The sequence below is a fragment of the Balaenoptera borealis genome (assembly GCF_965194805.1).
Source record: "Balaenoptera borealis genome assembly, chromosome: 6".
NCBI classification, from domain to species: Eukaryota; Metazoa; Chordata; class Mammalia; order Artiodactyla; family Balaenopteridae; genus Balaenoptera; species Balaenoptera borealis.
This window is the reverse complement of record NC_138863.1, coordinates 129,465,586-129,722,026: the sequence shown is the minus strand read 5'-3', so window position 1 is coordinate 129,722,026 and position 256,441 is coordinate 129,465,586. Positions and strand designations below refer to the sequence as shown.

Below are 256,441 nucleotides of genomic sequence, written 5' to 3'. Positions count from 1 at the left end.
TGTTCTCAGTTTTATTTCATTCATCTATGTGTCCATCCTTATGACACTACCACAGTGTCTTGATTATTGTAGCTGTGTAGTAAGTTTTCAAGTCAGGAAGTATGATTCCTCCTGTTTTGTTCTTTTTCAAGATTGTTTTGGCTATTCTGGATCGTTTGCATTTCAATATGGATTTTAGGATCAGCTTGTCAATTTCTGTAAAAAAAAGGCAGTTGGAATTTTGCTAGGGATTCCATTCAATCTGTAGATCAATTGGGAGAGTACTGCCATTTTCACAATATTTAATTTCTAATCCATGAACATGGGATGTCTCTATTTACTTAGGTCTTCTTTAATTTTTTTTAACAATGTTTTTATTTAGTTTTTAGTGTGCTAGTCTTGTATTATTATCAAATGTATGACTATTATTTTTGATGCTATTGGAAGTGGATTTGTTTTCTTCATTTTATTTTTTAGTTGGTCACTGCAAGTGTACAGAAACAAATACAGGTTTTTATATGGTGATCTTGTATCCTACAACTTTGCCGAACTTGCTTATTAGCACTAATGTGCGTGTATGTCTGTTCCTTAGGATTTTCTGTATACAAGATCATGCCAACTGCAAATAGAGATAGTTTTACTTCCTTCCAATATGAATGACTTATTTCATTTTCACACCTAATTTCCCTGGCCAGAACCTCCACTAAAATGGTGGATAGAACTAGGACAGGAGAAAATGTCCTTAAAATCAAGGAAGATTGACGTTACTGTTAGTAGAATGTAATTATATGAAAAAATCTTTATTCACATAACAAATGATTTGCTGAAATCAAGGCAAAAAATAAATTTAATGAAATAAAGATTTGAAGTTGTAAAATATTTTTGCTTTTATTTTATTACGCCAGCATTGCTTGCCCAATCAACAGAACTCAATATGTGCTATAAATAGTCTTTCATATTTTAATGACTTTCAGTTTTGTTCTTACAAAGATATAATTGTCAAGCAAGAAGATAAAACATACTTTATTTATTAGTTTGTTAACTTGATTAACTTAAATATAGACACCCAAGTATACGAGCCTCTTGCCCCAGGCTTAATTTCACCTGGATTGGCAAATATCTTTAGGATAAGTTGTCTCCAGTTCACCCCTTTGCCTCTGTCAAGGTTCTTGCTTTCTTTTAGCTGTTGGAATGTTCCTTACTATTTTGTCAGGTGTACTTAAGATTTTAAGATTTCTAAAGCATATTTTAATCAGTATATTTAGTCGTTTTCAATGAAAAGTTGCTTCTGAAAAACCTAGCTTACCAATAACCAAAATAAGTCTCCCATTTAAAGTAGATGAATTACTCTAGAAACAGGCCTCTCAGATATGGTACCAATAAATAAGCCGCAGTCTGGCACCTATCCACTGTGACTTTGAGTTTATACACAAGATACTTTTCACTCCATAAAATTTTAAGAACCAGAAGAGAACTTTGAAAGTATACCATACAACTTTTCATTAAAACAAAATAAAATTCAAGAATGGTCCGCTCCACTCCAAGATTTTATAAAATTTCCCATTATTTCCCTTAGGAACTTTTAAGTTTTCATTTTTATATTTAACTGTTTGTTCCATCTAGAATTTATCTTGATGTAAAATATAATGTGTAAGACCAACTTGGGAGTGATTTCCCATGTGAACGGATCCAGGAAAGCCTCCTTGAGAGGTGACATTTGAAAGTCATGTCTTATCAGTCATGTAAAAGGTGGGGATGGGAAGAATGAGCCTGGTGTGTCCATGACAAAGCAAGACCTGTGTGGCTAGTGCACAGAGAGCAAGGGGCATGTCAGGAGACAGGCTTGGAGAGGTAGTTGGGTGTGTCATGCTCAAATGTGGGGTGGAGAGGGGAGTCCAGGAGGAGCCCCTGTGGACAGGAAGCTGGTGCGATGACAGGGCTAAACCTGTGTGTGCTACTCTACTCGGCAGTGGCCTTCCAATTGGAGTTTTTGTACCCTGGGGTACATGAAGACTCTCCAGGTATTTTATGGGCATGAAAAATTTAAGGGAATCTCTGTATCTACCAATCCTAGAATTAGGATCCTAGAAGTGACATGGTTGGCCTGGGCTAACACCTATGAAATTTAAAAATGAAGTCAGACATTTTCTGATAGGAAGTGATCTGACTTAGCTCATTACTTCAGTCAGAGAATGGTTTTGCCAATGAGGACTGGTTTTGCAATTACGTTAAACGGGGATATTTGGCATAAATTGCATAGGTAATGTGTAGCTTTAAAAATTTAATGAAGACATATTGAAAGCAGTTGTGATAAACCAATAGAGCAGAAACTATAGCCTTTGCAAAGTTTTAAAATATAAAAAACAGATGTCAACTTTAAAATGTGTGAGGGGATACAGATTTCTAAAATTTTTATTTAAGAGAAAATGTTTGAAGACCATTGAGTTAGAGCATAGGCTCAACTTCTGTAACAAAGAGACCAGAACACATTTCCATGAGGAAAGAGAAGTTCATTTCTCTCCCGTGATAGTGCGGAGGTCCAAGTGGGGTTCAAGGTGGCTGAGTGGTTCTACACCATGAGGTTGAGGACAGAGGTCCCTTCTGGCTTCTTATTGCCGATGATGTTGCCCTTGTTTGAATAGCCAAGGCCAGCTGGCAGCCCTCTGTCTACCTTTCAGCCCACAGAGGAAGAGAGGAAGCAGAGGGCAAGCATCTGTCCTACATGTCACACCTAGTTGCAAGGAGACTGAGAATTTAGTTAAGGTACCTAGAGTTCCGGCCTTTTTCAAATACTGAGATATAATTTACCTACGCTTATTCACTTTTATCAGAGATTGATCTGAGACCTGATCCAAATACTCTATCTCAGAAAATGCCCTACATACTTCCACTTTGGGTTAAGACACTAAAGACCTTCATTTCTGTGGTTAACAAGAAAAAAACAAGGCAAAATAAAATTGTACATTTGTATGGGCTTAGTACAGACTGTCTATACAGAAACCTTGAACTGAATTCCAAAGAGAAACAAGCCCTTCCTAAGAGAGCAAAGAGCTATGCAACTTCCATACCCTGAGAGGGATGAATGGTGCAAGTGTGAGTTTGCAGTAGGACTTCATGTGCCATAGATGGAGAGAATATACAGTTGAGAAGAAACCAGTTGAGTCTTTGACAAGCAGTGTGGTCTGGTAGGATGGATTGGAATGTGAAAGCTGCGAATGAAAGATCAGTCACTTGTCCCAACAATTCTTTCCCCCAGTCCTGCCCAAATTTTGCTGAGGAGGTGGCAGTAGATAAAAAGCTGGGAGTGTAGTAGTCCTGTGCCTTCTCAGAGTGATTGTATTCTGGAACCCTGTCAAAGCGAAATCCAAATGTGAACCAAAAGTATCTGAAACTGCAGCCCAACCCCTCCTAGTTCAACTAGTCACAAGATTAAAGAGGTGGTGGTATTAGAGGCTAGAGATTGGGAACCACAGGTTCAATATGATTAGTGCAGCTCAGCTGCAATTCATTTCAAACCTAGGAGGACTCTGTGGAATCCTTTCCTGTCACCAAATATAGGACTCAGATTCTGACACTCCCATTCTGAAGTGTGTGTTTTTCCCCACACTACAATTCTGACACCAACTGGCTGTCTTATAATTCAACTCAGTTCTGACACTATCCACCTGCAGGTAGTGTCAGATCCCATAGGTTAAGGGCTCAGTCCTACAGTACTGCCGTGTACCCCACTTCAGATGCCAATCACAAGTCCGGGTTGTCACCTGTTCTGACTGATCGGCTGTAAATCGGAGGTGCCCACGACCCCCTCCTTGGGTTTGATTTGCTAGGATGGCTCACAGAGCTCAGAGAAACATTTTACTTACTAGATTACCAGTTTATTATGAAAGAATATAATTTAGCAGCAGCCAGGTGGAAGAGATGATGCATAGGGCAGAAGAGATGCATAGGGCAATGCATGGCGAAAGGGTGCGGAGCTTCCATGCTCTCTGAGCACAGCACTCTCCCAGCATCTCCATGCGTTCACTAACCCGGAAGCTCTCTGAAGCCCATCCTTTTTAGGTTTTCATGGAGGCTTCATTACATAGACGTGATTGATTACATTACTGGCCATTGGTGATGAACTCAAATCTCCAGCCCCTCTCCCCTCTAATCACATGGTTGGTTCCTCTGGTGACGAACTCCCATCCTTAGGTTAGCTAGGCTAGGGGCTTTCCAAAAGTCACCTCATTAACAAAAAGAAACTGGAAAAATGTCTTTAAAGTGTTGAGAAAGACTGCAGGTTCTAATGATGGCAGGGTAGTGCATATCGGACTCATATTTTTACCAGTAGTGATAAAGTCTAGACAAAATGTTTAAAATGGTATTAAAAAATAAGCAAAAGACACCTTTATTGCTCTCATCACAGGAAATCCTAAGGATTTTAGGAGCTCTTTGTCAGGAACAGGGATAAAGACCAAATATATATTTCTTATTATAAAACACAGTATCACAAGGACAGAGTTGCATTCTCTAGGAAATTAAATAAAGCAATATTATACTACAGTGTCCAATGTTCTTTTTATAGACAATATCTAGATTACCATTTTAAAACTTAGAAGACGTATAAGTATCACCCTATATAACAAAATGGGACCCATAATCAAGGAAAAACGTAGTCAATAGAAGCACACCCACAGTTAATTCAGTTATTAAAATTACCAGGCAAGTACTTTGAAATAATTTTATGAATGTGTTGAAGAATTTGCAGGAATAGATGACATACATGGTGAAGAAGACAGGTATTTCAAGGAGAGAAATGGGAAGTCTAAAAAGAAACCTAAAATATACCTCCCGAAATTTTAAAATTCATTAGATGGATTTATCAGCAAATCTGCTGAGACTGAAAACAAAAAGGTTAATAAACTTGAAGACATTACTAAAAATTACAGGAAGAAAGAGAAAAATTGGGAATGAAAAAGTATCACTAATTTTGTGTGATAATATCATGTAATCTAACATACATTGATGACCCAGAAGGAAAAGACAGAATGTGCCAGAAAAATATTTTAAGAAGTAATGGCTGAGGGACTTCCCTGGTGGTCCAGTGGTTAAGACTCCGCACTCCCAATGCAGGGGGCTTGGGTTCCATCCCGGGTCAGGGAACTAGATCCCGCATGCTGCAAATAAAAGATCCCATGTACCGCAACTAAGACCCTGCACAGCCAAATAAATAAATAAATATTAAAAACAAAAAGGGAATAATGGCCGAGTCCTGGTTGGTCTGGTACCCGGGGATATGGATCTAGGGTGCAGTTGCAGGGTCGCCTGCCTGTTACCACACCCCTCCCACCCTGGGGGTGTGACACAAGCAAGCCTGGGTGTGGGTGAGGGCCTGCCTGCCTGTCTGTCTCTGTCTGGGTGTCTGAGTTCCAAAAATGTGTGTCGTTTGTTCCTCCTCATCCTTTTCTAGGACTGTTGTTTTTTCAAAGCTTGATTGTGAGAGAAAAGCTTGTATGAAACCCCCCTTTGCCTCCCCACCTCCCCCACAATAAAAGGGGGAATAAACATTGGTCCCCTGAAGAAGCCCTGCCTGGGGGAGGGCCGAGCTGGCCTGCTGAGAGGGCAGTGCCGCTGGGGCTGGGGCTGGGGCTGGGCTAGGGCTCACACTGGAGCACCTACTTTCTTGGCACACAAAGAGCACCCCGTTACCAACAGCAGAGGGGAGCCCCTGCCAGGTGCCCACGCCACCACAGCTCCAAGCCAAGGAGGCTCACGATTGCCTTGTGTTTGTTGGGCCCAGACTGCTGCCCTGGAACCCATACCTGCCAAGCTGTTCTCCTCACTTGATAGCCCTCAAAGCATCACATCTTCACACTAGGTGCCCCTTCCCCTTTCCTGTTATTCAGCGGTGGCTTCGTAGTCACCGTCAGTGGGTCTGGCCCTGCCAGAAGGATCCTGCTCCTCCTATTGCTTTTAGGCAATCTTACCCAGCAAGGTAATTATCCCAAGCACGTTGGCTTCCCTCTCAAGAGCAAACCATTTCTGTGCACATCTTTGGAGAGGTGAGCTCCTTGCAGAGGCCAGAGCGAGCCCAAGCCTTGGAGTAGGGGCGGAAGGAGTCTGTGGTCCTCCCAGGACCTGGAGGCTGTTAGTACCATTCATCCTGCCTCTTCTCGCTGGTGTGGGTTCTGAGCAATTCCTAGAGCACCTCTTCTCCCCTGCCTAGTGGGGCGGCAGAGGCTACCCTCTCAGCCTCGGTAGTCTCAGTTCCTCGGACTCTTTCCCAAATGGCAGGCTGCCTCTGGGCAGGACCACCAGTGTCTGGCACCCACGAGGTGAGGCAGGCACCATCCTTAAGGACCTGAGCCCAGTGGGGGAGGCAGAGGGGCTCAGGCTTGGGAAGAGCCTATCTGTGTGCACGCGTGCATGCTTTTATTCTTTTTGCCATGGGGACAGTTGAATTCAGGGCATTTTTCTACAAGAAACAGGCTTCTCTTCCCCCAGCAAGGATTGGCTGTAACCTTAAGTCCATCGAAGACCCTTCCAGCCAAAAGAGAACCTCACCATGACAGCTGGTGTGGCCTGAGGGTGACCAAGGTGGGAAGTGGGCATAAGAAAAAATGCCTCCCCAAATTCAGTGTGAGCCCCAGCAGGAGCGGGTGGCAGGGTTGCCGGGGCCCAGAAATGCAAGCTGACTCCCTGCCCGGCCTTTTCTTTGTTTCCTTGGGTGAACCTGGAGCAGCGGCGGCTGCCTCCTCCACCTGGACGGTGTCTGGGTGTTTGCGGTGGGGCCTCCTCGTGCCTGGGAGGAGATGAGGGTGAGGAGGCTTTTCCTTACTGTATAGATGAACATTTGTATGATTCAGTTAGCACACATACACACACACGCACACACAAAAAGAAAGAAAAGGAAGAATGGCCTAAAATTTTCCAGATTTGATGAAGAACATGAACCCGTAGATCCAAGAAGGTGAATGAATCTCAAGTTAGATAAAGGCAAACAAAACCATACCTAGGTCCATCATAGTCAAACTGCTAAAAACAAAAGAAAAGTATAAAATCCTAAAAGGCAGCCTTAGGAAAAGAAATACATTACATACAGGGTAACAATGATAAGAGTGATATCGACATATCATATGAAGCAAGGCAACTAAGAGAAACTGGAACAACATCTTTAAAGTATTGAGTAAGATTGCTGGTTCCAGTGACGGCAGAGTAGAGCATTATTAGACTAAAATTTATGCCAATAATAAACTCTGGACAAAATGTTTTTTAAAAAGGTACTAGAGAATGAACAAAAGCAGAAAATTCAGGGTACTTAGAGAAGGAAACCACATTATTTGAAACCCACATTTACAAGGCTTTCTCTAAGAGCATCCCAGGATGCACAGCACTCCAGGATGAACAGACAGAGCTCAGCTGGAAAGCTGAAGTCTCACTGGCTTGCACTCCAGCACTGCAGGGAAGGCTCAAAGCCTGAAGGGGAGCCCTGTAATCTGTATTAAACTCTTACATACTTGATTGACTCCTAAGCATGCATGTGTATGACAAGACCTCAAGGAGTGAAGAAGTAAATCAACAGCTGACAGTCAAAAGCACTGAACAAGGACTTTGAAAGATACTTCCAGAAGAAAAGGTGGTAAGTTCAAGACCCATTTGGTTAGACTCAAAAAAGCTGGAGAAAAAAGAAAGCAAATTAAGCCAAAAAAAATTTGAAGCTAGATAATGAGTAGGATAAAGGCATAAGGGAATAAATAAGAAAAAACATTTTATGAGTTCAACAAAACCCTGATAAAAATTTACAAAGAATTGCAAGAAAATAAAATTACAGAAAAATATCCCTCATGAAATTTAGACCCAAAATTCCCTAATGAAATCAAGTCCTTAAGCAAATCAAGTTCACCACCACAGAGTTGGTTCAACATTCAAAAATCAAACAATGTGATTCACCATATTAACAACAAAAAGAACAAAAATCATCTAATCACCTCAATAGTTGTAAAAATGTATTTGAAAAAAGCCATGACCATTCATGATAAAAGCTCTCAACAAACCAGGAATAAAAAAGTATTCCTCCACCTAATGAAGAGCATCTTAAAAAAAAAAAAAAACCATGCTTAATGGGGAAAGACTAGGTGCTTTAACCCTAAGGTTGCGAACAAGGCAAATATGTCTGCTTTCAACACGTCTGTGCAACATCATGCTGAAGGTCCTAGCCAGTGCAATAATTAGGAAAAAGAAATAAAAGGCACAAAGATTGGAAAGTAAGATGTAAAAATTGTCTTTATTCACAAATGACATGATTGTGTATGTAGAAAATGTAAAGGAATTTCAAACTACTGGAACTATAAAGTGAATTTAATAAGTTCAAAGGATTCAAGGTCAATATAAAAATATTTCTATGTAATAACAATTGTAAAATGAAATTTCTAAATATGAATAAGCAAATATAGTAAAGTGTTTATAGGGTCTAGTTGGTAGGTATAATGAGTGTTCACTGTAAAATTCTTTCAACTGTCTTGTATGTTTGAAATTTTTATAATGATGTATTGGAAGAAACAGGATCATGAAATAAAACATTGGAAACATAAACTTTCTAGGAATGCATTTGACACAAGCTGTATAAGACCTGTAAATTGAAAACTATAAAATTACTCAGAGAGATTAAAGACCAAAATGAAAAGATATACCATATTTATTAATTAAAAGATTCTATATGATTAAGATGTCAGTTCTTCCCAACTGATCCATAGAATCAGCACGATCCAAATTAATCCCAGCAGGCATTTTGTAGATGACAGGCTGACTGTAAAATTTAGATGAATATGCAAATGACCTAGAATAACCAAAGCAATTTTGAAGGACAGGAACAGCGTTAGAGGACTTTACCTGATTTCAAGACTTTCTCTAGAGCTGCAGTAATCAAGACTAGTGTGGTACTGGGACTTCCCTGGCAGTCCAGTGTTTAGGACTCTGCACTTCCACTGCAGGGGGCATGGGTTCAATCCCTGGTCAGGGAACCAAGGTCCCGCATGCTGTGTGGCCAAAAAAAAAAAGATTAATGTGGTATGGCAAAAGGATAGACAGATTAATGGAGCAGAATAGAGTCCAGAAATACTTATACCTATATAGTCTACTGATTTTTTTTTTTTTTTTTACTAAGATGCCAAAAAGTTTAATGGAAAAAGGAAACTTTTAAACAAATGATGCTAGAGCAACTGGATGATTCCAACTACATTTCACCCCTGAACAACACAGGGGTTAAGGGTGCCAACCAACCCCCACCCTTTCCCCGGGCTGTCGAAACTCCATGCTTAACTTCACAGTCAGCCCTCCATATCCACAGTTCCACATCCATGAATTCAATCAACATATGCAGTAGTACATGTACTACTGTATTTATTGAAAAAATTCTGTGTATAATGGACCTATGCAGTTCAAACCCATGTTATTCAAGGGTCAACTGTATATGATATTCTGGAAAAGGCAAAACTATAGAGCCAGTAAAAAGATCAGGGGTTGGGGGGGATATAAATGAATAGGCAGAGAACGGACAATTTTTAAAGTAGTGAAATGATTCTGTATGTTACTACAGTGATGCATACATTTGCCCAAACGCATAGAATGTAAAACACAACTAGAACAACCTGACTTATGACCTGTCAAACATACATTGTATATCTGCTTTAACCATTAAAGAAAAGAATGCACGATCCAGATTGTTTAGAATGTCCTCTTTGACGATAGGGAGAAATGCCTTCTTTCCTATGACACCAATACTAGTACTCCTTTGGAAATATTTCCCTTCTCAGACACCAGGCCCATGCTGACTCTCTGTGTACATGCTAATCTGTAACTATACGTCTCTCCTGGAGCCTTGAAGGAATGTACCCCTGTCAGGTTTCATGTATGTTCTTTGTTCCGACAAAGTATAAAACTGTGCTGAAAACCATGCTTCTCTGGACCACGTTCTTCCTTGGTGGACACTATACTTCCGGGCTAGTCCTCAGCTTGGCTCAAGCAAAACTCTCTTCCATTCCTTATTATAGATTGTTCATTGATTGTCTGTGTTGACATCAGGTTCATGTCCCACTCTGGCGGGGGTGTTAACTTGGGGCAGGCTGTGCCCGTGGTGGGGCAGGGGGTATACGAGAATTCTCTGTACCTTCCGTTCCATTTTGCTGTGAAACCCAAAACTGCTCGGAAAAATAAAGTCAATTTTTTCAAAAAGTAACACATATCTGACACATATAACCACATAGATGAATTTCAAGAATTTTATGCTGATAAAAAAGAAGCCAGACTTTCAAGGTTTCATATTGTATAATTCCATTTATATAAAGCTAACAAGCAGACAAAATTAATCTATAGTGATGGGGATTGGAGCAGTGGTTGCCTCTGAGCAGGGTGTGGTGCCTGAGAAAGGGCAAGGGGGAAACTTCCAGGGTAATGAAAATGTTCTGTAGTTTTATTAGTTAAACAGTATACACATTTGTCAAAACTCACAGAACTATAGATTTAAGATCTGTGCATTTTACTATATAGAATTATACCTCAATTCCAAAAATTTTTTTTTTAATTTAGCACAGTTATATATTGTTATACCCCTATTAGAATGGCAAAACAAAACAAAAAAACTGACAATATCAAGTCCCGGCATGGATGTGGAGCAACTGAAAATTTCAGACTGCTGGTGTGAATGCAAAATGGTATAGCCACCTTGGAAAAGAGTTTTTCAGTTTCATAGTGTTAAACATATACTGATGATGACCCTGCAATCCCAGTCCTAGGTATTTACCCAAGAGAAATGAAATATATGTTCACACAAAACCTGTACAGATGCTTATAGCAGCTGTATTCATAAGTGCCCCAAACTAGAAACCATCCACATGTCCATCAACTGGTGAATTAATAATGGTGCCAATTTATACGATGAGAAACCGCTTAGCAATGAGAAGCCATGAACTTGTAACAACCTGAATGAATCTCAAACACAGTGTTGAGTGAAAGAATCCATCCTCAAATGGTTATATAATGTATGATTCCTTTTACATGATATTCTGGAAAAGACAAAACTATAGGAGAGGGAACAGATAAGTAATTACCAGGGGCTGGGGCTGAGGGGAGGGGAGGGGACTGACACAAAGGGACAGGTGGGAACTTTTGGGGAATGATAAAACTGTTCTATATTTTTACTGGGGTGGTGGGTACATCAGAATTCATGAAACAGAGTAGAGCAAACTTGACTCCATATTGAATCTATTCCTTTAGCTCTAACCCTCGTGCTCTGTTGCCTGTGTTTAGTCATGCCTCTGTACCTTTTGTAAAAGAATGTTGCCTATAACCTGAAATATACAGGAAAGCTCATTTTCAAGGCTCTGATCTTTAAAGGTATAACACTGTTCCATTCATATAGAGATAAAAAGTTGCAGAACAGAAGATGACATTAGTCTTGTTGGAGGTTTACAGGAACATTGTGACCAGACCTACCTGGACAGCTGCAAGAGCAAAGGATACTGGCGCCAAGAAGTTTGCAGCAACTAACCACACCCCTTCCCTGTTTAGTATAAAAGAAACCTGGGGGTTGGAGGGAGACGCAAGAGGGAGGAGAGATTGGGATATATGTATATGTACAGCTGATTCACTTTGTTGTAAAGCAGAAACTGACACACCATTGTAAAGCAATTATACTCCTATAAAGACGTAAAAAAAAAGAAGCCTGGATGCTATCTTGGGTAAGACGGTTCTTTAGGACACTAGACAACATGTTCTCGGTGTGCTGCCTTTCTGAATAAAGTCGATAGTCCTTTGCCCCAACTTGTCTCTCGATTTATTGGCCTGTCACGCAGCAAGAAGTGCGAGCTTGGACTCGGTAACATTTGCATGCATTTTTTAAAAGCATGAATTTTACTATAAATTATACTTCAATAAACTTGACTTTAAAGAGAGAATGTCATTTTATAAACCAGTAAATGGAAAACTTAATTCAAACTAAAGTTAAATATTGTGCCCTAATTCAATAAAATCTGACCTTTTTCGTGAAACAAAACAAAACTGTGCACTCATACTTTGTCTCATATGCTGGACTATAATATGTAGCTCTGATTCTGGTCTATATGAGGATGTGTAGGCTCATGACACAAATAAACCCTGTGTTTTATTGAGCTAGGTATTCACTCATTTGTTATTGAGCACCTTGGCCCATGCCAGATGCTGACCATAACATGATGGGCAGGTCAGACAAAGTCCTGTTCCCAAGGATCTCAGTGTAGTGAGGAGGACAAACAAACAGTAAACAAATACATCATAAACAAAAAGGACATATTTATCTGCAGTAAATTAGTCACACCTTGTTATTTCCAACAGACACAGGAATGTTCATGTTCATTATAATACATCCTATATGGTTATTTGATGATCTGAAACCCTACCCTTACTCTATTTCCCTTGTTCTTTTTAGCTGGGATGTCCAGTTGAAACAAAACAATTAATTAAAAATCCCTTTGCATGCTACTGATATTTTATAGCTAATATTATAGTGATAAGAAACTCCAGTTTGAGGCTCACAGGAGAGCGTCCTCTCTGGAATGCATTCCAGTGGAAAGCGTAATAAACAAATGTGTTAATACCTTTGACATGTAAAGCATGACATGTAAAGGTTGCTGGGCCCCACCCTCAAGTTTTCTGATCCAGTAGGTCTGGGGTGGAACCCAAGCATCTGCAGTTTCCAGGGGTGCTGTTTCTGCTGGTCCAGATGTCCCGTCTCGATAACCACTGTCCTAATGAGTGAAAAGTCAAGGGCTTGTAAGTGTCAGAGAAAAGAGATGAAGTCAGATGAACAGACCAAAAAATTTGGAGCTCAGTTGAGGATTGAGCACGTTTCAGAGGGCAGGGTCATCTGCTTCGGGAATACTTAGCATAAAAGTAAAACATCAGGGCTTCCCTGGTGGCGCAGTGGTTGAGAATCTGCCTGCCAATGCAGGGGACACGGGTTCGAGCCCTGGTCTGGGAAGATCCCACATGCCGCGGAGCAACTGGGCCCGTGAGCCACACCTACTGAGCCTGCGTGACTGGAGCCTGTGCTCCGCAACAAGAGAGGCCTCGACAGTGAGAGGCCCGCGCACCGCGATGAAGAGTGGCCCCCACTCGCCACAACTAGAGAAAGCCCTCGCACAGAAACGAAGACCCAACACGGCCAAAAAAAAAAAAAAAAAAGTAAAACATCAAAACATGTGCTTGAGCACAGTTTGGGTCTTGTGGAGAAGCCTGAAGCTGGTGGAAAGAAAGTTGGGAAGGCCAACTGCATGAAATCGTGGGAGGAGTTAGGGTTATCACTTAACGTGTCTGTTATAAACCTTTAAGTTGCAAATAACAGAAGCAAACTGTACTATCTATTGCTGCACAACAAATGATCCCAAACTTAGTGTCTTAAAACAACATTTATTACCTCACAGCTCCTGTGGGTCAGGGCTTCGGGCGTGCCTTAGCCGGGTACTCCTGGCTTAGAGTGCCAGCCAGGGCTGCAGCGACCGCCTGGCTCCACAAAGCAAGGCTGCCTCACTGCTCACTCACAGGAGCCTCCGCAGGCCACAGGCCCTCGCTGGCTGAAGGCCAAGGTATCTGCTTCTCGCCATGTGGGCCTCACCTCAGGGCTGCTCACGACACGGCAGCTGGCTTCCCTCAGAACAAGAGATGAGAAAGAGATACCCAAGATGTAAGCCACGGTCTTCTCATAACATAGTATGAGCGTCATCCGATCGCTTCTGTTGTATCCTGTCCATTAGAAGTGAATCTCTAGGGTCTTCCCTGGTGGCGCAGTGGTTAAGAATCCACCTGCCAATGCAGGGGATACGGATTCGAGCCCTGGTCTGGGAAGATCCCACATGCCTCAGAGCAACTAAGCCCGTGCACCACAACTACTGAGCCTGCGCTCTAGAGCCCGTGAGCCACAACTACTGAGCCCTCATGCCACAACTACTGAAGACCTCACACCTAGAGCCCGTGCTCTGCAACAAGAGAAGCCACCACAATGAGAAGCCCGAGCACCACAGCAAAGAGTAGCCCCCGCTCGCCACAACTAGAGAAAGCCTGCACACAGCAATGAAGACCCAATGCAGCCAAAAAAAAAAAGAAGTGACTCTCTAAATCCAGCCCACACTCAAGCAGAGGGGCTTATGTTACAGATTGGACACCAGGAGTCAGGGATCTGGGGGCAAGCTTAGAGACTATCTACCACTGTCTGCCCTGTGGGCTCCCAATCGTTCATATCACTCAAAATATCAAAATACACGCACTGCCCTCCTAAGGCTCCCAAATATTGTCCCACTGCAGCATCAGTTCAGAGTTCAGAATCTCATCATCTATATCAAGCTCACCTGCTGATGGGGCATATCAGGGTAGTTCCTTAAGAACGACTCCTGGGACTTCCCTGGTGGCACAGTGGTTGACAATCCGCCTGCCAATGCAGGGGACATGGGTTCAACCTCTGGTCCAGGAAGATCCCAAATGCCATGGAGCAACTAAGCCCGTGCGTCACAGCTACTGAGCCTGTGCTCTAGAGCCCATGTGCCACAACTACTGAAGGCCGTGCGCCTAGACCCCGTGCTCTACAACAAGAGAAGCCACCGCAATGAGAAGCCTCTGCACCGCAACAAAGAGTAGCCCCTGCTCATCACAACTAGAGAAAGCCCGCGCGCAGCAACGAAGACCCAACGCAGCCAAAAATAAATAAATAAATAAATAAATAAATAAATAAATAAATAAAAGCCTTTGCTCATTCATTCAGTCTCTGTTCCTCTTAGTCCAAGCTGGCAGTTCTTCCGGTGACATGATACTATTAAAGACTTTGTAGGTCTCCTGTGAATCTTTTCAATTTCACTCTATTAGACAAGAACCACACCCACAAATTTCTTTAAAATATAGTTGACCCTTGAACAACACAGGTCTGATATGCACATATTTACTACTTATACGTGGATTTTTTTTCAATAATAAATACTGAAACTACAGAACTAGTTCATACTGACCCTATCCTGTTTCTAAAAAGATACTGAGTTCTTTTTTCAGAGACAACAGGGAAAAACTGCCACTCATGCAGCTGGAACATGCACAGAGGAGAAAATTTTGATCTCAGATAACAGGCAGAACTAAAGTCCCCTCCATGGAACCAAAGGACTGGGACATGACTGGAACCTGAATGCTGGCACCCTTTCAGAAGTGAAGGATCTATTATCCAGAAAGATCCAGTGCTGGTAAAGTGCTGAAGCCCCTTTACCACACCTTACCATAAATGTTCCAAAGCCCTCCAATGGAATCCTGCCCACCAACACTTCCACATACCAACCCTCCTCTCCTAACTCACAGAAGTTTGATGGAACCCCAGATTGGGGAGACAGATCTGAGCCGTGCCTCCTGTATCCTTGCTGGTTGACCTTGTAATAAAACTCTTTCTTTTCTCAAAACCCAGTACCATAGTGTTGGCTTCTATTCTTATTGGGCAATGAGTCCTTTGTCAGTAACAATTTCTTGCAACTACAAATGGACTTAGGTCTTCTGACCACCTGCCTAAGGCACTGTAGTCCCCTGCAGGGCATGGCCTCTCACCGCCAACCCTGAGTGGCCACCTAGACCAGATTTGCCTAAAGGCTTGACTGTCAGGGTTCTGCTTCCCCATGGGCAGCTCTCCAGGCACTTCAGCACTATTTTCACTTTTGAGAGAAGAAACAGCTTCTGGATCAGACGTCTTTTGGTTGAGTAACCTCGTTAGAATGTGCCTGTGCCCAAATTGTCTAATAATCTCATCAGGATTGGGGTAGAGTCCTGAAACCTGGGTTTAGAGTACCAGGGTTTCAGATGTCTCTGTCTGTTCATGTTTGTCTATATCTGATTGTTTTATTTGTTAAAATTGGCTAATAAGCGTTAACTATCAGATAACTGGCACAAAATTTTGTTGAACCTGCTCAGTATGAGGGTCCTCTGACTCCAAAGATAAGAGATATTGCTCCCTCAGGCCTTTCAGGATGTTTCCAGGCAATTAGAAAACTTGAGGAGGTGTCGGGTTCTTTACCCGTGATGTGTAGTGCTCTCATAGGAATCCATCTTGGAAGAACATACCCCATTTTGGGGTCAGAGGAAACTCTGAGAGCTCATTCAAGAGTTGCATGAGGGTCACGACAGCACCTTGAGCAGCCCAGCACCTCGTGGTGTTTGGGGACCTCTGAGACATGTAAGAGTCCTCTGGGAAGGAGTCTTCCACAAGCACCACACTGCTGACCCAAAACATCTACTTAGTATCATTTTGCTCTGGTCACCCTGAGAGACACCCTTCCAAAATGGGGAATGTTAATAGTATAGCTGACTGCAGTCCTTTAGGATACAATCCTTCAAAACTGGTCAATGTTTAGCTATGAACCTATGAAAAAAATGAAAATGGTTTTCTTTTGTAACACATCCTGGTCCTGCTATCAGTTGGAGTCAGGGGAGAAGTGGCCCGAAGTTAAGTCCTGAACTTATAGTTCTATTTTACAATTAGTCCTGTTTTGTAAGAGAGAGGAAAAATGGGATGAAATTCCATATGTACAATCATTTATATCAATACCCAATTAAGTATACTTGCAAATACTTCATTGGGAACTGAAGACAGTTTCCCACCCTGAAAATGGCCAGGATGGGACTCTTTTGACAATCCAAAACTGGTTTTTGCATACGCAGTTAGAAAAAGTTGGCTTGATAAAAACATCTTTTCAGAATTCTGAAACTGAGGAGACAAGTCCTTCTAGGAGGAATTTGTATCTCTCTCCCTGTGCTTTTGAGATGTAAATGTTCTGCCAGCGTTCTTGGGAACTCTTATTTTTCTCTTATCTAGACCATCTCCAATTCCTGAGACTAAGAGGAGAAAGGGGGAAAGAGACCTTTTTAAACTCAAGACACTAAACTTAACTTACTCCAACTATTATTTATTAACTAGTGAGTTTAATGTTGTAATACCTGATTCATGACTAAGTTTTTAAATGAAGCTATGAAATTTCTGGTTCTGTCTTTATGTCTGTGTGTATGTTACAGATATAATATGTCTCTACCTCTGGATGATATAACCAAAGTTAATTTGTAAATGAGCACTAGTTAATTGGCTTAAATGAAATTAAACAATTATATAAATTCTCAGAAATATAAAAAACTGACCCAAATGAATTTCAGGTCTATGTGATCTGGGAAATATTCAGTATAAAATTAATATTTGGTAATCAAAGTTAGTTTGTTGATTTAATTAATACAGACATGTCTTTAGAGTCATCAACATTAAATATAATACTTCTAGTGTACCTAGGTTTACTAGAAGTCAAATAAGATCCTGTTATTTCTGTTACAAAAATTTGTCAGCAACCCACAGCCAACATTGTCCTCAATGGTGAAAAACTGAAACCATTTCCACTAAGATCAGGAACAAGACAAGGTTGCCCACTCTCACCACTATTATTCAACATAGTTTTGGAAGTGTTAGCCACAGCAATCAGAGAAGACAAAGAAATAAAAGGAATCCAAATCGGAAAAGAAGAAGTAAAGCTGTCACTATTTGCAGATGACATGATACTATACACAGAGAATCCTAAAGATGCTACCAGAAAACTCCTAGAGCTAATCAATGAATTTGGTAAAGTAGCAGGATACAAAATTAATGCACAGAAATCTCTTGCATTTCTATACACTAATGACGAAAAATCTGAAAGTGAAATTAAGAAAACACTCCCGTTTACCATTGCAACAAAAAGAATAAAATATCTAGGAATAAACCTACCTAAGGAGACAAAAGACCTGTATGCAGAAAATTATAAGACACTGATGAAAGAAATTAAAGATGATACAAATAGATGGAGAGATATACCATGTTCCTGGATTGGAAGAATCAACATTGTGAAAATGACTCTACTACCCAAAGCAATCTACAGATTCAATGCAATCCCTATCAAACTACCACTGGCATTTTTCACAGAACTAGAACAAAAAATTTCACAATTTGTATGGAAACACAAAAGACCCCGAATAGCCAAAGCAATCTTGAGAACGAAAAATGGAGCTGGGGGAATCAGGCTCCCTGACTTCAGACTATATTACAAAGCTTCAGTAATCAAGACAGTTTGGTACTGGCACAAAAACAGAAATATAGATCAATGGAACAGGATAGAAAGCCCAGAGATAAACCCACACACATATGGTCACCTTATCTTTGATAAAGGAGGCAAGCATATACAGTGGAGAAAAGACAGCCTCTTCAATAAGTGGTGCTGGGAAAATTGGACAGGTACATGTAAAAGTATGAAATTAGAACACTCCCTGACACCATGCACAAAAATAAACTCAAAATGGATTAAAGACCTAAGTGTCTCTAGGCAGAACACTCTATGACATACATCACAGCAAGATTCTTTTTGACCCAGCTCCCAGAGAAATGGAAATAAGAACACAAATAAACAAATGGGACCTAATGAAACTTAAAAGCTTTTGCACAGCAAAGGAAACCATAAACAAGACCAAAAGACAACCATCAGAATGGGAGAAAATATTTGCAAATGAAGCAACTGACAAAGGATTAATCTCCAAGATTTACAAGCAGCTCATGCAGCTCAATAACAAAAAAACGAACAACCCAATCCAGAAATGGGCAGAAGACCTAAATAGACATTTCTCCAAAGAAGATATACAGATGGCCTACAGACACATGAAAGAATGCTCAACATCATTAATCATTAGAGAAATGCAAATCAAAACTACAATGAGATATCATCTCACACCGGTCAGAATGGCCATCATCAAAAAATCTAGAAACAATAAATGCTGGAGAGGGTGTGGAGGAAAGGGAACTCTCTTGCACTGTTGGTGGGAATGTAAATTGATACAGCCACTATGGAGAACAGTATGGAGGTTCCTTAAAAAACTACAAATAGAACTACCATACGACCCAGCAATCCCACTACTGGGCATATATCCTGAGAAAACCATAGGTCAAAAAGAGTCATGTACCAAAATGTTCATTGCAGCTCTATTTACAATAGCCAGGACATGGAAGCAACCTAAATGTCCATCGACAGATGAATGGATAAAGAAGATGTGGCACATATATACAATGGAATATTCCTCAGCCATAAAAAGAAATGAAATGGAGGTATTTGTAATGAGGTGGATGGAGTTAGAGTCTGTCATACAGAGTGAAGTAAGTCAGAAAGAGAAAAACAAATACAGTATGCTAACACATATATACGGAATCTAAGGAAAAAAAAAAAAAAAGACCATGAAGAACCTAGTGGCAAGACGGGAATAAAGACACAGACCTACTAGAGAATGGACTTGAGGATATGGGGAGAGGGTGGGGTGAGATGTGACAGGGTAAGAGAGTGTCATGGACATATATCCACTACCAAATGTAAAATAGATAGCTAGTGGGAAGCAGCCACGTAGCACAGGGATATCAGCTCGGTGCTTTGTGACCACCTAGAGGGGTGGGATGGGGAGGGTGGGGGGGAGGGAGATGCAAGAGGGAAGAGAAATGGGAACATATTGTATATGTATAACTGATTCACTTTGTTATAAAGCAGAAGCTAACACACCATTGTAAGGCAATTATACTTCAATAAAGATGTTTAAAAAAAAAAATTTGTCAGCAAGGAAAAAAGTTGGTATGATGATATTTTTATAAGTAAATTAAATGTAAATGAGATAAGAGCTTTTAGGTGAACTCTAGGAACAATCATGTTATAAGAATATCTACTTAAAAATAGTCACTCCAGATATTTGGTAACTTAAAACTTTAGAGTTTTGCTAAATAAAGTTAAATGATGGGAATCTATTAAATGTCTGGATGATTTTTAAATAAGATAAAATACTGAAATACTAATTGCTAAAGAGTCTATGTTTACCATTTTGACCTCTCATTACAGAGAGAATAAATATGTTTGAGACTATTAATAAATATATTTTGTGCTTTATTGAGAAATTGTGCTATGAAGTGGCATATGTTTCTAGCAATTAAGATTTTTAAAAAGATCGTATATGTAAATTAAGATATGTTGTTGGTTAAGAGAAGGTATGAAGAGTGGAGAGGTTTTTGGTAAAGGAAAAAGAAAGTGATTTTGTTCTGAAGCTGGTTATTTCTAAACAGGAGAAAATAAGAATACAGAAAGTTGTGGAAGGTTTGTGGTAAAGGAACCCTGGAAAAGAGTTTTGTGCATGGTCAGGACTGGCTAAGATTAAAATGAATGTAACTGAGTGAATGAATTTTAATATTAAAAATAAGCTGGTGCAAAATTCGAATTTGGTTTTCTCTCTCTGTTGAGAGGACAAAGTTTCCTTGGAATATTAATCTGCTTTTGACAACAGATTGTAAAGTTTCTTTATCTTTTAAGTAATCTGTTGTAACTCTCTGTATTTTCTTTTGAAATCTTTTTTTGGCACTTGTTTAAGTGAATAAGTATTGATTCACATTGACCTATGATCCTATTTGGCCAAGTGTTTTAAAAGCTTTTTGATATTTCTGACAAACTTCCCAAAGATCAAATTCTAAATGAAGTTCATGTGACCTCTAGCTAACTTTGAAGTTTTCCAGAGGGCCTCTGGAACACCACAAGAGATTTGTTTTCTCTCTTTATCAAAGAGAGATGTTAAACTAATTAGGTTTCTTTGGTATCTTAAATTACATGGGAAGCATTGTCAAATGAGTGGTGATAAACCTTCTTAGGTTATTTTGTATGCATAAATGTCATTAGTATAAATGTTCTAGAAATTGTGTGAAATTTCCAAAATTTGAATATGTCCTCATATAATGTTACATTATTTTAATATTGTATGTCACAAAAATAACCAAATTTCTTTGTCAGTTGCATTGTAATCAAGTCTTTAACCATGCTTTTTAAAATCTTTCATCATTCATAGACAGTTATTGTTTCATTCTGATGCTTTTGCAAAAAAAAATGCCTAAGCTATAGGAAGACCATAGAAAGGACTTTTTTGACAAGTACAGGTCCCTGATACCTTTCAGGTCATACTCCTGAACTGGATAAGAAACTTAAACATTCTAATGGAAATCCTGATGCTTCGTAAAACTGTTAATAAAAGCTCAAGATCAAGGATTAGTTACATAGGACTGAGTGAACTGATGAATATGGCTATAATTCTTATGAGGGGTTTTGGTCCGAAATATTACTAGCTTTTAATTGGTTTGCCAAATATAAGTAAACTTTCCCCTTACACTAGGTATGACTTATAGCAACCTGGTAAGTTATACCTGTATGAGCAGAACTAAAACATTTATCTTTTCTCTCTAGCTGATTCCTCCAGAAATTGGAAACTCTTAGGTACCCAGCAGCCTTATCAGGTGAATAAGGAAAGCCACCTCCTGAGAAGTGCAAGAATCTCAAGATATTTGGGGGACCTTGAGAAGAGAGGAATTCACACAAATCTATAGCTTTGCAAGCGGAATCTGATAACAAGCCCTTGGTATCACTTTCCTGGCCCTGAGAGGCCTTTTAAAAGTTCAGTTTGAGGGAACCCTCCTACACTGTTGGTGGAAATGTAAATTGGTACAACCATTATGGAGAACAGTATGGAGGTTCTTTAAAAAACTAAAAATAGAGCTACCATATGATCTGGCATTCCCACTCCTGGGCATATACCCAAGGAAAACCATAATTCAAAAAGATATATGTGGGCTCCCCTGGTGGCGCAGTGGTTAAGAATCTGCCTGCCAGTGCAGGGGACACGGGTTAGAACCCTGGTCCAGGAAGACCCCACATGTTGCAGAGCAACTAAGCCCGTGTGCCACAACTATTGAGCCTGCGCTCTAGAGCCCGCGAGCCACAACTACTGAGCCTGCATGCCACAACTACAGAAGCCTGCGTGCCTAGAGCCTGAGCTTTGCAACAAGAGAAGCCACTGCAATGAGAAGCCTACGCACCACAACGAAGAGTAGCCCCTGCTCGCCGCAACTAGAGAAAGCCCACGCGCAGCAATGAAGACCCAACAAGGAAGACCCAATGCAGCCAAAAATAAATAAATAAATAAATAAACTTATATTAAAAAAAAAAGATATATGCACTCCAATGTTCATAGCAGCACTATTTACAATAGCCAGGGCATGGAAGCAACCTAAATGTCCATCAACAGAGGAATGGATAAAGAAGATATGGTACATATATGCAATGGAATATCACTCAGCCATAAAAAGAATGAAATAACGTCATTTGCAGCAACATGGATGGACTTAGAGATTGTCATACTGAGTGAAGTAAGTCAGACAAAGACAAATATCATATGATATTTCTTATACGTGGAATCTAAAAAAATGGTAAAAATGAACTTATTTACAAAACAGAAATAGAGTCACAGATGTAGAAAACAAACTTTTGGTTACCAAGGGGGAAAGCGGGGAGGGAGGGATAAATTTGGAGATTGGGATTGACATATACACACTACGATATATAAAATAGATAACTGTATAGCACAGGGAACTCTTCTCAATACTCTGTAATGAACTATATGGGAAAAGAATTTTTTTTTTAAATTATTTATTTATTTATTTGGCTGAGCCAGGTCTTAGTTTCGGCACGTGGGACCTTCGTTGCGGCATGCAGGATCTTAATTGCAGCATGCAGAATCTAGTTCCCTGACCAGGGATCGAAACCAGGCCCCCTGCATTGGGAGCGTGGAGTCTTAACCACCAGGGAAGTCCCCTGGAAAAGAATTTTTAAAAGAGTGAATATATGTATATGTATAACTGATTCACTTTGCAGAAACTAACACATTTTAAATCAACTATACTCCAATAAAAATTTTTTTAAAGTTCAATTTGAGATTCCTTATGAAAAGTTCCAGCAATGCCAATTTAAAAGAGCTTATATGATAAATTACACTTATGTAAATAATCAGGACAAGCTTATTGAAATCAGAATTATTTTACAAACAAATTAGTCTTAATTTGGCTATATTTGGTAAGAAATTAGGGTAATTTCAGAGAGAAAAAGTTTATGGTTTCAATGGATATTAAGTTCTGGTGCTGTAGTTAATGGTCTTTGAGGTTCACTATATACTGCCTAAGACTCACTTCCTAGATGGTTCCTTGATGGTATGTTACATCATGGTAAAGTTTAATTGAATTATTAAAAGGACATTCTAAGTTTGTTTCTGAAGCTTATCATAGTAATCTATATTTGAATGAAGGTCAGATGCCCCATGACCTACAACCACAAGATTATGCATACTGGAAAAGACACCACTTAAAGGACTGTCTCCAACTTAGATGGAAGGACCCTTATCAGGTATCTCATGCACAGTGAAACTTAAGTAGTTCATGCACAGCGAAACTGAAGGGAATTAACTCTTGAATTCAAATTTTCCACTTAAAAAGGGCCTCTGGGGACTTCCCTGGTGGTCCAGTGGTAAAGAATCTGCCTTCCAAGGCAGGGGACGCAGGTTCTATACCTGGTTGGGGAGCTAAGATCCCACATGCTGCAGGGCAACTAAGCCTGCACGCCACAACTACAGAGCCCATGCGCCACAACTAGAGAGAGAAAACCTGCATACCACAGCTAGAGAGAAGCCCGCGTGCCACAACAACGAGCCCGTGCCTCAATGAAAGATCCCGCCCTCCTCAATGAAGACCCCACGTGCCACAACTAAGACCCAACGTGGCCAAAAAAATAATAAAAGAAAATAAAGTAAATAAATATATTTTTTAAATAAGTAAAAGTAATGTAGTGAATGCATGGTGTTTATTTAAAAAAAAAAAGGGGGCCTCTGCCCCAGACTGATGAATAGAGAGGACTACTGACCTCAAACTCATCTTAAAACAATGCTCAGAGGAGAAATGACACCCACACCAGGATGAGAAGAAGACAACAGCATTGGTAGACAGTTGACCCAAGAATCCAGACCAGGCCTGTAAGACCCATCCTACCAGTTCAATTGAACTGTTTACCAAATGTTTGTCTCCCTATCAAAATTGAAAGTTATTGTTCTAAGTATACTTTTGCCCCAGTGTTCAGGATGGAAACAAAATTCTTTAGTGAAGTTGTCACAGAGTATAACTACTCATGACATGTATTGCCACTTGTTTTATGTCTACTGCTAAAAGGACATGTACAATGTTTGTGTGACAATTAGATATAATTGAGAAAATATATAATGTTTCCTGTAAAATGTTTCCCTATTAGTGTAAACCTCTGTGCTCGTTCACTATGTCCGATTAGTTTCCTCCAATTAGTTTTCTATCTATCTATAAACAAAAAAGAGGCCTAGCACTGAGGGACATGATGGACTCAGGGCAGGCAGCAACCACCATCGAGTCAAGGGACAAATATTTTGATCATCAGTGCTTTCTATGAAAAGATTTGTGATCAAAAGGGAGAAACAATGGAAGAAGTTTTCACCATGTTGAAATGGGGAAATCATTCTGGCTTATACATGGTTTAATTTGAATTTTATGCTAACTAGAACAGCCTGGGTGGTGACGTATCAAACATCCATTGCACATCTGTTTTAATCATTAAAGAAAAGGGTGGGCTGTCCAGAGTAAGGAATGACTGTTTTGAAGATAGAGATAAATGCCTCCCTTCCTGGGATGCCAATGCTAGTACTCCAATGACAAGCCTCCCTTGCCATGTGCCAAGGTCATACTGACTGTACATGCTGATCTGTCTTTTTGAAACCTTGAATAAGTTACCCCTGCCACGTTTGATATTCTTTGTTCTGACGAGACATAAAACTGTGCTGAAAACTATGAAACCATTTTGGACCCTAACCAATCCTTGCTTAACAAGCCTTACTCCTTGCCAACTCCAATCCTAATTCTTGGTAAACAACTTATGAAATTTTGTAGGTTTTGTCTTTGTAAGCCTTCCAGCAAAGGGCTCTAGATTCTTTAGTCAGAACAGTACTAGACAATAGAATTGCTTTAGATTGTATTTTAGCAGAACAAGGAAGCATATGTGTAGTGGTCAATAGCTCCTGTTGCATATATATTAATACCTCAAAAATTAAAACCCACTCAGATAAAATTAGACAACAGGCAACTTGGCTCCAACAAATGTCATCACAAGAACCTGGATCTGACCTCTTAGGAAATATCTTCTCGTGGGTCCCATCAGAAATAAGGTCTATATTTAAGGGATTATTTAAATTAGGTGTCATTGTTTTGTGTTTACTAGGATGTGTATTCCTTCTTGTCAAACTCTGTATCTGATGTGTGCCTCCTATCCTTAAGCCCCCTACCCCAACCCATATGATGATCATTCAACATACCGGCCCAAACCCAAAGCATTGGCCTCATCTTGGAACTCATAAATATTTATAATTAAATGCAAAACAATTTCATTCTTCAAACCCAAACCTGTACCCCTTACCAGAAGGAAGCAACTAGAGCTGTCATCACACCCTATCCTTCAAGACTGAGGAATGAACAACAAAAAGGTGGGATTTATAACTGCAGAACCAGCTCAAACTGACCCTATCCTTTATCTAACAAGATACTGAGTTGTTTTTCGGAGACAACAGGACAAAACTGCCATCATGCAGCTGAAGCATTTGCAGAGGAGAAATTTTGACTTCAAATAACACCCAGAACCAAAGTTTACCCTTTACCCCCATGGAAACAAAAAACAGGGACACGACCAGAACCTCAACACTGGAGCCCTTTCAGAAGTGAAGGGTCTGTTATCCAGGAAGATCCAGCGCTGAAACCCCTTTACCACAACTTACCATAAATGTTCCAAAGTTCCAAAGCCCTCCAATGGAATCCTGCCCCACCAGTATTTCCACATACCAATCCTCTTCCCCTAACTCATAAAAGTTTAATTGAACCCCAGACCAGAGAGACAGATTTGAACCATGACTCCTGTCTCCTTGCTGGTGGACCTCACAAAAAAGCTCTTTATTTTCTTAGAAGCCGGTGCCATAGTGTTGGCTTCTATGCTCGGTAACAACACTACAGTGCTACTATGTGATCCAAAGTTGGTTGAATCTGTGGATGTGGAACCGTGGATACAGAGAACTGACTCTAAGTTATACTTGGATTTTCAACTGTGTGGAGGGCCAGTGCCCTAACCCCTGCATTGTTCAAGGGTCAACTGTAAACCCTTCTCTTCCTTGGATTCCTCCTGAGGATTGGCTCCTTAAACTTACTAGAGACTCTATGGTCTGAAAGTGTCTGTGAGGCACACCCTCGATCTATTAACAGGTCCTCTATGTGACTGAGGATATGCTGCGGCACAACTTTTGAGTTTTCTGAAGTCTTAAGACAGTATTTTATAATCACACCCTCCGCCTTATCTTCACGCCACGTTGTCTTGGCAGTGAATTATATTTGATATTGGCACAGCAGCCATTTTTTAATTTTAGCATCATTTGCCACATGGAGAAACTGAACATCTTCAAACCATTAATTCAGGCTCCTTTTTTTTTTTTTAAGTCTTTTTTCTGCTACTTTTTTTTGGCCCCCATGGCATGTGGGATCTTAGTTCCCCAACCAGGGAGCAAACCCGCGTCCCCTGCGTTGGAAGGTGGATTCTTTACCACTGGACCACCAGGGAAGTCCCCAGGCTCCTTTTTATTTAAAAATCTTTTCTAAGTTATCACTCTCCTCTCACATTTTACTAAAACTTTCAAGAAGAAACCAGGCAGCATCTTCAATACTTTGCTTGAAAACCTCATTAGCTAAATTACTCACTTCATTAGCTATATTTTCTTCTCTCCATGAAACTGCAGGCAACAGCATTGTTAAATTTTCTCCTCCAGTTTTCCATGATATTTTTCTCCCTTTACTTGAAGCCCTCCCCAGCAACTTCCTCAAGGTCCTAGTCTGCAAAAACACTGTGCTCCAGGCACTTGAAGCTATCATGAACGCTCAGCTGAAACCCTGGGTTTGAAGTCACACCCACATTTTAGGGTTTTGTTACAGCAGCATCCCTCCCAAAGTGACAAATCCTGTAACAGTCAAGATTCAATCCAAGAAGCAGAACCACTAATATACATATTGTTTGTGTAAATATGGATAATCACATTTGGACTTGTCACCGGGGTTTTTCTATAAAGATTTGACCTTATACAACTGTGGGAGCTGGCTTGTCAGTCTCCATAAGGCTGTGTCTGCATCTGATGTTGGATTGTGTTGTCCACAGGGCCAGTGGGCAGGAGAAGATGGATATGAAGTGAGGGAAAGAACAAGCTGGAGAACCTGTGTTTCCACAAGCATGTGCCAGAAACCCCATTTTGGATAGACTAAAACCCATGTCTATTTCTGTTGCCTCTGACTTGGCAGTGTGGTTGTCCTGCAAACCTAGGGCCCTTCTTCAGGAAGCTAAACATATGAACTACTGTATGCGTCAGAGGATCCAGGGAAAAGCAGTGATTGGAGGCCTCGCCACTGCTTCGAGTTAACTGTCCGACGTATGACACGTGTAAACTGCAAATAACTGCTGCTTCACCCACCAAGTCTCCCTTAAGAACCTCTGTTGTCATCCCTCAGGAACATACAGGAAAGAGAATAGAACTTGGGTCAGGTGTTCACCCAGGTTTAATAAATGTGAGATAAGGTGTTGAGAAATATGAGGTCAGACTGTACTAATACAGCTACCGAGATCCTGTCATTGTGAAATGGTGGGATCAGCTAAGAAATTATTAAGGTTCTGCTTAATGGAATAAGAAAAAAAGAATTAATATTGGAAATGAGACAAAATTATCATCATTTGAAGATAATCGAATTGTCTTTCTAGAACCCTCTCCCCTCAAAATCAGAGAACAATGCTCTGAAACTAGTAAGAATGCTTTCCTATATACCAATAATAAGTTAGAAAATATACTGGAGTAAAATAATCCATAACCCTGAAGATTTCTGCTACATTCAGACTTAAGTTGTGTGGACTTTCTCCTGTGTAGAATGAGGAATGTATCAGGATTAGATTCAACAGAAATGATAGAAACCTCAAAATACCAAGGACATATAGAAATTAGAAGTTTGAAATATTGTATATTAACACATGTATGTGGAGCCTAGAAAAATGGTGCAGATGAACTGGTTTGCAGGGCAGAAGTTGAGACACAGATGTAGAGAACAAACGTATGGACACCAAGGGGGGAAAACCGTTGTGGGGTGGGGATGGTGGTGTTCTGAATTGGGCGATTGGGATTGACATGTATACACTGATGTGTATAAAACTGATGACTAATAAGAACCTGCTGTATAAAAAAATAAATTAAATAAAATTCAAAAATTCAAAAAAAAGAAAAAGAAATTAGAAGTTTGTTTCTCTCTCTTGCAAAAATGAAAAACAAAAGACCTCTGAAATTAGTGCAGCTCAGGTATGGCACATCTTGGTGACAAAGTTGTGGACAAAGAATGTCGCCTGCCATTTCAGTAAACGAAGTATGTTTTGGGCCATCAGCCACTGCAGCTGCTTCCAACAGCACATCCTGAGGGGATTCAGGATGGGAAAGAAGAAGATAGTAGATAGTTAAGGTGCATATAAAAGGAATGATTTCAGTGAGCTCAGACTCTTGCATCTTCCCATACGTACAAAAGTGCTAAATTCATCAACTTGATGATGTCTGGTTTTCTTTAATAATTATCAGTAATCTTTTTTTTTTTTTTTTTGGCTGCACCGTGGCATGGGGAACTTCCCCAACCAGGGATCGAACCCATGTCCCCTGCAGTGGAAGCACAGAGACTTAACCACTGGGCCATTAGGGAAGTCCCAGCAGTAATCTTTTGATGTTCAACTAGTTGTCTTTGTTTTTGTTTTTGCAAAAACTCCTATATATCCTGGCTCCTCTCTTACCTCTTCAGAACAGTCCCTCAGAGCATCTGAGAGGTGGTGTCCCAAGTGTAAGTCCTCAGTAATGCCCCAAATAAAACATAATTCTCAACTTTTAGGTTGTGCTTTTTTTTTTGTCAACAAAGTTGTAGTATTCTTTCTATCTTTTTGGGCCTCCACTCCCAGGTGTCATTTCATATTTCACGAGGGTTATTTTATCAATCAGCAGGAGAAAGAAAGTGCTAGAGGCTGGCATATCAAGCCCTTTAAAGACACATTCCAGAAGCTGCACACCCACTTCTGCTTAAGTCACATGGGCCAGAACTTTGTATCTAACTACACCTAACTATAAGCAGGCCGGGGACACGTGCATCCAGCTAAATAGGCAAAGGTGATCCTGGAGGTGATCCATACACTAACCAGAAAAGAGGTGAAGCAGGTATTGATGGCCATTAGCAGTTTCTACCACAATAAACGCCAGAGAGAAAAATGAGCACCACCACACTTTACTTTTTATTTTGTTTTGATTTTGGTTCTTATTGTTTTAAAAAATAATTCTGGGTACAAAACTGGAACAGGCAGCTCAAAGGGCCCTACCCTGTCAAAAACATGAAAAAACAAGCAAGAACTCTAAGAATCCACTTTGTCAGAACGCTGGAACAGTTGAAGGTTAACAGCAACCAAGCAAGTACTGAATCAAGAGAAAGCCAAATTAAAATGATGGGAAAGCTTTGTACATTTTTATTTGCCCTTGTCCCATCCCCTCCTCAACTTGCTGGTGACTTTGAAGACAGAAGCTAACGTTCTCAGTGCAGGACCCTGGTGGTCCCTGGTTTCAGAGGGAGCACAATTTATTTACAAAGAATTGTGTTTGCCTCTTCCAGACATCTGCAGCTACCTGAAGGACCAACATATGGTAATTGCCTTTGTTTTACCTAATTTAGAAAAGAGTTACCCAGGGAAGAAAAGAAGCAGGAATTCCTCAAAAACATTGTAAGACAAAAAGCAACACACAGCTACCTGGGGCAAAAGATTACAACTGAGGCATACAATAGAGGACCTAAATTCTGGGAAGAAAAGCTGAAGAAAGTATTTCTTGAGGAAATTAAGGCATTCAAAGTGTCTTGTGGACTTCCCTGGTGGCACAGTGGTTAAGAATCCGCCTGCCAATGCAGGAGACACGAGTTCGAGCCCTGGTCCAGGAAGATCTCACATGCTGCGGAGCAACTAAGCCTGTGCGCCACAACTACTGAGCCTGTGTGCCACAACTACTGAAGCCTGTGCACCTAGAGCCTGTGCTCCGCAACAAGAGAAGCCACTGCAATAAGAACTCCGTGCACCGCGATGAAGAGTAGCCCCAGCTCACCACAACTAGAAAGCTCACGTGCAGCAACAAAGACCCAATGCAGCCAAAAATTAATTAATTAATTATTTTTAAAAAGTGTCTTGTATAGAAGCAGTTGTGCCTACTGTGATGAAGCCACCATAAAAACCCAAAAGAAGAGGGTTGGAGAGCTTCTGGATTGGTGAACACATGGAGATTCAGGGAGAGTAGCATGCTCAGAGAGGGTATGGAAGCTCTGTACCCTTTCCTCATACCTTGCCCTATGCATCTCTTCCATCTGGATTTCCTGTATATCCTTTTATAATAAACTGTAATCTAATGGCCCTTCCAAATTTGTTTTTCCCTGAAGAAAAGTCATACTCTGAAGAGGAAAGTAAGCATGTCCACGGCAATAAAAGAAGCAAAAGCAGTGAAGGAGCAGATGGTATATATCCAAAGGAAACAAAATCACTATCTCGAAGAGATATCTGCATCCCCATATTTATTACAGCATTATTCACAATAGCCAAGAAATGGAAACAACTTAAGTGTGCATTAACAGATGAATGGATAAAGAAAATGTTATATATATATATATATAATGGGATATTATTCAACCATAAAATAGAAAGAAACCCTGCCATTTGTGACAGTATGTTTGGACCTTGAGGGTCTTATGCTAAGTGAAATAAGTCAGAAAAAGACAACCACTGTATGATATCACTCATATGTGGAATCTAAGGAAACTGAACTCAAAGAAACACAAAAGAGAATGGTGGTTGCCAGAAGCTGAGGGTGAGGATTGGGGGAAATAGGTGAAGGTGGTCAAGAGGTACGAACTTCCAGTTATAAGATAAATAAGTCCTGGGGATGTAATGCACAGCAGAGTGACTATAGTTAGCAATACTGTATTTTATGTTTGACAGTTGCTAACAGAGTAGATCTTAAAAGTTTTCATTACAAGAAAAAAAATGGTAACTATGTGTGGTGCTGGATGGTAACTAAACTTATTGTGGTGATCATTTCACACTAAGTGTCTTAAATATGCCCGAAGAGCTAAAAAAAAAAACAAAAACAAAACCCATGGACAGAGTTAAAGCAAAACAGGAGAAGAATGTCTCAACAAATAGAAACTATCTATAAAGAGGTAATATTATAAAAAGGAACCAAACAAATTCTGGGGCTGAAAAATACAATAACTGAATTGAACATTTCACTAGAGGATTTCATAGATATTTGAGCACCCAGAAGAAAGAATCAGCAAAATTGAAGGTAGATGGATGTAAATCGCCCAGTGTGTGTAGAAAGAAGAAAAATTCAAAAGCCTAGGAGACCTGTGGGATACCACCAAGTGTATCAATATACAGATAATGGAACTCCCAGAAAGCCAAGAGAGACAAAGGGGCAGAAATAATATTTGAGGAAATCATGGCCAAACACTTCCCAAATTTGATAAAAAAAAAACTACACCTTCAAGAAGCTCAATGAATCCAAGAAGGATAAACACAAAGAGATGCACACAGAGACACATTATTATCCAATTGTTGAAAACCAAGGACAAAAAGAGAATCCTGAAAGCAGCAAGAGAGAAATGATTCATCAGCTAGAGGAGATTCTCAAAAATTTTATCAGCTGGAGGAGGGAGTTGAGACTGTGGAGTGAGAGGACGTGGAGCACACCTTCCCCCCAACAAACATCAAAAATACCTGTGGGGAAATTCTCATAGAAAACTAACCAGAAACTGCCAGAAGCACTCCTATACAACCAAGGCTGTAAGACACACACATAATCGAGTAGGATGGGAAGGAAAGCACTGTGTCAGCTGTGCCCCTGGGAGGGAACTCAGAGGAAAAGGGAGATCACATGGATGGACGCTCACCTTTGGGAGTGAATGGGCTGAGCCACAAACTGGGTGTCCCTATGTACAGGAGACAAGTCCCCTAGGCTGCTGGGAGAAACAGTGGGACAGATAGAAAGGCTGGAGAAGCCTGGATTCCACTCCTGCGGCTTGCCTCCAGGCAGGGCACGCTCCCCAATCCGAGCTGAGCAAACACCCCAGGCCTGCTCACTCCGCATCACAGCTTGGCACTGGACATAGGATGGCCAGGACCTGGGATAGGAATTGATCTAGGGATGCACAGGTGACCCAAGGACCCAGGGTGTAGCCCAGGTGGGGCAGATGTGGCCATTATTGGCACTTACTAACAGTGCCCCAGAAGCAGCCCAGACTTCTGACTGCAGCAAGGCTACCTGAATTCCCACAACTGCCATGCCATTCTCCCTACTCCCAGCTAAGCAAAAACTCCAGCCCTGCCCACTTCATGCCACAGCCTAGCACTAGATCTGGGGCAGCCACGACAGGGGAAAAGCCATGACTGTGGGCTCTTTCTGAATGGAGCTGCAGATATCTACACAGGCAGTGCATTGGACCTCTGTAAGCTCACAAGACCCACTTGCTTCAGCACTCCCCTTTTTGGGGGACAAAGGTCCCAGTGCAGAGAGAAGGAAAAACTGACACTTAAAGGGAACAGAGCCAGCTCAAGCCTGATCCTCAGGACTTCTGCTTCAGCAGCTTGGGAGCGGACCCCACCCAAGTGGGGAGATATAAATAATTTCTCAGACAAGCAAAAACTAAAAAAGTTCAGCAATACTAAGTGTACCCTAAAAGAAATGCTGAATGGTCTTCTCTAAATGGAAAAGAAGTATGAATCTATAGAATGGGAAAAATCTCAACAGGAAAGGCAAATATGTAATAAGAATTGAGGATCACTTAAATAAGCAAGTATGTAGATTAGAAGACAAAAAAATTATAAAATCAACTATAACTACAACAAACATTTAAGGGATAAGCATGAAGATAAAATATGACATCAAAAACACAAAATGTGGAAGATAGAAGTAAAAGATGTAAATATTTTAGAATGTATTTGAACTTAAATGACTATCAGTTTAAATTCAGTAAATATAATTACAGGTCAACATATATGAAATCCATGGTAACCATAAATCAAAAACCTACAGTAGATACACAAAATTCAAAAAAGAAAGGAACCCAAGCATACTACCAAAGAAAACCATCAAACCACAAAGTGAGAAACAACAAGAAGAAGAAATGAACAGAGAACTACAAAAACAACTGGAAAACAAGTAATAAAATGGCAATAAGTACATATCTATCAATAATTACTTTAAATGTCAATGGACTAAAAGCTCCAATCAAAAGACATAGGGTGGTTGATTGGATGAAAAAGAAGACCTCTCAATGTGCTGCCTACAACTCACTTCAGGGTGAAAACCACACACAACCTGAAGGTGAGAAGATGGAAAAAGATACTTCACACAAATGAAATGGACAAGAAAGCTGGGGTAGCAATACTCATATCAGATAAAATAGACTTTAAAACAAAGGTTATAACAAAAGACAAAGAAGGGCATTATATAATGATAAAGGTATCAGTACAAGGCAAAAAGAGGATATTACATTTGTTAACTTACAGGAGCCCCTAAATAAATAAAGCAAATACTAACAGACATAAATGGAGAAATTGGCAATAAAACAATAATAGTAAGGGACTTTAATACCCCACTGACATCAATGGACAGATTACCCAGACAAAAATCAATTAGGCAACAGTGGTCTTAAATGACACAATAGAATACTTGGACTTAACTGATACCTATAGGACACTACATCCAAAAACGGCAGAACACACATTCTTTTCAAGTACACATGGAATATTCTCCAGGATAGAGCACATACTAGGGCACAAATTTACGAGAATAGAAATTAAATCAAGCATTTTTTCTGACCACAATGGTATGAGACAAATCAACTACAGAAAGAAAAACAAGAAAAGAACAAACACATGGAGATTAAAAAACATGATACTAAAAAACCAATGGGTCAACACTGAAATCAAAGAGGAGATCAGAAAATACCTTGAGACAAATGAAAATGGAAACATAACTTTCCAAAATCTATGAGATGCAGCAAAGCAGTTCTAAAAGGGAAGTTCTTAGTGATAAAGGCCTTCCTCAAGAGACAAACAAAAATCTCAAATAAGCAACCTAACCTACCACTTAAAAGAATTAGAAAAAGAAGAACAAACAAAGCCCAAAGTTAACAGAAGGAAGGAAATAATAAAGATCAGAGAGGAAATAAGTAAAAAAGAGATTTTAAAAGAACAGAAAAGATAAATGAAATCAAGAGTTGGTTTTATGAAAAGATAAACAAAATTGGCAAACCTCTAGCCAGGCTCACCAAGAAGAAAAGAAGACCCAAATAAACAAAATAAGAAATGAAGGGAGGGACTTCCCTGGTGGCGCAGTGGTTAAGAATCTGCCTGCCAATGTGAGGGACACTGGTTCAATCCCTGGTCCAGGAAGATCCCACATGCTGCAGAGCAACTGAGCCCATGTACCACAACTACTGAGCCTGCGCTCTAGAGGCCACAAGCCACAACTACTGAGCCCACATGCTGCAACTACTGAAGCCCACATGCCTAGAGCCCGTGCTCCAGCCACTGCAATGAGAAGCCACACACCACAATGAAGAGTAGCCCCCACTTGCCACAACTAGAGAAAACCCGCATGCAGGTGAAAGAAAGAAAGAAAGAAAAGGGACTTCCCTGGTGGGCCAGTGGGTAAGACGCTGTGCTCCCAATTCAGGGAGCCCAGGTTCGACCCCTGGTAGGGGAACTAGATCCTGCATGCATGCTGCAACTAAGAGTCTGCATGCTGCAACTAAGAGTCCTCATACCATAACTAAGAAGTCCACATGCCACAACTAAAAGATCCTGCATGCTGCAACTAAGACCCAGTGCAGCCAAATATAAATAAATAAATATTAAAATAAAGCAATGAAGGAAGAGAAATAAAAATCAATACCACAGAGATATAAAAAATTATAAGAGAATACTACAAACAGTTATATGCCAACAACTTGGACAACCTAAAAGAAATTTTAAAATTTCTAGAAACATACAGCCTGCCAAGACTGAGTTAAGAAGAAACAGGCAATTTGACCAGATCAAGCACTAGAATTGAAATTGAATTTGTAATTAAAAAAAAACAACAAACTCCCATCAAACAAAAGTCCAGGAGCTGACAGCTTCACAGGGAAATTCTACTAAACATATAAAGAAGAACTGGAACTTCCCTGGTGGCACAGTGGTTAAGAATCTGCGTGCCAATGCAGGGGACACGGGTTCAGTCCCTGGTCTGGGAAGATCCCACATGCTGCAGAGCAATTAAGTCCGTGAGCCACAACTACTGAGCCTGTGTGCCACAACTACTGAAACCCGCACACTCTAGGGCCTGCGTGCCACAACTACTGAGCCCACGAGCTGCAACTACTGAAGCCCACGCAGCTAGAGCCGTGCTCCGCAACAAGAGAAGCCACCGCAGTGAGAAGCCTGTGCACTGCAACAAAGAGTAGCCCCCACTTGCCACAACTAGAGAAAGCCTGCATGCAGCAACAAAGACCCAAGACGTCCAAAAAATAAATAAATAAATTAATTAATTAATTTAAAAAAAATAAAGAACTAATACTTCTCCTTCTCAAAGTATTCCAAAACATTGAAGAGGAGAGAACACTCCCAAATTCATTCTACAGGCCATCATTACCCTGACACCAAAACCAGATGAAGACACTACCAAAAAAAAAAACTTACAGGCCAATATCTTTAATGAAGATAATGCAAAAATCCTCAACAAAATATTAGCAAACTGAATCCAAAAATATATAAAAAGGATCATACACCATGATCAAGTTGGATTTATTCCAGGGTCACAGGGATGGTTTAACACTCTCAAATCAATCAATGTGATACACCACATTAACAAAAAGAAAGAGGGACTTCCCTTGTGACACAGTGGATAAGACTCTGAGCTCCCGGGCTTCCTTGGTGGCGCAGTGGTTAAGAATCCGGTTCAAGACCTGGTCCGGGAAGATCCCACGTGCCGCAGAGCAACTAAGCCCATGCGCCACAGCTACTGAGCCTGCGCTCTAGAGCCTGCAAGCCACAACTACTGAGCCCACGAGCCACAGCTACTGAAGCCCGCATGCCTAGAGCCCGTGCTCCACAACAAGAGAAGCCACTGCAGTGAGAAGCCTGCACACTGCAACGAAGAGTAGCCCCCTCTCGTCACAGCTAGAGAAAGCCTGTGCCCAGCAATGAAGATCCAGCATAGCCAAAAATAAATAAATAAAATAAATAAATTTATTAAAAAAAAAAAAAAGACTCCGAACTCCCAATGCAGGGGGCCCGGGTTTGATCCCTGGTCAGGGAACTAGATCCCACATGCATGCTGCAACTAAAAGTTTGCATGCCACAACTAAGGAGTCCACATGCTGCAACTAAGGAGCTGGTGAGCTGCAACTAGGGAGGCTGCCTGACACAACTAAGACCCAGTGCAACCAAGTAAGTAAATAAATATTAAAAAACAAAAAGAAGGATAAAAATCACATGATTATCTCAACAGATGCAGAAAAAGCATTTGACAAAATTCAACATTCATTCAGGACAAAAACCCTCATCAAAGCAGGTATAGAGGGCACATTCTCAACATAATAAAGGCCGTAAAGACAAACCCACAGCCAACATCCTACTCATTGTTGAAAAGTTGAAAACCTTCCTGCTAAAATGTACAACAAGCAAGGATGCCCACTCTCATGGCTTCTACTTAACAGAGTATTGGAAGTCCTAGCCACAGCAATCAGACAAGAAAAAAAAAATAGAAGATATTCAAATTGGAAGGCTTGAAGAAGTAAAACTGTCTCTATTTGCAGATGATACGATACTTTATATAGAGAACCCTAAAGTCTCCACACAAAAACTACTAGAACTAATAAATGCATTCAGCAAGGTTGAAGGATACAAGATTAATTACAAAAATCTGTTGCATTTCTATACATTAATAATGAAATATCAGAAAGAGTAAGTTTTTAAAAAGTCCCATTTAAAATTGCATCAAAAAAAAAATACCAAGGAATAAACTTAAACAAGGAGGTGAAAACTATAAAACATTGATGAAAGAAACTGAAAATGATTCAGAGAAATGGATAGAGATCTCATACTCTTGGATTGGAAAAATTAATACTGTTAAAATGGCCATACTACCCAAAGCAATCTACAGATTTAATGCAATCCTTATCAAAATACCCATGACAGTTTTCACAGAACTAGAACAAATAATCCTGAATTTATATGGAACCACACAAAAGACCCCAAATTGCCAAAGCAATCCTGAGGGGAAAAAAAAAAAACTAGAAGTATAACCCTCCTAAACTTCAGGCTATACTACAAAGCTACAGTAGTCAAAGCAGCATGGTATTGGCACAAAAACAGACAGATCAATGGAACAGAAAAGAGAGACCAGAAATAAACCCATGCACCTATGGTCAATTAATCTATGACAGGGACTTCCCTAGTGGTGCAGTGGTTAAGACTCCACGTTCCCAATGCAGGGGGCCTGGGTTTGATCCCTGGTCAGGGAACTAGATCCCACATGCATGCCACAACTAAGAGTTCACATGCCACAACTAAGGAGCCCACATGCCACAACTAAGGAGCCAGTGAGCCGCAACTAAGGAGCCCACCTGCTGCAACTAAGACCAGGCACAACCAAGTAAATAAATAAATAAATATTTTTTGAAAATCTATGACAAAGGAGGCAAGAATATACAATGGAGAAAAGACAGTCTCTTCAGCAAGTGATGTTGGGAAAGCTGGACAGCCACATGTAAAAAAATGAGATTAGAACATTCCCTCATACCATACACAAAAATAAACTCAAAATGGTTTGAAGACCTAAATGTAAGACCTGAAACCATGAAACTCCTAGAAGAGAACATAGGCAGAACTCTCTTTGACATAAGTCATAGCAATATTTTCTTAGTCTCCTAAGCCAAAAGAAATAAAAGCAAAAAATAAACAAATGGTACCTAATTAAACTTAAAAACTTTTGCACAGCGAAGGAAACCACTGACAAAGTGAAAAGACAACTATTGAATGGGAGAAAGTATCTGCAAATGATGTGACCAATGAGGGGTTACTATCCAAAATATACAAACAGCTCATACAACTCAATATCAAAAAAACAAACAACCCAATCAAAAAATGGACAGAAGAGCCAAATAGACATTTCTCCAAAGAAGACAAACAGATGGCTAACAGGCACATAAAAAGTTGCTCAACATCATTAATTATTAGAGAAATACAAATCAAAACCACAATGAGATATCATGTCACACCTGTCAGAATGGCTGTCATCAAGAAGTCTAAAATAACAAATGGTGGAGAGGATGTGGAGTAAAGGGAACACTCATACACTGTCGGTGAGAATGTAAATTGGTGCAGCCACTATGGAAAACAGTATGGAGGTTACTCAAAAAACTAAAAATTCCCTGGCGGTCCAGTGGTTAGGACTCCACACTTTCACTGCCAATGGCCTGGGTTCAATCCCTGGTCAGGGAACTAAGACCCCACAAGTCATGCAGCATGGCCAAAAGAAAAAAAAAAAAACCTAAAAATAGAACTACCATATAATCCAGCAATTCAACTTCTGGGTATATATATCTGGAAAAAACAAAAATACTAATACATTCACCACAATGTTCATAGCAGCACTATTTACAGCACTACTTACAATAGTCAAAACATGGAAGCAACCTAAGTGCCCATCCACAGATGAATGGATACACGTACACACACACACACACACACACACACACACACACACAGACACACACAATGGAATATTAGTCATAAAAAAGAATGAAATAATGCCATTTTCAGCAATGTGTATGGACCTAGAGAATATTGTGCTTAGTGAAATATTGTGCTTAGTGAAATAAGTCATCATACTGTATGATATCACTTATATGTGGAATCTAAAAATTAATACAAATGAGTGTATATTCAAAACTGAAACAGACTCACAGATGTAGAGAACAAACTTGTGGTTACCAAAGAGGAAAGAGAAGAGAGGAGGGACAAATTTGGGGTATGGGATTAACAGATACAAACTACTATATATAAAATAGATAAGCAACAAAGATATATTGTATTACACAGGGAATTATACCCATTATTTTGTAATAACCTATGATGGAGTGTAATCTGCAAAAATGCTAAATCACCTGAAACTAAATGTTGTATGCCTGAAACTAGCACAATATTGTAAATCAAATATACTTCAGTAAATATATGTATATGTATATACATGTATATATAAATATTTGTATATGTATGTATGTATATGTAAATATATATGCATGTGTGTGTGTGTGTATAAAAACTGTCCTTGAAAGAGACTTAATGGCAGATATACTAGACAAATACTTTAAAACAACTGTTTTAAAGATACTTAAAGACTTAAGGGAAGATGTGGAGAAAGTCAAGAAAATGATGCGTGAAAATAAATAAATAAATAAATAAGATGTGTGAACAAAATGGAAATATCAATAAAGAGATCAAAAACCTAAAAAGAAATTCTGGAACTAAAAAGTACGTTAACTGAAATGAAAAATTCACTAGGGAGATTCAAAGGCAGAATAGAGCAGTCAGAAAAAATAATCAGTTAACTTAGAGGTAAAACAATAGAAATTATGCAGTCTGAAGAAAATTTTTAAAATTAAAGAAAAGTGAACAGAGCCTAGAGGACCTATGGGACACCATCCAGAGGACCTGTGGGACACCATCCAGAGGACCAACATATGCATTATGGGAGTCCCAGGGGAGAAGTAAGAGAAAAAGGGGCAGAGAGAATATTTGAAGAAATGCATTTCTTGCTCAAAGGAGTGTTTCAAGATGAAATGAAAGGACACTAGATAGTGACTCAAAGTAGTTTGAAGAAATAAAAATCTCAATAAAGAAAAATACATGCTAATATTATAACAATGGTTTGTAACTGCACTTTGTGTTTTCCACATGATTTAAGAGACTAATACAGTTAAAGAAAAAATACAATTATTAGTGTAAAAGCTAATATTACTGCAACTTTGGTTTGTAATTTCAAATCTTGTTTTCTACATAATTTAAGAGACTAATACATTTAAAAGAATTACTAGTTTGTGTTTGGGGGCACACAACGTATAAAGACATATTTTGTGGCATCAGCAACTGAAAGAGGTAGGGACAGGGCAATAAAGGAGAAGCGTTTTTTATGTTATTGAAGTTACAACTGGTACAAATTCAAATTAGAGTGCTATAGCTTTAGGATGTTAAATGTAATCCCCATGGTAAGAAAATAGCTATAGAATACACACAAAAGGAAATGGGAAGAGAATTCAAAATTTTGCTACAAAACCTCAACACAAAAGAAGACAGAAATGCAGGAAATGAGAGACAAACAAGCTATAAAACAAATAGAAAACAAACAGCATAATGACACAAGTATGTTTCTCCTTATAAGTAATTACTTTAAATGTAAAAGGATTAAACTCTCCAATCAAAAGACATAGATTGGAAGAATGGATAAAAATTCATGATCTGACTAGATGCTGTCTACAAGAGACTCACCCAAGATCCAAAGACACAAACAGGTTGAAAGTGAAAGGGTGGAAAACGATCTTCCGTACAAACGAGAGCAGGAGCAGCTATACTAATACCAGACAAAATAGACTTTAAATTTCAAAGGGTAATAATAGAAAAGAACATTATAGGTTAATAAAAGGTTTAACATAGCAAGAAGATACAACAATTATAAACATTCATGCTCCTAATGACAGACCACCAAAATATATTAAGCCAAACCTGACAGAATTGAATGGTGAAATAGACAGTTCTACAATAAGAGCTGGAGACTTCAACAGCACACTCTAAACAATGGATAAAACAGCCAGACAGACCATAAGTAATGAAATAGAGGACTTAACATGTTAACTTAACTAGATCTAACAGACATATACTGAACACTCTAGCCCACAACAGCATGCACATTCTTCTCAAATACTCATGGGACATTTTCCAAAGTATGTTCTCCAATTGTAATAGAATGAAGTTAGAAATCAATAACAACAACAACAAAATAAAAAACAGAAAATTCACAAAATCATGTAAATTAAACAGTACACTTTTAAACAACCAGTGTATCAAAGAAGAAATCAAATGGGAATTTAGAAAACCTAGAGATGAATGAAAATGTAAACACATCATACCAAAACTTGTAGATGCAGGGAAAATGGTACTAAGGGGAAAATTTATAGCTATAATTGCTTACATTTAAAAATAAGAAAAATCTAAAATCAACATCCTAACTTTAAACTTAAGGAACTAGAAACAGAAGAACAAACCAAACAGAAAGATAGCAGAAGAAAGAAAATAATAAAGATTAGCACAAAGAAAAATGAAATCGAGAATAGAAAAACAATAGAGAAAAATCAATGAAAACAAAAGTTGGTTCTTTGAGAAGATCAACAAAATAGATAACTTTGCTAGATGTTCTAAGAAAAAAAGAAGACTCAAATTACTCAAATCAGAAATGAAAACGGATACATTACTACCAATTCTACAGAAATACAAAGGATTATAAGAGTACTATAAACAATTGTATGCCAACAAATTGGATAACCTAGATGAAATGTACAAATTCCTAGAAACACATAACCCTACCAAGATTAAATCATGAAGAGATTAGAAAATCTGAATAGACTTGTAACTATCAAGGAGATTGAAACAGCAATCAAAACTCTCCCAACATAAAAAGCTCTGGACCAGATGGCTTCACTTGTGAATTCTACCAACATCTAAAGAAGAAGTAATACCAATCCTTCTCAGACTTTTCACAAAAATTGATGAGGAGGGAACACTTCCTAGCTCATTCCACGAGGCTAGCATTACCCTGATACCAAAGCCAGACAAAGATAATACAAGAAAACAAAACTACCTATAAATATCCTTTAGGAACATTGATGTAAAAATCCTCAGTGAAATACTAGCAAACCAAATTCAGTAGCATATTAAAAGGATTACACACCATGACCAAGTGAGATTTATTCTTGGAATGCAAATTTGGTTCAATATACAAAAATCTATCAGTAAAATACACCACATCAACAGAATAAAAGGAAAAACATATAATCATCTCCATGCAGAAAAAGTATTTGACAAAATCCAATATGCTTTCATGATAAAAACACTCAACAAACTAGGGAAAGAAGGAAACTACCTAAACTTAACAAAAGCTGTATATGAAAAAAACACAGCAAATATCATGCTCAGTGGTGAAAGACTTAAAGTGTTCCCTCCAAGATCAGGAAAGCGCATTGGTTAAATACATTCACATTGTGCAGCAATCACCACTATCCATCTCCATAACTCTTTTCATCTTTATAAAACTGAAACTCTATACTCATTATACAACAGCTCCCTATTGAACTCACCTTCCCTCAGTCCATGGTAACCACCATTATAATTTCTGTCTTTATGATTTTGACTAAATTTCATCCATGTTGCACACATATGGAAGAACTTCCTTCCTGTTAAGGCTGAATAATATTCCATTGTATGGATATTCCTCATTTTGCTTATCCATTCATCCCTTAGTAGACACTTGGGCTCATTTAGCTGTTAAGAATAATGCTGCTATGAACGTGGTGTAAAAATATCTCTTCCAGACCTTGCTTTATATATATCTATATATAAATCTATATAGATATATATATATCTCCATAAGTGGAACTGCTGGATCATACAGTAATTCTATTTCTAAATTTTTGAGGAACCGCCAAACTGTTTTCCACAGTAGCTTTACCATTTTATATTTCCAACAAGAGCCCACAAGTGTTCTAAGTTCTCCACATCCTCAACAGCACTTACTATTTTCTGTTTTGTTTTTTTTTTTTTAATAGTAGCCATCCTAATGGGTATGAGGTGGTATCTTATTCTGGTTTTGATTTACATTTCACTAATGATTAGTGATGTCGAGCATCTTTTCATGCCCTTGCTCATTCCTATATCTTCTTTGGAGAAATGTCTATTCAAGTACTTTGCCCATTTCTGAATTGGGCAAACCCATTTTGTATTGGGTTGTTTTGTTGTTGTTATTGTTGAGTCTTTGGAGTTTGCTGTATGTTCTGGATATTAATCCCTAATCAGACGTATAATCAACAGATATTTTCTCCCATTCTGTGGGTTGCCATCACATTAGAAGAAAAGTCCAATATCCCTTATAAATATAGATGCAGACAACCTCAACAAAATACTAACAAACCGGACTTCCCTGGTGGTCCAGTGGTTGAGACTCCGTGCTTCCAGTGCAGGGGTGCAAGTTTGATCCCTGGTTGGGGAACTAAGATCCCACATGCCACATGATGTGGCCAGAAAATATTTTTTTTTTTTTTTTTTTTGGTTGTGCTGGGTCTTAGTTGCTGCATGTGGGCTCCTTAGTTGGGGCACGTGAACTCTTAGTTGCAGCATGCATGTGGGATCTAGTTCCCTGGCCAGGGATCAAACCCTGGCCCCCTGCATTGGGAGCATGGAGTTTTAGCCACTGCGCCACCAGGGAAGTCCCAAAAATTTTTTTTTTAATTAAAAAAAAATACTAACAAACCAAATCCAACAGTATATTAAAAGCATTATACACCATAACCAAGTGGGATTTATTCCAGGAAGGCAAGAGTGGTTTAACACAAGAAAATCAATGGAGGGAATTCCTGGCAGTCCAGTGGTTAGGACTCAGCTCTTTCATTGCCCAGGTCCGGGTTCGATCCCTAGTCAGGGAACTAAGATCCCGCAGGCTATGCGGTACGGCACAAAGCAAAAAGAAAAGAGAAAATCAATGGCATATACCACATTAATAGAATGAAGAATAAAAACCACAGGTCATCTTATGTATGCAGAAAAAGAATTTGACAAAATCCAGCACTCTTTCATGATTAAAAAAAAGCACTCATCAAAATAAGAACAGAGGGGAACTTCCTCAACATGATAAGGGCATTTATGGAAAATCTGCATCTAATATCATACTCAATCATGAAAGGCTGAAAGCTTTCCCCCCTATGATCATGAACAAGACAAGTACACCCACTTTCACCATTTCTATTCACATTGTACTGGAAGTTCTATCCAGAACATCTAGTCAAGAAAAAGAAAAGACATCCATGTTGGAAAGAAAGAAATAAAACTCTATTAACAGATGAACCTGTATATAGAAAATCCCAAAGAATCCACAAAAAACTACTAGAGCTAATAAATTAATTCAACAAAGTTATAGAGTACCAGATCAACATGCAAAAATCAGTTACATTTCTATACACCAGCAATGAAAAATCCAAAATGATTTCATGTGAAATAGCAACTAAAAGGATAATACACCTAGGAATAAATTTAACCAAGGAGGTAAAGATTCATGCACAGAAAACTATAAAACACTGCTGAAGGAAATTAAAGAAGATCAAAATAAATGAAAAGACATCTTGTATTCATGAATTGGAAGACAATATTAAGATGACAATACTCCTCAAAGCAATCTACATATTTAATGTGATCACTATCAAAATTCCAATAGCCTTTTTGCAGAAATGGAAAAGTTAATCCTTAAATTTGTATGGAATTGCAAGGGGGCCTATATAGCCAAAACAAAGAACAAAGCTGCAGGACTCATACTTCCTGATTTCAAGACTTACTACACAACTACAGTAATCAAAGCAATGTGGTACTGGCATAAGGATAGACACATAGATCAATGTAATAGAATTGAGAATCCATAAATAAATCTATAAATCTATGGCCAAATGATTTTCAAGAAAGATGGCTAAGGGCATTCAATCGGAAAAGAAATGGTCAACAAATGGTGCTGCAACAACTGGATTTCTACATGCAAAAGGATTCAGTTGGACCCCTGCCTCACATCATATGCAAAAATTAACTCAAAATAGATCAATGACTACTAGAGAGCTAAAACCATAAACACTTAAAAGAAAACATAAGCGTAAAGCTTCATAAATTTAGATTTGGCAATGGACACAATTGCGCAAGCAATATGACACCAAAAGCACAAGCAATAAAAAAAAAATAGATAAACTGAACTTAATCAAAATTTTAAAATTTTATGTGTGATAAAACATTATCAAGAAAATGAAAAAACAACCTACAGAATGGGAAAGAATTTACAAGTCATATATATGCTAAGGTTCTAGTATCCAGAATATATAAATTCTTACAACTCAACCACAAAAAGAGAAACAACCCAATTTAAAAATGGGCACAGGACTGGGAATGAGAACTAGACATTTCTCAAAAAAAGATATGGAAATGGCCAAAAAGCACATGAAAAGATGCACAACATCAATAGCCATTATGGAAATGCAAAGTAAAACCACAATGAGCGGGACTTCCCTGGCGGTCCAGTGGTTAAAACTCTGTTCTTCTACTGCAGGGGGTGCAGTTAGATTCCTGGTCAGGAAGATCCTGTATGCCACGTGGTCAAAACAAAACAAAATAAAAAGAACACAATGAGATACCACTCACACCCACTAGAATAGCTTTAATTAAAAAAAAAGAAAGACAAAACATGTTGATGAGGATATGGAGAAATTGGAACCCTTGCACATTGCTTGTGGAATATAAAATGGTTTGGCCACTGTTAAAAACAGTGGTTCCTCAATAAGTTAAACATAGAATTACCACACTACCCAGTAATTACACTGTTAAGTATATACCCCAAAGAATTCAAAACAGGTACTCAAGTACATGTACACACATGTTCATAGCAGCACTCACAATAGCCAAAAGTTGGAACTACCCAAACATCCATTATTGGATGAATGGATAAACAAATTGTGGTACATTCATACAATAGAACATTATTCATCTATAAAAAGGAGTGATGTATTGATATGTGATACAACATTGATGAACCTTGAAAATGTTCAGTGAAAGAAGGCAGACACAAAGGTCACATATTGTATGATTCCATTTGTAGGAAATATCCAGAATAGGTAAATTCATAGAAATAGGAAGCAGATTGGTAGATGCCAGGGACTAGGGGTAAGGTAGAATGAGGAGTGACTGCTTAATAAGAATGGGGTTTCCCTTTGAGGTGATGAAAGGTTTTGGAACTAGATAGAGGGTGGTGGTTGCACAGAACTGTGATGTACTGAATGCTACCAAATTGTTCATTTTAAAATGGTTAGTTTTATGTTATGTGAATTTCACCTCAATTTAAAAAACGCTGAACCTACATTTTAAATAGCACTAATTCAAAATTTTAGAAAACTCCTGTATTAATTGATAATTCTTCATGTTTGTCATATTAATATTTTCCATGCATATTTATATTTCAGCTAGATTATTCATAGTCTGTACATCTTAAATTGATGTTTGACCTGTAACCACAGTCATAGAAATGCAGTTTTGTAGAAAGATTAGTGTGGAAGTGGTATGCAGAATTAATGAAAAGGAAAAGGTAGACTAGAGACAGAAATTTCAAGTAGGAGATTATTCCAGTTATGTAGACAGGAATAAAGTAATAAATACTTTGACAATGGTAGTGTGGTGGGTTTTTGATGTGTCAACTTGGTTGGCTAAATTATGAGAATGGAAGTGAGGACAGCAGGCAGTTTGTAATATACACACACCTTCTCCCAGTATTCAATCAGATACTAATCTGAGTGCTGCTATCACAGTAATTTTGCAGACATAATTAAATTCCTCAGTAGTTGATTTTAAGTAAGGGAAATTATCCTGGTGGGCCTGACTTAATCAGTGGAAGCCATATAAAAGAAGGTGTAGGCATTCCCTGAACCAGACTCTTTTTTTTTTTTTCTTTATCTATTGTGCTCTTTCTCTTTATTTTATTTTATTTTTTTTTCACACACACAGGGGCTGGGTCTACAATTATTCTCCCTAACTGGATCTTCCCTTCCTGACTACCTGTGGACAACAACTTCAGCTTCTGTCCATGGGGTTCCATCCTGCTTGTGAACATCTTTTTCTGATAGCATGTGGACAACAGCATTGGCCTTTGCCTGTGGATTCCAGCCCACCCACTAACTTTCCTTCCTAATGGCCTGTCCTACGCATTTTGGACTTGCTTAGCTTCTGCCTCCATAATCATGTAGCAAATTTCGTGTAATCAATCTCTTAATATAAGTGTTATAGGGCTTCCCTGGTGGCACAGTGGTTAAGAATCCACCTGCCAATGCAGGGGATGCGGGTTCGAGCCCTGGCCTGGGAAGATCCCACATGCCATGGAGCAACTAAACCTGTGCACCACAACTACTGAGCCTATGCTCTAGAGCCTGCGAGCCACAACTACTGAGACTGAGTACCACAACGACTGAAGCCTGCATGCCTAGAGCCCGTGCTCCACGACAAGAGAAGCCACCCAATGAGAAGCCAGCACACCGCAACGAAGAGTAGCCCCCGCTCGCCGCAACTAGAGAAAAGCCCACCCGCAGCAATGAAGACCCACTGCAGCCAAAAATAAAAATAAATAAAATAAATAAATTTATTTTTAAAAATCTGATTAAAAGGAAGCGGAGGCCGCAGAGGCCGCGGAGGCGGACGCCGAGGCCCCGGAGCAGGGGGACGCGCCCCGGACCCAGGCCCGGCCCCAGCCGCCGCTGCGGAGCTCGCCGGGAGCCCCCGGAGCGCGGCCACGGCGCAGCCGCCGCCGCCATGGCCCAGACCCTGCAGATGGAGATCCCGAACTTCGGCAACAGCATTCTGGAGTGCCTCAACGAGCAGCGGCTGCAGGGCCTGTACTGTGATGTCTCGGTGGTGGTCAAGGGCCATGCCTTCAAGGCCCACCGGGCCGTGCTGGCCGCCAGCAGCTCCTACTTCTGGGACCTGTTCAACAGCAGCCGGAGTGCGGTGGTGGAGCTGCCGGCGGCTGTGCAGCCCCAGTTCTTCCAGCAGATCCTCAGCTTCTGCTACACAGGCCGGCTGAGCATGAACATGGGCGACCAGTTCCTGCTCATGTACACAGCTGGCTTCCTGCAGATCCAGGAGATCATGGAGAAGGGCACAGAGTTCTTCCTCAAGGTGAGCTCCCCCAGCTGTGACTCCCAGGGCCTGCACGCCGAGGAGGCCCCCTCGTCCGAGCCCCAGAGCCCTGTGGCGCAGACGTCGAGCTGGCCGGCCTGCGGCACCCCACTGCCCCTCGTGTCTCGCGTCAAGACGGAGCAGCAGGAGTCGGACTCCGTGCAGTGCACGCCCGTGGCCAAGCGGCTGTGGGACAGCAGCCAGAAGGAGGCCGGCGGTGGCAGCAGTGGCAACGGCAGCCGCAAGATGGCCAAGTTCTCCGCGCCGGACCTGGCCGCCAACCGGCCGCCCCAGCAGGCCCCGGTGGTGGCGGCGGCACAGCCCACCGGAGTGGCGGCGGGGCCCGGGGCCGGGCAGCCGGCGGGGGGCGTGGCGGCAGCGGCAGGCGGAGTGGTGAGTGGGCCCAGCACGTCGGAGCGGACCAGCCCGGGCACCTCAAGCGCTTACACCAGCGACAGCCCCGGCTCTTACCACGAGGAGGATGAGGAGGAGGACGCGGGCGAGGAGGGCACAGACGAGCAGTACCGGCAGATCTGCAATATGTACACCATGTACAGCATGATGAACGTCGGCCAGACCGCCGAGAAGGTGGAGGCCCTCCCTAAGCAGGTGGCCCCCGAGTCCCGGAATCGCATCCGAGTGCGGCAAGACCTGGCGTCTCTCCCTGCTGAGCTCATCAACCAGATCGGCAACCGCTGCCACCCCAAGCTCTACGATGAGGGTGACCCCTCTGAGAAGCTGGAGCTGGTAACAGGCACCAACGTGTACATCACCAGGGCGCAGCTCATGAACTGCCACGTCAGTGCGGGCACGCGGCACAAGGTCCTGCTGCGGCGCCTCCTGGCCTCCTTCTTTGACCGGAACACGCTGGCCAACAGCTGTGGCACCGGCATCCGCTCTTCCAGTAACAACCCCAGCCGCAAACCGCTGGATAGTCGCGTCCTGCACGCTGTCAAGTACTACTGCCAGAACTTTGCTCCCAACTTCAAGGAGAGCGAGATGAACGCCATCGCAGCCGACATGTGCACCAATGCCCGCCGCGTTGTGAGGAAGAGCTGGATCCCTAAGGTCAAGCCGCTTATGGCCGAGGGTGACGCCTACACCACCTTCGTCAGCTACACGGGCAAGATAGAGCCGGACATGATGGGTGTGGAGCACGGCTTCGAGACGGCCAGCCATGACGGCGAGGCCGGCCCCTCGGCCGAGGAGGCCCTCCAGTAACCCCCACCGGACCCTCCCGCGGGGCTGTCACACTCCCCCTCCTGTCACACCCGCCCGCCATCTTGGTCACGAGCTACTGTCTGTCCTTCCCCAGGACCCGCGGGGGGGCACTGCATGCTCCCGGCCCCTCTGCCTCCCCGTCCCACCCCCTGACCCCAATCCGATCGGGGATCCGGGCTGGGAGAGGACGGCAGGTGGTGCGAGGTCTGTGTTGCCTTCTGTAGCACACACTCGTGCACAGTTGGGGGGGTCTTGCTCCCCCTCTCCTAACCCCTAGCAACTGTCTCCCCACTCACCAGGCCAGGCACAGGGAGGGGCTGGCCTGGGGGCCTTGGGAAGACCCCCTTCCCAGGCGCTGGGCCACCTAGCCGGAGCATTCCTCAGCCTCCGCCCACCACTGCAGCCCCTTGGGACTCACAGGGGCCCCGGGTTCTCAGGACCCCTCCCGCCACCACCTCCCAGTGCTTCCACGTTTCCAAAAGCGCCTTCCTGTCTCCCTCGTCTGTCCCTGCGCCTGGGGGCTGGGGTAGGCGAGGCCGTGAGGACTGCCCATTTTACAGCTGAGGAAACTGAGGCTCAGAGAAACTCCATGACCGACCTAAGGTGGCGGGCGGTGGCAGGCCCAGCGCCCTTCTCTTCCCCCACCTGTGCTCAGCCTCTCTTGCCGCCACCAGCCCCCTGGGGCCTGAGAGGGGCAGGTCCTGAGAGGGGGGCCCTTGGGGGCAGACCAAGGGTCTCTGAGGATAGAAGAAGTTTCCGGGACTCGCAGAAGCGTGTGGGTGTGCACGTGTGTGTGTGCACGCGTGCGTGTGTAGAAGTTTTGCTTTTAAACAGATGAAGACGTGAGAGGCAGTAGGACCAGGGGTGGAACCCAGGGGAGCAGGCTGGGGGGTGCTGCTGCCTTTCCCTCCCTTCCCCCCCCACCCCCCACGGCAGGGCTCCCAGCCCCCACCCCCTGTACATACTTTTTAAAACATTTTTTTAGCTAATGAAATATTGAAGTATAAGATTCCTTTTATTTTTCAAACCAACGGGACCGTGTCTGATGTCCCCTTCGGTCCTCGGGGCTGTGGAAGGCAGGACGGAGTGGGGAGCCAGGGGCAGGCTGAATGTGCGCGTGTGTGTGGAGTGGGAGCGCGTGTTGCCGGGGCGGGGGGGGGCCCAGGCCCCGCTCTGCCTGGGCTCCCGTGGGTCTGGCCGGCTCACACTCAACCCCAGGGCCTCCTCCCAAGGGCTACATTGCAAGGGTGTCCCTGGTTTGTCCAGTTGGCTGAGCCCAGCTCCTGGCAGGGCCGGGTCCGCTTCATGGTTAAAGATTGTTTGCAGAATCTTCTTTTACCATTCCTCTCTTTCTATCCTTGGCCTAGCTCCACGAGTGGTTTCGTGGGTTTTTTTTGAGTTCTACATGTAAACTTGGAGGGTTCTTTTTGTTTTTTTAACTCTCCCCCCCCACACCCCTCCCCACACACGCTGGGTGTCCGTTTCTTTGCAATTTCACATTTTTGTCTCTAGCCCTGGTTCTCACCGCCTCTGTCTCCCCTGCAGTCTGACTAGCCCATTGCTCCCAGCAGCCTCTCTCTCTCCCCAAAGGCAAGGGGATTACAGGAGGTGGGGTGGGGGCCAGCTGGACCACTGGGATCTGACCTGGAGGCCTGCCCCCCACCCCAGGAGCCCCTGCCAGCCTGCGGGGAGTGGGTCCTTCCTGACATCTGCCTGCTGCCGGGGTGGGGGGCGCGGGGGGGGTGTCAGTCCAGCGGGGCCCTGGCGCTCTGCTTTTCTGGCCCAGCCCCAGTACCTTAGCCCTCAGCCAGCCCGAGTGCGTGGGGGGAGTCGACAGCCCCAGCTAAAGCACAAGCACCTTAGTCGCACCTCCCCTGCTCCCTCATCCAGGCCTTGACGCCCCACCCCAGCGTAGATCCCAAAGCACAATATCCTGGTTACTTGGCAAGCTGCCGGGCCGACCAAGGCCGAGGGGTGGGCTGGGGCTCAAGCCAGACCCCCAAAGGAAGCAGGAGTCCCCAGGAGCTCCCCTCCTTCCAGGCCTTAGCGGGGGCCAGCTCTCTGGGACTGGGGTCTTCTCCCTCCCCACCCCCTTGTCCTGGGCAGGCCCCTGTCCAGCCCCTCCTCGCCTTGTCCTTGGGTGGGGCTTGCCCCGTCCCTCCGCCGAGCCCCTGCAGCACTGGGTTGGGTGGCAGAGCCCTCTTGTTTCAGGGACTCTAGGAGGTTCCCCTGGCTCCCTGGACTGTGTGTGTAGGTCTGGGGAGGGGGCGGGGGAGAGGGGCTGGGCAGGGGCGCAGGGGAGGAAACTCCTCACCAGGAGAGCCAAAGACAGGGTTGTGCCTTACCCCAGGAGCCACCCCTGCGCCCTCCCGGCCTGCCCTCCCCGCTCTTGGGCGGCCTGCTGCTTTTCCTGCTTTCCCTTCCCCCAGCCCTGCCCTGCCCTGAGCTGCATGGACCATCCCCCCCCCCGCCCCCCCAGCCCGACCCGGGGCAGCCAGGAAGGAACATGAATGGAGAATCACCGACCAACGCAAAAAAGACTCTGGGGGCCTCCCTCCACCTCCCCCGGCCGCCCACTCACCCACGTCTCTTTCACGCAGGACAGACCACCCGCCCTGTCCGCGTGGAGTGCCAACACCCTCCCTGCCCTGGGCCGAGCCCCTCCTCCCCGGGCCCATAAGTGAGATTGCACATTAACTACTGTAAGAAGAGGAGCTGCACTGGGAAATGTGAACCATGAGAATATCAGTGATACTGATGAGGAGGATAAACTAAATGCCTTTGTAACAACAACAAAAAAAATCTGATTAAAAAATATATATATGTGTTCCATACACACATGTATATCCCCTAGTGTTGCTGCCTCTCTGATTGAACCCATTTTGGTACTGGAAATGGTTCCAGAGAAACAGAAACTTAAGAGTAAATTCTCTGAATTGGTTCTGGGTTTTCTGGAATTGGTTCTCTGGCTGGATATAAAGGCAGGAGTGACCCTATTTCCAGTGATAATGAGGACACTGGAAGTCCATAGTGTGATGTGGCAGAAGAGTTACTCAACTTTCACTGTTGGATGTGTATAATCAAATAATGATACAAGGTGAGATTCTAGGTGGCCAAGTATTTGGTACCTTATAACATTTTAGTCAAAATAAGGAGTGTAGGGAGTTCCCTGGTGGCCTAGTGGTTAGGATTCCGGACTTTCACTGCCGTGGCCCAGGTTCTATCCCTGGTTGGGGAACTGAGATCCTGCAAGCCGCATGGCGCAGCCAAAAAAAAAGGAGTGTAATGGAGTTGAGTGGTTGCTCCTAACTAAACAGAGAAAGTCAAGACTGAGCCGAAGGCCTCAAACCCCCAGCTCAAGCCCTGCATAAATGCCCTAAAAGCTTCTATAGCTGCCCCTAAAGAAAGCTTCTCTCCTGTAGCTGCAGGGCCAAGATTTCTGAAAACCAAATCCCTGATCTTACCCTGTGAGTAGCTGGATTACAATACAAATTGAATTCCCAACTTTACAGGGTCTCTTTTGTTGAAGTCATAGCATTGATTGGGAGGAAATGGGATCCTGAAAATTGGAATGGAACATACGTAAAGATTCTAAGGATGCTGGGGACATCAGATCCCTAAATTGTGCCGTCTTCTTTGCCAGCAAAAGCAGTCCTTGCACCCCTGCCTGAGATTAGTCCTCTTTCGCTTGAAAAACCTGTAATAGCCTCCCCTGAGCAGTTGCCTTGAGAAGCACTGACTACCTTCCTCAGGATTTACCCCACCAGCCCTCTTTCCTTCTAGACCTGTAGTTAGACTCAAGTTCCAGCAGGTCCCAAAGCCGAGGTGCAAAGGATGGCCAGCAAGGAGATGCACTTACTTCCATCATTTTAAATTCTATTTTTTAACTCCCTGGGGGCTCAACCGGCAGGTGTGAGGCCACTCCGTGCCCCTTGGCTGGAAGCCCGGCCCCCGCCCTTGCGACCCAGGCTCCTCTGGTCACACCTACTGGCTCTTCTTTTTTTAAAAAAATATTTATTTATTTAGGCTGTGCAGGGTCTTTTTTTTTTTAATTAATTAATTTTTGAGCGGTGTTGGGTCTTCATTGCCACGTGTGGGCTTTCTCTAGTTGCAGCGAGCAGGGGCTACTCTTCATTGTGGTGCGCAGGCTTCTCATGGCGGTGGCTTCTCTTGTTGCAGAGCTGGCTAGTATTTTGTTGAGAATGTTTGTGTGATTTTTTTTTAAATTGTAGTAAAATACGTATAACATAAAACTTACCATCTTAACCATTTTTAAGTCTGCAGTTCAGTGGTACATTCATATCGTTATGCAACCATCACCATAGTCCATCTACAGAACTCTTTTCATTTGCAAAACTAAAACTCTGTACCCATTAAATAATAACTCCCCATTTCCCCCTCCTCACAGCCCCTGGCAACCACCCACTACTTTCTATCTCTATGGATTTGACTATTCTAGGTACTACATAGAAGTGGAATCATATAGTATTTGTCCTTTTATGACTGGTTTATTTCACTTAGCATAATGTTCTCAAGGTTCATCCATGTTGTAGCATGTGTCAGAATTTCATTCCTTTTTTAAGGCTGAATAATATTCCATTGTATAGATATACCACATTTTGTTTATCCATTCATCTGTCAATGGACACTTGGGTTACTTTCATCATTTGGCTATAGTGAACAATGCTATTATGAACATGGGTGTACAAATATTTCTGAGACCCTGTTTTCAATTCTTTTTGGCATATACCCAGACATGGAATTGCCAGATCATATGTTGATTCTATTTTTCATCTTTTGTGGCATCACTGTATTGTTTTCCACAGCATGTGCATCATTTTACATTCCCACCTATAGGGCACAAGGGTTTTAATTTCTCCACATCCTCAGCAGCACTTGTTATTTTCTGTTTTTTTAATTAATTTTAATTAATAGCCATCCTAATTGATGTGAGGTAGTATCTCATTGTAGTTTTTTTTTAACATCTTTATTGAAGTATAATTGCTTTACAATGGTGTGTTAGTTTCTGCTTTATAACAAAGTGAATCAGTTATACATATACATATGTTCCCATATCTCTTCCCTCTTGCATCTCCCTCCCTCCCGCCCTCCCTATCCCACACCTCTAGGTGGTCACAAAGCACAGAGCTGATCTCCCTATGCTATGTGGTTGCTTCCCACTAGCTATCTATTTTACATTTGGTAGTGTATATATGTCCATGCCACTCTCTCTCTTTGTCACATCTTACCCTTCCCCCTCTCCATATCCTCAAGTCCATTCTCTAGTAGGTCTGTGTCTTTATTCCCATCTTGCCACTAGGTTCTTCATGACCTTTTTTTTTTCCCTTAGATTCCATATATATGTGTTAGCATACTGTATTTGTTTTTCTCTTTCTGACTTACTTCACTCTGTATGCCAGACTCTAACTCCATCCACCTCACTACAAATAACTGCATTTCGTTTCTTTTTATGGCTGAGTAATATTCCATTGTATATATGTGCCACATCTTCTTTATCCATTCATCCAATGATGGACACTTAGGTTGCTTCCATGTCCTGGCTATTGTAAATAGAGCTGAAAAATATGGAATGCTTCACGAATTTGTGTGTCATCCTTGCGCAGGGGCCATGCTAATCTTCTCTGTATCATTCCAATTTTAGTATATGTGCTGCCGAAGTGAGCTCACTGTAGTTTTGATTAATATTTTCCTAGTGATTACTGATGTTGAGCACCTTTTAATGTGCTTATTAGCCATTTGTTATTTTCTCTGGAGAAATATTTATTCGAGTCCTTTGCCCATTCTTGAACTGGGCTGTTTGTTGTTGAGCTGTGCAAGTTCTTTATGTATTTTGGATATTAACCCCTTATTAGATATATGATTTAGAAATATTTTCTCCCAGTCCAAGGGTTGCCTTTTCACTATGTTGATTGTGTCCTGTGGTGCAAAAAAGTTTCAAAATTTGATGTCAGTCCAATTTATCTATTTTTTCTGTTTTTGTTGCCTGTGTTTTTGGTGTCATATCCAAGAAATCATTGCCAAATCCAATGTCATGAAGTTCTCTCTTATGTTTTCTCCCAGAAGTTTTATAGTGTTTTTTCTTACATTTAGGTCTTTGATCTCTTTTGAGTAAATTTTTGTGTATGGGTTAAGGTGATGGTCCAACTTCAGTCTTTTGCATGTGGATATACAGTTTTTCCAACACCATTTGTTGAAAAGACTGTCCTTTCCACATTGAGTGGTCTTGCAATCTTGTTAAAAATCATTTGACCATATATGTAAGGGTTTGTTTATGGGATCGCTACTCTATCCCATTTGTCTGTATGTCTGTCTTTATGCCAGTAACACACTGATGTGATTACTGTAAGCTTTGTAATGTTTTGAACCAGGAAGTTTGAGTCTTCTGGTTTTGTTCTGCTTTTTCAGGATTTTTTTGGCTATTTGGGGTCTCTTGAAATTTCATATTAATTTTAGGATGGATTTTTGTATTTCTGCAAAAAACACCATTGGGTTTTTGATAAGGATTGCATGAATCTACAGATCATTTTGGGTAGTATTGACATCTTAAGAATATTGTCTTCCAGACCTTTTTCCAAAGACAATATTCAAGTGGCCAACATGTACTTGAAAAGGTGCTCAACATCACTAATCATCAGGGAAACACAAATCAAAACCACAATTAGATATCACCTCACGCCTGTTAGAATGGCTAGCATCAAAAAGACAAGAGGGCTTCCCTGGTGGCGCAGTGGTTGAGAATCTGCCTGCCAATGCAGGGGACACGGGTTCAAGCCCTGGTTTCAGAAGATCCCACATGCCGCGGAGCAACTAGGCCCGTGAGCCACAATTACTGAGCCTGCATGTCTAGAGCCTGTGCTCCACAACAAGAGAGGCCACAATAGCGAGAGGTCCGCGCACCACGATGGAGAGTGGCCTCCACTTGCTGCAACTAAAGAAAGCCCTCGCACAGAAACGAAGACTCAACGCAACCAAAAATAAAAAATAAATAAAACTGTTCCTTTTAAAAAAAAAAAAGACAAGAGATAACAAATGCTGGGGAGGACTCAGAGAAAAGGAAACCCTGGTGCACTGTTCATGGGAATGTAAACTGGTACAGCCAATATGGAAAACAGTATGGATGTTCCTCAAAAATAGAACTACCATACTATTCAGCAAATCTGCTTTTGGGTACATATTCAGAGGAAACAAAATCGCTATGTTAAAGAGACATGGACAATAGCCAAGACATGGAAATAACCTAAGTGTACATCAACAGATGAATGGATAAAGGGAATTTGGTATATATACATATATATAATACATATATAATATATATATATAATGGAATACTATTCAGCAACAAAAAAGAAAGAAGTCCTGCCCTTTGCAACAACATGGATAAAACTTGAGGTCATTATGCTAAATGAAAGAGAAAGACAAAATATTTTATGATCTCACTTATATGTGAAATCTAAAAAGAAAACAAAAACAAAAAACAAACAGAAAAAAATCAGATTTGTGGTTACTAGAGGCAGAGGTTTGGATGTAGAGCAATTAGATGAAGGGGGTCAAAAGGTACAATCTACCAGTTATAAGATAAATCAGTACTGGGAATGTAATGTACAGCATGCCTATAGTTAACACTGCTGTTAACTATATTTGAGAGTAGATCCTAAAAGTTCTATCACAAGGACATCTTTTTCTTTTTTTTTTTTTGCAACTATATGAAGAGATGGATATTAACTAAACTTACTGTGGTAATCATTTTGCAGTGCATGTACTTTAAGCCATTATGAGGTACACCTTAAACTTATATAGAGCTGTATGTCAGTTGTATCTCAATAAAACTGAAAAAAAATTGTCTTCCAATTCATGAACATGAGATGTCTTTTCATATACTTGTTCCTTCTTTAATTTCTTTTAGCAAAGTTTTGTGGTTCTAAGTGTACAAGACTTTTGCCTTCTTCATTTAGTTTATTCCCAAGTATTTTGTTCTTTTCGATGCTATTGTAAATGGAATTGCTTTCTTAATTTCCTTTCTGGATTGTTCATTTTTAGTGTATGTAAATGCAACTGACTGTTTAATGTGTTAATTTTGTATCTTGCAACTTTGCTGAATTGTTTTATTACTTCTAACAGTTTTTTAAAATGGGATCTTTAGATTCCTACATGTAAGATCATGTCATCTACAAACAGATAATTTTACTTCTTCCTTTTTATTTTGGATTTTTTTTTTTTTTTTTTCTTGTCTAACTGCTCTGGGTAGGTCTTCCAGTACTATGGTGAACAGAAGTGGTGAAAGTGGTTTAACCTGGAGAATGTTTCCTGTTCACTTGAGAAAAATGTGTATTCTGCTGTTGTTGATTGGAGTGTTCTGTATATTTCTTCAGGTCCAAATGATTTCAAAAACTTATTATAAAGCTACAGTAATTATGACATACAGTAATCACAACACTGTGGTACTGGCATAAAGACAGACATACAGACCAGTAGAATAGAATAAAAAGCCCGTAAATAAACCCTCACATACATGGTCAAATGATTTTTGACCAAATAAGGAAAGGAAATAGAGTACTTTAACAATGTTCCCCTAGCATATTAATCATAGTTTAAAAAAAATTCCTAATCTGATAATTCCAACATTCTTGCCATATCTGAGTCTGGTTCTGATGCTTGCTCAGTCTCTTCAAACTTTTTTTTTTTTTTTGCCTTTTAGTTGTCGACTAAAAGTATATATATATGTTATATATATATATATATGTATATGCACAACCTGAAAGTTGAGAATTATGCTTTCTTTGGTGGACTGAGGGCTTCAAGTCCAGGAGGCAGCATCTCAAGCAACCTTGAGAAAAGTGCTCTGATGAGGCAAGGTGGGAGCTAGAATACATAGGAGTTTTGCAACAAAGGGCAGGTAGTCTGAACATCAAAAGATTATTGTTAACTAAAGAAAACGAGATAGATCAAGTTAAGGAATTTATCGCATCGCTTTTCTATGTATGGGAAGATGCAAGACTCTGGGATTACTGAAATCATTTCGTTGATATGCACCTCGGTTATCTGGGGCCAGTATCCTGTGTTTCCACATCCTGAGTTTCCTCAGGGCTCACCGAAGGGAGTGGCTGCAGTCTGATGGCTGCTAAATGGCAGGTATCCTCTGTTTCCTACCTGAATCCCCTCAGGGCTCACTGGCTCGTGGAGGGCTGCAATCGCTGAGGACGGTGACGTCCTTTGTTTACTGATGTGGCAGGCAATATTTTATTTCTCATAGTATACCTTGTAATTTTTGTTGAAAGACAAAAATGTACTGGATAAAACAATCTGTGGTAAATAGGCATTTACAGATGTGGTGGTAAGGTGTGGAGGGATGGGTAGCATTCCATAGACCATGAAATACTAGTTCTCAGTCTTTTAGGGAGACTGTACCCCTGAGCTGTGAACGTCACAGCTTTCCCCCTCCTTTATGTGGGACAGGATGGCTAGAGGGGCTGGCATTATTTCCCTTCATTCAGGTTGGTTATGCTCTGATAAAACTCCAATAAGTTACGCTTTGTTGAGGTAGTTCTCTTGAGGGCAGGCTTTGTTAAGAAGAGACTGCTCTGGCATATTTCAAAACGGTTCCTTTTCCCCTCCCTCTGCTGTAATCACAAGGCAATTTTTTTTTTCCAGTCCTTACTATAAGTAACTGGTAAGGCTCCTGGAGATTAAACGCACAAAATCACAAGCACACCTGTAACAGGGACGAGTCAAATCTGACCACACGTTGGATCTGTCTCTTGTACTTTAACCTTTGCTTCCTGTTGCTTTTGTTCACTAAAAGGATACTGTCTATACACAATGGCCTGCCTCAGGGAACCCTGCCCCTCTGCCTGAATGTTAAACCAAAGTGCCTTTGTTCAGGGAAGCATCCTGACCCTGTCTGCCTGTGGACGGCTGCAAGAAAGAAGAAAGGAACACGTCCCCTCCCTGAGGCTGGCCATTCCACGGGACATTTGCAAATCTTATGGCTTTTTCCCTTTACTTCCTCATCTCCTCCCCCTCTCTGTTCTGTAAAAGAAACTGGCATCCAAACCCCGATAAGATGGTTTTTTTGAGACATTTGTCTACCCTCTTCTCTGTCTGCCGGCTTTCAAAATAAAGTCGTATTCCTTACCTCAACACCTCGTCTCCCGATTTATTGGCACGTATTGGCCTGTTGTGCGCCTGTTGTGCGGTGAGCAGCGCGAGCTTGGACTCGGTAACCCACCCATCTAAGAATGGCCCCCTCTGCAGTTTTAAACTCTCAGACTTTTCCACACTGAGCCTCCAGCAATTCGTCAGTTTCAGTTTAGGATTCTTACCCTGATACTAGCTCCCACAGAAGTTTCTATTCATGGGTTTCTGCTTTGGTGAGTTCTGATTCTCTGGATCTACTTGTCTGTCTCTCTGATTTATGGGTCAGCAATTTGCCCTGTGACCTCACTTCTCTAATGGATCTAAGAAGAGTTGTTGATTTTTGGTCCATTTAGTTTTTTACTTGTTAGGACACAGGGACAACTTTCAAGCTCCTGATATGCTAGACCAGAAACTGGATCTCTATAATTTCTCTCTCTTGTAGATATTTTCATTTTGTTCATATATTGATTTCCTGATTTCCTTTAGTTCTCTGTATGTGTTCCTATTTAGGTCATCAAGCTGAATCACTAAGACAATTGTTTCAAAGTATTTGTCAAGTAAATTTTTTTTTTTTTTTTTTTGTAGAAAGGAACTTGATTAGATACCAAGGGTGGGGGAATTCTTTTTTTTTTTTTCAACACCAATTGTACTTGAACATTTGTTATTTTATTTTATTTTATTTTTAATTAATTTATTTATTTTTGGCTGAGTTGGGTCTTCGTTTCTGTGCGAGGGCTTTCTCTAGTTGTGGCAAGTGGGGGCCACTCTTCATCGCGGTGCGCGGGCCTCTCACTATTGCGGCCTCTCTTGTTGCGGAGCACAGGCTCCAGACGCGCAGGCTCAGTAGTTGTGGCTCACGGGCCCAGCTGCTCCGCGGCACGTGGGATCTTCCCAGACCAGGGCTCGAACCCGTGTCCCCTGCATTAGCAGGCAGATTCTCAACCACTGCACCACCAGGGAAGCCCTGTCAAGTAAATTTGAAGCCTTTCTTTAGGGTCATTTTCTGGAGATTTATTTTGTTTCTTTGAATGGGTCATGCATCTGTTGAAAACTGGGCATTTGACAATCAGATACCTCTCCCAGTCTTTGCGGCCTTACTCCGTGCAGGTGTCAGTCCCCTAATCAGTGCAGCATGAGAGCTCAGGGTCTTCTCGGGTGGTACATCTTCCTTGGGCCTGTGTGTGTGCTTTTCCCTCTAATTCCTCTATATACACAGCTGCTTTTCAAAGTATCTTATGTCCCTAAGAGTCTCACCCTTCTTCTTCTCAGGGCCTTGGGTGTTCTATTGTATTCCTCCGCCCACAGTCTCTTGCCCCCAGGTGCCCACAGGTCAGAAATCCCCCTGAGGCTCTCCACGGTGCCCAGCACCACACTGCTATCATCAGCCTCCAATCTGATACCCAAACTAATCCACCATTCCTGTCAGCACTCTGAGTCAGGGGAGAAAAAAACAGACCCTCCAATAGCCCCCAGACAAGTCAGAACAGTGTAGACAACTTCCTTCCACCCTAAGGGAGGGATCAGGAATTGACTTCCTCTCTCTGAGGTATGCCTGGGTGGGGGTGGACAAGGGTGATGAAAAATGCCACGAAAAAAAAAAAATACCACGAAATTTTCGTTTGGAATGTTTTGAGTGCGGCTGTTTTTTGGTTGTGCATTCATTTGGTTGCTGCAGATCCTTAACTGGTTTCTAGAGTTCTCACAAAACTACTTAGGTCGGTATGATGTTTACTTGGTGTTTCTGTGGGGAAATGAGGGCCTGGAGCTTCCTACTCTTCTTTCTTCCTCACATCAACCAATATTATCTTTTGTACCTGGTAAAATTACATGATAATTTTGAGATTCATCTATTTTGTGATATTACTTGGATCAATCATTCCTTCCTTTCTATTACTAATGTTCCATTGTATGAATATACCACAATTTGTTTATCTACTTTCCTAATTATATACTTTGAGTTGTTTTTAGTTTTTTGCTATTATGAATGAAGTTCATTAGAATATTCATGTACAAGTCTTTTTGTAGAGATAATTTTCATTTCTCTTAGGTAAATACATAGAAGTAGGATTACTGTACCATAGCGTATATGTATATCTAACTTGATAAGAGACTTCCAAAGTAGTTTCTTCTTTGAAGTGTCCTATTTTTATTGGGTTGGCATTTTATTGTTGATCTGTAGAGGTTCTTTGTATATTCTGGTTACAAGTTTTTCGTCAGTTATCTGTGTACCAAGACTTCCAGTCTGGCATTTCACTCCCTTAACATTGTCTTTAGATGAGAAGTTTAAAATTTTTGACCAAATCATTTATCATTTTCTTTCTAAAGGTACTGACCAAAGAGGTTAGTACATTTTCTATTCTAAGACATCTTTTTCTACCTCTACCCTAAGGGTGTGAAATTATTCTCTATGTTTCCTTCTAGAAACTTTAGCTTTCACATTTCGGTCTATGATCCATATCAAATTAATTTTTGTGTATGATGTGGGCAAGGGGGTCAGTTTTTTCCACATAGTTATGCAATTACTTAGCACCATTAAAAAAAGACTTCCCTTTCTCCATTGAATTACTTTGGCATCTTTGTTAAAAATCAACTGACTGTAGAGGTGTGGGCTTATCTTAGTCTGTTTGGGCTGCTATAACAGAACACCATAGACTGGGTGGCTTATAAACTATAGAAATTTATTTCTCACAGAGTCTGGAGGCTGGGAAGTCCAAGAGCAAGGTGCTGGCAGATTTGGTGTCTGGTGAGAGCCCACTTCCTGCTTCATAGACCTGTAACCTCACATAGTGGAAGAGATGAAGGGTCTCTCTGGAGTCTCTTTTCTATGTGCACTAGTCCCATTTGTGAGGGCTCTATTCTCATTACCTAATCACCTTCCAAAGGCCCCACTTCTAAATACCACCACATTGGGGGTTAAGTTTCAACATATGAATTTTGGGGAGACACAAACATTCAGTCTACAGCAGGGATTATTTCTTACTATTCTGTTCCATTGATATATTTGTGCATCCTTAGCCAAGACTATGCTGTTTTAATTACTGTGGCTTTGTAAAATTGGTATTACTTCTTCCTTAAATGTTTTATAGAATTCACCAGTGAAGCTATATAACCTTGGAGATTTTCTTTATGGGACGTTTTTAAATTACAGATTCAACTGTTTTCTTTTACCAATATAGGACTATTCAGATTTTCAAGTTTTTTCTTGTGTCAGTTTTGGAAAGTCATATTTTTCAGGAAATCTATTTCTTCTGAACAATTAAATTTATTGCCATGAAGTTTTTCATACAATACTTTTTATACCCTTTTATTTTGGTAAGAAACTATTGGTATCAACCTTTTTATTTCTGTTGTTGGTAATTTATGTTTTTCTAAAAACAATTTTGCTAGGGTGTAACAATTCTATTACTTTAAAAAAAAAAAGCCAGTGTTTTGGGGGAGGGAGGGATTCTCTTTCTATTTTTCTCTTTTTTGAAGTACAGTTGATTTACAATATTATGTTAGTTTCAGGTGTACAGCGAAGTGATTGAGTTATCTATCTATCTATCTCTCTCTATATATATTCTTTTTCAGATTTTTTTCCATTATAGGTTATTGCAAGATATTGAATATAGTTCCCTGTGCTATACAGTAAGTCTTTGTTGTTTATCTATTTTATATGTAGTAGTGTGTATCTGTTAATTCTAAACTCCTAATTTATTCCTGGGGGAAGGGGTGGATTTTCTTATTTGTTCATCTGTTTTCTAGTTCATTAACCTCTTTTTTTTTTTTAATATTTATGTATTTAGGCTGCCCTGGGTCTTAGTGGTGGCATGCGGGATCTTCGTTGCAGCACGTGAACTCTTAGTTGCAGCATGCGGGCTTCTTAGTTGTGGCATGTGGGGCCCCCTGCATTGGGAGCACAGAGTCTTACCCACTGGACCACCAGGGAAGTCCCTGACTTTTGTTCTTATCTTTATTATATCTTCACTTGTACTTTCTTTGGATTTAATTTGCTTTTGTTTTTCTAACTTTTTTGAGTTAGAAGTTTAGATAATTGATTTTAAACTTTTCTTGTTTTCTACTATATGTATTTGGTGTATTAACTTTCCCTCTGAGCGTTCATTTAGCTGCATCTCACAAATTTTGATGTTATTTTATCATTATTTCATTAGTTCAACATATTTTCCAATTTCCATTGTGATTTCTTCTTTGATCAAAGCAATATTTAGATGTGTATTATTTAGTTCTCTAATATTTGGGCATTTAAAAAGTTATCTTTTGTTACTTCAGTTCAATTTCGTGGTGATCAGAGAAAGTTCTGTATGATTTCAACCCTTTGAAATCTATTGAGACTTGTTTTACTTCCTAACATATGTTATATTTTGTGCATGACATTTGAAAAATTTAATTCTTCTCAGTAATACCTTGAGGATTCAGTATAAAGATTTTAAACATCTTTCATCAAATACAATGTATTCTGCATTTTGTTTTGTGAGGGTTAAGGGCAAATAGGTCAATTGCTTTAAATTTTTTCTGTATCTTTACTTATTTTGGTGTCTGCCTGTTCTATCGATTACTAAGAGAGGGGTGTTAAATCTCTAATTATGACTGTGTGTTTGCTTATTTCTTCTTCTGATTCTATCAATTTTTGCAAAGTATTTCAAAGCTTATTTGTTTGCATACACACTAAAAATTGTCATTTTTTTCTGAATTAATTGACCCATTTATGTTTACCAAATGTCCCTTTTAATTTCTGGTCACACTCCTTGTCTTGAGGTCTACTTTGAATATTTATTTATTCATTTATTTATTTATTTGGCTGCGCCATGTCTCAGTTGCGGCTCGTGGGATTTTCCTTGTGGCATGCGGGATCTTTAGTTGTGGCATGCGAACTCTTAGTTGTGGCATGTGGGATCTAGTTCCCTGACCAGGGATCAAACCCGCCCCCCTGCACTGGGAGTGCAGAGTCTGAGCCGCTGGACCACCAGGGAAGTCCCTTGAGGTCTACTTTGATATTAATATAGTCACCCCAACTTTCTCGTGATTGGCATAGTCATGGTAGATGGGTTTTCATCTTTTAAAATTTCAACCACTTTGCGTCCTTATCTTTAAAGTATGTCTCTTTTAAACAGCCTTATATTTAGGTTATGTTTTTATCCAATGTGACAATTTCTTTGGAGTGTTTGGTTCATTTACATTTAACGTAATTACTAATATGGTTGGATTTAAGCCTAACAGCTTGCTTTTCGTTACTGTTTGTCCTGTGTGCTTTTTGCTCCTTCTTTGCTGCTTTCTTCAGATTTATATCTTAGCATTCCATTTTATTTCCTCTCTTGGATTTTTTTTTTTGGCTGTGTTGGGTCTTGCTTGCTGCCAATGGGCTTTCTCTAGTTGCCGCGAGTGGGGGCTACTCTTCGTTGCAGTGCGCAAGCTTTTCACTGAGGTGGCTTCTCTTGTTCTCTTGCGGTGGGCTCTAGGCGCGTGGGCTTCAGTAGCTGTGGCTCGAGGGCTCTAGAGCGCAGGCTGAGTAGTTGTGGCGCATGGGCTTAGTTGCTCCACAGCATGTGGGATCTTCCCGGCCCAGGGCTCGAAACTGTGTCCCCTGCATTGGCAGGCGGATTCTTAACCACTGCGCCACCAGGGAAGCCCGGATTTTTAAAAATTGCTTATTTTTTATTAATTGCTCTAGGGATTATGATATTTAAAAATTATCACAATATACCTTGAATTTGTATTTCAGCACTTCACCTACAATATAAAAAAACAGGAAAACAAACAAACAAAAACAAACAAAAACCCAAAAAAACCCAACCCTTCGGAATCTAACTTTGAGACTCAGCCCTGGGCAGAGAGATGCAGTATTTCTGCTGATTGAAAATGTGTGGGCTGGCTGGGAACCACAAAGTCACTCAAAACCCATGTTTTGTAGGAGTGTGAGGGACCTCCAGGAGCTTCTAGAAAAAGTGGTCTCTGAATATTTAGACAACTGGTAGATTCTGGTTTAGTCAGGATCCATTTGCTGCAACTTTTTGCATCATCTGGGGGACAGCCAGGAGGTAATCAAACTTCTTGTGGTTTTCAGTACCCGCTGCCCATCTTTATTGCTCTCCCTTACAACTCGGCGGGGTGGGAGGGGCGGGGGGGAGAGTGTAGTTTAGGGACATTTTTCTCCTAAGCATGTTTGTGACAAGCTCACTCCACTCAGCGATTCCATAAGACGTGTTATTTGGCCTCTCAAGATTGTGTTTTGGGGCTAGTTCGTCAGGACTTCTTGTCAGCCATTCCCACAAGCCAGCGCACGCCTTTGCCCCCGGCTCAGAGGGGAGATGCGATCACTGCAGGGGCCATACTGGGTCATTTTCTCCCAGCTGGCTCGGTTCCGGCGGCGTGTCCCAGTCGCACCCGGCTCCAGCCCGCGGAGCGCAGGTGTGCGCACCTCCTCCCTGGCTGTGGGGCGCCAGGCCAGCCCGCCTGGGTGTCCCCCCAAGTCCCTTCTGCAGCTCATCTCACCCGCCGCCCTGACTCTGTGGAGCCCCGGGACAGGGTGCGCACCCCCCGCTCTTTTTACGGCCCAAACCGGGCAGCTTCCACGGAGAAGCCCCCGCCACCCCCCCCACCCCCCCCCACCGCGGTCCCAGGCAGAGCTGAGGTCGCCGAAGCCGGCAGGTGGCCCTGGAGGCTCTCTTCCCTGGGGAGCATTTTCTGCGGCCGGAGGGGAGCGCGGCCCGGCACAGTGCCGGGCAGCGGGGTCGGAGAAAGGAGCTAGGCGTGGAGGAGCGGCTGGACTGGGCTGGGGAAGGAGCGCGGAGGGAGGAGCGCCGGGAGGAAGGGGCCGAGCCGGGAGAGCCCCCGCCCCGGGAGGAAGGGGAGGAGGCCGGGTGTTTCCTGGCGCATTCCCGACCCGCCTCGGTGACTCATTCGGCCGGGAAACTCCCAGGGCCCGCCCGGGACCCCGGAGCCGCCGCCGCGGACCAAGGTGAGGGACGCTGCCGCCTCCGCCCCACCCCGCCGCGCAGGTGGGATCCGGACCTCGCTCGAAACCCGGCCGGGAGGGAGCTGGAAGGCGGCGGTGCCGGGCCGGGGCCCCGCGAGCGGCCGGGACTTGGACCTCGGCCGCGCGGCCTCCCCGGCTGCGCCGCCTCCCAGGATGGCCCTGGCCACCGCGCTCCGGCCCGGGAGTCGCGGACCCCTGCCCCAGCGCCCCCGGCACGTAGCGAAGCTCCAGTGCGGACGGGGTACATTGGGGTTTTGCAGTTATTGTTGGAAAGCAAGGAGCAGGCTGTTTGCGCTGAGGTCGTGCTTTGTGCCCCTCGCTGAGGGAAGGAGGGAGACTCTGGCCGAGCGAGACGATTTTGCAGATTCTTGGAGAGAGGAGTTTGGGGCTTTGTTAAGGAGCCGGGATTGTTACTTGGGCAGCGCGGTTCTGTACAGCCAGACTAAATTGTGTATTTCAAGCCTGAAATGCGTGCTCCTAATTCGCAGCGCTTGGTGGGCGGGAGAAAAGGGCGGAAGAGTAATTTGGCAGTGGGGCTTAAGGAGCGTTTTCTAAGCCGAGAGAGGTGTCCGGACCACGTCCACTCTAGTGTCAGGTCTGAACGGCAGGATAGCGTTGCTTATGAAGCCCCGTGTTGGACGGTCTGCGCCTCTGTAGGAGACCTGGGAGTTTCCCTTTACAGGAGAGGAGGGTGCTGTGCGCCTCGCCGCACAGTGTTTGGCCGAAGCTGGTGAGCCGGGGGTATTTCTTGGCCGTTTTCGACGTGATTCCGTCAATGATCCGTGATTGAATCAGCAGTGATTCCCCTTGCCTAGCTCAGGTTGCTGTTCTTGACAACTCACCAGCGGCTCCAGCGGCTCGGGGCTCGTGCTGGAAGATCTTGCCCGGGCCGCTCGGCTGGGGCGCCGGCCTGTGACGGTGCGCGCCGGTGCCTGCCGTCCCTTCTCCCTGAAGGCCGGCCCTTCGAGGTTTTCCGAGTAAAGCGCAGATCTACGCGCACGGAGCCCGAAGAAAACAATCAGGGCCACGGCAGGTTTGCGTTTGTGGGAATTCAGTTAGGAAGGTGGTGCCAACGCTGCCTTCGCGCAGCGGCATCATCTCTGTGCCAGAGGCGAACCAGGGAAATGTGGTGGCAGACATTTCCTGTGTTAATACATACATTTGTGTGCTCATAGGTCGCCCAAAGAAAAGTTACTCCCCAAGTGTTTTTGTTTTGTATGTGTGTTTACTTAAATTTATTTTTAAGTTGACACATAGTAAGATTCACTTTGTGGGGTACAGTTCAGTGAGTTTTAACAAATGCTTAGTGTAGTGTGACTACCACCACAGTCAAGATACAGAACAGTTTTATCACCCCCCTGAACTCCTTGTTGCTGTCCCTTTGTAGGCAACCCCATTCCCAACTCCTGACCCCTGATCTGTTCTCCATTCCTACAGTTGTGCTTTTTCCAGAATGTCATATGTGGTTTTTGAGTCTGGTTAGTTCACTTAGCATAATGCGTTTGCGATTCATCCAAACTCTAGTTTGTCCCTGGAGTAAAGACATTAAAGTTTAAAACTTGTACCACTAGGATACAACCTGAGCCATTCAAATAACACTTTTAAGTCATGAGAAAAATTACAGAACTTCAGCTTATTAAAAAATTCAAATAGTACTCCACTACATATACTAAAAGTGAAATTCCCTCAGTACTTCTATCTTGGTATGTAGCCTTTTCTGTGCATACACATAGGTTTTGTTTGTGTGTGTTCTTTTTGTAACATAATGAGATTATACTGCATGTAGCATTATACTTTTTCACTTAATGATCTTGGATTATTTAAAGATGTTGGAAATCTTAACATGTTGGCACATACAGTATATATACACATGGATAGCCTTCATTCCTTTTAATGGCTGTATATAGTGTAGATGCACCACAATTTATTGAATCAACCACCTGTTAATTGACATTGTTATTTTACGTTTGTCACCCCCATAGTCAATGCTTGTGTGTATATCTTTATGTATATACTCAAGTTTATCGTTCTGGAAGTAAATTAGGGTCTAAATAATAGCTAACATTCCTTGAGTACTTACTTTGCTCCAGCATCGTTCTAAGCCAGGGCTACTTTTCCGGTAAAGGTCCAGATAGTGACTACTTACGGCTTTGCAGGCCGTATGGTCTCTGTCACAGCCTCCCCAGTTCCACTGTTGCAGCACAAGTTGGCACAGACAGTCTGTAATGAATGAGTATGGCTGTGCCCCAGTAGGACTTTGCTTGTAGAAGCAGACCGCGGACTGTAGTTCGCTAACTCCTGAGTGCTCTACATACTAATTATTCTCATGACCCTCAGAGGTGGGTGCAATTATTACTCCCACTTTATGGATGAGGAAACTGACCAGGAGATGAAGTATGTGTCTAAAGTTACATGCCTGGTAAGTGGCAGAGCCAGACTTTGAATCTAGCCATCTGACTGCACACTCGTAAGTTAAAAATTAGAAAGAAACTGCCAGTAATGCCTTCTGCAAAATGTTAGACCCTGGGACCTGACCCTCACACACCTATTGAATCACTTACCTGCGATTTTTTGAAGGCACTGTGCTTGCTCAGGTACCACTCCAGGAGCACCTGCCTCCACTCCCCAGGTGGGCCAGTGTTCCCTCAGCCCCTCTCACTGTGTGACAGTCTGTGTCCTGGCTTTTGATCTGCGTTTCACTAGCACCAGTTTATAGAGGAGTCAGCTCAGTCAGTGCCTGGGGCTGCCCACTAGCCAGTGGGAAGAAAGATACACTTTGGCAGGTGAGATCAAGTTGGGTCCTGGCAAATCTACTGCTTTGACTTGTTGATGTCTGCTATATGTTCACCTGAGCCCCGGTGGGTATGTTGCTTGGACTACCTTCGACCATTTTTCTTCTTTGGTATCGTGGGAAAAGCACCTATTAGGTTGTGATGAAGATCAAATGAGGTAATATATATAGGAAATGTACTGTATAAGGGGCTGTTACTATTCGTGCTATGTTTTCTAAAGCTTTTGTATAACTAACCAGTCCTAGCTACTCATTGTTTTTGCAACCAAAATAAGTATAGCATGGGTTAACTACGTCTATGTAATTTAAAAACTTTATTTTAGCCAGGGCAATAAGGTCAGAAAAATAAATAAAAGGCAGATTGGAAAGAGAAAATAAAATTGTGCCTTTTTGCAGATGGTATCTACATAGAAAATCCAAGGAATCTATGAAAAAACTATTAGAACTAGTAAGTGAAGTTTAACAAGGTCACAAAATACAGTCAACACATGTAAGTCAATCTTATTCTATATACGAGCAATGTGCAATTAGAAAGTTAAATTTTAAAAAATACCATTTTCAGCAGCTTCAAAAAATCAAATACTTACATATAAATTTAATAAACCACATGCAGGATCTATATGCTGAAAACTACAAAATGCTGATGAATGAATCAAAGATCATGTAAATAAATGGAGAGGCACATTGTGGTCATGGGTTGGAACACTCAACATAGTAAAGATGTCAGTTCTCTCCAAATTGATCTATTGATTTAACACAATTCCAATCAAATACTGCAGCAAAAAAAATTTTAACTTAATTGACGTACAATGTACGTACTATAAAATTTACCTACTTCAAGTGGGCAGTGATTTTTAGTAGATTTACGGAATTGGGCAGCAGCACCATAACCCAGTTTTGGAACATACGAATCACCCCAGTAAAATCGCGCATGACCTTTCACAGTTAATCACCATTCGTAGGCCCTGTTCCAGCTAATCACTAATTTGCTTTCTTTTATAGATTTGCCATTTCTGGACGTTTAACATAAACGAAAGTGTACAATTTGTGGTCTTTATGTGTGGCTTCCTTCATGTAGTATAATGTTTTTGGAGTTTATCCCTGTTCTAGTATGTACCAGCATTTCATTCCTTTTTGTTGCATTGTGTTCCATTGTATGGATATATCACATTTTGTTTAACCATTCATTAGTTCCATTTTTTGCCTGTTATGAATAACTGCTGCTATGAAGACTCATGTGCAAGTCTTCACGTGGGCATATGTTGTAATGTCTTTTGGATAGAAATCTAGAAGTGTCCTTGCTGGGTCATAAGATATTTTTGTTTATTAGAAGTCTCAGAAGGATGCTTTTATAGATAAAAGACAAACTGACTCTAAAATTTATATGAAGGGGAAAATAAACTGGAATATCTGAAAAAAATGATTAAAAACAAAAATAAATTGGGGAAATCACCTAACCTGATTTTTTTTTTACTATAATAAAATATAAATAACCCAAAGTTTACCATTTTAACCATTTTAAGTGTACAGTTTAGTAGCATTAAGTTGTACAGCCATTACCACTATCCATCCCCTAAACTTTGTCTTCATCCCAAACTGAACCTCTGCACTTATTTATTTCTTTATTTTATTGCAGTATAGTTGATGTACAATGTTTCAGGTGTACAGCAAAGTGATTCTGTTTTATATATATACACATATATATGTACACATATATATACATACATACACACATCTGTTCTTTTTCAGATTTTTTTCCATTATAAGTTATTATAAGATATTGAATATAGTTCCCTGTGTTATACAGTAGGTCCTTGTTAATCTATTTTATATATAATCGTATCTGTTAATCTCAAATTCCCAATTTATCCCTCCCCCCACTTCCCCTTTGGTAACCATAAGTTTGTTTTCTATGTCTGTGTCTGCACCCACTTAAACACTCACTCCCCATTCCCTTATTCCTCCAGCTCTTGGTAGCAACAGTTCTACTTCCTGTCTATGAACATGACTATTCCAGACACCAATTAAGCATTGCCATGAACATGGTAATTCAATGTTTAATTTCTTTGAGCAGTTGTCATACTGTTCTCCATAGCAGCTTCACTAGCCTTTCTGTGTACCAGCGATGCACAAGGGTTCCAGTTTCTTCACATCCTCACCAACACTTGTTATTTTCTGGGTTTTTTTTTTTATTTTTTTTAAATAATAACCACCCTAATGGGTGTGAAGTAGTATCTCATTCTGGTTTTGATTTGCATTTCCCTAATGCTTAATGGTGTCGATCATCTCTTCATGTACTTATTTGCCACTTGTGTATCTTCTTTAGAGAAATGTCTATTCAAATCCTTTGTCCATTTTTTAATCATGTTGTTTGTTTTTTTTAGTGTTGAGTTGTAGGAATTCTTTATATATTTTGGATAACAATCCCTTATCAGATATATGATTTGCAAATATTTTCTCCCATTCTGTGAGTTATCTTTTCATTCTCTTGATAGTGTCCTTGGGTGCACAAAGATGTTTAATTTTCGTGTCCAGTTTATCTACTTTTTCTTTTGTTGCTAGTGCTTTTGGTGTCATATCCAAGAAATCATTGCCAAATCCAGTGTCATGAAGATTTTCTCATATGTTTTCTTCTAAGAGTTTTATAATTTTAGCTCTTCTGTTTAGGTTTTTTGTTCATTTGAGTTAATTTGTATATATAGTGTATGGTCCAATTTAATTCTTTTGCATGTGGATATCCAGTTTTCCCAGCACCATTTGTTAAAAAGACTGTCCTTTCTTCAGTGAATGGTCTTGACACCCTTGTTGAAAATCATTTGACCATATACACAAGGGTTTATTTCTGGGCTCTTTATTGTTTCATTGGTCAGTGTGTCAGTCTTTATGCCAGTACCACACTATTTTGATTACTGTAGCTTTATAGTAAGTTTTGAAATCAGTAAATGTGAGACCTCCAGCTTTGTTGTTCTTTTTCCAGATTGTTTTTGCTATTCTGGGTCTTTTGAGATTCCATATTAATCTTAAGGTGGGTTTTTCTATTTTTGCAAAAAATGCTTTTGGAGTTTTGAAGGGGATTACATTGAATCAGTAGATGGCTTTGGATTATATTGTAAATTTTTTTTTTTTTTGGCTGCCCCACGTGGCTTGCGGGATCTTAGTTCCCTGACTAGGGATCAAACCCAGGCCACTGGCAGTGAGAATGCGGCGTCCTAACCACTGGACTGCCAGGGAATTCCCTATACTGTCATCTTAATAATATTAAGTCTTCCAGTTCATGAACATAGAATATCTTTCCATTTATTTGTGTCTTTAATTTCTTTCAGCAGTGTTTTGTGATTTTAAAAAGTATTTATTTTGGCTGCGCCGGGTCTTATTTGCGGCATGCAGATCTTCGTTGCGGCATGCATGCGGGATCTAGTTCCCTGACCAGGGATCGAACCCAGGCCCCCTGCATTGGGAGCACAGAGTCTTAACCACTGGACCACTAGGGAAGTCTATGTTTTGTAATTTTTAGTGTATGAATCATTCACCTCCTTGGTTAAATATATTCTTTTTTTTTGGTTGTGTTGGGTCTTCATTGTGGCGTGTGGGTTTTCTTTCTCTAGTTGCAGCTCACGGGCTCCAAAGACCCTGGGCTCTGTAGTTTGCAGCACGTGGGCTCTTGTCGAGGCCCGCGAGCTCAATAGTTGTGGCGCCCAGGCTTAGCTGCCCCGCGGCATGTGGGATCTTAGTTCCCCGACCAGGGGACCCCTGCTTTGGAAGGCGGATTCGTTACCACTGGACCACCAGGGAAGTTCCTAAATTTATTCTTAAGTTTTTTTTCTTTTTGATGCTCTTGTAAATGGAATTGTTTCTTAATATTCTTTTTGAAATGTTCATTGCTAATGTATAGAAATGCAGCTGATTTTTATGTGTTGCTTTTGTATCCTGCAGCTTTGCTTAATTCATTTATTAGCTGTAACAGGTTTTTTCGTAAAATCTTTAGGATTTTCTACATATAGGATCATGTTCTTTGTGGTTTCATGTATTCTGAGGTTGTTTCATTAGGTGAATATGTTAATAGTTGTTACATCTCACTGATGGAGTGATCATTTTGTCATAACGTTTCTAGTAACAATTTTTGTTTTCAAGTCTATTTTGTCTAATATTTATCTAATATTAGTATAGCTACTTCTGGCCACTTTTGGTTTCTCTTTGCATGTTATATCTTTTCCCATCCTTTTCGTTTCACCCCCCCTGTATCTTTGAATTTAAAATTTGTCTCACAGCATGTTTTTTTTTTTTTAAGTATTTATTTATTTATTTATGGCTGTGTTGGGTCTTCATTTCTGTGAGAGGGCTTTCTCTAGTTGTGGCAAGTGGGGGCCACTCTTCATCGCGGTGCGCGGGCCTCTCCTGTTGCGGAGCACAGGCTCCAGAGGCGTAGACTCAGTAATCGTGGCTCATGGGCCCAGCTCACAGCATGTTTTTTTAATCCATTCTATTAATGTCTGCCTTTTGATTGTCTACTCCATTTACACTTAATGCAGATAACTTATATGGTAGGATTTACATTTGCCATTTTGTTATTTGTTCTTTTTATATCTGGAAACCCTTTGGCCATAAGTGAGGGGCTTAGGGACAGAGCTTACACTCTGTAGGAGCCAGTAGAGAACCTAGCACCATGAATGGGGCTTAAACATGGCAGCTCTGGCCTGAATTCAGGCTATCTAATAAGATTTCAGAGCACTCCAGGGATAAGATTTGCATTTATATGAACTTTCTGTGTTAAAGGCCTCTCAGACCATGGTCTCAAGGACATAGGGATGTGTTTTTTACCTTTGTGTTGGTTTGAGCCTGGTGTGCACTTGTGCTGTTCAGCAGAAGCTCGTTGAGCATTCATTTACCTGGCTGTGCCCCCGTCCAACTTCATCATGACTGCCTCACCTCCACACAAGGCTGTGGGGACAGAAATCACAGGCCTTGAACTGTGGCTTTCACATCTTTTAGTTGTGAGTAAGACAAATGGACGGTGAAAGCTACTGTGACTTTTGAAACAAGCATATTTGTGATTTGTATTTATATCTCAGATACTTCACTCGCCAAGGTTGTCAGGCCCTGTTCTTCACTTGCTCTTGGGGGAATTTTGTTCCACAAGAGAGGAAAAACCAATGCCTAGAGAGCCGTGAGTTTCATCTTGGAACCTGATTTGACAGCCAGAATTTTACGTTCAGAGCTAGCATGGCCATTCCTTGTGCCTGTGTTGTCCTGGCCAGGACTGGGGTGGCAGGGGGAGGGTGGGCGATGATTCATCCTTGAAGATACTCACAGAAGAAGGTACACTTTGCTCTGAAGAACCACACCGCCCCAGGTCAGAAGTGGTGATGAGGATTTGCATTATATTTAAATCCCTATCTAAAGCTTGACCTACTCAAGCTGTTCCATTTTAAAGAATTTTCGTCTTTTTCCACAAATCCTGCTTGGAAGGACCAGTCTCCATAAAACCAATGAGCTTTGAAACCACCTGGACTCTTGATTCATTGGGGTTGTCTGTCCCCAGGGGTCATGGAATAACTAAGTGTGTTAAATCAAGCAGACCTGTGCATGTGCATGATAATTGCACAGATTCTGGAGAGTAAAGTTTTGCTCCTGCCCTGGAGACCACGCTGATAATGGTTTTGTACATGCAAGTTGGGTTTCCTCCTTTGCTTTGATTGAGGTGTGTGTGTGTGTGTATTAGTCAGGGTTCTCCAGAGAAACAGAACCAATAGAGTATGTTTATATATATAGAGAGAGATTTATTTTAAGGAATTGGCTCCCGTGATTGTGGAGGCTGGCAATTCTGAATTCGGAGTAGGCAGGCTGAGACCCAGGAAGAGTTGATGTTGCAGCTTGAGTCCAAAGGCCCTCTGGGGGCAGAATTCAAATCCAAAGAGGACCTCGGTTTTTTCTCTTAAGGTCTTCAACTGTTTGGACGGGGCCCACCCACACTATGGAGGGTTATCGGCTTTACTCAGAGTGTGCCCATTTAAATGTAAATCACACCTAAGAAATACCTGCACAGCAACATCTAGACTAATGTTTGACCAAAAACTGGATTATACCATAGCATAGTCAAGGAGACACATAGAATTAATCATCATAGGGGGTAGTTTTTATTTTTTATTTATTTATTTATTTATTTTTTTTATGGCTGTGTTGGGTCTTCGTTTCTGTGCGAGGGCTTTCTCTAGTGGCAAGCGGGGGCCACTCTTCATCGCGGTGCGCGGGCCTCTCACTATCGCGGCCTCTCTTGTTGCGGAGCACAGGCTCCAGACGCGCAGGCTCAGTAACTGGCTCACGGGCCCAGCTGCTCTGCGGCATGTGGGGTCTTCCCAGACCAGGGCTCGAACCCGTGTCCCCTGCATTGGCAGTCAGGCTCTCAACCGCTGCGCCACCAGGGAAGCCCTTTATTTTGTATTTTAATTTGCATTTTAGATAGTTGCCTCCTCCAACAAAGATTGGCTTTAAGGTAAGGTAAGCCCCATGCAAAGGGTGGAAAGGGATTGGGGGGGTGTGGAATCCCTGCGCTCTGGAACTGCCAACTGAGCCAGGGAAGAATCAACACTGCCTACCCTCCCTCCACCAGGAAGAGGGAACACGTCCTTCCGCATGTCACTGCCAGACCCTGCACACAAGCTCTGAGAGGCTGTGACCCTCTCAGTGGCCGCAGATGGCCCCAGGTACACCAGAGGTGGATAGAGCAGTTCGTTCACTCCGGGAAGCCTCTGCCAGGACGGCCGAGGTCTGGGGCAGCTGCCACGGAAGATGTGACTTCCTGCCCTGCACTTCTGTGTGACCCTGAGCCGGGTTCTCTGTGTATCACCTGGACTCCAGTGGCACGTTTTGGGCTAACCCCACAGGTTGTGTGGAATCGGTTGTGACTCTGGAAGGGCTCTTGAGAAGCTCCTGGAACTCTCCGTTGTCTTGATTCTGCCTTGAGGTCATGGCAGGAGGGAAAATGTGCTGTATTATAGGGCCTCTGGGGTGTGACTCAGCCTAGGGGTCCTCCCAGACTGGGGCAGAGGCAGCCTGGGTGCTGCGGCGCTGTGGGCCTCGGCTCGTCGTGCGAAGACACAGCCGTGCGTGCCCTTCCTGCGGACTCCGAGCGTGACAGGCTCGAGTTCCTTCCGAGTTCTCCCTTTTCCCGAAGGTCAGGTGCATTTCGGCAGAGGTAGCCCCCGTTGTGTTTTGCACAGGCGTGTTTAGGGAACTCTGCGCCTCAGGAGCTTGTGATTGGCTTTACAGCGACTGGGGCGTGCACGCTGCTGGACAGCCCCCCTGGCTCCCCCCGAGGGCCCAGCTTCCGCCCGCTGGGGACACGCGCGTCGCCATCCGTCCCAGGTCCCCTAGCCGCGGTCGGGCCAGGCCGCCTTCATACTCCTGCACGGCTCTCCGGGACTTACAGCCGACCGGTTCCCTGCTTTTTCCCGGCCTTCTGCCCCTTCTGCCCCTTCAGCCGGCAGCTCCCAGGAAGGGGCGGGGGAGGGCAGCGCCCACGGACGCACCACGGCCCGGCGGCAGCCCCAGCTGATGCTCCCGAGCGCCTCAGGTTGCTTGAAGAAGTTTAAGTAAATTATGTTCACTCATCAGTATGTCTCCTTTCGTCTTTTATCTGCTTCTTTATTAGCTTCCCCCGCCCTCCCGCGCACACACACACACACACACACACACACACACACAAGGGCAGAGGTGATTTTGGGAATCGCAGCATTTCAGGGCCCAGCCATTGCCGACTGCTCACTCCATCCCTAAAAGGTCTCCGTGCGTGTGCCCCGGTGGGTGTGTCTGTCCACACGCGCTGGATAAGGCATGAGGTGCGCACAGTCCGTAATAGCTAGAGAGCTTGCAAAGACGTGGGAGGCAGGTTTGTCTGTATGTTTGCTAGGGCTCCTGCATCAAGGTACCACAGACTGAGGGGCTTAAACGATGGATATTTATTTCCTTGCGGTTCTGGAGGCTGGAAGTCCAAGACCAAGGTGTCAGCAGCGTTGGTTCTCTCTGAGGCCTCTGTCCCTGGCATGTAGATGGCCACCTTCCCACTGTGTCTTCACATGGTCTTCCTTCTGTGCCTGTGTGTGTCCTGATCTCCCCTTCTTGTAAAGGGCACCAGTCACATTGGATTAGGACCCACCCTATAAGCTCATTTTACTAATTACCTCTGTACATCTCCAAATATAGTCATTCTGAGGTACTAAGAGTTCGGACCCGGAAGGGGGACACAATTCAGCCCCTAGCAGTTCATTTAGTTGCAGTGATGAGGTGCCTGTGAGCCACTGGTTCTTGCTGCTCCTTGAGGACCTGGCAAGGAGGCGGGAGAAGATGTGTAGCTATCAGGGAGGCTTAGTTCCTCGTCCTCGCGAGGCAGAAATACAGACACTCCAGCGTTTTCTTCTATCGCTTCAAAGGATTATATGGTCCACGCTGTGTCGGAGACTACTGCCCTAAAACATTTTCTCAAAATGTGGGCCAGAGACTCCAACCTCAGAATCAAGAGGTGCGTGTGGGCCGGGCATTAAACATGCAGGTGCCCCCGGCACTCAGCTCCACCAGGTCGGGACAAGGTGTGAGAGTGAACATTTGCGCCAAGTATCTCTGGTGATTGTTTTAGTTACCGCCAGCTCATACCCCAGCTCCTGGGGGTGCTGGACAGGAGGAGCCCACTTTCAGGATTTTATGGTACTCTAAAAGTACAGGCAGACATCATTTAATTGCTCTTTGCTTTAGTGCATTTCCCAGATAGTGCGTTTTTTACAAACTGAAAGTTTGTGGTGACCCTACATCAAGCAAGTCTGTTGGTGCCATTTTTCCTTCAGCATTTGCTAACTTCATGTCTTTGTGTCACATTTTGGTAATTCTTGCAATATTTTAAACTTTTAAATTATTTTTATATTTGTTATGGTGATCTATGGTCAGTGATCTTTGATGTTACTATGACTTGCTGCAGGCTCAGATGATGGTTAGCATTTTTTAGCAATAACATTTTTTAGTTAAGGTATGTACATTGTTTTTGTCTTTTGAAGAGATAACCATTATTTAGTCTCTCGATGCCAAGTAATTCTGAGCCGCTTTTACATTACCACAATGGCATGCTTTTCAAAACACATTTCTAGCACCCTTATTATTTTCCCTCCAGTATTGTCATCAAATACTCCTGGTTGACATTCCTATGGGACTCTTGGCCTGTCGTCTCTGCTATCACAGGGGAACCCCACACATTATTTCCAACTCAAGAGCAATACTAAAATACAGTGAATTTCCAGTCTTGATAAATACCACTGTCAAAAATACAGTCTTGAATTTCTTGTGCACAATGTTAAATAAAAATATTCTACTATTTACTTAAAAGCATGGCAGAGTTTGAATGGTGGCAAAAGGGATATGGGACATTTGGGGCAGCAGCAGCATGAATCAATCACATAGTAGAGAATGATAATAAAAACACTAGCTAGTAGTTATTAAGCACTTTTGTGTATTAGCCACTATTATTTAGACCAAGTCTGTACATTGTTTTTTAAGAAATAATGCTATTGCACACTTAATAGACTACAGTATAGTGTAAACATAACTTTATATGGTCTGGGAAACCAAAAACCTTTATTTGCTTTATTGTGATGGTCTGTAACTGAACCCGCAGTATCGCTGAGGTATGCGTGTACTCACCATATCAGCTTTGTAGTAGCCTGAAAATGTTTGTTTGCAAAAACTCTTACCTCTTGACGACTTTTTAATTACCACAGGGAAAAAAAAAAAATGTAGACAATTAGAACTATTCAGGGGGCTTCCCTGGTGGTGCAGTGGTTAAGAATCCGCCTGCCAATGCAGGGGACACGGGTTCGAGCCCTGGTCTGGGAAGATCCCACATGCCACGGAGCAACTAAGCCCGTGCGCCACAACTACTGAGCCTGTGCTCTAGAGCCCGTGAGCCACAACTACTGAGCCCATGTGCCACAACTACGGAAGCCCGCGTGCCTAGAGCCCATGCTCCACAACGAGAGAAGCCACCACAATGAGAAGCCCACGCACTGCAACGAAGAGTAGCCCCCGCTCTCCGCAACTAGGCACAGCAACGAACACCCAACACAGCCAAAAATAAATAAATAAAATAAATAAATTTATTTAAAAAAAAAGAACTATTCAGGAAGGAACTTTAAATAGGTGGCCTTAGGGCCCGGTGGCTACAGGCAGAGCTACTAGCTGCTGCCTCACCCCCAATCACTGACAAGGCAGTGATTACACATTCTAGCTCAGCCTGAAACCTGAAATCTCATATATATGTATATTAAACTGTTCGTTGTGGGCAATTCCTTAATGTACAGAGGCACGGAAAATATTGAATAGTATATGAACCCTCAACAGTGGTCTGGGCTCACCTGTAACCCCTGCCCACACTGTGCTGTTGTGAAGCAAGTCCCAGGAGCACTGTCTCATCTGAGTCATAAACACTTCATTCAGTACATGTCTCCAAGAGAGAGGAGTTCTACTTAAAAACATAACTGCTCTTGGAGTTTTGCTGCTTTTTTCTGGGCCAGAGGTGGAAATGGTTTTGCATTTTTTAAGACCTCTCGCTATTTTGTATAAGCTGGTTTCTTCAGATCCTAAAAATCTGGGAAGTGTAAAATTATTAAGTAATTGAAGCTAAACATTTGGAGTGTATATATATTCTAAACAAGGCCAACCATTCTGCAGTGGTCTGAAGCATTTGATTATAGAACGAAAATGATCGCTGCCGAGGGCTGACTTGCCTGAGGACGTGTGGTCCCTGGCCCAGATCTCCGACAGGTCTGTCAGAAGCGTTCTTTAGGAGTGCAGGACTCTGGGCAGACAACAGGGATTTCCAAGGCAGTTGCTCTGATTGGAAAGATGCGTTTCACTCTGAGGTGGACGCAGGTGTGTAACCTGCTCTGTGTCACAGCAGAGAGGAGCCACCGAAACACCTGCAGTCACGGACACAGATCTGTTTTCAACATTTTTCATTCCCTTTCCCTATGTTCACAAAAAGTTTTCAGAGAGATATTCCATTTTTTACTCTTTTTAAATAATTTCAACCTTACAAAAATTGCAAAAATAAAAATACAAAGAACACACGACAAAACTCTTTTACATCAATTTGAGGCCCTTTATCCCCCAGTGCCTGTGTGTATTTCCTAAGGATAAGGATATTCTCTTACATACCCACAGAACAATTACCAACTCTGGCCCTTTATAGAAAATGTTTGCTAATCCCTGTCCTAGAGAATCCATTGCACATATTAATGTGCAAGAATTTTCCTCACAGTTTACAATAACAAACACCCTGTTATAGGGAGCTTCAGGAGACAGCACACAGACTGATTCATTCGCTCAGTGGAATAGTATACATCTGTCAAAACAGCACTTCAGAGCAGCATGTGACAGTGTGTGGATGCTCTTAGTAATAGCAGTGAAAAAAGTAAGTCAGACAATTACGTATATTGATAGCATAATACCCCTTTTATAAAGACTGAATTTTAAAAGTGCCTTTTTGAAAATATGTATAGATGAGGTGCAACTTGTACAAAAGAAGGCAGGATATTGATGGCCAGGTGGGATTTGCTGTATATCACAGGCAGGACCCTAGCTTTTGTTGTGGATGGTGGTTCACCTGTCTTTATGACATCATTTTAACATAACAAGGTGAGAACAGGCCAGGGTCTAGGAACCATTATGCATCTGAGGTCCAACAAAAAAATTCCTAACATCAATCAGTTACTGAACTTTTTATGGATCTCAATATTACTTTCAAGTTAATTCTTTGAGATTACCTGCTGCCTCAGAACTGTTTCTCAGATGGGCAATTGTTTGACTTCTGACAGAGGGTCAGCAGTTTGCTCAGACGGGGGCTGTGCGTTAGAAACTGCTCCCTTCCCTGGTTGGGGCTGGCACAGTTCTTCCTACTTGGTACATTTATAAGTGAAAGAGGGAATTCCAAAGGCAAAAGGCTGAAAAGTTGATATGGTAAAAATTTTAAACTGAGATTTCAAAGAAAAAAGTAAGTGACATAAGAAGGCAAGTAGTGTGACCTGGGAAAAATTTTTGTAGCAACTTTCACACAGTTTTAATGTCTTTAATAAAGAGGTATAGTTGAGTACTTGACATTGATGAGGAAAATACCGAGATTTCAAAGGACAAAATAACAAGAAAACAAACCAAGCTGGCAAGTCACAAAAGAAAAAAAAAAATGGGTCACTGTATAAAAATATGTTCAACTTTAATAGGAATAAAAGTAACGCAAATTAAAAGAACATTTAGATGCGGTTCCACTTATTAAATTGTAAAATTGCAAGTGATCCCTGGATGCTGTGATGAGGTGCCGTGCTGGTGTCTGTGGGGCCCTGTGGGAGGGCACCTCACCTGAATCCACCTGTCGCTTTTTAAAAATTGAGAAATAATTGACATACATTATATCAGTTTCAGGTATAATGATTTGATATATGGAATATTGTGAAACGATCACCACAGCATGTCTAGTTAACATCCATCACCTTACATAGTCACAAAAAATTTTTTCTCTTGTGATGAGAACTTTTAAGATCTGTTTTCTTAGCGGCCTTCAAATATGCAATACAGTATTATTAACTGTAGTCACCATGCTGTACATTACATCCCCATGACTTATTTATAACTGGGAGTTTGTACCTTTTGACCACCTTCACCCAGTTCTCCCACTCCCTGCGTCTCACACCACCAAGCTATTCTCTGTATCTATGAGTTTTGTTTCCTTCCTTCCTCCCTCCCTTCCTCCCTCCCTTCCTCCCTCCCTTCCTCCCTCCCTTCCTTCCTCCCTTCCTTCCTCCCTCCCTTCCCTCCCTCCCTCCCTCCCTCCCTCCCTCCCTTCCTGCCTTCCTTCCTGCCTTTCTTTTTAAGATTCGACATACAAGTGAGATCATACAGTATTTGTCTTGCTCTGCCTAACTTATTTCACTTAGCATAATACATGTCTTGGCTACTGTAAATAATACTACAGTGAACATGGGGTGCAGATATCTTTTTGAATTAGTGATTTTGTTTCCTTTGGATAAATGGCCAGAAGTGGGATTGATGGATCATCTCCTGCAGCTGTGAAGACATTCATGAGATTTAAGAATCCCCTCCTGGGATGTGCTGCCGAGGAAGTCATCTGGAAACACCATCGTCCCTCGCTATCCGCCGGGGGTTGGTTCCAGGAGCTCCCGTGGATACCAAAATCCACGGATGCTCAAGTCACTTATATAAGATGGAAGTTGTACCGTGAATACAGACAGTCCACCGTATCCCCAGGTTTTGCATCTGTGGATACAGAGGACCGATTAGACGGGAATTTTCTGCCCGGATATGGTCATCTTAGGCTTTTCTCTAGAAGGTAAAAATTTGTTAAAGGGCTCACACGAAGGGAAGGCTTAGAAGGACTGCTGGGTCGGAGTTCTTGGTGAGCATTGACGAGGCTGTGTAAGCAAGGACGAGGCCGCCTTCCAGTATGGAGTGGCGCTGGCGATGGAGCCTGGGCAGGCAGCGTCTGGGTCTGTGTGCGGGGGGCCAGGCCTTCCCTGCGGTGAGCTGGGGAGGTGTCCGCCCCTGGCAGGCCTGTGTGCAGGCTCAGTCTCCCTCTTTCTGGGGCAGGAAGCGGCCCCGGTGTCACGGTGGATGGGGAGCCCAGCCTAGTCGGGAGGTTGGTGGCACCCTCTCCATGGTGTGACCACCCCCCAGTGCCAGAGACCGCCGAGCTTGCCTCCATCCTGGAAAGAACACGCTGATCTGCTACTGTCATCTCCCCTCGTGTCTTAAACATGCACTGGATTCTGTGTGAAAGATGAAGGCCACCGCAGTCACTAGTAGACCAGAGGGATCCCAGACCGTGGGGGAAAACAACGCCCCCCCCCGCCCCCCAGGAGAACCCACCCCGTCCCAACCTCCATCCCACAGCAGTGCGTCCGGCTCCGTGGGGCTCACCTGTGTGCTTGGTGCGTGGCCGCGGCAGCTGTGGAGCATTTCCGTCCCCCAGGGACCCGCTGGGGGTGGCGGGAGTGGCAGGGTGCAGCGCAGAGGTGTCAGGCTGGGCCCGTGTGGGCGCTGCACACTGCGAGGGACTGAGACTTTACTCTGGAATCCTAGGTCCATTTCCGTCTTTTGTTGATTGATTTATATTTGCATCAGGTTCATTTTTCATACAAATCTCAGGAGGCATCCCAGTTCGTAAAATAAACACAGGGCTACTCTGCCTTGCCATCGTGGGGCACCCCAGAGTTCCAGGGAACATGGTTTGAGAACCACAGCTGTAAGCATATAAGCAGGAGAACGACAGGATCAGAGTCCTAGTTTAAAAGGAATGAAAAAGGAGCATGGCAGGCTTGAGGGCGGCATAGGAGCTCTGGGTTGGGAAGAGGCCGGGCAGGCCACCCGGGGAGGAGGCATTCAGGAGGCAGAGACACCGCTGTGTCTTGGGAAGACCCTGTCCCAGGTCTGCAGACTGAGGCTGAGGGGGCGGGAGAGCAGTGTCAGGAGGGAGGGGCTGACAAGACTCAAGACTCCTCTGCGGGCTCTGTCTCAGACTTCACCTATTGTCATGATTTTCAAGCAAACTTGATTTTTGTTTTTCTGTTGATGCAGCAATTGATTTGAGGTAATTGCAGAAGAGACCAGTGCTGCTTTCGAGAATGGAATTTAAAATTTTTGTGCAGTTGCATTTCTTCAGTAGTAAAGCTGGGCAGAAGATGGTGTTTGTTTTTTAATTTTGAAGTTTTTGCCTAGAGATCATAGCAGCCCCATTCTCTCTCCCCACCCCACTTAATCTGGGGAAAGAGGCTGGAGTTGGAAAAACATGTTGTTTTAAAATGCGGGAGAGCAAGGCACAGTTGAATAAAGTATGCTTCTCTTCCTCAGATGATTTATTTCACATGTGAACAGATTGCACAAAAAATTGGATGTTTGTACTTTTCTGGGAAGTACTGTTATTTGTATATATAGAAGAGGAAGAAAATCAATGTGCGTCTTGTGCATGTTAGCAGAAACATTTCGTAGTTTGTTGTGGTTTGGTTATGCTGTGGGGTTTGACAAGTGAAATACTGTCAAGTTGTAAAGTAAAAAAATATTACAAGTTTGGAGATGCTGGGGAGACCCTCTTTCCAGAAAAAACACCCTCGTGGCTCAGGTCACGTGGGCTTGAAGGGTGGCACTGACACACAGGCAGTGCTCTCACTGTGGTGCCACAGTCAGGACGTCTGGAGGGGCTTCTGAACCATGAGTTCTGCATTTTCCCTCCTGTGGTTTTGCCATGTTTTGCAACCTTGGTGTCGAGCTGCCTTGGCAGTTCTATTTTAAAGCCTACTGGGCCTGTGCAGAATGCCTGCTTGCTGGCTCTTGGCTGGGATGCACCCTCACTTAGCTTTGCGTCTGACCCCGGGCCCCGTCTGTGCTGGACGCCATCCCTACCTGCGTATGGCGCTCACACAGCCTCCTGCCCGCCCTGCCCTGTCTGTCTGGCCCAGCATGCCCCCTGGTCTCCAGTTCCTGGCCCATGGGTTGGTGTCCCCCCGCTGCAGCCCTTTCTCGGGGCATCGAGTTGCCAGCTCCCGCTGCCTGACCCTCCAGGGCCTCAGGGTCAATTTTTAGTCCCATTTATGAGCTGGGTCCACATCCTACCCCCGCCCCGAGTCTGGTTCCCAGCCCCCCAAAGCCTACTGTTTATTAATAGGCACATACCTAGTGTAACAGTTTTAATTTCATTTCTGTTTTCATGGACAGTAAATTAAGACCTTGCCTTGACGAAAGTTACAGATTCTCTGAAACTATGTGCCAAGTTCTTTTATGGGTGTGTAAGACCAGTTGGATTTAAATGCTTGATTTGTGGAAGATTTAAATTCAGCTGCTTTTGGGAAGAGAAGTAACCAGAAACCGAGTTTGCTTGCTTAACTGCTTATGTTTTGAGCTGTTTCTCGTAGTGTTTTTAACCCAGCCTTCTACATGGTCGCCCTCCTCAAGCTGACGTCCCTTCACCACTGGGCTCCACCTTTTTTGCTATTTATTTATATTCTTGGTCTTTGTTTTTACCTTATCCGCTGATAGATGAATGTTCTCTTCCAAATACATGCAAGTTATTCAACCAGAAAGTGTTTTAGCTGTTTTTTGTTTCCGGAGCAGTACTAGAGGTATATAGACGGTCATAGAAAAGAAATACATCTCCACGGTGATAGAAGTTTATCCTCTAATCTGGCGAAACACAAGGCCCCCCTCCGTGGCCCACGTCCTGTGCCAGGCCGGTCCCCACAGGCGGTGCGGACTGAGGTTGTCTGGGCCTGGAGGAGGCCTTGTGTGTGGGTGGCAGAGGTGCATCAAGGGTCTGAACCAGGCCTGGACCCTTCAGGAGTGGATGCCTCCGAACGCTGCACTCTCTGGGGCCTTCACAGGGAGTCTGGACCGTGGGCTCCCGAGGGCACCCCTCCTCACTACCCCCACCATCTGTCCTTGCGCCTCACCTTTTTGACGTCCATCTCCTAAGGCACCTTTCTCGTCTTGCTCCTTTGTTTCATCTTGTCTCTGCAGCCAGTGTTCCGATGGGGAGCCTGTGTCCTCCCAGTGATACTGGCTTATTGAAAACACACACACACACACACACATACTTTTTTTCTCTTTTCCTTTTAATCTCTTGGTGCCACCCATGCTACCAGGTTGAAAATTAGTCTCTCTCCGCTTTAATTTCTATTAATTCTCTGCAGCCTAGCCTAAGTGTTCTTTTTTTCTTTTTTAAAATTGTTGAATTATGTAAAGACTCGTTGTCTATTATTACCTTTTAATTGAACTGCCAGCAAACGGAGGAGCCTTCCCTTTCGTCCTGCCCAGAAACAGGGAAAACGATCAGATCATGCTCATTCAACGACAAAAGTTCTGTTATCTGCTGTTCTTGGTTTTGAAGTGTGTGGTGACAGCTGTGATTCACACAAACCGTCCTACCTTCTCCCTGGGCTGCTCACCGCAGCCCTTCCCCATCCCCAACGCCGTTCTCTCGACCCCAGCAGCTGGTCTGGGGTTCGGGCTCTCGCTGCCCCTCTCCTGCCCTCAGGCCTGGCCGGCTTCTCTACCGCTGTAATCTGCCTGTGTCCTTGGCCCAGGTGCACGCGGCGCCTGGCGCTGGGGTCCCGTTGGCTCTGCCCCTGCTCTGTGGCTGTGCGGCTCTGTGCCTTGCTCTGATCATCTGTCAGAGTGTGATGACCCCACCCTGAGGGTGACCGTGAGGATGACTTGTTGGGAAGTTGTAGGGTGATCTAGGCTGAGGGGTGGACGGTGCCATGTTGGGGAGAAAGGGGGGCAGCAGCCATGGGGTCTCTAGCCCGGCACTGGGAACCTTGACCTCCTGCCCACCTGAGGTTGCTTGACCCCCATCTGTGGTCCCCTGAGCCCACTTGGGGTTCTCTGATGCCTGCCTGTGGTGGCCGCCTGAGGTTCAAAGGGTGCCTGCCTTGGGCCTTAGCTCTGGTCACACATCGGCTCCAAATCCAGGAAGGGTGCCCCCAGCTCGCTCTGCTTGTGAGCTACGCCAGAAGCATCGTCTAGGTGCTGGTCCTGGGTGGAGTGGGGTTGGTGCCGCTCCATGCAGGGGTCCGTGTCATGGCAGGAGAGGGGAGGTCCCCTTACGGAGGCAGGATTTCGAAGACCCGGCCCTGCACAGAACTGAGCCTGAGTTTCGGTTGCAAGATGGTGTGTCAGCGGAGTCAGAAGAGGCCCCTGGGCCCCGGGAGCCCCTCACCCAAGGGCAGGGGGCGGGGAGCATAGGAGGAGGAAGCAGCTGGGCCCGGGGTCTCGCTGGCTGTGAGTGTTGCGTGTCACAGCACAGCATCCCTGCATCTCGGCCCTACCGGGGAAACTCGCCCACTCTCCGCCTCTCCAGCTCACAGGCATGGGCTCACCGTCCGAGTGCCAGGGCCCTGCCGTGGGGCCCCAGGACACTGCCAGTTAAAGGAACAAGCAGGGTGGGTGAAGTGCTACCAGCTCAGAGCTCTGGCTTCCCGCTTGCCCACCCTACCTGTGGGGAACTGTCCAGAGCACGCATGTCCCCTGAGCCCTGGGGATCCCCGAGTCAGGGACACTCCAGCAGCAGCAAAGTGAGATCAGCATGTCTTTTTTTTTTTTTTTTTTTTTGGCTGCACCACGTGGCATGCAGGATCTTAGTCCCCCTACCAGGGATCGAACCCGTGCCCCCTGCAGTGGGAGCACGGAGTCTTAACCACTGGACCGCCAGGGAAGTCCCAGTGTGTCCTTTTTTGAAATCTTTATTTTAAAAACTCGTAAACTTGCAAAATAAATTAGTTGATAGCTTGTTAAAAGGCAGTTCCACTGACATATTTAAATTCATTTTTATAACTTGACAAGCCGTAGGGATCAGAAACGGGGTTAGGAACTGCTGCTGAAAGAAATCAATCAAGGAAGAAAAAGCCAGGCTTTTATGTTGTTGGGTGGACAACGTCTGTTTGCATTTGTTTCACCCCCAGGGGGAGGAAGGATGGGTGTGGGGGGCGGGTCACAGACCAGAAGTGCTGATGCTGGTACTTTCAGACTGAGGCCCGAGTGGGTCAGCTGGTTTTTGCTCCCAGCAGTCTTTTTCTGCATCGAGCCTGTATTGTTTTATGATCAGAAAAACACCAGCACGGGGATGGTTTTCGTGGCCAGTCAGCGGAAGGGTGTAGGGACCCTGTCTGGGAGATTCTGCTCTACCTGATCTTGGCTGTGTTAGTCTGGGCAGCTCAGGCAGACTCCCTCACAGCGCTGGAGGCTGGAAGTTTGAGATCAAGGTGTCGGCAGGGTTGCTTCCCTCCGAGGCGCCTCTCCTTGGCTTGCAGACGGCCGCCTTCTCGCCGTGTCCTCACGTGGCCTCCCCTCTGTGCCTGTGGTCACATGCCACCCTGCCGTGACCAGGCCCCAAGCCGTGGAGCCGTATGAGCTCCTTTGAGCTGAGCCAGAGGAGACAGAAATGTAATCGAGTTGTTAAACCGTAAACTCCCGCATGGCAGCACGGGCAGGTTTGAGTGCGTTCCAAATGTGTTACATTAGTTACACTCTTGGGCTTTGGCACCAGTGGAAGCCCGCTGCAAAGGCGTGTGGGTCCTTCAGGTGTAGTTGAGGCTCTGTCCCAGGGCCGTGCAGTGACCAGACACACAAGGCCCCTGTGTCGTGCTGGGAAGGAACCCCAGTGGGCCTGACGGTGAGGCTGGGAGGGTCTGGCGAGGCTCTGGGTCTGGGTGGCAGCAGGCACAGGGAGCGTGGGCCACCTCTGGCAAGGGGCGGCCGTTAGAGATGGAGAAAAGTAAATGGGTTTAAAGGGAATTCTGAGGTGTCAAAGAAGAAGGCGAGACGGAGACTGGGGACTTGGACTCGGAACTGGCAGTTCCAGGTTTCCTCAACAGGCGAGGCAGAGGCCGGGCAGACGTGCATTTGTGGAAGATGCCCAGGTTGGAGAGTCGCGGGGGTGCCCGTGTGGCCCTGGAATTGGGTGTTTGTAGGGGGTGTTCGTGACCGAAAAACATGGGGAGGAAAATGCAGCAAATAGGAGAGAGCCTCCGTGAGTGACGGCAGGGCCTTGACCCATAGTCCGCATGAAGCTTAAAAGATGCTATGAAAGAATGTTCAGGGGCTTCCCTGGTGGCGCAGTGGTTGAGAGTCTGCCTGCCAATGCAGGGGACACGGGTTAGGGCCCTGGTCTGGGAGGATCCCACATGCCGCGAAGTGACTGGGCCCGTGAGCCACAACTACTGAGCCTGCGCGTCTGGAGCCTGTGCTCCGCAACAAGAGAGGCCGCGACAGTGAGAGGCCCGCGCACCGCGATGAAGAGTGGCCCCCCGCTCGCCGCAACTAGAGAAAGCCCTCGCGCAGAAACGAGGACCCAACACAGCCAAAAATAAATAAATAAATAAATTCAAAAAAAAAAAAAAGAGAGAATTAAAAAAAAAATAATGTTCAACAACTTCAACATTTTTATGGACGTTGGAAGGGAAAAGTACCTTCTATCATCTTGTTTCTGTGAGGGATCAGGGGATTATGGATAATTTCTTTTACCTTTCTATATTTTCTGATTTATCTACAATAAATATTGCTAATTTTTTGCTCCTAATTTTTTAATTGTAGTAAAATATACATAACATATAAAATCTGCCATTTGAAACATTCACATTGTTGTACAACCATCACCACCGTCCATCTCCAGAACTTTCCCCATCTTCCCGAACTGGAACTCTATGCCCATTAGACAGTAACTCCCCAGTCCCCGCCCCCTACAACCCCTTGGTAACCACCATTTTACTTTCCTTCTATGAATTTGGCTCCTCTCATGTGAGTGGAATCGTGCAGCGTTTGTCCGTTTGTGACTGGCTTATTTCCCTTAGCATGTCTTCAGGGTTCATTCATGTTGTCGCATGTGTCAGAATTTCCTTCCTTATTAAGACCAGATAATATTCCACTGTATATATAAACCACAACAAAGAAAAATGTCCTTACACATTGATTGGAAATAAGTTGAACATTTGACATTTTTCCTAGGATGTGACCCAAGTGTGTCACGGAGGCTTTCTGCAACCCTCCTGCACCAGTTCCGTACCTGGGTTCTCCTGGACTGTCCTGGGCAGAGGTGGGGGAGGGAGGGGGTCCCGCGGGCACTGGGCAGACAGCCAGGGCGGCCGGTCATGTGGGCTGTGTGGCTGTGCCAGGGTGGTTGGCCCGACCAGTTTTTCTCATTGACCAGCGCGGGTGGGAGGCACAGAGGTGAGGCCAAGCAGCCCCGAGGGGCGGCAAGGTCACTGTGGGGCAGCCTGGCCCCTTGGAGGCCATCAGCTTTGAGGCGCCCTGTGTGGACACCACTGGGGCCCCGCGCTGGCTCTGCAGGGCCGTGACCAGGATGAGGACGTGGCTCTGTGCATCCCCTGTCCCGGGCGTGTCCTTTCTTGAGCGTGTGGAATAGGAAGTTGTGATGATAGAAGGAAGTTGGTAATGGAAGGAAAAAGTTTTCATTATTTTGAAAAATATCTGCTACATTTAAAATTCGTTGTTAGCACCGTGCTGTCGGGAGGGGTGTTCTGTGAACCGCCGTCAGGCCCCGTCGCTTCCTTGGTGTCTGTCCTGCATGTCTTGCTGATCTCCTGTTGCTGGCTGAGAGCTGTTGTTGTCTCCAGGGTGGAGTTACTTCTCCTTTCGGTGCTGTCAGCGTTTGCCTGGTTTGACGCTCTCTTGTTAGTGCATCCACCCTGAGCGTGGCTCTGTCTCCTTGCTGAATGACCTTCTGTCGTCATGCAGCCCCAGTCTTTATCCCTGGTAACTTCCTGCTGTGAAGTTGGCTTTGTCTGACACTCAAGTAGTCCAGCTTCCTTTTCTTGTACAGTTTCTCTTTCCCCCTTTTACTGTCAGCCTACCTATATCATTATGTTTGAAGTGAGTTTCTTATAGCTGGCATATTGCTGGGTCAGGAGTTTTTAAATCCATTCTGACAATCTGTGTCTTTTAATTGGTGTGTTTCAACTTGTGATAAATCTAATTATTGATATGTTTGTTGAGGTCTACCATTTCATTATTCGATTCCTGTTAGATCCCTCCCTCTCTGTCTCTCTCTCTCTTTGGCTTATAAACAATAGAAATTTATTTCTCACAGTTCTGGAGGCTAGAAGTCTGAGATCAGGGTGTCAGTGTGCCAGCATGGTCAGGTTCTAGTAAGAGCCTGTGATATTGTGATTTATAATAAGAAACATATATTTGGTCTTTGTCTGTTTCTACCACAGAGCTCCTAAATCCAGGGAATTTCCCAAGTGATGAGCGTGACAGAGGTGTCTTGATACAGCAAACTCCCTTCAACCACACCTGAGTTTATGTTAATGTGGCGACTTTTGGAAAGCACCTAAGGATGAGAGCTGGCTGCCAGGGGAACCAACTAGGAATAGAGAGTTGGAACTTTCAGTCCCATTCACTGACCTCTGTCACTAGTGACCAGTGATTTAGTCAGTCATGTCGGTGTAATGATGCCTCCATAAAAACCCAAAAGGACAGGGGTTCAGAGAGCCTACAGGTTGGTGAACACGTGGAGATGCGGGGAGAGTGGTGTGCCTGGAGAAGACACGGAAGCTCATGCCCCGTCTCGCATACCTTGCCCTATGCATCTCTTTCATCTGGCTGTTCCTGAGTTATGTCCTTTATAATAAACCAGCAATCCAGTAAGTAAAATGTTTCTCTGAGGTCTGTGAGCTGCTCCAGCAAATTAATGGAACCCAAGGAGGGGGTCATTGGGACCTCCCATGCATAGCTGGTTGGTCAGAAGCAGAGGTGATAACCTGGTCTTGTGATTGGCATCACAGGACTGAGCCCTTAACATGCAGGTAGGTAATGTCAGAATTAAGTTGAGTTGTAGGACACCAGCTGGTGCTTGATGATGTGGGGAAACCCACACCTTGGCACTGGTTACAGAATCGGAGGGCCCTTCTCTGGATTGCAGACACCAACTGCTCATTGTGTCCTCACATGGCAGAAAGAAGATCACAACTCTTAGGTTATTTGAATATTTTTTAGTATCCCATTTAAATTTTTTTAAACAATCTTTTTATGAGTTACCTATATTGCTTTGTATAGTTTTTTTAAGTGGTTGCTTTAGGGATTACAAATACATGCTAACTTTTCAGTCTACCTGGAATCAGTATTTCACTACTTCAAGTGAAATGCAAACATCTTACACCATGTAGGTCCTTTTGCCTTCCCCCTTTATGTTATAGTTCTCTTATATACTACATTTCTATACACTGAATACTCCATCAGACAATATTTTCATTTTTGCTTTCAGCCACCAAACATCTTTTAAAGACCTCTAGAGGAAGCTGTCTACTCTGTTTACTCACTGTTTACCCTTTCTCTTGCTTTTGCTTTTGTTTTTTATGTCCCAAGTTTCCTTCTGGTATCATTTCCTTCTATTTGAAGAACTTGTGTTCGCCTGCTGTCTATGAATCCTTTTGATTTTCCTTCATCTGAGAATGTCCTTATTTCACCTTCATGACACTTCTTTTTCAACCTAAAAAGTGTCTTCTACTTCTTTAGGTCCCCCTGGTTTCTGGGGAGAGGTCCACGTTCAAATTGTGAACGTGGTCTCTAGGTCGTGAGCCACTTTTCTCAGGCTCTTTTTAAGATATTTTTTTCATTGTCTTCATTTTTCAGCAGTGTGACTGTGATGTGTCCGGGTAGGGATTTCTTTAGGTTTATCTTGTTTGGGGTCTGTTGAGCTTCTTGAATCTGCAGATCAAAGTTTTGCCACGTTTGCAAAGTTTTCAGTCATGTTTTCAGCTGTTTTTCCAGCCATGCCCACTTTGCTCCCCTTCTTGCACTCTGATAAGACAGTGTTAGACTTTTTCTCTTGTCCCAAAGGTCCTCAAAGCTCTTCATTTTTTTCAATCTTTTTTTCTCTCTGTCATTCAGATTAGATCATTTCTATTGCTCTGTCTTCAAGTTCACTGAATCTTTCCTCTGCTTTTAAGCTCATATGGGGAGTTTTTAAAATTTCAGTATTCTATTTTTTAGTTCTGAATTTCCATTTGGTTCTTTATATCTTTCTTTATTTATTTGCTGTCTTCAGTTTTTTTGTTCAGTTCAGGAGTGCTATGTTTGTTTACAGCATTTTTATAGTAGGTGCTTTAAGTCTGGTAGATAGTTGTAGCATCTGTTACTTTGGTATTGGTATCTGTTGCTCATCTTTTCCCATAGGGGTTAAGACACTACTGGTTCTTTGCTGAGTAGTTTGGATTGCAGCTGGACATTTTGGATATTATAGTATGAGACTCTGGGTCTTGTTTGAATCCTAGGAAAATGTCAGTGTTTTCATTTTAGCAGGCACACAACCTCGTTTGATTTAGGTGCAGTTCTGACCTGCCCTCTCTGGGTTACGGTTCCGTGTCAGTTCTGTCTTTGGAGCCTCAGCCATGCCACTGGATCTGGCCTGTGTGTGCCTCCTGTGGCTGTCTGGGACCTGGCTGTGGTCTCAGGGCTTGGGGTGTGAGGATCAGATCCACGCATGTGCAGCTTGGGGGTGGGCCTGACATTCATGAGCAGCTTTGGGGGCTTGCTCTTCCAAGCTTCTTCCTCTCTACACTGGCCCTGGGGCTTTCCAGGGGCCTGGGGTTCCCTTGTTGGTCCTCTAACCAGTACGCCGGGGCTTTGGAAACCTGCCCTGCCGTGCACTTCCACGCCCATGCCTTGCCTGGGGCCCAGGTGCTAGGTGGAGCAACTGGGTGCTTCTTCCTTCAGTGTTCTCGTCCGGCCCGCTTGCTGCTCTCTCCATCTCAGAATGAACGTAGCTTCCCCTGTAGCTTCCCCACGCAGCCTGTCTGAGGTCAGAGCTACCCCAGGACCCTGCCGGGGGCGGAGCTGCTTGGTGTGCCCGTCTGGAGTCAGAGCTCGTCCCTGAGTCCTGGCCAGGGTCACAGCAGCACACAGCGGAGGCAGGCTGGAGCGAGCTGACTCCTCTCTCCCGGAGCTGGCGAAGCCGTGGCGGGCGAAGTCCGTCTCTGCTGCTGTGCTTCTGTCTGGCAGCCGCAGAATCCAGGCTCTCAGGCCTCTGCCAATAGTCCCTCCCTATTTCCTTCCCTTGGCCGCCGGCCCTCACCTCAGTGGGCGCTGCAGGCCGCCCTGTATTCCTGGAGGCAGGGCTCTGGCCTCGTCCATCTCTGTCCCTAGTGTGTGGCCCTGCTTGGAGGACGCGCCTGGGAAGCGCCACTGGCGGGGAAGCACCGTCGCCCCTGGAGGCAGATGTGGTACTGGAGTAGCTGTTCCCACCTCCAGCTCAGGGAGGGGTTGCCGGGCCCTCACCGAGAGCCCTCCAGGATGGTGGCCCTGAGGTGGTAAGGTGGCAGGGGGTGACGGCACGTGTGTTGGCCCATGCGCCCTACTCCGCGACCAGCAGAGGCCGTGTTGTGACTCCCCTGCTGGTGAGCCTGGAGAGAGATGCCAGATGCCAGGGATGGGCCGAGACCCCTCCGCCGTCCCCAGCTCCCTGAGGAGAGGGCACAGGGGAGCAGGGCGCTAAGCACCCCACCCTGGAAGGATTGTCAGGGTGCCCCTGCCCTTCCTCATGGCCTGGGGGGGCTTTGTGTTTTGTCCTAGGGCAGGATGGCAGCCCAGGTGACGCTGGAGGATGCGCTGTCCAATGTGGACCTGTTGGAAGAGCTGCCTCTGCCCGACCAGCAGCCCTGCATCGAGCCCCCGCCATCCTCACTGCTCTACCAGGTGGGTGCTGGGCGGCCGCGGGATGCGTGGCCTGTGGTGCTGACCTCCGCTTGATGGTTTTCTTCTTCCTTGCAGCCAAATTTCAACACTAATTTTGAAGACAGAAATGCATTTGTCACTGGCATTGCAAGATACATTGAACAAGCGACCGTCCATTCTAGCATGGTAACTCTGCGCGGTTTCCTCTGGGGGGATGGCATGTCTGAATAGCAAATGTCACTTTTTTTGGTATTATCCTGATAGCATACATAGTGAGGAAGAAGAGAAGAAAGTGAATAAAGTGTTTTATGTTTTTTTAAAGCACCTTTTTTTTTTTTTTTTTTAAATTATAAGAACAACATATGCTCTTTCTGAAAACCTGGCTTCTGTGGCCTAGAGAAAACCTTTGTCAGCATTTTGAGGGAACCCATTCTCCCTCTTTTATACTTGTACTCAAGCATACCAGGTACACACCCATATGGGATTTAGATTGCGTAAATGAATTGCATTGTTATTATAATTATGTATTTTAATGATTTCATGAACATTTTAACATGTCATTAAAACGTACCAGATGAAGTAATTTTTAATGGCTGTCTAGTCCATTTTTTAAGTGTTCAAAATTTAACTGTTTTTGCATGTTTACTTAGTTTGCCTTGATTTCTTCTAGTAAAAAATGCTGTGATGAACATCTTCCTAAATACATCATTATTCTCACTGGCTAGATTTGTAGAAGTGAAGTTACTAGGTCAAAGGTTGTGAGCATTTTAAAGCATCTTAAAGACATTACCAAACTGTAGTCAACATTTTCAAGGACATCTATGCAGTTTTTGCCATTTTTACCAAAGGAAATAACGTGAAAGAAGGAGTAGACACGAAAGCAGTTTTGAAATGATGGCAGTCCTCTTCCCATGGATACTCTCCCTGGATTTTAAGTGCTTTCCCTCCCCGCCCTGGGGACAGCAGAGTGTGTTAGTCTTCCTTCGGGGCCAGGAGGCTCTGTGTGGCTTGGTGGAGGGGCTGTGAGGACCCCGTGTGCATTCAGCTGCACTGCGCGCTTCCCATGTCCCCAGCTTCAGGTCTGCACCGCCAGCAGGTGGCTCGGGGCTGAGTGGAGCTGAGGTGTGGCGGCTACAGCAGGTGCCCTGGGCTGTGCTGCCCCTGGGCAGAGATGCCTGCATGTCACTGATACCCGTCTTCAGCCTGCAGAAGCCATGGGGGTGTTTGGGGTGGTCTGCAGTGTCACCAGTATCTTAGCAGCTGTTTCTTGGCACACAGGTCCCGGTGCTTTTCTGTCCCTCAAAGGGAGGGTCCTCCTGGCCTCTCCACCATGGTTTATGGCTCTAGCTGTTGGCGATTTGGCATCTCCTTTTTTATGATTATTCTGCCTGCCTTTGATTTGTCCCGTGTACCCTTGCAGAACGAGATGCTGGAGGAAGGCCAAGAGTACGCTGTCATGCTGTACACCTGGAGGAGCTGCTCTCGGGCCATCCCACAGGTGCCCCATCCCAGCCGGACCCCCCCCCCCCACTGGCCACGCCTTCATCCCTTCCAGTCATCCCCGCCCAGTCAGACCCCACCCCACCTCTGGCCTGCTCCATCCCAGCGCACTCCCCACATCCTCTCTGGGTTGAAGCCTCTCTATGTCATGTTTGTTTTCTCCCAGGTGAAATGTAATGAACAGCCTAACAGAGTGGAAATTTATGAGAAAACCGTGGAGGTCCTTGAGCCTGAGGTCACAAAACTGATGAATTTTATGTACTTCCAGGTAAAACAGTGAAATAATCCTAGGGGTTTAGAGCAGAGGAGTGAGATGGTGGCACCATCTACTAATTAAACAAAGTGCATGTAAATTCAAGCGATCACAATAGCTCTGAGACCAAAGGGAACTAAGCCTTAGACAGTCCAAAGCGTTACTGGCCCTTTCAGAATAAATGCTGTTTCTGGGTTTCACTTCTCTTCTCCCCTCAAGAGTGAATTTGTAGTTCCTGCACGAAGACTGCTTTCTGTCAGTACGCTTACACGCTTACACTTTCGATTCATCTAGTTTTCGGGTGTTTTCCCTCCACTGTCCACTCTGGTGGGCTTTGCCCTGGCCTTGGCTCCTTCTGGCCCTTGGGTTAAGCAGAGTGGCCACAGGGAGGGGACTTGCTGGCTTTTTTAAAGACATAGTTTAGAAATGTGTGAAAGTTTTTATCATAGAATCCTTTAGCAAAGGGAGAAGATAGAACTTCTTAGGTGATGAATTTTTGTTTTATCTTAAAAGTTGTCAAGTGGAAATCCTCCCACCCCCTTTTTCAATTCTAAAAGCTAAATCAGTCTGCTTTACAGACATTCTGTTGGAGCATTTTGCTCAGTAACTTTGCTGGAATAATCAACAAAATTCTTTTACTTTGGGGACATAGTTGGTAAAGTGCAAAGTTGATGATGGTTGTTACAGAGCAAAGGCACGTGGAAATCACTTTCTAGCAACACGTCTCTTTACCCGAGCTGTAAACATGCACTCGTTGGTTGGGTGTTTCATCAGCGAGTAACGTGACTCTGGACCCTGTGATTGGAGCTGGGCCTGGGGTTGGCCCGTCCCTGAAAGCCGCGTTTCTGCCCCCGCTTCCTCTGCGCAGAGAAACGCCATCGAGCGTTTTTGTGGGGAGGTGAGGCGCCTGTGTCATGCGGAGAGAAGGAAGGACTTCGTGTCCGAAGCCTACCTGATCACCCTGGGCAAGTTCATCAACATGTTTGCCGTGCTGGACGAGCTGAAGAACATGAAGTGCAGCGTGAAGAATGACCACTCGGCCTACAAGAGGTGATGAGCGCGCCTGGGACTCAGGGCCGGGCTCCCGAGCGCCCTCGCGTGCAGGGTGCAGTGCCCACGAGGGCCAGTCTCGGCCGGCCGGAAGTGTTGTCCAGCAGGGCGGACCGCCGGCGCTGCGAGGCGTTCTTGTAGGCTTTGGGGGCGGGGGCGGGGGCGGGGCGGGGCGGGGCGGGGGCGGGGGCGGGGCGGGGCGGGGTCTGGCCTCCCAGCACCTGGAGGACAGACGTGCGCGAGAGCAGTCCTGCGCTCCGAGCCCGTATGGGGGCGGCGGGTACGTGGGCGCGGACGCGCTGAGCGTCTCGTCCAGGGGGCCGGAGGCTCCACGCCTGCTGGGGCCGCCGCTGCTGGTCGCTGGCTGGCTGGTGGGCATCCCCGGCAGGCGGGCACCGTCACCGCCGTGGGCACAGCTGGCCCCGGCACCCACAGGGCTCCCCAGCCCAGTCGTCCTCCAGAGCGGTTTTCTTTTCGAATGTGGACAACTTCTGGAGAAGAGAATTAGAAAAGGTGGGCACGGCTCGGCGCTGCGTCTGCGACACTGAGTGTGTTGGTGGCAGGTAGAGCGGAGCCGCTGTCCTCTAACCGACTCTCTAGAAAGTCTGTGCCTGGGACTGTTAAAACAGGTTGGCTGGAATGAGATGCTGACTTCTGTTTCCTTTGCTAGACAAGGAATCTTAGCTATAAAATTAAATTAGAAGGGATTTTATTTTGTGTCTGAATAGGCTGTGGTTTCATTTGTAGGGGAAGAAAAAGAATTTTTCCTCTGCCCTTCTAGGTTCTTGCCTGAGTACCGCCTTTAAGAAAACAGAGATTAATAGGAGAAAAACAAATATAATTTCATTTCATGAGTATGGGGGTCCCAAGATATGAGACCCAAAGAAGTGACCAAAGGAGGCAGTGTTTATACCTTTTGTTTTTGTTTTTGTTTTTGTTTGGCCACACCTGGCAGCGTGTGGGATCTTAGTTCCCCGACCAGGGATGGAACCCGAGCCCCCTGTAGTGGGAGTGCCACTGGACTGCCAGGGAAGTCCCAGCGTTTATACCTTTGACACAAAGAAAAAACAGATTTGTGAAGAATTGACAAGACAAAGAAGTTTGAGTTGGGGTGGCCAGTGAGTGAGGAGGTCGGAAGGTCAGCTCACACGGCTGTCTAAGCCTTGAACGCCCCGTCTCTGGTGATGACGATGTCTCCCGACCTCCTGGTGCAGGGAGGGGACCTTTCATGTGAGAGGTTTGTTTCCTGCTTTCAGGGACACAGAGGAGGTCAGAATGCCCTGCTGTGGCTGTTTCTTAAGTAACTTTAATTCTGAATAATTCAGTATGCCACAGTGGCATATTTGGGGGCGGCCTACCCTGACCCCCAACACGTACCTAAAATCGTGCAACTATTGCTGTGTCTTTAAAATGAAAGCGACTTGAGATGAGGCATGAAACAGATTTGAGGAGGGGGTGGCACTGGACGTTGAGCTAGATCTCCCAGACTTCAAGCCTCATTCGTGTGAAATAAATTCAGGCGTTCCATGCATCACCTAGAGTTAGCTCTGCACGGAAGCCTAGATCTTCAGAACGACAAAATCTTTTGAATTGTCCTGTTAACTCCACTCCGGTAGGAAAGTCTGGAGTTGTCTCCATTTGATGCCAGTTCTGTGGGATTCCAAGTGCGTGTGACTCTTGGTGGAGTGTAGGGGCTTCTGAACTTCCCAGCTCAGGAGAGCAACTTCTGCTCCTAATGGCACAAATCACTTGTCGGGTGATTTGGAACAGTTTTCTTAGCCTTCCTGACTCTTATCAGGGAAATGGGGAGGTGGACAGCCCCAGTGGTTTTAAATTTTAAAAAGGTTTCTTTTCTCCCTCTCTCTCTTAACAGGAGCACCTTTATTTCAAAGCCCAGTCTGGAAAATAGTTTAAAGATGGGGCTGCTCTGTGGAAGGCCCCCGGGCACCCCCTTCAGAAGTTGCCCAGCGTGTTTGCTACCCCCTAGGCTCCCCTAAGCACAGAAGAGGGCCTGGGCACCCCTCACCCTTCCAGCAGCCTCTTCCTGTGACCTATGTTTGGGATCCCCTGTTGGTTGGTTCACTTTCCCAGACAATAACCTCCACTTCTCCCTAGCCCTCACACTCCCACACTCCACACTCAAAACACTTTTTATTTGCACCCAGCTGGTAGTTACAACCTTTTCTGAGTGTAAATGCCAGATGACCCATATAGTCATGGTGAGGCTTAAGGAAAATAAAAGCAGGTATTCTTGGTCCCTTCCTTAGTTTCCACTCCTGCAGCTTCAACACCCACTCAAATCAATACAGTAAAGTGAACACTTAAAAAAGAATGTAAACATATCAGTTTATACTGTTTCACTGTATATAATTTTTTAAAATTTACAGAAGTAAGCAAGATTGCAGATTATTTCTCACCTGAAAAGTTCTGACGTAGGTGGTCTGCAGCTGAGGGGGTTCCACAGTGTTCAGGAACCAGAGCTCCTGCTGTCTTCCTTTGTTGCCTTGTGGCCCAGGATGGCTGCTTGAGCTCTGGCTGTTATCTCTGCATTCCAGTCAGCAGGAAGGAAGGAGCATTGAAGGGCCCACAATATTCCTTATAAGTAAACTTTCAAGTGCCTTACAAAGTTTTGCATTATATCTCATGGCTCAGCAGTTGGTCACAGCGTGGAGATGAGAATGAGGCACATTGCTGCACCACAGAAATTCAGGGTTTATTCTGAAGCAGGAAGGGAAGGAAATGACAGTTGGGGTAGGTTACCAGTCTTTGCCATGAAAGCTTTTCTTTAGTAAAACCCCAGAGGTTCTAGGTTGCACAGACAGGTCCTTACGTGGGCAGTTTCCACTAAACTTTTTTGGGGAAGCCCTAGGTGTGCAGAATCCTCATATGTGCTTTCACCCTCTTTGCAAAAACTAGAGACTCAGCCCGTGTTGCACAGGATTTGTTGGACCTCCGTGTACAGATCCTTCTGTGTCCACCGTTCCCTTGTCAGCCCCATGGGGTAGGTCATAGAGCTATTGTTTTTCACAGGTATGGTAAGTGAGAGTCAGGAGAGTTCAGGAGGTGTGGTATTGATTTATAATAAGAAATATAAATTCATCCCCATTTCTGACACAGAACTCTTAAAACCCTTAGAATTTCCTGTGATAAAAGCAATAAAGTTTCTTTTGTTATGTAAATGTGGTGACTTTGGAAAGCCTCTAGTTACCCTAAGGATCGAGGCTGGTCACCAGAGGAATCAACCCTGTAACTACAGGTTTGGAAATTTCAGACCTACCCTCCTGATCTCAGGGAGGAGAGAGGGGTTAGAGGTTGAATCCATTGCCAATGTCCAGTGATCTAATCAAGCATGTTTATGTGAGGAATCCTCCATAAAAACCCCAAAGGACAGGGTTCGGAGAGCTTCCAGGTTGGTAAACATGTGGAGGTTTCGGGGGGAGTGGTGCTTGGAGAGGGCATGGAAGCCCCACCCCCCCTTTCCCCATATGTACCTCTTCCATTTGGCTGTTCTGAGTTATATTCTTTCATAATGAATTGTTAATCTAGTATATAAAATGTTTTCTCAGTTCTGTGAGCTGCTCTAACAAATTAATCGAACCCAAAGAAGGGGTTGTTGGGACCGCCAATCTGTAGCTGGTTGGCCAGGAGCCCAGTGACAACGTGGACCTCCAGCTGGTGTCTGAAGCGGGGGGGATGACGTGGCAGTCTTGTGGGACTGAGCTCTTAACCTGTGGGGTCTGATGCTATCTTCAGTCAGTGTCAGAATTGTAACACCACTGGCAACTGGTGCTAGAGAATTGCTTGGTGGTGTGGGAAAACCCAGCCCTCCTGTTAGACTTGGTACCGGATCTTTAGGTTTGTCCAAGATGGAGCTGCAAATTGGTGGTGGAATCAGGATTGTGTGTCAGACCTTTGGCACCAGAACTATGCGTGGTGTGGTCCCTGACTGGTGGGAAGTTTGGCTGCCCAAAAGTTTCCCAGCAGAGAACCTAAACAGTGTTGGCCGTCTTTGTCACTCAGCTCTGGAAGTCATAGAGAGAGTGTCATCCTTTCTCAGACTTGGGGACAGGGAGCCCAGGGGAGAGGCCAATGTGTAGGTGCCCTTCAGGAAGGCCTGTGAGAAGCGCTGCCACATCTCTGAGGAAGTCCATCAGCTATGGACAGTAGGGTCATGAGCTATCCAGGTTGCAAAGAGACTTACCTGGAGTTCAGGGGAGAAGCTGGAGGAGGCTGAAATTGTAACCGGCATCTAAGATGCACATTTCTACAGATAACTGTAGCGAGAGTAAAGAATTTTGATATTCCCAGGCTGTTTTTCTTTAAAGTCATTAAGCATGTTGGTTGATTAACCCTTTTTTTTCCCCCCTTTCATAGGGCTGCTCAGTTTTTACGTAAAATGGCAGATCCACAGTCCATCCAGGAATCACAGAATCTGTCCATGTTCCTGGCCAACCACAACAAGATCACACAAGTAATTCCCACTCTTGCCGCTCTGGCTGATGAGGCGCATCACTGGGGGGCTGAGGGGCGGAGAGCGGTCAGTGACACAGGTGTCTCACTCTGTGTTTCAGTCTCTGCAGCAGCAGCTCGAAGTGATTTCTGGCTATGAAGAGCTCTTAGCAGACATTGTGAACCTGTGTGTGGACTACTATGAGAACAGGATGTACTTGACGCCCAGTGAGAAACACATGCTTCTCAAAGTACGTGTGTTGAGGGTAGTGCCAACAGCACCGTGAGATAGGGGCAGCCCTGCTTTCCTGAATAGGCTGCACTCTACGATCGTTTGGCCAACATTTCCTCTCATGCTTGTGTGTGTGTGTGTGTGTGTGTGTGTGTGTGTGTGCGCCTGCGTGCGTGCACATATATAGCACCCTCCACCCTACATGCAGTTTGCCCTACAAGTCCTTGATGCATTCCCGCGAGTGTGTTCCAGGCTTGACCCCAGTGCCAGGTAGATCACATGCCCATCCCTGGAGAAGGTGCTCGTGGGTGAGGAGTCCCTGGTCAAGGGCCTTTCTCAGTATAAAGTTTGTAGCAGGGGTTATACCAGATTCTATGTGGTAAGGATGTAATTCCTAGAAATTTAGTATACTGTGTCACCATGATTATAGTAGACTTTTGTTGGTCAAGAAACATGCCATTTACCATATTCCTTATTATTATTCTGTTTCAAATTGGGGAGGTTTTCAATGACGTTTCTCACTGGGAAGATGAGAAGGTGTGTTTTTTTTTTTTCAAACAAAAGTTTAATAACTTGTACATGGGAGAGACCCAGGAAAACTGAGTAACTCCGAGAAGATGCTTCTGCCATTCTCTTCACTCTGCTCTCTACCTTCATGGAGGGCAGCTCTGGGGGACCCTGTTCTGGGTGTCCTGCTGGCCCGAAGCCCTCCGTGCAAGTGGGCCCATCTCCAATACTTCTTCCCTGCTGGAGAGCAGCACGGAGGGAGCAGAGCAAGAGGACACTGTCCAGTGGAGTGCTTTGTGGCAGTGGAAACATTCTGTTTGCACCTACCTGGTGCAAGAGCCCCCGGCCATAAGTGCTTATGGAAATCCACATATAGTATTGCCTTGTGCTTGATGAGAAGTGGAGCTGATGTGTGCACCTGGAAGAGGACACAAGAAATGACATAAAATAGCTTCATGTGAAGGGATAGCTATTAATTTCTGAGGGACTTTTAAAAATGCTTTTTACCAAAACTAGAAATATTAAAATTACAAAAGGAAAAATCTCATTGGTAAAGGCAAATATAGAGTAAAGGTAGTAGATCAGCTACTTACAAAGCTAGTAGCAAGGTTAAAAGACAAAAGTAGTAAAATCATCTATATTCATAATAAGTAGTTAAGGGATACACAAAACAAAAAGATGTAAAATATGATGTCAGAAACATTAAGCGTTGGTGGGGAGTAAAAATGCAGGGTTATTAGAATGAGTCTGAGCTTGAGATCGTAAAATAATCATATATATATATATGATCATATATAACCATATATATATATATATATATATATATATGGCTATATATCAACCTCATAATGACCACAATCAAAAATTTATAATAGATACACAAAAAAGAGAAAGGAATCTAAACATAAAACTAAAGATAGTCATCAAATCACAAGGGAAGAGAGCAAAGGAAGAAGAAAGGAACAAAAAGGAACTCTAAAAAAAAAAAACCCAGAAAACAATTAATAAAATGGCAGATGGAAATATCTATTGTGTTTTGGGGATTGGAAAAATTAACATTGTTAAAATAACCATACTACCCAAGGCAATCTACAGTTTCGGTGCAACCCCTAACAAAATACCAATGGCATTTTTCACAGAACTAGAACAAATAATTCTATCATTTGTATGGAAACCAAAAAGACCCTATATCGTCAAAACAAATCTTGAGAAAGAACAAAACTGGAGGTATCACATTCCCTGATTTCAAACTACACCACAAAGCTACAGTAATGAAAACAGGAAGGTATGGCACAAAAACAGACATATAGATCAGTGGAACAGAGAGCTCAGAAATAAACCCACACTTAAATGGGCACTTAATCCATGACAAAGGAGGCAAGAACACGTGACAGGGAAAAGACAGCCTCTTCAATAAGTGATGTTGGTAAAACTGGACGGCTACTTGCAAAAGGATCAACCTGGACTACTCTCTCACACCATATACAAAAATAAACTCAAAATGGGTTAAAGATTTAAATGTTAAGACCTGAAACCATAAAACTCCTAGAAGAAAACATGTATTTTGGATCTGTCTCCTCAGGAAAGGGAAACAAAGGTGCAAATAAACAAATGGGACTGCATCAAACTAAAAAGCTTTTGCACAGTGAAGGAAACTATCAAAATGAAAAGGTCACCTACTGAATGGAGAAGACATTTGCAAACAGTATATTCAATAAAGGGTTAATATCCAAGATATACAAAGAACTTGTACAACTCAATATCAAAAAAAAATTCAGTTTAAAAATGGGCAGAGGATCTAAATAGGCATTTTTTCCAAAGAAGAAATTTTTTCCAAAGAAGACAAAGTGCTGGTGAAGATGTGGAGAAAAGGGATCCCTGGTGAATCCCGGTGGGAATGTAAATTGCTGCAGCCACTAGAAAACAGTATGCTGGTTCTTCTACAATTACCATAGGATCCAGCAGTTCCACTTCTGGATGTTTATGTGAAGAAAAGAAAAAGATATATGCACACCAGTGTTCATTGCAGCAGCATTGTTAACAATAGTCAAGACACAAAAGCAACCAAAGTGTAACATTGATAGATGCATAGGAAGATCTTATATATATATATATATATATATAAAATGGAATACTATTCAGCCCTAAAAAAGAATGAAATCTTGCCATTTGTGATAACATGAATGGACCTAGAGGGTATTATGCTAAGTGAAATAAGTCAGACAGAGAAAGACAAATACCATATGATTTCACTTATATGTGGAATCTAAAAAACAAAACAAATGAACAAACATAAAATAGAAACCGACTCATAGATACAGAGAACAAACAGGAGGTTCCTAGTGGGGTTATTGGGGGGCGGTGGTGAATGAAATAGGTGAGATTAAGAGGTACAGACTTCCAGCTACAAAATAAATGAGTCACTAGGATGAAATGTACTCCATTGGAAATATAGTCATTAATATTGTGATATCTTTGTGTGGTGACAGATGGTAACTAGACTTATCGTAGTGATCATTTTTTAATGTATAGAAATATCAAATCACTATATTGTGCTCCTGGAACTAACATAGTGTTGTAGGTCAACTATACTTAAGTTTTTTTAAAAAGTGCTTTTTGAAAAAAGAATGAATTGTCATTTCTAAGTTATGAACTGTAGCAGTATAAGCGTTTATGGGTAATTAAACTTGCAGGTCTGAGCTTTATGTGCCATTTTGTGATTTGCAGGTCATGGGGTTTGGTCTGTACTTGATGGATGGGAGTGTCAGCAACATTTATAAACTAGATGCCAAGAAAAGAATAAACTTATCCAAAATCGACAAGTACTTCAAGGTGAGTTACAGTTTCTAGGTAAACCTTTTTATTGAAGTGTATGCAGTTTGAGCTTTAGGAGGTCAAGCTCTGTGGCTTTGCTCTGTGCTGGGAAATGCAGCGGTGGCAGGTGGATGGGTAGGTGGAGGTAGACTGTCTCCTACCCTGTACCGGATTTGCCTGGGCTTGAACCTTGTCTAACAGAACGGTGACATGTGTACTCTTTTGTGTCTGGCTTGTTTGTCAGATCGTCCCTGTGGGAGCCTGCAACTGCAGTTTTTACATTTTCATTGTGGTGTAGCACTGCATTTTATCCATTCTGTCGCGATGAACATGAGATTGTTTCTGGATTTTGGCTTGTCCGAACAGTGCTGCTCTGATTCGTGCACATCTATGCACATTTCTGTTGGATGAATACCCCGTGGTGGATTGGGTATTCATCCAATAGAATGAACATTTTCAGTGTAGTAGATACAGCCTCACAACTCTCCCACATGGCTGTGCTGACTTGCATCACCACCAGTGGTGATTCCACATCATGGCCATCACTTGGCTCTGTCATTTTTGGGGGAGGAGGGGGGCGTCCTGAAGGGTGTGTACGTATGTCCTTGTGATTTTATTGGCTACTGTTTCCTTGTGGTTTACTTGATGTTTCCCTGATGGCTTTTCACGGTATTATTAGTCTTTTGTGTGTTCTCTTTGTGAACTGTCCTTTCAAGTCTCTCATTCTTTTTTTCCCCTGTTGATTTGTAGTTCTTTATGTATTCTGGGTATGTGTCCTTTGTCAGATACATGTGTTCTAAAATACATGCATTTCCCCTATGTGGCTCTTTTTTTCCACTTTCTTGAAGAGTCTTTGGTGAACTGAGGTTCTTAATTTTAATGTGGTCCAATATATCAATCTTTGATGTCCACTTTAAGAAATCTTTGATAAAGCAGGCTCTCGAGAGTTTTCTTTTGCGATACCTTCTAGAAGGATCACCATTTCTTTTCCATCTAGATCTGTAATGCCCCTGGAACTGGCCATGTGTATGCTGTGAGGTGGGGGCTTGACATTTTTGGATTTTTTTTTTCCTGTTATGGATATCCAGTTGACTCTGTCCAATTATTGCAAAGACCGTTTCCCCCCCATTGCTCTGAGGAGTCACCTGTGTCATAAAGCAGGTGTCTGTATGTGTGTGACTCTGCCTTAAGTTCTCTGCTCTGTCCCACTGGTCTGCACCTGTGCTCCAGGGCCATGCTGGCTTTAGTTGCTGTAGGTTTCCAGCAGGTCTACTTACCAGTCTCCAAGTTATGTTCTTCACAATTGTCTTGAGTATTGTCCCTCCATCTTTTGAAATACGTTTTAGAATTGACTTGCTGATTTACACATACACACAGAAAACCCATAAACCATTTTTCCTCTTGGAATATTGTTTGGGATTCCGTTGAATCTATAGATCAATTTAGGGAGAATTGATATTTTTAAAATACCGTGTCTTCCAATACATGAACCTAATGTATTTCTGTATTCACTTAGAATTTTAAAAATTTCTCTAGAATTCTTGGTATTGTTTTTGTCTAGAAGCCTTGCACATATTTTGTTAGATTTAATAATATATACTTTTTATTTATTTTTCGATGCTATTGTAATTTTTTTCTCTTTAGATTTTTGTTTTCTAATTGTTCCTAGTATATAGAAATACAGTTGATTTTTTTTTTTTTTATGACCATGGATCTAGCAACAAGGTAGGTTAATTTTAATGTTTGAATTCGTTTTATGAGAGTTGGTTTTTAACTTTTATTTTGTTCTTCTTAAAGTGAACGTAGAAGTTGTTTACAACTTTTTTGCAGTAAGTGATTTGTAGAGATAGCATTCAACCCACAGTAATTATTAGCATTATTCATTCTTCTTGCGATTGTATTTGGTGACTAAACATATTTAATGACCCTGGGATTTTTTTTATTCTTTGAATGCAGCAGCTCCAGGTGGTTCCGCTGTTCGGGGACATGCAAATAGAACTGGCAAGATATATCAAGACCAGCGCCCACTATGAGGAAAATAAATCTCGGTAGGCAGAGAGTGAACTGTCCAGTTAGAGCATTCTGCAGTGTTCTCACTGTGGTTCCTAACACTCCACTTATCTATCCAGAGATGCCACCTTTGACATTTTCAACCACGTGGAACCGAATGCGTGATATGGTAGCCTTTTCCACGAGTGGATGTTTGCATTTAAATTCATTTACAAATGCAATTTATTTCCTTAGTAGGATAGCCACATTTCAAATATTTAATAGTTAGGGTCTACTGTTTTGGTCAGCACAGATATAGAACTTTCCCATCATCCCAAAGAGTTCTGTTAGTGCTGGCCACAAGTACGGAAGTATAACCAAATGCTCTGGGTGCTTATAAAAGCTTAACAGCAGCCTGCTGGGGAGCGGCTGGATGTTTACCTGTAACTTACAGAGGGTACAGAGCTATCGCCCAAGGACCCAACCAGGCCAGGCCCAAGGTCTCTGTGGTTGAGAATGGTCTTTACAGTTTTAAAGAGTTTTTTTTAAGGTGATGGCTCTATGGCTGATGTGTGACAGAGACCGTGTAGCCCCCAAATCCCAAAGCATTTACTTTCCGGACCTGTCCTGAGAAAGATGGCCAATCCCTGTCATAAAGCATCTGCAGCTCACAGGTAGAAATGATAATAAATACACAGTACTTTTTATTGCAGCTTCCACATAGCCACTTGAGTTTCAGAGGATGCTTTAGTTGACTTTTGCCAAACACGTGGTCTCCGTTCAGCCATGGTTTTGAAAAATACAGTTGCACCTCAATCTGGTTACTCAAAGGTAAACAGTCTTTTTCTGTGAAGACCAAATTGTAAACACGTTAGGCCTTTCTGGCCACATGTGTCACATACTCTTTTTTGTTGTTGTTTTTTAAACGACTTTTTAAAACTGTAAAAACCATTTTGTGTGGCTCTATGGCCATGCAAAAGGTGGTCGCATTGGGCCCATGTTGTATGTAGTTTGCCAGCCTCTGTGCCAGCTTGTTTCCTAACACATCTGCCATTAAATCTGATATGTGATCACCTTCCTATAAATTACATTCACTAATCTCTCTTCACTTCAGCATCAACTTGAGCTCTGATTTGGAGGGTGTGCTGATTTCCATGGTATAAATGGAAATGCCTGAGTTTAAGTTAACAATGTACAACTCACCTCCTACCCTAACAAACACAGTCAGATCCAGATCATAAGTAACTGTAAAATCAGTAAGAGAATCAGGAAACAAGGAGTTTTGCATACTTTCTTTATTTTTAATATGATCTGTTGTGAGTCGGTGGCCATTATTACCAATTAGATGCTGTGTTTCACAGCCACCAAGGCAGGTGCCTGAGCGTGCAACAATCAGCTCCAAGAGCTCCGCCCAGTGGCGTAGCACCTATGTCTGGCCGCAGGGGGTGGGCGCAGAGTGGGCAGATGTTGACATCGGGCTCTGGGCTCCTTGCCTCTCCTGAGGTGGACATGCTGTCTGGGGCCTGCAGGGGAGGCCAGTGTGTTAAAGGTGGACCCTGGCAGAGGGCCTGGGCCTTGTGTGCTTACTGCACACTCAGGGAGCTGCCTTTGCTAATGCCGTAATCATCACGTAATCCTGTAGTAAAATCAGAAAGTTAAAAAGTGATGCTGCTTGAGATAGTGTACTGATGACCTTGAAAACTGGTACTCTGAATCCTTTCCTTCTAGCAAAGGGGACCAACTTGTTAAAACATGGTGTGAGTTGGTGCTGAGTGCGAGGGAACCGAGGGAACCGCTCTGAGCCCAAAGCAAGGCCCGTGCTTTCTGCCCAAGAAGTCCAACAGATTTAATTCTTGATACATGTTTTTCCACCACATTGACTGTATCCGTTTGCTGCTGAAATGGTGTGTTGTGCACATAGTTAGTTACAGCAACACTGTCTAATTTCCAAGTCTCTCATTAAGGATAACTTTTGTCCCTGAGTCCTTGGCTGACTTGTTTTGTACTATATAGCTGTGTTTTCATATGTGAGTAATAAGGAAATATTAGTTCCTGCCTACTCTGCGGTGATCTGTCAAGGGGCCCTGCAAGGTTGTTGCAGTGTCCTGAATTCAGCAACACCTCTCAGCTTTGTGGAAAGTAGTTTGCCGATTAAGGAGAGATTACAGTTCCTTTTCCAGAATACAGACATGATAAGGTAGGACGCAGCCCTGACACAGGGAGATGAGGCAGGCCCGGCTCTGTTTCCATGCGGAGAATTCCACGTTTCCTCTGCACCTCTACCTCTTTGCTGCAGCGGGGCTCCCGGGGTGGTAGGCGGGCCTGCTGTGCATGTGCCCGCAGCCAGTCGCCTGTCAGGTAACGCATGCTCCCCCTTTACCACCAGATGGACGTGCACGTCCTCCGGCAGCAGCCCACAGTACAACATCTGCGAGCAGATGGTACAGATCCGGGAGGACCACATGCGCTTCATCTCGGAGCTGGCGCGCTATAGCAACAGCGAGGTGAGTGGCCTCTGCCTGCAGAGCACACCCGGGGACACGGGGTCCGGTGTGGCCCTTGTATTCTCTGCACCCAAATACCACCATTGATCGCTTTGAGAAACATAGTTTAGCACTGCGTGCTTAAAAAGCACTGATTATAATGGATGAGGCAGGGCAAATATAATGGAGTTTGTTTGGATCTGTTCAGCTGTACAAAAAGCATCTTCTTTTTTCAGAAAAACGTTAACACGGGGCTGAGGACTGAGGTGAGACCATGAATTAAATGCATTTCCTAGTGTAGTTCCATGGTTCCAAGCTGCTAGGAGAGGGGTGGGGGGAGTGGAGGACGTCAGGAACAGAAGGGGTGGTTCTGACTTGCGCCCCTTTCGTGTCTGGAGGGAGGAAGTGCAGGAGCCTCCGAGTCGGTGGGCAGATGCGTCGAGTGCCCAGAGGAGACCTGGAGTTGGGTGCTGGAGGAAGCGGGGTCTCTTCGGCCGTGGGCCTTGTTAATTCCTTCCGGCTTTGCAGCTGGGTTCTCTGTGTCCTTGCTTGGGCCGGCCACATTCCCCACACCTGCCCCAAGCCTGGCTCCACGCCATGCTGCCCGCGCGTGGGGTGGGTGGGACAGGGGTCCGAGCGAGGAGGAGCAGCTGCGGAGCGTCATTTCTCACGTCTTAGGGGACCGGACACCGAGGTCAGGGTCAGAGCGGCGGTCAGTGCCGTGGGTGCTGCAGATGGTCTAGAGGGACCCGGGGACCTGGGGCCACATGCGCAGGTCTGGTTTTTGAGATCGTGGTACCTTAGGGTTCTCAGGAGGCCCATTACATTTGGGGGGAGCAACTCTGTTGGTCCGGCTCATTGCAGGGCAATGAGCACTCCATCCCTCACCCCCAAGCACTTGGCATCATGTAACCAAAATGACTGAAAGACAGCCCAAATGCTTGGGGCCTGTCGCCTCCTTGCAGAGCCCAGGTGGGCGGCCGACTCCCCATGAGGCAGCGTTAGCTCACCCCTCTGCAGAGGCCAGTGCAGCCGGAAGAGTAGAGATGGGGGCCAGTCCCCAGGATTTCATGATTTAGTTGTGAACTGAGTTCATGAGATGCTCTCAAACAACACAGAGCTGGTTTCTACCTTTCCAAATAGGAACACTTGACAGCATGCATGGTTCCTGTGTGCCTTCTGGGGTCTGCTGTCGTGCCTTGATGATCAGATGATGGTTTTAATAAGAGGAAAAAGATCCACCTTTGAAAGCTTTGCTCAGTTTATTTTTAAACAGATTTATGAAGACATAATCCACATACCAGACAATTCTCTGATTTAAATTATACAATTCAAAGGTTTTTAGTCCATTTCTGAACATTTTCATCATCTCCCAGAGCAACTCTGCACCCATAGCAGTCCCTCCCCATTCCCCTTCCTTCTAGCATGTGGCAATCTACTTTCTATCTATGGATTTGCCTACTGGACATTTTATATAAATGGAATCATATAATATGTGCTCCTTGGTGACTGGCTTTTTTCATTTGACATAGTATTTTCAAGGTTCATCCATGTTACAGCATGTGTCAATTTTATGGCTTATTTATAATATTTATAATAATTTTATGGCTGAATAATACTCCACTGCTTGGACACACCACATTTTGTTGGTTTGTTCATCTGCTGTTGCCTGATGGACAGTGGGTTACAAATAATGCTACTGTGAACATCCACATACAAGTGTTGTGTGGACCTAAGGTTTCGTTTCTCTTGGGTAGATATCTAGGGATGGAATTGCTGAGTCTTATGGCACCTCTGTGTTGAACATTTTGAGGACTGCCAGGCTGTTTTCAAGGCGGTTGCACTATGTTACACCCACCAGCAGTCTGTGAGTGAGTGATGTCCCCACATCCTTGCTGGCACTTGTTGCTGTCTGCTTTTTTGATTCTGGCCATCCTAGTGAATGCGAAGCGGTATCTGGTTGTGGTTTGGATTTGCATTTCCTTAATGACTAATGAAACTGAGTATCTTTTCATATGCTCATTGGCCAATTTTTTTAAATGTCTCTTGAAGTCATTTGCCTATTTTTATTTATTTATTTATTTATTTATTTATTTATTTATTTATTTATTTATTTATTTATGGCTGTGTTGGGTCTTCGTTTCTGTGCGAGGGCTTTCTCCAGTTGCGGCAAGCGGGGGCCACTCTTCATCACGGTGCGCGGGCCTCTCACTGTTGCGGCCTCTCCTGTTGCGGAGCACAGGCTCCAGACGCGCAGGCTCAGTAGCTGTGGCGCACGGGCGTAGTTGCTCCGCGGCATGTGGGATCCTCCCAGACCAGGGCTCGAACCCGCGTCCCCTGCACTGGCAGGCAGATTCTCAACCACTGCGCCACCAGGGAAGCCCCTGCCTATTTTTAAATTGGGTTATTTACCTTTTTTTTACTGTAGAGTTGTGTGAGTTCTTATATTCTGTCCCTTATCTGTTATGTGATTTTCAAATATTTTCTCCTGTGTCTTTTTGCTGTCTTGGTGGTATCCTTTGAAGCACAATTTTTTATTTGTGATGTGGTCCAATTTTATCTATTTTTTCTTTGGTTGTTTGTGCTTTTGGTCATAATGAAGAAACTGTTACCTAACCCAAGTCACAAAGATTTGCCCCTTGTTTTCTTCTAAGAGATTTGTAGTTTTAGCTCTTATATTTAGATCTATGATCCATTTTAAGTTACTTTTTTAATATGGTATAAGTTAAGGGTCCAACTTCATTCTTTTGTATGTGGATATCCAGTTTTCCCAGTTCTGTTTTTAAAATACCATTCTTTCCCCACTGAAGGCACCCTTGACAGAAATCAACTGACTGTACACCTCCATGTTCATTATAACATTATTTACAAGAGCCAAAGCAAAGAAACAGCCTAAGTGTCTATAGACAGATGAATGGATAAAGAAAATGTGGTATATAGTATGCAACGGAATATTATTCAACCATACAAAAGAAGGAAATCCTGGGACTTCCCTGGCGGTCCAGTCGTTAAGACTTCGCCTTCCAATGAAGGGGGTGCAGGTTCGATCCCTGGTCAGGGAGCTAAGGTCCCACATGCCTCGTGGCCAAAAAAAACCCAAACATAAAACAGAAGCAATATTGTAACAAATTCAATAAAGACTTTAAAAATGGTCCACATCAAAAAAATCTTAAAAAGAGCGAAATCCTGCCACTTGTGACAACATGGATGGACCTTAAAGGGCAGTATACTAAGTGAAATAAGTCAGACAGAGAAAGACAAATACTATTTAATATCACTTTATGTGGAATCTAAAAAAAACCAAACTCATGGATACAGAGAACAGATTGGTGGGTGCCAGAGGCAAGAGTTGGGAGAAATGGGTGAAGATGGTCAAAAGGTACAAACTTCCAGTTATAAGATAAATAATTTCTGGGGATGTAATATACAGCATGGTGACTACAGTTAACAATATGGTATTGCATATTTGAAAGTTCCTAGGAGAGTAAATCTTTTTTTTTTTTTTTTAAACTTTATAGCTACTTTATTTATTTATTTATTTATTATTTTTGGCTGTGTTGGGTCTTCGGTTCTTGCGAGGGCTTTCTCTAGTTGCGGCAAGCGGGGGCCACTCTTCATCGCGGTGCGGGGACCACTCTTCATCGCGGTGCGCAGGCCTCTCACTATCGCGGCCCCTCCCGTTGCGGGGCACAGGCTCCAGACGCGCAGGCTCAGTAGTTGTGGCTCACGGGCCCAGCTGCTCCGTGGCATGTGGGATCTTCCCAGACCAGGGCTCGAACCCGTGTCCCCTGCATTAGCAGGCAGACTCTCAACCACTGCGCCACCAGGGAAGCCCGGAGAGTAAATCTTAGAAGTTCTCATCACAAGAAAAAAAATTGTAACCATGTGAGTTGGTGAATGTTAACTTACTGTATAATCATTTCACAATATATGCATATCAAATCAAATCATTGTACACCTTAAACTAATACAAAGTTGTATGTCAGTTATTTCTCAGTAAAACTGGGTGGTGGGGGGAATCAATTGATTGTACTCCTGAGGCTTTATTTCTGGGCTCTCAGTTCTGTTCCTTTGACCTTTTGTCGGTCCTTATGCCACTACCACACTGTCTTGATTTTACAGTTTTATAGTAAATCTTAAAACCAGGTAATATAAGCCCTACAGCTTTGTTCTTCTTTTTAAAGATTGTTTTGTCATCTTTGTCAAGATTATTTGTGGATCCTTTGCATTTCCATATGAATCTTAGGATCAACTTGTCAATTTCTACAAAATAAGGCATCTGGAATTTTAATAGGGATTGCATTGAATCTGTATATCAGTTTGGGGAGTATTGCCATCTTAACAAGATTGAGACCTCCAATCCATGAACATGGGGGATGTCTTTCCATTTGTTTAGTCCTTCTTTGATATCTTTCAAAAATGTTTTATCATTTTCGGAGTACGAGCTTTGTACTTATTCTGTTACATTTATTCCTAAGTGTTTTATTCCTTTTGACCCTATTGTAAATGGAGTTATCTTTTAAATTTTATTTTCAAGTTGTTTGCTCAGTTTCTTTTGACTAGAGGGTAAGGATTTGTACTGAGCAGAGACAGCGGCTGGGTTTGAATAGTTCATGAGAATGTCAGTGCAGGTGTGCACAGACCCGGAGTCCTCAAGAGCCCCCAGATCTGTTCACTTTCTAACAGTGACCAGAGCCAGGTTCTGGGTAAAAATTTTTTTTGTTTGTTTTTTGTTTAATTTCTCCATTACGTAAATTTTCAAGCATACAAAAGGAGAGACCAGTCCTGGCCCCTCAGGTGTCACACTGAGCTTAATCACCCGCCCCTTTTCAATTATTCCTCCAACCCTGTGCCTCGGTCTGGGTTAGCTTGAAGCAATCCAAGATAACATAGCACTCCCTCTAAAAGTATTTCCCATGTGTCTCTATAAGATAAGGGCCCTTTTTAAAATATAACCATAATACCATCCCACCTAAAAAACCAACAAATGTATTCCCTAATATTAAATAGTGGGTCATTGTTCAGATTTCCCCTGTTTGCTCATTATCATTAGTGGTGTATTTTTCCAGGTTTCTGTGCCTCAGGACCCAAATGAGTTCCATACACTGCAGTTGGTCGACATGCCTGTCCCCACCATCTCCCTCATTCCCTGTGGTGTCATTTGCCATGATTTCTGTCCCCTGTGTGTCCTGTACGCTGCCGGCTCAGGGGCCTGGTCAGAGTCAGCTCCTACTGTCCCGGCCCATTTGGCCTCTCGGCGGCCATGCTGAGGGCTGCTGGGGGGTCCAGCTGACTCTCTGGGATGTGGACAGCTGCATTCCCCTGCCCTGATGTGTGACTTCACCAGGCCTCAGCTGGTGGTCCTCTCAGCTCCTTGCGCCTTCCAGAGCTGGATTCCTTTGCTTTATGCATCAGTTGTTAAAATAATTGATTCCCTAGCATACCTAAAGAAACAAACCAGCTTTCTGAGTACTGTTTTCTAGTCAGTCTACTTCAGTTTCTTTCTGCCTTTTTCTTTTTTCTCCCGTGGTGTAAAAGTACTCGTTCTTAAAGACTCCAGCATATTTTGACTGGGGTCAGAATATATGTCTCAGTATACACTCAGCAGTCTTAAAATAGCAGTACTGGCACTGCTAATAACAGTTACTAGAAATTCAGATTTATTTTGCAGTTAATTTTGTCCTTAGGTTTCTTCCTCTGGGGATGTTACATCAAATCGTTATTTTTCAAAGTCACTGACGTGGTTTGTTTTGTGTTGGTCTCAGCCTACAGATAGTGATGCCTGGACCTGTACTGGTCTTGGCAGTCCCCACAGACACCCCACCTCCAGCCAGCACCAGAGCCAGTATTGTGGCCGGACTGGCCCTTGTGGTCCTTACAATGGCAGCATACCCTCAGCAGTGACCATCAGGGAACTTTGAGAAAAACAAGTTTGATTACTCACAGGTCCTAGAGGGTACACAGCACACCCAGAGCCCCAAAGCGAGGTCATGGGTAGAGAGGGAGTGAGCACAGACCTGGGGCTCTGCCTTTTTCAAGGCTGAGGGTGGGGTGCCTAGGGTTTCACGGGTTCACTGTTGGTGAACTTAAAACAAAAGAGCAGGGATGAGGGTGTGGGAGGGGAAAAGCCCGGGTGGCAGTTATCTAGGTCACCATGGGCTTTCTACAAGGGGAACTTCATGGGTGGGCTGGCTCTTTATCTACTTGGGTAGCTGGCAATATATTTATTCAAGATGGATGTCTTTGAAATGGATGCCTTGGCAACCAAAATCTTAATGTTAGGCACTTACGCTACGTGGTTCCTCTGTGTGGTCACGATGCCAATTCAGTCCTACACAGCTCAGTTCATTGTGTCATTTTGCGTTTGAGTTTGGGGGATCGCTTTTTCCCCCTAATTTAATTTTATATCGTAATATATAAACTGTTTATGTGGTTCTAAAGTGAGATCTGTCAGAGGAGGTATGTTCAGAGAACTCTGCCTTCCTCTCTACCCTCTGCTTTCCTGGCCTGTAGATAAACTTTCTTAAATCTAAGTTTTCATTATTTGATATAAGCAAATACACACGTGAGCACGTTTCCCTTTATTAGCTAAGTTAGAAGCATACTGTGCTCATGTTTCAGGAAGGACCAGGTCTGCAGACCCCTCCAGCGCAGGCTGTGGCGGCCTTTCTCTGTGTTTTGAGCTACGTGTGCCCATCATGCGGGCTCTGCAGTTGCTCTGCCTTTTGATGCACTGAAGAGTCTTGTGCTCATATCATTTTCTACTTTGTGAGTGTACATTTGGGGTAGGCCCCTAGGTTGGGTTTGATGGGTGGTTTCCTGGACGTTTGTAACTTCTTGATGCTCTGTCTTCTCTAGGTGGTCACAGGCTCAGGCCGCCAGGAGGCTCAGAAGACGGACGCTGAGTACCGGAAGCTCTTCGACCTGGCGTTGCAGGGCTTGCAGCTGCTGTCCCAGTGGAGTGCTCACGTGATGGAAGTGGTGCGCGCTCTCACTTTTATTTGGAAGTGCACCCCCTAGTTGGCTAGAAGTGCTTTTCTTCCCAAACTGGACTAAATTATATTTTTTCTGCATTAACTTTGGTCTTTGGATCGAGAACAAATTGGCTTTTTATCTTTGGCACTAGAAATAAGAGTATATATTAATTTAAATGTTTCTAAGATGGCTCAATGTACATTTCATTTACATATATTACAAATAAAGGGCCTTATCTTTTAAAACATATTGATAGAACTAAATTTGTATTGTTATGATGATTTTTAATTCTCATTTTTTTTAAACAGCACTCTCTGTGTATTTCTAGCCATCAGTTTCTTTTGTTCAGGATTAGTAAAGTGGTTTCTGATGCATAGAAAGATTTGGATACCCATAAGTCATAGAGGATTTTCCCTTTTGTTGTTTACTTTGCTCAGATAAGGATTATTATATTTGGATGGGTACCTGATTGTTTGAAAGGCTGATTCTTTTAGAAATGGTGATGAAACACTTATAGTCTTAGATATTCCACATAAACTATCCAGGCCTTTTTACCTGATGTATTTCTTAAGTTTCTGATGTATTACTTGAACCTGAAGTCACATTGCCAGAATATTTTGCAGTTTCATGGAGATGGACTATGTGTGCACGTGTGTGGTGTCTGTGTGTGTGCGCACGTGTAGTGTGCGTGTGCCCACGTGTGCATGTATAGTATGCATGTGTGTGCGAGCACACATGCCACTGTGTGACGTTCAGACTCAGTGAACAATAGAAGGCTGACCTTTGGTAGCTTTGGTGATGGTCCTGTGAGTCAGACCAGCAGTGAAGCGTTTCGCATTCAGTGTGGCTGTCTCCCCCCTTTTTGACCACACCAGTATTCATGGAAACTCGTGCACCCAACCGACAAGTACTCCAACAAGGACTGCCCGGACAACGCCGAGGAGTACGAGCGCGCCACCCGCTACAACTACACCAGCGAGGAGAAGTTTGCCCTGGTGGAGGTGCGCTTGGCCTGCTTTCTCTGCCTTCTTTGACCCTGGCCTGAAACTGTCTTCCCTTTACAAAGCAAAGGCAAAAACATGAATGACCTGCTTATTTGATGTCATTGTTATCTGTGTAGGGCGGCCCTTTGCATCTGTCACAGTTGTCAAAACAGAGAGTAAAATAGGTTGTGGGTTCCCGGTCTCTGCGTGGACACTCCCCTGGGGCAGTCAGGGTACGTTCTGAGTGAGAGCCTGGGAGCTGCAGCAGCTTCTTATTGCCACACACAAGAGGAGTGAGCCAGGACCTGGGTGTCTGAGGGAGGAGAGCCCCTTTCACAGCTGTGTGGTCCCCAGCTCTGCACTGTCATTGGGACCCTTTGGATGAATAGTTCTTAATTGCTCTGCCATCCAGTGTTTGGATGTAGATTTTGTAGCTGTACGTTTCCTGCCTTGTTTAAGGAATCTTTGCATACCCCAAGGTCATGAAGATAGTCTCCTACATTGTCTTCTGGATGTCTTATTCTGCTTTCACATTTGGGTCTGAAATGTCCCCACCAACCCTCCCAACTGCTCTACTTGCCACCTCTGTTGTGAGTCAGGCGACCATACCTGGGCAGGTGTGTTTCTGCTCATGTTCTGATCCATTGGTCAGTTTGTCTATCCTTTCCTAACACCCCTCTATGTTAATTACAATAGTTAATCGTGTGTCTGGTAAAGCAGGTCTTTCTGTCTTCAAGAGTTCCTTAGCTATTCTTGTGCTTTGTATTTTCATAAACATTTTAGAATCATCTTTCCATGTCCCAGTGAAACCTGTTAGAATTTTTTATGAGGATATGAATAAACCTATAGATCATTTTAGGAAGAACTGACAAATTTATAAAATTAAGTCTCTTATGAATCTGGTATGTCCCTCCATTTGTTAAGATTCTCTAAGATCTCTTTTCATCTGTAAAACTTTTGCACATCTTTTGTTGGCTTTATTTCTAGGTATTTGATATTTGATGGTGTATTTTAATTTTTTTCTAAATGTTTATCACTGATGTTTAAAATCAAAATTATTTTTTGTATTTTCCTTGTATCTACCAACTTGTCTAAACTCACTTATTAATTATAATAAATTACCCATGTATTCTTTTGGATTTTCTACTTATATAATCATATCATCTGGAAATGATGACAGTTTTATTTCTCCCCCTTCTATTTTTTTTTTAAATCACACTGTGTAGGATCCCTACTCATTAAATAGAAGGAGGCTTCAGGCATCTTTGTCTTGTTTCTCATCTCAGAGGGAAAGCTTTCAACATTTCACCGTATGATATATTTGCTGTAGGTTCCTTATAGCCACCCTTCCTCAGATCAGAAAAGTTGCCTTCTATTCCTTGTTTGCTAAGAGATTTTATCATGGATTTTATATTAGTTTTATAAAACACTTTTGCATCCGTTGAGATAGTTTTATGACTTTTTTATTCCATTAATGTTGTAGATTTACACTGATCGGATTTTTTGGATCAGGTTTGATGTTAAGCTAGCCTTGCATTCCTGGTTTAAACTCAACTTGATCATGATATATTATCCTCTTTATATATTGCTGGATATAAGTTGCTAATATTTTGATTTGGATTTTTGCATCAAGTTTCATGAGTAAGAGTGGCTTTTGATAATACTTTTTTCTTTCAGTGTTTCATTTTAGAATACTTTCAGATTTACAGAAAAATTGCAAAGGTAGTGCAGTGAATTCCCATATACCCCACACCCATTTTCACTTATTACTAATATCTTACATTAGTATTACATTTTTAATAAGCCAGTATCAATACATTATTATTAGCTAAAGTCCATGCCTTATTCATATTTCCTCACTTTTCTATAACGTTCTTCCTCTGATCCAGGATCCTACATCACATATAGTCATCATGTGTCTTTTGGCTCTTCTAGGTCACGACAGTGTCTCAGACTTTCCTTGTTTGTGATGACCTTGACGGTTTTGAGGAGTGCTAGTCAGGTGTTTTTAGAATGTCCCTCAATTGGAATTTATCTGATGTTTTTTTCTTGATTAGACCGGGGTTGTAGCTTTTGCGAAGGAGGACCACAGAGCTGTTTTCATCACCTCACATCAGAGGTCCATGCTGTCACTGTGGTTCATCAGTGCTGGTGTTGACCTTGGTCACCTGGCTGAGGTTACCCACACCGGCCACCGCCCCCTTTCATAGGGCGCTTTTGGGGAGGAAGTCACTGTGCTTAGCCCACACCTGAGGAGTGGGTAACATTCCTTTTTTATAACCTTCCACCCTAGTTTTTGGATGCTGGCTTCGTAAAATGGCTCACAGCACTTCCTTCTTTTCTGTTGTCTGTAGTGGTTTGTGTAAGATGTTATTTTTTTCCTTAAATGTTTTCTAGCATTTATTGATGAAGCTTTTCCTTTATGGGATGGTTTTTGAAACTTTCAGTGTCTTTGCTATATGTAGGGGTATTCAGATTTTCTGTTTCTTCTTGTATCAGTTTTGGTAAGTTGTATTTTCAAGGGTTTTCTAAGAATCTTTCTCAATTTTCTAATTTTTGACACAGTTTTTTATAGTAAGTTCTCATCTTTTTGGTAACAGCTTTTTCCCCCGCATACCATACAGTTCACCCATTTAAAGTGTAAAATCCAGTGCATCGGGGGTACCTATTCACAGAATTGTGCAATCACAATCAAATTTGGAACATTTTTGTTGCCTCAAAAAGGAACCCATTAGTAGTCACCCCCCACCCCCATTCTCCCCTTTCTTCATCCCGTGGCAGCTACCCGTCTACCGTCTGAGTCTATAGATTTGCTTATTCTGGGCATTTCATACAATACGTGGCTGTGATTGGCTTCTTTCACTTAACATAATATTTTCAAGGTTCACACATGTATCAGTATTTCGTTCTTTTCATTGCCAAATCATATTCCATTGTATGTATATATCACATTTTATTTATCCGTATTAGCTGATGGGTACTTGGATTGTTTTAGTTTTTCACTTTTGAGTAATGCTCTTATGAACTTTTGTGTATAGATTTTTGTGTGGACTTGTTTTCATTCCTTCTGGTGATACACCTAGGAGTAGAATTGCTGGGTCATATGGTATCTCTATGTTTAACATTTTGAGAAACTACCAGATGGTTTGCAAAGTGGTAGCACTACTTTACATTCCTACCAGCCTTGCTAGAGGGTCCCACTTTCTCCAACTCCTTGCCAACCCCTGATATCTGTCCTTTGAGTCCAGCTATCCTACTAGATATGAAGGAATATCTCATTGTGGTTTTGATTTGCATTTTTATAACAACTAATGCTGTTGAGCATATTTTCTATGCTTATTGATAGTTTGTATATCTTTGGAGAAATGTCTATGCAGATCCTTTGCCCATTTTTTAATTGAATTAGTTGTCTTTTTATTATTGAGTTCTCTATATATTCTAGATACCAGTTCTTATCAGGCATATGATTTGCAGTATTTTCTCCCATTAACTTTTTACTTTCTTCATGGGGTCTTTTGAAGCATAAAAGTCTTTAATTTTGATAAAGTTCAGTTTTTCAATTTTTCCTTTGGTTACTTGTGCTTTTGGTGTCATAGCATAAGAAATCACTGCCTAACCTAAGTCACAAAGATTTATTCCTCTGTTTTTCCTCATATATTTGAGGTGTGATCAATTTTGAGTTAATTTTTTTATGGTATGAGGTAGGGTGTTCTGTCAGGGGTCCCCAAGACAACCCTCAGGCTAAATTTGCTAGAAGGACTCACAGGACTAAGTAGCTGTTCTATTCAAGGTTATGATTTATTACAGCAAAAGGACACAGGTTAAAATCAGCAAAGGGAAGAGACACCTGGGTGAAGTCCAGGAGAAACCAGGTGCAAATTCCAGTGTCCCCCTCCTATTGGAGCTGCAGGGGATGTGCTTAATTCTCCTGGCAGTGATGGGTGATTACAGATGCAAAGTGTTGCCAACCAGGGAAGCTCACCTGAGCCTTGGTGTCCAGGAATTTTATTGAGGGTCAGTAATGTAGGCACATAGCACATGCACGATTGACCTCAGCTACTCAGACTCCAGATCCAGAGCAAAAACAGCTGTTTGCTATGAATCACATTGTTAGCATAAAGTAGCTGGTGAAACTGCTATTGTAATGGCCCAAAGCCTCAGACACACAGACATTCTTCAGGCTGAGTATTCCAATGGCTCAGAGTCGGTTCCTAGGAGCCAACCAAGGGCCAGACCTTTCCTGGGAACGTGCAGGGTTTGGTCATCCCAGGCCTGCTGAGATGACCCTTTCCTACACCGGAGTCCAGCTTCATTCTTTTGCATGTGGATATTCAGTTGTACCAATACTATTTGTTGAAAAGATAATATTAACCCATTGAATTATTTTCACGCCCTTGTTGAAAATTAATTGACTATAAATGTGAGGGTTTATTTCTGGACTCTTAATTCTATTCCACTGATCTGTATGTTTATCCTATTCCAGTATAGTCTTATAATCTCTTAATATTTGTAAATCGTGTGGTAGTGTCCCCTCTTTATTTGTAATGCTTGTAATTCATGCCTTATGTGTTATTTTTTCTTGATCAGTCTTGCTGAGCATTTGTTTGTTTGTTTATAAAACAGCTTTATCTTAGTTGATCACCCTCTATTATATGCTTGTTTTCTTTTATTTATTTATTTATTTTTAAAAATTTATTTATTTATTTATGGCTGTGTTGGGTCTTCGTTTCTGTGCGAGGGCTTTCTCTAGTTGTGGCAGGCAGGGGCCACTCTTCATCGCGGTGCGCGGGCCTCTCACTGTCGCGGCCTCTCTTATTGCGGGGCACAGGCTCCAGACGCGTGGGCTCAGTAATTGTGGCTCACGGGCCCAGTTGCTCCGCGGCATGCGGGATCTTCCCAGACCAGGGCTCGAACCCGTGTCCCCTGCATTGGCAGGCAGATTCTCAACCACTGCACCACCAGGGAAGCCCTATGCTTGTTTTCTGTTTCATTAATTTTTGCTTTTAGATATTCATTTCCCTCTACTTTTGGGGGGGTTATTCTGTTTTATCTTTTTATAAATTAGTGATCAGTATTAGGTTATTATTATCTTTAGGCTTTTTTGTTTTCTAATATATGCACCCAAAGTTCCAAATTTACCTTTCAGTACACCTTTTCCTACATCCCATAAGTTTGAATATATAGTAATTTCATTTTCATTCAGATTGCTGTGAATTTGAATTCAATTCAACTTCAGTTGGAGAATTTGCTTTTTCAAATAGAAAATTTCCCTTTTTTTTCTCATTAGAAAAGCAACCCAGATTCATCATATAAATCCTCAAAGCAAACAGAGAAAACACACATGTGAAATGAGGACAGTATCATGTCTCTGATGCCGTCACAAAAATGAACTTTTAGCAGTTCAGTGCATTTTTTTCTGACCTTTTTATGCATATTAATTCACTGTGCCATTATTGCTTAACGCAGGGGTCCCCAACCCCCGGGCCACACAGCAGGAGGGGAGCGGCGGGTGAGCAAAGCTTCGTCTGTATTTACAGCTGCTCCCCATCGCTCACATTACCACCTGAGCTCCACCTCCTGTCAGATCAGTGGGGGCATTAGATTCTCACAGGAGCGCGAACCCTCCTGTGAACTGCGCGTGCGAGGGATCTAGGATGCGTGCTCCTTATGAGAATCTAATGCCTGATGATCTGAGGTGGAGCTGAGGCAGTGATGCTAGCGCTGGGGAGCAGCTGCAAATGCAGATCATCATTAACAGAGAGGTTTGACTGCACAGAGACCATCATAAATCAGTTGCTTGCAGACTCATATCAAAAGCCTATCAGTGAGCGGCAAGTGACAATTAAGCTGCATCTTTCGGAGTAGACTGGACATAAGCAACACACTTCGGGTGTCACTGTCTCCCATCACCCCCATATGGGACCATCTAGTTGCAGGAAAACAAGCTCAGGGCTTCCACTGATTCTGCATTATGGTGAGTTATATAATTATTTCATTATATAGTACAATGTAATAATAATAGAAGTAAAGTGCACAATAAATGTAATGCACTTGAATCATCCCAAAACCTTCCCCCCCACCACATCCTCAGAAAAATTGTTTTCCACGACACCAGTCCCTGGTGCCAAAAAGGTTGGGGACCGCTGGTTTAACAGATGGGATTTGGGTTACAAGCTTGTAACTTCTTTTTTCCTGTCCAGATAATAACAAATTTGCTTTCCTTAATCTTTTTCTGTTTTGTTGAAGTCTTTCACAGAGAGATGCACCCTAATGCATTCAGAAGTATTTTGAGTCAGTTACCAAATGCCCATGTTGGCTCCAGGCCAAGCAGATCTGTCCCTGCCCTCGAGGCACTCATGGTCTGATGGGGTCAGACCTAGGAACAGGGACAGCTGCAGGTGCAGAGCAGAAACACAGGAGGCCAGGGAGAGGCCCTGTGCTTGGGGGAGGCAGTCTCCTGGCATGTGTCAGGCCCACGGAGCTCAGCTGTGACCCTCCAGCACACTGAAGATCATGTGTCCGTCCCCCTGCAGGTGATCGCCATGATCAAAGGCTTGCAGGTGCTGATGGGCAGGATGGAGAGCGTGTTCAACCATGCCATCCGCCACACTGTCTACGCCGCGCTGCAGGACTTCTCCCAGGTCACCCTCAGGGAGCCGCTCAGGCAGGCCATCAAGAAGAAGAAGAACGTCATCCAGAGGTCAGCCCTGCTGTACACACTGCCTGCACAGTCATCCAAAACTGAAGGATCAGCTTAGGTTTGAACAGCTGTAGAGTTACCTTTTCATAAAGTGCATTCATATTCAACCTCCAGGCACCCTTTTGGTGAACTTCCTCTAAATGTAATGCAGTGGGTCCAATTATTAACCTGAGCAACCCACAATAAATCAACTACAGAGGGTCTAAGCAGTCTGGAGACCCAGGGACAAGGGTGTGCTTATCTGGGGCCTGGGAGTGTCTCAAAATCTGTCTGGCAATTCTGTTCACCAGGCCTGTAGGAACACACAACCCAGAATCTCATCTCCCATTTCTTCAGTATTTTTGCTTCTGTTCCTTTTCGCCTGTCTTACAAATGAGTCAAGAACTATTGTGTTGGCCAAAAAGTTTTTCAGGTTTTCCTGTAAGGTGTTACAGAAAAACCCAAATGAACTTTTTGGCCAACCCAGTACATACATATTGCAGAGTTCCTGTAGCAATCTTGAGCTAGTTTTCTATGAATGTTTAGCCTTTTAGATAAAGTTTTCTTTCAGAGACATTTACCTAAAATGAAGCTCACAGGGGCTCACCCATGTGCTGATTTCATTTTGTTGCTTTATGGTTGATGTAATTGTCAGCTGGTATGGTATGACTTTAGCATTAGTAAGATCTTACGCTGTGAGGTTTCCCAGTTCTTGTTCTCTCTCCTGGAGGGCTTAGTAAAGGTTTTCATATTTTCAGTAGTGCCTCGGTTTTGCTCACGCTTACTGTGATGGAGCCTCACCACGTGGGAAATGTGCAGCGTAGTCTTAGAGTAACTCTGGATTTAGCTAGAACTTTCCCCACGAGGTGATCAGGATGGGCGTGTGGGTGTGGCGTCTGCCCTGAGGGTGGCGCTGTGGAGGACTCCGAATGGTGGAGCCCTGTTGGGAGTGGGGGCATCCTGATGTCCAAGGGAGTTGGGGACATGGGCAAAGTCCCCAGTCTTGTGCTGGTGACTTCATATTCAAGTTAGAAAATGGGATGCCTCGCAGGGAGGTTGAGTTTCAGCTCTGGGTGATGTTTGGGGTCTGTCCTCTTGCTGCCCTGAGTATGTCTCAGGGTTTAGGAAATAAAACATCACGTCTGGGCTAATTGATGCAAAATGCAACTACATTAGATCTTCTGAGGGTGGTAGTGTCCCCAAGAAAACGATATATTTTTGAAGTTTCACGTTGAACTGGTCCATTACCACGTCTCCCCCCTGCCCCCGGAGGGATTCGTGTGTGTAAGAGTTGGCTGTATGAGAGGCGAGGCGTTGCTGTGACTGTAAAAGTGCCGAGCGTGTCAGCACTGCATCTGCCCTGACAGCTTGACGGGCTGTTTAGTGTCCTGCAGGCCATCAGGAAGACCGTGTGTGACTGGGAGACAGGGCACGAGCCCTTCAACGACCCGGCCCTGCGCGGCGAGAAGGACCCCAAGAGCGGCTTTGACATTAAAGTGCCACGGCGCGCCGTGGGACCCTCTAGCACCCAGGTTCTTGTTCCCCGATCCCCTGTCTCTGCCTGTTCCCCTGAGTGGGCTGACCCTGAGCTGGGGGGTGGTAGGGGGGCTGGGAGTGAAATGACCTCACCGCTGTCTGATCAGGCAGGTAAAGTACTGCCTGTGTCTTTTTTGCTCCTTTATTCCTCGCCCAAGTGAATCTGGGGTGCAGACACCCTATGATTCTTGGGTTTGGTTATTTGGATGCAGATCTTTATTTGACTGCATCAACTCCTATCCCAAAAATGTGGGTGAAAGTCTATGTCTCTGTATTTATGCTGTGTTGCCTGATGTGTGTTTAAATGTATGGTTATAATTTTTATGTTGGCTCTAAAAATGATCATTCCTAAAGATAAAATTTTTGGAAATTTAAAAACATAGCTTCGGCGTGTCTGTGGTCTTCAGCTACCGCTGCGGCACCCTCTTCTGGCACACTCAGCTCCCTCCTGCCCCCAGGCAGCTTTTCTCTGACCTCATACGTGATTTACTATGCCCTTTGGCTTTTCCCCTCCTGTTTTGGGACTTTGTACTTCTTACTCATCATCTCTGTGTTGGGGACTTTTAGAATCGCTTCTGTCCGTCTTTCAGAGAATTACCAGCAGAGCATGTTGCTGGCTCTGTATGAAACCTCTGGGGTACCTGGGAGGAAGTCATTGCTGCCCCGGGAGGGTGCCGTCCGGGGTCTGTCCGTCCCCTGTCTGCCAGCACGCAGGCGCCCTCCTCACTCGTCCGCGTGTCTGTCCCTGCCCTGTGCTGCGTGTGACTAACGCTGTCTCCGCTCTCCCGTCTGTCCGTGTCTAGCTCTACCTGGTGCGCACCATGGCGGAGTCCTTGAGCTCCGCTGAGCTGCTCAGGCAGCTCAAGTCTGTGGGCACGGAAAGGCTCTTGCATGTGGTTAACGCGTTTCTGAGGCAGTCCTACACCTATCCGCCTCTGTTAACCTTCGGTGGTAAGACACTGTTTGTTTTTCTTGTTGGTATTTACGGCCCGAGGTGAACGGTTCTGCTCCAAGTTCTTTGCCCCAAGCAGCAGCGACTTGGCCTCGTGGATGGGCGCCGCCCCTGTGAGGACCCGGCACAGTGTCCACGGGGCAGTCCCTCTCGTGGTTTATCTGCGTTTGTCGTAACTAACGTGCCATGTATATTTTCTCCCCTGCAAATGTTTCCTTGGATAATGCAGCTTTACATGGTGAGAACCATGCTAGAGTCCCTCATTGCAGACAAAAGTGGTTCCAAGAAAACCTTGAGAAGTAGCCTCGAGGGGCCCACCATATTGGACATAGAAAAATTTCATCGCGAGTCATTCTTCTACACCCACTTGATAAATTTCAGTGGTAAGAGCTACTGCTGACCAGTGTCCGGCCCAGCATGTTCTAACACCACTAACACCGTCTAGAATGCTTCCGCCTGCCTGGTCACCCCTGCTGTGGTCCCTTCACGCACCCAGGCAGTGACACAAGCTGCAACCCTCGTGACACTCCCTCACCTGTTGCTCTAAATGCACGGCCGGCTGGGGGTTCCCTCCATGTGGCATGGCCCTTAGAAGGGTGAGGCCTGTGGGCCCTGGGCTGGCCCAGTAACCTGGACGCAAAGTCTTTGTAACCTGAACTGGGTCAGCAGCACAGGCCAATGTGACTGTCACCTGGCTCGAGACGCAGGTGGTGATAAATATCAGAAACCACCCACGACTGCGATGTGTGGAAGGTGGCAGGTGACCTGATGTGTGCAGCCCGTCCTAGGGTGACTGGGGCATGTGTGGGTGCCCTTTGTCATCGTGGAGCCGCCCACGTTTATTTCTGTGCTGCAGCCGTTATTCAGGGTGGGAGGCTGCAAGTGCTGCAGGCTTAGAGTAATAGCAAGGCTTTTGTTTTTCTCTTCGTAAAAGGATGGAAACGTTTTTTTTTTCAATCTGTCTATTTTGCATTAGATAGACCTGCACCAAGTGTGCGTGTAATGCTGTGTCTGTATCCCATATAAAATAAATCCCACCAGAAGGCGCGCAGTGTTGACCAGCTCCCGTTGGTGGCGGCGGTGTCCGTGCTGGGCCCATGCGGCTGCACGCTGACTCTGCTCTGTTTGTGAGTGAGAATCAGCACGTCCAGGTGGCTTTGCCTGTGGCCACACTGTGTGCAAGGCACGCGTGACCCCTCCCTGCTCATGTGCACTCCCCGCAGCTCGGGGCTGAGAGCCTGGCACGTGCCCCCTCGCATTGTCCTGTGCAGTCTTTTCTGCTTGTGGAATATTAATGTGGTGTTATTTGAATTCCTTAAGAGACGCTCCAGCAGTGCTGCGACCTTTCGCAGTTGTGGTTCCGAGAGTTCTTCCTGGAGCTGACTATGGGTAGGAGGATCCAGTTCCCCATTGAGATGTCCATGCCCTGGATCCTGACAGACCACATCCTGGAGACCAAGGAAGCGTCGATGATGGAGTGAGTGTCCTGGAGGCCTGTCCCAGCCTCCTGTCTGTGTGATTGAGGCCCTTGGTGGCATTTGGGAGCTGGGCGGTGGGGGAGGGGTGACTGTTCTCAGCACTTCATTTGAGGTCGTAATTCTTTTTTTTTTAATTTATTTATTTTTGGCTACGTTGGGTCTCCGTCACTGTGCGCGGGCTTTTCTCTAGTTGTGATGAGCGGGGTCTACTCTTCGTTGCAGTGCGGTGGCTTCTCTTGTTGCGGAGCACAGGCTCTAGGTGTGTGGGCTTCAGTAGTTGTGGCTCATGGGCTCAGAAGTTGTGGCTCGTGGGCTCTAGAGCACAGGCTCAGTAGTTGCGGCACACGGGCTTAGTTGCTCTGCGGCATGTGGGATCTTCCCGGACCAGGGATCGAACCCGTGTCCCCTGCATTGGCAGGCAGATTCTTAACCACTGCACCACCAGGGAAGTCCCTGAAGTCGTAATTCTTGGGGTGAGACTTCAGATATCAGTACAAGGAATAGGTGTCTTGGCTTCAGACTGAAATCCAGAGCTGAGGCAGTAGAGCTAATTAAGTCCACTGTGTCCAGGTGCTGTGAGGCCCAGGAACTTGGCAAGGGGAGAGAGGTGGTGTGGCATGGCCTCCAACTCAGATGGATTTGGGAGAGGAAATGTTCATTGAACATCTTTGTTTAGAGTTTGCAGCTCAGGGTCAGGGCAGGGGGTCAGAGATTTTGAAAATATGAAGTCCATGGAGGGAAAGTAATAGCAAACAGGGTGTCATGTAGAGAGCAGATTGGGGCCCTGCCTAGCGGGTCCTCCCCCCACCGTCCTTGCCTGTGCACGTCAGGAGGGCGGCCTTCCCTCACTCTGCAGCAGCCGTGGTGTCTGTTCCGGAGCGTTAGAGGCCTTGATGAGCGTGTGTGCGCCTCTGGGGCCACATTGGGCCCGCTGCTTACGCGCCTCAAGCCCTCAGAGGGACCTTACTTCTGGAGACCGTCGGCTACCACTGTTTGTCCGGGGAGAGAGGGGCTTTGGCCACACCAGGCGTGCTCATGGTCAGCTCTGGGGCCCGGGACCTTTGTATGTTTTTCTTTTTAAGTCGGACAGTTTGTTCTTAAAAATAAGAAAATGACTCATTCTTGTGTTTATTAAAAATACTGCAGAGTGGGGTAAAAATCTTTGAAACGCGATAATTGAGAAGATGAAGTTGCAGGAGGCCCTCGTGGACCCGCCAGGCGCCCTGGGCGTAGCTGAGCCAGGCATGTCCTGCCGAGGGTCTGGCCCGCTTGCTGGGGCCTCTGTTAGGGCCCTCACAGAAACCGAGTTTGGCATTTGAAGTAAGAGATTGTTTTTCCTCATGAGAGAGGGAGACAGTGAGGGTTACATTTCCCGTGGAGGGCAGGGTGTGAGAGCCGAGAAACCCCGTGTGGGCAGCTGGCCTGACCTCTCTCCCATTCTGCAGGTACGTCCTCTACTCGCTGGACCTGTACAACGATAGCGCCCACTATGCCCTCACCAGGTTCAACAAGCAGTTTCTCTATGACGAAATCGAGGCAGAGGTGAGGGCCCAGGCACTTTTAATAGACTTTTAAAAATTTCCTTTTTCCTCTTGAGTGTTAGAGGGAACAACCTTTCTTTTTAATACAAGGAGGTTCAAACAATGGAATGAACTTTGAAATAAACATTTTGGGGTGAACCCTTCTATCTGCACTTTTTTCTGTGCATCCACACAGGGTGATTGGGGTCTTAAAACATCAGCTGTTGGGGGACATCCTTTTCACGTGACTGCATGTCGTGAACACTGCATGTCTTGCCTGTTTCTTTCATGAACACAGTCTAGAGCAGGGGCATTGTACAGAAGAGATGCACTGAACCAACCTCTATTTAATTTCTTTAGTTTTAGCTTTTTATTTTTAATTATAAATAATGCTTTGATGAACTTCCTTGCACGTATCTTTTTAGTTGTATTGGATTATTCTTGAGGACAAATTCCTACAAGTAGAATTATTAAGTCTGTGTACATGCAGCTAAGGAGATAAATCTTATTTTCTAGCTCAAGATGTAAGAGAATTTAACCTCAGCAGATTACATTATACATCTGGATCTCCTTCCCCACATCCTCACAAAAACCACAGGAAGTGCTTCTTTGGGGAGATGTCGTGGGCTCCCTGGTGAGGCAGGGTGGGCTGGGGACAGAGACCCGTGGGTCCTGGGGCAGCTCCACTCTGAGCACAGGGTGTCCTCATCACAGTTCCGGAGGGTATGTGCTAGCCCCATTTGCAAGTGAGGATACAGTTTTGAGGGTGAAGTCACAGACTGTGTCCACCCTGCAACTCTGACCGACGTTGGGAGCCCAGAGGAGGCCGCGGGCAGCGGCTCTTAGGACATAGAGCCTGGAGTCAGGAGCTGCCCCCAGATGCAGTGCACGATAGCCCCTGGGAGCACGTGAAGAACAGAGACTTTCTTATATTCCATTTGTATTTAAGAGAATTGGAGCATTTTTCTCCATCAGTAAGCAAGGTTCTGACATAATTTTCAGTGATGGTGTGGTGGTCACTCCTGGTCCCACTGAAATGGATTTAATCTGCTATTGTTGGACAGTAAAGATGTTTCTGTTTTCTCATAAGAGCCTTTTTTAGTTGCCTTAACAAAGGGTTGGGGTTTTGGGGTTTTGTTTTGTTTTTTAATTCAATCCCCAGAACTTATTTATTTTATAACTGGAAGTTCGTACCTTTTGACCACCTTCACCCATTTCTCCCATGCTCCACCTCTGCAACCACCAATCTGTTCTTTGTATTTATGGGTTTGTTTTTTTAATTTTTTTTAGATTCCACATATAAGTGAGATCATGCAATATTTGTCTTATTTCACTTAGCATAGCACCCTCAAGGTCCATCTATGTTGTCAAAAATGGCAGGGTTTCCTTCTCTTTTATGGCTGAGTAATACTCCATTTGTGTGTGTGTGTGTGTGTACATACCTTCTTTATCTATTTATCCATCAGTGGACACTTAGGTTGTTTCCATGTCTTGGCTGTTGTGCTGCAGTGAACCCTGGGGTACAGATATCATTTTGAGTTAGTGTTTCCATTTAAATACCTAGAAGTGGAATTGCTGGATCAAAAAAAAAATTTTTTTTTTTAAGTTCTGTTATTTGATCTTGGTTTAGGGAAGCTTTTTTTGGGGGGGGGGGAGTGCCGTACCACACAGCTTGGGGGATCTTAGTTCCCCGATCAGGGATTGAACCCGGGCCCTTGGCAATGAAAGTGCAGAGTCCTTACCACTGGACCACTGGGGAATTCCCTAGGGAAGCAAAATTTAATGCACGCTTTCCTTTCCTTTCCTTTAGGTGAATCTCTGCTTTGACCAATTTGTTTATAAGCTGGCCGACCAGATATTTGCATATTATAAGGTTATGGCGGGAAGGTGAGTATATGTTTGTAATTTGGGTACAAAATCTTGGGCAACTTGATTTGACATTTCCATTAAAATTCACAGCACGTGAGAAATTGTCCTCTCTTCCTTCCACGCTAGTTTGCTTCTTGATAAACGGTTACGATCAGAATGCAAGAATCAGGGTGCAACAATCCATCTCCCGCCATCTAATCGCTATGAGACGCTGCTCAAGCAGAGGCACGTGCAGGTGAGCCAGGCCTTTCCTGGGCACAGTGAGGCATGGAGCCGGCAGCAGAAATAGTGGGGTTTTCTTAGAGCTCCTCAGGTTTTAATGGATGTCAGTATGTATGTGGCTGTGGGACCATCCATGTAAAGAGCTGAGGTTTTAAAGATAAGCAGATTCTCTTGGGTAACCTGACACACAAGGGAAGGGTGCCCTGTGCAGCTCCCAGGAGGCCTGGCCCAAGCACAGCTCCTTTCCAGGAGCCCAAAAGCCAGAGCTTCAAAGAAAGAAGCTGTGGACTCTAGTCAGCTCAGAGTGGTGGGGAGGAGCTTTTTCTTGGCCAGCACAAAGAGTAATAATACAGTGCTAGTTTTTTTTGTTTCTTTAAAAATAACATATATACATCACCAAAAGGAAAATACAGAAAACTGTAGGGAAATCTCATGTAATTCCATCTACAAATAACCACCATTCACATTTTGGGACATTTTCACCAGGGTTTTGCCTGTATTTTTATGTTATTGAAATGATACTGAGGTACGCACATGTTGTTAGGACTCTGCAGTGGAGATGGAGTAGTTTTCTCTTACTCATCCTTGTGACACGGTGAGGGTAAGGCACACGCAGGCCGCTCTGTGCTGGGAGGTGGCCCTGACCCCATTACAAGGGGTACGCTAAGTGCCAGACCCAGACTCTCCAGGATCTCAGGGGAGGCTTGGGGTTTCTGTCTGTGATGTAAGTGTAAGTACACTATAAAAGTCCTTTTACAGCTTTGACTTGCAGAATTTCAGCTCTAGGAAAGTAAGGTATTTGATCATACTGTCATCTAAATTTTGTACATTATTTGTCTGTCTTATCTTTTGGAATCAGTTTCCTGGGATAGATATATATTCTGTTGCTTATTTGTTTTTTGCTGTTCATGCTTTCCACTCTCTGTGCCCAGCTCCTGGGCAGGTCCATAGACCTCAATCGTCTGATTACTCAGCGCGTCTCCACCGCCATGTACAAATCCTTGGAACTGGCAATTGGGCGATTTGAGAGTGAAGACCTGACATCAATAGTTGTAAGTGCTCTCCCTTTTCTCAGGCTCAGCAGATTTGGGGGATTGGAGCTACTTCTACTTTTGTCATTATTGATAAATTGACCTGATGGTAGGTTCATTTTTTGCATAGAACTCAAAAAGGTGTGCACTCACTGAGCTGGGCCTGCCTGGGCATCTGCTCTTCGTATTCACAATTCTAAATTGACTTCAAAGAACAAATAGTTACACCTCACTATGGCAAAAGATATGGCAAAAGAATGAAAGGAGGAACGTTTTAAAAATTAAAAAGAAATGAAGACAGAAAGGATTTGAGAGAAAATCATGGAGATGGACAGTGAAGATTCAACATACATATCATAGAGGCCCCTGAAGGCAAAAACCAAAGCAATGAGATGGAACAGGCATTAAAAATGCTACTTCAAGAAAACTTTGATGGAATAAAAAACAGTATAAATACATATTAGAAGCAAATATCGCGTACATGGGAAGACGGACCTAAAGTGGCCAACACCAAGGAACACTGTCGTTAACATTGTAGTATTGGACTTTCAAGGAAAAGGAAAAACCCTCTGGGTATCTGAGCAGAGTGATCAGGGAAAGAAAATCCAATTGTCCTCAGACATTTGCCAGCAGGGAAGGAAATGCAACTTAAGGATTTTGTGCCAAATCTATCTTCCAAGAATAATGGCTGCAGGCAAATGATAATGAGCTCGTGAGAACTCCAGGAAGACTGTTTGTTCCTAGAGAAGCAGGTGGGGGGCTGGTGTCTGCTGGGCCCACCTCGAGGCAGAGCATCTCCACAGGGGTGGGCTTGTTCCCCCTCCTTCCTCAGAATCCAGGCTGTCTCTGGCCACAGAGCCCACAGTGGCTCTTCCTTCAGCCTGGCTTGGCCTAGGCCATGGTGTTTCATTGCCCTTGGTCTTAACGTGATTCGGTTGAGGTTTTGACCAGTATAAATAGAATGCAAGCCAGAGACCTTTTTTTTGTTCCCCAGCTTTTAGTTTTATTGATCTTTGCTATTGTTTTCTTTGTTTCTATTTCATTTATGTCTGCTCTGATCTTTATGATTTCTTTCCTTCTACTAACTTTGGGTTTTGTTTGTTCTTTCTCTAGTTCCTTTAGGTGTGAGGTTAGATTGTTTATTTGAGATTTTTCTTGTTTCTTGAGGTAGGGTTGTATTGCTACAAACTTCCCTCTTAGAATTGCTTTTGCTGCATCCCATAGGTTTTGGATTGTCATGTTTTTGTTGTCATTTGTCTCTAGGTATTCTTTGATTTCCTCTTTGACTTCTTCAGTGATCTCTTGGTTATTTAGTAATGTATTGTTTAGCCTCTGTGTGTTTGTGTTTTTTACATTGTTTTCCTTGTAATTGATTTCTAATCTCATAGTGTTGTGGTCAGAAAAGATGCTTGATATGATTTCAATTTTCTTAAATTTACTGAGGCTTGATTTGTGACCCAAGATGTGATCTATCCTGGAGAATGTTCCATGTGCACTTGGATATATAATCTGCTGTTTTTGGATGGAATGTCCTATAAATATCAATTAAATCTATCTGGTCTATTGTGTCATTTAAAGCTTGTGTTTCCTTATTAACTTTCTGTCTGGATGATCTGTCCATTGGTGTAAGTGAGGTGTTGTCTGGATGATCTGTCCATTGGTGTAAGTGAGGTGTTAAAGTACCCCACTATTATTGTGTTACTGTCAATTTCCTCTTTTATGGTGTTAGCATTTGCCTTATGTATTGAGGTGCTCCTCTGTTGGGTGCATATATATTTATAATTGTTATATCTTCTTCTAGGATTGATCCCTTGATCATTATGTAGTGTCCTTCCTTGTCTCTTGTAACATTCTTTATTTTAAAGTCTATTTTATCTGATTTGAGTATTGCTACTCCAGCTTTCTTTTGATTTCCATTTGCATGGAATATCTTTTTCCGTCACCTCACTTTCAGTCTGTATGTGTCCCTAGGTCTGAAGTGGGTCTCTTGTAGACAGCATATATATGGGTCTTGTTTTTGAATCCATTCAGCGAGCCTGTGTCTTTTGGTTGGAGCATTTAATCCATTCACATTTAAGGTAATTTTCAGTATGTATGTTCGTATTACCATTTTCTTAATTGTTTTGGGTTTGTTTTTGTAGGTCCTTTTCTTCTCTTGTGTTTCCCACTTAGAGAAGTTCCTTTAGCATTTGCTGTAGAGCTGGTTTCGTGGTACTGAATTCTGTTAACTTTTGCTTGTCTGTAAAGCTTTTGATTTCTCTTTCAAATCTGAATGAGATCCTTGCTGGGTAGAGTAATCTTGGTTGTAGGTTCTTCTCTTTTATCACTTTAAATATATCATGCCACTCCCTTCTGGCTTGTAGAGTTTCTGCTGAGAAATCAGCTGTTAACCTTATGGTAGTTCCCTTGTATGCTATTTGTCGTTTTTTCCCTTGTCGCTTTTAATAATTTGTCTTTGTCTTTAATTTTTGTCAATTTGATTACTATGTGTCTCGGCATGTTTTTCCTTGGGTTTATCCTGCCTGGGACTCTCTGTGCTTCCTGGACTTGGGTGGCTATTTCCTTTCCCATGTTAGGGAATTTTTCGACTATAATCTCTTCAAATATTTTCTCAGGTTCTTTCTCTCTCTCTTCTCCTTCTGGGACCCCTGTAATGTGAATGTTGGTGCATTTAATGTTGTCCCAGAGGTCTCTTAGTCTGTCTTCATTTCTTTTCATTCTTTTTTCTTTATTCTGTTCCATGGCAGTGAATTCCACCAATCTGTCTTCCAGGTCACTTATCCGTTCTTCTGCCTCAGTTATTCTGCTATTGATTCCTTCTAGTGTATTTTTCATTTCAGTTATTGTATTGTTCATCTCTGTTTGTTTGTTCTTTAATTCTTCTTAGGTCTTTGTTAAACATTTCTTGTACCTTCTCGATCTTTGCCTCCATTCTTTTTCTGAGGTCCTGGATCATCTTTACTCTCATTATTCTGAATTCTTTTTCTGGAAGGTTGGCTATCTCCATTTCATTTAGTTGTTTTTCTGGGGTTTTATCTTGTTCCTTCATCTGGTACATAGTCCTCTGCCTTTTCATTTTGTCTTTCTGTGAATGTGGTTTTCGTTCAACAGGCTGCAGGATTGTAGTTCTTCTTGCTTCTGCCCAGAGACCATTTTAAATTTACTTATAGTCACGTTAGGAGAAAGAAATTGGAGGAATTAATTTTAGTAATCTATTTTATTTAACCCAATATATCCAAAAATTAACAATTCAACATATAATCATAAGAACTCTATTGACGTGGTTATCTTACATTCTTTGTTTTCATATTCAGTTTCTGAAATCTGTGCATCTCACACGTATGGCACATCTCAGTTTGGACCAGCCACGTTCTTGTTGCCCTATGTGGCCAGTGGCTGCCGCAGGGGATAGTGCAGACCTGGGCAGGTTTATGAACAGTCAGTGTGAGAGCCTGGAAGGCCACCTCTGAACATGCTTCCAGCTCATAGCAATGCTTTTGAGTAACTTCAGGTGCGTTAGGGAAGCTGATTAAGGCTAACACCTGAGGACACACTGTGTGCCGTCGGGTGGGGGTGGACACATCCCAGTGTTCTCTGCCCTGTGAGGGGTTTGGAGGCTAGCAGTGGACAGTGGGGAGGTAACTGCAGTGGAGAATGGACAGTGGCCATACGGGGGCGACCATGGAAAGGAGGGACATTTTAAGAGCAGTGGAGAGGACATGCATTTAGGTGTGAGAAGTAAGCTTGTGTCACCTGCCGGACCGCCACCATGTGCGTTCTTGGCCTAGTGCACTGGCCTCCCCTCAGTGCAGCCCCTCGCTGTCCACGTCCTGCTCTGCCCGCTCCCGGCCCACCACCATGGCGCTACCCACGTAGGGGATGGAGGCCGCCACGCCAGGCCCAACTCTGTCCTCATGCCCCTGTCTTTGTGGTCCCACAGGAGCTGGATGGCCTCTTGGAGATCAACCGCATGACCCACAAGCTGCTGAGCAGGTACCTGACTCTGGACAGCTTTGACGCCATGTTCCGGGAGGCCAACCACAACGTGTCAGCGCCCTACGGGAGAATCACCCTCCACGTCTTCTGGGAGCTCAACTACGACTTCCTGCCCAACTACTGCTACAATGGCTCCACCAACCGGTGAGCACGCTACCTCACAGATGGCTCTGGATGCCCCTTCTGGTGGGCATCGAAACAGGATGGTCTCAGGGCCCATCTTTTCCCATGTCCAGGATACTCAGGCCCTCCTGGTCTCCTCCATTTGCAAGTGCAGCCCTGGGCCAGCCCTTGGGTGTGTGGTCATGGCTTTCATGTGCAGACCCAGTGCGGGGCCAGGGTTCCTATCCAGGGCACTCCCTTGGGGCTCAGGGCCAAATCTGTGGTACATGTGGACGGCAGCTGCTGGGTCTGTACCACCTCCATACTTGTAACGTCTGCTGACGTTGGAATGTGCTGGGTGACCCTGCTTTTCGTGCTTCCATTCTGGGACGTCGGGCCATGTGAGGGTCTGCCAGTTAGCCGCCCTCCACGCACCTACCATTTTACTATGTTGAACAACACAAAGTGGCCCGCTGGAAGGGTGGCATGGCTGCTGGCTGCAGGGTCACGTGGTCCAGTCTCGTGGTCCAGCCAGGGTCCTGGGATGGCTCTGTGTCACCTCCACACTCTGGCAACTGCCTGCCTGAGGCCTGTCCTCTCTGCGCTGAGATTCGCTCCTGCTGTGTCAGCACATGCCAGAGAGGAAACGTGTGTGTGTGCTTGTGAGTGTGAGAAATGGGGGTGAGTATGAGTGAGGGTGTGTGTGAGAGACCGTGTGTGTGTGAGCGTTATGACCACTTTTTATTTTTTTATTTTTATTTATTTTTTATAAATTTATTTATTTATTTTTGGCTGTGTTGGGTCTCTGTTGCTGTGCATGGGCTTTCTCTAGTTGCAGTGGCTTCTCTTGTTGCAGAGCACAGGCTCTAGGCACGTAGGCTTCAGTAGTTGTGGCTCGTGGGCTCTAGAGCGCAGGCTCAGTAGTTGTGGCTCACGGCCTTAGTTGCTCCGCGGCATGTGGGATCTTCCTGGACCAGGGATCAAACCTGTGTCCCCTGCATTGGCAGGCGGATTCTTAACCACTGTGCCACCAGGGAAGTCCTATGACCACCTTTAAAAAGTAAGTGTCTTTTGCTTTTACTTTGCTTCACTACTGCATCTGAACATCCTACCATGTGTTGGCTTGATCACTACTGTCTTTTAGGCCTAGATTTTTGTGTGTTGATCCAGGGGTGCTGAGCTTCGACCCCCGAGGGCAGAAGGGAGGCCCTCCTGTGGCCTGATCGTACCTGCTATTGCCATTGTCTGTTTGGGACCCCAGGGTTGGTTTCCTTGTGGGAAATACAGGCCTGTTGCTGGTACATGGAGGTGTGCCATTAGGGCCATCGCCCAGCCCCATGCAGCAGCAGAGGGCACATGGCCATGGCCACAAGAACCACAGGTGAAGGAGCCCTGGTTGGCCTTCTTGGGTCAGGGGGCCCTGGGCCTGGCTGGGCACAATCCACTGGAACCAAACTTTAGAGACGACTCACGCCTGTAAACTCCCTTCTAAGTGCCCAGGTTCTTGAAACAGGTATTTTTCAAGTTGTTTTAGAGTTGGAATTAACTGAAAAAATATTTTTATTGCATAAGTGATGCATCATAGTTGTAGAAAAGCTAGAAATTGTGTGTGTGTGTGTGTGTGTGTATATATATATAATATGGAATAGGTATATGGGGAAAATAATTAAATCCCTAGAGATTTCCCTTATGACACGTCTATCTTCTAGAGTTTTTGCCGTACGCTCGAATATACATGTGTATTTTTCGTTTTGCAGAAATGGATGTTGTTAGGCATACTGTTAAATACACATTCTTTTTTCACATCATATGTCATGATGGGGGCATTCTGTGTGTACATACGTGCTTGTCGTGTTTCTGAAAGTCTAAGTCATGGCCAATGTTTGCAAGATTTTCTGTGCTTTGGTCGGTCTGTTTGGAACTTTTGGAATTAATTTCTGTTATGTCCCTTAAATCATTTTGACTAGTGCTTAGAACTGGCGTCTCTAAAGGTGAAATGGAGCCGAACCCCATTATTGGCAAGTTGAGAAAATACGTTCCGTGGGGGGGCGTCGGGCAGGGCTGTGGAGGTGGTAGAATCAGGCAACACAAGGACTTGTGATTTTCTTGTGTTATTTTAGGTTGCATTTTTGATTATCTAGCATTTTGTCGCCCTTTAAGGGATTCCCAGAGATCTTGCAAAAGGAACAGTTGAAGATGCTCCCTGGGCCCCCTTTGTGCCAGCTGCACTGCGTGTGTACAGCATCTGCCTGTTCTGGTCATCTTGGTGACAGCCCGGTGGGTCAAGGGCTCAAAAACAACAGGAGCCGTGTGGAAGGACTGCAGGGCGGGTGGGAGGGGGCTGAAATCTACATGGTGATGAAAACTCAGCACGTGCTGTAAACCTTTCTGTTAAATCACTATGTTTTCTGAAAGATGCTCCAGGCGTGGTGAGTCATGAGTGTGCAGTTAGGGAAAGAGGTCTATTTCGAGGCCCTGCCTGCCGAGCTGGGCCCATGTGGGTGCCCTTGCCCTGATCGGGGCCGACGCTGGGGAACAGCCCGCCATCCTAGGCTACCTGTCCTACTGGCAGCAGGAGTCTTGTTGTCAGAGACGAGGTTGCCCGGACTCAGGTCAGGAAGTTGGTGCCGTGTGACCCAGCAACCTTAGCAGGGGCGGAACACCTCCAGGCCGTGTCACTTGCACGGCCTGACGGACACTATGGCATCAGGTGTATAAACTGACGAGAGGCACCTCTGCCCTGGGTCCCCGTAGCCCGTCCAGCACGAGGTCCACCTGAAGAGCAGCAAGCATATGGCTGGCCTCGCCTGATAGTGTGTGCCCCCAGCCCGCCCGCACGGCGCTGGTAGGTGGCTTTGCCTCCGACGGGCTGTGCGATTGATTGCACGGGAACCCAGTTTCCCACGCGTTGGAGCTGTGACCTTGGGCACGTGTGCTGGCAGGGGCCAGCGTGAAGTGACCTCAGCCTCCTTGGGCCCAGAAACCTGCGGTGCAATTCAGAGGGAGCCCTGGCTGCACGAGGTGCAGTCTTCACCGGAGCAGCCGTGCCGGAGGCCTCCACCTCTTGCTAGCATTGGCGAAAGCCATTACTGCTGTATTTTTAATAGGTCTTTCAGTGGAAGCCTTAGAGCTTCCTTATCTGGAAAAGACATTTTAAAGTAGCGTTTCGTATGTCCACGTTGCATGTGGAAACCTGAGAAGACAGACAAAATTATGCCACCCAGTATCTTAATTCCATGCCTGAGGGTTTTCTGAGAGCTGCTTGCGGGGAAACCAGAACTCCGTTTGTTGCTTGGCGTATCTACTTATTTTGCTGCTTATTTCCGATGAATGATTTATGCCTGGTGACTCTAGGAGGTCGCATGGGGTGGCCTGTGACTTAAATTTAACCTCTACAGCTACTAATTGTGACAGCGCGATAGCCCTCCAAGTAAGCCAGCAGTTGGGATCAGAGTCGGGCCTCTTTGGCAGGAAGACCACCGAGGAGGGTGTGTCCTCAGTGCAATGTACCACAAGGTTGTCCCATCACTGGCCATCCGTCCCTTGGTTAGGGTGCTGGCTGCCAAGTTTCTCCACTGGCGTGTTTCCATTTTTCTGTTTGAAATTTATAAGTGATATATAGGGAGATAATCTGAGACTTTATAAACGGTTCCTTGTTAAAAGTTGACCCACTAATTTTAGCATCTGTTGATGATTCTTACCCAAATCAGTTATCACTGTGGTGTTTGAACAATGGTGATTTTCTAACCTTTTCATTCCATCTACAGTTATTAATTGACATTCTGCTATACATATTAGCATTTTTTATCTGTTTGTTTCTTATTAGTAAGGGGATTCTAATGCAGGGTTAAAATCTGTTACTGTCATGACTTGGTGATGTGGCTCAAATCAGCTCTGCTTTGGCTAGTAGGAGCCCCTTCCGCCCCGTTTTTATATCTTCTTGTCTGTCCCCATGATTCTCAAGCCCTGTCTTAACTTTCTGCACCACAAGAAGTCCCAGGTTCATCTTGGAATTCTCCTACTTTATCCTTGTAATCTGTTATTCTATGAGGATTCCTTTTAATGGAGAATATTTTAAAATTAAGCAAAGTCTGGGTGTTAGGTATGCTCACGGCTACTGGTGTGTCCTTGTTTCTAGCCCTTTTCAGTGGTCAGAGCTAGGAAGGACTTACATGTGTGCTGTGTCAGATTCCTGTGGCTGCCATAATAAGTTACCACCAACTGGCGGGGGGCGCTTAAAGCAACAGGTTTATTCTCTCACAGTTCCGGAGGCAACAAGCCCAGAATCAAGGAGTCAGCAGGGCTGTGCTCCCTCTGAGGCCCTGGGTAGGGTCTTCTCTTGACTCTTTCCACCGCTGGTGTGGTGAGCAGTCCTCAGCCCGCAGCCGCATGGCTCCAGTTTCTGTCTCTGTTGGCATGTGGCATTTTCCTCATGTGTCTCTCTCCTATTCCTGTGAGGACTGGAGTCATGTTATATTGGATTAAGGGCCAACTCTGCTCCAGTAAGACTTCATCTTAGCTAATTACGTCTGCAACAGCCCTGTTTCTGAATAAGAGCACATTCTGAGGTACTACTAATTGAGACTTCAAGTTATCTTCTGCGGGGACACAAACCCATAATGTTTATATGTGTGTCTACTTCTATCCAGCTCTTTATGTATTGAAACCATGAATTCACACTGCTGTCTTCAATTCCAATCCAGCAATGCAGGCTTCATTTCTGTTTTCGTAACTTCCTTCTACACTGAGAATTCTTGTTTCATCATTCTTAAGATATTTACTCATTTGCTCAATTCTAGAACATGAAGAAAAAGTAGTTTCAGAATTACTTATCCTTCCCACTGTGAAACACAAACCTATTAACTGGAATTCAGTATTTTTTCCATTTTTTTATATTTAGATTGAGAAATGTATACAGTCAAAAGGTGGTGTTCAAAAGTTATTTGAGATAATAGAGTAACAGAGTTTGGATTTACTCTTTGCCTTAAACAAGTGGACGTTTATGAAACAACAGTTTTCGCTGGATGTTTCCCGGGGTAAAGGAAACGAAGGGTGTGAGCTGTGTGACTTCCCCTGGCTTCCTGCCTGGGAGCATTTTGGAGGTCTTGTTTGGTAGAGGAGATGAGGAAGCTGAGACGGCTGGGATTTGCAAAGCAGAGTGTGGGAGAGAAGAGAGCTACACAGAGGAAGAGCTCCTGAAACCAACTTAGGAGCCCTTTAGCCTTTGCTTGAATATTAAACTGTGTGCGCTGGGTGGAAGTCCACAAGGCTGTGGAAGAACAGCTGCCGGGGAGGGGTAGACAGAATTGTGCCCAGAGCTCGCCAGCACTAGGAGTCATTTGAAGCAGCCTGTGAGAATGGGGAAAGCTCACTGAATACCCAGGCGTTTGATAGAATTGCCAGCAGGGCCTATCTTACTACCAGCGCTAGGGTAGTGACTACTTTATACCATAACAGATCGTGAAAAGATCCTGCTGACTTGCAAGCAGTTTAAGCGTCTGCCCACAAAAACTCAACCCTCTTTAAAGGATAACGACAGAACCCAGCCACTCAGCAACGTGATGTTTCCATGTAAATGTGATCAGCTCCGCAGGCCGCTGTCCTCTCCTCAGATGCAAACGTTTGTTTCATGCACTAGTGGTGTTTTGACAATTACATCCTTTTTTATTTATTAAAGTGCAATATGTGTTAATCAAGTTTTTTGAATTTAATAATTAGCAAATCCATGAATTTTTTTAATCATGCTTCTTTGTAAAAGTTTTATATGTTTAAATGAACGCTTCTGATTTGAAAGTGTGAGTCGATTTTGACATTTCTGCTTTAAGATCCAAGCATGTGAGTTTTAGTGGCTCCTAATCTGTTACGAAGCCACAGTCTCTTGGCTCTGCAAGTGCGCTTACAGACTCATCTTCTGTCAGTTTTTACCCAGTGAGCTGAGTGACCACATCACTGCCCGCGTCTGCCTTCCCACTCCTGTCCCTGCCATCGTTGCTGTGTCCAGAGGCCCAGCAAGGCCCAAGTGCCTGCATCACCTCTTTTCAAAAGACTGAATGAAATGGTCCTGGTGCCAAGTTTGGAGACTCTTTTTATGTGCTAGAAGGGCCTCCAGTGTCCTCACTCTGTTCCTGAACTTCGGATACATTTATCATACTTCAGAGTATTTATAGCTCATTCCTAGTATGGGTTTTGATTTCCCAGAATTTTCCTATGTGATGATTAATTGGGAGGAAGATTTAATTGATGAGTAATGGAAAAGTTCTGAATTTTAAAAAACTACCATTAAATTTTTGGTTTTCTTTCTTTTTTTTAATCTTTCTTGTTTAGATTTGTTCGGACAGTATTACCATTTTCTCAAGAGTTTCAAAGAGATAAACAGCCAAATGCACAACCCCAGTATTTGCATGGATCAAAGGTAGGTTCTTTGGTGTTTGTATTACGATTTTTAAGTTCATAACGAAGCGTATTTTGAAGTTTAATTTGAATCAGTCTAGTTTCAATAATTTGAATGTATCATGCCACATATAAAATGTTATTGTTTCCTTCACTTAGCACCCTTCTGAAAAGTAATGTAGTGCTGGGACAGCTTCTGGCCATGTGGTGGGTGTCAGCTGTGAGACTGTTGGAAGATTTAAAGGTGTAAAAATATCAAGCCAGGAAAGTTTGTGGAAGACGCTTGGGGGTGGGGGGCACATCTGTGATGGAGGGGCAGGGTGGCCTGTCCAGCTGTGACACCTTAGAGGGAGGAGCTGAGGTGGGAAGGGGCACGCGGAAAACAGCTGACATCCGGGAACCACGGGACACCCACCATCCCATGAGATGAGGCAGGTTTCCCGGCTGACATGGGAAAGCTCACTGAATACCCAGGCATTTGATAGAATTGCCAGCAGCAATTCTATGCAGCAAGCAAGGGCATTGCTAAAGGTTAGTGTTGTCAGTATTTAAAGTACTCTTACAATTTAATAAGAAAAAGACAAGCGTTCTGTGCTAAAAAGGAGGCAGGTGCATCTGCATCTGCAAAGTAGGTGCCCATCTCGGGGGGAAAGAAAGATTAGATTGTGCTTTTTAAAGCGACCAGCTGTGACTGAACTTAAACTTATGGATTTCATCCTCTTTGAGAAATTGTTCATGGCATTTTTATTCTTAAAACCTAAACCAGTAATTTTTTGTTAGATCATTTGGACCCCTAACAGAAGTCTAACAAAAGTTTGCGTGAGGAACGCTGACGTTGACTGTTCCTCTCATATGATACTTTCTTGAGGATCAAAGAAAGGCAGAATGCCAGAGCATCACGCTGGCAGAGCTGAGCCACCGTGTTCCTCGTGAGCACTCAGACGTGTCAGCTGCGCTTCAGTGTGCTGCTGTGCAGTTAGAGTGTTCGCACCTATGGGATTATGGAATACACAGGAATCCGGTTCAGAAATCCAGTCCGTCCTGTTGTTAGGAGCGATGAGTGAGGGCTAGTGTCTTACAGTAATAACGTCGACTTAGGTGAATGCCCATTTATGGCGTTACCTTTTTGGATCCTGGTAGTATCACCACTCTGAGTGAACAGTCTCTTGAGTACATCACTGATGTTCTCTTTCCTATAAGGTAAGTAAGGTTGTCCCTACTTCACAGTTGAAGATACACAGTGTTGAGGGCATTAGAGAACCCAGGGCACGTGACTAGTGAGTCTGGAGCCCTCGTCCACTGGTTTCCGGGCGAGGCCCCAGTCTCTGCATCAGGCGTGGTCAGCAGTGTTTCTTGACTTGAGCTGTGAGGCTCCCCTCCTCTGAGTCTGCGTGTTTTATAGTGTAGGATTTGTAATTTTGCCCTCTCCAGAGGTAGTTCCTCCTCCCCTTCCTCTTGAGTAGGTACATTGCTCCGGTTGTGTTGTCCCTGGGATGTGCCATCTTCGGGGTGAGTGAGGGGGTGAATGAGGTCTTCAGGAAGCCAGACACTCATCGGGGGGGCCGGGGACTAGGTGTCATTGAGCCCCAGGCCCCGAGCAAGTGAGGGTGGCTTTGGGAGTGAATTTTCCCACTTGTAACATGAGGCCATTTAATTTCACTAATGATTTTCATGTTTTTCAAGCATTAGAACTTATTATCAAGCAAAAACCTCACCCAGAATCCCAGAATCTTTTTTTTTTTTTTTTTTGGCTGTGTTGGGTCTTTGTTGCTGCGCGCGGGCTTTCTCTAGTTACAGTGAGCGGGGGCTACTCTTTGTTGTAGTGCGTGGGCTTCTCATTGCAGTGGCTTCTCTTGTTGCAGAGCATGGGCTCTAGGCACGCGGGCTTCAGTAGTTGTGGCTCGTGGGCTCTAGAGTGCAGGCTCAGTAGTTGTGGTGCACGGGCTTAGTTGCTCCGCAGCATGTGGGATCTTCCCGGACCAGGGATCAAACCCGTGGGCAGGCAGATTCTTAACCACTGTGCCACCAGGGAATTCCCAGAATCCCAGCATTTAAAGCACAGTTTAGGGACACTGCTTTGGGAAAACAAGTGTTCTCTTGCTGCAAGTAATAAGCCCTTCCTTCTCTGGATTAAAAAATAATAATAAAGCACAGTTGGTACTTTGAGGAGCGATGGCAGGGGGCAGGTTGTGTCTGAGCCCACAGTCAAGATACAGTCTTTTCAAGTCTGATAGGGTTGTAGGGATGAATGTGAGACAGGCATTTGTCAGTGTTTCCACCTTGGTGAATCTTGCATTTATTTGATCATTGGTTTGGACTCAGACTTTCTGTGTTGATGGTCCCAGGATCACCTGCACATTTGGTGATTCTCCAGAAGGATTCATTCACAGCCGCAGTTTATTACAGCTAAAGGACACAAAGCAGGATCAGTAAGGGGGAAAGATGCATCTGGTGGTGATGGAAGCAGGTGCGGGCTTCCAGTGGTCCCTCATGGGGGTCGCATGGGACGTGCAGAGAGTTCCTGCCCAGGAAAGAGAAGCTCACAGGAACACCAGGGTCCAGGGCTAGGGGCATAGACACAGCCACCTGTGTGACTGGCCCGAGTTACTGAAACCCCAGAATCCCCAGAAGGAAAGGAGGGGCTTGCCGTGAATCACTGTTTGTGCAAACAACCTAGACAAGCTTGTACAGCATGGTTAAGTGTCCCAAGTGTAGAAAACACCTGTATCAGTCGGCAACATAGGCAACATTTCAAGGGCTGAGTTCCCAGGAATTGCAAGCAGGCGTCCTGAGGATATTCATTCAGAGCCGAGCAACTAGACTTTTGCCAGTTCTTCAGAATCCTTACTGTCCTGATGTGGTTCTCTGTGTACATAGAGGAAATATTTAAGACAATTATAAAAGGGGAAGGGGGAAGGTTATAGGGACCTAAAAGCAGGTGAGAGTGGTACATTTCACTCAAAAGTAGTAACATGTTGATAACAGTAGGTTGTGATAACTTACATAACGTATAATGTAAGACCTGGAACATCACTGAAAGACCTGTGCAAAGAGATACTTTCAAAAATTCCACAGTTAAATCACAACAGAATTCTAAAAAATGTTTAAATGACCCACAGGAAGACAGGAAGAATGAAACAGAGCGTAACTTAAAAATCAGTAATTACATTACTTGTAAATGTATTAAATGTAAGTGGTCTAAAGACAGTTTAAAAGGCAGAGGGATTGACAGAGTGGATTAAAAAATATGACTGTATAAGAAACTCACTTCAAGTCGATGATATATGTAGGTTAAATGTAAAAGGATGGAAAAAGATGTATCACAAACATTAATCAGAAGAAAGCAGAGTGACTGTATGAGTATAGGATAAAGCAGATTTCAGAGCAAAGAATATTACCAGGGACAAAGAGGGAGGGACATTACATAATGATAAAAAGGTCAAGCCACCAAGAAAATATAGCAATCCTAAATGTTTATGCACCAAACAACAGAGTTTCAAAATACTTGAAGCAAAAACTGACATGAGTGAAAGGAGAAATGAACAACGCCACAGCTGTAGTTGGGGAAGTCAACATTCCTTTCACTTAGTAATCGAAAGAATAAGTACACAGAAAATCAGCAACAAAAAAGAATGAACACCATCAACCAATACGATGTTAATGACGTGTGTAGAACACTTCATCCAACAACAGCAGAACATACATTCTTTTCAAGTACCCATGGAGCATTCTCCAATATAGACCATACCCAGGGCCATAAAACAACAGCAACAAAGTTCAAAGAACTGAAATATTATAGAGTGTGTTATCTGACCACAGTGAACTCAAACTAGAAATCAGTAACAAAGAGATGACAAGAAAATCAGAAATTAACACATTTCTAAATGATCCTTAGGGCAAGGGGAAGTCTCAAGGGAAATTTTTTAAAAAGACATTGACCTAAATGAAATGCAAATATATCAGAATTTACGGGGTGCAGCTAAAGAAGTGCTGAGAGGGAAACACATAGCACTGAATGCTTACATTGGGAGTCTCCCTGATAGGTGTGCAGACGTCTGTGTCCTTAGACAAGCTTGGAGGTCCCGTCTGACAAGAAACCACCCTGACTACCTTTCTCGCCTGCCCCCCCTGCAGGGCTGCTGTCCCCCACTCCCTGCATACCCCACTGCCTCATCAGAGTCTATCCTTGGTGTCTCCCACAGGAGACTGGGAGCAGTAACATGGGGGCAGCAGTGAGGCTCTGAGATACATTCATTTCTCATTCCAGGACCTCAGAATGTCTTCTGTAGGACTGGCAGTTTAATAAATTTTGAAGAACCAAATGGTTTTGTTTTCTTCCTTCTGTTTTAGCAAGCTTGTTTTTATGTCTTCAAGTTGAAAACATAGATATCAATAAAGGGCAGTCCAACAGGTTCTCTGGATGCCCCCACCTGAGGGCGCTGTGTGCTAATGCACTTTACGTATGGATTCTTCATCTTGACCTGTGCGTGGGGCTACGTTGAAAACCCTGGCAACTTCCATCAAGCGCTGGCCTTCTCTGTCCCCAGGCTTTGAACCTGGCCTACTCAAGCATCTACGGCAGCTACCGGAACTTTGTGGGGCCTCCACACTTCCAGGTCATCTGCCGGCTGCTCGGCTACCAGGGCATTGCAGTGGTCATGGAAGAGCTGCTGAAGGTGGTCAAGAGCCTGGTATGTTTCCCTCGGTGGGCTTCCTTCCCGGGGCGGGGGGTGGTGGTGGTGGGAAGGACTCTGCACACAATTCCTGTGTGGGGAGGGGCTTTCCACTCCATCTCTCACATCAGTCTCCACGCGTGAGATTTCATTTCCAGCCAAAGTCCCGGGTCGTTACCGTGCATTTGACTAACAGACTCCTTTTCAGAAGTGCCCGTCACACCCGCAGCCTGCGGGGCGGTGTGGCTGGCGGCTGACACAGCCCATCTCTTGCAGCTGCAAGGCACAATCCTACAGTACGTGAAGACGCTGATGGAGGTGATGCCCAAGGTCTGCCGGCTGCCGCGGCACGAGTACGGCTCCCCTGGTGAGCACAGCGTCTTCCTGGGGTGCACCGGGAGGGACGGACGGTGTCAGCCATAGGCCCCAGTAAGGGAAGTCAAGTCGGAAATTACTGATAAGGATCAGATCTGCCTTCCCCAGGTGGGAGGAGGTGGGGAGCCCAACCAGAGCCTGATTGTTTCCAGCAGAAAAAACCAGCCAGCCTTTCAACCAGGAGCAGGTGTGCAGGAGGGTGTGTAGGAGTTGCCGTTTGCGGTGGGCATGCTGGGTGGGGAGCGACAGGGCTGTGAGCCCTGTGCACCTTGGGTCTCCTACAACACCAGGATCTTGAAGGTCGCTGACCAGGGAGGGGCAGGGAGCTCCACTGCCAGGTCCAACTGCCCAGAGGCCTCAGAGGCAGCCCCGTGCAGGGGTGCTGCGTCCCCTGACAGCGCAGCCCGTCTGTCTTTCTGCCTGGCAGCCTCGCTCTAAATGAGAGCCTGTCTCATTGGCTGGCTGACCGTAGGGCCCTCGGGCAGATGTGCCCTTTGGGGTGCCAGACAGACCTGCATGGCCTGACCAGAGCGGATTTGGGGCTCTCCATGTAAACAGCCTTCGTGACCTCAGAAAGCATCGCTCGTGATAAAGTTGGACTACAGGAACCCTCATCTCTTAGCAAAACTGCCTTTTGTCTCATATTCGTTACTACTTTCTTAAAAGCTGGACAGCTCTCTTATTAAGTGACTTGGGCCCACACGTGGGTCACCCATGAGAGACTGTTCTGATGGGTAGTCGGCTGGTGTGGCTGAGCCCCCGGATGTCGCTGGCACCGCCCAGGGCTATTGGTGTCTAAGGGGACAGTGAGATGACCCCTCTGGCCCCTGGGAAGGGACATAACCGCTGGTCTGGCCTGGCTTCGGAGGATCTCAGAAAACAGATGGGTAACATTGGGATAATAAAACTGTTGCTCAGATCCTGACTAGAGGTGGATATTTTAAATGTCAGAGACAGGCCATTTAGGCCACGTCCAGAGCTGGTCTGGGGCAGAGCTGTGGACTTCAGGGCTGCTCCGAATGTCCTCGCCCGGCTGGCGTGGCACCACCGTGTGGTTAGTGCCGTGCTGCTGGGAGCGCCCCTGCGCCCTCGTGCCGTCTCAGGTGGACCGCAGAGAGGAGAGGGCGGCCTCCCAGGCAGGCAAGGCTGTGGGGTCCTGGCCGAACGGCATTCAGGGCCGGACCTCTCGGGATGAGGGGTTTCAAGTCGTTCCAGTTTCTGCCTTTGCTCTCCTCAGGGTTGTTGTGGCTATTCTAGGTCTTCTGCATGACTGTAGATTCTGGAGTCAGCTTTGGGGATTTTTGACTGCATCAGCATTGAATGGATGGATTGAGTTCTTTCCAGACTTTACGCCTTGTGTCTTTTCCTGCCTTATTACAACATCCAGGGCCTCCAGGACAGTGGTGAAGATGTGTTGTCTTGCTCTGGAGCTCTGGGAGGAGGTGTGCAGATTCACCACTGAGTGTGACACTGGCTAGCTACAGGGTTTTTGTAGATGTCCTTTATCAGACTGCGTACATTCCCTTCTGTGCCTGTGAAGGGATACTGAATTTTACCAAATACCTTTTCTACCTCTGCTGGAGATGACAATGTGGTCTTTCTCATTTATTGCGACGTGATGCCTCCTCTGAAGATACAGGCAGACCTTGGAGATATTGCAGGTTTGGTTCCAGATAACCGTAATAAAGTGAATATTGCCAATAAAGCAAGCCACATGAATTTTTTTTATTTCCTGGTGCATATAAAGTTATGTTTACACTATACTGTAGTCTATTAAGTGTGCAATGACACCATGCCTTATAAAACATGAATATCTTAATTAAAAACACTTCATTGCTAAAAAAATGCTAACCATCATCTGAGCCTTTAGCAAGTTGTGATCTTTTTGCAATAGTAACATCAAAGATCACTGATCCCAGATCACCGTAACAAATACAATAATAATGAAAAAGTTCAAATATTTCAAGAATTACCAAAATGTGACACCGAGACATGAAGTGAGGAGACGCTGTTGGGAAAACGGCACCTATAGACTGGCTTGATGCAGGGTTGCCACAAATCTCCAATTTGTAAAAAAAACAATATCTGCGAAGCACAGTAAAACAAGCTATGCCTGGACAGGGTTGACAGAGAAAGAGGCTTTGGAGCTGAGGCCCAGCACTCAGGTGGTGGACAAACCACCAGTGCAGGGAAGGTGCTGGGGTCAGGAGACGTGCGGCCATGTCCTTGTGGGCACGATGGCAGTGTGAGAATGCTCAGTGCTCCCGGCCGTGAACCCCAGGCTGCTCCCTGTGGGGCTCCCTCCCCTCCAGCCTCCCCCAGCCCCACACTCATTCTGTGCCACCACAGGCATCCTGGAGTTCTTCCACCACCAGTTAAAGGACATTGTTGAGTATGCGGAGCTGAAGACGGTGTGCTTCCAGAACCTACGGGAGGTAGGCAACGCCATCCTCTTCTGCCTGCTCATAGAGCAGAGCCTGGTGAGTGCCCTGCCCCGCCCCGTGTCCCGCCAAGCCCCCCTCCCCACGGGTGATGGAACAGGCCGAGCTTTAGATGCTTGATTCAGTGGGGTTATTTAGTGGCGGAAGGGGAGCAAGTATCGTAAAGCACCGTTCTTTTCTCATGACTGTTTAGACTTTAATTTGAATTTGTCCCCTACAACTGGAAAACAAAAATGCGATGCAGTTCATCATTTAAGAATGTCTTATTATATAGTATTTGCTGCATCTAAATTAACATATGTGATATACACATAAGGTAAAAGCACTGCTGCCCAGGGGAATTGTGTATGATGGAAATTTCCATAGCTGCGGCTGTGGAGCCCTCGAAATGTGGCTCCGTGTGAAGAACTGATTTTTAAATTTTGCTGAATTTTTTTTTACATTTAAATAGTTGCATGTGCCCCATGCCTACTGCAGTGGACAGCATAATAAAGCAAACACTGGGAGCCCACCACACTGGGAAAGCACACATGGGACACCCACTTTCTCCACTGATTGCCTCCTGGTGGTGTCGTTTAGCCTCTCCCTCTGTCCCTTGTAGACCACGTCAACTGACAGTTCTGCACCGAGAGCCTTGGTGAGTGTAGCATGGACTCTTGCGTGGCCTCACTCTGCCTCTCCCTCAGGACTAGAGAGCCGGGCATCTTCCCTGGTGCTGGCCTCTTCCCGTCCTGTTAAATGCTCCGTTTGTATCTTTTGTCCATTTTACTATAATTTGTGTATCTTCTGTATGTCACACTTAAATGCAAATACCTCCCCCTGTTTTTGGCTCGTCTTTCCACTCTAACAGTGGTGATGTTTGGTAAACTGATACTCTGAATTTGAATGTAGGCTCTCTTTTTTTTTTTTGTCTAACGGTTAGCACTTTTTGTATCTCTTCAAAGAAGTCCTTTCCTACCTAGGGGTCATAAAGATATTCTTTCATATTTTCTTCTAAGGGTTTTAGGTGTTGCTTCTCTTCAGTTTATACTCCTTGTGGAGTTGGTGTTTGTGTGTAGTGAGATGTGGATGAGGTTCTTTTGTCCTCTGTGGGGTAACCAGTTGTCCCTCCTCCAGTGGCCGAAGGAAGACTCCTTTCTTTGCTGGTCAGCAGTGTCACTCTGTCATCCTTCAGCTTTTTGTGGATGTGCTGGTCTGTTTCTTGGCTTTCTTCCTCATTCCACCGGTCTGCGTGTCTGTCCGTGGCCTCTAAAACGTTGTCTTACTCATGGTAGCTCTAACTTAAGTCTTGACACCTGACAGGACGTGCTCCTAACCTTTTTCTTCTTCAAGCACATGCTCCCTCTTTGTGGATCTTTGCTCTGCTCTGAAAGTGTTAGAATCGGCTTGCCAAGTGCATTGAAAAAGCATATTGGCATTTCGATGGGAATTGTTTTGCATTTCTGGCTCCGTCTGGGGAGATCTTTTCTCTGTTACTTCTTAAAGGCAGTCTCTTGTCTCCGGGGCCCTGGCAGCTTGGCAGAGGCAAGGTCGTGTTTTGCAGTGACCGGGGCTGGGGTGCCCGTACACTGTGCAGGGCGTGGCAGTCAGACTGCCAGGCCTGTAGGGGCTGAGCCGCTGGACTGGCCCTCTTACACCCAGGTACACAAAAAAAGAAAATATGTTGGCTGTCGTGTCAGGGAGTCCAAGGTCGGTTACAGGGTACAGCCTCCGGTCAGGACCCGCATCTTCTGGCTTCCCCTCTGCTACTCTGCTCCCCGGAGACCCTTTCCATGTGGTGCCAGAGATGGGTACCTCCCAGGCCCTCACTGTCCCACTAGCTGTGACTCGGCCCAGCCCCCCCTCCCCTGCAGCAGGAATGGTGGTGCAGGGCCGGCGGGCGGCTCCCTGAAGAGCTGGTGTCCAGGGCGGCCTCACTCCAGGAACAGCTGAGGGAGAACTGAATCTTTTATCTTTCATGTGTATTTACATGTGAATTTTTAACAACCAGATAAGTTAGGGAAAATTCCTTTAAATAGTAATCACTCATCATGAATTTTAAAGATTTAATATAGGAAAATTCCCTTCATGAGTGACTTTTCCTGAAACACACACATAAAGGGAACACTTGGACATTTGTTGGCTTCTGGAAGGAGTGTGATCCTGTGTTAGAAACTTAGGGAAAGAGAAATCTGGAACTGATGTGATCCTTACCTGCCCAGACCCTTCAGTAATTCCTGTTGTCTATCCCTGGACACCAGTGCAGCCCTTCTGAGGCGTCCAGCACTCTCAAAGCACCCCCCCCCCCACCCTTCCCAGGTGTCCAGCACTCTGGATGGCCCCCTGCAGTTCTTGGGGACCAGCCTCAACAGTGGCTGGACCTTCCAGGTCTCAGGAGCCAGGTGAGTGCTGGGCCTCGGCGCCCAGGTGACACAGATGCCCGGTGTCTCTTCCCTTCTGAGACCAGGGCCTGGGTCTCAAGTTTACACCCTGTACTGGGCTCCCTTGTGTGACAAGCACGGTGCTGGGCATCTAGGAAAGACATTAAGTCAGTTGGTCTTAAAGCAAACTTTGGCTTATGAGTGGATGGATGTTTCTGAAACAATAAATAAAAAGGTCATCTACAACTCAGTTGAGTGCCGTTTTCTTTTCACTGCAGATTCCGTGGCCCATGAGTGGCCCCTGGACACGGAGGCTCTACCTGCAGGAATCTCTGTCCTCACCCACTCCTGCTCTCTGTGCACCGTCACCCTTTGCTTCCTCCTTCCCCCCTGACCTGTCAGTGCACCTTATGGCAGTGGCAAGAAGCCGCACTCTTTGTGTTGGGCATATCTGCTCCCAGGCCCTGCCCCAGACTGGAATTTTGTGGTCTTGCATTTGTCCTTTTGGAAATAAGGGGTGGTGTTTTCCAGTACCAGGGTGGGACTCTGTAAGGTGAAAGATGCATGGCTCTTCTCACTCCATCTCATCAAACCCAGATTCCAGACACTGATCTCTCCTTGGTGGTTGTTTTGGTGTCTCCAAGGAAAGTGGTAATAAACTGTGTTTGGCATTTGTATGGACTCCCATTAATATAAATGGAGATGTTAAGCGTAGATGTGTTCTTCAAATTGCCACATTAGAAAAGTGGGGTAACCGCCACCCAGCTGCAGGGGGCACTGAGCCTGTGGTGAGGCCCCCAGGGTATTGGTGGCCCCAGCTGGCACCAAGATTTGGTTGAGTAACCAACAATGTTGATCTTACTCTGAACTTCTTCATTGGATAGATACGTCTACCTTTCTGAAGAAGGGTTTTTTCCTTTTGTTCTTTAAATTCTGCCCTTTAAGCCCAACCTGAAATTTTTGGTGATGTAGTTCTTTTTAGCTTATATGTGTGTGTGTTTACTGAACTTTTTGTTTCGTAATAGTTTTAGATTGCTTTTTTGTTTTTTATAAATTTACTTATTTAATTTATTTTTGGCTGCGTTGGGTCTCCGTTGCTGCACGCGGGCTTTCTCTAGTTGCAGGGAGCGGGGGCTACCCTTCGTTGCCGTGCGCAGGCTTCTCATTGCGGTGGCTTCTCATGTTGCGGAGCACAGGCTGTAGGTGCAGGCTCAGTAGTTGTGGCTCGCGGGCTCTAGAGCGCAGGCTCAGTAGTTGTGGTGCACAGACTTGATTGCTCCGCGGCATGTGGGATCTTCCTGGACCAGGGCTCGAACCTGTGTCCCCTGCATTGGCAGGCAGATTGTTAACCACTGTGCCACCAGGGAAGCCCTGCTTGTTTGTTTTTAATACTGAATTTTATAGCCATTCTCCCTCTTTCTCTGGCTAGGTTTGGGTGCAGAAATTTGAGTTCACTGTCAATGACACCTGGAAGCTGCACTGATAGCCAAGTGATCCCTCTAAAAGTGGTGTTGCCAGCAGGCAGGTGCTTTTACCACCTATAGAGCCCTCCATCTGTGTGGCTCTGCCCCAGCCGTTCCACCCAGCAGCTCTCTTCCCTCATCAAAGTCTCCCATCCCCCATCCATTGGCCCGGCCACTTTCTTGCAGTTAGTCACCTTCCAGATGCCCTCCAACCCTCTTGGTGCAGATGGGCTGATCGCCCGTCTCCACTTGGCTTTTTTCACTTGACAGTAAATATATTTTGGAGACCACTCCGCATCAGTAAGTGGTGACGTTCCTCAGCCTCTCTTAGCTGCGTGGCACTCCACGGGCATTGCCCCCATGCTGTGTTTGCATGCTGTGCCGTCACCGTCTGATGCCTTCCTTCTTTAAGCATGTCCTCTTTCAGCCCCCACGCCTCCTTCTCCTAGTGCAGGGGGCCTGGGGACCAGGTCCTGTGTGCACTGGCCTAGAGGGGCTCCCGTCACGTGTATGCTGCATGAAGAACTCGTGTTGTTGCTGGACTTGGGCGCAGGAGACGGGGTGGAGGTCAGCCTCCCTCTGGGGGGTTCTGGAGGAGCAGGGGTGGCTGATAGGCTGCTGCACCGGGCTTACGTTAGGTGACGATGGGACCCTCACTTGATGGGTACAGAAAGCCTTCTCTTCCTCCTCTTGGTCTTAGCCTTGCTTTCATCTTTGGGGAGATCCTCAGAAGGGAAACTCTCATCAGTCAGTATGTTTTGACTCTCTGATAACCATTTCTTTAACAATTTTTTTTATTAACGTTTCAGGATGGGTGTAGAGTAGGAGGCATGAGAGGCCATTCTCGTCTTCCGCCTTTTTGCCCTGAGGTGAATGCACCGCGGTCTAAGGAGCTTTCCCTTGTTTACGGGCCCTCAGACTCGGGAAGGGCGCCCTGTTCTTGCCCATCTTTGGGTTCCTGCTGGGCTTTTAGGAGTTCTGCAACCCCTGTGACATTGGAAGTAAACTTTCTCCCTGCATTGCATTGTTCTGGAGGTCTTGTGTAGCGTGGGGTTTTATTGCCTCTTTAAAGGAGTTGGTGATCCAGCAACAGGTTCAGAGCGACTGCTCAGAAACTTGTTTTGGGCTCTGTGGGGAATCGCTGACGCTGCCCCTTCCTTCTGCCTTCTGCGCTGTTTACACAGGAAGCACCTCCTTCCTATCTCTGCACAGAGGGCTGCAAAACTGTAAAATACGAAGGCCATGTTCAGTGCTGGGTTTACTCATGTCTCTGTTTAAATTAGTCAAAATAAGTAAAAATGAAAATTCAGTTCCTCAGCCACATTCCAAGTACGTAATTGCCACATGTGGCTGGTAACTACCTTAAGAGCACAGCTAGGGGACATTTCCATCATCCCAGAGACTCCTGTTGGGCAGTGCTGTTCGCAGTGTTTAATTTACACTAAATGCCAAGGACGTGCCTTGTTTTCAGCGCCTGATTTCTTGGTCCATTTTTGCTGTGAGATAAGCTTCCTAACACAGCCTTCGTTTTCTTTGCTCTAGTCTTTGGAAGAAGTATGCGACCTGCTGCATGCAGCCCCTTTCCAGAACATCTTACCGAGAGTCCACGTGAAAGGTGAGCCAGTCCTCTGACCAGGGCAGGGATGCATGTCTGTGTGGCCAAAGAGTTCTCGTTAGCTACAGGCCAGCTTTGTTTGGGTTTCCTGCCTGTTCAGTCATAACCTGGGGTAATTGGTAACATAATGTAGTTAAATGAGTATCAAATAACGGAAGTGTTTAGGGCTGAAATGCAGTGTCTTGGATGTGCTTCAGAATAGCACGGAAGCAGGGGTGTTGGGTATCTATGAAACAAGAGTGCCATCTCGTGATTGTTGCAGCAGATGGGCACAGAGGATTCATTGTACTGTGCTCTGTTTTTGATTACATTTGGATTTTTCAATAAGTTTTTAAAAGTGAATATTGAACAGAAAATCAATTCTCTGAGTTAAAATAGCAAATGAGCCAGTTCCATAAAAGAATTTTCAAAGAGAACCTACATGTATAATGTTAAACATTTTTCATTTGGTTGGTTTTTGTTTGTTTTGACAAAATTAAACTTGTGCAGTTATTATTCATACAAAGGAACAGAGTGTAAAATATTTTTTTCCACTGCAGAGGGAGAGAGACTTGATGCCAAAATGAAAAGACTAGAATCAAAGTACGCCCCACTGCATCTTGTCCCTCTCATCGAAAGACTGGGAACCCCTCAGGTAACGCATGTTGGGGCCGCTGTCACTGCTGTGAGCTGGGCCCCCCACGTTAGGCCACTGGCGGGGCTGGGGCTTGAGAGCAGGGGTTCTGGGTGAGACGCAGCCCTGAAGCGTCGTGAGGGGGGACGAGCCCACTCAGCCGCTCAGGCCCCAGTGTCTCAAGTGGGGCTTGTAACAGGACCTTGTCACAGGGTGGCCGGGAAGTTTGAATGAGCTAACACGTGGAAGGGACGTAGAACGTCACCTGGCACGTGAGACAGACACAGAAAACGTCGCTGTTTTTGTCGTCCATCCCTTCACGAAGGAGGCTTTCTCATAGGTTTTTAAGAAGAGAAGGCAGGGAGGAGTTGCGTGAACTTAGGCCAGCTACATCAGAGTCTGTCAACCTCAGCACTGTCGCCATTTTGGACGAGATAATTCTGTGTTGTGGGGACTGTCCTATGAATTGTAGGACATTTAGCAGGATCCCTGGCCTCTACCCACTAGATGCCACTAGACCCACCCCAAGCTGTGACAACCAAAAATGTCTCCACACATGGCCAGATGTCCTCTGGAGACAAATCACCCCCCGTTAAGAACAGCTGTACTCGACAGTTCTCAACTCTGAAATACGTTTAGTGTGGTAAGACATACGGGTAATAGCTGACATATTTATTTTGTTGATGCTTATTTCTAAAAACCCTCTTCTGCAAGCTGGGATAGTTTCCAGTGAGTCAGAAACAAAGCCGGAGTACTTTAGTTTCAGCACCAGCCTCCTGCCATGCCCGTGACGTTTTGTCCTTCCTACAGCAAATTGCAATAGCAAGAGAGGGGGACTTGCTGACGAAGGAGCGCCTCTGCTGTGGCCTGTCCATGTTTGAAGTCATCCTGGCTCGGATCCGGGCCTTTCTGGACGACCCCATCTGGCGGGGGCCCCTGCCCAGCAACGGGGTCATGCACGTGGACGACTGTGTCGAGTTTCACAGGCTGTGGAGCGCCATGCAGTTTGTCTACTGCATTCCTGTGGGGACACACGAGTTCACAGTCGAGTAAGCGCGTGTGCTCGGGGTGGGCTGGGGGAGAGAGCCTGGCGCTGGGCTAACACAGGGGACCACCTGCCTCTGGAAACGGACCCCCAAGTTGCTGAGCTGCTATAAAACTGCTCAAGTGCCCAGCAAGTGCCTCAGGGCTGGGCTTCTGGAGTTGTCCGAACTCATGGAAACTTGTGCACGTCAGGTGTGCGTTTTGCTAGATAGGAGGGCCGCAACTTCATGAACTCATTCTTCATGGAGGAGCCACAGTGTGCCAGAGGAGCCCCAAAGAGGTGTTTACCGGGGACACACCTCTGCTCAGTGTTCCGGGCGGGGCGCGCAGGGGGTCTGGTCGCTGGAGTCTGATCACTCACCCTACCTACCGCTTCTTGTCCCCAGGCAGTGTTTTGGCGACGGGCTCCACTGGGCTGGCTGTATGATCATTGTGCTTCTTGGGCAACAGCGGCGCTTTGCTGTACTGGATTTTTGCTACCATCTACTCAAAGTCCAAAAACATGATGGCAAAGATGAAATTATCAAAAACGTGGTATGTGGAAGTTTCACAAAAAAAAGATACTTTCTAGTTACTATAAGTCGTTTTTCTGGGAATGTTTCTCATGCCAGGACAACTGAAGCTTTCTTTTCACTCCCCAAATGAATCTAAATAGAATTAGTAAGTAAAGGAGTCTGGTACTGAAATACTAATGGTTCCATTTTCCTTCTATTTTCAAGGTATGTAGACCTACTTCAAATTATAGAGCCTTGTAAGATCTCCATTTTCAGATTATTGGCATACCCTTCAAGTCTTCTGGCTCCCTTCACTGTAGTTAAAGTGTGTTTGAGGCTTTTTTAAAGATCTTTTTGTGTTTTATGGATTCTTTGTAACTGAATTCCAGAAAATACTCTGCCATTATCTTTTCAAATATTTTAGTTTTTCTTCCATTTTGGGACTTCAGTTAGATATGTGTTAGACGGACTTATCTGGTCTCCACTTAATATCTCACAGTTTTCTAGGTCAGAAGTCGGGTACAGCACAGTTCAGCTGGGTCTTCCATTTACAGTTTCACAAGGCCACTATCAGTGTGTCTGTAGGGCTGTGCTCCCTTCTGGAGCCTCTGGTCATGGATCTGCTTCCAGACTCATTCAGGTGGTTGGCTCAATTCAGTTCCTTACAGTTGGAGAACTGAGGTGTCCATTTCCTTTTCCTTGGCTTTCTGGGCTGTACCCAGAGTACTGTCTTCATTTAACTAACTCACTTCACCTCAGTCTGACCTGCTGTGCTTCTACTTTCAAAAGTCATTAGTTTATATTTAAAATGTTGACTTGGTTCTTCTTCAAATTTTGGTAGTAACTGATAATTTTATCTTCTTCATGGAATTTTTTCCAGTTTTTATTTCTTTACACATTTCATGTATCTTATGTTCTTTATTTTTTAGTTCTAGTATCTGAGGCCTCGAGGGGTATCTAAAACTCTGAAACGTTCCACTGCATTGGACTTTTTTTTTTTTCTTTTTGGCTGCATCAGGTCTTAGTTGCGGCACGCAGGATCTTCTTTGCAGCACGTGGGATCTCTCATTGCAGCACGCAGGCTCTTCGTTGCGGCGCGCAGGTTTCTCTCTAGTTGTGGCATGCGTGTTTTCTCTCTCTAGTTGTGGCGCGCAGGGTCCAGAGTGCGTGGGCTCTGTAGTTTGAGGTATGCAGACTCTCTAGTTGAGGTGCGCGGGCTCTGTAGTTGTGGCGTGCAGGCTTAGTCGCCCCGTGGCATGTGGGATCTTAGTCCCTTGACCAGGGATCAAACCAGTGTCCCCTGCATTGGAAGGCAGATTCTTTACCACTGGACCACCAGGGAAGTCCCTGTGTGTTGGATTTTATTTATTTGGCAGCTCTTGTTTGATAGGGTTTTCTCCTAGGATTTTCATTTACTGTTCATCTCCCAGAACTATTACCAACTTGGGACCACTTTAGCCTAATGAGAGGTCCAGGCTTCGTGGAGAGTCTCCAGGTGTAGTCCACCTTGCTTACTGCCCAGGCTGTCTCCTCATCCCACTGCTGCTGGTGGCATCTATCCCTGAGGAGGTCCTGGCTTTTGCTTTACTTCCTGCATAGACAGAACCAGCAGTGCTTGTGTTTTTTTTTATCCGGTTCTATTATAGCATGAAGGTCTGTCAAAGCATCCTGTCCACAATAACTGGAAATTTTTAAAACTTGTGTTATACTAGGTTTACTGGTCTTTCCCCATTGACCATATTATCTTCATCTTTACATTCCTGGCTTTTAGGAGGTGTCCTATAGGTTCTTAATACCTGTTTGTTGAATAAATAGGTCTGTTAAGTTTTACAAATGAACCTACAGTTAGTAGCATGAAACCAACAGAGAAATGTTGCAAAATATATTCATCGGTCTAATAGTTACATTAATGAGATGGTACGTGTCAATAGTTTGCTATAATTTTTCGAGAAAATATGAAAATCCTGACATTTTGACACATGAAGAATAAATTAACTGTTATTAGTAAAACATCCTAATTTTAACTGTTGTAGCCTTTGAAGAAGATGGTGGAGAGAATTCGCAAGTTCCAGATTCTGAATGATGAGATAATCACTATCTTGGACAAGTACTTGAAGTCGGGCGATGGAGAGAGCACGCCCGTGGAACACGTTCGCTGCTTCCAGCCACCTATCCACCAGTCCCTGGCCAGCAGCTGAGGGCATGTGTATCATCACCTGTTTTTGAAGTCCCAGTACTGACTGCATTTAAGAACTATAAGGGCATGTTTTTCTTTCCATAAACTATTTAGTGAGATTTTTAGGAACTATTTTTCAGTATCTCTGTGCCTGTTAAAGGGGGTGTTTTCAATCTAAAAGCTTAATTTTATAAAATTGACTTATTTTTCTACACTAAAATTGTATATACTTTTGGTAATTGGAGAGTCTGAGAATTTGGCTGCTGATGGTTGCCATCATGTTCTTACAAAATTATTTTCCATTTTTCTATGGAATGTTCCAACAGCTATGTTATGAAGTGCTGCTGAGTTCATCCATTTATCCTTTAACAAAGGATCCGTAACATTTAGGGAAAGATTTGTGAACTTAAGCAAGAACCTTAATTACCAGCTAATTGTGATAAAACCCATTACCAATTAGAATTAAACTTAATAATTATTTAGCTTTTGTTTAGGGATTTTTCTGGTTTTTTTATGAAAACCTTTTCTAAGTCATTTGTTCCTTTCCCCTTTTTGTGTCAGTGTTTCAGAAAATAGTGAACTTGATTTCTCTGCTTCTGCTAAATCCAGTTGTGACAAAATCTAATTTGTGAGGTATGATTTAAAGGTTACAGAAATAAAACTTAATGAAACCTGTTTGTGTTCCTTCATTTACTGTGACCCTCCCTATGAGCCCTGGCTTGGGCAAGGTACTTTCTCTCCTCACTCCAGTGCACAAACCAGGCCAGGAGTCTAGGTCACCTGCAGCCTTGGGAGAAGGGACAAGATCATGATGATAGTAACTTCCATATGGCTTTAAAAACGTTAATACCAAAAAGTCCAGGTGCATCACCCATGGCACCAAATATAGTCTGTGAACTATTCTGTTGTACTGTTTAACCCTGAGTTACATAAAACAGAACTGTTCTTTACAAAGTTACCTAAAAATGTTGCTTTTGGTAAGGTGAAATAATAACCCTGGGGCCAGCATTCTGCTGCAGATTAAGAGGTAGCAGCTGTGCTCACCCTGTAATGAAAGTATAGAATATGATGAAAACTTAAGTTTAATGAGTAAATTTAAATAATTTACACTACTGAGTTTTATAAGACTTAATAACCAAATAAAAATTTCAAGTGCTAAAAAAAAAAAAAAATTCAAGTGCTGTAAGATGTTAAATAAGAATTTATTACTAATAACCTGTGCATTCTCAATAAGGGCAATATCACACCCAAGGGAGTGAAAATTGGTTTTTATCTATTGTATACAAAGCACAGATATAGATACAGTACATAAACAAATATAGAGTTATATCTGTGGTGTTAAAATTACATGGAGAGAGGCAGTTAGTTAGAAAAAAAAATGTCTACAAAGGCTCCTTAGAGGGTCAATGATACGATACTGGGAAAATGGAATGTATTTCATGAAACGTGAACACTGTCAACTCTGCCCTGATAAAGCCAGTGGGCAGTGAGGCTCCTGTGGTGGCCCTACTACTTACACAGTGGGCCAATGACCTTGGGCAGGAGCAGCAGAATGGAAACAAGCCCAACCCAGATACTGACCCAAATTAGTTGTCAATATTTTTGCGGCCAATCAATCAATCAGTGACAGGTTTTGAAGCTGCATAGACTTAATTATAGTACTCTACCTTTTTTGCATATTTTTGAAGTTTTCTGTAAACTTTTTTTTTATGGACATTTTTTTAAAAACCAAAATATATAGTGGTCCAAACAAAGCAAAGTAAAATATGTGGTACAAAGAAGCCATATTTTACAAACATCCTGTTTATTCTGAGCATTCAGACTTAGAAAAGAACTTTGTTTCAATTTGTCTTTTTATTTCAATATGAGCTAAATTTAAGAAATTACCCTAGTCTTCTGACTTCATTTCCCAGAGTTGTTTGTTAGAAGAGCTAAATGACAATATAACTCCTTATGAAAATATATGGAAAAGTACAAGAGCTGATGTAAAACAGTAATCAAGGTTCCAGGCATCAAGGGATTAGAGTAACTGAAGAGTAAAACCAGCCAGGCTGTAGTCCGACAAAGGGTGCGCTGCTTTAACAAGGTGCCATCTAGGAAGGCCATCAGATGTTCACAGTGACAACTCACAGCCTGAGAAGTATTTCAATGTGGTATTTTCCTACCTTTTCTGTTTTTGTTGTAAAAGTTTTCCTTCATTTAATAACTTAGGAGTCTCTTAAATTAACATTTCAAAATTAAAATAATTCATCAAACAGGAGTCATTTTTACAGGTAAGGTAAATTACAGGATAATGTATTGAGTTAATTTTGTTTTTTTAAATCAAAAAGCCTTAAAATGGTCAAGAACTGATAGAGTGGGCATGACAAATATACATTTCAGACTTTCATCACCAATGAAAAAATAAAGCATTTTTATAGACTTAAAACTGTCATTAGTGCATTTAGATTTTGGTGAAGGAAAATTTAAAATACCTCTATAATAATACAATGTTAAAAGAAAGTGGCCATGTACTGAGGTCATTTTAGTGAGCTACCATCATTTAAATATAAGAAAAGTAATTTCTTGGTCCAGATTAGTGAAACCTTAAAAAAGATTGTCTCTAGAGAACATTATTTGAGAACAATGCTTTTTCAGACTCATTCTGATACTCAAATTCACTTTATAACACAATTATAGATTAACCTTTTTATTACATCTTCTTATTAAAAAGCTGTCAGATTTCCATTTCTTCGGGAGATATTTTCAGCAGTGTGTTGTTCAATTCCACAGGTTAAGCTCTCTTCACTATTATTAAGAACTTCATACATATTACAGAGACTGCCATTCACTGCTTTTTCATCTTTCCGAAAAGACACAGGCAGACTTGCGAGACTAAAGCTGACGTCTTTAAAGGCATGCAACAAGAATATTCCCACAATGATTGTAAAGAAGCCACTCAGAGTACCAATGACATCATCAACAGGCATATCTTGCCACTCCTTAAAAAGAATAGCTGAGCAAGTTAAAACTGATGTTGTAAAGAATACGTAATATATTGGAGTCACGATGGACGTGTTGAATATGTCCAGGGCCCTGTTCAGGTAATTAATCTGTGTGCTCACACAGACTATAAGGCTCAGCAGCAGAATCCAGGCCAGGGGATGTCGCAGCACAGGCTTTCCAGCAAACAGCTCTTTGATAGCAATGCCCAGGCCCTTAACACAGGAGACTGAAAACGCTCCAATTACAGAGCAGATTGTGATATACACAAGAATGTTTGTCTGTCCATGGCGAGGTCCCACCACAAAGATTAATATCAAGGACACAATGACCACAAGTGTTGCAAAGACCACAAAACCTGGAGGAGGCAAAGTCAAATATTTAAGTCCTCAATAGGAAGGAGAAAGGTGTGGCCTTAACATAAAAATCAGCTTTCTTTTGCTGACGCAGCAAAAGCACATTCATAAAAATTTAGTTAGAAGTACACACTGGAAGATTAAACTATGCTTCATATTCACAAATTATTATACACTTAACATTTTTAAAGTAGCATCTTAGGCCTCATAATTATACAGATATCCCTTGATCAACATGGGATTGAGCTGCGTGGATCCAATTATATGTGGACTTTTTTTCTAATACATACTGCGGTACTACACAATCCAAGGGCTGAATCTGTCGATGCAGAACCTCAGGTATGGAGGATGGACTATAAGTGGGTTTTCTCGGGTGCTCCTAACCCTTGTGTTGTTAAAGGGTCAAACTTACAGAAAACGGCATCAGGCTGATTCACAGCTGCCTGTCCTAGAATACTGTACTACTTCCCACCCACTGGGGTGCTCTAACTCCAAAGACAGATACAATCAGAAACTAGTGGAGAGAAATCATGAGATGACCTTGAATGCCAAACGATTTATAGATGCTAAACAACATTTGTCTAAAATGAGTAAATTTTTAAAATATTTAGGGACAACCACTGGGGTAAAAAACAAATCAGTAAGAGAACTTGAAAATAACTGTCAGGGTTCAGGTTGGATATGGAGAATTGAACCCAGCATGATAATAGTAATGACTGTGTAGCACCATGGGCCAGGCACTTGTCTCAGCAATTTGCACCGATTCACTCATTAAACTCTGACAATTACCCTGCAGTGCAGACACTGTCATCTGCATTTTAAGATGAGGAAACAGACACAACAGTCATTTAATCTTTTTACTCCTCTAATTCTGTCTAGAGGGAAACTTCAAATTAGATAAATTACCATCCCCCCCACATCAATAAAAACTACCATTAATTTCCTCAGACAAAGATGAAATATGAGAGGAATCAAAGCAGTCAAAATCTGTAGAGAAGGGAAGTACTCTGAGGTTGCACCAACACCTCTGCTTGTTCCCTCAGGGCAAACACAAATCTAGAGCAGGAGTGAGGACAGGCACGAAGGCCAGCAGAGAGTGGTAACCTGGGGCTTATGGAAGTTTCAGCAGAGGAGGTTAAAAAAAAAAAAGTGGGAATTTTGGGCTAAGTAGCTGGGACACAACAGGCCAAGATTCCAGAAAGGAGGGAACTGAAGAGGTGCACGCGAATTTTCTGTGTGGTGTCTGTGGGCACAGAGCTGTACGTGCCTAGTCAGAGGAGCCAAGTGGACAGCCTGGTGAGGGCCAAAGGACTAAGCAGAGAGGCCCGCCTTGTCTTGGGCTGCCGGGACAAGACACTGGCATCCACAGCTCGCCAAGCTGGAGAGTCCCAGCCTATCAGTTGGGAGGCAGAAGGGCTATGACCAAGAATAATGAAAAAATGGAAAAAAACTAGCCCCAGCTTACAGGTTGAAGGTCATCTGCTGTACTCTTATCTGCCTACCCAAAGAAATTTAAGTTCTCTCAGAAGGAAGAAAACATCACTTACAGCCTTTACACTTTTTAATACACTATGGCCAGCATTCAATTGAAACTGTCCAAAGACAAAACTAAATGACTGAAAACAAAAGAAAAAACAGACCATAGAAAGAGGCCCACAAATATTAAAGTTTTCAAATAAAGACTTTAAAATACCTAGGACTCTCCAGGGACCTGATGCACCACACCATGCATGTGGCTGACAATACTGTACTGTACATCTGGAAACTGGTGGGAGGGTGAATTTGTTATGTGTTTGTTGCCACCAAAAAAAAAAAAGAATCAAAATACAAAGCCAAGCTCTTGGAATTAAAAATACAATAGCAGAACTAAAAACTCAAAAGAAGGGTTGGAAGATTTGAGGAAATCTCCCAAAAGACAGTAAAAAGGCAAAATGGGGAAAAAATATGTAAGAAGATTGATGGTCTAGTTCAGGAGGTCCAATCAACAAGAAGAATAAGAAGAATTTCACAAAGAGAAGAGTATCAAAGAAGTAATTCAATTGCTTAGCGTAAGGCGTGAATTTTTAAATTAAAAAAGATATATCAAGTACCTAACACAATGGATAACAATTAACCCGCATCTAGGCACATTACTGGGAAAAGTCAGACAATGAGGGCAAAGAGGACATCCCTACATGTTTCCAAAGATCAGTCTCACATAAAAGATAGAGAATCAGGAATTCCCAGGCGGTCCAGTGGTTAGGACTCCACGCTTTCACTGCCAAGGACCCAGGTTCAATCCCTGGTCAGGTAACCAAAAAAAAAAAAAAAAAAATCAATTGTGTTTGATTTCTCAGCAGCAATACTGAAAGAAGATAATGAGGTCATGGTAGATTAAAGACATCTTGATATATGCAGGGTCTCAAAAAGCCTCTCTTCTGTGCCTCTCTTGTCTCCTACAAGAGTGGCTCCAGCAAAATGAGGGACAAACCCAGGATTTGGGAGATAAGAGATCCAAGAAAAAACAAAAGTGAAAGGGATCCCCCAGGATGCTGGTGAAGGAACCCAGGATGTCAACTCTGCTGGTGGCCTCAAGACATCAGTCTAAATTGAGGCCAAACAAGGCTCTTAGAGAGAGAGTTCCATAAGAGATGACACTGCAGGAACACCAAATATGTCCGAAATTACTGAGAGTAGAATTAGGTCACACGGGCAAAATTTCAGGATGGACTGATAAATTTGTAGAAAACTAATAAGCAAATAAGATCATTATTAGTTCAGGAAAATCAGAAGTCACAAGAAAGGAAGGGAAAAGTAATCATAATGTACTATATGTCCAAGCTGAGAATAAAAGTTATGTAGTGACAATAATGTAAAACAAATCATTTAAACAAAACTAAATAGATACAACTGGTAATAGATATAATAATGCCTAAAGGCAAGGAAGTAGTAGCAATATAGCATGTTATTTAGAGCAGCAGCCCCCAACCTTTTTGGCACCAGGGGCTGGTTTTGTGGAAGACTGGTGGTGGGGGTGGGGGGATGGTTCAGGCAGTAATGTGAGCGACGGGGAGCGGCAGATGAAGCTTTGCTCATTTGCTGCTCACCTCCTGCTGTGCGGCCCGGTTCCTAACAGGCCTCGGCCCGGTTCCTAACAGGCCTTGGCCCGTACCAGTCCACGGCCTGGGGGTTGGGGACCCCTGAGATACCAAGTTAAAGAACAAAAGAAACAAGGGCTGAGGGGCTGGCAGGGGAAGAAAATGACTGCAATTTCCCTAATAAGCCTTGTAGGACAACTGGCCTCTTCATATGCATATAAAATTTTGATTCAATAAAAACTACATTAAAAAGTAAAATACAGTAAGACTAATAAAACTTTTCTTTTTTTTTTTACCTGGATCTCCTAGCTTGTGAGACATTTCATTTAAAGTCTCAATCTCCTCTTCTTTTGGAGCATGAATAACCATAACTGTAGATCCCAGAATACTTAGCAAACATCCAATTTTTCCATGAAGGTTAAGTCTTTCATTTAGAAAGTATGAAGAAAGAATGGCACTAAAATGGGGAGAAGGTGGAGAATATTAAAATAATCAGCTACTTTTCTCATTTTTAAATATCAACACAACTCAGAATTTAAATTACTGAACTCAAACTAAAACACTGTGAGCGTATAAAGATTCTGGCTTTCAGCCAAGGTAAAGAAAATGCAAATTCAATCATAAAACGAAAGTTTCTGGGAACCACCTGTTTCATCATACACTAAACCAGTGTAGTTACCATCTTTCTACTGTAGTACATCAATGTGAAATTTACAATAAACAGAGCTATGGTACAAATGTATATTCTATTTAAGAATCTATGTCCAAACCAATGCTTAATATCTGCTCAACTTTAATTTATCCCTACTGGTTGATGCATCCTTTGTACATTTTCATTTAATTCTATGTAATTTGCCTATTAAATTATCAAGTTTTAATAATTTATAACTAGTTTTATCAAAATCTTTAAAAAATATAAACCTATAAATATAATAATGGCATAATATACAAAAATTAAGGATAAAAGACATGTACCATAATATATCTTTATTATACATAATACATAACATCTTATATCTTTATATATTATGTATAATATATAGTATCTTGAAAATTATATAATTTGCATACATTGATTTATATAAATACTATCTTTAAAAAAAAAAAAGATAAAAATACCTATCAGCCAACCAACTTTGGGAATAGTAGCCAAAATCCAGACTTCAATATGGGCTTAGCTGTTTGGGCTAATGATTAAAATAACAGAAACAGGACAAGTCTTGGACTGCTCCTCCCAAACAAGGATCCTGGGCCAGTCTTCAACCATGCCCCAATCAATGATTTTCTGTAGAAGGTACAGAAATCTATTCATCACCAACCACCACCTACCAAAGTATACATGTATCAAATGATAAATATTGTAACAAGTGCAACTTCGAATTTTAAAAAACTGAAATTAAAGTAGAACTAGTGCTGACTTTGAACACAAGCAAGACAAGAATAAAAGCATCTTCTCCCACAACTTGATAGCTTGCCTCTGCACAGAGGGTAACATTTCAAAAGCAAATTACTACGCAGCATAAAAAGTTCTCCACGTTGCTTAAATGTAAATTATGCTGACCATGTGTGATTAGATGCTGAAAACTTCACAGACTGAAACCCTAGCTGTCGTTTCTACGTGTGACGAGTAGGGTCCTTACCTCACTAGGACACTGAGTGCCCCTAACGGAGTCACTAGGGTGGCTGGTGCAAAGGCATACGCAGCAAAGTTGGCCACCTCGCCAGCTCCCACTTGGAGACAGACAACAAGAGAAAACTCTCAGATAGGAACATATCTAGTCAAAATGGAAATGCCTGCATTTTATTTACATTTATTTTTTAACATACTATTTCAATCGTATCTAGTAATTTCTGTATTTTCTCCCATCTATTCATAAGGGTTCTCCTGTAAATTAGCAACATTAGAATAGAGTTCAAACCCATTAGAAACAATACAAATCTATAATTCCAATGGAAGACATCTAATTTATGTTTATATAGGTGTTTTTTAAATTAAAAATTTTAATAGATATTTACATCCTATGACAACAAACACAAATCAGCTAAAAGTGATATGAAAGCACTTCTCCCAAGTCTTTTTCACTAGCTCTTTTCTTTTTTAAAACCCAACTCTTACGTTCAAAAGGTATTCTTAGGTTCCTACTATGTGCCAGATGCTGTTCTAGCATCAGGAAATACAACAGGGAGCAAAATAAAGATACTGCCCTCCTAAGACTTACATTTTAGTGGGGGAAAACAGACAAAACACGTATGTCAAGTATTTAAGTGTGCCATGAAGAGAACAGAGCAAGGGAAAGGAATGGAGAGCTGGTGACAGGCAGGACATGGTGCCAGGCAAAGGTGCTCTGATAGGTAATTTTGACCAATCTGATATGGAGTGAGGGATTTACCAGCAGCTATGGGTATGGGGAAGGGGGAGAGACATCCCAAGCAGGGAGAAGAGCAAGTACAGAACTTTGACTCAAGACAATGTCTGGCATGTCTGAACAGCAAGGAAGCCAGGGTGGCTCCAGCAAAGCGAGCCAGTGGGAGAGAAGCCAGGGAGAGACTCACAATGGATTTTAACTGAGCTGAAAAGCCACTGGGGAATTTCAGCAGGAGAGGGACACGTGATCTCATAAAACGATCACTCTTGGCTACTATTTTCAAAATGGTTATGCCAAATATCCTTTGTCTCTCACTCTCCCCAACATTTAGTATTGTCAGATTTTAAAGTCTGCTAATCTGTTCATAGGAAATGGGATTATTTTATTATGCTTTCAATTTGCATTTTCCCTTTCATGTTTATTGGCCAAGTGAAATCTTTTAGTGAAGTAGCTGTTCAAGTTTTTCCCCTGTTTATTAAGCTATTTGTTTTCTCTTATCGATTCTAGGTAATTCTTTATATATTTTGAACACAAATCTTTTGTTGGTTAAAAGCATTTTTTTTTTATACCATGACCTGCTTTTTTTATTCTCTTAAACTCTTTTAATCAAAAAAGTTCTTGGGGGCTTCCCTGGTGGTGCAGTGGTTAAGAATCTGCCTGCCAAAGGAGGGGACACGGGTTCGAGCCCTGGTCTGGGAAGATCCCACATGCCGTGGAGCAACTAAGCCCGTGCGCCACAACTACTGAGCCTGCGCTCTAAAGCCCATGTGCCACAACTACTGAAGCCCAGGCGCCACAACTACTGAAGCCCACGCGCCTAAAGCCCATGCTCCGCAACAAGAGAAGCCACCACGATGAGAAGCCCATGCACTGCAATGAAGAGTAGCCCCCACTCACCGCAACCAGAGAAAAGCCCCGCACGCAGCAACAAAAACCCAACACAGCCAAAAAATAAAATAATAAAATAAATATGTAAAAAAAAAAGAAAAGAAAAAAGATCTTGGGGCTTCCCTGGTGGCACAGTGGTTAAGAATCCGCCTGCCAATGCAGGGGACACGGGTTCAAAGCCCTGGTCCAGGAAGATTCCCCATGCCACAGAGCAACTAAGCCCGTGCACCCTGACTACTGAGCTCATGCGCCCCAACTACTGAGCCCACGTGCCACAACTACTGAAGCCCACTCGCCTAGAGCCTGTGCTCCACAAGAGAAGCCACCGCAACGAGAAGCCTGCGCACCGCAATGAAAAGCGGACCCCGCTTGCCGCAACTAGAGAAAGCCTGCGCACAGCAACGAAGATCCAATGCAGCCAAAAATAAATAAATAAATTTATTTTTTAAAAAAAGTTCTTAATTTTAATGTCAAACTTTAAAATATCTTCCTTTATGGTTAGTGCTTCATACAACTTGTACAAGATATCTGTCTCAAAATTCTTTATCTTCTAAATCCTTTAGTGTTCTGCTTTCACGTTTAAGCTTATGAACCACCTGGAGTTGATCTTTATACAGAGTGAAGCAGGAACTCTATTTTCTTTTCCAGATGGATTGTTACAGCAATATTTACTGAAAAGTACATTTCCCTATTTCAATACCATCTCTGTCATAAATATACTGCCCATGGACCTATTCTATTATTGGCTTATGTATCTATCTTGTCATAATACCATCCTGACTTAATTAGTGTAACTTCATTAAGTCTTGATATCCAATAGAACAAGTCCTTTCACCATTTCTTCTTAAAGAGTATCTTTGCTTTTCTTAGACTTCTGTATTTCCACACAAAATTTAAAATCAATTATCATGTACCACCTAACAACCTAGTTTCAAATGGAATAGCATTAATCCATATATCAGCATCGAGAGAAACGACAATTTTACAATTACAACTATTATAGTGATGAATCTTTCAATCCATGAAAATGACATATCCCTCTACTATTCGTCTCAGTAATGTTTTCATTTTCTCTGTGGGGATCTTTACCATCTTTTGTTAGATTTATAACTAATTCCTGTTTCTTAAAATTATATGCAGATGGTAACATTTTCACATTTCATTTTCTAATTGTTTGTTGCTGATATACAGAAATACAGCTAAGTTTTGTATACTAACTTTGTATCCAACAACCTTCCTAAATTTTAATTTTATAACTCATCTGTATGTTCTTTGGAATTTTTATACCCACAATCATATAATCAGCAAATAAAAACAGTTTATATGTTCCTTTCTAATCCTATCTTCTCCCCTTGACTTTCTGCATTGGTTAGAAATTCCAGTAAAATAAAGTGATGAGAGGTTATTTGCTTGTTCCTAGTTCCAAAAAGTTAAGTCTTCAATATTTCCCCATTTTTGTGTTTACTGGGCAATTGTTGGTTTTGGCTTTTTTTGCTCTTAGAAATCCTATATCATATTAAGGAAATTCACTTAAATTATTAACTTGAAGTGGTTTCTTTATAGTCATGAATAGCTGAATTTTACTGAAATAATTTTTCTCCTTCAATTTAACATGGTAAATTACAATGATTGGTTTTCCAATATTATGCCAACTTTGCATCAACAGAATAAATCTAACTTGTTCATGCTGTATCATTTTGTTCGTAATTTTTACATATATGTTCGTGAATGAGACTAGACTTTATTTTTCCTTTCTTATCCTGTCCTAATCAGCTTTTGGCATTAGAATTATGCTAGCTTTTTTAAGAAGAGTGAAGGAATATATACTCCTTTTTCTATTATTAGGAAATTTCTACAAGACTACAATTATTTCTTCTTTAAATGACTGAAAAATTTACCAATGAAACCATCTGGGCCCAAGGTTTAGTATATGCAAAGGTTTTTTTTGGCTGCATTTGGTCTTAGTTGTGGTATGCGGGATCTTTCGTTGCAGTGCGTGGGCTTTCTCTCTAGTTGTGGCGTGCAGGTTTTCTCTCTAGCTGTGGCATGTGGGCTCTGTAGTCGTGGCACGCAGGCTCTCTAGTTGAGGCGTGCAGGCTCAGTAGCTGAGGTGCACAGGCTTAGTTGCCCCGTGGCATGTGGGATCTTAGTTCCCTGACCAGGGATCAAACCCGCGTCCCCTGCATTGGAAGGCGGATTCTTTACCACTGGACACCAGGGAAGTCCCATATGCACAGGTTTTAAAATTATAGACTCAACTGTGTTAAGTTAGAGGAGTATTCCAGTTTTCTATTTCCTCATGAGTGTTGATAAATTTTATTTTTCAAGATATTCTGTCTACATTTTTTTATCGACTGGAATAAATTTTTCATAACATCCTGTTAATACCTATAAAACCCTAATTACATCACCTAGCTATTCTACCTTCTCCTTTTCTTGATCAGTTTCCAGGTTTATCAAGTTCATTATTCTGATCATAGACCCAAATGTTTGCTTTAACGCCCTGTTTTCTATTTAAATAATTTCAGCTTTTCTCTTTACTTCCTTCTACATTTTGGGGTTTATTCTGCCATTCTTTTTCTATTTTCTTGAACTAGATGCCTCACCTTTCTTATTTTCAATTATATTTATTTGAAACCATAAATTTTACTCTATTTACTTCAGTTATATTCCACAAGTTATGATATTCTGTACTTTGTATCAACATATTGAAGTATTTTCTAAATTAAACATATTTAAAAAATATTTTCTAATTTCCATTCTGACTTCTTTGAACCATGGGTTACATAAAGCGTATTTCTAAATTTCCACACGTGTTTTTCACGATATCTTTTTGTTACTATTTCTAATATAATGATCTGTGAAAATACTTCATCAAATCCTTTGAAAAATTTAAGACTGGCTTCACGGTCCTGCAAACAGTCCATCTGCATCAGTATTCCATATGCACTTGAAAAGAATGTAGATCTGAAGTTGCTGAGTTCAGTGACTTAAGTGTGTTAAATCTGCTGTTCAAATTTTCTGTCACCTTAAGGATTTTACTCTGCTTTCCCCATCAACTGCTCAGAGTGTTACATTAAAATCTCACTATATGATTCTGGATTTGTCTATGTCTCCTTGCTATTCTGTCAACTGCTGCTTTGTATATAAGGCCATATTACTAAATAAAGTTAGAACTGTTAAACTTCCTGAGTTGAACTCTTTGTCTTAAGAAATAATCCTCTTTCTCTAGTATTGTTTTTGCTTTGAATTATATTTTTTCTAATATCATAACAGAAATCTCAGCTTTTTTCAGGCATGTTTTCCCATCCTTCTCTTTCAGCCGTTCTATATCTCATGTTTTACAGTGTACCTTGTAAAAGGCATGTAGTTGTTTTTGTCTGTTATTTGTTTTTATAATTCCAGTAGAATAACCTTTGCCTTTTAACTGGGGCATTTCGTGTACAGTAGTTATTGATATACCTGGATTTAAATATACCACCCATTTTAAAAGATTTTCTTTTCAAAAGTTTAAAGATTAATAATGCAACACTTCAAATATTCAGAAAAACAGAATAAAATATAAATGACAGCTATATATATCCACCACCCAGACTCCCCAAGTGGCATCACCTAACTGACCCTTATTCGTCCAGTTCACAAGTTCTCTCTTTCAGCTGCCTGCTCTGGAGTCTGCGATTACCTCTAGGGCAGAAGTATCTCCAGCTTATCCTGAGCTCTATGCTTTTCCCTGATCTAGAAGAATTGGCTAGCTAATTCTTCACTAACATGTTAGTTCTTTAATGCTTTTAACAGGATGCTTTTTTATATCCTGTCCAGACTTTTATTTTCAGCAAATCTTATTAGTTTTATCTTCAAAACACACCCAGAATTCTACCACTTCTCACCATGCTCACTGCTACTACTCTGGGTCCATGCCATCACAACCTCTTACCTAATTATTTCAATAGCTTCTTACCTGGTTTCTCTGCTTTTGCACCTATGCAGTCTGTGCCTCAACACAGCAGCCTGAGAGTTCCTATTAAAACCTGAGTCCGATCAGGTTACCTCTTCACTCAAGCCTCCAATGACTCCCCATCAAACATAAAAGTCAAAGTCCTTTCTATAACCTACAAAGCCCCACATGATCTAGGCCCTTATTACTTCTCTAAACTTACCCCTACTGCTTCCCTGCACATCCACTCCCTTACTATTCTTGCCTCTTTAATGTTTCCTGAGGTTTTAGTAATCCAGTACTGTATAACAAAGCACCTCCAAAACTGGCAGCTTAAAACAACAAAAGCCATGTTTTCTGTTGGTCAAGACTTAACGGTTTCTCATAGTTTCTGTTGATCAGTAGGTACTTCTCACTCAGGGTTTTCCAAGAGGTTGCAGTCAAGATACAATCTGCAACCTGTACCTTGCTAGAATCTGAAGGACCCACTTCCAAGATAACTTACTCACATGACTGAGAAGTCAGTAACTGGGTAAGTCAGTAACTGGGTAAGTCAGTAACTGGGTATAGCCTGGGGACCTCTCCTCAGGCTGCCTGACTGTCCTCCAGCACAGTAGCTGGCTTCAGAATGACCAATACAATCATCAAGGCAAAACCTTAAAGCCTCTGATGACTCAGTCACATCATCAATTCCGTTGCATTCTTTGATCACACCAGGTCGGCACTAATTCAATGTGAGAGGGGATCATACAAAGGTGTGACTACCAGGGGATGAGAATCTTTGTGGGCTATCTTGGATTCTGCCTACCACGCTTTAATAGGCCAGGCATGGTCCTGCCTCGTGGCCTTCATATTTATTACTTCTTCCTGCTTAAAATGTTCTTCCCCCAAATATCCATATGGCCAGCTTCCTCAATTCCTTTATGTCTTTTACTCAAATATTATCTTTTCATCGAGGGCTGCCCTGGCCCCCTAACTAAAATCTAAACCTATCCATCCTTCATTTTATTACATCCCTTCCCTACTTTTCTCCTAGCAAGTGTTAACATGTATCACTAATACACATTTTATCTTATTTTGTTGTCCACCTAGAATGTAAAGTCTCATGTGGTTAAGAATTTTTTTGTTTGTGTATTCTGTTTGCTATATCTCCAGCACCTAGAACACCTGGAATACAAAAAAATGATCAAGAAATATTTGCTGAATGAATAGTCAAATCAGTCTCTTTGTTATTTCAACTGCCCTTAAACTTAGAAAAAAATTTATATAATTTAATCCTGAATACTTTGAAGGCTTAGTGTCTTAAGGATCACTTATTCCATGTACCCTTTAAAAGGTAATCATCAAAATAAGCATGGACAGTCTTACCAAATGCATATCTCGTTTCCAATTTGGAATGAAAATTAATGGAGGGACAGGAATTAAAAACAGGATGTGTTCTATGATCTTTCACTTTCAAAATTACCTTCATAAACTGAGCATAATTTTTAAAAATACATATATATATATCAGACATGTTTTAATCAAGTAAAAGTCTTCTCATTCAAATTAAATACGCTATTAAACTGCAAAATGACTTTTAAAGGCTTAAATTTTACATATTTTGTGTTTTGTTCATTTATAAAAACAGAATTTATTTAAAGTCTTAAAACTGCTGGTAATATGAGGCTGTGATAGTATATGCAAATATTTCAATATACAGCTATAATATTTTCTTGAAATGTCCTCTATACATACTTGATAGCAGTCCAGCCCACCACAACCATTCTTTAAGATATGCATGGCCACCTTGACCTGTGAATGAAAACATATTTCACCTCTTTGGAAAGTACCAGACTTTAATAAATTTATGACAACTATTAGTAATGACAGATTTTAAAATATCATTTGCTAATTATTACTACATTGAATAAAGGTTTCATCATGATTACATAGGGGATTTCTTAGATAATATTTTTATGATTATCTTACAAAAGGGGATGTGAGCATCATGTGAATGTGAGTGACATATATTCAGTTCATACTTCATTCTTTTGTTTTGTGAACTCAGTTTCAATAAATAAAGAAACTGGACCAACAAGAAGTAGCCCAACTTCAAATGAATTAGATAGTGGACAAGCCACTTAGGTGTGGGTTAGCCCCACTTATGAGGTAGTAACCTTGGAAAAAGGGGTCCTATATTGACCAGACATAAACAGACTGAGCACTGCTCACAGTGTGGGGCTTCCAGGATGCTCATCCTGCCTTTTTACTTGACTTTCCTCCAGTCTAAACTAATAAAATCCGAAAGCAATCAGTACTTAAGCCATTGTTCAAAAGAAAAAGCCAATGCGAATGAACCCCTTGACAAGCGTATCCACATTGACAATGAGAGTACCTGCCTTAGGAATGAGGATACACTTGTTCAAGCAGCATATGCCAATACTTTCTCCTCTCTGCACGAAATCTAATAGAGGCCATTGTTTTAAGAGAGTTTAATTAGGTTTGGCCATAGAGATGGCACAGAAAAGAAGAAGGTAATATTTTTTACTGCCAAAGCAGGTTTTCCTATGAGGTCAGAACTGGGGCAGAGGCTGAATGACAGAACATGACCAGAATGCAAAATAATTCTGGGAGCTGTCATGATGCACCAGACGAAGTCAGGGGGGTTCAATCACACTGGGCAGCCCCCAGGGTCTCGTGACTTGTAGGTAATTTTGGGGGATCAACCTACACCACCCAACAGAATTTCACTCAACTGAGTACACTTCAACCTCAGGAAGCCCTCTCTTTCCTTCCTGCCAATTGGAGATCATCAGAAAAAATGTCTAAGGAAAAGTCAAACTTTTACTATCATAGACAAAAGATCCTAGCCTTCAATAAGATTCTGATTCTATCCACATACACTCACTTCCTTCTCTGCAGTCATATCAAAATTTAAAGAAAAGGCTGGATGCTAATTGGGCATTGGTCCCTACTCCCACTTTGATAATAACTGGAAGAGTGAGTAGTTAACTTATTTTGACATCTTCTTACTTTTTAGTTTGCTCATTACAAAAATGATTCTCTATAAACATTTACAACTCTTGCACAGTTCAAAGTTTTAAATATAGTCACTAGGAATGAAGATATGGTCTTCTACAGTCAAAGAACCCAAGTACATAAGCACACACTGATGTCATTCCAAAGTCACATAGGGCATAAATAACCTACCTGCTCTCATGGAGCCTTTTCTGGCAAGTCGCAGAAGGCCTTTTTTTTTCAAAATGAAACTCCCTCCAATGAAAATGCTGGAGCTCATAGCCAATCCCAGACCAATATAAAAGTCATATTTTCCACGGCCCTGGCTCATTTCGCTTGTTACTTTAAAAGTTCCTGTGAATCACATTGATCAAGAACAGAGAAACTGCTGGTGCTGGAGGCAGGATGATGCAGTCTTCAAATCTAAATGATGCAAAAGAAAATGAGATTTTTCACAGAATGACAGGATGCATGACCATATACAATTCAAAATTTTACTCTTTCTCTTTTCATAAAATAATAACATTTCTATTAGTACTATTAATAACATCAATATATTTACCATTTGTATTTAGCGCTAATCTAATTATATTTCTTCCAATTACGGCGAAAGATGGGATCTTGATATAAAACCATACTTAAAAACTGAACTCATAGGGACTTCCCTAGCGGTCCAGTGGTTAAGACTCCAAACTTCCACTGCAGGGGGAGAGGGTTCGACCCCTGGTTGGGGAATTAAGATCCCACATGCCATGCGGCGTGACCAAAAAAAAAAACCAAAAACTGAACTAACAGAAACAGAGACCTCCCAGAGTTAGGGGTTAGGGGGTAGGAGTGAAGGTGGTCAAAAGGTACAACCTTCCAGTTACAAGATAAGTAAGTCATGGGGATGTAAGGTACAGCACGGTAACATAGTTAATAATACAGTATTGTATATTCGAACATGGCTAAGACAGTAGATCTTAAAAGTTCTCATCACAAGAAAAAAAATGTGTAACTCTTCTGTGGTAATGAATGTTAACTAAACTTAATGTGGTAATCATTTTGTAATATATACATTATGTGGTACACCTTAAACTAATACAGTGTTACATATCAGCTATAACAATAAAACTGGGGAAAAAATTAAAAATAAAACCACATTTAAACTGATTTTATAAACTCTGTTTTCATATTTTTAAAATGTTTCCAGTCTTAGCGGATAGTCCATAGTAACAAAACTTTGCTGATAAGACAAAACCTTCTAGGGACTTCCCTGCAAGTCCAGTGGTTATGACTCTGTGCTCCCACTGCAGGGGGTACAGGTTCAATCCCTGGTCGGGGCTAAGATCCTGCATGCCACGCAGTGTGGCCAAAAGTAAATTAAATAAATAAATAAATAAATGTTTAAAAAGTTAGTTTCACCAAAAAAGAATAAAAAACTTCTACAGAATGAAAATCAGGCATAAAAATATACAAATCTAGTCTATAAATACATTTACCAATTTCACAAATGTGTCCTTTTTGAATAATCTATAGAGAAACAAAAACTTTTCTCACTCATATATTTTCTTCTTAGAAATCTACGTAGACATAAGCACATGGTAATTCATTTCTTATTTAGCCTATTTGGGGGTGTGTAAGGAGAAGGCAGATGTCACATTATTTTGTGAGCAGAGGATGATGATTCTAACAGACAGATGTTTGCCAGGGTGTGTGTGTGTAGTACTGGTGGGCTTTTTAGAGAACATGAGGGCCATGGGACCTAGAGGACTCGAGTCATAAGGCCAGAAAGGATGCAGTGGCATACCAAAGACTGCAATTTTTTTCCAAATAGCCAAAACTCAGAACTCTGCTGACAAACAAAGCAAAGTGTAGAAAGTGGAGGAAAAAACATTTATTCAGCTGCAAGATTTATGATTGGTTATAACTAACTGCCAGTCCAACTTTCTGGTATGTCCTGAGATTTTTAGTCCCACAATTTAACAACTGAATCCCAGAACTAATCTGCAACTCAGTCAGGATCCTTAGTCATTAACCCTCACTAACTAGCCAAATTTTTCCATTCTTCAGGTTATGGGACTCAGGCTTTTAATAAAAGGAACTTAACTTCCTATCTACCTAGCCCCTCAATTACTTTATCCATCCACTCAAACAGTTTTTACTGAACATATGCTATGTGCACTAAGCATTATGATAAGCTCTCTGGATAAAATGGTAATAGCTTTTAGACTTCAATGGGGAGACAGACAAGCGACAGATTATAACAGGGGGTTGGGGGATAAGAGAAATAGGTGAGGGAGATTAAGAGGTACAAACTTCCAGTTACAAAATAAGTGAATCACCGGGATGAAATGTACAGTATGGGGAATATAGTCAATAACAATGTAATATCTTTGCATGGTGATAGATGGTAACTAGGCTTATTATGGTGATCATTTCTGTAACATACAGAAATATCACATCACTATGTTGTACACTCAGAACTAACATAGTGTTACAGGTTAATTATACCTCAAAACAAACAAAACTTTTGACACTAAACTTCCAGGTATGAAAAAACATCTTAAAAACGGTACTTACTGTAATTGAATACCAAAGATTTGACAATATACTTAAACACAAAGGAATGAAGCTCTCTGCAAATATGCTATAGTTTTTCAAATCTGGTGGCTTAGTTTGAATCAATTCCTTTACTTCTACTTCTTATCAATAAATAAAAGTACAAAAATGAAAGATAAATTTCAAATCTATAATTAAACTGCTCTATCACCAAAAGAAAAAAAAATTATAACAAAAATAAGTGCTTACAGGTTCCCACCACACCCTAAACAACTGGTTTATCCACGTTTATGGCCCAGTCACCCTCAGCAGAATGCCAGCTCCTGGGCTCCTGCACAAGAGTCACCTTTTTTTATCCTGTGTACTCAGCTATCTGCCAGTCTCAAAGTATGTCTCAATACATGTTTGGGATCATATAATTGGTCCTAAAAAATAAAGTTGGCTATTCATGAGTGGTCATTAGTAGACAGAAAACCATTGCATCACTCATATCAGCATCCTAAAATGTAACCACTATTTTATAGACTATAAACTGAAAAACTGTAAAAAGTTGTCAAAGTATACTGGGAAGTGATAGTACCACATACAAGTGAACATGCAAAGATAATACTAATAACGGCTGGAAAATGGGAGTAAAGAAACCTGGCTACCAAACACTTCAGCCCACTTGGCAGGTATATCCTTCTAATGAGCAAGAGTCACCTAACTTGAACGAACCCTCCTCCTTTAACCGTTACGTTCATGGAACAATGTTCGTAATTATCATACAAGTTCTACTGAGTAAGTAACTACTTAAATCTTCAAAAATCTCCCTTTTGAAGGTCTGAACAGAACAAGTCAAATTATAGTCTGAATGTTCTGGAATCAATAAGATGGAACTTTGTTATCTGCAAGGATGATACCCAGAAACAAGTCAGGTTTATCTGTAATTCCAATCCCAGTATAATGATAGCCTCACAAATACAAATTCAGACTTTAATTATATAAACCTGACCTTGAAATGCCAAATGTGTAACTACTAATTTACTAATATTTACTAACACTTAATGTTAAATTTCACTAAATGCAAGTTACATACATATGGTGTAAGGTCTAAAATTAAGACCCAATACATTGTGCTGCCTTGACACCTGGTAAAACTGGGATGACCTGACCACAAGTTCCTGCCCTCCCCCACTCTGCTTTCATGGCTAGGTCCCGAAGCCAAACAACTCTACTTATCATGGGGACCAGGCATAGTTCCTGCTTATCCTTGAGTAGTGGGCTTCACTGCCTTGACAGACTGCAGAATTATTAAAACAAGCCAATCACATCCTCCTGCAGGAGCCAAGGGGCCCCTCAACCTCTTGCACTACAAAGCCTGCCTCCACAGTCCCTGGTTCTTTCTCTGCAGCCCCCGTGTGGCCCTGTGTGGTATGCGGTGTCCTCCTCCTAGATGAGTAAAAGTGACTAATAAACTGCTCTCACATGCCCAGTGTCAAGTGTCATAGGGAGGGAATCCGCACCCTACCCCCAACCAACAAAGTGAAGAAGAGGTGATTAAACCAATACGTTATAATGGAATCTTACTCATTTTATCCAAAGATCACTGTAAGCTCACTATTCTTAACTTTACTATGTCTACATATAAATTTTCTCCACTTGTTACACAAAGTCGCATGATGCTATTTAAAATCTTTTTCCCTGTTTTTTTTTTATTGTTATTGACTTACTGTGGAACATTTCAAACACACAAAAGTAGAGAGAAGGCCTTTTTTGACCAGTTGGGTCAATCATTTATCATGCATGTGGCTTTGGAGAGCTGTACCCCTCGTGCTCACTTCACCTTCCAACACAGGATCACGGCTCCCTTGAGACAAGTCATCAGCGCCCAGCCACACTACAGCCCTCCCATCCTCCTTTCCACTACTTAGAGGCTGCTCTTCACTCCAGGCCAGGTCACACTTCAAGCTATGCTACAAAGACTTCTCCAGTAGCTAGAGCCCACAGGCATTTTCTCTCCTTTGCACTTATTTTATTTACAGACAGCTTCATAAAGTTTATTTCTTAATTACTGTTCTATGTTCAAAGATAAATTCTAAGTTTCTTAAAGACAATGACTGGTTCTTTGTGATGGTTTCTCCACAAAAGGCACTCATTTATAGTGGCAAATACGATTTATAAGCTTTTCTAGAATTAAGGTTATTTGCTGTGCTTGTTCGTTCGCTTACTGAACTACAATGATGTATATGTGGGTGGGGAAGGGTGCCAAGTAACATAAAAGTTACATGCCATCAAGTTATAAAGCAGCCTTCAGCCACTAAACTAAGTAAATGAATCATCTCATTTCACTTACAGTTTGAAAACAGGACATCCGTGGACACAACGGCAAGTCAGAATCTGCTTGGAAGTGCAGAGAAGTTCCTCCGTGCTACGTGGGGACAATGGACACCCAGAAGGACGTTCAACCCCCAAAGCAGCAGCCAATGATATATACCTGTGGAGAATGTCACACAGAAAATGAAATAAAATTACAGGATCCAGTCTGAGGCAGAGAATGTGGATACAGAATAATGTACAAGAAAAGGACTAAAAGATGGGTGGTTTTTGATGCTCGGTGAAACATGAAATTCTGAGGACTATCTTCATTTGTATTTGGATTTGCTGTTAATATTGTTGCATAGCTTTTGATTAGTGTACTTTATGAATACAACTATATATACATAACTTCATTTTAAAAACCCTATTGTATTTAGAGATCTATTAATAGTATATATAAAGATATTACTTTTTGTTCAATTAAAAAAAAAAAAAAAAAAGGAAAGAAAATAGGACATCAGTGTGAATGTCCTGAAAGGAACAGTTGCTTCACTATTCGCTGACCTGGTAATGTCCTATTCCTACTCTGTGTAACTGAAGGTCAATCACAGCCAGGAGAGCCTGAAACAGAGATTATTTTTTATTTCTTAAGGATTAGCTATGAGGCAGGGCCAGGTTTAAAGACAGCTAAAAAAGAAAACTTGCTAAATTTCACTTCATCTAGGTTCCCAAACCAGATATGACGAGCTCCAGGTGGTAACCTGCCCATGTTACCTCTTAAAGGGACTCAGGTGGAAGGTCCCACTCCCCTACCCCTGGCTGTTACTGTTTATTTATATGTGGGCATCTGTTCAAGAAACATACACTGAGTAGCTACGATGTGCCAGGCATTGGAGTTATAAAGATGACCAGAAGTTCCTGTCCTTAAGAATTCCACAGCTAAGGGAGAATTCTGAAAATAAACTATTCAAATTTTAAACACACTCAGACTTTTAGAATTTTCAGCTTGTTCTTTCTAAACTTTAACACACTTAATTTTCACAACTGATTTCACCGATATCTACGAATACTTATACTGTTAACTTCCATTAAATGCAATTATGTCAAAAATGAAATTAATATAGCTCAAAGAAAATAATTATGAAATTGGTCTACCTCCTTCTAAAACGTGGAGAACACATAATTTAAGGAACAGGAAAAAGGGACTAGCATTCTAACACCTATACAAAAAGCCTAAATTAAGATTTGTCTTGGGAGTTAGAGTTCCAAAACAAAGTTCCCTGGTGGTCCAGTGGTTAGGACTTGGTGCTCTCCCTGCCATGGCCCTGTGTTCAATCCCTGGCAGGGGAAAGATCCCACAAGCCACACAGCCCGGCCAAAAAAAAAACCAAAAGAAAAAAATTTTGCTTTGCAAAATGACTTATCATCAATCACCAAAGTTAGCTAACTTTAAAAATTATACCAATTGAAGTACATTTACAGCTTTAAACTTGTCACAGCACTCCTGACATTTCATTTTCGAAAAAGCTTGAAAAGAAATGTGATAAGAGCCTCATGATGAGAAAACAGGCACAGAGATGTTAAGTAACTTCTCATGCAGCTGGGGGGTAGGAGACCCAGCACTAGAATCCAGGTCTCCTCAGCCTTCTGCCTTTCCCACTGGAGTCTCCTTTTAGTCCCCGAGCTGGAATACAAGCAAGGGGCAGCTCAAACCAGGCTCTCAGTGTAGGTCACTGCCTTCACACCCGATCTGCTCCTCCTTATGTTCTGACTGCAGCTTCACCATTTTCATCACCCAAACTGCATACAAGGGCCAAGGGTGCCAGATGGATTCTACCTTTGAAATATGGCCTGGCATCTCCATGTCTCTTCTGACGTTAATCCAGTTTAAAAACATCATGCTACCACGCTGCTCTATAAAACACATCTCTGTCATCTCATTCTCCTGCTTACAAACTCAGAATGGCTACCCAACTATTTACAGAAAGAATTCCAAATTTTGTAAGCCAGTAACTAAGACCTTTCACCATTTGTTCCAAACCTGTCTTTTAAATCTTAACTTCCCGATACTGTATTTCACATACCCTGGTTCCACTCTAAGCCAACATACTGCTGCCATTCTTACCTATTCCTTTCACTCCTCTATAACTTTATTTCATTATCTGTTTCATCTTTAAGGACCTGCTTCAAAAAAGCACCTCCACAATGAAGCCCTGCTTGAATTCCATAAGCCAATCTTTTCTGAATTCCCTAGCCTTTAATCTGAACCTCTCTTTGGACACTTTTCTAGCCCTTATTATGATTACCAATGTACATGACTCATATTCCCCTATGGACAAGTGGTATGCTTATCTCATTTACTCAATCAACAAATATTTACATGAATACACACTATGTTCTAGGAACAGGGATACAGCAGTGAATACAACAGACCAAAACCCTGCCCTCATGGAGTTTACCTTCTGTTGGTAAATAAGGACACGATATTGGAAGGCGGTGACTGAACACTTAACTGAACCAGGGTAGGTGGGATACCACAGCAGAATATTTTTATACAATAGAAATATCCTGAAAAGTAGTGTAATTGTTTTTTATTATTATGTCTCCCTAATAGTAATAGCTACCACTTATTGAACGCCTACAGAGGCACTGCTCCTGGTGATTGATACACCATTAATTCTAATCCACACAATAATGAGAAAAAGGTATCATTACCCCCACCTTGCAGGTAAAGAAACCAAACCTCTCTGAGGTTAAATCACATGTGGAGGATCACACAGAAAGTTAAACAGCCTGAAATGGAACCTAAGTGTCCACTGGACTCAACTTCTATATAGACTGCCCACATCATAATAAAACCTTAAGAGTTCTCAGTCTTTACTTCTACTTGGTTTCCACTGCTTTAATTTTTTCCAACCTCTCATTTGGCTAATTATTTCTAAAAGTAGTAGTTATAAATACTACAGAACCTAAATTTCCAACTCTATTTCCAACATTAGTTATAAATTAAAACTTTAACTTACATGTACGTTTAATATGGTCTCTCTTACGAAAACAAGGCTGGAAGAGGTTAGAGATGACTTATTCACTCTCATTTCCTCGTAAATAATACCCTTTATTCTCATTTAAAGTTCTAAGCCCTGGCAGAGTAGCTCCAGCCTGGAACGAAGAAAATACAGAAATAGGCAAAAGGAATGAATAGTTACTGAATACTTTAAAAAATTTGACTACTACCCTCCATACTCGTTTTACTTACCAACTAACATAAAACCAACTCAACCGATCATAACATACTGCTTCAACAGACAGCTTACTGGTATGAAACGAAGATCTCTATTACCTCACATTCACTGATAGTACTTTAACAAAAAATAAAAGTACTAACTGGACTCATGGTATATAGAGAATTTCTAAAAACAGAACTAAAGCACGGTCTATAGTAAATGAAATGAAAAATCTAGTAAAGAGATTCAAGAGACAAACACAAAACCAAAGGTATACTGAGTTTTGTTCAGTTGTATGGAGAGGGAGAGAGGAATCTCTGAGTTTATAAAAGTTAGGAAATTAAACAAGCCATGTTCAAACCGTCACAGCGACATCTAAGGCTTGTTCAACTGTCAGTTAATATCTCCGCAGTAGCTGAAACAATCTTCTAACTCACAACAATAGGAAACTATCTTAATGAACTTAATGAACACGCGCCCCCGACAGGGCCAGGCCGGTTTCCGTGGGATTTACTGGCAATCCAACGCACGGTGGTATTCCTCGATGCAGGTTACGGGGGAAACCCCATCTCAGACCACGCGCGGCTCGGGGTCCCCAGGGAAAAGAAAGGCGCCCCTGAAGAGTCCTTCCCGACCCAAGATGGGCAGGCTTGCCCCCAGTCCCTTCGCGCTTGCCTGAAAGGAAGAAAGTGGCGACCTCACCGCCGCTCGCCGGCCCGCCGCGCGCGCGGCTTGCCCTCCACTATCCGGCCCCGGTCACCTCCGCTCACACCCCCATACAGGCCGCACGAGCCACCCCCTCCAGAGCACGCGCGGCCACCGCCTTCGTCGCCGTCCAGTGGGAAGTGCGAGCATCCGGGGCTGCAGCCTTGCGCACCTCTTCCTCCATGGGGGAGCGCCCAGGGGAACCTGTCCCGGACGACCTCCGGCTCCCACCGCTGCCACCAGGACCAAGGGGCACGGCCGAGAAGGACCTGGGCGCGGCAGAGTGACGCAAGAGAAGCCGCGCGCGCGCGCGCACTGCGGCGCGGCAAAGGCTCCGCCCCCGGCTCGCTTTCCGGTTGTGTTCCGGTCTGTTTTCCAAGTCCTGGTTGGCGGAGGGCGGCGGGGCGGGCCAAAGGGAGAAGGTTTAGGAGGCAGCGTTTTGCCAGGTATTGTTGGGCAACCAAATGATCAAAGCCGAAGTACCTTGTACCGTGAATTCCCACGCGCGGTTAGCATGGGAAGCTGCATTTTAAGCGGTGTCCCTAAGAGCCCCCAGGGAAAGGTGCTCCAAGAGGGCAAGGGGTGGGACTAGAGTGAGGCCGGGAGACCGGGGCGGGTTTGGGGACGCGGAGGCGCGAGACCAAGTGATGGGGGCGGGGCGGGGCTCGGCTCAGGGTCAGGCCCTCTCTTCCCAAAAGTTAACTAACCGAATCGGGGAATAGATCAGTCCTTTGGGAGAGTTTGTGGTTTGGTAAAAGCCGGTCTCCCGACACTTGGAGCAGAGATTTATTTTTCATGAGATGCACAGGAAACCCACTGTTAAGCTGTCGTGCCTTGGCTCCTCCTGGAACGTGGCAAGTTCCTGGGACCCATCATCATGGTTTCCTCGAAAAAGGACAAAGACAGAGGGCTCATTTATTAGAAACCGGGAAGCGCGACTAGCTACATCTACAGTGAGACCTGCTAATAATAGTACCTTTGTTACAGGTGCAAAAGTCCTCTGGGGATATTCTTCCAGTTTTTGACTAGATACAGAAACACTATTATACCAAATTTAAATCAGTTTGGGTGGGAATCTTTCTAAAATGAAGTCTGTGTTTATTTAGCCAGAAAAATGCCAGATACAATTTGCTCCTTTCAAACTGGACTGTTAACGTTCTAGACTGCAAAGCCCCTGACCAGTCTGGTTTTGGTAACTATGCAGCTTCTAATTTAATCTGTAAGCTTGGCAAGCAGACAGATGTGCTTCTTAGAACTGGCTCCAGAGGAACTTTTTTGCTTACCTTTTTGGTCTCAGCTGAATTCTAGCTAGATGACATGGTCAGATTAGGAATTACATTGACTATTGATAGCTGGCAAGCTGGTCTCTGATGATGTGGTAGATTGATAAAAATGGCTCTGATTCTCTACTCGTCCATGTGCCCACCCATTTTGCAGAGTGGCTTTGCAGTTCCACTCCAGCCTTGGCCTTGGCCTTGGCCTTGGGACTGTCTTTGGCCAAGAAAACGTGGTGGTTCCCAGCGTAAATCATGATGAGAAGAAGCCTGGACTAGTTTGCTGGAGGAGGAGACCAGGTGGAGCAGAGCAACTTGCAAAGCCACCTAGCTGACCCAGAGACCAGACATTGAGCCAAGCTGGTTGAGGTCCACAAAATTGTGCTGTTGACCCATAGACATACGAGAAAGAATAAAGGAATCTTGTATTAAGTCACTCTTTTTACATCTAGGAGGCATATGGCTGTAATGAAAGTAGCGGTTGGTTCATATGAACAAGAATGCTTAGAAATTATGTTGACTTAACCTAACAAATTTGCCTGCAGCTCTTTTCTGCCAGTATTCTAATCATCCCAGCTAAACCCTGCCTTACCTAATCATCCTTTTCTCATCATTGTAGCTCACAGACTCACCTCACATTCACTATCTGGACTCCCCGCACACCTGACACTTACTGTCATGTTGCACAGTGCATTGTTTTTATAAGTATATATAATATTCCTTGCTAATTGTGATGCAAGCTCCTTAAATGCCCAGATAACTTCTCCAGCACATGATGTTGCACATCTTATATACCGGAAGCGTTCAAGCATTGATCGTAGATATTTTTAAACTTTTAAAAGTTGAATGCCTTTTCATACACTGCTGGTAGGATTGTAAAATGGTACAACCTCCTTGTAAAACAGTTTGGCAGTTTCTTAAAAAATTAAACATATAACAACCATATGACCCAGCTATTCAACTCCTGGGTATTTTTCCCGAGAGAAATGAAAGCATATACCATTAAAAGATATAATGTAAATGAATGTAATGTGAATGTAAATGAACATTCAATAGCGGCTTTATTTATAATAACGAAAAAATAGAAACAATCCAAATGTCCATCAACAGATGAATGGATAAACAACTATGGTATGTCCATATAATGGAATACTACTGAGCAAAAAAAGGGAATGAACTATTGATACATGCTATAACATGGCAGAATGTCAAAATAATTATGATAAGTGAAAGAAGCCAGACCAAAGAAAGAGTATATACTAAATGATTACATTTATATAAAATTCTAGGAAATGGTTGGTAATGTGTAGCAACAGAAAGCAGATGAATGGTTGGGAGTGGAGGGGGCAAGGAGGGCAGAGGGATTACAGTGGAGTAAAAAGAAACTTTGAGAGTGATAGGTATGTTCACTGTTTTGCTCATGGTGATGCTTTCATCATATGACATACATCAAAACATTCCAAATTGTATATATATGTGCAGTATATTGCATGTCAAAGCAATTAAAACTGTTAAAATCTACTTTTTGTCATTCTTATAGAAGTATAGGCAAGACTCCTTATTAAAATAGTATTTTTTAAAATCATGTATTAGTAAATCAAATTGTTTTCTCATGTATAAATTGTTCTCCAATTACTCTCCTCTGTTTTGGTTTTGTTACCAGATGCCAGCCAGAAACATGACAACAGCATTACAGATAATGTTTTTTTTCTTTAGCTCAACCCCCTATCAGTAAATCTGCCCTTTGTTCTTCCAAAGTGAATAGTGACATTCTCTAGCATTTTAAAAGTTTACTATTAGCCGTAGGTGATCTACACACGTAGTAGGGCATTTTCCAAAAATGTTGGAGCGAGACGGGAGAGCTCTCTGAAAAAGACAGTAATAACTTGAAACAAATTTGGGTATAACACTAGGGATATTTATTAAAAGCCAGGAGTTGGCTTTTAATAATTGGCTCACTTGATGAAATGGTGAGTGAATCTGGTAGGCAGAATTATGGCCCCCCAAAGATGTCCACAGTCTTAATCCTCAGAACCTGTGACTATGTTACCTAACAGGCAAAAGGGACTTTGCAGGTGTGATTAAGTTAAGGATCTTAAGATAATTCTGGATAGTCCAAGTGGGCCCAAAATAATCACAGGGGTCCTTGTAAGAGGGAAGCAGGAGTGTCAGAGTCAGAGAATGAGATATGACAATGGGAGAAAAGTCAGAGAAAGGCAACATTGTTGGCTTTGAAGGTGGAGAAAGGGGAACAAGCCAAAGAATGTGCAAGGCCTCTAGAAACTGAAAAAGAAAAGACGCTCCCCTAGAGCCTCCGCAAAGGAATGTAATTCTGCCGACACCTTGACCTTAGCCCAGGTAAACTTGTGTTGGACTTCTAACCCCCGCAGCTGTAAGATAATAAGTTTGTGTAGTTGTAAACCACAAAGTTTGTGGTAATGTGTCGGAGCAGCAATAGAAAACCAATACAGTGAATAAGCATGCCAAATTAGGGGAAGGAGGACACTGAGATCCTCCAGACATCTTCACCCAAAATAAAAAGATCCCATTTTATTAACAGATGACCTAGTTTGACCTTTCCTCCACCTTCCAGCCTGTTATCCCAGCTATTTTACATGGATTTGTGTTTGTTACTTGATTGGCATCTCTCCTATCTTGCTTGCCATGGTGCAATTCCAATCCCAATTCTTCCAAATTTCTTCAGCTGGAATTAATACCTCTCTTCTCTGAACTGCTAATATAGATAGAGGTATCTTTTAATTTCTCTTTATTTCTTGACTGTGCCTCAGCTCTCCAACACAAAAAGCCTTTTTGAAACTACCTACCATATGAGGTTCAAAATATGGTATGATTAATATTACATCAAAGATGCTGACAATGTCATGCCTAAGGGCCACCTGACAGGGACATGACTCATCAACAAAGGAAGTAAAGGGTAGGGAGCATGCCTGATTTTCTATACTCCTCAGAACCAGACGCAGAGCTCACGTTCAACAGTATTGTGCTTGGCTAGCAGCTACAACTAACAGTTTTGTTAATAGTAACCAACCCAGGCAGGTTTTTGTAGAATTTGGCACTTATACATTTCATGACCCCAAAAACCTGTGTGGAAAGCGTTATCCATAGAAACATTTAGTGGTTTCTTAAAATGTTTGTTCCTGACTTCTATACAGGTATACTTTTTATTTATTTATTTATTTATTTATGGCTGTGTTGGGTCTTCGTTTCTGTGCGAGGGTTTTCTCTAGTTGCGGCAAGTGGGGGCCACTCTTCATCGCGGTGCGCGGGCCTCTCACTATTGCGGCCTCTCTTGTTGCAGAGCACAGGCTCCAGATGCGCAGGCTCAGTAGTTGTGGCTCACGGGCCTAGTTGCTCCGCGGCATGTGGGATCTTCCCAGACCAGGGGTCGAACCCGTGTCCCCTGCATTGGCAGGCAGATTCTCAACCACTGCGTCACTAGGGAAGCCCTATACAGGTATACATTGATCAAAATGTGAGTCATCAAATCTTTTTGCATAGAGCCTAAGGAAAAATATCTTTGCTCAAATAAAATATTTTTTTCATTTAATAAAATTACTTATAGGACACTAATAAAGATTAATGACAAGATTTCTCATGACACTTGGAGTATTAAAATGTGTTATGATTCTCATATTTTCCATGTGTTTAAAACATATGTTATACACCTCAAAAACATGTAAAAGTTATTAAAATATAGCTGGTTTTCTTTAATACCATCATTTCATTATATCAGAAGGTAATCACTGGATGGTGAATCCTTCACACATCATGGATTTGCTCCCTAAGATATGCTCGGGTGGACATTTTCTACATTGTGATGGAGACCTGGGCTATTCGTTTCTACAGAGAAAATGGGAAGCATTTGATTGAGGAATTAGGATGATATGGAACCTGAGACCACACACGCATTTCATGTAAAGGGCAAAAAAGCAACTAGTGTTCAGCTAGAAATAAGTTATTTTATTTTAAAACACATACAGATTAATAAATATTATTGGAAAACTTAATAAATAGCATTTTTATTTACATAAGGCAATTACAACATGCTATGACTACTTCTATAAAGCAAAATATAAGCAAGTCTTAGTCATTGACAAATGGGTGTGTGTGCTAATTGGAAGCTTCCCTGATACATTTACATGAAAAAAATTTTATGCAACCAATCAACATTTTACATTTTTTTTATCTAGTCTTCTTCCTCTCTTTCACAATTATATTCCATTTTACAAGAAAGTAATAGTTATCATTTAAAAAGGCAAAAACACTCAGGAATGCTACTGAAAAACAGTACCCTTAAATTTTTCCAAACTGCAAAACACTGACATGGCAGGGGGGAGCAAATTATTATAGTCTGACAAATAAAATAAATATCCTGTACTTTTCAATGTGACCCTTTGGCACTAGTGGTTTGGGAGTTCCTGACATTTACCTGGTGTCAGGTAGTTCATGGTCAGGGTTGAGCTGCTTAGAAGCAGGAAGTTCAGCATCATTCATTACAAATTCAACGCCAACAGAATCAATCTGGTTCACAAGTCATTGATTCTTCTGCAGAACATAAACCTTTGCAGAATGTCAGAGAAGCTCATCACACCATCAGAATGTGATCTCTCAGTGCAGGTTTTTAAAGTCTCTGCTTAATTTCCATATTTTACAACAGAAAATATAAAACCCTGCCTTTTAAAACAAAAAAAGGAAAATTAAAGCTTCATGGAATCATGCAAACTTTACATCCAGTGCTTCCTTTGCTTACTCAGTGCTCGAAGCTGTGTGTCTACAGCATGGTCCTGAGCAGACAGGATGCATGGTGCGTCGCTCCAAAGGAGTCCTGCACATGCGCTCTGGTCTGAGGCTACTAGCACAAACTAAACATGTGAGTGCTCTAACACAGATTTGGAGACCCATCCCACCGTTTAGAGGTAGAGAAACTGAGGCACAGAAAGGTTAAGTGACTCACCTATAGTTGCACAATTCAAGGAAAAACAGAAAAGAACAAATAAATTCTCCCCGGCTCATGCACTGGGCCCTAGACTATGCTTTTTATCACATTGGGTACATTTGAAATAGATGTTTATTTACATGATCATTGTTCTACTGAATATCAACATTTCACTAGACAATATGTTTTTGATGTAACACAAAGTTACATTTTCTTAAAATATAATTCTCTGTTGCATTTAATAGCATGTGAGAAATGTGTACGAAAATAAATGAGTAGATATTGGGCCAAATTCTTGTTCCCATTCCTAAAATTCTTAATCTTTTCAAGTATACGATGGAGGTATAAGAATCTGGCCAGATGTGAAAAATCACCTTAAAATTTATCACCAGTTCAACTGTGAGGCGGAAGTGAGGAATACATATAGTTGAGGTATTTTATATGATAAACTGTTTTATGGTGTGACTGGTGTACAAACTGATCTTTTCTCTTCCTAACTCAAGCTAACAGACCTCTAGCTATGAATATGAGTAAAACATATGAAAAACTAACACAGACATGTCCTTGGGAGGAAGGTCAATGCTAAGGAGTTAATGTTAACGTTTTTGGTCCCTGAGAAGGTGGAACACCAAGATTCCATCTAATCCTGCTTGACAGGTGAACTACTTCCGTGGTGTCAGACACAGTAAGGACAACTTCTTCAGACCACTGAAGCCAATCAGACAGTCATGAACAGATCTAAACTAAAGCTTCTTCTCTTTCCAAGTTCCTACTCAGTCCCAGGAAGTCTAAGTCAGGATCAAGTAGGCATCAAAGAAGAGTGATGGGCATAGCTCTGTAGGCTGCTCTTCTGGGTTAGTGGAGCAGCTTAGAAAGGAGAGGTGTCATCTCCTAACAAGAATCAGGCAGCACGACAGTGGCCTGTGATCAACACCTCAGTCTCCATGGACCCATCCACGCCTGTAGACAGTGCATCTTGAGCACTTTATGGATGTCTAGGAACTGGCCTCTAGAAGTGAGTGCAGTATTTACAGAGAGCTGAGCCGTTGAGGAAGAAGGAAGGTGAGAGGTGACTGCATACTTCAACAGTGCTCTCTTCTATCAGACGTGACACCCAAAGAAAAACCCGAAGACCAATCTACTACAGCTGGAGTGAACCTCTGGAAATAAAACTGCATAAATCAAATTGGCTTGAGAAGTAGGACTTGAAATAATATTTCTTATTGCTGAACCAAGAGCAGCAAAGTGTATTTCACTAACTTTCTAATGTGAAAAGACCATAATGACATCTGAGTGATGATTCCCCCTGAAGGTCCAGCCGTGGGCAGTTCTTGCTACCCATGTGACAGGGAGCAGACTGCCCTTCTCTCCGGATCCTTCTCTGCAGAGTTGGAGCAGTCCTGCAGAACAGCAAAACACCCAGGGTGGTCTTCGTGCTGGGTTTGGGTTAGAATCCTTAATAGGCCCTACACTTGATCACTGAGCAGAACAGGAAGCGATCTTTTTAAATGCAAAGATTCAGATGAGAAAACAAGGCATTGTCCAAGTAAGACAGGAGAGAAATGGCCTATTTAAGTATCTATCCAGACTAAGTCTGTAAGTTGTGATCACAAACATATGATTTTAGAGGAGGCTTGCTTTAATTGAAGATAAAACCCAAAGAATACCATAATAATGAAAATGTTTTATATGTATTTACTTTTGGAAAGACCAGTATAAGACCTATGCCCATTCTGGGCCCTACCCTTCAAAGCTTTTACTCTTTAAATACTTTTTTGTAATTCCAAATTATAAAAACATGAATTTGTAAAATAAATACTATAAGTCAGATGTTAAACGCTCTATGTTAAACTTGAAAATTAGGCTGTTAGACTGCTGGTCATGTCAATTACTTCCAGGCTAGAGTCACACTTTTGGAATACAATGGATGGTATGAACTGTGTTCCACTGGAAGGAAAGTTGTGTATCCTATGAAGGTAATTTGCTGAACAGATGTAAACTTGGGAGAGTCTAACTGTTGTGGGACTTATCACCTTCAAGAGGAGACAAACTATTTATACTTTGAGATTCTATTTTACTCTAAAAAAATCATAGGGAGATAATCCAGAAAATATCACCTCTAAGTATCTATGGAATAATCATGGATTAACTGTAATCAGGAACATCAATAGATGAATTTAAATAAACCAAGCTTCACATGTAAACTGTAAACAAAACAATGGTAATTTCCATATGACACATGGACTTTCTCACTATACTTGTATAGCCACATATATTCTTTGAATATCTCATACTCCTTACCTAGAAACTATTTTTATGCCTAAAAGTATATTTATACTCCTGAATTATACTTTCAGAAAATTCAGTTCAATAAATTAAAGCCTGCATTCCTAAAAATACTGATGATAAAAAACAAACCTTCACGAGCTGAAAAAAAGAGTAATGGATTTTTTGAGCATTTATTAACTATCAGTTACTATAAGATTTTTAAAAATGTTTAAATATTCTTGCTGCTGTTAGTTCACAGATCACTTGACAACCCATGAGCATCACATGTGCTTTTAATTCATAAAGGTGTTTTTTTCTCTATGTTAAACTAGCCTCATTTTATTTAGTCTCTTTGTTCAACACTTTAGGGAACTATTCCTTAGGTCTTTAGAAATGTTCTTTTTGTCTGAAAACACACTTTTTTTTTCCTATTGACATTCCTTAGTAATTTTAATTGGGTATTATTTAATTGGGTATCACCAAATCTACCTTACCCAATCCCATCTTTCAACTTGGCATAGCTTCCTATTTAGATGAAACAGTACACATGGGACTTCCCTGGTGGTCCAGTGGTTAAGACTCCAAGCTTCCACTGCAGCGGGCACTGGTTCGATCCCTGGTCAGGGAACTAAGATCCGTCGCGCCGCACGGTGCAGGGGTGGGAGAACCACTGCAAATGAAGTACATGATATCTTGATGAATATCTGCATCACTCTGTGCTTTGTTCCCATTTAATACACATGCAAGGTTACTATAGATAGCCAAATGACCTCTTTGATCCAAATACTGGAATAATTAATGGCTATTTTGCATTTCAGAAGCTTGGGTGAGGAACTGTAGGGTGCTCTGCCATCTCAAACAACAGGGAGATGGCTAAAAATTGTTTTCATTTTTGCTAGAAATTCTTTTGAAAACTATGTGTGTTCCAGTTTGTAGAATATAGCCTAAGCTTAACTGTGTCCTTTAACTTGTTCCTGAATTACAGGGAACTCATATGTGCTATTGAACAGTTACTCTCTCATTTAACAGCCTTATTATCAAGTTAAATAATTTATTTCTTCTTAAAGGCCACAATGCTTGCTGAAAGAGAACATGGATATATGTAATACTGGGTCCCAGTTACATTAGACTGAATGCAAATAAAGTACCTCATGCTACTTAGTCAATTGTCTTTAGTTCAACCACAACTACATGCTGAAAGGGTCGATTCACTCCAATGTGCCCTTAGTCTTGACTCTCTTCCAGTGAATGAATATACTATAATTTCTAACTGCTTTGAATATTTATATTTTGAAGAGTGAAATATTAAAGTATAAACAAGGAGGCTGCATTATTCTAATCTAAGAGAACATACACACAGTAATAGTCAAATTAAGTGAATAGTTCAAGTAATAAAGGCACTGAAATTGATTTGAGCTATTGAAAATCATCCTGCAAATGGAACAGTATATCATTTCCATTCACTCTTCTCTCTCTGTTTGCAATTAAAATGTCTAGGAGCTGGGGGTAGGAGAGTCAACACATCAGAGGATTAAAACCAATTAAATGTATATACCTCTGATTTGGATCCGACACCTGAATGTTATACATGCTTAATGCAAAATAACAAAACTACAGACACATTTACTGTAGAGTCAGACTTCAAGACAACAATTTCTCCCATTTCCAAAGTAAGCTTCTAAGTAAGAATATCTGTTCCCCGGCAAAGACTAATCAGAAAAGGCCCATTCTATTTAAATAATGATGAAGTGTTTTAAAAGCAAAGAGTATTCATGAAAGCTTCCAGGTTAATGGCAATGAACATAAGATTCCTCTCATCAGAGAGAGATGACACCCAGGCAACCACTGAGCAGCTTCAGAGTACAGAAGGCTGGGCCCCCACCCCAGTGCTGAGCAACGTATCCTCACTCTCCACCAGCCCATCCGTTAATATACAGGCAACTCCAACACCAGCGATGTACGGTCTCTTCTACTTCACAACAAATCAGGACCAGAAGCCGCATCCATTTCCTGTTCCTCAAGCCATCCAACCCCCTGTTACATCCTAGTCTGTCTTCATATTAGATTTGTTCATCTCCCCAAGGTTGAAGTTGAACTCTTTGAACACCTGTATAAGGACAATCCCAACGGAGACGGTGGTGAACCCGCAGGCCATGCCCAGGAAGTCCACCAGACCCACGTTGCTCCACTCCCGGAAGAGGATGGCCGAGGCCAGCAAGACCAGTGTGGTGAACACAACGTAGTAGATGGCCCCAAACACAGAGGAGTCGAAGCACTCGAGGGCCTTGTTGATGTACCTGAACTGCACGATGATGCTGCAGCCAAGCACGGCCAGGAGCACCAGGCACAGGCAGAGGGCACGCTGACTAGACGGATTGTTGTGGAAGATGTCTTGGGCTGCCAGCCCAATGCCCTTAGTGGAAGGCACGGTGAAACTCCCCAGCAAGGAGCAGATGCTGATGTAGACCATGATGTTGGTGGGCCCGTGGGCCGGCGCGATCCAGAAGATAAGCAGCAGCAGCATCAGCAGCACGATGCACAGATAGCCCACAAACACTGGAAGAGAGAGGGCGCGCGGTGACCCGGGGGACGGAGCAGCGCAGCCCTCGCCGTGTGCTCCGCCGCCCGCCCCCGCCACTGTCACCGGGACACCCTACCGCCCCGGATGTGCTCTACCACAGCCCCTGAGCTCGTTCCACAAAAGTTATTCCCATCCTCATTTTCACCATTAACACATTCACAGCGCCTATATATTACATGTCAGTAAATAAGTCTTCTATTGGTAACATTTTTATAACAATAAAAGTCAACACGGATGCTTTGAGATTTTTCTTTTCGGCCACACTGCGCGGCACGCACCACTTCCCCTACCAGGGATCGAAGCCGTGCCCCCGCAGCAGAAGTGCAGAGTTCCAACCACTGGACTGTCAGGGAAGTCCCGAGAATTTTTTAAAAACCATTTCACAAGATGGTCAACTCAACAAACCCTAGGCAGAGAGGGCTCCTATGTGTGGGGTGGGAGAGAAAGAGAGTCACGTGGGGTCTCAAAGGACACGCAGGGAACCTGTAGGGGTGTTTCTGGCTGTTGCAGCCACTGGGGGCTGCACACAGTGGGCAGAGGCCAGGGGTCCTGGGATGTGCAGACGGTCCCACACAATGAAAAATCATCCTGTTCTCCTGACAACTTCGGAATGTCACCTTGGACAGGAAAGTGGAAAATGTTTATAATAATCAGGGCCTAGAACCTGTTTTATGTGTAAAACAGAGTAATTTGGCAAGGATTTAATAGACATTGAATTTTTCAGAACTTCAAGAGTTATTCTCCGTTTCAGAAGATCCCATTGTTGGGAGTTCCCTGGTTGTCTAGTGGTTAGGATTCCAGGCTTTCACTGCCGGGGCCCAGGTTCAATCCCTGGTCAGGGAACTGAGATCTGGCAGGCCACCTGGCGCAGCCAAAAAAAAAAAAAAAAAGAGGATCCCATTGCTGATGGCAAAATCCTTAGTGTTTGAGTCAATAGCACAACACCTCCATGTCGGTCTGTTTTGCACCTGCCAGATTCGCAGCACACACGGTGTGGGGTCTGCTGGCTTTAATATGTCTTCTCCTATAGTTGTACCTGAGTATTCTATTTTGTTCCAAAGTACTGTTCTTAGGGCATTATGTTGACTGCTATTATATGTACAAGGAGTTGTATTTTCCATGAATTTCATTCCCAGATTGTAAAGGGGGTGCCAGGCACTGGGCCTGAGGGCTGGGAACAGCCTGGACACGTGTATCAGCAAGCAGGTGGTGGGAGCCCCTCTTCCCCAAGGATAAGAAAAAGACTATGGAGCTCTGCTGCAGGGGAAGATTCAGGAAGACACTACAGCTGAAAGCTGCCTGGGAGCCTGACCTATAAACTGGGCAAGGGGTAGTGGAGCAGAGAGCAGCACGTGCAAACGTAAAATACTGCCGAAGTGTGGGCTGTCTTTGTGGGAAAATCAGAAGTAGCTTGAATGCAAGTGCGCAGGCTTTATTTCAGAAAAAGCAGCTGGGCCTGAGTGCCCAGTAGTTTGGGCTTTCTCTCATCAGGGGGCAGGGGTGGTGGTGATTGCAGTTATGAAAAAAAAAAGAAATTATGTCAAAAGTAGATAACAACAAAAAAAAAAAGTACAGGGCTCTGCGGGGGCTCTAAAGATGAATTAAATCAGACCTCGGCTCTCTGAGAACTTCCCTTCAGAGGGAAGCATGGAGGCCTGGACGCATGGTGGTCCTGAGAGGAGCAGCCTGGGGCCGATTCCGCAGAATGGGAGCCTCCTGCTGCACCACAGATGCGGAGCGGGGAACGGCGTCCATGCACAAGGTCCGGGTCCCGGGAGGCAGCAAAGGGGCCAGGGCAGCAGGGCAGCCCCGGGGGGCAGCAGCGGACAGTGGTGAGCAAAGAGGAGCCAAGGGCCCGGAGGACAGACCACAGCGGGGCGGAAGGTACAGCCCCAGCCGGGAAAACTGCGCCGGAGGCGGCAAGCTCTCTGGCACCATGGCTCTGAGTTACCTGGGTTGGTCAGCTTCTCCTCCAGCTCGGCCTGAGTGGTCACACTCTCAGATTTCGGGGAGTGGATAATCAGCACGACAGAACCCGCACAGCTTAGTAGACACCCCAACTTGCCCAAGATGTTGAGCTTTTCTTTCAGAAGGTAAGAAGCTAAAATGGACCTTCAATTTTAAAATAAAATATGATTAAATCAAACTATCTTGACCTGTTTCTTCTAACTGCAGATGTTATTAAAGCTACATCTTCTTTACAGTCACATTTTATTTTTAAATTAGTTTTTAAGTGTACAAAGATTAGGAATTTATTAAAGTTGCTATTTCAGTACAAATAGGATCTTCATGCCAATTCCATGCATAGCCAGTACATAATGATACTCTTAACTCATACCACTATATTATATTATTTCAGTAGATATGAAATATACCAGGGTAGAAAAATAAGTTTTATGATTGATCAAAAATAGAAATATTGCTTCCATATTTTTAAAAGTACACAGTCCAAAGAAACTATGTTAAGTAGGAAAGCAGGATATGAAAATCCTTAAAATAATTACAAGTAATTCATGATCAGAACACTTAAGTTAAAATAAATTAAGTGAGAAAATGCACAAATAAAAAAAAATCAAAATGCTAATAGTAACTGAATTATGGTAGAAAGAGTATGGGTGATTATTTTTCTCTTCTCTAATATGGAAACTTTTAAAATGTGGTCACATTACTTATTTAATGCAAAAAAAAAAGCATTCCTCATAAAACATCTGTAATCTTAAGACTGGTAACAGTGTTTCTTATTTCCCTGTATAACATCAGTATACAATTTGAATGGGGAAACCTGGGCTTTTTCTGAATCATGGGATTGGCCATTGTCAGTTTGCTGGTGTCCAAGCCAAAGGCACTCAGGGAACATGAACATCCACGGGGAGGGCACACCAGACCCAGATATCAATATATATACAGGACTATTTGCATTCATCTTCATTTCACAGATAAGGAAACCAAACCTCAGAAAGGATCAGCACTGAACCCAAGGCCACAAAGCTAACAAGAGGTGAAGCCATGGAGAGGTCAAAGCTTCCATCTTTCCCTTACAGCACTTTGTGTCCCTGGCCCTGGACAGCCTGGTCCCCAAGGAGACCCAGCAGTGTAGCTGGGAAAATAAGCAACATCCCTGAAAGAAACCACACAGGATATAATAATACAGAACTGGACGTTAAATTGGGGGGCTCCACACAGCTGCACGGAGAGGTAGCGACAGAGGAGTGGGCGGCTCTGAGAATAAGAGGTGGGCTGGAGTCAGCCTGGGACAACGGGTGGGCCTATGCCGGGGGAGAGGGCTGCCATGCATATGGAAGAAAGGGGCAGGGTAATCCTGCACGGGGGGGCCAGCTCACCTCTTATTCCACTCTTGGTCTTACACCAGAGTACAAATTAAACAGCCCTGCTATAAAACAGAGTGTGTAACAACTTGAGGAATGCCAAGGCCAACAGATCAGGAAACAACTGCCATTGAAAAAGACAGTTTATTGCTCACAGTCTCCGAGCTGAGGGCCGTAGTGCCCTATGCAGGACGGCACAGGGAAGTGCTAGCATTGGTCAGGAGGTGCTGGCGGGTTGCGGAGGGCTGTAGCAAGAGCCTTCACTTCACTGTGGTCTCTGGGGGGAAGGGGTGTGTAAGGCAGTGCAAGCGGTTTAGGACTGGCCAGAGGGAAGAGCTCAGTGGCGCTTGGGCACGGGCTGTCCCTAGCTGTCTATGACTTGGTCCTGGGGGATCAGAGCAGGTGGGTAGTGGGCAGGAGTGTGAGAGTCCAAAAAAGGAGGTGGTTGGGGTGTGGGCTCTGGATCGGTTGGTTTAGATTTGAAACGCACGCCTGAGCAGGAGAACTCCTCCCGAGGAGAGAGGTGCACGTGCCAAGGGACATGTGAGCCAAGGCAAGGTGACTCGGGACCGGACGGTCCAGAACGAGGCGTGTGCAGCACAGGCATGCAGGGCAGATGATAGGGCATCCAGTTTAGAGACGCTAGACACATGGTCAATAGAGTACCGTGTCATTTAAGGACACACCAGATAAAGATGTGGGCAACTGCTTACCTCCTGAGTATGCTCCTCATGGAGAACTAGTCCTTGCCTCCCCTCTGTGGCTGCGAATGGACGACCCCAGCGCGGCAGGAATAGGGGCCATCTACCTAATAGGCTTCCCCAGCAGGAAATCCACCAGCTGTCTAGGCTCAAAACCTTTCTCCTCTCACTTTTCCTGGGCTGCAGTAACTAAAGCCTGCTACCTTCTGAGCTGAGATTAAACAAAAAGCATACAAAATCTCTTTGACTTAAATCAGGAGTCCACAGACTATGGCTGAAGGCCCAGTCCAGCCCTTCACCTGTTTTTGTGAATAACGTCTTACTGGAACACAGCCATGTCTACACAGTTAGTCTGGTCTCTGGCTACTTTCCACTACAATGGTAGAGGCGAGCAACTGCAACAGAGGCCACATGGCCCACAAGGCCTGAAATATTTACCATCTGGGCCTTTACAGAAAAAGGTGGCCACCCCCTAAGTTAAATGATCTACAGAACTAATCACACATCTACCTGGAGAGCTGGCCTGAGGTGGAGGCACAAGTTACATGTCGGCACCAGGGCCACAACAGCACAGAGGAGCAGCGTCCTCACTGGAGGGGTTGGGGCGTAGAGCAGAGGTGGGAGGGGGGAGTGAGGAGCGGTGTGATAAAAGGCAATGGAAAGAGGGGGAAAGAAATGTAATGCCAAGAGAGAGTCAATAAACTATCTAAATAAACTTACAGTAATAGTAAACAAACAAAAAATGTGCTGTAGAATTGACAGCAAGGTCTTGAAGAGAAATCTGTACACCCAAGTTCATAGCAGCATAATGCACAATAGCTAAAATGTGGAGGCAACTCAAGTGTCCACTGACAGATGAATGAAGAAGGAAACAGTACACAAGGAGTGCACAAGGGTTCCCTTTTCTCCACACCCTTGCCAACACTTATCTCTTTACTTTTTATGACAGCCATTCTAACAGGTGTGAGGTGATATCTCATTGTGGTTTTGATATGAATTTCCCCCATGACTAATGATGTTCTGCGTCTTTTCATGTACCTATTGGCCACCTGTATGTCTTCTTTGGAAAAATACTTACTCAGTTCCTCTGCCCATGTTTTAATCAGATTGTTTGTGATTTTTTTTGCTATTGAGTTGTAAGATTTCTTTATATAATTTGGAGATTAACCCCTTACCAGGATCTATGATTTGTACATATTTTTTCTCATCCTATAAATTGTCCTTGTATTTTGTTGATGGTTTCCATTGCTGTGCAGAAGCTTTTTACTGATTTTTTAAAAGATTTTTTTTTGATTTTAAAGTCTTTATTGAATTTGTTACAATATTACTTCTGTTTTATGTTTTGGTTTTTTGGCTGTGAGGCATGTGGGACCCTAGCTCCCTGACCAGGGATCGAACCCACACTCTCTGCATTGGTAGGCAAAGTCTTAACCACTGGACCATCAGGGAAGTCCCTGTGTAGAAGCTTTTTGGTCTGATGTAGTCTACTTACTTATTTTTGCATTTGTTGCCTTTGTTTTTGATGCCAGATCAAAAAAATTGCCAAGACCAATATCAAGGAGCTTACTCCTTATGTTTTTCTTCTAGGAGTTTTATAATTTCAGGTCTTATGTTCAACTCTTCAATCTGTTTTGAGTTAAGTTTTGTGTACAGTGTAAGATAGTGATCCAGCTTAATTCTTTTACATGTGGCCTGACCAGTTTTATGGAAGAGACTATCGTTTCTCCATTATATTCTTGACACTTTTGTCTTAAATTAATTGACCATATACGTGTGGGTTTGTTTCTGGGTTCTCTATTCTGCTCCACTGATCTACGTGTCTGTTTTTATGCCAATACCATACTGTTGGGACTTCCCTGGTGGCGCAGTGGTTAAGAAACTGCCTGCCAATGCAGAGGACACTGGTTTGATCCCTGGTCCGGGAAGATCCCACATGCCGCAGAGCAACAAAGCCTGTGCACCACAACTACTGAGCCTGCCCTCTAGAGCCACGTGCCTAGAGCCTGTGCTCAGCAGCAAGAGAAACCACCGCAATGAGAAGCCCACGCACCGCAATGAAGAGTAGCCCCCGCTCGCCGCAACTAGAGAAAGCCCGCATGCAGCAATGAAGACCCAACGTAGCCATAAATAAATAAATAAATAAATACCATACTGTTTGGATTACTATAGCTTACAATATAGTTTGAACTCAGGAAGCTTGATGCCTCCAGCTTTGTTCTTTCTCAAGATTGCTTTGTCTATCTTTGTTTTTTATGGATCCATGCAAATTTCAGGATTGTTTGTTCTATTTCTGTGAAAAAATGCCACTGGAATCTTGATAGGATTGCACTGAATCCATAGATTGCACTGGGTAGTATGGACATTTTAACAATATTTATTCTTCCAATCTATAAGAATGGAATATCGTTGCCTTTATTTGTGTCTTCTTCAATTTTTTTCATCAATGTGTTAATAGTTTTCAGTGTACAAGTCTTTTGCCTTCTTGGTTAAATTTATTCCTAGGTATTTTATTTATTTATTTTTTTGGCCACGCCACGTGTCATGCAGGATCTTAGTTCCCTGACCAGGGTTTGAACCCGCACCCTCTGCACTGGAAGCTCAGAGTCTTAACCACTGGACTGCCAGGGAAGTCCCTATTTTATTCTTTTTGATGCAACTGTAAATGGGATTGTTTTCTTGATTTCTTTTTCTGATTGTTTTTCTTAGTGTGTAGAAACACAACTGATTTTTGTACATTGACTTTGTATCTTGCAACTTCAGTGAATTTATTTATCAGTTATAACAGTTTTTTGGTAGAGTCTTTGGGGTTTTCTATATACAATATTATGTCAGCTGCTAGTAGAGACAGTTTTACTTCTTCCTTTCCCATTTGGATGCCTTTTATTGCTTTTTCTTGCCTTGCTCTGGCTAGGACTTCCAGTATTATGCTCAATAAAAGTGGCAAGAGTGGGCATCCTTGTCTTGTTCCTGATCTTAGAGAAAAAGCCTTTGGCTTTTCACTGTTAAGTATAAAGTTAGCTGTGGGATTGTCTTATGTGACCTTTATTATGTTGCAGTATGTTCCCCCTGTACCCAGTTTGTTGAGAGTTTTTGTCATGAATAGATATTGGATTTTGTCAAATGCTTTTTCTGCATCTATTGAGATGATCATATGATTTTTACCCTTCATTTTGTTAATGTGGTATATCACACTGATTGATTTGGGGATACTGAACTATCCCTGCATCCCTGGTACAAACCCCACTTGATCATGGTATATGATTTTCTAGTGTACTGTTGAATTCAGTTTGCTAATATTTTGTTGAGAATTTTTGCATCCAATATTCATCAGTGATATTGGTAAGTAATTTCCTTTTTTGTAGTGTCCTTGTCTGGTTTTGGTGTCACAGTAATGCTGGCCTTGTAAAATGAGTTTGGAAGTATTCCCACCTCTTCAATTTTTGGGAAGATTTGAGAAGGATCAGTATTAATTCTCCTTTAAATATTTGATAGAATTCACCTGTGAAGCCATCTCTTCCTGGACTTTTCTTTGCTGGGATGTTTTAAATTACTGATTCAATCTTCTCCTGTTCAGATTTTCTGCCTCTTCATGATTCAGTCATGGTAGGTTGCATGTTCTAGGAATTTATCTGTTTTTTCCTAGGTTACCCAATTTGTTGGTGTAGAATTGTTCATAGTCTCATGATCCTTTCTATGCCTGTCATTCAGTTGTAATGTCTCCTCTTTCATTTCTGATTTTATTTGAATCTTCTCTCTTTTTCCTTAGGTAGTCTAGCTAAAAGTTTCTCAATTTTGTTTATCTATTAAAAAAAAAAGCAGCTCTTAGTTTTGTTAAGCATCTCTATTGTTTTTAATGGATGTTATTTCATTTATTTCTGCTTGGCTTTTTATTTCCTTCTTTCTGCCTACATTGGGGATAGTTTGTTCTTTTTCTAGTTCCTTGAGGTAAAAAATTATGTTGTTTATTTGATATCTTTCGTTTGTCTTAATGTAGGCATTTATTGCTGTAAACTTCCCTCTTAGATCTGCTTATGCAGCATCCCATAGCTTTTGATATATTAGGTCTCCATTTTCATTGGTTTCCAGATACTTTTGGATATCCCATTTGATTTCTTCTTTGACACATTGGTTGTTCAGGAGCGTTTATTTAATATCCATATACCTGTGATTTTTCCAGCTTTCCTCCTGTTATTGATTTGTAGTTTCATACCACTGTGGTCGGAAAAGATACTGGGTATGATTTCAATCTTCTTAAATTTGCTAACACTTGTTTGTGACCTATTGTAAGATCTATCCTGGAAAATGTTTCCTGCACACTTGAGAAGAATGTGTACTGTGCTGCTGTTGGATAGGATGTTCTGTATATGTTAGACGGCTCTAACATAGGGTTCAAGTTCCATGTTTCCTTGATTTTCCGTCTGGATGATCTATCCATTGTTGAAAGTGGGGTATTGAAGTCTTTTACCATTATTGTATTGTTGTCTATTTTTCCCTTCAGATCTGTTAATATCTGCTTAATATATTTAGATGCTCTGATGTTGGGTGTGAATATATTTGTGATTGTTATATTTTTGATGAATTGACCACTTTATTATTGTCTAATGACCTTCTCTGTCTTTTGCTACTGTTTTCAGGTTAAAGTCTACTTTGTCTGATATAAGTATAGCTACTCCTGCTCTCTTTTGGTTCCCACCGGCAAGGAAGATCTTTTTCCATCCCTTCACTTTGAGTGTATGTGTTTCCTTAAAACTGAAGTGAGTCTCTTGTAGGAAGCATATACCAGGGTTCTATTTTTTAACCCATCTAGCCACTCTATGTGTTTTGATTGGAGAAATCAATCCTTTAACACTTCCAGTAATTATTGATAGGTAAGGACTTATTAATGCCATCTCATTAACTGTTTTCTGGCTTATTGGAGTTCCCTTGTACCTTTCCTTCTCTCTTGCTGCCGTCCTTTGTGAACTGCTGATTTTTCCATTGTGATATTCGTTGATTCCCTTCTCTTGTTTGTGAATCTACTGAAGATTTTGTTTTGTGGTTACCATGAGGCTTACATTAAGACATCTTAGAGATATAACAGTCTATTTTACACTCATAACAATTTAACTTCTATTGCACACAGAACCTCTAATCTTTTATTCCCTCCTTTTTTTCATATTTTTGATGCCACAATTTACATCTTTTTCTACTGTGTATCCATTGATCAACTGTGGTAGCTATGGCTCTTTTTTAAGACTTTTATCCTTCAACCTTTATACTAGAGTTAGGTAGTTAACACACCACCATATTACAGTATTCTGTATTCAGTATTCTGAATCTGACTATATGCTTACTTTTGCCAGTGTGTTGTATATTTTCATATATTTCCATGTTACCAACCAGTGTCCTTTCATTTCAGCTTGGAGAACTCCTTCAGGCATTTCTTGTAGGCAGGTCTAGCGGTGATAAACTCCCTCAGCTTTTATTTGTTAGGGAAAGTCTTTTTTTTTTTTACAGTCCAGGTCTTTTATTTTCTTTATACCCATCATGCCATGAATTCATAGGGAATGGGCTCCAACAGTTCAGGCTCCTTTCCACTGGTTCTCACAAAGTGTGCTTCTCTGGATGGAGCAGGCTGGCACTTCAGTTGAACCCAAGTACCTTTCTCTTTGGCTTCCTTCTTTTCCTGATCATTTTCCTTCACCCGTTTCAGGAAGCTATCTCGGCTCTTAGAGTGCTTGCTTAATATGCTCGATATGCACATTAATTCTCTTGGCAAGAATCTTGCCCTTAACTTGTTTACAATGATGCCAACAGCATGCTAGGTAACACTGTAGACTCTCCCAGTTTTGCCGTGGTAACATTTGTGGGGCATTACTTTTTGAACAGTGCCCATTCCCTTGATATCTACAATATCACCTTTCTTGTAGATTCGCATGTATGTGGCCAAAGGAACAACTCCATGTTTTCTAAAAGGCCTAGAGAACATGTAGCGGGTGCCCCTCCTCTTTCCCTTTGTGTTGGTCATTTTGGCAAATACTTTTTCATATAATTTGTGTGGCAAGGAGACTGAAGAATGCTTCAGATAACCCATCAAAGCCAAATCACTGTTACAATGAATGCACACTTCACTTTAAATGGTGAGAAGAATGCTTGAGGGACAGGGGGAGGGACAGGAGGCTCCGGGAGCCAGGTGCGAAGGGAAAGTCTTTTTCTTGCCTTCATTTCTGAAGGACAACTTTGCGGGGTATAGTATTCTTGGCAGTTTCTTCCTTTCAGCACTTCAAATATATCATCCCCTTTTCTCCTGGACTGCAAGGTCTCTGTTCAGAAATCCATTGATAGCATTATGGGGGTTTCCTTCTATGATTTTTTTTTTCTCTTGCTGCTTTTAAAATTCTCTGTCTTTGATTTTAGACAGTTTTATTATAATGTGTATTGGACAAGATCATTTGGGACTGAAATTTTAGGGTAACCTATGAGCTTCATGAACTTGGATGTCCAAATCTCTCCCCCAGTTTGGGAGGTTCTCAGCCATTATTTTCTTTACATAAGCTTTCTACTCCTTTCTTCCTCTCTTCTTCTCCTGGGATTCCAATGATGCCTACATTGTTTCTCTTAATGGTGTCACATAAGTCCCACCAACTTTCTTCATTCCTTTTCGTTCTTTTTTCTTTTTGTTCCTCATATTGGAATTTTCAGTTGATCTGTCTTCAAGCTCACTGATTCTTCTGTTTGGTCGTCTGCTGTTAAAGCTCTGTGTTGAATTCTTCAGTTCTGTCATTTCATTCTTCAGCTCCAAAATTTGTTTGGTTCTTGTTTTAAATCTTCTATCTCTTCATTAAACTTCTCATTTTGGTCTTGTGTTGTCTTCCTGATATCATTAAATTGTTTACCTGTGTTATTTTGTAGTTAAGAGTCTTTGGAACAGTTATTATGAATTCTTTGTTAGGAAATTCAGGATCTTTATTTCTTTGGGTGTTACTGGAGGTTCTTTTGGTGGAGTCATGTTTCCCTGATTCTTCATGATTCCTACAGCTTTGCATGTCTGCACATTTGAAGAAGCAGTCACCTTTTCCAGACTTTACGGGTAAGGGAAAACTTTCACCTAGGGGTGGGGGCATGCTGGAGTGTGCTGTGGCCCTCAGTCAGTGGTGTGGGGCACCAAGAGCAGGCGCATACGGTGGCACCAGGTCCGGTGGGGCATAATGTCTTTTGGCTCAGGCTGCTAGGGTCTACATCATCAGCAACTGTGTGTTCCATGGTGAGTAATGCTGAGGGTCCATAGTGGCCGCAAGGGGTACTGGGGTCCATAGTATCACTTGGGGTCCAGTGGCTAGAGACCAACTATAAGCTCACTAGTAGCTGCGGGATTCCTACCATGGCCCTGCAGTAGCTGCACACTCCCCAGCCCCACAAGCCATGCACAGTGTAATGGAGGCTGGTGACAGGAGTTGGGCCAGGGGTGTGCACGTGCATAGCTCAAGTGGCTGGTGGCAGGTCAATGCAGCAGTGCAGGCTAGTGACAGAAGACAGGGCCTGATCCAGACCAACATGTAGCTGTGGAGGCTGGCGGCCGGAGTGCTCTCCTGTGGCTGCCAGGATACCCGCTCCCAACCTGCACATTACAGTGGAGGCCTGCAGTGTGGAAAGGCACAGCTGGAGGCGCTAGCTGCAAGGAAGCACATGGTGGCGGGGTCAGCTGTGGAGGTGTAGGCTGCTGTCTTGCACTCACACGGCCACAGAGGGCTGCTTGCTGCCCGTGCAGTTCCCAGGCTCCCCAAGTGCAGGGGAGGAGAGTGGGGAAATGGAGGAAGGAAGGACTCGGGCTTCTGGCATCAGTGAACACAAATACCTATAGGGCAAAAGTTGGTGAAATATGCAGGGGTCCACGGTGGTGAAATCTGCTAAGTTTTTCTGCAGAGCAGGTCACTGAGAACCACACTCACTCCCACTGCATGGCTGCCACCAGTATCCCCTGCTTTTCTTCCTTGCTCCTAGCCATTTCAATACACTTCAGTTTTGCCAATCTGGGTGGGAGCTTCGTGTGGTGCTCTGAAAGTCTTGGGGAAACTGGTCACTTCCTCCATTCTTCCTTTCCTGGCCAGGGGAACTCTTCCTATCTGGGAAGTTCCCTCATGGCACTGAGCAATCCCAACTTGGGGGAAGGGATAATGCAGTCAAAATGAAGCTGTCTTCTTCCTTCTTTTTCTTGCAGTTATTCTCAGGTTTTTGGTTCCACTGTATCACTAAATTTTCTCAAGTGACTCCGGAGCTCTCCCAGAGCTGTTTTCATTAATGGATAGCTAATTGTTAATTATTGTGGGGAGATGGAGGCTGAGTTCTTCCTTTCCAATCTGGATGCCTTTTAATGCATTTGCTTGACTAACTGCTTTGGGTGAAGCTCCAGTACAATTTTGAATAGAAGTGGCAAAAATTGGACATCTTGTCTTGTTCCTAATCTTAGGGGGAAAGCATCCAGTCTTTAACCAGTAAGTATGATGTTAGCTGGGGCTTTTCTATAGAGATCCTTTGCAAGATTAGCAAGTTACCTTCTATTCCTAGCATATTGTTTTCATCATGAAGGGGTGTTGAATTTTATAAAATAATTGTTCTGTGTCTGTTGAGGTGTGGTGTTCACCCTTTATTCTATTGATGTGGTGTATTACATTATTTTATTTTTGACATTAAATACACCTTGCATTCCTAAGATAAATCCCACTTGGCCATGGTATATAACCCCTTTTATATATTGCTGGACTCAGAGTATTTTGTTGATGATTTATCCATCTATATTTGTAAGAGAATTGGTTTGTAGTTTTCTTGTGCTGTTTGGTTTTACCAGGGTAACATTGACTTCATAGAGTGAGCTGAGAAGGAACCCCTCCTTTCCTATTTTTTGGAAGACTTTGTGAAGAATTGCTATTAATTCTTCTTTAGATGTTTGGTAGAATTCACCAGTTTTACCTAAGCTTTTCCCTGATGGAGATTTTATTTACTAATTCAATCTATTTACTTGTTACAGGTCTTTTCAGATTTTCTATTTCTTCTCAAAACAGTTTTGTTAGTTTGTGTCTTTCTAGGAACGTGTCCATTTCACCTACATTATCTAACTTGTTGGCATACAGTTGTTTATAATATTTGCCTATTAATTCTTTTCATTTCTGTACAGTTGGTAGTAATATTCTTCTTTCATTTCTGATTTTAGTATTTTTAGTCTTCTCTCTTTTTCGCTTTGTCAGTCCAGCTAAAGTCTTATCAATTTGGATGATATTTTCAAGGGACTAACTGCTTTTATTGATTTTCTCTATTGTTTTTCTATTCTCTATTTCATTAATTTATGCGCTAATCTTTATTATTTCCTCCCTTCTATTTTTTTGAGTTTGTCCTCTTTTTCCAGTGTCTTAAGATGGAAGGTTAAGTTGTTGATTTTGAGATCTTTCCTTTTTTTTTTCAATGTAGGCATTTACAAATATAAATTTCTGTGTACTGCTTTAGCTGAATCCTAAATACTTTGGCATGCTGTTTCTTCATTTTTATTCATCTCAAAGTATTTTCTAATTTCCCTTGTGATTTCTTCTATTTTTTAAAATATTTATTTATTCATTCCTTGGCTGCATCGGGTCTTAGTTGCAGCACGCGGGCTCTTTGTTGTGGTGCATGGGCTTCTCTCTACTTCTGATGCGCGGGCTTCTCTCTAGTTGTGGCACACGGGCTCCAGAGTGCATGGGCTTGGTAGTGGCAGCACACGGGCTCTCTAGTTGTGGCACGCGGGCCCTCTAGTTGCAGCGTGTGGGCTTAGTTGCCCCATGGCACGTGGGATCTTAGTTCCCCAACCAGGGATCGAACTGGCATCCCCTGCATTGCAAGACCAATTCTTAACCACTGGACCACCAGGGAAGTCCCATGATTTCTTTTCAGATCCATTGATCATTTAGTAGTAAGTTATTTAATTTCCATATATTTGTGAATTTCACAAAGTTCACTGGTTTTACTTTCTAATTTCATTCCACTGTGGTCAGAGAACGATTTCAACCCTTTCAACTTTACTGATGATTTTAATGGCCTACCACATGGTCTATCCTGAAGTATGTTCCACATACACTTGGGAAGAAGATGAATTCTGCTGTTGTTGGGTGGAGTGTTCTAAAGATGTCTATTTTATCTAGTTGGTTATAGTGTCATTCAAGTCTTCTATTTCCTTCATGATCATTTGCCTAGTTTTTCTATCCATTATTGAAAGTGGGGTATTGAAGGCTGTGACTATTATTGTTGAACTTTCTATTTCTCCATTCTGTCAGGTTTTCTTTTATATATTATGGATCTCTGTTTTTAGGTACATATTTGTTTATAATTGTTATGTCTTCCTAACAGACTGCCCCTTTTGTCATTATAAAATGTCTCTCTTCATCTCTAGTAACTTTTGTTTTGTTTTGTTTTACAGTCTATTTTGTCTGATACATAGCCTCTCCAACTTTCTTATGGTTACTATTTGCATAATATATCTTTTTTGTTCCTCTTACATTTAATCTATTTGTATCTCTGAATCTAAAGTATGTCTGAAGTAGAAAGCATATAGCTGGATCTTGTTTTTCATCCTGCCTGACAATCTTTGCCTTTTAATTGGATTGTTTAATCCACTGACATTTAATGTTTTTATTGATATAGTTAGATTATGTTTGCCGTCTTACTTTTTGTTTTCTATGTTTCACGTCTTTTTTTTGTTCCCTATTTCTTACTGCCTTCTTCTGCATTAAGTGAATCTTTACAGTGTGGCATTTTAATTCCTTTAATGATTTTCTTCACTATACTTGTTTGAAGTTATTTTCCTTGTGGTTTCTCTAAGGCTTATCAGAATACATTTCAAACTGATACTAACTTAACTATAGTGAGATACAATAATGTTACTCTTATATAGTTCTATTTCCTCTTCTTCCTTTGTGTGTGTGTGTGTGTGTATATATACACACACATACACAGATACATGGTGTTTATTAAATCTGTTTGCTTATGTGCATTTTATTGAAAATGAGGTTTAACATTAGTGGAATAAATTTATTTTCCTATGTATAAAGTGGCACCTTTTGCCCTTTGTCATTTTATCTATTGGGGTTTTCATATTATTTTGGTCAATTTAAGAAATTCTTTTTTTTAATATATATACATTTTAAAAATTTATTTATTTTATTTATTTATTTTTAGCTGTGTTGGGTCTTTGTTGCTGTGTGCGGGCTTTCTCTAGTTGTGGTGAGTGGGGGCTACTCTTCGTTGCGGTGCGCGGGCTTCTCATTGAGGTGGCTTCTCTTGTTGCACAGCACGGACTCTAGGTACCCGGCCTTCAGGAGTTGTGGCTCGTGGGCTCTGTAGTGCAGGCTCAGTAGTTGTGGTGCACGGGCTTAGTTGCTCTGCGGCATGTGGGATCTTCCCGGACCAGGGCTCGAACCCGTGTCCCCTGCATTGGCAGGCAGATTCTTAACCACTGTGCCACCAGGGAAGTCCAAGAAATTCTTTATATCATCACTTTAATTACTGTCATATTGAAATCGTTTTTCCATCCTTCTTATTTTATCTTTTAGTGTGGAAAATTAACCTTTTCATTTTTATTGCTTCAAATGTTTGAAACTTCTTAACCTTCTAAGATCTGAAACACATTAATAGTTTTCCTATACATGGACCGTAAACTCTAGGTACATAGCTAAACTTTTTTTTCTCCCTTTTTACAGATACAATCTCTATATGACTTACTCTGGTTTGTGCTAGAGATGCGGGTTTGTTCAATGAAAATCAGAGACATAAACTATCTGTAGCTACATGCCACAGATACTCAGGTAGGTATTAATGGAGATGCTAGTTAACACACTGGGTTCACTTCAGCTTTACATAGCATACTCTGCACTGCTGAGTGAGATAACACACCTCAACATATCAAATAATGTCATCACACAAATCAGGCACTGAATGTAGTATCAACAAACCATTCAATGTTGTATTTGTTTCTATTTCACACTTGGATGGCCATCCTGTACATAATGCTTAATTCACTTAGATCACATTTTGATGGTGCTATGATTAGGATTTAAACTGATGTTCCTACAAATTGTTTACCAGTTTTCCCAAAACTATTTATTTAAAAAAAATAAAAGAAACCCTCTGTTTTAAACTGGAGATATGACAACTAAATGCAGATACTAGACTAGATCTTGCACTAGAAGGAAAAATAATGGTATAAAGGATGGCAGTATAAGGATAATGGTATAGAATAATGGTATAATGGTTCACTTAACAAAATTGGAATGGGGAAGGCAGATTAGAAAGATACATTTATTATAATAATGTTAAATTTATCAAAATTGATGATTATACTATTGTTATGGAGAGGATGTCTCTCGTCTTAGGAAATACAAGTCAAAGTGTTTAAGGGTAAAGGATCATGATGTATGTAACTATTCTCACATGGATCAAAAAAAAAATCCAAAAAACAAAACAAACACCACATTCATAATAGAAAAGTGCTTCTCAAACAAAGGTGATTTGCCCCACAAGGGGACATTTGCTTATGTCCAGAGACATTTTGGGGAGAGGGAGCTACCAGTATCTGGTGAGTGGAGGCCAGGGATGCTGCTAAACACCCTAAAAAGCACAGGTCAGCCCCCCAAAACAAAGAATTATCTGGCCCCAAATGGTGATAGTATCAAGGTTGAAAAACCCTGATACAGAGAAAGGAAATGATGGAGCAAGTGGGATAGAACATCAACAATCGATGTATCTGGGTGAGGGGTATATGGATGCTGTTTTGTTTTTTTTTTAAATAAATTTATAAATTTATTTATTTATTTATTTATTTTTGTCTGCGTTGGGTCTGTTGCTGTGAGCTGGCTTTTTCTAGCTGCGGCAAGCAGGGGCTACTCTTCGTTGTGGTGCGCAGGCTTATTGTGGTGACTTCTCTTGTTGCGGAGCACGGGCTTCAGTAGTTGCGGCACATGGGCTCAGCAGTTGTGGCGCACGGGCTCAGTTGCTCTGCTGCATGTGGGATCCTCCCGGACCAGGGCTCAAACCCATGTCCCCTGCCTTGGCAGGTGGATTCTTAACCACTGCACCACCAGGGAGGTCCCTGGATGCTGTTTTAATTATTCTTAACCTTGTAATTTTTCTGTAATTTGGAAATTAATTCCAAATAAAACATTTTTAAAGGCCTTTTTAAAAGTTCTTTGTTGTGATGATTACTTTATCATATATTAAACCACTACAGTGAAAAGTGGAGCTATCTGGGAACTCTCTATTCTATTTCACTGATATTAGACATCTTTTTTCCCAGTGCCACATTCTTTTCATTTGTTTCTATGTAATTTTAGCAACCTCATCCCATTAACAAAAAAAGAAACTTCTTTTAAATATACATATACATATGTACCTACATATTGATATCTTTACTTTTTCCAAATTAATTTGTTTTCTTTCTTTTAAAAAACCTCTTATTGGGATCCTGAGTTGAAAGCATTCTTTTAATCCAGAATGCCATCTCACACGGTTCTTTGGGAAACGTCCCCTGAAGACCTGGAGCAGTGAACATTTCTAGTGAGGAGTCTTTGACTTATCAAAGTCCTTAAGAATAGACAGTTCTTTGGAAATTAATGAAGCAAGGCATTTTAATATGTGTGCATTAAATGTGCAAAGATCATATGGTTGGGTTGTTTATTTGCCTGATTATTTTTCAGGAAACGGAGAGTGAGGCTGGGCTCTGAGAAGCTGAAGTAGTGATTCCCCAACGAGAGTGCCACTCATGTAATCTAAGCTTTTCAGGGCCATCCAAAATGCAAAGTGATGTTAAGCCACATGTGATACTAGGCGTATGTTTGGATTAGAACAATGTACTACAAACACATTTTCAAAGGTTCACACGTGGAAAACGCTTTTGTGCTTTTTAGGCCACAGAATCTTAAAGCCTAAGTAACGCTAAGGTACGCAATTAAATACATCTACCATAGACACACTTCTCTGCAAGGATCTGGAGCTCTGTCTGGAATACAGCAGAATACCAATATATCAATGAATTAGAAACCTGGACGCTATTTCGCTTCTATTCTATCTCTGTTTATTAATGATTTCTTCAAAGGTAAAATAATATAAATAGGTTCACAAGAGGATAAGTGTTAATATATTTAATAAATGTCTCATAAAATCATTTTCATAGGTAAGCCAAGTGTAATAAAGAGGAAGACCCCATTTGTGGTGGCTGGCTGCTTTCGTGTCCCCAGTCCTCTCTTTTCCCTTTTGCCCCATATCCAGGCAACCTGATAAGAAGGACAGCTCACACCCTCAGGCCCTTGGCACTAAAATTTCAAACCATGTAAGCCCCAGACTGAGCATGGGAACCTCCACCTGGCTCACTTCGTAACTGCAATAAAAACTCAAGGCCCCGCGTTGCTCCTGTTCTACTCCAGACCAAACCAGAGCCATTCTCCTCAGGTGATACATTTGCTATTGACTGTTGTGAGTCATGAATCCTTTTACACAACCCACTGGAGCCCATGTATCATTTGTCCCAACCTCCATAATCTCCTGAGATAGGGGACTGCCCAGCATCCAGCAGGGGATGCTCGGGACCCAAATAAAACACCAACTGACTAGTTTTGCTTATTGATTTCTCAGAATCACTTGCCAAGGAGCTGGGAAGACTCCAGTCTCTAGGAAGTCTTCCAGAGCAAAGACCAGGAGAGTGATGACATCATGTTGGTATCCATGAATAAGTTAGGATTTGAAATATACTGAAGCAAATGTCTAAGAGAGGGTTAATAATTCATACAACTAAATGTGAAGGGATAAAAATTAAACCATATGGAGTGCAATACTGAAGACATATCTTCAGTTACACTTCTACTTTTATTATTTTAACAGAAACATTTAAAATGAAAAGTTTTCTTATACCTAAACTACACGTTAAAAACCAAAACACAGAATCCCAGCTCTCACCCAAATGGCACTCCAAGGGCACCAAGAGGAGTCACCAGGACTGTGGGGACCGCCGTGTAAGCCAGGAAGTTTCCAATCTGGCCAACAGCCACTGTCAAGAGAATCACAAGGGTATCACTGCAATTACAAAAATCTCTTTGAGCATTCATCACAGAGTTGAATTTTGCAAGACTGTGCTCTGAAAGGGCTACTTCTTTTTCATTACTGGTGAGGAAGGAAATATGGGGCATCATTTGCATGATTAAGACTCCTGAAAGCAGAGGAGAGCAGGCCCCATAGTATCACTGGTCCAATTAGTTTCAACCCTCTATGGAAATTCCCAATCTAACCAGCAGTGACTGACAGTGGGTACAAGAGTATATTTCCACTTTCTTCTTAACACATCCCTGTTTTAAGACAGATCATGTAGAGCTTTCCATGTCCCTTCAAGTGGCCTGGGATCTAGTCCAGTGACACGCTGCTGGCACATCAAGTGGAAACACTACTGCCTGCACAGGGCTGTGCCTGGGGCTGCACTGAGATAGATAGATAGACAGACAGATAGATAGATAGATAGATAGAGCTTAAAAATGAGTTCTTCAATGAATCAACGTCTGCTAGAAAATTTCTTGCCTAAAAGACAATGTGTGACAAAAAGACCTCAAGATATATCTGAAATATCTAACAGAATTTTTCTTTATATATGTAAAGTTCTGAACTCTAATTTTATTATTTTTATATTATAACACATGACCTCTGATCTGGTACTTAAGGCTGAGTGAAGAAACTCTCCTTTGTAAAACCAGTTGTGTGGAGCAAAAGTTCACCAAATGCCCACAGCCCAACTATAGATGAGGAAGCAGGAGCTGCTTAATTTCTTCAGGCCCAGGACAGTCTGACCTGGACAAAATTCAGGGCTAACAGCAGGCAGCAGGATCCTCTGCTTTCACCCTCCACTGTCTCCCACCATCCCGGTCCTTATACCAAAGAACAAGCTAAGCTCATTCCATCCCCTCCATCCAGCCCTGGCAGACAAATGACTGATCTTACAAAAGGAGACCAAGCTCTTCACCACAAAGAGTACTTACTTGCAATTGTTCCTGCCCACCACACAATGTCTGTTAAATAGGAGGTACCTGTAAAAGAGTGAGACAAAAACATCAGGAAAGTACGAACCAAGAGGTTTACAAGCTACATACTTAAAAGAGGAATTTTTAAATAAAACTAAAATTGAAAAGAATAATGAATGCCATACTTTTATTCATCCTACAAAGAAACTTTAAAGTAGTCTATAAATAGCAGCATGAGAAATGATTAAAAGTGGCAAAATACTTTCTGCAATCAACACAAGCTGACCCAAACAAATAAAATCTTTATAAATTGTACTTTATTTGGGAGGGGGGCTCAACACATCACCTAGAGACAAATATTCTTTGGAGTAACTTTTTATATGTTGATTTCAAACGAGATTTGATCTTCAAAGTCCAATTCTCTCATGCATTTACTGAAACCCATTTATATGATAATTTTTCTAGTATAGGGTTCAGTGACTTGCTACTTAAACAGGTTCATAATGTAGAACCTTTGTGACACGGCTCTTTTTGCAACCATGTGAAAATGGTTGAAAGCAGACCCTTACACTCACTCAATAATCGGACATTGTACACAGTGGTTTCTCTTTTACTCTCTTGGATTACCCGCTTATGTCCCAATGCATGCCAGGGCAGGCAGAGATGGGAGCAGGTCTCCTCGTCACATCCATCCCTCCTTCTGTCCTTCTTCAGGTATGTCAAAATGCTCCTAGTCTAACAGGATTTTTTCACTTCAGACTAAAACACCTAATCTATTTGGGTGTTTTAATTCTCAGTAATTTGGTATAATGAACATAGGAAGCCAGCCTGTTTCTTTGAGGAGCAGAGCTACAGGTATTTAAACAGTACTTTTAAGAAAATGAGACCAATAAGTAACGATAGAGTGGAAGGAATGGTCTAGTTCAAATAGCACCATTTGGTAACATCACAGTAAAAACTGATTCAGGCAAGAACCATCAATGGAGACTAAAATAAGTGAATGAAAGTTTGCTGAGGGACAGGATTGCCACGTAATCTCCATGAATCACCTCCACCAGCTTTTTTATTAATCACAAAGGGAAAAAGTTGTCTTTACAGTACTCTAAGACCCTGATGGACATCACCTTAACTAAGTGGTCAAAGTTGACACCATCAGCAGTGGGACAAACCAACATCCTGTGCCTCCTGAGGGTGCATTGAGAAAGGCACAACATCACATCTGCAGTGCTCCTGCCAGAGTGCATCACCTGAATCTAATCATGAGGAAATTGTGAAATGGTCCACATATCAGCTGGCCTGTACGTTTCAAAATCGGCAAGGTCATGAAAGACAAAGGCTAAGGTACTGTTGCAAATGACAGGAAACTAAAGAGATGTGACTAAACACATGATGTTAGATGGGAAAAAAGGTTGCTATAAAGGACAGCGTTGGGGCAACTGGCAAAACTTCAATATGGATTGTTGTAGATAATTGAGTAACAAAACCCCTTCACTTTCTGCATGAGAATGCGACTATAAAGCTGACAGCCATGTGCCCAGGGGACAGCACTTAAGGTAAAAATGAGCTCTGATGGGCAAATGGCATCTGACTGGAGGTTGGGCTCCCCTAGTGCAATACCTCTGAGAACAGGAACAGCTCTTTCAGGGCCTGGGAGTTCTGCCTCTATGACTTTATACTGGAGGGCATGAGGCTTGTAAGGCTGGGCAGCTGTGGCACCGTCTGCTGCAGTTCTGCCTCTGGGCCCCTAAACCATGCTCTGCCTCTGCTACCAGGCTCCAACAGAGAGGGCCTGACACTAGCTGTGGCTCCTGTCCCATGTCCTTCTGAGTGTGTCTGATACAAATGTGGCCCATGATGTCCTACATATCAGAAAGTAGAGCTGAGCTGAAGAATGCCCTGCAGTGAACACTGCAAAACAATGATCAACTATTAGTACAGAATCCTTGTTCAATTTCCCAAATGTGCTAATCACACTGTGGCTATTTTAGAGCATGTCTTTTACTTACATGTGGAATCTGAAAAAAAAAAAAAAAAAAGACACAATTGTCAAAGCAATCCTGAAGAAAAAGAACTAAGCTAGAGGCATAATCCTCCCAGACTTCAGACAATACTACAAAGCTACAGTAATTAAGACAGCATGGTACTGGCAAAAAAACAGACAGATCAATGGAACAGGATAGAGAGCCCAGAAATAAACCTACACACCTATGGTCAATTAATCTTCGACAAAGGAGGCAAGAATATACAATGGAGAAGACATTCTCTTCAGCAAGTGGTGTGGGGAAAGCTGGACAGTGTGACGTAAATCAATGAAATTAAAACACTCCCTCACACCATGTACAAACATAAACTCAAAATGGCATAAAGACCTAAATATAAGACATGACACCATAAAACTCCTAAAAGAGAACATAGGCAAAACATTCTCTGATATAAATCGTAGTAATATTTTCTTAGATCAGACTCCCAAGGCAAAAGAAATAAAAGCAAAAATAAACAAATGGTACCTAATCAAACTTAAAAACTTTTGCACAGCAAAGGAAACCATCAACAAAACAAAAAGACAACCTACGGAATGGGAGAAAATATTTGCAAATGACACAACCAACAAGGGCTTAATTTCCAAAATATACAAACAGCTTATACAACTCAATATCAAAAAACAAACAACCCAATCAAAAAATGGGCAGAAGATCTAAATAGACATTTCTCCAAAGAAGACATACAGGTGGCCAACAGGCACATGAAGAGATGCTCAACATCGCTAATTATTAGAGAAATGCAAATCAAAACCACAATGAGGTATCGCCTCACACCTGCCAGAATGGCTATCATCAAAAAGTATACAAATAATAAATACTGGAGAGGGTGTGGAGAAAAGGGAACTCTCCTACACTGTTGGTAGGGATATGAATTGGTGCAGCCACTATGGAAACCAGTATGGAGGTTCCTTAAAGAACTAAAACTAGAGCTATCATATGATCCAGCAATCCCACTCTTGGTTATATATTGGGAAAAGATGAAAACTCTAATCTGAAAAGATACATGCAGCCTGATGTTCACAGCAGCATGATTTACAAATAACCAAGACACGGAAGCAACCTAAGTGTCTATCAACAGATGAACAGATAAAGAAGACGTGGGGTGTGTGTGTGTGTGTGTGTGTGTGTGTGTATACACACACACACACACACACACACAAAATGGAACATTACTCAGCCATTAAAAAGAATGAAATATTGCCATTTGTAGCAATGTGGATAGACCTAGAGAATATCATACTAAGTGAAGTTAAGTCAAAGACAAACATTATATGATATCACTTATGTGTGGACTCTAAAAATAATGCAAATGAATCTATATACAAAACAGAAACAGACTCACAGACACAGAAAACAAAATTATGGTTACCAAAGGGGAAAGGGAGGGGCAGATAAATAAGGAGTATGGGGTTAACAGATACACATTACTATATATAAAATAGAAAAGCAACAAGAATTTACTGTATAACACAGAGAACAATATTCAATATCTTGTAATAACCTATAATGGAAAATAATCTGAAAAAATACATATAAATAACTGAATCACTTTGCTGAACACCTGAAACTAATATTGCAAATCAACTATATTTCAATTAAAAAAATTTTCAACAAAACCAAATTTATAGATACAAAGAACAGATCAGTGGTCTTTCTTTATTTTATTATTGTTATATATGCTACATTTTTTATGTTACAAACCCAACAATATATTGTTGTAACTTATAATAAAGGTAATGTAAACTTTGTTATTTTATACCCTAAAGAAGCTTAGAAAACAAAGGAAATCAAGCATTGACTTACAGTAGACCTTTTCATTGTTATAAAATGTCCTTCTTGGGTTTCCCTGGTGGCGCAGTGGTTGAGAATCCGCCTGCCAATGCAGGGGACACGGGTTCGAGCCCTGGTCTGGGAAGATACCACATACCACAGAGCAACTAAGCCCGTGTGCCACAACTACTGAGCTTGCATTCTAGAGCCCACAAGCCACAACTACTGAAGCCCGCGTGCCTAGAGCCCGTGTTCCACAACAAGAGAAGCCACAGCAATGAGAAGCCCATGCACCACAACGAGGAGTAGCCCCCGCTCTCCACAACTAGAGAAAGCCCGCGCGCAGCAACGAAGACACAATGCAACCAAAAAAAAAATGTTCTTCTTTGTCTGTAGTAACAATTTTTGTCTTAAAGTCTGTTCTGTTTCATACTAGCATGGCCACTTCTGCTCTCTTTTGTGTATAAGTAAATATTCTTGCTTATTATTTAAAATAACTGTGAACACATTTCATTCTAGATCTTGAAGCTTGTTTTTATAGCAGATGCACACAATAATTTACTCAACAGCTTTTCAAAATTCCATATATAATATTCAAAAGATTTTAGGGACTCTGAGATCAAGGAATCAGTCAGTCTTTTTTGTTGGGGGTCTATGCTGGGGGCAGGGAAAGGCCAATTCCTTTTACAGTGATGAATACAGTTTTGTTGTGAGTGCTTACGACGTCATGGGATCACTGCTACAGCAGCAGCTAGAATGTGGGCAACACTCATGCAGTGAAAGCTTGTCCAAGGATGCCAGCACAATGGGATCCACTGAGGCTCTCCTCTTTCACTGCTATAGTTTTCCCCACACAATTAACTACCATACAGCACGTGCTTTTGATAGTTTGAAATGGACTCTGTCACTAAAATGGGGAAGAACCTGGGATACCACGTACCCAGGGATAGAGAAATAACAAGCCTTTGGTCTCCCTTCAGTCAAAGGGTACAGGTTAGTTCCAAGTGTTTAGGGTCCTCCCACTCATACTCCCCAGGAGGAGCTTGTGTTTGCTGAAATCCAAAGGTATTGCGATCACCCTCGCCTTTTAAGCCAATATTAGGCAAAATTTTTCTGCTTCCATGGACATTAAGTAAGTTAAGATTTTCTGTCTGGATACTTGCCCCACACCCCTAACTGTAGATCAAAGTGATACTACTCCACATGGTCCCCAAGGGCTCCAGTTCAGCAATATCCCCAGTGCCCACGGAAGCAGCCCATGGCTCTTCTCGCCCATCCACCTGTGCCTAGCATCCTCACTGAGCTGGCTGCCCCAGGTTCCATCCTCCTGCAGCCAGGAATTCCTAGGAGCCTGCATTCCATGTTAGCCATTGGCCCTGTCATAGATATTATTTTCTTCTGTCCTAAAATGACTTGGTTTCTTCACAGTTTCACCTTCATCACTGTCCCTAAAAATCCTAAAGTTACTCACCTGACACCCTCAGGAGGCACCTGTTCAAGCCTAGGTCCATGCTCATCCTCTTTCCAGCTGATGCCTGGGACTTTTCAAGTTCTCTGGCCTTAGCAAGAACAAGGAACCTCAGAACTGTAGAACACTGGTTTTCTGTTTGTTTATTTGACTATACTCATGCCTCCTCCCCTCCACTCCTAGTTGTGGGTTGCAAAGGTAGCAATACCTAAAGCCTAGAATTTTTTTCCCCCTCATACTGGAAACCTTGGATGCTAACTGAGAGTTGAACGGTTGTTTACAACAGCTGAACTACAAGACAAAGAAGTGTTGTGCAAATACAAAAGAGACTTGTCAGGATGATAATATCAATTGGCATTGATGTTGTCCAACCATGGACTCGTGGCTTTTAAAACCTTCCATTTGGGTTTAAATGTGTATCAGAAATGTCCTTAAAATATGACTTTCTAGCACAAAAATACAGGCAGTCGTCTAGTTTATTTCCTTTCTGATTATACCACAGCAAAACTGCTTCCACTCGTGTGTGCTCCGGACAGCAACAGCAGAGCTGCTCCTATCAGCAAAGCAAGAGTGGATCACTAAGTCCTTTATGAATTAATTAACTTGAAAAGGTGTAAAACTTTAAAAACTTAAAGTTAACTTTAAAAAATGTGTAAAAAGATACTACATAGTTTTTACAGAGTTCTTAAAAAAGGACTATCAAGAAAATTTCTTTCCTGACACCAACACAGCTAGATGAGGGCATTAATTCAACTCAATTTGAGCACTTGGTATGCACCAATTTATGAGTGGATTTAGTACTTGAAGTTCTTTTGTATGTTGGTTATTAGACATGCAGAACTTATTTTCCTAAAGAAATAGTTGGGCAATCTTGAAAAAGAAGAACAAAACTGTATGACTTATACTATCTGATTTTAAGATTATAAAACTACATTATCAATACAGACTGGCATAAGGATAGACATATACAATAAAACAGAATAGAGTTCAGAAATAGACTCACACATGTACAGTCAGATCATGGACTAAAGCAACAGTATAATTCAATAGGGAAATTTCCTCAACAAATGATGCTGAACCAAATGGATACCAGTAGGGAAAATACTGAACCTTGATTCATACTTCACTCATATACAAAAATTAACTCAAGATGGCTTACAGACCTAAAGGTAAAAGCTAAAGCTATAAAATTCCTAGAGGAAAACACATGAGGATGCCATTGTGACCTGAGGAGAAACAAAGATTTTTTTTTGGCAGAAATCAAAAAGTACTAACCACACAGAAGGAAAAAAATGATAAGTTAAGACTTCATCAAAATTAAAAATTTCTGCTCTTCAAGAGGAAACATTAAGAAAATGAAAAGACAAGCCTCAGAGAAAATATTTTCAATTCCTAAATCTGCCAAAGGACTTGTATCCAGATTATACATACATGTTATGTATAATGCACACTATCAATAATAAAAAGATACAATCCAGTAAAATACAGGCAAAAGTCTTGAAAAGACACCTCAAAAAGAGGGTATACAAATGGCCAATAAACTCATCAAAAGATGCTCAATATCATTAGGTATCAGGGGAATGCAAATTAAAATCACAATGAGATACCACTGTACACTCACCAGAATGGCTAAAATTAAACAGGTGACAACACCAAATGTTGGAGAGAATGTGGAGCACCTGGAACTCTCATTCATTGCTGATGGGAGGGTAAAATGGTACAACTGTAGTTAGAAAATGTTCAGCAGTTCTTAACATTTAATTATATACCTACTCCATGATCCAGCAGTACATGATCCAGCAACGCTCCAAGGTATTTACCCCGAAGATATGAAGACTTTAAGTCAAAAAAGAATTATGTAAGAATTGTCATTGCAGCTTTCCTCAAACAGCAAAAATTTGGAAACAACCAAATTTTCAGAATAGATAAGCAAATTGTGGTATATTCAAACAATGGAACACTACTTAGCAATATAAGTACGACTGATACACATATCACGATGAATATGCAAACCATGATGAAGGAAAGAAAGAAGAGTAGACATAAGAGAATACATACTGTATTCGTGATTCCATTTATATGAAGTTCAAGAACAGGCAAAACTAATTCAATCTATGCAGATGGATACTAGAGGAGCAGACCCTCTGGTGTAGGGAGGACAGAATGAAAAAGAATACTAGAGAACTTTCTAGGGTGACAGCAATAATCAATTTCTTTACCGAGGTGTTGGTTACACAGGTATATTTATTTGTCAAAACTCACCAAACTGGGACTTTCCCAGTGGTCCAGTGGTAAAGAGCCTGCCTCCCAAGACCACGGACACGGGTTCAATCCCTGGTCAGGGAACTAAGATCCCACATGCCGTGGGGCAACTAAGCCCTCACGCCACAGCTACTGAGCCGGCGCACCTCAACTAGAGAGCCTGTGTGACGCAAACTACAGAGCCCACGTGCTCTGGAGCCTGTGTGCCATAACTAGAGAGAGAAAACCCTCACGCCACAACTAAAGAGAAGCCCACGCACCGCAACGAAGATCTGGCGTGCAGCAACTAAGACCCGACACAGCCAAAAAAAATAAATAATAAAATAAATAAATAAAAAAGAATAAATATTTTTTAAAAAAATCATTCTTGTAAAAAAAAAAAAAACACCTCACCAAACTGACCCTTAAGGTCTACGCAGCTGACTATATATAATTATACTCCAATATTTAAAAAGAAAAAATAGTTTATAAACAATAGCTAAACTTCTAGGTTAGCCCACACAATGCTGACCATAATGCAATAACCGCTGTGACAGTTTCTCACAGTTTCTGTGGGAAATGACACTCGATGTTTCACAGGGAATAAGTCCAGTATATATTAACACATACTCCCTCCAGGGAAGCTCTCTATCAAATGTTTACTGGAAGCATCACGTTCCTTGGTGAATACAAAGACTTATAAAGACTCCCAAGGCATGGTATCTGCCCTTGAAAAGTGCTCTCTTCCTCCTCACCTTTACTGCAGCATTTTCCCTCTCTCTTTCTCTGACACCAGGGCTGCCCCCACTCACCCTGAGTACAGAGAAGCCAAAGTGGCCAATTCCTGTCTCCACGACAGGTAGATGTCAGGCATTTATACCTGTACTGTCAGGTTCTGTTGATGTGAACAGAACAATCTAAGAAAATGAACTCTCAGTCACGACTCTTACACTCACATGTACTATACTATATACACACATACACACAGTTTATTGAAACATCACCACTTTTAAAACTCTATTTTGAGGGAGCTATCCAAACATTCATATGCAAAGATATTCAATATAACATATTATACTAGCAAAGAAACTGGAAACACTCTTGTCCTACAAAAGGAGAATGGTAACATTCATGCAGCCACTGAATATTTTTTCAAAGGATATTTAACAGCATGGGGATGACAGACTGAGAGCAACCACAGGACATAAACTGGCACACAGTTTTCAAAGTACATGATGAAGAGGTATACCACCCAACAGCAATGTATGGATCAAAACTGGATCCTGATTCTAAAAGACAAACTGGGAAAACTGATGAGATAATCACAGAAATTTGAACACTGACCAGGTATGTGAGAATATTAAAGAGTTATTGTTAATTTTTAGGTGCAATAAAGGTATTACAGTTATGTTTAACAAGGAGATACTCACTGAAATACATAGATGAGATGGTATTCTGCCTGGAATTTGTGTCAACAATTCCACTGGGGTGGGGGCAGAGGAGGGGCACTGGGGTATAAATGAAATGAGATTGGCTCAGACTAATGATTGTTGAAGCTGGGGGATAGGTATATGGGGGTCTATTACACTATTTTCTCTATGTATATGTTTGACATTTTCCATAGTAAAAAGGTTTTTTTAAAGATTTTAAAGATATATATAATTTTTTTGGAATGTTTGATAGGTGGTGTTTATTTTATTATTCTCTATACCTTACATATGTGTTATATATATTTTGCACACAGGATTTATTCATTAAAATTCAATTTTGAAATACAAGTATTGAATGTGACGAGGAAGAAATACATCCTAATTGTAACAGTACTTACCTGAAGGTGAGGAGATGAATGCTTTTTATTTTCCTATTCGTAATTGTATGTACTTCCCAGATTTTAAACAATGACCATATTTCTATAACCAAGAAGAAGATGCTCTTTTAGAAGCATGACTATGCCCAGGTTCTGGGAATTCATGATATACTCTGCTGAGTAATCATATCATACCAAAGAGCTCCGACTGGGCACGAACATGCAAGGTAAACCCTCTGCCTGCCCACCCTCCCTGGCTGACCCAGGCAATATCTAAGAGGGGTCAGTTTCCCGTCACAGGTTCCTGGCCCGGAAACATTAGGGAGTGTGGGATGGAGCATATTCTTCTTGAAAAGTGGTCTTTTTTAGCCGCTCACAGCTACACTTTTTTTTAAAAAAAGGACTGGTTGGCTACTCATTGAGGACTTTAAGGGCTGGAAATACAAATTACATTATATTTTATACTATTTATGTATAAACATTTTCGAAGAAAAAATATACCCTGTCCAACAGAAATTCATTAAGACCAAAGGGTATTTCATGTAGGAATTTTTATTAGTGATCTATTCCCACATTTGTTACATGAAAATGATAAGAAATTCTTATTTGCCTTAATGTTTCAGGGTATTATTTATACTTAATGTTAGGGGTATTATTATATTTATTTATAATAAACCAGTATCCGAGTACCAGCTTTTTCCACATAGACTGTGAAGCCCCTCATCAGAAAAGTCTTATCTATAGGTGAATTTCTGTATCTTCCCCCTCACCTTTCCCACAGGGAGCAGGAGAGAGAAACCACCTTCAAAGTCAGCCCAAGCTAGGTTCAAATCCTGGTGCCACCAGACCTGTATCGGGTGCATGCCTCAACTTCCTCTCCTGTATCACACCTCCTGGGATCCATGTCCCTAGGCCATCCCCTCCCACACTGAACCTGGGTCGGCCCTGAGTACACCAACAGAATGTGGCAGAAGTGGTACTGCAAGACCTCCAAGGCTAGGTCACAAGGATCCATTCGGCTCTCACCTTAGTCTTTGGAAGGTTTGGTCTAGGGGAAGCTATCCACCATGTAAGGGGTCTGACTTCCCTGAGACCACTATGGTGTAAGGAAGCCCAAGGTGGCCACGTGTGAAGAGACTACATGGAGGGATGAAAAAAGGTGGTGGGTGAGCGGGGGGAGGTGGCTCAGGAACCACCTCGCTGTCTCAGCTATCCCAGACAAGGGATGAAGAAGTCATCTCAGATGACTCTAGCCCCAGCCACCATCTGACTGCAACCCCCTGGAGACCCCAAGGAAGCGGGGCCCATCTGAGTCCAGTCAGCCCACGGAACATGACCGATGCATGAGTCAGGGACATCGTAAGTCTTCCGTAAGTAGCAGCCTTCTTTATCTTCTCTTCTCATGGAAATACTATCAAGTAAACCAGATGTGTACAGGCTGTGGAGCCATTCAAATGCTCTTAACACTCGCCCTATTCTCACCATGTTCCTTATCAACGATCTCCCCTTGGAGCTAGATAGATAACAGGGTTACAGATTTTCAGATCTAGCAGTAACTCTGGATTCTGTTACTTAGTGGAGGCCCCAGGTAAATGAGGTCAGCTCTGAATAATTGGAAGAAAGCTCAGAAATAAAATACAAGGTTTGGTTTTACACTCTTTACTCCAGGGTTACTCATGGCCAATTAGATAGCATTACTGAGTGTCCACCACATGCCTCCCAGTGGACAGGACATGTGCCCTGCCTTGAAGAGCCAGGATCCAGGGGGAGCACAGACAAAGGAACAAGCCATCATACCACAGGTTTCAGGGGCAGGAAGGAGCTGAGGACAGGCACCAAGAAGACACACGGCAGGAGAGGAAGCTGACCTCATCTGTCAGGGTCTGGAGGGTTTACAGAAGCTGGAGAAACTAACCACAGAGTCAAAGGGCTGCAGGGGTGAAGATAACATGTGTCTGTCTCAGCTCTGGGTTTGGGGGTACACGCACCTAGGTGTGTGCCTGGGAACGGCAAGAGAGGCAAGGAGAAAACGTGCACATTCCATGACCAGAGAGCACATGCCCTTCAAAGTCAGTACAGAAGGCTTGAGACTAGCAGGCGGGATGCTTGGATCCCAGTTTCCACTTTCACAGGATAACTCACTCACCTCCGAGCATCTTAACCGTGTGACTACACCACTAGGCTGTACTCCTCTCAGGAAGGAGACTACGAAATCTGAAAGGGACTTTTTTTATGGTGGTAAAATATATGTAACATAATATTTAGCATTTTAACCTTTTTTTTTTTTTAGAGCTCCTGACTTATTTATTTATTTTTTATTGTTTTGGCTGTGTTGGGTCTTCGTTTCTATGCGAGGGCTTTCTCTAGTTGCGGCGAGCGGGGACCACTCTTCGTCGCGGTGCGCGGGCTTTTCACTGTCGCGGCTTCTCTTGTTGCGGGGCACAGGCTCCAGACGCGCAGGCTCAGTAGTTGTGGCTCACGGGCCTACTTGCTCCGTGGCATGTGGGATCTTCCCAGACCAGGGCTCGAACCCGTGTCCCCTGCATTGGCAGGCAGATTCTCAACCACTGCGCCACCGGGGAAGCCCTTAACCATTTTTAAGTGTACAGTTCCATGGCGTTAAGTACATTCACCTTGTTGTGCAATCATCACCACCATCCATCTCCAGAACTATCCCATCCTCCACAACAGACACTCTGTGCCCATCCCCCCTCCTCACAGCCCCCTGCAACACCATTCTACTTTCTGTCTCTGTGAATTTGACTATTCTAGGTACCTCATACGAGTGGAATCATACAAGGTTTGTCCTTTCGTGACTGGTTTATTTCCCTCAGCATAATGTCCTCAAGGCTCATCCATGTTGTAGCATGTGTCAGGATTTCCTTCCTTTTTTAGACTAAATAATATTCCTCTGAACGTATATACCACAATTTGTTCCACATTTTCTCTACTGTGAATACTGCTGCTATGAACATGGGTGTGCAAATATCTGTTCAAGTCCCTGCTTTCATTTCTTCTGGATATATATACTCAGAAGTGGAATTGCTGGGTCATATGGTAGTTCTACATTTAATTTTTTGAAGAACCTCCCTACTGTTTTTCATAGCAGCTGCACCATTTTACATTCCCACCAACAGGGCACAAGGGTTCCAATTTCTCAACATCCTCACCAATCCTTGTTATTTTCTGCTTTTTTTTTTTTTTTTTAAACAATAGCCATCCTAATGTGTGTTAGGTGGTATCTCCCAGTTTTGATGAAAGGGATTTTAAAAAGATCGTGGTTCTTCCTGGCCTAGGACATTCTACATAGAGTTACTCATCTATGCAATTCTATGACTTTCCTGAGGTTGTCTCCACAATGTCTGTCTGAGGGCAGGACATCATCCCCCCCAGTTAAGAGGCTCCCAGGCCATCCTCACCTATCCACCAGCACAAAATTCTAATGTTGCAACTGGCTTTCAACAAGTTATCTTCAGACTTGATGGTTACCTTGTTTCTCTCTTCTAAGCTCTGCTTCAAGTGGGCTCTAACACTAAACATACTATCAATGACCTGTGGCCCCAGGTGTCCCCTGCCCTCTTCCCATCTTCAGGGTCTATCAAAGCCACACCAGGAGTGAGGCAGTTCACCTTGAGCCTGTGTTGTGCATGGTGCTCCTAGCCTATCCATTCCATTCCATTCCATGAAAGATATTCCATTCATTGGGAAGGTACTTTCAAGAGTGAGTGAAAGCTGGTAACAGAGAAAGCTGCACCCCAACTCCTCCCCCACAAAGGAAGGTCTGTGACCAGAACCTGGCTCTCCTGAAGCTGAGACTTGAAAGAAATGCTGGTGCATGGCAATGCAATAAAGCTGAAACTTTCAGCGAGACAGCTTTTTACAGTGTAAGACCATCAGGTCTCCCTTAGCACAAGAACTTGACTCCCCAGTTTTTAGCCACCTTCTCTTCCCTCCCATCTCCCCCATTTCAGTCATTTCACAATGGCCAACTATGTTGCTCATTAGCAGAGGTAGGAAAAGGTTTCAGGGGGAGTAGATGCTAAAACTACGCATCCTCAATACCTACAACAGTGCCTGGCACATAATACGAGTTTTGTGAATGTCTGTTGAGCAAATCAAAACTAAATTTATCAAAACAAGACTATATGTCTGTCTTCCACCATTATGAGCAAGCCAGCTAGCTTGAATTAGTAGTGGTGGGTAGTAACTGGAGAAGTATGAAATCGGCAAATATCACATTTCCACTCATTTATTTAAGGGCATAGGGCATAGTACGCAGGTATAAATAAAAGCATGAATAATTTTTTTTTTCAGGTTGCTGTGTTTTTTATTTTCTTAGTCCCTAATTCCCTTGAACACATAAGCTGAGCTGAAATAACATATTTAGTTTTACTCAATAATTATTGTTTTCTGTTAACTGAAGTCTATATTCAGGTTTCCTTAGATTTTACCTTATGTCTTATGGCCATGTGTCCTCAGGCTCCTCCTGGCTGCGACAGTCTGTCAGACTTTACGACCTTGACAGGAGGACTGGTCAGGTACTTTGCAGGCTGTTCCTGAATTCAGGTTTATGTGATGTTTTTCTCACGGTTAGACTGGGATCATGGGTTCTGGAGATCATGTACCTATCCTATCAAGGGCACGTGTGTTGTTTATTTCTGAATCATGACGAACATGTCACCCACCCCTGGAGCCCCTCAAACTGACAGGTGCTCCCTGAAAAGTGTGCTACTGCCAGACGTCCATTTATTACCTTAGAGATACATCTGCATCCTAGGGAAACCACGCTTGGTTTTATTTAGATTTTATGTACAGACTGCAACGTTTTCACTTCGAAGTTGAATTCTTTAACAAATATCTATGATTTTATATTTTCACTCGAGATTGTAGGCCCCTTTATCTCTTTCCTCAATTCACTCCTGGCTGATCATCCAGGGCACTGAAGAGAGTTTCACTTGCGTTATAGAATCTGAACTATTAAATAAGTTTACTTATTCTTAAACCCATGACCTGGCGGTTTCCTCCTTCCCAGAGAGCTCCTAACACTATTCTTGTAGAAAAACCACAAGACTCCCTCAGTCCTTCTGGACACGTTCATTTTCAGTCTCAAAGCATGCTACATCTTGCGTTCAGTAAACTGTCTCAGGCCTCTCTTAGCACAGAAGAACACTGGCAAAGAACTCTGCTACATCTTACACTTTCCACATTGATAAGCAGTGGTGTTTGGTGGCTTATCCACCCAAGGAATACTCAGTTGGCCCATTTTTGGTGGTTTTAATCTTCCTTGAGTGTTCTTCACAATGAAGATCACTTGTAGTCAGATGGGTCAAATCTAAACCAGAGATGGTTCAATCAAGGACCCCAGGAACAGAAGCCACAGGAAAGGTCAGACCTCTCGCTCGACCCTGAGAGCGAGCGCCTCCTTGGCCCGCAGGTCCCACCTAGCACACAGCTCTTACTTCTGCCGAGCACACAGCTGCCTAGCACACAGCTCTTACTTCTGCACTGGTGTGGCCACTGCAGGGGGCGAGAAGTCAGCAGGTCCTGCCCTCCAAGTGCACCCCAGGCTGGAGTCACAGCAAAGGCGGGAGGCCCGTCGCTCCTTCTGAGCAGGCACTGGGCTCCGACCATTCGGGGGATACTGCAAACAGGAAGCTTTCCCTAGCAGCCGGTGGGTGCGGGTGACAGGGACGCCTGGGCGCCAACCAGAGGGCAGGTCGGTGGGCTGCACGGCTGCAAAGCGATTGGGTCTGGGAGGGAGGAAAGAAGTCAGCTGGAGAAACCTTATAAAACTGAAGAAGGCTTCGCCAGCGCTGGGAAAGGAGAGAAACCGTGGCGGCGACACAACTACCACCGCTCAGGGCGCACCGGCTAATTCCCAGGCCGCCTCCGGAGCTGCTGGAGGACCAGGCTTGGCCGCGGCGGCGGCGCTTCTGGCGCACAGGACCGCGTCCGCGCCTGTGCTGCGGGTGGTCTAGGGGCCTCGCGCCCGCGCAGCTGGCCCTCCGAGGTGCCCCGCCCCGTCTCCGGACCCCACTCCGGCGACGACCGGAACACACCCCCGCGGCTGCTCCCCTCCCCACGGCCGGCGGCTGCTCCCTCCACGCCCCCGCCCCCCCCCCGAGCAGGGCCGCGGCCCGCCCTACCTCGCCGCTTGGCGCGCACGATGCCCTTCTTCTGCAGCACGAAGGTGGACCCGTTCACCAGGCTCGACACCACGGCCACGCCCAGGCCGAGCGACACGGCGGCGGGGCTCGGGCTGCGCGCCCCCTCCCCGGCCGCCGCCGCTGCAGTCGCTGCAGTCCCCATTCCGCCCGCGCCCGCCCTCCGCGCCTGCGCGCTCGCCCGCCGGGCCTGGAGGCGGGGGCCGGCTCCGCGGCCCAGAGCCACTGGGGTGCGGGGGACCGGGGCTCGGCAGGGGCGGGGTGGAGCCCGGGCTCCGGGAGGGGGTGAGAGGGGGGAGGAGGGGGAGGAGCGCGTTAGGAGAGGCGGCGGCGGCGAGGAGTGGGGTGAGGTGGCAGGTGGGTGGGCGCAGAGGCCGAGCTTCAGACTTGGCCATGCAAATGCAGGACCCCCAGTTAAGTTTGCCTCTCAGGTAAACAGGTGGGTTTTAGTGGGCGTCCCATGCGGTATTTAGGACTGGAAGAGCGCCAGCAAGACGCAGCCTTCGCTGGGATCATGGTCCCTCACAAAGCTGTTCGGGGGTCCGCAGAGAGCCGCCCCTGGGGCCTGAAACCAAGACAAGTCAGCTGTGCAAACTCGAATGGGACCGCTGAGGGAAGGGAAGTCATGTGTCTCCGCACTGGAGCAGTGAGCTCGTGATCGCACCGTCCAATTTACTGATTTATTTTTAGTAAAATATACCAAAATTACAGAAAACATGGGACAATATTTTAAAATTACTCAATCCCACAACCCTAGCCGAATAGTTACTGTTTTCCCACCTAAAGTACAATTGCAATGACAATATACAAAATATCCTTTTTACTTAATATGTCATAATCAGTTTTTACGTTGCTACATAATGATTATTTTAATGACGGTATAATTTCCCGTGAAGTTAATTACCGTAATTTGTCTAACTGTTCAGCTGTCGTTGGTTGTTAGGTTGCTCCCAGGTTTTTTTTCCTATTATAAGCGATGCCATGATGAACGTCTTCGTAAATTTTGAAAAAACTAAAGAGTATCAACCTATACCTATATGCATCACTGTTTGTGAAGCAATATAAAATCAAATACTATTTCTGTATGAAAACTTTTATGCTGAATGAATCTAGTCCTTTGCTTATTCTTTTTTTGCTGCAGTAGCATATATATAACAAAACTTGCCATTTTAGCCATTTTTAAATGTACAATTCAGTGGCATTAATTACATTAACAGTGTTGTGCAACCCTCACCACTGTCTATTTCCAAAACTATTCCATCACTCCAAACAGAAACTCTATACCCATAAAGCAGTTATCTCCCATTTCTCCTCTCCCCTAGTCTCTGCTAATCACTAACCTACTTTCTGCCTCTATGAATTTGCCTATTCTAGATATTTCATATAAGTGAAATGTACAATATTTGTCCTTCTGTGACTGGCTCATGTCACTTAGTATAATGTTTTCAAGCTTCATCCATATTGTAGCGTATGTCAGAACATCATTCCTTTTTATGGCTCAGTAATATTCCATTGTATGTAAATATAGTAGTTCCCTTTATGCAAGGTTTCACTTTCCTTGTTTTCAGTTACCCAAAGTCAACGTGGTCCAAAAATGTTAATAGAAAATTCCAGCAATAAGCAATTCATAAACTTTAAATGACATGCTGTTCTGAGTAGTATGATGAAATCTCATTCCATCCTGCCCCGGACATGAATCATCACTTTGCCCATTGTATACCATCCATTTAGTCACTTAGTAGCAACTCAGTTATCACATCGACTACTGGGTATCGCAGGGCTTGTGTTCATGCAACCCTTATTTTACTTAATAACAGCCCCAAAGCACAAGAGTAGTGATGCTGACAATTTGGATATGCCAAAGAGAAGCTGTAAAATGCTTCCTTTAAGTGAAAAGGTGAAAGTTTTGAACTTAATAAGGAAAGGAAAGAAAAAAATTGTATTCTGAGGTCAATAAGATCTACACTTAGAATCTTCTATCCATAAATTGTGAAGAAGGACAAAGAAATTTGTGCAAGTTTTGCTGTCACACCTCAAACTGGAAAAGTTATGGCCACAGTGCATGATAAGTGCTTAGTTAAGATGAAAGAGTCATTACATTTGTACAATAAGATATTTAGAGAGAGAGAGACTATATTCACATAACTTTTATTACAGTATATTGTCATAATTGTTCTATTTTATCAGTGTTGTTATTAATCTCTCACTGTGCCTAATTTACAAATTAAACATTATCATAGGTATGTATGTACATCTGTATGTATAGGAAAAAACATAGTATATATAGAGTTCAGTACTATTTGAGGTTTCAGGCAACCACTGGAGCTCTTGGAGGGTATAGCCTGCAGATAAAGGGGGACTACTGTACGACATTTTTTTTCTTAAAACAACTTTATTGGAGTATAACTGCTTTACAATGTTGTGTTAGTTTCTGCTGTAGCACAAAAAGAATCAGCTATATGTATACATATATCCCCATATCCCCTCCCTCTTGCACCTCCCTCCCACCCTCCATATCCCACCCCTCTACGTGATCACAAAGCACCAAGCTGATCTCCCTGTGCTAGGTAACTACTTCCCACTAGCTATCTATTTCACATTTGCCAGTGTATATATGTCAGTGTTACTCTCTGACTTCGTCCCTGCTTACCCTTCCCCCTCCCCGTGTCCTCAAGTCCATTCTCTATATCTGCATCTTTATTCCTGTCCTGCCCCTAGGTTCATCACAACCATTTTGTTTTTTTAGATTCCATATATATGTGTTAGCATATGGTATTTGTTTTTCTCTTTCTGACTTACTTCACTCTGTATGACAGACTCTAGGTCCATCCACCTCACTGCAAATAACTCAATTTCATTTCTTTTCATGGCTGAGTAATATTCCACTGTATATATGTGCCACATCTTGTTTATCCATTCATCTGTCAATGGACGCTTAAGTTGTACCATGTCCTGGCTATTGTAAATAGAGCTGCAATGAACATTGTGGTACATGTCTCTTTTTGAATTATGGTTTTCTCAGGGTATATGCCCAGTAGTGGGATTGCTGGGTCATATGGTAATTCTATTTTTAGTTTTTTAAGGAACCTCCATACTGTTCTCCATAGTGGCTGTATCAGTTTACATTCCCACCAACAGTGCAAGAGGGTTCCCTTTTCTCCACACCCTCTCCAGCATTTATTGTTTCTAGATTTTTTGATGATGGCCATTCTGCCCAGTGTGAGGTGATACTTCATTGTGGTTTTTGTTTGCATTTCTCTACTAATTAGTGATGTTGAGCATCCTTTCATGTGTTTGTTGGCAATCTGTATATCTTCTTTTGGAGAAATGTCTATTTAGGTCTTCTGCCCATTTTTGGATTGGGTTGTTTGTTTTTTTAATATTAAGCTGTGTGAGCTGCTTGTATATTTTGGAGATTAATCCCTTGTCCGTTGATTCATTTGCAAATATTTTCTCCCATTCTGAGGGTTGTCTTTTTGTCTTGTTTATGGTTTCCTTTGCTGTGCAAAAGCTTTTAAGTTTCATTAGGTCCCATTTGTTTACTTTTGTTTTTATTTCCATTTCTCTAGGATTTGGGTCAAAAAGGATCTTGCTGTGATTTATGTCATAGAGTGTTCTGCCTATGTTTTCCTCTAAGCGTTTTATAGTGTCTGGCCTTACATTTAGGTCTTTAATCTATTTGGAGTTTATTTTTGTGTATGGTGTTAGGAAGTGTTCTAATTTCATTCTTCACATGTAGCTGTCCAGTTTTCCCAGCACCACTTATTGAAGAGGCTGTCTTTTCTCCATTGTATATTCTTGCCTCCTTTGTCAAACATAAGGTGACTATATGTGCGTGGGTTTATCTCTGGGCTTTCTATCCTGTTCCATTGATCTATATTTCTTTTTTTGTGCCAGTACCATACTGTCTTGATTACTGTAGATTTGTTGTATAGTCTGAAGTCAGGGAGCCTGATTCCTCCAGCTCCGTTTTTCTTTCTCAAGGTTGCTTTGGCTGTTTGGGGTCTTTTGTGTTTCCATACAGATTGTAAAATTTTTTGTTCTAGTTCTGTGAAAAATGCCAGTGGTAGTTTGATAGGGATTGCATTGAATCTGTACATTGCTTTGGGTAGTATAGTCATTTTCACGATGTTGATTCTTCCAATCCAAGAACATGGTATATCTATCTCTCCATCTGTCTGTATCGTCTTTAATTTCTTTCATCAGTGTCTTATAGTTTTCTGCATACAGGTCTTTTGTCTCCTTAGGAAGGTTTATTCCTAGGTATTTTATTCTTTTTGTTGCAGTTGTAAATGTGAGTGTTTCCTTAATTTCATGTTCAGATTTTTCATCGTTACTGTATAGGAATGAAAGAGATTTCTGTGCATTAATTTTGTATCCTGCTACTTTACCAGATTCATTGATTAGCTCTAATAGTTTTCTGGTAGCATCTTTAGGATTCTCTATGTATAGTATCATGTCATTTGGAAACAGTGACAGTTTTACTTCTTTTTTTCCGATTTGGATTCCTTTCATTTCTTTTTCTTCTCTGATTGCTGTGGCTAAAACTTCCAAAACTATGTAGAATAATAGTGGTGAGAGTGGGCAACCTTGTCATGTTCCTGATCTTAGGGGAAATGGTTTCAGTTTTTCACCATTGAGAACAATGTTGGCTGTGGGTTTGTCATATATGGCCTTCCTTATGTTGAGGTAGATTCCCTCTATGCCCACTTTCTAGAGAGTTTTTATCATAAAGCGGTGTTGAATTTTGTCAAAAGTTTTTTCTGCATCTATTGAGATTATCATATGGTTTTTATCCTTCAATTTGTTAATATGGTGTATCACATTGATTGATTTGCATACATTGAAGAATCCTTGCATTCCTGAGAGAAACCCCACTTGATCATGTTGTATGATCCTTTTAATATGCTGTTGGATTCTGTTGGCTAGTATTTTGTTGAGGATTTTTGCATCTATGTTCATCAGTGATATTGGCCTGTAGTTTTCTTTTTTTGTGACATCTTTGGTTTTGGTATCAGGGTGATGGTGGCCTCGTAGAATGAGTTTGGGAGTGTTCCTCTCTCTGCTATACTTTGGAAGAGTTTGAGAAGGATAGGTGTTAGATCTTCTCTGAATGTTTGACAGAATTCACCTGTGAAGCCATCTGGTCCTGGGCTTTTGTTTGTTGGAAGATTTTTAATCACAGTGTCAATTTTAGTCCTTGTCATATTTTCTGTTCATATTTTCTATTTCTTCCTGGTTCAGTCTCAGAAGGTTGTACTTTTCTAAGAATTTGTCCATTTCTTCCAGGTTGTCCATTTTATTGGCATATAGTTGCTTGTAGTAATCTCTCATGATCCTTTGTATTTCTGCAGTGTCAGTTGTTACTTCTCCTTTTTCATTTCTCATTCTATTGATTTGAGTCTTCTCCCTTTTTTTCTTGATGAGTCTGGCTAATGGTTTATCAGTTTTGTTTATCTTCTCAAAGAACCAGCTTTTAGTTTTATTGATCCTTGCTATTGTTTCCTTCATTTCTTTTTTCATTTATTCTGATCTGATCTTTATGATTTCTTTCCTTCTACTAACTTTGGGGGGTTTTTTTGTTCTTCTTTCTCTAATTGCTTTAAGTGTAAGGTTAGCTTGTTTATTTGAGATTTTTCTTGTTTCTTGAGGGAGGATTGTATTGCTGTAAACCTCCCTCTTAGAATAGCTTTTGCTGCATCCCATAGGTTTTGGGTCGCCGTGTTTTCATTGTCATTTGTTTCCAGGTATTTTTTAATTTCCTCTTTGATTTCTTCAGTGATCTCTTGGTTATTTGGTAGCGTACTGTTTAGTGTCCATGTGTTTGTATTTTTTACAATTTTTTTCCTGTAATTGATATCTAGTCCCATAGCATTGTGGTTGGAAAAGATACTTGGTACGATTTCAATATTCTTAAATTTACCAAGGCTTGATTTGTGACCCAAGATATGATCTATCCTGGAGAATGTTCCATGAGCACTTGAGAAGAAAGTGTATTCTGTTGGTTTTGGATGGAATGTCCTATAGATATCAATTAAGTCTATCTGGTCTAATGTGTGTTTTAAAGCTTGTGTTTCCTTATTTATTTTCATTTTGGATGATCTGTCTGTTGGTGAAAGTGGGGTTTAAAGTCCCCTACCATTATTGTGTTACTGTTGATTTCCCCTTTTATGGCTGTTAGCATTTGCCGTATGTATTGAGGTGCTCCTAGGTTGGGTTCATAAATATTTACAATTGTTATAGCTTCGTCTTGGATTGATCCCTTGATCATTATGTAGTTTCCTTCTTTGTGTCTTGTAATAGTCTTTATTTTAAAGTCTATTTTGTTTGATATGAGCTTTCTTTTGATTTCCATTTGCATGGAATATCTTTTTCCATCCCCTCACTTTCAGTCTGTATGTGTCCCTAGGTCTGAGTTGGGTATCTTGTAGACAGCATATATAGGGGTCTTGTTTTTTTATCTGGTCAGCCAGTCTGTGTCTTTTGGTTGGAGCATTTAATCCATCTATATTTAAGGTGGTTATCCATATGTATGTTCCTATTACCATTTTCTTAATTGTTTTGGGTTTGTTATTGTAGGTCTTTTCCTTCTCTTGTGTTTCCTGCCTAGAGAAGTTCCTTTAGCATTTGTTGTAAAGCTGGTTTGGTGGTGCTGAATTCTCTTAACTTTTGTTTGTCTGTAAAGGTTTTAATATCTCCGTCAAATCTGAATGAGATCCTTGCTGGGTAGAGTAATCTTTGTTGTAGGTTTTTCCCTTTCATCACTTTAAATATGTCCTGCCACTTCCTTCTGGCTTGCAGAGTTTCTGCTGAAAGATCAGCTGTTAACCTTATGGGGTTTCCCTTCTATGTTATTTGTTGCTTTCCCCTTGCTGCTTTTAATATTTTTTCTTTGTATTTAATTTTTGATAGTTTGATTAATATGTACCTTGGCGTGTTTCTCCTTGGATTTATCCTGTATGGGACTCTCTGTGCTTCCTGGACTTGATTGACTATTTCCTTTCCCATGTTAGAGAAGTTTTCAACCATAATCTCTTCAAATATTTCTCAGACCCTTTCTTTTTCTCTTCTTCTTCTGGGACCCCTATAATTTGAATGTTGGTGTGTTTAATGTTGTCCCAGAGGTCTCTGAGACTGTCCTCAATTCTTTTCATTCTTTTTTCTTTATTCTGCTCTGCAGCAGTTATTGCCACTATTTTATCTTCCAGGTCACTTATCCATTCTTCTGCCTCAGTTATTCTGCTATTGATTCCTTCTAGAGTATTTTTAATTTCATTTATTGTGTTGTTCATCACTGTTTGTTTGCTCTTTAGTTCTTCTAGGTCCTTGTTAAAGGCTTCTTCTATTATCCCCATTCTATTTCCAAGGTTTTGGATCATCTTTACTATCATTACTCTGAATTCTTTTTCAGGTAGACAGCCTACTTCCTCTTCATTTGTTTGGTCTGGTGGTTTTTACCTTGCTCCTTCATCTGTTGCATATTTCTCTGTCTTCTCATTTTGTTTAACTTACTGTGTTTGGGGTCTCCTTTTTGCAGGCTGCATGTTGGTAGTTCCTGTTATTTTTGGTGTCTGCCTCTAGTGGGTGAGACTGATTCAGTGTCTTGTGTAGGCTTCCTGGTGGAGGGGACTGGTGCCCATGTTCTGGTGGGTGGGGCTGGATCTTGTCTTTCTTGTGGGCAGGGCCTCACTCGGTGGTGTGTTTTGGGGTGTCTGTGAACTCAGTATGGTTTTAGGCAGCCTCTCTGCTAATGGGTGGGGTTGTGTTCCTGTCTTGCTAGTTGTTTGCCATGGGGCATCCAGCACTGGAGCTTGCTGACCGTTGGGTGAAGCTGGGTCTTAACGTTGAGGCGAAGATCTCTGGGAGAGCTCTCGCTGACTGATATTACGTGGGGCCAGGAGGTTTCTGGTGGTCCAATGTCCTGGACTTGGCACTCCCACCTCAGAGGCTCAGGCTCAACACTTGGCCGGAGCACCAAGACCCTGCCAACCACACAGCTCAGAAGAAAAGGAAGAAGAAAAATAAAACAGAGAGAACCCTAGGATAAATGGTAAAAGCAAACCTAAACAGACAAAATCACACAAAGAAGCATACACATACACACAAAAAGAGAAAAAGGAAAAAAACTAAAAAAAAAAATTAAAAAATTAAAATTAAACATAAAAAAAAAGAGGAGAGCAACCAAACCAATAAAGAAATCCACCAATGATAATAAACACTAAAAACTAAACTAAGATAAACATAAAACCAGAAACCAATCAGGTGCAGAAAGCAAACCCCAAGTCTACAGTTGCTCCTAAAGTCCACTGCCTCAATTTTGGGATGATTCATTGTCTATTCAGGTCTTCTTCAGATGCAGGGTTTATGAAGTTCATTGTGGGGATATTATCTGCTGCTCCTGAGTCTGCACAGAGAAATTTCCCTTTCTCCTCTGTTCACACAACTCCTGGGTTTCAGTTTTGGATTTGGCCCTGCCTCTGCATGTAGGCCACCCTCAGGAGTCTGTTCCCCCCCAAGACAGGAGGGGGTTAAATTAGCAGCTGATTAGGGCTCTCTTGCTCACTCAGACCAGGGAGAGGGAGGGGTACAGTAATCATAATTGGAATGTGGGTTGAGCCTGGAGTGGCAGAGGCCATGTGACATTGCAACAGCCTGAGGTGTGCCGTGTGTTCTCCTGGGGAACTTGTCCCTGGATCACAGGACCCTGGCAGTGGCGTGCTGCACAGGCTTCTAGGGCGGGTTTGGATAGTGACCTGTGCTTGCACACAGGATTCTTGGTGGCAGTGGCAGCAGCGTTAGCAGTTCATGCCCGTCTCGTGTCTGAGCTAATAGCCATGGCTCGCACCCGTCTCTAGAGCTCGCTTAGGCGGTGCTCTACATTCTGTGGGCACATGGGGAAGGGATCCCCTTTCCTTTCACACCCCAAAACAATGGTCTCTTGCCTCTTAGGCAGTTATAGACTTTTTCCCGGACTCCCTCCCAGCTAGCTGTGGCGCACTAGCCCCTTCAGGCTGTGTTCACGCCGCCAACCCCAGTCCTCTCCCTGGGATCTGACCGAAGCCCGAGCCTCAGCTCCCAGCCCCCGCCCGTCCCGGCAGGTGAGCAGACAAGCCTCTCGGGCTGGTGAGTGCTGGTTGGCACCGATCCTCTGTGCGGGAATCTCTCCGCTTTGCCTTCCGCACCCCTGTGGCTGTGCTCTCCTCAGTGGCTCCGAAGCTTCCCCGCTCCGCCACCTGCAGTCTCCACCCGCGAAGGGGCTTCCTAGTGCATGGAAACCTTTCCTCCTTCACGGCTCCCTCCCACTGGTGCAGGTCCTGTCCCTATTCTTTTGTCTCTATTTTTCCTTTTTTCTTTTGCCCTACCCAGGTGCATGGGGATTTTCTTGCCTTTTGGGAAGTCTGAGGTCTTCTGCCAGCGTCCAGTAGGTGTTCTGTAGGAGTTGTTCCACATGTAGATGTATTTCTGTTGTATTTGTGGGGAGGAAGGTGATCCCCACGTCTTACTCCTCTGCCATCTTGAAGGTCTCTCTCCAACATTTTTTTAATCTAGTCATCTTTTGATGGACACTTAGGTTGTTTCCACCTTTTGTCTGTTGCGAATGTTGTTGCAATGACCATTGGTGTGAAAGTATCTATTGGAGACTCTGACTTAAATTATTTGGGATATATACCTAAGAGTGGAATTGCTGAGTCATATGGTAAATTCTATGTTTAGATTTTGAGGAACCACCAAACTTTTCCACAGCCACTGCACTGCTTAATTCCTTCAACAATAAGCTGTGACAATATGTATGAAATACTATCTGCCAGGAAAACTTGCCTGAGCCTAGGAGTCCAGAGGTTTTCTCTGTGGTCAGCCACACACCAAAATTCAAGACTCCCTACAGAAAAGCGGGTGTTCAGCCTGAACCATATTGTTTGTACAGTTTAGGCATGGTGAACCACTCTTATCAGGGAAAAAGATAATAATGGAGTTGTGTGAGGCCTAACTAAATCCAAGTTCCCAGAGGTCAGCCAAGGGAAAACTTTGCAAGCAGGCCTCTCTCAGGACAGTTTCTTTATCTATCTATCTATCATCATCTATTTCTATCTATATATCTACCTGTATGTCTTTTTCTTTTCTCCCTTCCTTCCTTCTTTCCTTCCTTCCTTCCTTTCTTCCTTTCTTTCTTCCTTCCTTCATTTCTTTCTTCTTTCTTTCTTTCTTTTTCCTTCTTTCCTTCTTTCTTTTTTTTCTCTTGTGTGTTTGCAGTAATAGCCTCTTCCGTACCAGAAATCAACTAAAGTCAGGGAAGTAGGCTCAAAAAAGGTATTTGAATAGATAAACTAGATATCTAATTTTAAAAGCAGGAGGAACTCAAGTCTCACTCAGAAAAACTATTTACTCATTTTACACACAGAACTGGCAAGCTGTAAACTTGATCAGAACTGCCTAAACTGTTGTCTGGTGGAAAATGTTAATAGATAGATTGAGGACAACTGGGTGACCATATAGAAAACATTAAATTGGATCCATTTATCATAACGTATAGCCAAATAAATTCCAAGTAGATGAGTTTTTTAATGTTAAAAAGAGCCTCAGTCAACATCTTGATTTCAGCCTTGTGAGACCCTAAGCAGAGGACCCAGCTAAGCCACATTGAGTCTTTACCCACAGAAACTCTGAGATAATAAATATTTTTTAAGCCTCTAAGTTTGTGGTAATTTGTTATGCGGCAATAGATAACTAATGAAGTTCGCTAGTTTCTTTGTGATAAAATTTTATTTGTTCCTCTATCCTCCATATTTTCTGTAAACTGGATGTTACTTCTACATGTTTGATTAGATTCCAGTTCTACTTTTTAATATTAAAACTATGACATATATAGTGCTAGTGATTTTATTTCTGTTGCATCAGATCTGGAGGCACCCAATGCCTGATAAGGTCAGTGGGTTCAGGTGATGAGAACCTGACCCCTCTGCTCTAAGCTCTCCCATCATCCCTTCAACTAATAGTATCAAACACTGATAATTTTTGCCTGAATAAATAAATTAATTTAATATGGTGAAGTGGTGATATTTTATAATTCAATCAGTTTTTCTATATTTACTAACAGGAATCTTTCTTAAATGTACATCTTGTTCTGTCTGTCTATCTATCTATCTATCTACCTATCTGTTGGCCTGCTCAGATCAAGATATAGAGGGTTTCTAGGACCTCAGAAAGTTCCTTCCCATTCTATCATACTATCATTTAGTTTTGCTTTCTTGAACTTCATATAAGTGAAAGTATACAGTGGATTCTCCCTTGTATTTGGTTTCTTCACTCAACCTAATATCTGTGCAATTAATCCATGTTGTTGAATGTTCTACTATCTCATTGAGATAGTAGGTAGTATCATAATTGAGATAATATGTAATTTCTTTTTTGCTATGCTTTAAATCTTATTTTGTCCTAGATATTTTGCAGTTAACAACAATGTACGTTTATGTTTATTCCTCTTGAGATTTGCTTTACTTTTTTTTTTTTTTAATAAATTTATTTATTTATTTATTTATTTTTGGCTGCACTGGGTCTTCGTTACTGTGTGCAGGTTTTCCGTAGTTGCGGCGAGCGGGGGCCACTCTCTGCTGCAGTGTGCAGGCCTCTCACTGCGGCGGCCTCTCCCGTTGCGGAGCACGGGCTCCAGGCGCGCGGCCCTCAGCAGTTGTGGCTCACGGGCTCAGTAGTTGTGGTTCGCGGGCTCCAGAACGCAGGCTCAGCAGTTGTGGCACACGGGCCTACCTGCTCCACGGCATGTGGGATCTTCCACGACCAGGGCCAAACCCGGAACCCCTGCATTGGCAGGCGGATTCTCAACCACTGCACCACCAGGGGAGCCCTGCTTTACTTTTTGAATCTGATGATTCATGGTATTTTAATCAATTCCAGCAAATTTTCAAATATCTCTTCAAATAATGCCCCTCATTTAATTTAAGTTTTCTCCTTTTTTTTTTTTTTAATTTTATTTATTTTATTTTTGGCTGTGTCGGGTCTTAGTTTCTGTGCGAGGGCTTTCTCTAGTTGTGGCAAGCGGGAGCCACTCTTCATTGCGGTGCGCGGGCCTTTCACTATCGCGGCCTCTCTTGTTGCAGAGCACAGGCTCCAGACGCGCAGGCTCAGTAATTGTGGCTCACGGGCCGAGTTGCTCCACGGCATGTGGGATCTTCCCAGACCAGGGCTCGAACCCGTGTCCCCTGCACTGGCAGGCAGACTCTCAACCACTGCGCCACCAGGGAAGCCCAAGTTTTCTCCTTTTTAAAAACTCCACTTGTATGTGTATTGGATCAGGAGTCAGCAAACTATGGCCCATTGACCATAATCAGTCTCCTTTCTATTTTTGTAAATAAAGTTTTGTTGGAACACAGTGTTATTTATTCATTTATGTATGTTTTGTGGATATTTATGCACTATAACAACAGGGGAGAGAACTTGTGACAGAGACCATATGGCCCTAAAATATTTATTACCTAGCCTTTGACAGAAAAAGTTTGCTGGCCCCTATGTTAAACAATCTCATTTTTCTTCAAAGTTTTCTAACCTTTTGAATCCTAGATCTCCTTGCCTCCATCCCATATACTAGGTGCTTTCATCAGATATAACTTCAGTTTGAACTTTTAGTTTATTTCAGCTATGTACAATCTGTTTAAATCTGAGATTGACAAGCTTTTTCTTACAGGGCCAGACAGTGATTATTTTAGGCTTTTAGACATACAGATGCAGTTGCAATTGCTCAATTCTGCAGTTTTAGTGCAAAAGTAGCAGAGACAATATATTAAAAAATATGTGTGGCTGTGTGCTAGTGCACTTTATTCATAGAAATAGGCAGCCAACCCACAGGTCATAGTTTGCTCATTTAAACCATTATTTGAGCTTCAAATTTCAATGATTTTACTTTTATTTTCAGAAGTTCCATTCCATTTCATATCTTCCAGGGTTTTTATTTTTAAGCTGTCTTGTCTTCTCAGGATTTTATTCATTTATTTATTTATTTATGGCCATGCCACACGGCTTGAAGGATCTAAGTTCCCCTACCAGGGATTGAACCTGGGCCACGGCAGTGAAAGCCCAGAATCCTAACCACTAGGCAACCAGGGAACTCCCCTCAGAATTTTAATTTCACTTTCATTTCTGTAACTATATTAAACAGATTTCCTTTGTATTTTTATCTGATAAATTTCATATCTGTGGTCCTTCATGGTCAGAATCAGCAGTTTGTTTATCTTTTGACAATTATGCATAGCAGTTTGTTTCCTTCTGTATTTTATAATTTATAATTATACAAATTTTGCAGTTTGTGTTTGGCTGATTTGACCTGTGGGACTAGCGAGGGCAATGAATTCATAGTATGTGTTCCTCCACAGAGGACTTAGGTTTGGCTCCGCCAGGCTCCCAAAGGTGCTGTTAATATGGGACAAGTGCTTGACTTTCAGTTTTCCAGGCCATGAAGACAGTGTCAATTTCAAACCTCAAAACTATGTAGTTCTATATTTTAAAATTCTTAGATGAGATTTTAAACTTTTTTTTCATTAAATGCTAAAACAGTTTGTTTGTTTTTTCTGCACCAGGCAGAATTTTTCTAGTCTACAAGTCTCAAATCCCTACAAAAAATGTGGCTTCTTGTGTGCGTGTGCAGGGGGTTGTCTAAATTCCACTTCTCCAGGTTGCATAGACCCTTTCTTAGTTGTTTGCATCTCAGTTTCTAGGTTGCATGTATGAGCAATTACTCCAAGAGATAAAGGCTTATTGGCTCCTAGTTTTCTAGGTTCCAAGCAGGAGAAACTACTCCCAAAGCACTACAACTTTGTCTCTTCTCCCTTTTGGGTTCCAGGTCTCCAGGTCCTAAGAAAGAGCAGCTACTACAGAGCAAGAAGGCCTTGACTCCTCTGCTTCTTGGAATCAAGATCTCTAGGTTCAGAGTATGAATACTACTCTCTGTAATGGACAAGAAAACAATTTTTCCTCTGCTTGTGCTATTTCAATCCTCTGGGTTTTGAGTATGGGCAATTACTCCCAAGACATAATGGGCTTGTTTCTTCTGTTTGTTGAATCCCAAGTTATAGGTTCTGAGTATGAGCAAGTGTTCCCAAGACACCAAATCTTGTCTTCTTTGCTTGTTATTTCTCTAATGTCCAAGATCCAACTATTGGCAACTCTTCTCTGGACAACACAGCCTTGTCTCCTCTTTTGTTGGATCCAATGTTTCTAGGTTCTGAGGAAGAGCAATTACTGCCACAGCACCATGGCTTTGTTCCCTTTGCTTCTTGGACCAAAGTTCCCTAGGTTCTGAATATGAGCAATAACGTGTCTTACTCCATTCAGCCTACTGTAGCAAACATCCTCTGCTAGTATAAACTGGATGGCTTATAGTTATCAGATTTTCATTTCTCACAGTCTGGAGGCTAGAAGTCCAAGACCAGGGTGCTGGCAGATTGGGTGTCAGGTGACGGTCCACCTCCTCTTAGTCAACTGGCTCTCTTTCTGCTGTATCCTTGTATGGTGGGAGGGGTTAGGGAGCTCTGTGGGGTCTCTTTTATTAAAGTACTAATCTCATTCATGAGGGCTCCAACCCCATAACCCAAGCACCTCCCAAAGGCATATTAGTTATATGCTAATAACATCACATTGGGCAATGGGGATACTTGCTCATACTCAGAACCTATAACCTGAGATTAAACACCCAGAGGAAACAAGGCCTTTATGATCCGGGAGTAACTGCGTTTTCTCAAAACCTAGAGATCTGAATTCATTTCAACACATGAATTTGGGGTGGGGGATGCAAATATTCAATCTATAGCAAACAGCTAGGGCTCCAATACCACTTCTGCTCTTCTTGAAATCGCTGGGGTCTAGGATCCACTTCTGGACCAGTGTTCCTTAGGCAAGAAAGCCTTGTTTCCTCTTTGCGTTAGATCCAGAGGGTCTAGGTTCTGGTGATGGGCAACCTCACCCAGGACACCAAGATATTAAATCCCGTGTTGGGTAGAAAACAAATATATATACTGTGAGAATGGGCATTTACTTCCAGTTACCCTGGTCTTTTCCTTACTGCTTCGCTATTCAAAGGTCTCCAGAACATGAATAAGTGAAACATGAAACTCCCAAAGCAACAAGGCCTTGTCTCTCTACTTTTACATCCAAGATCTCTAGGTTCCAAGTGGGCCTTATTCCTTCTCTGTTGGCTTATATCGGTACATCTCTAGGTTCTAAGTATGTATGCCTATTTCAGGGGTTCCAAAGCCATATCTTCACAGTTTTTCAGATCCCAAATTGTTAGGATTCAAGTATGATACTAATCCCCCAGGCACTAAGACCTCATTTCCTGTGACTGTGAGTTCCAGGGAGGCCACTCCCTTCAGGGAACCCAAGGCACTGATTGTTGAATAACAGTTCTCTGTGTTCCAATTATGACCACTTCTCCTTATGTCTTCTGCTTGTTGGATCCCAGGTTTTGGTTCTGAGTATGGGAGACTACTCCCAGGTCAGCAAGGTCACCGCTTTTTGGATAAACATCTCTGGGTTCCCACTATGTACACTTATTTCCAGAGCTTTAAAGCTTGTTTCCACTGCTTGTTAGATCCCAGATGTGTAGTGTAAGTGCCTGACAATCAGCTTTTTTGAATGTAATGTAAGTGCCTGATATTAAGCTTTTGATTGCAGTCATCCATTTCAATGACGTCCATCTTGAATAAACATATTGCCAGCTACCGAACTCGATAAAGAGCCAGCCCACCCATGAAGTTCTCATTGTAGAAAGCCCATGGTGACCTAGATAAATGACCAACCCTGATTTTCCCTTCCTGCACTTTAATACTTGCTCTTATGTTTTAAATTCACCGATAGTGAACCCATGAAACCCTGGGCAGAACCCCTCATGTGTATGTACTTTCTCTCTATCTGTAACCTTGCTATATGGCCCCAGGCATGCAGTGTACCCTCCAGGACCTACGAGTAATAAAACTAGCTTTTTCAAAGTTTCCTGATGCTTGTTGCTGAGGTGCATCTTGCGATCGTAATAAAAACCACAAGGGCCGGTCCAACTGTATCATCGGGGAAATGTCTGTGGGGCTGCCACAAATAGTATGGGCCCAGGTGAGTGCCCCAGGCATTCCCAGCTAATAGCCTCACTATAGATTGGTGGAGCCACCACAAAACAAGATGTCGGTCAAGATTTCAAGTATAATTATCTATACTTGTTGTATCTAAAGTCTCTAGGTTCAAAGCATAGACAAATACTCACTGGGTGCCCAGGGCTGACCTCCTGTCTTATTGACACCAAAGTCTAGGTTCACAGTGGAGGGACAAACCAGAATACACAAAGACTGGTAACCTCTGCTTGTTGGATCTCATGCCTCTAGGTTTCAAGTATTGGCAACTATTCTAAGACTAAGGCCTTGCCTGTTCTTCAGTAGAAGGACTTTAGGTTTCCAATATGGGCTACTTCTCTCAACTCAGCAAAGCCTGTTCTATTCTGCTTGTTGGATATCTGGTGTTTAGGAACCAGTCATGGGCAACAGGACCTTGTCTCCTCTGTATTGAATCTCAGGTCTCTATTCAAGTTTGGGAGAATACTCCTGGGGCACAAAGACCTGGTCAAATACCCTTATTAAAAATGAGCCTCTAGGGCTTCCCTGGTGGCGCAGTGGTTAAGAATCCACCTGCCAATGCAGGAGACATGGGTTCGAGCCCTGGTCGGAGAAGATCCCACATGCCGCGGAGCAACTAAGCCCGTGCGCCACAACTACTGAGGATGCGCCTTAGAGCCCACGAGCCACAACTAATGAAGCTTGCACGCGTAGAGCCCGTGCTCCACAACAAGAGAAGCCACCGCAATGTGAAGCCCGCACACCACAACAAAAAGTAGCCCCCGCTCGCTGCAACTAGAGAAAGCCCGCGTGCAGTAACAAAGGCACAACTCAGCCAAAAATAAAGAAAAGAAAAGAAATAAATTTATAAAAAAAAATAAAAATGAGCCTCTAGTTTCTGAGTATGATCCACTAATCCACAAACATCAAAAATTTTTTATCTGCTTGTTGAATCCAAATTTCTAGGGTTTGAGTGAGAGAATCAACTTCCAAGGCACTAGGCTCTGTTTTCTTCTCCTTACCGGGTCTCGGGTCTCTAGTTCTGGGAATGGCAGCTGCTGTGAGAATACGATGTCTTGTCTCCTCACCTTATTGCAATCCCAGGTAACTACATTCTTTTTTTTTTTTAATTTAATTTTATTTATTTTTTTATACAGCAGGTTCTTATTAGTCATCCATTTTATACACATCAGTGTATACATGTCAATCCACAGGTAACTACATTCTAAGTATGGCAACTACACTCAGGGTATCAGCACCTCATCTCTTTTGCTGGATAGATTCCAGATCTCTGTGTTCTGAGTATGGGCACATAACCTTAGGGTCACCAAGACCACATCTCCTCTGCTTGTTGGAATCCTGTTATCTAAGTTCAGGTTGTAGGGAGCTACCCCCACAATACTAAGAGTTTGCCTCCTTTGCTCTTTGTTTTCCAGGCCTCTAAGTCTAGGGTATGTATACCTTCTAAGGCACAGGACCTTGTCTCCCTGCTTGATAATTCCCAGTTTTCTAGGAACTACTCCCAGGTCACCAAAGCAGTGTATTCTTTGCTTATTGCACCCCAGATCGCTCATCTGAGTACAGGCAACTACTCTCAGGGCACAGAAGTCTTGTGTCCTCCGCCTGTTGGAGTCCATACCTTTATGTTGAGTTGGGACAACGTCTACCTGGGCAAAAAAGTCTCATATATTCTGCTTTTTTGGATCCCAGATCTTTAGAGTCCAAAAATTGTTACATGCTCCTAGGTCACCATGTCTATTTTCGTCTGCTTGTTGGATCTCATATCTTTAAGTTCTGAGTATGGGCAAATAATCCCCAGGCACAGAGGCACCGGCTCCTCTGCTTGTTGGATTCCAGTCGCTAAGATCCTAGAATGGGCAACAACACCAGGGGCACCCATGCTCTCTGTCCCTTCTCCTTAGCTGACTTCGGTTGTCTATGATCTCAGCATAAGCAACCATTCCCCAGGTGCAAAGACCCTGGCTCCCCAGCTTGAAGGAATTTAGGCCTCCAAGTCCAGATAGTGAACAACTACTCCCAGGGCAAGGCCTTGTGTCCTCTGCTTGTTGGATTCCAGGTCCGTGTGTTGCCAATGGTGGCAAATCTGCCCCAGGCAAGAAGGTCTCATATATTCTGCTTTGTGCATTCCCAAGTCTCTAGAATCTGGGAGCTGGCAAGTACACCTAGGGCACTGTTCCTTCTCTGCTTGTTGGATCTCAGGTTCTCTTTTTTTTTTTTTTTTTTAATTTTTATTGGAGTGTAGTTGCTTTACAATGTTGTGTTAGTTTCTTGCTGTGGATCTCAGGTTCTGATTATGGGAAAGTATCCCGGCACTGAGCCACAGGCCCCTTTGCCTTTTGGATACCTAGTATAAATTCTGGATGTTGACTACTACTCTTAAGGCTCCAAAGCCTTGTCTCCATGGCTTGTTTGATCTCATGAGCAGAGGTTCTAAATATGGGCACCTAGCTTAAAGGCATTAAGACCTTGTCTCTTCTGCTTGTGGGATCCAATATCTCTATGCATGGGGAACTAAGGCCTTGTTTCTCTACTTGTTGGATACCAGGTCTCCAGGTTCTGAGTATGATCTTCTACAGCCAGGCACAAAAGCCATGTGTCCTATCCTGGTTGGATCTCAGGTTCTCGTTCCCAGTAGGGGTTACCATTACTAGGTCACCAAAGCTGTCTCTGCTGCCTGTTTGAATCCAGTTCTCCAGGTTCAGATTATGAGGGTCCTACATGTCTAGGTTCCAAGTAGAGTTACCTCCTCCCAGTTTGTCAAGGCCCTGTCTCCTCTACTTGTTATACCCCAAGTCTCTAAGCTCCGGGAATGAGCCCCTACTCTGGGCAACAAGCTTATGTTTCTTCTCCTTGGTAGATCCCAGGCGTTTAAGTTCTGAATATGGGTAACTTGCCCAGGGTGAACAGCCTCATCTCCCCTACCTGTTGGTCCCATACTCAGGCTCCCAGTACAAACACTTATTCCCAGCGCTCCAAGTGTTGTCTCTCAGATTTGGGATCCCAGGTGTCTAGGTTCCAAGTATGGGCAACTACTTTCATGTCACAAAGGCTTTCTCACTCTATCATTGCTTTAGCTCTCAGTTTCTATTTGCATTTGACCATAGAGATATTCTTGAAGTTTTTAAACTTGGTTATATTTAGACTGTAATACCATTTCCAATATGTCTAGGTGTTTTTAAGTGGCAGGTTTTTTTTTTTTTCTCAGAAAACTATTCTATCATATTTCCAGAAATAGAATTTTGCCAGTTAACTAAAAGAAATTTTTACACTCTCTTTTTTTGTAGTGAAGTCTTATTTATTTATTTTTAGAGTACAATTTAATCTTTATATGTTTAGAAAATTCGAAAATATAGATAAGCATAACTAAGAAAATAATAACATCCTTTCCCACTGTCCAAATTTTATCACTGTTTACCCCTTAGAATGCACATTTCCAGACCTTTTTCAATGCATACACACACACACACACACTCTTTTGCTAAAATGTTTTCATCCTATACATTCTGTTTTTCAACTTGTTTTCTCCCCATTAATGATATATACTTTTCCAATATCAGTATATATTCACATAATTTAAAGCCCAGATCTTATTCAGATTTCTCCTATTGTCCTCCAAATGACTTTTATTTTATTTTTTTAATTTTAATTTTATTGGAGTATAGTTGATTTACAATGTTGCGTTAGTTTCAGGTGTACAGCAAAGTGGTTCAGTTACACATATACATATAATCATTCTTTTTTTTTAACATCTTTATTGGAGTATAATTGCTTTACAATGTTGTGTTAGTTTCTGCTGTATAACAAAGTGAATCAGCTATACGTATACATATATACCCATATCCCCTCCCTCTTGCATCTCCCTCTCACCCTCCCTATCCCACCTCTCTAAGTGGTCACAAAGCACTGAGCTGATCTCCCTGTGTGATGCAGCTGCTTCCCACTAGCTATCTATTTTATATCTCCAAATGATTTTTAAATAGAGATTGTCAAAAGTATCCAGTCCAGGACTCTGCATTTATATTTGATCTCTTAAATCACTTAAGTATCTCTTAATTCTCTTTTTATCCAATTCAGACCCTTTCTTTACACCACTGACTTGCTGATGAGACTAGGTCAAATTATTCTCTTGTGATGATTTCAGCTTGTTCCTCTAATTCCTATGTTTCTTATAACTCAAAAGTTATAAGAGGCTATGGGACTTCTCTTGTGGTCCAGTGGTTAAGATTCCACGCTCGCAATGCAGGCAGCCCAGGTTCAATCCCTGGTCAGGGAACTAGATCCTGCATGCCGCAACTAAAAGCCCGCATGACACAACAACTAAGACCCAGCAGAGCCAAATAAATAAATAAAAATAAATAAATAAAATTAAAAGTTATAAGAGCCTAAAGACTTGATAGATTTAATGGAGACATTAAAAACAACTAGAATGTATCATGGGTAATATTGTGTATTTCATATTGCATCAGAAGACTCAAAATATCTAGTTGACCTTTCATAAGTGTTACTAACAGTGGCCACTGGATTAGGATGACGTCAGTCAGGACAATTAAGGTTTTCCCCCTGTGACTAGAAAGCCATTTGTGTAGTGTTGCTGTAGGAATGCCCAGTTCCCCATCAATCATTTACCCAATGGTTTTAGTGTGAGTTCCCTGAGTCAGTGTTATTAGGATTTGAAAACAATGCTTCCCTAATTACGTCATTCCTTCTACACTTATTATCTGGCTTCTTCTGAAAAGTATATCATCAGAATAGGTGAAGATATGTTTCAGAAATAACTCTTGAATCCCAGTAACTAAAAAAAAAACCCACAAAAGTTTGTTTCTTGGTCAAGCTACATGTCAAATATGGGTTGACAGTGGGGCCACTGCTCTCACAATCACTTAGGGACTCAGGTTGATGAATGCTTAAATTCAGCACCTGCTCCTACAATTGTCATGCAGAAGAAGAGAATGCTAGAGGGTCTCACATCAGCAACTTAATGTTCCAGCCCAGAAGTGATGCACGCCTCTTCTACCCATGACCCGCTGACATGACACTACCTCACTTCAAGGGGAAATACAACCTTCCATATGCCTGGAAAGGAAGAGGAACTCTTTCTGGTGCTACTGCTGGTTATTGAGTAGTTACAGATTGCCTGACACCTCACATACATTGTCTCTGACTGGCTGAACATTCCAAGAGGTAGGCAGTAACACCCCCATACCATAGATAAAGAAACTGAGGTTAAACAATTTCCACAAGGTCACATAGAAGGTAGCTAACTCAGAATTCAGGCCTCTCTGACTCTACAGCACATGGAGGAATATTTTGGTGGGATAAAAGTATCTTTTCTTTTTCTTCTTTGTCTTTTCCTTGGGGATAAGTTTTGGAGTTTGGGGTCTCCTTCAGCTCTGAATAACTAACTGGAGCTAGAGTGAGGCCAAGGGGAATGATGATGATGGTGGCTAACATAAATTAAGACCTTACTAGGTACTGTTCTAGGCACATTGCATCAATTATCTCAATCCTCAAAGCAACTCTATGAGGTGAATACTTTTCTTATCCTCATTTTAAAGTGAGACAAAATAACTCGCCAAAAGTCACATAGCTAGTAAGTGGCAGAAACAAGATTTGACACAAGCAGTCTGACTGCCCTCCCTCTTAATCATTGCAAACCTGACCAATCAGAGAGGTGAAGAAATTGTAATAGACATTTACAAGTACCTACCCAACTCATGCATCTTATTTGAAAATACATCGAACCTATAGCTTCTACTGAAGGACTGGGTCTAAGTAGGTGTTTTGTATCACATGACTCTCCTCTTGACTCTGATGATTGACCCAAGGGTGGACCCCTGCCTCAAGAGAGAGGGACCCCCTCCATGGCCTGGGAATAATCAAGGAGATATCCTCTCTTGGACATTGGAAGTTGGGGTGTGGGTCAGACAGATGGTGGGGGTCTTTGAGCCATGTATAAACAGATGAAAGCCAGATTTCTGAGGAAAGATCTTTCCAAGTAGAGAGAACAGCAAGTGCAAAGGCCCTAGGACAGAAACATGTTTGGCATGTTGAAGAAGTAGCAAGAAGACCTCTGTGCTTGGAGTGAAGTGGGTGAAGAAGAAAGTGGAAGGAAGAAAGGACAAAGGAGTCAGGAGTAAATCAGGTATGGCCTGTAGGCATGATAGTGACCTTAGATTTTATTAGAAGTATGATGAGAAGCCATTAGAGGGTTTTGGTCAAGGAGAGGTAATCTGAAGCATATTTGAAAAGCATCATATGGTTGCTGGGTGGAGAACGGATGATAGGGGCACAAAAATGGAAGCAGGGGGAGCAGTTAGGAAGCTCTTGTGTAGGTCCAGGTGAGAGACGTAGGCGTTTTGGATCACATTATTGTGGAGGTGATGGGAAGTGATGTAATTCAAGATAGAGCCAATGGGATTTATTCTTGGACTGGATGTTGGACATGAGAGGAGTTATGGATGATTCCAAAGGTTTGTTGCCAACAAGTTTTGGCTCCCTGTGCACCGATGCCGAATAGAAATACAGAGACAGAGATTTGGAGGATAAGAAATAGAGAGGTTTTTTATTTTCTTTGCCAGGCAAAGGGAAGACACAGCAGGCTAGCACCTCAAGAACTGTGCCCTCCTCCTCTGGGAATTGGAGAAGATTTTATACGCAGGGCTTGCAGTCCCGGGTATATTATAAGGATCAAAGTAGTGAAGGTTTTGCATTTTTTTTTCCCTTGCATTACTTCAAAACAGTCATAGCTGGCGTCAGGCAGCCCGGTAATTGGGGTCCGGCAACCTGGTAATTGGGTTCGTTTGTCTCTGGTTTATGGGCCGGCGACCTTCTTTCTGAAACGCAAAAGCTACAGGGCAGGGATTTGTTACAAGGGGGCATAGGGAATGTACACGCGCCAGGATGTAAAAAGGTTAGGGAGTGACAGGTACAGGATGTAACTCACACAGAGTCAGGGGTGATAGGTGCAGAATGTAATTTACATAGTGTCAGGGAGTGAGGTTAGCTTTGTGAAGTACAAATCTAGTTACAGACACTACAGATTAGTGACAGTTAAAATAAAACTAGGAGTGATTAACTCTTTCAGGCCAGGTTATGTTTCTTCTCTAGCCTGTTCACTGTTCCCTTTATTTTCCTTGTTCTCAGGAGAGGGGAAAAAAAACCCTTGACTTCTATTTTTATTGCAACAAATTTTGGCCTGAGCACCTGGGTGAAAGGTAGTCTGTTTACTGAGAAGAGTATGGGGTGAAGAGTTGAGACCCTACATTCACTTTTGAACATGTTAAATTTGAGATACATATTGTTCTTCCAAATGGGTCATTGGATGTAGAACTGTGAAATTTAGAACTGGAGATTTATACATCGTATTCCTTCAGTTCTGAGGTACACATTTTCCATGTATTAATATCTCTGAAATCAGGATGTATCCTGTTATCAATGGCTGTCAGACAAGTGGAAGTTGTGACTCAGTTATGACATCTTCTCTGACACCTTTTAGTGAGATTAAGAAAATAATGGCCTCAACACATCTTAGATTTAATGAAAGATGTCAAACCGGGGAGTTATTGGCACATTGAAAGCCACAGGATTAGATGACATCACCCAGGGAGTAACTGTTGGTAAAGAAGAGAGCTGAGGGACTTCCCTGGTGGTCCAGTGGTT

General features: G+C 42.8%; 3 protein-coding genes and 3 pseudogenes across 8 annotated transcripts; 3 read left to right on the top strand and 3 right to left on the bottom strand.

Moving 5' to 3' along the window:
• The first annotated feature begins 47,610 nt into the window (after positions 1 to 47,610).
• On the top strand, positions 47,611 to 50,485 carry LOC309630674 (nucleus accumbens-associated protein 1 pseudogene; annotated as a pseudogene). The gene has a single exon. The product of its transcript is annotated as a nucleus accumbens-associated protein 1 pseudogene (transcript).
• A 15,786-nt stretch (positions 50,486 to 66,271) lies between these two features.
• On the top strand, positions 66,272 to 162,056 carry CYFIP1 (cytoplasmic FMR1 interacting protein 1). Its single transcript, XM_082395473.1, is given in 33 exon segments — positions 66,272 to 66,393; positions 94,330 to 94,447; positions 94,523 to 94,612; positions 95,847 to 95,924; positions 96,093 to 96,194; positions 97,048 to 97,229; positions 101,604 to 101,700; positions 101,801 to 101,929; positions 105,145 to 105,249; positions 107,188 to 107,279; positions 109,607 to 109,724; positions 116,562 to 116,684; positions 117,554 to 117,679; positions 124,195 to 124,361; positions 125,725 to 125,872; positions 126,680 to 126,863; positions 126,866 to 126,941; positions 126,943 to 127,211; positions 128,149 to 128,305; positions 129,752 to 129,848; positions 131,637 to 131,713; positions 131,822 to 131,930; positions 132,850 to 132,969; positions 136,889 to 137,088; positions 143,371 to 143,458; positions 147,984 to 148,127; positions 148,386 to 148,476; positions 150,834 to 150,964; positions 156,291 to 156,363; positions 156,903 to 156,997; positions 157,787 to 158,025; positions 158,407 to 158,554; positions 160,548 to 162,056. Coding segments are annotated over 32 exon segments (4,137 nt in total). The 5' UTR covers positions 66,272 to 66,393; position 94,330; the 3' UTR covers positions 160,713 to 162,056.
• On the bottom strand, positions 161,874 to 182,310 carry NIPA2 (NIPA magnesium transporter 2). Its single transcript, XM_082395482.1, has 6 exons — positions 182,170 to 182,310; positions 177,486 to 177,716; positions 176,031 to 176,087; positions 168,746 to 168,836; positions 167,402 to 167,562; positions 161,874 to 164,030 (listed from the first exon to the last, which is right to left on the bottom strand). Exons 2-6 carry the CDS (start codon positions 177,622 to 177,624, stop codon positions 163,396 to 163,398), a joined length of 1,083 nt encoding a protein of 360 aa, XP_082251608.1. The 5' UTR covers positions 177,625 to 177,716; positions 182,170 to 182,310; the 3' UTR covers positions 161,874 to 163,395.
• Positions 182,258 to 185,149, top strand: LOC309630360 (DNA-directed RNA polymerases I, II, and III subunit RPABC4 pseudogene; annotated as a pseudogene). The gene has a single exon. The product of its transcript is annotated as a DNA-directed RNA polymerases I, II, and III subunit RPABC4 pseudogene (transcript).
• Positions 185,150 to 191,301: 6,152 nt separating this feature from the next.
• On the bottom strand, positions 191,302 to 232,853 carry NIPA1 (NIPA magnesium transporter 1). Of its 3 annotated transcripts, none has more exons than XM_082395486.1 (6): positions 232,641 to 232,853; positions 217,185 to 217,232; positions 216,118 to 216,208; positions 199,093 to 199,253; positions 196,858 to 197,116; positions 191,302 to 195,230 (listed from the first exon to the last, which is right to left on the bottom strand). In XM_082395486.1, exons 1-6 carry the CDS (start codon positions 232,801 to 232,803, stop codon positions 195,134 to 195,136), a joined length of 819 nt encoding a protein of 272 aa, XP_082251612.1. In that variant the 5' UTR covers positions 232,804 to 232,853; the 3' UTR covers positions 191,302 to 195,133. The 3 variants fall into 3 exon arrangements, with proteins under 3 accessions (XP_082251612.1, XP_082251611.1, XP_082251610.1); XM_082395485.1 differs by lacking the exon at positions 191,302 to 195,230 and adding an exon at positions 231,993 to 232,244 and having other exon boundaries at positions 195,716 to 197,116; positions 232,641 to 232,779; XM_082395484.1 differs by lacking the exon at positions 191,302 to 195,230 and having other exon boundaries at positions 195,716 to 197,116.
• LOC309630357 (large ribosomal subunit protein eL21 pseudogene) lies at positions 206,649 to 207,287 on the bottom strand (annotated as a pseudogene). Its single transcript has one exon. The product of its transcript is annotated as a large ribosomal subunit protein eL21 pseudogene (transcript).
• Positions 232,854 to 256,441: the final 23,588 nt, after the last annotated feature.

What these genes read in the sequence shown, in the direction of transcription:
- NIPA2 (XM_082395482.1), bottom strand. Translation starts at nt 177,624, where the DNA reads ATGAGCCAGGGCCGTGGAAAATATGACTTTTATATTGGTCTGGGATTG. An exon ending in GTGGGCTGGACTGCTATCAA is followed by an intron (nt 168,837 to 176,030) that starts GTATGTATAGAG and finishes TCTGTCTCCAAG; the next exon opens with TGGGAGCTGGCGAGGTGGCC. An exon ending in GCACTCAGTGTCCTAGTGAG is followed by an intron (nt 167,563 to 168,745) that starts GTAAGGACCCTA and finishes TCCCCATTTTAG; the next exon opens with TGCCATTCTTTCTTCATACT.
- NIPA1 (XM_082395484.1), bottom strand. Translation starts at nt 232,803, where the DNA reads ATGGGGACTGCAGCGACTGCAGCGGCGGCGGCCGGGGAGGGGGCGCGC. An exon ending in CGTGCGCGCCAAGCGGCGAG is followed by an intron (nt 217,233 to 232,640) that starts GTAGGGCGGGCC and finishes ACTCTTTTACAG; the next exon opens with GTACCTCCTATTTAACAGAC. An exon ending in GCCCTTGGAGTGCCATTTGG is followed by an intron (nt 199,254 to 216,117) that starts GTGAGAGCTGGG and finishes TTAAAATTGAAG; the next exon opens with GTCCATTTTAGCTTCTTACC.